This window comes from Haliotis cracherodii, unplaced genomic scaffold, assembly GCF_022045235.1.
Source record: "Haliotis cracherodii isolate W230 unplaced genomic scaffold, xgHalCrac1.p SCAF_9, whole genome shotgun sequence".
NCBI lineage: Eukaryota > Metazoa > Mollusca > Gastropoda > Lepetellida > Haliotidae > Haliotis > Haliotis cracherodii.
The window spans coordinates 52,561,699-52,813,869 of record NW_027266343.1 but is presented as its reverse complement, the minus strand read 5'-3'; the positions used below and the strand labels follow the sequence as shown (position 1 = coordinate 52,813,869).

Sequence of the window (252,171 nt, the reverse complement as noted above, 5' to 3'; positions counted from 1 at the left end):
TTGACGACTGGGCCACCCGTGCCCCCGTTTGGTGTATGAAAACTACCTGCCCTTCCTGTATATTTCATTACAAACAAGCATAATCTCTGCACGATAACGTACAGATTGACGAAGAAATCGTTAAATTTGATCTCTTGTATGTTTACGTCAGGTGACGAAAATTCATCTGCCTGTTTTGTCTATATTTGGGCGTATGTGCGTGCCTATGAGCAACACATTGGTATGCGTACAAAAGTTATTCTTGAGGAAGAAAAGTGTCACTTAGGTATTTTATCCCAACGATGTGACATTACACTATAGATACTGTATTGATATGCCTTGTCAGTCACATGACCTAATCAACAGTTATGATTGTAAATGGAAACTGTATATTGAGATAAACCTGTATTGTTATAAACTCACAATGGTCACACGAGCTGGAAATATCGTTTCGTGTATTGACTAGTCGCGGATAATATGGTGATTTCATTACAACTGTGATGCTCAAACTAGGAATAAGCAATGACAATCCTTAGCTTGGAATTGAATGCATTTGTGTGGGGAGAGGGATGGGGTGTGGGGAGGGGACTGACATACAGGCGGGCAGGCTGACAGACATTACTTTGAGAGCTTCATAAATCCAGACACATGTAATAACCAGTAAGATATTGGAGTAGAATACCTTAGTGTGACCGACGGTTACATTACCAATGTTTACCAAGTCTTTAGAAGATGCTGGTAGATAGGCATGTAGTTTACTCCAGTACATTTATTATATTTTCAAGTATGGGTTTGAAGGTGCAAACTAAGTCCTAGTATTCGTGATACAAACAATTTATTTCTCTTTTAAGTGAGTGAATGTGGTTTTACGCCGCTTTTATCAATATTCCAGCAATATCACGGCGGGGGGCACCAGAAATGGGCTTCACACATTGAACCTAGCATTGACGGGCTAGGATGGACAATTGGTATACAGTAAACTACGGTTATAACGAACACGCTTATAACGAACTGAGGATTATAACGAACTTACTTTTTTGGTCCCGACTATTTGCTGTAGTTATGCTGTATATGTGCTTATAACGAACTACGGTTATAACGAACTAAAATTAGTAGTCCCTTTGAGTTCGTTATAACCGTAGTTTACTGTATTGTGATTCGATTGAAACATTATCATTAAAGATGACACTTATCAAACGAATCATGGCAGTCTCTGTGGTGTAATCCCCGGCAGACAAGCATTAAGATAAACATAGCTAAGTTGGATGTGAATGATCAGGTGTGATTATTCTACCCTTTCCACTGCCTCAATTCTATACGACTACAGTCACCACTAAAACAACTTTTAACGCGCTGTTTCAACGCCTCGGTAATAGAGTATCAAAGTTTATTTGAAACACCGTGTGTATATTTACCTTGATATATGGTGTCTAAGTAGGTAGGTAGGTACAGTTAATCTAAAGTTATTTTTTTATGTACAGTTTATTCTTATTAACTGTTAAATGTCCTTTGTAGGGAGAGGTCTTCAAATAGGCTTTGGCTGTTCACCAATTCGGTTTTTTTGTTGTTGAAATAAATATAATTGTTTAAATCACCACTGAGCTATTTCTTAATCATGGAATGATTAAGCATCGGGGCGGTTAGGTTATAATGAACTATGAACTCACACTCACATTAAGCCAGCCATTGTTAATGTATTCTTTTCGGTTTATATCTGTTAGACGTGTAGGCGTATATCGTGTTGTTATTAGTCCTCATATGCGCTATTTCAGTGTATGTGTTTCTTTGTGTTTATTTATCGTCAGTCACGACCATCATTTCATGAGTGAGCGATTTTGGTTATTTGATAGTGATTCATAAATACAGTAAACTACGGTTATAACGAACTGATTTTGTAGTCCCGTCAGTATATAGATGCTTATAACGAACTACGTTATAACGAACTAAAATAAGTGGCCCCATGGAGTTCGTAATAACCGTAGTTTGCTGTACATGCTTATGATGTGGTCGGAATTGCTCAATGGACTCATCTTTTAGCATGGATTTCTTAGGATTATGAAAAAGATTTTTTTTTGCACAGTATTTCAGTTTGGTCACGATGTGTCAGCTTCATGTGGGAGGAAAGGAGAGCCGGTAATAAGTAGAATAATGACAGATCCGTGTACTACATATAGTTTCAAATAGGCACCTAACACGTTCAGCTTGAACCAAGTTAATCAAAATGGATGTCTTAATTAAATAAATCGAATAAGATCACGTAAATAAATATTCATGTGTATGATTTATACGTTTTGAGATGAACATCTCCTGTTAACAAGTATCACATTAAATTTAAATGTATTTATCTTTTATAAGCAGAAACACTCAACGTACTTTATCAGATAATTTCAGCACTAGGTACTTTTTATTTAGACAAAATTCATATAATCTTAATTATCAGTTGTGCATATCAATTGTGAGCAAAGGTTTAATGTGATGTCGTTCTACGGAAAGAAAGAACACCATGGCCCCAAGTGCTGAGTGAGTGTGCTCTACCCGCCTACCATATAGCGTGTGGCTGAACAATGTTTTGATAATGTATGTAAAAACAAATGGTTCTCACTAGTTCTGTTTAGAACATCATGCCATTGGCTCCCAGTTGAAGTGGGGCGCTGGAGCGAAGTACCATTTTTTTAAAGGAAATGTAATTTATATGACAGGTAGAGACTTTGGGAATGAATTGAATACACTTTTGTAATGGAAAGTATTTTGTAAGGTATAGTTTTGATTTGTTACCTAAATGTTATCACAATAAGCCAAATGTGTTGATATTCCACAATTTATACAACAATAAGTGTGTTAAACAAATTATCAAAGTTTTGTTCAACCACAATGCAAACATATATGTCAAAAATATAAATACTTTATTGTTGTAAATTGTAAATAATCTGCCCTGCTGACATGCTTAGATACATTTAGATACTTAGATACATGGTCTTCATATGTCACAGTCTATGGTCAGAAAATGAATAAGTTATATATGTACACTCTTCAAAAAAAAAGAAACGCACCTGTAGATCTTTAGTAAATTTATTGTACCTGATAAAGTCGATATATTTAATTTAATGTCATTGATACAAATATGAAATTTTGGAGCTCGATAGTCACATGTTGTCGTTAACAAAGACATTGAAAACATATAAGGCCACAAGGTAGCGCTGAACTCAGTTTCACGTGTGACCGCCCGGGCAGCAATCACGGCTCTGCATCTCCTCGGCACTGACTGGATAAGTGCACGAATTCTGTGTACGGGTTCAAGGCCAAATTGTGGTTCATCCGTTTGGTATGTTCTGTTGTTAAGCGCACATCTTATCTGTGTACATAAGTATGTGGATGAAGTTACAGAGGCACGTATGGTATGCTAGTGACGTATGCAGTACATTTGGCTGGACATGTTACATTGTTCCGCTGGGCTTCGACGCCTAAAAAGGTCTAAACTATTTTTATACTAAGAGTTTATATCCTTATACAGTGTTTCAAAAGCCTCAGTTGCACATTTTGTGAAGCTTGTTGGGAATTTCAGTTGGAATATATATATATATATATATATATATATATATATATATATATATATATATATATATATATATATATATATATATATATATATATATATTATCAATGCAAGAGAATAATCAATCTAGACTATCCACTTAAACAGATTAAAATTAAAAGACACTGAGTTATAGAAGGTACACATTTATCAAACGCTCCAACCTTTACACACCGGTGGGCGTGAGCGAGAGTGTGAGGTGAGGTGAAATGGGGTTTAACGTCGCGTCCAAGATTATTGCACTTATATAGCGACGTGCATGCACTTGTATATGTGTGTGTGTGGCTGCTTGTACTATGTACCGGACTGATGCTGATTTGTAGTGCTAGCTCACTGAGATACCATGCCGCAATACCCCATCCAGACACAGTATACTGACTCTCCGAGCCGACCAGTCCTTGTTTTAGCCCCTTAATGCCGAGCGCCAGACAGGGTAACAACAAGTACCATCTTTTAACGTCTTTTGATATGACGCGGTCGGGGATCGAACCCCGGACCTTCCGCTCTCCGGGTGGACGCACTACCATTAGACCACGGAGGCGGTCTGTGTGCGAGAGGGTATATTCTATTCGCGGAAGTAAGCGTCAAGGACTTTCAAGCCGGTATCCGCGGGCACAATTCGATTTGACAGGCGTCACATTTTGCCACGAAGCTACTCCACCATACACAAGAAAACGTCATGTAGTTTTAGGGGAATATCACATTTGAGTATTGTGGCAGTGACGCATAAAATGTACACACAATCCCATTTAACGCGAACCAAAACAAAATCTGAAAGTAAGATTCATATTTCTACTTTCTTTCCGCATTCTATATTAATCATATATTCAGACATAAAAAAACAGTTTGATGAAGAAGGAACAGTCACAGACACTAACGCAACGAACGCAATTCACGTATCAATAGATTAAAACAGTTCAAATTACGAAATCATCTATTAGTAAAATATATGTTTAACAAATGTAGTTCATTCAATTTAAAGATAATTGACACTGTTGTGAACAAAATAACTTTAAGGGTACTTTAGATACAAACTAATGTTAAATCGTTTATTTTCTTACTATCTCAATATAAATGTTTACAGTGATAAACAATTCTCATTTTCTAGTCTATCCGTCTGATATAAATACAAAATAATGTTTAATCATTTATTTTGTTACTATCTCAACATAAAAATTTACAGTGATAAACAATTCACATATTCTAGTCTGTCCGTCTGATATAAATACAAACTAATGTTTAATCATTTATTTTGCTACTATCTCAATATAAATGTTTACAGTGATAAACAATTCGCATTTTCTAGTCTATCCGTTTGATATAAATACAAAATAATGTTTAATCATTTATTTTGTTACTATCTCAACATAAAAATTTACAGTGATAAACAATTCACATATTCTAGTCTGTCCGTCTGATATAAATACAAACTAATGTTTAATCATTTATTTTGCTACTATCTCAATATACGAAATTAATGTTGAATTATTCATTTTGTTTCTATCTCAATGTAAATATGTACAGTGATATACAATTCACATTTTCGATTTCGACATTTTAAACCCCAGGCCACCAGATGGCTCTCCCAGACATGTTACTTATAAGGGTAAGGCTATAATGCCTTGTATAGTGAAGTGTTAACATACACATGTAGGTTTCCGGAATAGCGGGACTAACCTATTCTGATATCTGCTAATCATAAACGTAAAGATGCACTTTATTACGAAGAAGAAGAGGTGAGGTGAAATGGGGTTTAACGTGACGTCCAAGATTATTGCACTTATATAGCGACGTGCATGCACGTGTGTGTGGTTGCTTGTACTAGTCCGGACTGATGCCGATTTATAGTGCATGCCCACTGAGATACCATGCCACAGTTTAACATGAACATCCCACTCAGACACAGTATACTGACTCAGAACCGACCAGTCCTTGTTTTAGCCCTTAATGACGGGCGCCAAGCAGGGTAACACACAAGTACCATTTTTTAATGTGTTTTGGTATAACGCGGCCGGGGATGGAACTCTAGACCTTCTGCTCCCCGGGCGGACGCTCTGCCACTAGTCATGGTAGAAGAAGAAAAATGCAAATATGACAACAACAAAAAATACAATGTCAGATCATATGACCAATGCGACGCACAACAACGCATGACCAGGACTTCTACTTATTTCCTCTACGCATTCCGGATACAGGACTTTCACAAACATAATTCCCCTTGATTCTAAGAAGTATAGTTGATAATGTCGTACCGATGAAGGAAATACTACGACATAATGAATAGGTTAGTGGAACGTATGAGTGGTTATACCAGTCAGGAGTGTCGACTCCGTGGCGTCGGTCCGAAACGTAGACAAATACTTTTTCAGGATTTCCAAACGTAGACAAATCCCCACTGCGGTGGGAATATTATTACCGCGGTGGAAATAGTTTTGTGTATTTCCATTTTAGTTTTTGACCTTTTCGTTTTTGTTTTTGACTTTTCCATTTTAGTTTTTGACCTTTTCGTTTTTGTTTTTGACTTTTCCATTTTAGTTTTTGACCTTTTCGTTTTTGTTTTTGACTTTTCCAATTTAGTTTTTGACCTTTTCGTTTTTGTTTTTGACTTTTCCATTTTAGTTTTTGACATTTTCGCTTCACGTTTCAGCGATTCTATAGCTACTTGAAAGTACATTTTCCATGTTTTCGGTTGTTTTTATACATGATTTATCACATATTTGTATGACAAATTGTGTTAATTTGCAAAAGGTTACCATAAAAGTAAGTGAAATATCAAAATATTGAAAAACAGACTCCATGTCCCTTATAGGCCGCCGTAGTATTCAGTTCGTAAACTCTTTGCTTTATCTCCTACTGCCGAGCACAAGGCGTGGATCTCTTAACGTCTCTTGGTACGACACGGCCAGGTGATCGAACCACTGGCCTTCCGCTCCCCAGGCGGACACTCGATTCATTACATCAGTGAGGCGAGCCAGCTTGTGAGTGAGAACCTGATTGATATACCCGAGATACCATGCCACAGTTTAACATGAACATTCCACTCAGACACAGTATACTGACTCAGAACCGACCAGTCCTTGTTTTAGCCCTTAATGACGGGCGCCAAGCAGGGTAACAACAAGTACCATTTTTTAATGTGTTTTGGTATAACGCGGCCGGGGATGGAACTCTAGACCTTCTGCTCCCCGGGCGGACGCTCTGCCACTAGTCATGGTAGAAGAAGAAAAATGCAAATATGACAACAACAAAAAATACAATGTCAGATCATATGACCAATGCGACGCACAACAACGCATGACCAGGACTTCTACTTATTTCCTCTACGCATTCCGGATACAGGACTTTCACAAACATAATTCCCCTTGATTCTAAGAAGTATAGTTGATAATGTCGTACCGATGAAGGAAATACTACGACATAATGAATAGGTTAGTGGAACGTATGAGTGGTTATACCAGTCAGGAGTGTCGACTCCGTGGCGTCGGTCCGAAACGTAGACAAATACTTTTTCAGGATTTCCAAACGTAGACAAATCCCCACTGCGGTGGGAATATTATTACCGCGGTGGAAATAGTTTTGTGTATTTCCATTTTAGTTTTTGACCTTTTCGTTTTTGTTTTTGACTTTTCCATTTTAGTTTTTGACCTTTTCGTTTTTGTTTTTGACTTTTCTATTTTAGTTTTTGACCTTTTCGTTTTTGTTTTTGACTTTTCCAATTTAGTTTTTGATCTTTTCGTTTTTGTTTTTGACTTTTCCATTTTAGTTTATGACATTTTCGCTTCACGTTTCAGCGATTCTATAGCTACTTGAAAGTACATTTTCCATGTTTTCGGTTGTTTTTATACATGATTTATCACATATTTGTATGACAAATTGTGTTAATTTGCAAAAGGTTACCATAAAAGTAAGTGAAATATCAAAATATTGAAAAACAGACTCCATGTCCCTTATAGGCCGCCGTAGTATTCAGTTCGTAAACTCCTTGCTGTATCTCCTACTGCCGAGCACAAGGCGTGGATCTCTTAACGTCTCTTGGTACGACACGGCCAGGTGATCGAACCACTGGCCTTCCGCTCCCCAGGCGGACACTCGATTCATTACATCAGTGAGGCGAGCCAGCTTGTGAGTGAGAACCTGATTGATGGCGTTTAATAAGAAATCGAGATTACATTGATTAGCACTTTGAAACCTGAATATCCGTAATATGAAACATTATATCTATCCTGGAACATATATCACATGTTAAACACACCTTGCTGGAACACCTTCACAAACCTGTCGGGAATGTCTTTACATAAAGAGTAATTGTAATTGTGTTGAAACCAAGTATATAAATAAAAACAAATAGATTGTAGCATACTTTGAAGTGTTTTTGACAACGTCATTTCATTATCAAATCCCTGATTACATGTAGTAATTATGTGTCAGAATTATCATAAAATATAACGTGAGAAATGTTAATTTTGTGATGACACTTTTTTTAGTAAATTACAGATTCCAGTACTTTTGTAGGTTGAGTCCCATACGGGATTCGAACCCACACTGCCAGAGTGAGGAATCCAATCGCCAGCACACAAAGTCAGCGATTTAACCCACTCAGCAACCATGGCTACCTAAAACATATAAGTCCGATAACTGGGAGTCTATATCATGTACATGCTAAATGTCAGATGTGAATCAAGAGTTGATAGACACCCATGCATATAACGAGTGTTATAATGACTGCACACGATATGATCTTCTCAAAGGATTGGTTACGTGACAGTGCATATTTGTTAACGTGCTGGTGACTCTAGAAGCTTCTAGACACAGTATTCCATACAGAACTCTTTCATCTCACTGCAGCATACACAAATATGTAAATAAACGTGTGTGTTTGTGTGTGTGTGTGTTTTTTTTGTTTGTTTGTTTTGTTTAGTTGTTTTGTTTGTTTTTTTGTTTTTTGTTTTGTGTGTGTGTGTGTGTGTGTGTGTGTGTGTGTGTGTGTGTGTGTGTGTGTGTGTGTGTGTGTGTGTGATAAAATGCAATAGAATAACCAGTCTAGACTGTTTGCTGAAACAGATTCGCTGTGGAAATTATATGAATGGACCATTGAAACTTAGTGATGACACCAGGTATTCGCGAAAAGGGTAAGGATGTCCTGCCCTACCGGTTCCACTCGCCATTGATACAGTTTGCATTAAAAAGTAAGTATTCATTGCCTGACGCAGCACACTACTCCTGTCATGCAACGTCAGCATGCCAACAAACCAGACAATCAAGTGATCGATGAACCAGAAAATCAAATGTTGGACACGGGTGGGCCAGCTGTATATTCTATGTTGGACACGGGTGGGCCAGCTGTATATTCTATGTTGGACACGGGTTCCAAATATGCCATTACGCGTATGTTCATGGAATTAATCGTTAAGACGTATCAAATTGTGTCTCTCTTAAATTTCATTCACATTTTGTCAATGGAAATTATGCTTTACCATTCGAATTGTAATGTGTTGATACTTGTTTGTCAGACATGGAATTACATAAGAAAAGCAGGAGTGTACATAGTTAGTAATGATCACATGAGAATATAGTTCAGTGATAGGAAAACATGCGATCAATGCAAAGGTCGTACACCGATAGTGATATGATGTCGTGTGACAACTTACGTCACGCGATGTTAAGCTATCAGAGATGACGCAAAACATGTTATGCAATACTCCAAGCACACTGATATGCTGACATGACGCGAACGACACAGAGAGGGAAAGTCATTTTATTGACGTTTCGAACAGTTACCTCAAATCTTCTATTAATTGGGACATGTTCTCATGAATGGAATCCATCTTGGATCACTTGTGAATGCTTCAACCACGAGACCAACTTACTCCTAAATATATAGAGAGAGATATTCTTTATTTCCTCCAGAAGTTAATCCGAAGATTATACATAATTAGTCAAACGTATTCACACAAACTCATATTACCTGTACATATATACAATACAAGACAGTAGCACCTGTGTAACGCCATTCACACAGTACAAAAGGTTAGATCTTCTATTGATGTGGACATGTTCACATGAATGGAATCCAACTGGGATCACTTGTGAATGCTTCAACCACGAGACCAACTTACTCCTATATATAATATTATGTTATAGGTTATACTTTTTTTAAATGGAATTACAGTGTTTATTCAGTTCCGTGTTATATTATTCATGTCAATGTTCCTGGTAGGCAAAGTGAACCAGGCTTGACGGAAACTGGCAATATTCAATAATTTCGTGCACGCGTTACATTGGACGATTTACAGCACACTTGGATAAACCACCCGGTAAACATTTTCAGCTTTTGACCTCATATTACGATGTAATTTCCAATTTGAACCTCAAAAGTAAACCAAGAAATCGGTTCGTACCGAACTAAATTGTGAAATTAGTAAATGACCACACAAGGGCAACGAATAATCCACAAAATTTTAACACATACTTTCAAGTTTACAATAAAAAGTGCAATACAATGGGTCAAATATATGACAGCAGCAACAAGTAGCAGGCCGTATAATACTTGTCAGTGCACTCGGGAGGGAGGTAACTCTAAATCACACCACCTGTAATACTCTGGCCACAACAGCACTCGACATTTTAAGAGCGTTTCAGTCATTTGCTGCCACTGAAATTATCACAACTAAGTCAACTACAATCTGTACTGTCACATAAAACTCTGATGTAGCTGACGAAACTAAAAGTGATTTGGATTAAGCGACAAAATCCGTTCCATATCTAATAGAAATCTCTGCATAAAACAGAGTCGATTGTCCGATTCCGACTATATCACGAGCATGTGTTTATCACTCTCAAATAGTAATGGTACCATGTGTTTGCGAATAGGTGAGCGTATCCTGTCTCACCGGTGGCACCCGGTGAATGAAACAAAAACAAAAACGAAACGAAAAACGAAAGAAAGAAATACACCAGATCGATACACATCCTCCTGTAATAATTATCCACATGGTTCAAGTTCGATTCAACAGGTACACGTTTAGCATATCTTCCGAGCCAAAACTGCTTTCAGCTTTCTGAAATCAACGTATCTGATGACCAGTCGTGTGAATCAGAATCAGTCTCATAGACCTAGGGACGCGTGTAGATTCCTTGGTAGAATAGGTCTTCAGCAACCTATGCTTGCCGTAATAGGTGACTATGCTTGTCGTAAAAGGCGACTCACGGTATCGGGTATTCAGGCTCGCTGACTTGGTTGATGCATGTCATCGATCCCAAATGAGTAGACCGATGCTGATGATGTCAATCACTGGATTGTCTGGTCCAGACTCGATTATTTACAGACCGCCGTCATATAGCTGGAATATTGCTGAGTGCAGCGTTAAACAACAAACCAAAAACCAAGGGTGAGATACATATTTTATAAATGAACTTTTAATTGATTTGTCATTTTGGAACATAGCTGGTTAACTAAATAGAAGCATTCATGCAATTATTATACATTATATAACTCATTCCGACATGGTCGGTTTCTTGAAAAGACTTTCATTATATTTTTTTTTAAAATATAAACATTATTGTATGGATATCGAGAAGACAGAAGATGGTAAAGGAAGACTTCCAAGTGAAAAGTAATCCTCACTAGACACTCTTTGACACTGTGTGTACAGTGCTCGAAAAAATGCGGCAATATTCGTATTTAATCCTGACTAATATGTTCTGATACCACGTGTCCACAACGTTCCATGGTACACATTTCCATTTGGCATGGTACACTTAGAAACTTATAGAAGTATGACAAATGTCCCTAATTAATATCTGTATACTTAGCGAAGAATATTCCAACGCTAGAACTGACACTTAACTTCAAAGTATCGAGAATTGTGTTAAGAATATTCCTGATTATGACAATTTGTTGAAACTATTGGGATAGTATCAAAATCAAAAGAAAAACACTGTACTCCCTTATGTCAAGCATGCTGGTGGGTCATGTAAGTGGGGATGATTGAAAGTTTTGTCTGAATTTGACGACGACTGCACTTTGTTTTTTAAAACCGTTTGTGTATCCCTGGGAAATAATTTTGACAAGTTGACCAGTCAGGTCAATGGTTAAGGCCATCCTCGATATAATAGACAGAATCAAAATTCGTTAAACGATAACCCAGAGAAGTATTTAATGTAAGACAATGAAATGTGGTACATTAGAGCGTGCCGAGATTGCGAAAGGCCGTATATAATCTACGTGTAAGGTCAAGGTCATCGGAAAAGCATATTTCTGTTTTCAGTTAAATGCCTTTGTCAACAGATATGTTAATGGTTTGTGCATTGCGCGGGGTGGTTTGCTTACTTGAATATTTATGTTTAACCTGACGGCAATCCTGCAAGCGATGGCTGACAAGTTCTGACAACTACGAAGGATGTGTAGTACACCCTTAATTAAGAGTGAGTGAGTGAGTGAGTGTAGTTTAACGCCGCTTTTAGCAATATTCCAGCAATATCACGACGGGGAACAAGAGAAATGGGCTTCACACATTGGACCCATGTCGGGAATCGAATCCGGTTCTTCGGCGTGACGAGCAAACGCTTTACCCACTACCCCACAAGTTGCATATATGAACTACAATCCTGCTTGCCGGGTGTATGTGATCCAGAAACACAAGCAGCATTTATCTGCAGCCATCAAAATTACTAGGTATTCAATTTTGTTGAAAACGGCTACCGCTCTATCAGCAAGTAGCTCTCAACTAACACAATGTACTATAAGCTTTTGGCCTCATGAATGACGATTGGTTGAACTGAACTTCAATGGCAATCCACATGTGGACATGAAGTCATCTTTCGTTTGCCACTGTTAAGAGGTGGGCAGTGGAGGTCAAGACGGGAACGAGAGACTCAAAGATGGTCCAAGATCAGGAGATTCTTCAACTTACACCACTAAGGAAGAGGTTGATAAAATTGTGGAAGAACGACAACTCATCAAAAGGCCACGTACATGTAGCCAGGACAGTAGGCATCTCACATGACACAGTTGAGAACATTGAGAAGGGATGGAGACTTCCCACGTCTCCTCCTCGGACGAAGAAGGCAAAGTCTGTTCATGGCTTCAGTATTCCGGGATTCCAAAGTAATCCTACAGGAGGTCTACCTCCCGAAAGGTCGACCTTAAATATCCAATATCCTGCTAATCTGCGTAGGCAACTGCGTGAGGCAATGTGAAATTCATCTTCTTCCTTTTACAAATTGCCACGTGTTGGTTGGGTTTTTAAACTCATCTGCACTTGGCTTTAGGGTGAAGGGTTAGGTTCAGTAAATGTTGAAGAGCCAGCATCGGTTTCTCTTCCATTCTTAAGCTCATACACTAATACTGGTTTAATCCCCTTATAGCGAGTTACTGGGGGCACGGGTGGCCCAGTCGTCTAAGGCGCCGCGATTCGCCGTACAGAGTTACGTCCCTTGGGCACGCCAGAAACCTATGATTGTGGGTTCGAATCCCGGTTCGCCCCGATTATGTTTCTAGGTTTGTCAGCACCATACCCGTGCTCGTGGTTTCCACCGAAGTGGTAAACGTCTGAGACCTGCACCACTTCGGGCTTTCCACCCACATTAAGCTGGCACGCGTGATATAACTGGAATACTGTTAAAAGCGGCGTTTAACCCAGCTCACTCACTCCCTATAGAGAGTTACTTCCTGATACGCCTTGTTCAGTTTTGTTATCTGAGTCATAAAGGCCATATTTATAAACAATAGACCTTCAGTTTATTTATTTTTATATTTGTCTGTATGTTGTTTAACGCCGCTCTCATCAATATTCCAGCTATATGACGGCGGTCTGTAATCGAGTAATAATCGAGTCTGGTACCGACAATCCAGTAAGCATTGATATATGTAATTGAGATAGAGTAGAAGCAGTCAATCAAGTCACCGAGCCTGACTACCCAATCTATTTAATCGCCTCTCAAGGCCAGCATGGGTTGCTGGAGATCTATATTCTTACTTGGGCCTTCACTTAAACGGCTATACAATGTTTAAACAAACTACAATACATGTCATAACAAATTCGTCGTGACTTACTCATTCCTATTGTACTCACTGGTCTATTTGTAATAGGTTTCTAAAAAGTCTATGGGTCTTATGGTTAATTAAAGTACACACTTTTCTTTTCAATACAACTATTGTTTATAACATGTTATATTTTGTCTATTTGTTGGTATTGCAGGAGTTTAACTGTTTATGTGCTTTTGTAGATATTGTAGAAAAGCATTATACACGCTACATCCACACGTCCATATTTCAGTGGGGGCATGGGTGACCAAGTCGTCCTAAGCGCCAAAATTCACTTAGGCGAACCATAAACCTATAATCGTGGGTTTCACCATACTAGTAAACGTCCCACATAACTTCGGACTTTCGGACAACATCAAGCTGATCTGACACCCCTTGAAATAATACCGTTCAAATCTTGGTTACCCCAAATCACCCACTTACCCCTATTTCCTTATTGCTGAGGGTGAGGGTGAGGCTGGGGGTTGGGGGGTCGGGGGGTCGAGGTAGGCAGGAGAGGGTCACTCAAAAATATGACAGTCTCTACGGCAGTGTCATACAAAATAATACGGGATGGTTATTACATAAAATAGACATCTTAAAATGAAAAATAAATTGCTTTGGCATTTTGTCTTTTCGGGGAGGGGTATACTAAAAATGACAATCATGATTCATGAGGTAAGGGTAATTACTTTCAGTATTCTTTTCATTAGTGCATAGGAGTCTTCTGAACCCCCGCACGCGCACACACACACACACACACACACACACACACACACACACACCTCTGTTATAAATTACCTGTCCCAATGAGAACATGACATTCGGTGTAATCGGTGAACCACAAGAATAACCAGTGTATACTAAAATTTGTTTCTGAATATTACATCCTAAGATAAATGCTTACAATGTCTGACATACATGTACACTTATAAGATCCAATGCTCAGTTCCATGCTCTGCTCTGTTCCTCAGTCAAAACAACATCACGTATTTTGTCAATTCGGAAAATTCTTTGACTATGTTTTTCTGCATATAATAAGTAAAAGTAAACTACTTTTCTCCTGTTAACAGCTATTCAGTTTGTACATTGTTCCAGGCCTTTAATGTTCTTATTTCATCTCTGTTTTCGAAAATTTTAAATCTTCAAAGAATAAATTAAATAAAGCTATGTAATGCAGATAATGCCAGTCAGAGGTTCGTACGTTGTTCCACTAGCCTTATTCTTCCCCGCCCTTAAGGCGGGGAAGTATACGGGAAACGTTAATTTTGTAGCATGTATGTCGACATGTTGGTTTATTTGAAATTTAAAGCCACGCATTTACGGAAACAAAACATACAAATCATGTGCGTGGAATGTTGATGCTGTTCTTTTACAGAAATAAGAGATACTTCAAAATCGTCTTTATGTAGTTAATTGATGCATCTGACCGTTTCTGGTCATTAGCTGACATTATTAAACCATTCATGTGTAATCCGATGTCCTTTTTACATCAAGGACTAATTTTCTGATTTTCACGGTGTATACAAAAGAAGAACTGTGCTCCGGAGATCATAAATAACAGCATAATAAAAATTACGTTCTGAATATGCTTATTCATGAACAACGACATCTCAATTTAAATGTAATATGGCTGAATTCCACATTCTACATACCACACTTTTGATTGTTTGGATGCTCAAGTTCACTGGAAATATTTGGAATAGTTATATTCCGTATTTTCAATTAACCCAGTCCCCCGTGTTTTTTTAAATAGTGCACCGCACATAGCCACATGTGAAACGTTTGGTAGCAAAGTCAAAGCAAAATCGGAGTAGTGTGTCGGCGAATTTGCAGCAAGGCTGTAGTATTTTTCAACCGTTTAATGGAATTCAATGCACAGCCGTAGCTCTGGTCACTCATATATTTTGTGTCCCATGGCTTAAATCTATTTGCGTCTGTACCGTGTTCCACTGACCTCGATAATCTGTTGGATGAAGGCACAGCTCTCTACAGTCACATAGTTAACACCAAAGGCTATGAGGGGTATTTCGGGCATAATTAGTTCCCAGCAGCCACTCCCCAAAACGATATTGTCTACATAACAGATCAGTTTTATGGATCCGTCACAGGTGCTCCAAATATTGAAGCAGGGAAAACAAATTTCATAGAATCATTTCCAAAAGCAATATTGATATCCCCGTCACTTTTGGTAATTTTTAATGATGTCTTCATTGCAATTTTTACGGATTTTGATTCGTATGCATTATTTGACTCTCATCAGCGGAATGGTTTGGGTCAGATTGATCCGAATGGACAAGCGGTTTTACTTCTGTTTAGTAGTATGGATGAATTGTTATGTTACATCTTAACAGTATATCAGGCGACTATGCTTGTCGTAAGAGGCGACAAATGGGATCGGATGGCCAGGCTTTGGTTGATGCATGGTATCGATCCCAATTGCGTGGATTAATGCTCATGATATTAGGCTCTGGATTATCTGGCCCAGACTCGATTATTTACAGAACGCTGTCATATAGCGGGGATAATGTTGAGTGCGGCGTTAAACGACAAACCAATCAATCATCATCATTTGAACTCACACCAGTCATTGTTACAAGTACACCACATTCCACAACAGTTACCGACACTGGATAAAAAACAGTACATAGAAAAAAAACAAGTAACTCAACTCATCATGATCACAATCACTATTCTTTGAAAGAAAGAAATACAAAAAAGAAACTGACCAAAAAACGTAAAACAAGAGACGAGGAATCTCCGTTATTGATTAGTCCCGGTATTGAAATGTTCTCCAACTACGTGATAATATTTTGAGTTGTGACCAATAGACCTTATCTAGTATGACTTTTTTGCCATTTGGAGCCCTTAGTATTTTCATTTACATTATTATAACCAAATGCCAAGTGTAAAAAGAATGTGATCTATTATTTGAGTATGTGCATCTGCCAATGTGCAGTTTTGATACTATTTCCACATGTTTGCATTTGTGCCAGAAATTGCTTCCGTTTCCTTCGATCTACTTTTTAAATAAAGACCCTGGTTAGAATAGGTCTTCAGCAACCTATGCTTGCCGTAAGAGGCGACGAACAGGATTGGGTAGTCAGGCTCGCCGATTTGGTCGATGCATAACATCATATTCTAATTGCGTAGTTCGATGCTCTTGGTGTCAATCACTGGATTATTTACAGACCGCCGTCATATGGCTGGAATACTGCTGAGTGCGGCGTTAAACAAGAAACTATTTTTAAATAGACCTACCCTATGCAAATGTATCAACTGTATTGCCCAATACTCAAAATAAATAACATTTTTTTCCACAACAGCGTTGTGTTATTTGTGGTTAACATAATTATGCTCCATCATGCCTTTCAGTAACATCATAATTATGCGTTTGTGAGGCATCACATATGGCGGGAAACTTTGATGTTCTGCACCAATGTTTTCTTGTTAACATTTTGTCGCGCAGTACTAAGTGACTGAATGAGTTCTGTTTTACGCCGCTGTCGTAAGTGTCCACCTATGTCACGTGATCAGTATGCAACTAATCAAATATCAGACCAGGCAGTCCTGAGTGCCGTTTCACGAAAGCCTCTTAGCGCTGCGACCTAGTTTAGGATGTCCTAGCGACATGTTTTACGACCGTTTCACAAAGGCATCGTAAGCCCGTCGTAAACCCCTCTATAAGATAAGAGTGAGATTACGATTTACGACATCCTAATTTCAAACCGGAAATGGAAGCGCACCTGTTACTTTTTATCAAACAAGAGCCAGATGCTTAACATGAATGAAAGAAAATATCATATGGTGAGTATAGATAACTACAAACCTGTTCGAGTTTAATGATAGTCACACATAGTTCCATCAATAGCTGTCAAGTGTGATGGTTTGAATAGTAAATCCAGCGACAACAAGCTGCATTGGCAACAATAGTAACTCTCTTGTGTGGAAACACGGAAGATTGTAATATTAGAGTTGTTCCCCTTTGTAACAGCAGACGACCTTAACATATATATCATGGACGCTTCTGGACTAAAGAAAAGAAAGAGAAACTTCTCCTCGGCTGACATAGATATCATTGTATCAGGTGTGGAAAGTAATTTTGACATGCTGAATTCGGCCTTTACGAATACAGTGACAAATAATGCAAAGAAGAAGATTTGGAAAGATATCACCTCGAAGTAAGCGCCTTTTATTCTGATGATACCTTAAAATGAAACTCTCATAAAATCTAAAAGTGAGTTCCAACGTAAGTTGAGAGAAGTGGCTCTATACTGCTATACTGGACTACATAATGTAATGATAGTTAAATGAGGTCAGATTATTTTAATTTGTTTGGTTTCACTTTTTGACATAAACAACTACTAACCACCACTTCACTTCAAAATTTTATTAACCTCTCACTGTTATTGCATAATGATCAAATATGAAAGAACAGGTGAGTGATTGTTCCTCAAAACCACAGCATCAATCTTACCAGTTTTCATGGCATAACTGGAAGTGTTATAATTTATGATGAACAAATAAAGTAACATCTTACAGGTATTTTACACTGTACAGCCTTATCTTCAAATAAAGATACCAATTTCAAATAATTTTCACAAATGACACTATTACTTAACATGTCCTAACTGCAACTGAAAAGAGGGTAAAAAATTAACATAAATTCATGTTAGCATGAAGCCTACAAACAAAATGTTTCAATATGTACCTGATAAAGTAATGGTTTGACACATATTCAGTTTGTGTAACAATAGACATAATTCATGAAAAACTAATTGTGTATTACACATTTTAAAATAAACTATTATTATAGTAATATAGCCACCAATTCCTTCTTTAAATAGATGCTACAACTGATTCCATCCTTTGCTAATGAGGGGATCCCAGGGGGCATAGAAACACCTGATGATGATGGCACTTCCTTCTTAGGATTCATGGACATGTGTATTAAAGTCAACAAAGTATGTAACTTAATCAAGTTTTATGTGTATTTGATGGTATTTTTATGAAATATTGACAGTATTTGTTATGATAACACCAATGGAAAATATGTTCCGTGCCTTCCACGGTTTGTCCCCCTACGTGTCATGTACACATTTCTATACACAATTACATGATAGTTTCTTAAAGAACTTCATCCTTCATGGGTCTTAAATTAAACAAAATTCAGATTTTGTTGGGTACAGGGTATTCATGGTCAAGTACCGTATTGATGTTTAATACACTTTTCTGGATTTCGAGTTATTTTGCAATTCATCGTTCTCATTTGGAGTCAAACGGACTGTAAGAAAAGAACCAAGCCAGTCTGGAGGATATAATGATGACTCCTGCTATCAGAACCAGTTTGTATTTAACATTATGCAACTTTATTCAGTAGTAAATTTATATTAACATTAAAAAAATCAAGTCACTATATCATGAATTCTAGTTAATAACAGTACAAATTTGTTTTCAAGGAAAACCTAAAGGGAAACCTCTGATCAAGAAAACATCTACAACCGTATACTGTATCACACATGTACAAGTAGCGCTAAGAGGCTTTCGTGAAACGGCACCCTGGTGTTGATGGCATTAGAAAATAAACGATCCATGCCGTCGCGACAAGACACCCACAAGCAAGGTCACGCATTGTTCACAACTGCTTGATCCTCATCAGTTGGTTCTTAGAAAAAAAAACATCTCAAAGTGTAGGGTTACAACATCTACACTTGTGTGATACAATATCCGGTTGTGGGGTGTGGCAAGGTTATAAGGCTAGCCACTGATTGTGTCCAGGCCATTATCTTTAATGTCAGGTTGTCCATTGATACACCTGCACTATAACTTTAAAGTGTAAATATATTGATGTTCCAAGATACATCGAACCACAGCTTGGATGCGTAAATATCCCCAAAGCTACATTATAAGTGTAGTTTCAGCGTGTAAACAAGATGATTCCAAAGATGCACAGAAACGCGGGGAAACATGCAGTACTCACATGTTTCCAGACCGCAAGTACTGTTGACATATCACCGTTTATATTAAAATACAATAGGGTAGGTTACCCCGAACTCTATCCTTAGCCCTTGGATCCCCTTCACGATCATTAGGGTTAGTTACCCGTTTAGTCGCTATATTAGATTACCCGAATTCTGTCCTTAGCCCCTGGATCCCCTTTACGGTCAAACATCCCTTTCACTATCATTAGGGTTCGGTAAATCTACCCGTTTAGTTTCTATTATAGATTCTATAGCGGCTCCTAATATTCTTCACACAAAAACATCGAGTAAAAAGAATGAAATGGTTTTGTGTCGAATACTTTGGCTACTGGAAACTGTCCTGGAACATTCACACAAGTCACTTTCACCGGCTACATTTTTTCAGAACTGATTCAAAAGCGAACTCACCGTTGTGTCGTCACTAGCCATGCTCATGCCTCCCTCGGTCCTTACTGTTATTCACATCATCCTAACAGTGTTCCCTACCACACTTTTCTGTCACAAAAATCAACCGACGAATTATTAAATAACACGTCATTCTTGCTTATTCGCGAGTTCGACGTCTGACGTCTGGAGCCGTTTTCAGTTCGCATGTAGATTACGGAATTGGACGAGTGTGCCAAATGGCATCGGAATCATTCGTAAGTGTCGATAGATTAAAGTCACGAGACGCCATGCCTACCCGTAACCTTCGTAAGTGACATTTGACATTTCTATGCATACCCATTAACAACATGCGCCTGCAGTTGTGTTTGCAACAACAATAGTTGAAGAATTTCTTCCAAAAAGATCTTGAGCCTCGGTGCTGTTTTGTTTGCAAACACAACTGCAGGCGCATGTTGTTAATGCATATGCATAGAAATGTCAACAATGCCCATTTTGGGGCATATATCAATATTCATGCGCAACCAGATTTTGCAACCGGTTTCAGTTTGGTCTGTCAACGAACGAAAGTTGTTATGTAATTACACTTAATATATAATTAACGTGGGTAATAAATAAAATACCACACTCATTCTCGTTAGATACCATTTTTACGATACTCGTGAACTTTCTATGGTATCTGACCTCGCTTTCGCTCGGTCAGATACCATAGAAAGTCCACTCGTTTCGACAAAATGGTATCTGACGAGAATGAGTGTAGTATTCTCTATATATTTTGCTCAGCTGGTGTTTCTTGTCACCTGAGATGGATCTATTGTATGACCTGATGCTAGCTTCATTTCTCTGCCCTGACAAGTACAGTATGTGACGCAATTCAACATTTGCATCGGCTAGTGCTTGAATGGCAGTTGCACGAATGCAGTAGGGGGTATAGACCCGGCTGAGACCTGCTTCCTTGGAATGATCAAACCAAGTTGACGTTCCGACATGGGCTTACTCGAGTACCACACAGGGTCATTAACCATGGCACTTGATTTGGGAATGCTAAACAACTTTTCTACATTTGGGGGCAATTTTGACATGAGAAGTTTCAAGGTTGCGACAGGACACTGTGACGTACCAGAAGCATACATGCGTTTGTCGGTAGTGTTGTTTTCCGGGTAATCTAACAACACACACACACACACACACACACACACACACACCCGTGGGTTGTTTTTTTTTTATTGTGTCGTGTGAAATTGCGGCATATTCGCGACCACCGTCATCAAAATAAAATTCAAAAGAACCAGGTCTCAGCTGAGAGTGAAATTCTAGGCCACGTGAAACAAAACGAACAGCGACGTCGAACCAAGCTTTATACAGAACACAGAGTGGACTCTCGTGTGACAGATAATCTTGATTTTTTGTCATATCGCCATTGCCAATAATTGGCTTATGTTGTGTTGGCATAGATTGACGGTTACGGACATTGGATTTTAATTTTCCGTGAGGTCTCCTTTGAAAAGGTCATTGGGACGTTCGAATTCTTTGTCCTTTACTATGTCTATGTGGCGACCCAACAGACGGATGTTTCAGTTGAGGGCAGCTCTCATATTCTTCATCGTGTTTTTATGGTACTCATCGGACACTGGACCCTTGCCATCCTTCCTCATGTGCCGCCGCGTCTCGGCGTAGAATGCACGGAGAAGGTCGGCCAACTCACAAACCGGAATAGTAATCCAGTCTACGGATATTTTTCTCTTCTCCGATGACCAATCTGTAAAAGGTAGGCAAGTTTTTTTCAGTATTTATACTAAATTTAAGTTTTATTCCTTACTTTTAAATGTCTTATTTATTTAACGCTTGTCGCCGCGAATAGCTGCAAAATTGCTGATGCGGCGTTAAGCAATATTCACTCACTACTTAACGCTTGATTAGATCTAATGAATTTTATTTGGCTTACCATTGAACATTTTCAAAGCCCATTGAGTGTTTATCATTGTTTATTTGCTGTGCCTCTGTTTCTCTAAATCTTGGAGTTTTTTTCAGAAACAATAGTAAATCGGGTTTTTGGTTGGGGCTGATCACTAGCAGTCGCTTTGATCTCTGCGTCGGCGGCAACATCTGAGGGGGCTACAACATTGTTGCCACTCACAATTGTCTTGATGCTAGATTCCTCAGTCATTTCAGAAAACAATGCATCAAAGTCAATATCGCTCAATAAATCGATTTCGTTCACCTCAGTAGTTTTGCAGATTTCATTTTCTTCACTTGCGTTACTAGTAGTACTAGTATTCATTGATAGCCATTTCATATCAAAATCACCGTAAGGACAATCCATTTTGTTTCATGTAGCAGACAACAAACACCAGAACTAAAGCATTTATTTATTTTGAAGTCAGATAAAATGTTACAAGACCAGGCAAAATACTATAATTAATTTTAATGTCGATAAATTCAGGTATTAAAAAGGAAAAATAAAATTGAAAAACGAGTTGATTGTAAACACCGATCGAGAGTTCGGGGAAAGCCCAGAAAGATGTTCCGGCAAAAGTTCACACGATCAATTTCACAAAAAAAATTCACATCATGTGAACTTTTTCTGCCGTTCACAGGTGTGTGAACTCCAAATATCAGGTCACGTGACTACCCCTTCAGCCAATCACCATGAAAGAAACAGTGTAAACTTCAAAATATGAAATTATTAAAAATCAACATCAATGAAATCCAAAAACGTAACCAAATGTACATTTAACTGCTGCACTGTAATTTTCAGTGACTGACTTGATTAAGTAGTCAGCCTTATAGCTTCTGATGAAATTGTACCAATTAACAAGTGTGTAAAGTTGCCTCAAAATATTCCTGGTCAGACGGGCTAGTTAGCCTTTATGAAGAACAAGGCAGTTTTTTTCCCAGAAATTTGATTAAAAAAAGTACTAATAACCTCAACCCAAAATGCAAAACAGGAGTCGAATATTAAATCTTAATCCAGTGACAAGATAGTAGTTGTATCATAGTTTTGATCTGATATTCTGAATCTCAATCTGTTTTGTCAATCTAGTTTTTATTCAAATAGTCAGAGTAAACTTATTAAAAATGGCTGCAGCTTATGTTACTGCAATCTGTGATGAATGGTCCTTTGCAATATTTTTCATAAGTGGTCCATAGCATGTATAACAGACATTGCAAAACATTCCTAAATTGTCAGCAATCATACATACTGATCATTTTGGAAGAAATGTCTGTTCCTGACCTGTTTTCCGGACTCCCAATTTTGCTCCCATTCCCCTTACGACTCATTTTAGGCTAAAGAGCAGGGCCAGGTTTCCATCCCCAACATTGTTGAGACGATTTGGACGTGTCACAGGATCATACTCAGAGTCAAATTGTCAAAGTAGAAGGGGAAACGTTCACCGTCCCCACAATGTTTGACAGGGGCAGTCAAAGTTTGGTTAGTAGCATAGCTTGTGATTGGACTTTGAACTACAACAAATCAAAATATGTTTCCTGACCACAGTATGACAGTCACAGTCACAAGATGAAAGGGGGTGGGGGAGTCCTATCCTATCAAACGTGATTCTTTACGAATATTGATTTTTCATTTTGACTTCTTTTATATTTTGATCAAATATTAAAATTTCAGTAGCCAGTTTTCAAGGGACATTTCATAACCTATAGTCTGATGGACATTTTGCCAACCATGGGCTAGTGGGCAGATGGCTATTTCACACAGCAATCAACAATTACCATCACAAGCATAGATAAGAAAAAGAAGAAGTGTCACACATTTTTTATAAAAAATACAACATTTAAAAAACAATTTAGCGCAAATGTCCGGCCAAAAGGCCCATGAGACACAATATATACAAAGTTATAAAAAACATGTTATAAAATATAAAAAAGCACACAGTAATTACATATAAAGTTAATACAAATATTATAGAGTGTAATGGGCTGGTGGAGGGTGAATAGATTAACCTACACTTTAACTTCTGTTGTACATTAGTGCAAGAGTTCTCGCTAGAAGCGGTTGTAAAATTCCCACTTGCATCAGGCAATTTTGCTGATCATCACTGGAGAGACCATGAAACTGACGTTCACAAGCACCTGAACGACACAATTTTTTGAGATTCATACGTTTTTCAGGAGCCTGTATTCTTGAAATGACGTAAAGACTGACGGATTCCTGAGAAACTACGGGGAATTCCCTTGCACGAATACATACAAAAGCATTGTTTCTGATCAATAAGATCCTTTCACCTTGACCTCAGTGTTTTAGCATACATTGAGAAAATAACAGGGAGTTTGACTGTATGATTGTTCACAAATATCCTCGCTACGACCCATCCTAGTTAACAAAACGAAGAAATGCATATCCAGTATCGCAGTATCGATTAGATCCGTGTCTAGACTGACAGTTACAGTCCACAGCCATCTATGAATTTACCTTAGTATCGTTTTGACACCTCTTCATAATCACCTTTCAACGATAGGCCAACTGACCAATGATGACCAACACATGTAACCGCCACAGATTCATTAACAACTTGGGAAATCTCTCCTGTCTCATTTCTTGCGTCAGCCATTTTGACGTCTTGTACTTGATGCAAATGTATTACGACGTGCTGTCATTGTGACAACCTTACTGAGGTTGTTCTTAAAAGGCCTTTCTAACCCAGTGATATTATTTGAATACATTACTTGTAAACAAACTACAACAGATGTTCCTGTAAAGCAAGTTGAGCATACATACGCTCATGTCGCCTCTCTGTTTGAGAAACTATTCTATTCCACGATACAGCTAGTTGTTGTATGGCTGTCCGAGTAAACATGAAGTCACAAGTATAGATCTAGCACATCATCCCTCGAGATATACACAGTCACAGTGAAAGCCAATTCTCAAATATTTAGAAAGATTTTTGCATTACATGCAACAACAGAAGCAGCCCCATCTCCACCATTTCCCTAAAGCCTTCCCATCAGAGACATTATCATGAACCATTTTGACTACATCACTTCCAGTTTAATAACATCACTTCAGTTTTGGAAAACACATTGTTAGTTCAGCAAAAATTTGGAACAGACAGTGCCATGCCTCTAGCTACCTTAATAACAAAGTTAACAAGAGTCATCAGAAAGATGACATATCCCCCCGGGAGATGTCTGTAAAGTAACCACAAGTAAATGTGCAATTCTGTATGTAATGAGTCAAGAGTTGAATGTTCTTGAAGAAGCATACATTGTTTACCCACAAAAGATCCACCATGGTCGCATCCATATGAAATGGAAAGTAAAACAAGTGTGTTTCTGTGGGTTTTTTTTATGCAAACAAATGACAAATTACAAGAAACAATAACTAAACAAGCGTAAATTCAACAAAGTCATCTATATGCCCCACCCATTTTTACATGTTATGGTCCCAAACAAGGTAACTGACCAAACATTTCTCTTAGCCCATGTCAAAATAGCTGCAATGGAAATTCTAAAATAAACATTTCGAAAACTCCTGAATATCAAATGGCACCAGTTCAGTATGTGCTTTATATAGAGACATGCAATGTTTGGCAAGGAAATATTTATCAGTTTATTTGTTACATACACTCCATAAGTGAACCCACCCTATATTAAAACTTAAATCAAACTTGTTGCCATGGAAACGTAAATAATTACAAAAATTAAAATTCCTAAATAGCAAAAGGCACCAGTTCAGTATGTGCCTGGTAGACATGCAAAGTTTAGTAAGAAAGTATTAAACAGTTTTTGAGTTACGCTCCGGAAACGAACACCACCCTTATAGAACTTAAGTCCAACTTGTTGCCATGTAAATGTACAAAATAAAAATTTCTAAAATTCCTAAATAAAAAAAGGCACCAGTTCAGCATGAGTCTGATAGACATGCAAAGTTTAGTTAGAAAGTTTTGAATGGGTTTTGAGTTATGCTCTGGAAATGAACTCTAATCTATAGAACCTAAGTCCAACTTGTTTCCATGGAAACGTAAAAAATAAAATAAAAAAATGTTCCTAAATAGCAAAGTTTAGTATGTGCCTGGTAGACGTGAAAAGTTTTGTAAGAAAGTATTTCATGGTTTTTGAGTTACAATCCGGAAATGAACACCACCCTTCCGGAAATGAACACCACGCTTATAGAACCTAAGTCCAACTTGTTGCCATGGAAACTAACGTGGCTATATCCCCCGCCCCTGTTGCAGAATTTATGACATAAATAAATCTAAACAAACCCTAACCTTTTTTAACCGAGGTGGAACTTGTCATGGAAATTGTTAAAAAAAGAAGAGTTTGGAACCTAAGTCCATCTTGCTGCCATGGGAACGTAAAAAAATATAAAAATTCTAAATTTTCTAAATAGCAAAAGGCACCTGCAAAGTTTGATGAAAAAATATTGAACGGTTTATGAGTTAAGCTCCGGAAACGAACCCTACCCTCGCAGAACCTAAGGCCATCTTGTTACCATGGAAACGTAAAAAATAAAAATTTCTAAAATTTCTAAATAGCAAAAGGCACCAGTTCAGCATGTACCTGACAGACCTGCAAAGTTTGATGAAAAAATATTGAACGGTTTATGAGTCATGCTCCGGAAACGAAATGTGACGGACGGACGGAGCCCGTTTCTATATCCCCCGCCAACTTTGTTGGGTGGGGGATAATAAAAAATTCTAAAATTCCTAAATAGCAAAAGGCACAACTTCACCACTTGAGTGATATAAATGCAAAGTTTGATGAAGAAATTTTTAACAGTTTTGGAGTTCTTCTCTGGAAACAAACATCACACACAAAGTTAGCCTAGGTCCAGCATGCTTTCATGAAAATTGGAAAATAAAAAAATTGGAAAATAAAAAAATTGGAAAAATTCAAAAATAGCAAAAGGCACAACTTCACCACTTAAGTGATATAAATGCAAAGTTTGATGAAGAAATATTTAACAGTTTCGAGTTCTGCTCCGGAAACGATTCAGACGGACGGACGGACGGACGGACATGCCCATAGCTCTATCCCCCAGCATTATATGCCAGGGGATCTGGCAAGATCCTGGGTCCAATGACTTTGGCCTTTATCTCTGGAGGTCATGTAAATAGAGTTTTTTGTAATTACAACCTTCAAAGTAACCATGCCATTTGACACAGTCATGACATATGATAAGTGTTGACTTATTTCATTTTAGTTACTTTGACTTCATTTTAACTGATAACTTCCGAAATTTCATGAAATTTGAACCATGTTTCATAATTTGACCTCTAGTGACCTTGACATTAGATGGAAATCACCCACACATTTGATGCGATCAAGACCCCACTTTAGAAATCATGAATAAGTTTTGTTAAATTCCATCTGTAAAAGCTAGTGTTATCTTGTACAGGCTTGTTGATACCAAGTTCACACTGGGCCATTGACCTTCAAGGTCATCCAATCATACCTGTCCTAAGTTGTGGTGGCAGAGCTCAAATTTGAGCAAACTCATTAACTTGAATTAAGCCCCCCTCTTACAGGGGCAACTTTAGAAGTTCCGCAGACCACATATAACAAGCATGAAATACTCACATCCCCCGCCAATATGACATGTCGGGTGTGTGCAATGCATTAGCTCCTGTGAACTATGTTCACGGGGCCTTTTTGTAAAGAAATATACCTCCCCGGTACTACGTTTTTCAAGATCTGCTCCGGAAACGAGGACTACCTCCATTTTCAGTCTAAATCAAAGTCGTTGCCATGTAAACTCGAAAAATAACTCTTAAGAAAATTAAAAAACTATCCAAAGGCACCAGTTCACCACTAGACCAATCAATGTGCAAAATATGGTGAAGAAAAATGGTCGGTTTTCAAGATCTGCTCCGGAAACGAGGACTACCGCCATTTTCAGTCTAAATCAAAGTCGTTGCCATGGAAACTCGTAAAAATTAAAAAAAAAAAAATCTAAAACGATCAAAAGGCACCAGTTAACCCCTAGATCTATCTATAAGAAATATGGTACGGTTTTCAAGATCTGCTCCGGAAACGAGGACTACCGCCATTTTCAGTCTAAATCAAAGTCGTTGCCATGGAAACTCGAAAAATAACTTTTTTAAAAATTCCAAACTATCAAAAGGCACCAGTTCACCACTAGACCTATCTATGTGCCAAGTATGGTGAAGAAATATGGTACGGTTTTCAAGATCTGTTCCGGAAACGAGGACTACCGCCATTTTCAGTCTAAATCAAAGTCGTTGCCATGGACACTCGAAAAATAACTTTTTTAAAAATCCCAAACTATCAAAAGGCACCAGTTAACCATTAGACCTATCTATGTGCCAAGTATGGTGAAGAAATGTGGTACGTTTTTTAAGATCTGCACAGGAAACGAGGACTACTGCCATTTTCAGTCTAAATCAAAGTAGTTGCCATGGAAACTCAAAAAATAACTTTTTTAAAAATCCCAAACTATCAAAAGGCACCAGTTCACCACTAGATCTATCTATGTGCCAAGTTTGGTGAAGAAATATGGTACGGTTTTCAAGATCTGCTCCGGAAACGAAGTGTGACGGACGGACGGCACCCATTCCTATATCCCCCTTCCACTTCGTGGCGGGGAATAATAATAAGACAAATTACTAATACAGGAGAATGTATTGTCGCTAGGAAGTTTTAACATTAGTTACTTCATGTGTTTCGTATTGTCATAAATATTAAATGAGGACCCAGTGTGTCAGCTGGTAAAAACTGCAATCAAACTTATCAATATTGATACTATAACTTTATCACAGTGTACGTAAATCACTAACAATTGCATGCCATCAACCTTTTAAGAAAGTACTACAATGTACTAGAATTACTGGAAGGTAATAAGGTATTCTGGGTATGCCTGGATATCATTGAATATGATGAACATGCTAGGTCCCGTGACAGCATCAAAGTTGATGTGATTAGTTGGATCTCTAATTGGTGGGACTCTCATTCCACCCTGACCTGGTGTGGTCACGCCTGTAAGCACCCTTGCCTGGAACATGTACTTGTAGCCTTGATGATCAGGTACAGAGAAGGTGCTGGAGGCGGAGTACCTTGCATTCACAGCAAAGTACACTCCATCTCCATGTGCTGTTGCTGTAATGATAAATACATTTGTCAGGAGTCATTGTCAAGAACACCCATCCATCATCTCTCAACACCAATAATTTCATTCAGATCAAACAATATCTGCTCACAACCTGTTTTAGTCATTATTAACTGAACTTTGACCTTGGCATTTATTACTGATAGGCTGATTACAAAAAATGTCTGTAATGAGGATCTATCAATAAGCACAGGTTTACTTGATTTACTTGAAACGAACATTAGTCGTTACGGATACAAAGTCTTCAGTCTTCCTATATTGAAATTTCTTGTTATGATATTGGCCATGACATTGAGTATTTTTAAAACCAAATCACCTTTGAATTGGGGAGAAAATATGTGAACAGCTGGTTGCTATTTCCGGCTTATCTAACGATACAAATACACATGTAATTTTAATCTCTGAGTATGAAACATTGTCCGGCATGCAGTACACAAATACCATTGAATTTGTAAATCATCATGTCCAGTGACGTTTTATTGTAAATTTCATGTTTTCATTGACCAAATTTGCAAATGGCAAGACAAGCACACGAACTCCTATTGCTCCAACAACCATAACACCAGATGCGCAGTAAAGCAGTGCAATTTTGTGTTTCTTTTGAAAAAAAACAAAAAAACAAACGGTGTGGCAGATTTTATGATGATGCGGCGGGAAGTATGAGAACCGGAAGTATTTTTTTAGCCTTGGAATATGATTTTAAAACTTTTGTAATTTTTTTTCTTCATAAGAAAGAATATGCATGCCAAATTTCATCAAATTTGCAGTTCTTTCCACTGCAAAGGTCAGTGTCAGTTACTAGGGGATCACAGAGTCATGTACATTTTAAGAAGTCCATCACAAGAAAGAAACCCTTCATGGATTTCCCCAGGATTCAAAATTAAGTGCCCTGGGCAGGCGAATTGAGCAAATGATCATTATCTTGTTCAAAATTGGGATTTTTCTAATGTTATTTATAGTTTCCTAAATTAAGAGATATTGAAACAATCAGTGCAATGATGTCAAACTGTGCATTAAAACTCTAACTCCTTATTGCTTCTGTTATCAGGAAACACAAGTCATCTCTAAAAGGCCATAGCAACCGTCATAACCGTATTGCCATTACATTTGGAAAATTTTAATTCTAATTTGGGAATTTTACTGACTGACAAGGCAGTGGGTGTTTTCACTTTGACCTGCAAAAGGTTTAACGGTCATATTGACCAAAATGCAGGCCAGCCTTCTGTAGTTTTGACCTGTTTGAACTCGTTTTGCTCTTTCATCCAATGCTGTAAATCTGGAAATTAATGCTTCTCCAAATTAATACGACTGCTGACCCCTAGCCAAAAATGCGACTCAAAATCAATGCGACTCCCCCAACCCTATCCCCAGGGTAATGATACATATCGTTACATTAATCCAATCAAACAGCAAATAGCACCGCATATTAGCACAGAGTAGAACACTTCCATGAAAACAATAAACAGTGTTTTCCTAAAGACAAGACACAGTTTATATGTTTACTCTATTGACTGGCATTAAGGACGTTCAAAGGCAATAAATTAATTAAACCAACAACAGTTCACTGATTGGTATGCGGAGAAGGTGTCAACAAGCTTGACAACGAGTGGGAAGAACTCTTGACCCCAGCAGTGATAACTCCCTGGCTGCCCATTGTGTAATTTGAATGACATTGTTATATACTTGTTACAACTGCTGCTCACTAAATGTGTTTGTGTTTATGTTCAAGTTGGCATTTCGGCTATCCAAAATGTGCAGTGAGGCTGTCTTGTTGTTGATAGTCATTTTGGAGACAAAATGCAAAGTTAATTAATGCAAACAAAGACCACTCGCATTTTTCGCATTTAATTCACACTTGCATTAATTTCAAGATTTACAGTATCACAAAGTGTAGGATGGTGAATCTTTGCCTGGACAATATACAGACAACATAGCTAGTTAAGATCACTGATGCAACAGCTTCATAGGCCTTGTACTTGTAGTTGGACAGGCAATATTTAAAACTCATTAAAAATCAAGGACAGGTGAAGTCAAAGGTGGTAGCTGGATCAAAATCAAAATACGCCCAAATCACATGACCTGACAAATAGAAATAATATACATGGCAATATCACTGGAAAGTACTTACCCTTTTTTCCACAGTAGCTCCTGTTGAATCCCCCTTTACAGATGCTAGGAATTGCATCAGGTGCTGTCCCATGCCACAGTATCCTTTCGTTCTGATGTCCAGGAGGGTTCTGCCTGTCGAGCTGCTGCTTCTTGGCTACGTACTGCTGCCACAGGAACTTAGTCTGAATACGTTCAACCTAAAAGACAAGAAGAATCAAGCACGACATAATATGAAAGATAGAACAAGAGCATTCACTCCAAACATGATGAGGCCTGTATCCGATTTAGTTCACGGTTTGTTAAACTGTAGATACATAATTCTATAAATACCATGGTGACAGTTACATCATGATAAGTCTAGGAACTCACATAACATGGTTAAGTGACATTATGGTTTGGAAACTGTTTAGGACCCATTATTCCAATGACGCATCAGCAACCAGTAGAAATAAATGGCTTAGCGTTTTTAATTGGACTTTTATTCTACCATTCGACATGTTGACTGACATGACACATGTGCTTGCAGTAGGCCTGGGACGAGTCCAAATTTACCACCTGGGTACCAACCACCCTATTACCCAGGTACCCACTGGTCATGCATACACTGAAGGTTACTGCATGAAGTTTTATCTTTATTATAACATATAAAAGTCAGAAAGAATGGGTGCATAGTCAGAAAGAATGAGAACACTAGTGACTTATTGTGTAACCATAGAGTTTAGACAATTTTTGTCATTAAATATATCACGTGCCTAGCCACGGGTACGGGTAGTCCTGTGGGTACCGGGGTCCTACTCAGTACCTCCTCGACCCAAGTACCCAAGTTACCCGTCCCAGCACTATATTGCAGCACTACAACCACTGAGAAACAGCACAGAATTGAACAAAACAGCACCCAATCAATCTCAAGGCTACAGGAGTCACTTTAGAGTTTCATCTCTGTCTGTCTCATTGCCAAACATCACATTTCACGCAATCTTATTGTCCAACAACACACAGATGAAGAAAAATCTTCTTTCATGCCTCTGTAACATATCCCAGTTATGTTGACCTATCAAAATATTAAAGTTTGAGTGAATCATATACGTTGACTTTTAATGTACATGGATGCCTTAAAACAGTTTGTTAAAAATATTTAAAAACCATTAAACTAAAATGACTTCTGCTTAACACTTTCAAAATGTTTCAATGAATATCTTATTATTAAGGCTTACAAAATATAAGAATTGGGTCTCGGGCAATGTCATTTGAAAATATAGTTTCTGTTTGTTTGTTCAAACTAGTATTACCGATGTGACGTTAAATATTAAACTCACTCACTCAAACTAGTATGTATAGCCAAATGAACAGTTGTGTACAATCAATCTGAAAAAAAGCCTTCCTACATAAATATATTCCATGATGGGTAAAATACTGGAATACTGTTGGACTCGTAACCAGTGTGTGCATCATACATGCATACAATGAGCTTTGATTTTATTTCACAACGCGAAGACGTTATTAGCACAAGCATTTCAACAAATCTGTATTGAAGTATGCAAGTAAGTCCTATTATTACACCATCTGGCTATAAAAGTGTTAATTGTGTATCTGGACTTACAATGTAATCCATTCTATTACTTTTATCCAAGATTTCATTCAATTTTGATTACATTAATTTCATTGAAATCTTGTATGAACTACTCACATCAACTCACCATGAACTCGCCTTGAAACAAATATTAGTCGTTAGAGATACAAAGTCTTCAGTCTTCCTTTCATTGTATTGAAATTTCTTTTCAGGCCATGACAAAACAAAATAAATCACCCATAGCTGCAAACAGCTGATTGCTATTTCGAGTTTTTATTACAAGACAAACACACATGTAATCTTAATCTCTGCATATGAAAGATTGTCTGGCATACAGCACACAAATACCATTGACTTCATGTTTTCATTGACCAAATTTGCAAACAACAAAACAAGCAGAAAAACTCCTGTTGCCACCACGACCATAACACAAGATGCGCAGTAAAGTAGTGTGCATATCAAGGGAAGTAACTGCACACATTATTGGATCTTACTGTTTTTAAGTATCGAGCATCTTGTGTGTTCAAGACGTGGAATATTTAAGGAATTTGTTTTGTTCTTGAAAATGGAAATACAAACGAAACATGCAGCAGACTTTATTATAATGTGGGGCCTGCCTGAGGACCAAGACTATTATTTGTTTCATCCTAATATTATTCAGTTAAGTTAGAACAGGATTACAGGATTTCAGAGAAAAGAGACCATGTTGATGACAGATGACAAATGAACACATAGATGACAGATAGAAAAGACACCATATTTTTGGCACATGTTATTGCATGTCCACACTGAAGAATTACATATTGGCAAGCAACATCCAGTTAAATTTGTTTCCACATATATTATTAAATGTGCATTCATTCTTACCTTTACGATATCTCTTGGTGATCCAAAACTCTTCCAGAAACTACGCACAAGTGTTTGATACTCACTGGAATCCATATCAACAACAACATTTTCACAGTCTGAACTTGTAGCAGTCCAATTTGGAGGAGGTTCAAAGGATGATGAACTTCCTGTGAAGAAAGAGAATGTCCAGCTTCCTGTTAATATACCTCTGATACAACAAAGTGTGCAGAATCTGCTATATCCTACAAGAAATAAATATTCTTGAACATAAATAAGCGACAAATTTTTTCTTGAGGTGATAACGTGTTAAAGTACATTTTATCAATAACTTTGTAATAGGATGACATCATTGTGCTGTTCAAATTACCTCCCCCATGATATAATGTATCCTTGGTAACACCGTAATATCAATATAATGTCTAACCATGTTAGTCCATGTTAGACCTAAATGGCAGGTAAAGTATCTGTCATAACACAAACACCAAAAGATTCTTTCTTTCCTTAATATGTGTTTTATAATTATTGATTGTCCTTTTCATTAAACAGAACCTCATTACCAAGTGGTTGACAGTATATTCCATATACAGTCAATTCCCGTTGATCTGATATGGTTGGTTGCATATGATTATGTCTGCTTAACACGTATGTCGGATAAATAAAATTGATTCAAAATTCTTTGAAAATGTTGTCCGGAATGGAAGTTGTCAGTTTGAAACTAGTGAGTGAGTGAGTGAGTATGGTTTTACGCCGCTTTTAGCAATATTCCAGCAATATCACGGCGGGGGACACCAGAAAAGGGCTTCACACATTGTACCCATGTCGGGAATCGAACCCGGGTCTTCGGCGTGACGAGCGAACGCTTTAACCACTAGGCTACCCGACCGCCCCTGAAACTAGTGCCACAAAGCTGAAGATAGCTTCTTTCTTAGTGGCTAATGTTGACTTTCTGTTAATGATTTCACTGGTCAGTCAAAGTTCGCAAAAGGTCGCTCTGAAGTGACTTGTAATGGGATGTCCCCAGAGGTAGCGAGAACTTATATGTGATTCTAATGAGATTAGGATAATCTAAACGTGAGTAATCCTATTTTGTTTATTTAAAACATTTGGACAAAAGGATATTGTCATCATAGGTTGTATATATGTTAGTTGCTCTTGTATTTCTGTAAGTGTATGCCATGTTTTCTAACAGCTCGTTCTGTTCGTTTCTGAGTGTGAAAACAGTTCCCACACACACTGCATTACTTTGCAGAAAAAAGCATGTCGACCACACTGTGTTGTAATTACAGTTTGGCTTTAGAGATAGGACAGGCAACATCGTTCGACACTCTTGTCATTTAGTAATCAAAATAGAAACTTCGGAATACGGAAAGTTTTGTAAATGTGACTTAAATTACAATAGCATTTGTTGTTTAGAATTGTTGCCTTGAACCAAAATAAAACTTTGGTAAATGATTTAGTGTTTATGCCAGCCTATGCACTGGTACTGTTTCTGCTGACAAGCATTAATTGTTTATTGTTAAGCAAGTTTATCTCTGTAGCCATTGTAATATGCAGCTACGAGCCAACTCGTCTCTCACATAAAACTATGGGGCATCACTCTCGGGCATCACTGTGTCGGAATAACGAGACTGATTAATGAGTGATTTTGGTAATTCTTTGCAAATTAGGTGTGACTGAGGTGGAGTAAGAGACTGTCTGATGAACGGACCTTATGCCCCCCAGTCACTAGAACCATGAATATCCCAAATCACCCCAAATCGGATATTTCCGAAGTTCGTGATGATTCGACCAATAATGCAAACTTTAGTTGCTAATCGGGTTGAAAAATATGAAGAATGCCAGGAATGGGTTAAGAAACATGTACGAATTACAAGATTCATGTACGGATCATGCACGAATTGTAAGAATCACCTACGACTAAGTTACGAATATGCTGAATATACTGATTCATAATTGACTCGGGACATTCGTGGTGTTTTCGGGTTGAGAACAAGAAATTTTGGGAGCCACACACCCCTAAGAATAGCCAAGAATGAAAAAGAATCGATTACGAAGCTGTTACGGAACATAAGAATTAATTACGAATGGATTACGATACAGCCACGAAATTGCAATTTGGGGAACCTTCCATGAAAGTTTTTGTCAAACAAAAACTTTCTCGCCAATTCTACGCACTCCCGCGAACTGTACCTACGTTTGGGAATCAAATAAAATTCATTGAAGAACTTCAAGAAATGATTGAGATATATCTACAAACATGAAAAATTTCCTGTTCAAGATATTCGTGATCGTAGTGAAATGGGGGCATAAATAGCACTGATTTAATCAGTTCCCATTCTTAGTGTTGGATAATGCTGATAGTCGGATTAATGAGTGTTGGATTAACAAGTGTCAGATTAACGAGACTAGACTGTACTATAAGATTTAGGATATCTATACACTAAATGTGTTATTGCAATAAAATTCATGTTTACTGTGCATACAAGGTGAGATTAAGTGGTGATATAATATTGGACTACTCATACAAAAAATAGAGAGTTAAAAAAACAGTAGGCGACATGGAAACTTGAGTAAATACCACTGAATGATGTATGATGATAATTAAATGTCTACTACTTCACTTCATGTCCAAAAGGAGACAATCCTTTGAATGAATATTCAATGAACAATTCAATCATTGTAAATAAAATAAATGAGTACAGTCGACCAAAGTGATTCACACAACTGTTAACATGTATGTGTGTTACCCCCAGCCTTCAACCACCCAGCCATATTACCGTAGATAAACTAGAACTTGCCTTTCAAGAAGACTGGGACAGTGTATCCCAAATGACAAATATATTTCAAATAGAAGAAGAACTGGAGGTACAGAAATGTAAACTAGGATGTGCCAAAGTAGTCATTTTGTATAAAAACATAATTCCTGATAATTAGATACAATGCATCACCACAGAATATACATGGTGAGTCGGCCTACTAAATAATGGATTTTTTTATAAATTGTACTTATCCTATCTCACTCTATGTATTTCTTCTTTCTTCTTGGATAGCATGTGGAAAAATGTTGAACAAACAATTCACCTGAACACACCCAAGGATCCCCATGGTTACCGGCCAACAACAGTGTCATGTACATGTTCCTCTGCATGGCAACATGTGCAGATACCCTAGTCTGAAAGACTAGAACCGAGAGACAACCCGAGGAAGCTGGTTCAAACAGTGAAACAAATCAAAAGTTACTTAGAACACTGCCTAGTGTCGTAGAAAATGACAAGAACTCTTGAGCGGGAAAACACATCAACAACATTTGAAACAATCTCGATACGAAATTCTTACAAAACAGCATGAGATCGGGTAGTTCATCCCGAACGTGTTTTCATGTATGTCATCATTCAATGAATCACCGCATAGCTGTAAAGAACTTGGGATACAGCTGAAGACATCTGGGAAGATAATGGATTCTTCAAGACAGTGCACAACACTATCTCGAACAGACAATAGGGTGCGACTGCTCAGTATCTCATGTAACACATCATCAAACACATTAGAGCCAGGATGAGAAGAGGAATGATGGACAATATCCTTGCCAGATGATGGAGCACCGGACGAAACAGTAGACGCCTTAGCCTACTGAGACTTCTTTACAGAGTCTTTTGACTTCCCTGACAGTCCATCTCTCTTCGGTGACACAATCAAGAAAGCAGAATCTGGGAGGTGAAGATACACTGTCCTTGGCAGTCACAACAAAGGGTCTGAAGTGGAGTATGTACGCGCCAGGCGCAACTGGACTTTTTGTCCATTACTGTAAGACTTACATCAATGACATGCATTAATCAACTCACGAGGCTGACCACACGATCCTGTTAGTCACCTCTTATGACAAGCATAGTTGCCTTTTATGGCTAGGATGGGTTGCTGAAGACCTATTCTACACCGGATCTTCATGGGTCAGATTTATTGGTAGCAGATGAACAGACAATGAATGAAATCTCAAACTATCCTATATTAACGTGTAGTTTTTCTAAAACTTACCTTGAATCATGTCTTTCCTGATGATGGCTGCTTTGTCGCTTGTGTTGTTCAAAGGATACTTTTCCATGTTTTTAAAATCTATTACATAATCCATGTTATCAGTTGTTCGTAGCGTGACAGAGGGTTTCTTGCTCTTGTATGCTTCTTCGATTGTTTGGTTGGATATTTTGTCATAATCTCTGTGAACATCACTCCCATTTTGATCTGTTTCCACATATTTCCACTGAACAAATGAGGATACAATCTCAGTCTTTTCTGTCTCTTGTTTTTGGCGTTGTGCCCCCAGAATAAGTTTGTGAACTGCTCCCCTAGCAGACACAATATCACCAGACAAACCCTGGAGCCTCACTCGACCCAACTTCCGGTTGTAGTCCAGATCAATTTGATACTTATCCTTCAAATCGTCCAGTTCCCTCTCCTGAAACAGATTTTTTAACATAAAAACATCTTCTGTCAGAAGTGTGGAAACATGGCGGATTGGGAAAGGTAATTAGAGTAAGCTCCCTTCCCTCATACAAAAATGAATACAATAGTTCATCATTTGACCGATAGATGTCAGGGCATGGAGAGTCTGAGTAATGTTTACACGAGATGGCTGGTTGAAATAATCCTTGCAAACACATACAACTTCTTTATGTTTCTACATGTAAAACAAGTTTGTTTTTAAAACATTGATGCAAAATTATTAATAGTGGGTCAGAATTATTTTTAAGTTCAGCAAAATTTAGAGTTGGCAGATCCATAAAGGAAGTGTATCGTTGAAGATGACACGTACCTGATTTCATTGACATACAGTAAATTGTTCTTGAGTCATAATCTTAATGAATTCCTTTCTTTTACACCCTAACATTTATCCCAAAAGAATGACTAAGTATTCCTCAAAAACACACACATCTCTATTTAAACGGATAAAAAGGAAAAACAGGTGTGAGTCATAATAAGCTCATTTATCAAAGCTCATATTGACCTTCAGACAATCAAGTAATGCCCATGTCACATTGTAAGACATATAAATGTAGATGCTAAGCAAATACACTATGAATGTCTTGGAGGCCACATTGAAAATTGAATGAAACCCCTTTAACAAATTCAGGTTCCATTGGTTGGAACAGGATTGTGAAGTAACAGCTTCACTGGTCCAGTGATTTCCAAGGGCAAGATGTTTACATTGGAAGGAAGGCACTTTGAAAGAATTTAGGAGAATGGTTAAAATGCAAAAGTTAACTACACATGTAACCATAAATAGGTTTCTCAATATGGATGCCATGGAGGCAATTTTGGAAATAGGAAGATTGGGTGTCATCATGGGCAGTAATGTCCACAAGAAGCTGAAGGTTTCAGTAAGATCAAAGTGCAAAGGTCAAATCAAGGTTAAAAGTTAAAATATCATAAAAAAACACCGGAACATCTATGCTGACCCCTACTACTAACTACGGATGTTCCAGATTTCATTACATTTGAAACAAATGGCTGAGTAATGTCCATAAATAGGTTTTCCAATTTGCTTGCCTTGGAGGCCACATTGAAAATTGTATTCAAAACTCTTGAACAAACTGTTTTGGACAAATAATCATTCCTGGGAAGTTTGTGAAGTATCAGCTTTACTGGTTCAGTGTGTCAACAACAATGGACAAACAGCCCATGACATGAGATTACCTGATCTTCAGACGGGTGAGCTATAAACAGGTAAGAAATGCAGTCTGACAAAAACCACAAAATGATGACATGTGCCGATCAGTGTGCATTATGATATCCTGAAGGTTTGATTGCCTCAGCCTCATATAGAACTAAGGACATTAAAATGATATACTTTTCAATGTAATCCCCTTTCACATTGATACACTTTTGACAACGACGTTGAAGGGATTTTGTCCCAGTTTTGTGGAAGTTCTTCTCTTGGCTATCCAAAACATTCACCACAGCTGATATGACATTATTTGAGTTGAAATGGGTTCCGGCTAGAGCTTTCTGCATGTTTGGAAACAGGTGGAAGTATGACAGAACCAGATCAAGAGAATAAGGTGGGTACTGAAGGAGTTCAAAGTCACTCTTGTGCATTGTAGCCAGGAAAATGACTAATTTGTGCACTAGCCCATTGTCCTGATGGAAGAGCACTCTTTTTCTGAGCTCCTTTCAACCCGTAGCTGCCTCAAAGTGCAGCATAACATGCTTTGTTTATTGTATTGTCAGACCTTTTGTTTGAAAGACAGCCCACCATGATGACAAATACAGCATCCCAGAATATGGAAAACGTAACCTTTCCAGCTGATGGTAGACTCTTTGCCTATTTTGGTTGTGTTGATGTCAAATGTTTCCACGATTTTGGTTGTTGTTTGGAAAAATCCTTCCAAGAACCTTTCTGGATCAACTTCAAACAGAGCTAGATTATCATGATACATTTTGTGCTTAGTGTGTTTTTGATCAGATGTCTGAAACTTTTGAACCTCTCTCTTCATTGCCAAAGATTCAGTGCTAATGGAATGTTCTCTCTCCTGAGAAATGCCTACTGAACTATCAATGAGGTTCTCCGTCACGTCATATCGTGGAGTCTCTGGATTTTTGGTGTTGCTGATGTCACAGGCACAGGATGGGGGTCTTTGGCCCCTGCTTATTTTACTGACTTGTCAGATCGAAATAATTTATTCAAGTCTTTGTGGATGAATACTTTAATGACATCATGTAACGTCAGCGTCAAAAGATTTCACTATCACGCAATTCCTTGGACCTCCTGTAAGGCTCAGAACTTATAAGTCAACCTTAGTTGGTTGGTTGGTCGGTTGTTTAACACCGCACTCAGCAATATTCCAGCTATATGACAGCGATCTGTAAATAATCAAATCTGGACAAGACAATCCAGTGATTAATATCATGAGCATCGATCCATGCAATTTGGATTGATGACATGCATCAACCAAGTCAGCAAGCCTGACCACCCGATCCTGTTAATCGCCTCCTACGACAAGCATAGTCGCCTTTTACAGCAAGCATGGGTTGCTGAAGACCTATTCTACCCCGGATCTTCACGGGTAAGTCAACCTTAGTATGTCCATGGCCTTGTACAATAGGAAATGAAAGCATAATCATGAATAACCTGAGCATTCGACAGGTCCTTCAAACCCGGGTCTTGGAATACTTCATCTGCTACTGATTCCCTGTATGTATTTTCCAGCTTCTGAATAGCCCTGTCAAGGTGCATGGCATCATCATAGAAGAAGTGGAGGGTCACGTCAGAAGGTGCAGAATCAACAGTTCCTGGTGTAGATCCAGAAGATTCTGCCTCATGGCTACTTCCACCACTATCACCAGTGAAGAAGTCTGTTGATCAAAATGCACATATATATTCCAACATCTACCAACATATTTTGTACAACATAGTCATATAAACAGTGCAGGTTGCATAAATGAGTCAGTATTTCACTTTAATGGCATCTGATTTTAATGCAGTTAACCAGAAATATATACAAGATGAAAGCTACAGTGCTATTTTGTTTTGGGTTGGTCAAACTGCGGAACAGGCTCATAGTTTGGAGATTGGTTGTAACCAGGGGAATCCCTGTGCCACATGTACAGATTCAGGGGACGGATTTTGTATCACATGAAGTAAACAAGCAGTTTACATCTGTCATCTGTCAACACTTCTCACAATGACTTCTGAAACGCAAATGGTTCAAAAAGCAAATCAAACTGGTCATCTGACCAGACCTTGCTCCTGACCCAACTTCTTGTTGAGTGGAAATATCTAGAGCAAGTTCTAGTTGGAAGTGCCATCAAGGATGAAGAAGGAAACATGGTGGGAGGTGGCAGCAAGGTGTCAAGGCTGTTTTTCCTAATGCTGTACAATCAATGGAGGATTGTGAAACATGCTGGTACAACATGTAGTCAAAGTAAGCGGAGGAGATATCTGCTTTCAAGCAGGTGTCCGGAAAATTTAAAATCCCAATCGGACATTTGCATTTAGGCCACGCCCCCTTCAAATAGCGTATTTTAGTACGACTTTTCACACACATTACAAGTTATTACGTATTCATAATATGATGAATTATGAATTGTTTCAATTTAAATTGTTTAATTCACCGGGCAATTAATAACAAATAATATCATTTTAGATGTACATGGAAAACATACGTTTGTTTCTGTTATAATAACGATCTGTTAACGTAGTGAACGGTCTAATTAATATTCATTAGTTATATTCATGAGTCTGCTCAAGTGTACGCGTTGTAACATTTGGATCGAGACTATTATCCCATATTTGGTTATCACGTGACCTCACGGGAAATTTTTTTTTTAACTATAGATTATTTAAAAACAAGACAGATAATATAATCACAAATACTAAAATATCGTTGATAGCAATAGTTATTTGAATACTTTTTTCATCTTTACCTAATTATTGACCATAAAAAAATTTGATATCGATCGTCACAGAAAGTAAAATGGTGGTCAATCAAGATTCAATATACGACTAGCTACTGAAAACAATAAAATCTGCAGATCCTCATTGTATGTCAACCAAGTGAAAGTCTTACAAAATGATCGTCCAGACTTTGAGGGTTTGGCAGATCCGCTCGACTGATCTGCATCGGTCGACTGGCTGTCGTCACGCTTTCGCTTCTTGTCTGAGGTTACGTATCGTAGCGTTGTGAGGATAATGAGGTACATCTTACTTACTTTGGAGATTTAACGTGCGCTTTCCGACTGATGCGTATTTCGCACACGGGCCCGGCCAGGCCATTTAATGTGTTTCCGAAAGGGGCGAAGGTGGTCTGTGCAACCCAAGAGGGGGGTTTTAGGGGTTGCTTATATAGAATTTGGGAATTTTGAGATTTGGAATAGATGCCGATGGGATTGGGGAGGAGAACTAAGGGAGCTGGGTATGGTGGATGTTTGTTTGTTTATGTGATTTTGATTTGGTAGGTTGATGTGTTTTTAGATGCGTTTTATTAGTTCCGTTTTTATTAAGAATACGCCTAAGGCCTTGAAGTTTTCTAGTTTATTTTGTGGGTTTAGTATTTCTTCTAGAGTTAGAGCCTTGTTTAGATTGAGGGTGGTTTGTAATGCGGTTCGATGTGTTAGGTAGTGTGTGCAGTGGATGAGTGCGTGTTCTGGGGTTTCTGGTTGTTTGCAGTGTGGGCAGTTACCTGTAGTGTGTTTTTTTAATTTTTTTAGGTGGTTATTTAGGTTGGTGTGTCCTGTTTGGAGTTTAGTGATTACTCTGTCGATTTTTTTGGATGGATGGAGAATTTTTGGTTTGGTTAGTGGTTTGCTGAGCACTTTTTTGATTTGGCCATTTGAGTTTAGAATAGGTTATGCCATTTTTTTGTGATTTTTTGCTTGTTTACACTTTTAATTTCTGATTTTGAGATGGGTAAGTTTAAGCTTATTTCTGGGATTTTGAGGGATAGTTTAGCTGCTTTATCGGCGTTTTCATTACCTTTTTTTCCTACATGGGCGGGTATCCACAAGAAGGTTATTTGTTTGCCTGCCTTAGTTAGGTCGTTGGAGCTTTTAAGTATTTGATTTATTAATTTAGGTCGGTTTTTGGTATTTTTGTTTTGGAGGGCTTGCAGTCCACTTAGGGAGTCGGTAAGTATTAGGATTTTTTTGTGTTTTTTTTATTCTTGATTATGGAGGGCTGAGGCCATGCCCATTAGTTCTGCCGTGAATATTGATTGGTTGTTTGGGAGTCGGAAGGATTGTGTGGTTTTAGTTGGTTGTGTGGTATGGACTCCGAAACCTGTGTGTTTGGAGGTCGGATTTGAGGATCCGTCCGTGTAAATGTGACACCAATTTGGCCAATTTTCGTGTATGTATGCTAGTGTGGTAGTTTTAGCTATGTTTGGGTCGGTTTGTTTATTTATTTGGCTAGCTAGTGTTGCGTCTATTTTGGGTATTTTAAGTTTAGGGGTGAAGATATTTGATTGTTTGCAGTTTTGTTTAAGATTTTTAATTTGGTGTTCATTTAGGTAGTTTGTTATTCTTTGGGATATTGGGGTAAGTAAGGGGTGTTTACGAGCTAGAGCTTGGTTTTTTGGGCTGATGTTTTGGTTTATTAAGTTTTGGATGAGAGGGTTTGATTGGGACGCGGCCCAGAAATTTAAGCTTAGCTGTTCCCTGCGTAGACTTAGTGGCATTTCTCCTGTTAAGGCCTGAAGTGAGGTGTAGGAGGTGCCATGTTGGGTGTGTGTAATTAGTTTGAGAGCCTGATATTGTATTGAGTCAAGTTTTTTAGATAGAGAGTTGTTTAGGGTGTTGTATATGGCGCAGCCGTAGTCTAGTTTTGATCTAATTAGTGATATGTAGAGAGAGAGGAGGGTATCTTTGGATGCTCCCCAGTTAGAGCCAGTTAGGCATCTTAGGGTGTTTAGGTCTTTACTGCATTTAGTTGTTAGGTTTTGGATGTGAGCATCCCAGGTGAGATGTTCATCGAAAATAAGTCCTAACAATTTGGTTTGTTTTTGAAATTTGATTGTTTGATTGTTTAGCTGGAGGATTGGGGAGGCGGGTTTCATGTTTTTATGTTTGAATACTATTCCTGTTGTTTTTTCTGAGTTAAGGGAGAAGCCCCATTTGTTGTATTTTATTAAGAGATTTTTGGAGTAAATTTTGGACCATGTTCATGCTTTTAGTGCGGATCCAGATGGCTCCATCATCCGCGAATTTTGATGTGTTTACTTTAGGGGATAGGCCCTCGAATAGATCGTTTATCATTATATTGAAGAGGGTGGGGCTGAGGATACTGCCCTGTGGAGTACCATTTTCTAGGGGACATTGGTCTGATAGAGTTTGGTCTATACCCACGGTTATTTTACGATTGTTTAGGAAGTCCTGGATGTAGTTTATTATCTGACCTTTCAGTCCTATTTTTTTAAGTTTTTGTATTAGCCCATCGTGCCATACCATGTCGAAAGCTTTAGAGAAGTCTAAGAAGATGCCTGTGGTATATTGTTTATTTAGTTGTCCTGTCTTAATATCTTGTTCTAGTCGGGCGAGGTTATCTAGGGTTGAGCGGCCAGGAGTGAAACCGCTTTGATCTGGGTTTAAGATGTTATTTTGGGTTAAGTAATGTTGTAATCTATTTTTAGCCATTGATTCCATTACTTTACATAAGTTTGAAGTTAGGGATATTGGTCTATATGAGTTAGCTTGATTAGCTGGTTTATTAGGTTTAGGGATTGGTATGACTAGGGCCTGTTTCCAGGGAGTAGGAACCTGTCCGTTTAGGTAGATGAGATTGTATAGTTTGAGTAGTGCCTGGAGTAGTTTTAGGGGGAGTTTTTTAATTATTTGGTAAGAAGTTAGGTCTAATCCTGGGGCTGTGCCCTTTTTCCTGTTTTGGATTACGTAGAGGAGCTCCTCCATTGTGTAGGGTTGATTTATTTCTAGATTGTTATTGTTTGGTTCTTTTGTGGGTTTGTTTTCTGTTTTAAGTTTATCTTGGAATTTTTTACTGAAGTTGGTGTTACTGCTAACGGCCGAAAAGTGGTTGGCGAGATTATTTGCTTTTTGGGCGGGGTTGGTTGAGTTGTCAATGTTAGGGGTTTTTTTATGTCGTTTTAAGCCTCTGATGGCGTGGATTTTGCGCCAGACCATTCTGGCATCTGTACGGTTATTTATACCTTCGCAGAATTTTTTCCAGTCTCTACTTTTGGCTATTTGGACTAGTTTTTGAACCTGGTGGTTTAGTTCGTGGGCTATGTTTAAATATTTGTAGTCGCGTTTTGCTTTATTGAAGGCTGATTTACGTTTTCGTCTAGTCTGTTCTATTTCCTCATTCCACCATGGTACCGTCGGTTTGCCTGTCTTAGATGTTTTGAAGGGGATGGAGGTTTTGGCTGCGTTTATTATATAGTCTGTTAGGTTTTTACAATAGGTTTCTGGATCATTATTTTCTATTTCGTTTAAGTTAGCTTCGTTGCAGATATCTTGGAATTGGTCCCAGTTAGCTTTATTGTAATGGAATTTTGGTTCTTGGTTTTCTGTTTGGATTGGTACGTTTGTATTTCCTATGGTTATGTTTATGGGGAAGTGGTCACTACCTAGCGGGACGTCGTGCACTTCCCATTGAGTACTTTGGGCTAGATCTGCGGTGCATATGGTTACGTCGATAGCCGAAATTTTTTGGTTTATCTTATCGTACCTCGTGGGTTGGTTACTATTAAGGAGTACTAGGTCGTTTGTTTCTATCCATTCGGAGATTAATTTGCCATGATTATCTATTTTATCATCTATGCTCCATGTAGGATGGTGAGCGTTAAAGTCTCCTAGGAATATAGTAGATTTATCGCTTATTTGGAGTAGTTTGTTTAGATCCTCAGGTTGGACTTTTTGTTCCGCCCAGTGGTAAATATTTATGATGTTTATGTTTCGGTTATTTAATGTGATTTTAATGCCCTTGGCTTCTAGGTTTGGCGTGTCTATTTTTATTTCTTCGTAATTTATATCTTCCCTGATAAATATGATTAGTCCTCCTGCGGCTCTTCTTGTTTTCGGTTTAGCTCTGTCAGTTCTAACTGAGTTGTAGTTAGGTAGTGTGAATTTGGATTTTTTTGAGAATTTGGTTTCCTGTATACAAGCAATATGAGGGCCTTTATTTAGTTTAAATTTAGTTTTTAGTTCATGGCCGTGGGAGGTGAGTCCGTTGGCGTTCCACTGAAAAATATTTAGTCCTTCGAATATTGGGTTCGGGTGATTGGTGATTTAGTTTTTAGTTTTTAGTTTATTCGGTGAGTTCTTTTAGATGGAGGTTAAAGAGGAAGAAGGTAAGATTGGTTAATTTTAGATTGAAAGCTACTTTGTAGAAGGATTTCATGCTAGCTTTTGGTGAGTTTTGACTATGCATGTATGCTAGGAGTAAGGTGAGGTTATTTAGGTTTTGGGTGTTGGCTGGTTGGGGAGTTTGGTTTGTTTTAGTTGGAGTAGTGTCTATTGTTTCCTCAGTAGTGGAGAAATCTTCGTCATCGGTTAGATTAGGTTTAGATGATTGAGTTTCCATGGGGGGAGGCATGTGATGTGGAGGATTGTGAAGGTGTTTGTGGGATGGGTGTAGCTGATGATTTCTTAGTGTTTGTGTTTTGTTGTTGTGCTTGCTTGTGGGAGAGTGTTGTTACCATATGGGCTGTAGGGTGCTTGGATGAGGGTCGTGTTGTGGTGGTCATTTTGAGGTTTGTTTTGCATGCGGGGGTTGATGTTTTGGCTATGTGAGATGTGGGAGGGTTCGTGGTTGGTCGAGTGGCTGCTTGTATGTGTGAGGTGGGTGCGGTTTCTCGGTAGGGGCCCCAGACAGAGCTGTCGGTTATGGGTGTGGTGTTTGTTTGTGGGATGGTGTTTGGGTGTGGTGTAGGGAGGAGTGGTTTAGATGCAGGTGTAGCAAATTTTTGTGTACATCGTGAGGTACATCGATGATGCAAGGTATTTATGTACAGTTGTAAACACCTTTCACTCAAATTAACAAGATGTTTCTCAGTAATTAATCCTTGATTAATCAGTGTCAACTCAGTTTATTGCCTATTACAGTGATTGACCGATTGGACTATCATGTAGGTATACGATGTATTTACAGCAATCAAAACAAACAAAGCTTGTCAGTGTAGATAATCTTCATTGTGTTACTGCAGACAGAAACTTCTCATCCCACAGATGACATCCTTACCTTGTCAGCTTGCTGACGGGGTTAACCTCTTTGGTCATGTGGACCTTTGTCAATGAATGCCGTATATCCCTTGCCAAGGCTAAGACTTTACCATTCCTTCACTTTTGACAGATAATTAATTATTCTCGCCATTGTTTGTGTTTTTTGCTTTTGTTAAATATGTGCATATACGTAACTTTAGCAATGTAACCATTTCCTACCCAGTTGTTAATCATTTACTTGATAAACGTACTCATATCTTTTCTGAAATGTTAAAAAATGTTCCACAATTTGAATATTACTGATTCAAATTTGAGAAAAAAGATGAATACTTCACTTTCATTCAGTGCTCAAATCCAACACAGATCATGCTACAGTTCCATATAAAAGGGGCAGTTTCATGATTCATAAGGTCACCCACCCTCAAAGAAGTATTGACCTTTTTCACACTTCGCTACTTCCGGTTTGAAAGCGATGCTTGGAGATGTCAACAAGGCACGCAATCGGGACAAACTGTGACAATTTAACCATCCCGTTACATTTATCGTAAGTATTGAACATTATTCTTATTGACAAACTATTCTACTGTTATCTGGTCTCCTTACCGATATAAATTTGAATCTGGCCGTTCTGTTGTGATTTCAATTTAAAATATCCATGACCACCTGGTAACTCCCAGTGCAGTTTATGGTAGCTGAACAGACTAAATACAAATACTACTTAAATCTTGTAAAGAATAATTCATTGTTTACACACCATTAAGCCAAACTATTTATTGTGAGTTTAATAACTTTGCGGGTTGTATTTGAAGTCGAAATATTGACCTTTTGACCAGATATATGTCAGAAACTAACTAAATTGATATGTTGATATAATGTATCAAATTGTAACCTACTGAGAATTTACAATCGTAACAAATCAAAAGTTTGCATCAGTTGCGTATTTGATGTAAATTGTAATGGACTCAAATGCATTCCAATAAAATATTAGACCTCTCGATCTACTTGTGCTGTTGTGATTGTGAACAGTTGTTATTTTGATTGTCAATGTTGACAGATTGGATAGCATGAGGTGTAATATTTCAACTGAATTATTTAATTTACTGTACCAATTTAATCATGTCATGAAATGAACAAAACCCCAACTAATTAATGTCCAGTAAATGTTTAATCTACATTTGATCTTTATATAATTTACAGAAACAGATAACTCTTTAACAGTTTGTATTCAAATATTTCAAATGCATAAATTGATATTGACATTACTAAAAACTTAAATTATAAACAGAATTATTTTTAATTCCCATGCGTATTGCAATCATAACTCATTAATTCCATTTGTTTAATTGTGAAACCCATCTGGTTTTATGTCCACAAACATGTTTTGAAACTTTTAAAACAAAAAGATTTCTTTTGTGCAAGCAATTGCCATGTATTATTGATTATTAATCATATCAATTTATATATAAGAATATAGTTGTGCTTACTGTGTCATTTTGCAATATTTATATTGTTATGATGTAATATTTTACTATTGTTAACAATCTTTAGAACTTTAGTTTATTTCAATCAAGTCAAGTGGTGTGATCATTTTGATATTTTTTTATGATTCAATCAAAACGCGAAAAATAAAAAAATATAAATACATAGAAGAAATTTGTTTTCCTTGTCAAATAACGATGATAGCATGAAATTATCTCATGCTCCTTGTATGCATGCTCCTTGTGAAAATTCATTCCATTTCTTCTTCGAATGTACCTTATATGATGATTTTAGGGAGACATTACTGACAGCTATCGATAATCTTGGAGGACAAAAAACTCTACATTGTATTCTTTTTGGTGATCCAAACTTAGATGTTTTCCTGAATACAAAAATATTCTTGTCTGTACACAATTTTATAGAAACGACTAACAGATTCAGTAGCTAGCATATTATTGTTTCCAAACTGTTATTCATTAATATTGTTAAATCTATATTGAACACTAAAATGTATAATATTAGGATATGTATGAGATACACACTGTTTTCACTTTCCAGCACATTGTACATATCCTTCATATGAGCACTGTATATATATTGCGCACTATGTTTCCACAATGGGAAGCTTCAACTGTAAATTGTTCATTTTCATTATGCAATATTATGTATAACTGTATATAGGGAGACTGTATATAAGTGCTGCCCTTTGTCTTTTTGGACAATAAAATATGTTTAATAATATTTCATCTTGTGATCTGACAAAGTTAATATTTTCAAGTCAAGATATCAACTTTAGTAAACCACATGAAGGGATAAACATTGCATTTGACAAAATAAATTCAAGTCTTATATTTTCTTTGTGATCTTCATGACCTTACTCAGAAAACCATAGTGTCAATAAGGCAGACTGACTGTAGGTGTGACAAAACGTGATATTTCACCTGATTTTCACTCCAGCGAAAGTATGTTTTCAACATGGTTAGACTAAACAAAGTATTTCATGATTAAATACATACTGGTAATGCAAATATCAAAACGTGTTTCATTAAAACAAGAGTGAATTTCTGTGTGACATTGATATAAAGAGCTTTAGTACACTGTCATTAAATTGATGCATCTGTTGAGTTTACTGTTTACAAAGAATATACTGTTTGAGTTTTCGACATATCAGATGAATTGATGCCTTCAAGATTGTTCTTAAGTAGCATATAATGTTACACACTGTGATTAAATTTCCTTAAACTTCTCTATTTCAGAAGAATTTTGTTTTCTAAATAAGCAATATTTTGAGAGAAGGTGAATATGCATTGTTTATAAAAAATGTTATTGAAGTAGGAATATTATTACAATATTATTGAATTATTCATTTCAGGCCAGCGAGTCAACACAATGAAGTACTAGTATCCGGTGACGGATGTCTGGAGGAGCTTTTTGCTGACAGTAACACAATGGTTACAATGTGCGTCCTGTCAAAGGACGAGGAAGTGTAAAGCCATAATCATTTAATCAACAAATGTGCTTCCTGTCATATTTCACTTAAATAGGACGAGGAAGTGAAAAGCCTTATTCACTCACAAATCAACATGGCCAATATTTATCGGACACTGAAAAAGCACATTGTACCATTTGTTTACAAGCAAGAAAATTATTTTCTCCTGGAATTTAATTAGGTGCTTTTGACTGACAAAGACACCCAGTCGATGTTAAGTTTTGAAAACTTATATTGTGAGAAATAAAGATATGAAAATTTTGGTTTGTTTTTCTTTGTTAAATATGAGAAATCCAGATTGTTCCATCAACATAATTTGTACCGATACATATATTTTATCTTGGCTTGATTACCAATTGAAGTTGATTCCTTTTTATCTTTTGTTATTTTATCTGTACTCATATCTGTTCAAGACATTTTCAAACTATTCAGGATAAATGTATTAGTAGCTTCCTTTTGATATACAATTACCTATCATCATACAGGATTAGGTGAGGGTGTTCAAGAAGTTGGTAGTTGTATCAATTCTTATATTTCTTCAATTTCATACATCATTTATATTTATCAATTTTTAGTTTCCCTTTAACTTATTTTAAACAGTTCACACATTATTACTTTTGTTGTGCACGGTGCAATCTCAATCGGCAATAATCAATTAAGTAAGTGATGTTTGAAAGTATCATCTGTCATTGTACACACTGAATAGAGTTATCGCCCCTTCCGAATATTTATTTTGACAACCGAATTATTTTCATAATTAACATTGTAATATGTTAAAATGAAAATCTTAGCAGAAAAAGTGTCTTTCGTCAACTGGACTCATGGCAAAACGATGGTGCGTTGTGCAGCAAACACCACTATGAAACGTGAAATAAATATATCTCAATCTTGATCTAGAGTTTGTCAAGCCCCGCATTGACTGAGCAATTTTGCAAAAGGAAACTGACGTGTTTCATGTTATGCAGTTTATTTACGATACAAAACTTCTGTCATTGAATGTACTGTCACATTGTCTCTATATGCCGACAAGGTTATGATAAAAGAATCTATTTCTGAAATACTTATCTCGAAATACACCTTTCGATTTACTTCCGGGATCCTGACAGCAAAATGCTAATTCCAGTGTATTACAGGCATATTTTAGTTGGACCTCATGATTTAATGTGAAATATCTTCTGTATTAGATAAAGAGGATACTATTTTCTGTTTGTTTAAAATGTCCATCAGTGAAATGCACAACATGCTGTCCGTTCCCTATGAGCTGATGCGACTCTCACTGCATGGAGCTATGCTCTCCAAGCCTCGTTTTCGATCTAAGATGGCGAAAGTGTGAAAAAGGTCAATAGGGCCCTAAGTCTCGCGAAGCGCTACTTCCGGTACTAGCATTTCCGGTGACATGCCAATATTCATGAACTAGTTCTGCTTTCGAAATGCGCGACCGCCAAAGCTAACTCTGTAGACGGGACCAAGTATACTACCATGCTTGGTTGTCACCGCTGTTGACAGTCGTTAAAGTTTACTTATTTCGGTATAACATGATCGGTTATTTGTCATTCCTGCAAGGTTTATTGGTTCCTGATTGACAACTGACAACCATAGGACCGTTCGTAAAGGTATGTGTTCTTTTCTTTACCTTTAAAATAATTTTAACAACCAGTGCGGTACTATCGTTCAAACGCGTATTTATAGTCTCAGTGGACAGTGTTTTATGATTACGGAGGATGTGTTACATGTTTCTCTGATGTTAGATTATTTATGAAGATGTAACTACTAATAGGTAGGCCACATTACCCAACTTACCATGGTATTCTGGTATCTGACAGCATGAGCAGTGTCAAGGAAGCCGTGCCTTTGACAGTTTGAATAGGCATTAAATTATTAGGCAAGATTTGGGGGATGATATTTGGAACATTTATGCTATGAACATATTTTTAAATGTGAAATATATTTTAGGATATTCTATTAATTTATTTTTTTAGTATTTATAGTATTTAATAAACCAGTCATATGTTTGAAACTAAAATTTAAAAAATGCATTATATTTGGTCATATATATATATTTGCTCTGTCACTCACCTTTAATAAAGTAAATAATTTTCCATTATGGCATTTGTTAGCTTTGATGAGAAACTTATTTTTAAAATATGTTTTTTATGAAGGAGGGTTTATGCAATGTATAAAGCATATGCATAAATTGTTGTGTAATTATCAAAATTAGTTTGTATATTTAATGGGAATAGTTATAATAACATGCAGAGTTAAACTTTTAATTATTTCAATAAACCATTTTTGAGTGCATATATTAAAAAACCTTTTTTTGTATGGCATTATCCCAGACAAAAAACAATAAATAAGCTTCAGATCTGTTCAGTAATTTTATTCCAAGGTCACAAGTATTAAACATTCATGGCAAATATTCCCAAATGCCAAACCTGAACAAATAAATGTGCCAGCATGCACTGTTACTGGTGTCAGTATCTAGATTCACACTGGACTGGAGAGTCCCAAGATGTTCTGCAACACCATGTTGATGACAAGTAGGTCGATGACAAGTAGGTCCTGTTCCAGCAAGTGTCCAGTGTATATGATGTATTCTGATGGTCACAGACATCATTTACAGAACCAGTACTTCAGATAGAACTTTAATATGTTTACACCTGTATACACAACAAGAGTTGTTCTTTCATAGGCAATGCAATGCTTGACCACAAAATATTCCAAAAAATATGTTATAGTCCGAGATGCTCTTGAGGTGCAGTTATGTTTGGCATCATGGTAATTCTGGTGATCCATATGCATCTACTCGTGGGTCAGATGAGGAAATCTTTCTCCCCTCAAACATGGAAATATGGCCCAACTGCAAAAGATAAATAACACTTATGAGATCATATAATATATACTTCTAAAATACCAGTCATTTCTTACAATGCCCACATCAAGATATACTTAATAAATTAAGCATATGTACATTGTACCTTCAACTGAATATGATAAACAAATGCTAAATGGGGTTGTAATGATCAAGTCTATTCACATCATACAGAATACATTTAAGTGAGGTCACTTTTCAGAGATCTTAAAAACAAACACTGCAAGGATTTAATCATCATTATTTACAAATTAGATTAATATTTTTTTTGTGTGAATAAAACCTGATTTTTCAGTGCACATAACACTATCATCGTGATATTGGCACATATCCTTATTTATTTACACAGGCACCCCCATAAGTCTCCTTGCACAACATTAAGTATTGACAAAATTTGCATTGCCAACATGCACATGATAGGTCTTCTTTAAATATGACTATAGTTTGTGTCATCTCCCCATGTACCTACAAATATAATTCTGTGACGTTCCTTATCAGAGCTGAACATTTATTATTGGAAAAGGAAAAGGATAGATGTAATGGAAATTTGCCATAACATTGTATGGTGCATAAACCGAGAGCATATTGAAATACCTTCAGAACGAATGTTTATGCTCATTTTACAACGCCATCACCATTGTACGTGTGATGATGAACCATGAACCGACCAGTATTGCCTTATCAACACTGACAATTATACCAACTTATCAGAAGTGTGCAAAAAACTTACCTCAATATTTATGAATGGGTAGCGGCCAGTTTCACATCGACCATAGGACGTCTTGACAACACTGCAACTGCTTTGACAAGCCAACACTTGCTATCCATGTTCCCCATCTCGAGTGTTTTAATGCCTGTGACAATGTCATGTTTTTCTACGTTACACCTGCGTGTTCCAAATATGATTCGCCGGGCCCTGTCCGACGTGACACTGCTGTCGGCATTGCCGCGAGACGTTGTTTGTCACTGGAAGTACTAAATAACGTTATGTCTCGCGTAGTCCCGTGACCTACTTACGCCCCCTATTATCCAGGGTCCCGTTCCACAAAGCGATCGTAACTACAATCAATCTTAGTGACTTACGTCGATTATAAAATCGTCTTAGCTAAAGTTAGCGCCCGTTCCACAAAGTGATCTTAGGGAGATTGTAACTTTACAAGTTCTAAAGTAGCCGATCTTAACAAAGATCGGAATCTTCAGCCATGAAGATACGACAGTTTCCCTTTAGAGTGGCCTCCCTTGGTCATGTTTAGCAGACGACGCATTGTCGAAATATGGCCAAAACACAGACCTCTGTCGGCGTCAAACGCGTTCGTCGCAGCAATTTTTCAGCAAGTGAGATCGCTGTCCTTGTGGATGAGGTGGCTGTTCACCACACGACACTTAATTCCTCATTCAGCTCAACCGTCACCAATAAGCTGAAAGGCAGCATATGGGAGGACATCGCTAACAAGTAAGTGAGCTGTGGACTGTCAGAATGTTATCTGATTTAATAATAAGTCAACATACGTACCCTAACATGCAGTATACCTTTGAAATAATGAATATATTCGATTTAATATTAAATTCAGGTAAATTTGAAATAACAGCAAAACCTAGAAAATAACCTCTATGCCTTAGTACAACAAAAACTCTAACTAATGTAACTGCATTTTGTCCAGTCTGTAAAATAAAACATAAAGACCCTGCGCTTCCATAATTCCAACATCATTTGACATTCTAAAAATATATGATCCTTGATAGATGCCAAGTAAGTATGAGGAAGATATTTGCAAAACACCTTAAAATATTGATTGAGCTCAGCATCCTTAGATGGCTGAATCAGTACTGAGAAGTATCAGGTTCATCATCCATAAATTACAGTGAGTGCCCATTTAGATTTGCATACATTTTCTATTTCAACAAGTGTGATGGGTTCACACATTTATTATTTCATCAAGTGTGATGGGTTCACACATTTATTATTTCATCAAGTGTGATGGGTTCACACATTTATTTTTTCATCAAAAGTATGACAGGTTCATACTTTAATGTGCATAATAACAAAGTGTATATATTTTTAATATTGAAATAAGATGTAATGAAGCTTTTGAATGGTAGTCTTTAGACATCGGTTCGATTCCGGTCAAAAGCAAATACATCCTGAAACATTATTAACTGCATGTATTGTTATTTTGTGATGCAATGTCATATTTTTAATATCATCATTATTGTTATAATTGTTGCATGTTTTCTAACAACAAATTACCTCAGTAGAAATATAAAGATTATTTTTAGTATTTTAATTGTGATGTTATTGGGACATGTTCACTGAAATAATAATTGATATGTTGCACTTAATATAATATTTAGAAACTACAGAAATATGTAATGTAATATATTCCAGATGTATACCATGCAGGGAGATAGGTACATGCATGCATAATTTAACATACTATGTATATTGATACTGTACATGTACAAGTAATTACCAGTTATGTAACCTTGACACATTGTACTGAGTACGTCTGAAAATCTGTTCACTTTATTATATATATATATATATATATATAAAGTAAAATACTACTACTTATTCAACAGATGCCAAACGAGAAAGAAGGCCCAAGAAAATAGAAAAGAGGCATGTAAGACTGGAGGAGGTCCATGTCCTGCTACTCTGTCGGAAGTGGAACAAAAGGCACGTATTTAATGTAAACACATGTTTGATAATTTGATTATATTCACAACTGAGTTTGTAATATCTATCTAACCACAGTTATAGCTGAAGGTGTCAACATAATTATGTTTCAATGAAGGATATGCAAATCAAGTAATGGTTCTTATGACTGATGTAATATTGCATAATAATATTTCATTGGTATCACAGGTACTCTCATTGATTCCAGCCTGTCAGGTTGATGGCATCCAGGGAGGTTTGGAAACATTTCTTAGTGAAGGTAATACAATGAAAAACAACATTATAATGCTGAAAGCTACGAGTGTGTTATGCTTATATCCTCTTAAACATAAGAATTATTTGTTCATGTACTTAATTTCTACAGGAGTATGAATTTTGCTTTTAATATTTCATTTAAATGTTATCTTTTTAACAACAAGAAAACAATCTCTTTATTTTAAAGTGTCTAGTGATACAAGTGGGGTCAGCATGCCAGTCGAACCAACATTGGCAGATGAGTCTGTCCTTGCAAGCCTTCCTAGTGAGGAAGTAATCACTGAAACAACAGTGCATGCAGGTGAATATTGTGGTGAAAAATGAATATAAGAGTATTATCCTAAGATCATTAAGTACAGTAAGTAATACACATAAAAAAGTATATAATTTTGCATAAACAGACAAATAGTGCACATACTTTAAGAGCATCTGAGGAAGTATTACCAAATCATTCCTTTCAATGTCGTTATCAGCTTGCTCCTAATTCCAGGCAAGAAGTGTGTGAAACGACCCACACAACATGCGGACCAAGTCCTTACAATTGTTGATCTGGAGACCAACAAGTTATCGGCAATAAGGGAGCTTGTTTCAATCCGGCAACACAGGTGTGAGATGGAGAGAGAGAGGTTGGCATTGGAGAGAGAAAGGCTACAGATCGAAAAACGTAGATTAGCTCTGGAGGAGAGAAGATTTGGAAGTTTATCTTTTGATTTTTTTCCTGACACTACTCAATCCCCCTCCAATTGTGTTTCACCAACTATCAAACTTAATTGAAAACTTTCTTTTATCCACATCTTAAATGTGTGTCTAAAAATGTTCAGATGCTTTTTTGTTTCGATGAAACTAACAAAATATGGAATATTACTTAAAATATAAGTTTTAATATCATTCACATTATCTCAAGGGAAATAATCTGAAAAACAAAAGGTATAGCAGTGCAGCATGCAGTTTTGTTATTCTTAATTAGTATTTAGCAGATGTGTAAGTCTGATGTTATTTAAATGAAAACCTATACTATTGTTTGTGGCAACAATTCATGATGTTTAAATAAAATTGGAAAGTAATATGCCACTAGACAATGATGTCATGAAACCAACAATAAAATGTTAACTGAAATAGTGTGAGGAGGGAGAGGGGAGACGACATGATATGATATTTGGAAGGTAGGTACTTACTTTTCTGATAACATACACTTGCATTTTACTTGTATTTCTTTCGTTCAAACAAACAACAACTTGTATGTCTTGGAAACAAATTGAATAATGTCATGTTTGTTTTGATTTATTATGATGTAAATGGCTCACATACATAGATGTCATATCAGTTGTATTGTAAGAGTGTTAGACATTACATTTAAACAATAATGCATGGACAGTATTCATATATTAAAATAAAACATCTGTTTAATTATGAAACAAAATTGTAATTGCACAAGTACACACAGTTTGAAATTCAAATGTTTTTATCAGTTGTATTAAACATCCAGAATATACACTTGTTCCTGTCATTATTGTAATGTTCTCAAGAATTGTGAATCAGAGACAGTTCATGAGAAATAATGAGCAATCAGCTGAGCTCTGGCCTGATGTCCATCTTGACCATTGCCCTGATAGATGACGTGGGCTTCCTGGTCTTCTTCCAGCAGTTGTGGTAATGGCACTTTCTGATCCATGCAGAAATTGTGCAACTTGAATGCAGCCATGATCACTTTACAGTTCTTGCTGGTTGAAAATGGGAGGCAACCCGTAGATCTGTGAAGGAATGTGAACGCTGGGTTGCTGGTGTAATGGACGGAGAGACTGCTTCGAGCAGTTTCAAGAGGGCGTGGCGTGGCATACGATATCGCGCATACAGTTCATCGTCAGATAACGTATCCAGCTGCCGGGTGCGGTCTCTAAAAACCCTTTCTTTGTGTAAGACACGGTCCATTTCCTTGCACATCATAATAAAAGTCGCCATCTTTGTTGTTATGGTACAATATTTAAGATCGATTTTAGCGATCCTAAGTTGGTCCGGAGCAACTTAGCATTTTGATCTTAACTTACAACTCTCTTAGTTAAGATTGCTTTGTGGAACAGGCGGCCGATCGTAACAAAAATTTAAGATCGCGTACTTAGTGAGTTACAATCAACTTAGCCCAGGGCCCCGATCCACAAAGCCTTCGTAGCGCTTCGAACATCATAAAACCTGTCGTAACTTTATGACAAAAATCTTAAGCGATCCACAAAGCTATCTTAGTGAAAATATCTCGTAAAGTTAAGAGAAAAATTATGAGTGGTCAGTACCTATCGTAAATCAAGCATTTCTGTCGTAACTTTAGTATCAAGATGGCGGCATATTTTTTGCTTGGCATATTAGAAGAAAAGGCAACACGATCACGACCAAGGGTGTTTCGAGACCGAAGTCGAGTACTTGACACGCTCGATGATGACAGCATAATCCGGCGCTACCGGCTACCACGTCATGCCATATTTAAACTTATAGACTTACTGAAACCATATCTTGCTTCACAAACAGAGCGTTCCCATGCATTGTCCCCGGAAACACAGGTTTTGATTGCCCTCAGGTTTTATAGTAAGGGGTCGTTCTTCACTGAACTAGCAGACTTGCATGGCGTATCCCAGTCCACTGTGTCACGGGTGTTTACCCGTACAAATGAAGCAATTGTCAAACAACTAAAACTGATTTCGTTCCCAAAGGCAACATCCGACCAACGTGTCACGAAGGAAGCATTTTATAACATTAGCAGATTTCCAAAAGTGCTTGGTTGTATAGATGGCACCCTCATACCTATCATGCAACCAACCGGGGATGAAGAAGCGGTTTACGTTTGCAGGAAGGGCTTCCATGCCGTAAACGTTCAAGCTGTCTGTGACGCAGAACTAAGGTACATCACACTTCACAGACGTTAACAACAACACCCAGCAACATCCTTATTTAACAATTAATAGGGTCAGTATGAATCAATCATTCGTATACAGACGTAATAACAACATTATTCAGGGAAACATCGAAGGATACACACCTTGTTTACTCTCTTTAATGACCTTGACAATGACTAGTAGTGCCACCTACTCATTTTGTTGACCAATCATTACGTAAGGCCCAACAAGGGTTTTGTCATGAGGTCCAATACAGGTTTCTATTACCGTGCGGAATTACCATTGTGATAAAGGACGATTGTTTTAGTACTTAAAGCAATGCTCACTGCTGAATAAATAAAGAATAAAGAAAACTGTAAACAGCCAGTTGGACTATCACACACACACACACAGGGACTTGAGAAAATAACTTTATTATCGATTTATGAATGCATGGCTGATGGAAGAATTATAAATATGTATATTTAATCAAAAGGTTTACAAGTGTGGTTTCCAAGTGGCCTGGTTCAACTAATGATTCGTTCATGCTACAAAACAGCAAGATTGGGCAGTATATGGAGACTGCTGGGAATGACGGATGGTTGCTAGGCGATTCAGGGTAACAGCAAATCATTTGTGTAAACATAAGTTGTATTGTAACCACTACAGAGATATGAAAACACATAAACAAGAAGTTGATATTTTTTGTAACTTGGCATACAGAAGACCATACTGTAATCATAATGTGATTTTCAGATTCCAATGTTTATTTCATATTAGTCACTTTAAAATATATTGATCATAAATTAAAAGCAGCGGCCATAAAATCTAGCTTTGAGTGTAAGTGATTTCCCCTTGTACTTAAACCCAAATTTCACAATGTAAACTGACACCAATAAAATTGTCACGAAATGAAATAACATTTGAAGTGAAATATATAAGCTGGTATTTTAAGTTGTCTTTCAATATTTAATGGTATGGTCAATATGTTTAACAGAATTACAATTTTTCCATCAGATATGCATGTCGCCCATGGCTGCTTACGCCAATAGTTAACCCTACAACACCGTCTGAGGAATGTTACAACACTGTGGAGAGGGCTTTTGGACTCCTTAAATCCAGGTTCAGGCATGTATATGTTCATCCCTTATTTGACTCAATCATATATATCATTTTTCAATATTTGAGACATTAGTATGGCATACATCTGTGCTAATGACAGATTAAGATGTTATGCTTTAAGATAATACTCATACTTTAAAGTAAATCAGAGATATGGTCTTTTTAGAATATTTCAAGTTTTACACATAATAATGCGACTAGTCTATCTTATCTGCATTCTGAACAAAGGGTAATGTTTGTGTTTATATACATTATTAGGTGCCTACATAAATCAGGTGGCTGCCTGCTGTTCACCCCCCCCAAAATGCCATCAAGTTGTGTATGCATCCTGTCAGCTGCATAACTTCTGCATCAGCCTAAGATTGCCAGCTCCTCCTACACAAGAAGACCTGATCCAAGAAGATGGGATAGCTTACCCGGGGACCTCTCAATGACGGCCTCAAAGTCCGACAAGCTGTCGTCAATAACTGTTTCTCTAAATGATTGTATGATTAAGATAAACAACTTTTTGTAACCGATGATAAATGACAACAGAAGCTACATTATCAGTATGAATTTTTATATTTGGGAAAATTAATCAAAGTTCAAAGGAACTGAATAACTGGTGATACATGCAGTTGGCCAGAGTGGCCAGCTTCCAGAGAAATGATGTAGGCCAATTTCTGTTCTTCCATATGTAATCTCTTTTTTTCCACCTCAAGAAGCTCTTTCAGCACATTCAGTTTCTCCCTCTCTATGTTCAGAATGTTATCTTTGTCTGAAAGAAATTTTCATTTTACATAACACAAGTCTCACAGCAACAGTTATGTCTGGTCCATCTGTATACAAACTTCATCAAAACAAAAATCAGGGTTTCTTGAGTAAATTACATTTTTTTCTCTTTCTATCATTTCAAATTTGATGTATTGCTGTACATACCACTGAGAGTCTTTGTGGCCTTAACATGTGAAACTGCATCAACTGTATTAAAGAAACAAATCATTTAACTGAGACATGTGAATGTTGTATTTAAAACATATCCACAGGAATATTAAGTAAACACCTCTCTCCCTATAATACATAATACATAAACACATAGAGAGATTGGAGATACAATCAAAATCCATGAACTGTATTTCTAAGACCTGTGATGTTGCATACATGATTTCATCTTATCTTGTGGTAGGTATACCTGCAATAAACTATCACAGTTGCAAATCTCTCCCCACCCAGAACCCTTAAAAGTTGTATTAAATTTATTGTGCAGTATTTCCATTATGTATATGGTAATACCTTGAGGAACATCATCTGCCGACATCACACTCTCTGAGTACATGTATGTAGGTGGTACAAAGGCCCCATCACAAGGCAAATCCTGCAGGGCTTGAAGAGTCTCTGGAAAAACTGGAGTTGCTGGGGTAGTGTCTGTAAGTAATAAGATACATGTAGTTCCAATTTACCAATTTCTCTGCAATGAAAAAAGGCAAAATCTACCAAAAGTATGGTTATTAATGGAACTATTAATCCAATTTCAAAATCAACTTTAAGTTTATACTTCATCTTTTATCTTACATGATCACAATTACCTTTACTGTATGAGATAATCTATAATATTATATATCTGACATATGGTCATTAACATAAACTATGAGACCGGTTAAGTAAACAACTGCACATACAGCCATTCACACAACCAATTACGCAACTTACTTTCATATTCTTCACTTTCAAGGCCACCCTCACAGCCTTGAATCGAGCAGGGAGGTATGAATGATACAACCTGAAATCAATATTTCTTTCAATGCATGTTACAATGTTAATGTTCTCTGTAATAAGGTATGAAGTACTTTACCTTATAACTTATTGGTCAAAAGATGACCTGTTTGATATAATCACAATCTAACTGCTCCTTTAAGAGCTTTTCATATCAATTGTAAAATTACAATTCAACAGCAACTATATTAATTTGTACTTGTTGAGTACTCAATATGCCCACATATAAAAAAACCAGCCAATCATATAGCATTTAAGAAATTCAAGATTGAAAAAGAAACTGTAGGCTCACCCGCTGTTCCATTTCAGAGAGGCTGAATGGTGGAGGCCCCCCACCAGATCTCGTTGCCTCCCTCCTTCTTTCAGCTTCTTTTTTCCTTGTTTGGCTCCTCATGGAACAAAATGTATAAATGAACAAACACACCTCGTATTATCTAAACAATAGTACCAGTATAAACAATTTTAATTTATATTTAATAACAGCTAAATATGAATGTTTCACTGAACATGTATGTCAGGACAAGCACATGTTTTATACCATGCAATGAGTATTTGTTTACATAAAATAATATTATGTTCTAAATTGTTCTGTGTGTATACACATACTTGTAGTCCATCCACTTCTTTTTAACATCTTTGGTCAGTCTCTTGACACCACTGTTTGCACTGATGCTGAAACAAGATCAGTGAACTTTAATAAATTGTCAAGAAAAAAAGTAATGGAGTGAAGGGTGAGAATGTATCGAGAGAATGTGTCGTCTAAAATACGGATAGAGTGGTGTCCCTTCATAAGTGACAAAATGGCTGCTCGTGACCCTGCAGCGCTAGTTCCAGCTTATGTATATCCTTTGCATCAAGTTATTACCAAAGACAGGTTGATGAAGTAACACCCTGTTGACAGGTTGGTGAGATAGCCGAAAGATATTTACCGTCAGAATGCTCTCCTCGTCTTGCAGTATTCAACATAAAACATCGATACGTTAATTGATCATTATTTACATATTTGTACTCCAGTTTATACCAGACATATGACACCACCCCCCTGCACACCTTCCACGCTTCCACACACACACACCCAAACGCACAATTTCATTGAATCACTCACCTCTGTGAAATGTCCTCCCATGCTTTCTTCTTCATACTGTTCGTCAAATTGTTGGTGAATGACGAAAACGACACGTTTTTCTTCGACTGTACATCCTCTATTAGAAGGGCTAATTCACTGTTAGTCCAGTTCTTGCTCCTTTGCCGTTTCAATGTCAATGGTTGACTAGAATCCATGATCGCTTGATAATACGACTGGCGTCGTCTGCTAATACAGTGAAGGGATTCCCCTGTAAATTAATTACGTCATTGGGGAATCCCCCTATATTCTTACCTCCATCACAGGAGAGCGACAATCTTAATTTACGACAATGATCGTAAGACGATGAATTTACGAACAGATTAAGAACGCTTTGTGGATCGGTCGTAAATATTAGTAAAATTATCTTAATTTCAATCGTAAACTCTTACGATATGTGTAAGTTACGAAGGCTTTGTGGATCGGGGCCCAGGACTTTACATGTTGCCCACATGCTGCTTCACATGTCTTCAAACCACTACTCAAGACCAACCTGTCTTTGCTTCTGCAGATGACGAACCTCCCTTTGTGAATGTTCTTCTGCTACAACTACTTGATGTTGCTTTGTCATGGGCACCTGAATGGGCACCTGCACCAATGGAACCAGTTTGTCTGTGGTACTGAAATGCCTGTAAAAAAGACTTCAATTGCTGAGTAGAAACAAAGATATATACAAAACTGGATATTCTGATCTATTCAGTGATCACATGACAAAGAAAATACTAAAGACAAAATAGCTACTGTTAAACTCATCATCATGCGATCTACATGTGTATATCTACTCACTGTTCTTTATATCATGGTGTTGATATTTTGATATATACAAAGTCTATATCCCCCAATTACCAGCAAATTACTGAGTAAGGCTGGGAGTCAAACAGCTTGCAGATAGTTCTTGATGTCTCCATCCAGAAGCTGCACCTTGTCATAATATTGTATATTAATATGTTCAAAGCAAATTATGAGAATATCTAAGGTTTTGGTTTGGTTTGGTTTGTTGTTTAACACCTCACTTAGTGATATTCCAGCTATATGACGGCGGTCTGTAAATAATGGATTCTGGACCAGACAATCCAGTGATTGACATCATGAGCACTGATCCTGACCACCCAATCCCGTTAGTCGCCTCTTACAACAAGCACAGTCACCTTTTTAGCAAGCATGGGTTGCTGAAGACCTATACTACCCCGGATCTTCACGGGTCCTATATCTGAGGGCATTAATTATTTCTACAATATTTTAGTTCTTTGGCTTTTGTATACTGTATCTGATTTATCATATTATGAATGATTTCTAGTATGCATAATTGTACCATGACACTGAAGAATTCTTGATTCTGATTTGTCAAATTAAGATCAAAATCAGGTACCTAATTCCCTTTGATACTTCAAAACTAACATGCCCTTTCACACAAAACCCTTGTGTTTGAGAACATTTATCTATAGATAGCCTACAAAACAATGCATATAACAATCGCTGCCAAAAAAACATTATAATTGTATACATTTGATGAGAAACATGATGAAATATATTTCAGAACACATGACTTAAATATAACATACATTTAGGACTGTACTGTGTCAGGGCCACAAAATGAGCAGTCTTTCATACCACAGCTAGACAGCTAACAACAGTGGCTTTCATTTCCACCAGTAAATCATCGCATTAATGTGAACAAAGTTATAGATCAGGGTTGACCTTTGTAAATATTGAAATTTTACAATGAATTGTATATTCATAAACTAATCCTATCTTAAACTATGCATTTATCCAACTGTTGGATTGTGGACGCAGATACCCAAGCCGGTAATAGGTCCTCAACCGGGAGACGGATAGTGTCTGAAACTCAGCAGAGTAAAGTAGAGCCTCAAGGGCCAGCACATTTAAAAGAACTGTAGGCCCTTTGGAAAAACTGTAGGCCCAAACATTTTAGCTGAAGCAGGGAGACATCCTCTCGCAATATAAATTACAAAACAGAACCAGTTACCCAGAAGATTTTACTGCTATCACACTGAGGTCCCAGAGACTCTGAAGTGATGTCTCGAAAGTGGGATGCCAACACTGTGTCCAATCTCCAGAACCAGCCCTCCAGTAAAGTACAGTCGCTGTGTGACGCCATGGTAGATGCAACTGCTCTTGTCTCATGTGGGTTAGAAGCTACTGGAGGTGGTAATCCCATAAAGTTGTAGGCTCTTAAGATGACAGAACACAGCCAAAAGGAGATCACGGTCCAAGATACTAGTTTGCAGGCGTTGATAATGGGATAAAAACATGCTTGAGTGAGCATTGCAAGGCCTCAGATGCCTTCAAGTAGACTCTCATGTCTCTGACTGGACACAGGGAGAGATCTTCAATATCATCCGGCCCCAATATCGTGGAGAGCAGCGGGATAGTAAACAATCGGTCATGTTGTCCTGGGAGATGGTTTTAGCAATAAAATCCTAACGTAATCCCAAAAAGACTTTGCCATGGTGTTGTCTTTCAAACCCAGACTCAATTTATGTCTAAGGCAGTGATCTCACTGATGCGAGGTGCTGTAAGCCAGTGCAAGGAGGAAGATCATTTTGAACTTCAAGTGTTTGAAGTCCTTTTCCTCCAAATCTTAATAATCCACAGAAGATAGATGATGGAGGATGTTGAGATCGAATGCACGTGGTCTAAACCAAGATGACTGATCCGTAAGCCAGTATGACAAATCAAAACTGTAGCTCAGCAACAATGGAGACCTTGGAGCCTGTAATTAACTGTGGCAATGACAGAATTAATAGCAGCCAAACAGGTAGCTTAAGTGGAACCCGTCAACTTCCTGGTTGTGCAGAGATGTGGAAGGTACTCAGCTATTTGTTGAGGTGAAGTGGTGGGAGAAGGGGTGGGAGAAGTGGTCAGAGAAAAGTATTCTCAAGCAGAGCATCAGCCTTCAAATGCCTTCCATTTATGATCCTACTGAGCTTTGGTAGACGTTCGATGTGTATCAGTGAGAGTACACACCACCTACGAGAATAACCTATTGAAGATCTTTCCCTATGTCCAGTCTGAGACATGAGAGTCTATCAGAGATTCCTGGAAATGTGCCAAATGCCATGCTGACCAACACCCTGCTCTCTGCTTGTCCTGAATCCACAATGTCGTTACTTCCGGGAGATGACAACAGCATCTGTTGATCACCATGATTAGCTAGCCGTGTCATCCAGACTGGAATGGTAGAGGCGCTATGCGAAGTCGAAGCCTTGTCTGGTTGAAACTGTGCTGATTGAACAAGTATCTGGAAGTTTGAGTCAGGTACTGAAGCAGCGTCTGTACGAAGATCAAAAAATGAAGGGAATGTAGAAAGATTCTGGCAATCAGTTTGATCATGTGATTTTTTATTTTATTTTTCTTTATAATTGATATGTTAACTGTTATTTTTGTACTTATTATTCTAAATAATGTCATTATCACACCAAGCCCTATACCTCTCACCGTGTGAGTTTGTGAGGGTTAATTGTAAAACCGTGGCAACTATCTTGAGAATGAAAAAAAGAAGAAGAAAAAAAGTTCACCAGAAAAAAAATCATGGGAGTCAGTGCGACGATCCTTAAAAGGGTTTTGAACAAAAGTTTAGGAGCCTTGAGGTGGTCTGGGGGTAGGTACAGGAGAACAACGATCCCCAAATCATGTTGATCTAGCAACCCATAACAGCATATTTCTGTCAAGGTCTGTCGGTCTCTTGAGGAATGTCATTCTGTTGGGGACAGTCGATCCTCCGAGTGATATCGACCTTTTGTAGAACATGCATCGTAGAGATAAGAAGGGACTCGTCAGTTGATAGTACAGTACAGCAGTCAGGTGAATGCAGGACAACTGTAGGAGAAGATAGGATATCCTCACGCACACAAGGCGTGGTCCTCTTAGCAGCGGGAAGTTCAGCTGTGAGGAATGAGTCGGAAAGTGCGTCCTCCTCTATCGATATCGCAGTGATTGTTGATGAATTGGTCTCACAAGAAGACAAGGGAGGTACGGAAACATTAGAAAGCACTGTTCGCTTGGATTTCTTGGCTGGCTGTGCTGTGCTCAGAATCCTTCAACGACACCTTGGAATGCTGATCCGCTGAACACTTTGCTGATCTGTTTTGGAAAGTTGGGGACATTGCTGACATCGATTATTGATAGAACTTGTGTCCTGACAGTTAAAACACACAGAGCGTGGATCACGTGGAGAAAACAGGTGTTTGCAGTCTTTGCAAAGAGGACGTTATTGTTCAATGACATTGTTTTAGTCTCAGTGGTTGGTAATGAGATAGACAGACAATCTTGAGCCTCCATGAAAAGAAGAAAATGTATTCTCTGTTCAAGTACATCTTAATCTTAGGGATTTAGAAAGAGCATGAGGGTGTCAGAAAATGTCAGGTGATTAGGTTGCATGGGGTAGCATCACACAGGATTGCAGTTGTATTTGACCCATGGTTAAAAGTGGTGGCTATGGTGATGTATGGGATGTGTTGGGGCGAGTTGTTTTTTTAAAGATGGAAACTTTGTTCTAGAACTGAAGATGGAAAACATGCATAGAGAGAGGATAAGTTTAAACATTTACAGTTATCGTGAACAACTATTGTGATTTGAGTTATTTGAGAAATAACTCAGTCCAGCATTTTTTGTTATGATTTCTATAACCTGTCACCCTAACAATGGAAGATGTCATGTTGAAGTTTTAGAAATGACTTGGTAGAGTCCAAGCAGTGCAAATATGCAAAAAGGTTGCAATGAAAACAAAATATATATCTATGGAAGGTTTTTCCATTAATATCTTCAAAAAACTATGTTTTTTGTAACCATTATTTTCAACTAGTTTACACATTTTAAACCTCAAGCTAAAGAACCCGGTTTCGAATTGATATAAAAGGTATCTGAATTACATATAGACTACCTCAAATCTCAAAACGTACTAGGTTTATATCCTGAATATTAACCTCTGGTAATTTTTCAAAGAATTCACCACATTGTAGACTAAAGATGTCAACTTCTTACTTAAGTTCATGGAGATTATTCAATATTTCCTGAAATGCTGCATTAGAAATTCCATCATCTGTATGAAGATAATGTTCAAGCATTTACCACAATTTGAACATTTTGACGTAATTTTGAAAAAAACACAAAACTCAATATTTCACTTTCAGTAATGTTATCATGGTTACTAATTTTTTAAATATTTTATATTTATAGATAAATGTACCTTAGTAGTCGCAGTATCCTTGTGGTACACAACTATCTTCACCTCCTGTAGTGATGTCCCGGGGTTGTCCTGTCCGAACTGTTCCACCGTCTCCATCATGGTTTTGGCAACCACATCTCGTGGGTATCCCAGGTTACCAGTCCCCAGTGCAGGGAAAGCAATGGACTGGTACCTCTTTTTGTGAGCTTCCTGAAGACAATCTCGAATCAAATCTTGCAGAACCTTCTAGCAAAAAAAGATAGGAAAGAATTAGTTACGAGACTCGTGGTGTTTTCAGAAAGTGCGAAAATACCAGGTTAACATTTGCAATAATAGTTCAAATGTTTGTTTGTTTAACGCATCCAGCTATATGACAATGGCCTGTATATAATCAGGTCTGTACCTGACAGTCCAGTAATCAATATTGTAAGCAATGATCCATGATATCGGGGTACGAGGACACCTTTCAACCAACCGAGCCCCACCAGCCATTCGGTCACCTCTTATGACCAGCATAGGCTGCTGGACACTGATTTTAACCTTGAACCACTACAAGGCAAGTGGTGTGCCAATATATCGTAAATCGTGAAAGCCCTTTGATTTGTAACAGAATCTATCAGAATCAGAGTATAGCAAGCTCAAAGTGTATTGCACTCTACTGTCTATCATCTTTGCAGGGTGTTCACTGTGGCACCTAATTGATAACATCATATAGTATTCCCACACAAGAGACGTCTCAACACTGAGGATTCTTCAAATGTATGTTCATTTTAATTACACAAAATAATGCAAGTAATGGTTGTTTACGTACTGTAACTAGACATATGTTAAGTAAAGTATTTTATTTGCTTGTGAACTTTGGTTTCTCCCAGAGCAATACTAAAGGCTGTGGTCCAATGGGTGTTTGTCATGTGGAGTATGGTTAGTTATATCCTGATAATGAACAACATACAATATATCAATGCAAGAGAATAACCAGGCTTGATTACCTGATGAAAAACAAAAGATTCCATTGGGCATGAAAGAGAAAATAGCGGAGAAAAATCTATGAATGGATCAGTGAATGAGTGAGTGTGTTGGGTTTTATGACAGTATTCCAGACATATCGCAGCGTGACACCTTAATGTAGTAGGAAAGCCGGAAGTGATGCATGTCTCAGATGTTTACCACTTCTGTGAAACCCACGAGCATGGGTATAATGCTGACAAACCTAGAAACATCACTGGGGCGAACCTGGATTCAAACCCGCAAACATAGGTTTCTGGTGTACCCAAGGGACGCAACTCTGCACAGCGAATCATGGCAACTTAGACGACTGGGCCACCTGTGCCCCCAAATGGATCAGTGAAAATCAGTGATGTTCGCAAAAGGGTAAGCATGTCCTGCCATACTTGTAGCACCCGCCATTACACTCATTACACTCATTCCTGCAGACACTGGTACCAGGCCAACTCCTTTACTGGTACAATAACTCATTATTTAACATATTCTGATCATCGTCACTGATTTCTTGCTTGTTATCAAAACCTGTTCCCATTCACATGTGTTTCATAAGTGTCTCTCCATACACTAAATTTGGTCGAATCATCCTGAAGCCACAACCTAATGGCATCAGAAAGGACAATGTGCTGTGTGCTCTTCTGGTTTACATTCAGAGGCTATTTGTCCTTTCTGTCAAATCATCGAAAAACTCATATTGCAGTGTAACCTTTTGTATTTGCATCTTATGCATCTCTGTTGCTATATTATAATATGCAAAAAGTTCTCCCATACTCTCAGGCCCAGAAGCTGTCATATGTCATTCAACTCCAAGTCAGGTCCATATTTACAAATTGAGTTACTAAAAATAGATTGGGTATTACCCAGAAGTATTAATCCCCAAACCTAAGCCAATCAGATGTCTCAATATGTTGGAACCTCATAAAGATATTAAGTAGAGACACTACTTATTATCGATCCCCACAATAAACAATATTGACTTCATCCTCTGTCCATACGTTAAAAAGGAATGCGGACCAAGGATGAAGCTTGAGGTCAATATTGCTTTTCACTGGTCTTTTAAACAAGTATTGATAAAGTCTATAAATATATATAATCTTTCTTATATAAATGCCCACATTGACATCAATGAACTACCTGTTGCCCATTGGTGCCTTGAGTCCATCTTGGAAGACAGGTATGGTAAATCTGGCGACAGCTAAGCATTCCTCCACTGGAAATGGCAAAACATCCTGGACGAACACCGCTTGGGTACTTCTGAGAACACTCATTTTGTATAACCATTCCAGCTCTTTGCAGGATGGATTTGGACACCGCTCCATTGTTCAGATCTAAGCCATGTGAGGTTGAGTTGACGATAACATCCACCTGATGGAAGAAAACAGACCTTACAAATGAATACGGACTGGTCATATAAGCAATGAACAATGCACAGTTGTGCAGTATGGATCAATTCGCTTTAAGGATCTGTCTCAAACATTGAGTCAGTTGCTAGACTTAAAAAATAATTGATTTTTTTTTACCACCATTCTAAGTTAAAGCGGTGAAAGAGATTGTATTTCACTGTAAAATGACAATTCTGATCAGCATTCAGGGCATAAGAATAATAGTAATAATAATAAATAATAACTTAGCATCCCCATGTTTTGGAATCTTGTTGGGCAACTAAATAACTGTGTGAAAATCATAATCATGTAATAAATAATTGAGCTGGAGCTGTAACAGCTACTGAGCCAAAGTGTCATGTTCCAACCATGTGGAGAAGGCGTGTGCAACATTTCAATCAGAGGGAATGCACATTAGAAGAGCCAAGAAAACATAAAAACTGTTTTTTAATTATCTTTTTCGTACCTATCGCTTCACATACAATTTCACCGAAATTAATTAAAACAATATTAAAAGGAATTTTTAATAAAATTTATGAAATAAGTTACAAACGTAAGTCCAGATATACAAAGAACACTTTTTATAGCCAGACAGTTTAATTACATGATTAATTTGCATACTTAGTATGGATTTGTTGACATGGTATTTCCGGTGTTACGTCCTCACGGTAATGTCTTTCCATTGGGGGAAAAAAACATCAAAACTCATTATTGCGTGTATAATGTGCACCCCCTTCTACACAGCTGTGTTTTGTTTTTAAAAAGTGCACACTATACTCAAGTAAATACGTTAACAAGACTTTCAACCACCTACCCATTCTTCTAAAGTAATTACGGCAGATGACTGTGAACCTTAATGATGATCCCTGATATAAATAACTCTGCATCTTTAACTACTTTGGGCTTATTACACTGGAAATCTTTGATCAGAATAAATCATTTACCTGTTCTGTAGCTATTTCTCCAGAAACAATGTTTATCTGAATACTTGAAGAACTGAATACATCTTCCCTCTGTCGACTGAATGCGTCGTCACTCTCTGGAGAAGAATACTGTTGTTTAGAATGCCCTTACAAAAAAGTGCCTCATGTTAATAAAGATTACATATCACCAAATGAGATTGTTATATTTCTTCAATAAACAGTGCAAAGATCTGATAATAGTGATGTCACTTATGCAAAAGTTAGACTGTCCGAAACACAATTAAGAAGGTCACAAAGGCATTATATTGATAAGACAATGTCATTGCCAATAAAAATATATATTCTTTGACATCCTACTCAGTTGTTGATTATTTGCTTGATAAAGGTACTGGCATTTTGTACCAAAATGTTGCATTGAAAGAAAAGAATTTAAAAAAACAAACATTTACTGTCTTCAACATTGAGCTCACAGTCATATTTTTTTATTAACACACAATGTATGCTTAAATGCTGGACAAAGGTGCTCTTTTGATGGCAACTTTCATTTTCTTTAGCTTCTGACTAGAATATATCCTAAAGAAAACTGTAAGTTAATTTAGAAAACAGTCTAATAAGGTTTATAGGTAAGATTCCATGTCCATTTCATATAAATCGCACCAAGGCACTGTTCACATCGATTGCCCTGTAAGTGAGCAGAGTGTTATATATACTACCAACAATAAATAAGGGAACTAGTGATCTGAATGTAGCTATTGTTGAGGTGTACATTTACAATGCCATCATGTCACATCTCAACGCAACATCTAAATCACAATGAAATTTCAAATCATGCATGAACAGAACGTGCACACAGAAGCCAAAATGTGTGCTCCCATCGGGGAACTCACAATCACTAAAACAACTGTGTTGAGCACATGCTAAAAAATGCCTCAGAGACTGTATCTCAATGAACAGACAAAATGCCAAATTGCGGTTTTGATAGAGGGGCGAATGTTGCCTGAAAGCTTGGCAAATCAAGATGTGTAATTTCCCGACTGGGGAACAAGAACCATCATTCAGGGCGGGAATGCAATGAGACCAGAATTACTGTTTTGTTTGTTTGTTGCTCAGCACTAGATTCAGCAAACGTTCCAGCCATCATTGGATCGAGAAAGGTCTACTGATTGATCATTGATTGTTATTGATCAATGGTTCATCAATAGCTCATTAAACACAATGAAGATACATTTTACTCACTTGGTCTCCTTGATCTCCTTTGGGATCTGTGTTGTCCATCTTCTTCATCTGCAGCTTCCACACCTTGGTTCACAGAAACCACTTTAGCGGCACCACAAACTTTCTTCACAGCCTGGATAAATGCTTGAACAGTGTTGACATTGTTGTCACACACGTAGACATCCATCACCTTGCTACCTGGATTGTCTGTGAAAAATATCTGTACTGCATCAATGATAGACTCCGTTGCTTCTGTCACTGGGTATCTATAGATACCAGTGCTTAGAGCTGGGATGGCAATAGAAGGAAGTTTCCAGCTATCAGCCATCTCAAGACTATTAAATATAGCTTCTTGAAGGAGTCCTTCCTCGTCATTCTTCCCACCTGACCATATAGGTCCTACAGCATGGATGACCTTCTGGCAGGGAAGATTTCCAGGACTGGTCACAGCTACTTTTCCGACATTCACATCACCATTTTTCCGTCTGATAGCATCACTTTCATCTTGAATAATTCTGCCACCTTCAAGAAGATCAACAACACACTTTTTAACATACCTATTCATAAGACAAAATAAGGAGTTTTTGAAAACAGAATGAATGTAAAAGTGATATTTTAGAACAACTCATATTTAGGCAAATATCCTCAAAATTCTTTGATTACTGAACTGCTGTGTTATAATTGTTAACAAGAATGAATTTGTCAATGATTAATCTAAAAATGCTTGGTTCACACTTAGGAAAGACTTCCTCACTCTGTCATAATTTGTCTCTTGTCATGGATTAAACACCGACTGTGATCAAATAATATCTGGATGAGTTTGAGGTTAGACTCTCAATGGATGTTTCGGTTAACCAAACTAAACAAACCTTTATCAACAATGGCTCTGGCCAATCCACTGCCATGAGAAAGATGTTGATTTGCTGCATTAACAATAGCCCCCACCTTCATCTGTGTGATGTCACCTTGGCACATGTACAGAGTACGGCCGGACCCAAGGTCACATGTGGCTTGGGTCTGAGGCCCTCCTGTAACTGTTCTTAGACCCCTTTGCTTCCGTGTATTACCATAAACCGTCCGCTCATTTGGATCATAAGTTCGCTCTATCACACACCGTTCTGTTTGCTCAATCCTTTTGATATCAGCCTCTCCTTTGTCAGATAGGATCAGTTTAGCAATCCCTGGTTTGTTGAAAAGGTGGCTACCATATAACACATTCTTGGATAGTCTTTCCAATTCCCCCATTACAATTCTTAATCCATCTTTGGTTCCTTTCACTGTAAAATCACCAGATGTCCTCTGGTAGATAATCTTAACAGAATATATTTTGAATTTTTCCGAAAGATCTCTGATTTCAGTATCTTTATGTGTAGTCATGAACCGCTGGATTCCCCTCGGGAACTTGACAGTGTCGCTATACACTGTGTATTCTGTGATGAAGTTGTTCACCTCTTCTGCCACCCCAGCTACCAGTTCATCTATAGCAGCTATGACAATGTGAGACTTATCCTCTGCTGTGTGCATCTTCACAGTGTCCCCTCTGTTCTGTGTCTGGTCATCACAGATCCTCCTCCAGTCTGGAGAGGCCAAGAGTGGGACAGATTCCGGGTCCAGGTTGATGACTTGCTGGACCACACATTGTTTCAGAACTCTTACAACATCTGCAGCTTCAGTGTCTGTTCTCCCATACACATACAGTTTACCTTTGTCTGCCTCCCAGACACCAACCAGATGTTTCAGCTTCAGTTTCTTCACAATGTAATCCCTGACATCTTTCTTCTGAAGAAGCATCATCTGAGCATCAAGCACATTCGGCAAAGATGTCTGCTTGAAGTCATTCATTGTTTCATACATGTCAAACTTTGCAGATTTCACAAAAGAAACTAATCCTATGAAAATAATCTCTTTCTTGTTCACATTAATTTCAACCTTTAAGTGTTCATATTTCTTCATCATATCACCTGGGAACCCAAGAGCAAGCAGTAGCTGTAACTGCCATGACTTCAGACTTGACATTGTTTCAGTGATTTCCTTCTTCTTCCGCTCATGATCTCCCTCCAACGATGCTACCACGTCCTTCACCTGTTTAGACAGTCCTTCTGCAACCATCCTGTGACCGACAACAACTATAAGTTGAGACTGATCAAAAATATAAAGTCTTGCTGCATCTGGCTTGAAATTTTTTATCTTCTCAATCTCTTTCCTCACATGATCCCAAACCTCCTGAAGGACATTTACCTTCTCAGTGATCAGCAGAGAAAGAAAATGTTCCAAATCCTCAGTTGCATTTTTCTTCCAAGACTTAGCCTTGTTTCTTGCATCAGGCATATCTTTAGTAAGACAGCATTCAAGGATCACAGAACCATCTGACTCAAGCTTCAGATCAGCACATCCATCTTTCAGCTGCTTTTGTAGATTTTCCATATTTAAACGAGAATCTCTGATGAATTGCAGTTTGTAAGAGTCAACATTCTGTAAAGTAATTGGTGGTGGCAATGTGAACCATGTGGGATTGATGTGTCCACCTCCAGATCCCAGACATTCAGTGTACAAGGATACTGTAAGGGCCATGTCATCTAACTTGTGGGTTGTGTTCAAAATCTCAGGTATCACTGAAACACGAATGATTGCACTTAATCAAGAGTTCATCTATTCTGAAAAAACAGTGAAAAACCATACCTTTTTGCCAAAAACGGAAAATACAGTCATCAGTGACGGAAACAAATATTGATTCTGACTCTCTCAGATGACAAGATAATAATAGTATTGGCTGAATATTTTCTCTTTTCTTAATGTGGTACAGAATAAATATAATAATTCACAGTATAATACTATTTTACTAAAAACAAACTTGTTCTTATCAAATCAGAGAACAAATATTCAACTTTTCACTTTCAGTAAAAAAACATTGACATGTATAATCTTAATATGATCTATTTCATCAACATTTAATTGAGTTCTATTCTAATTTATCACACTCAAGAATGTACTGTCTTTTATTACTTTGAGTTCACTGGAGAATCAACCTTCAAAGGGTGAGGGCCAAACTGTAGAACATTAAAGCTTTAATCTTTTTGTTTCACTCGAAATCTTGTCCTGATGTCTACACAGTTTCGTTCTGAACCATTTGACCTGATAATACTTTAATAATAACATGCATACCAGTTCTTGTCAGTTATATGAGGAAACAATAATGTCCAGAAATTGTCTTTGTTTGATTTCATTGAAGCCATCGCCAATAGTGTTGGCTGGTTATTAGCGGTACCGAAGACTCCCCGAGTTAGCTCCCTTGTCTTCGCTCTCCGGTTACGCCTTTTGTACTCGCCGTGGTTTTCGAAAATAAATCCTCTTGCAACCGAAAAGCCCCTCCATCTTGTGTCCCAATCGTCAGTGGTCTAAGAGTGTCCGTCAAACCTTACTGGCATGGTGGCAGCGCTACGGACAAGTTTCCACACCTGACATTCGTTTGGATCGTGTAAAACACTCATAAGTATCACAATCGCTTCACAGCAGATGATCGGTCAGTATTGCTTTTACTGGATAGCACAAGTTACACCCTCATCATGGCTAATACTGCGAGAGCACCTAAAGAGTGGTGTTTAACCAAACACGAGACAGTTAATTCATTTGAGAACTGGCGTCAAAATCTTTTGTACACATTGTCACTAGATCGGAACTTTGCTCCATTCCTAGTGACGGGTGCCACATAGCTCAAGAAAACCGCCCATGCTCCCTTGCGGGGATTTACCGATGATAATGAGGAGGTTCCCGTTGCGTTGCGACGAACAGCTCTACAAAAGGTCAGTGCACCGGAACTTATGCTTGGACAAGTAGCTAATTATTGCCCCGTTATCTCAAGGAACACTACGGTGAAGAATTCTACATCCATTGTTCAGATCTGGCTAGTTATCAGACTCCATTATGGATTTCAGTCTACTGGAGCTCACTTTTTTTACTTTTCTGACATTAAGCTTGACCCTGAGGAACGCCCAGAAGATTTATATCAGCGTCTCATGGCCTTTATTGAGGACAATCTCATGCATCGGAAGGGTGCTATTACGCACCATGGAGTGATAATCGACGAGGACGAGGAACTGTCTCCCACTTTAGAGAACTTTGTTATCCTCACATGGCTACGATTGATTCACCCTGAATTGCCAAGACTGGTCAAGCAAAGATATGGTACTGAACTACGCTCACAGACTTTAGCTTCCATTTAACCGGAAGTTTCGCAGGCTCTATCATCTCTCCTAGATGAGATACGTACAGGGGATGACGTGAAGATTATGAGGGCTGCAGCGTCCTCAGATGGCAACCGAAGATCTCCATTCACCAACAGACCTCCAAAAACCTCCCCTAGAACGCCTTAACAAGATGTGCCCTCTGTGCAGTCAAGCTGGACGTTCAGAAATACGTCACTTTCTCAGTGTGTGCCCACACCTACCAGACATGAAAGACATGACAAAGGCTCAACAGAAATCCCACATTTTGGACATAAACGACAATGACAATGAGGAGACAGAGGATGCTTTCACCATTAACCCCTCCACATTATCTAAGTCTAACAGTAAGGATTCAGGTCCGTCAATCACCGTATCTAGATGCTTTCCACCATCATCATGGTGTTCGCCTCACCCTCGACTCTGGAACACCGGCAATATGATTCCCCTGTCAGCCACAATACGTCTAGAGGCTAAGATTAGCAAGTCATCACAGTCAGCCCATCAAGCCAATGGATCCTCACCCCTAGAAGTCGTTGGAGAGACCTGCATGACATTTGCACACGATGACAAAGTTTTTGTTCGAAGGCTTGGTGGTTAAGGACCTCGATGTTGATGTCATTGCAGGAACCCCCTTCCATGAGTGCAATGATGTGTACACTCGACCAACGACAAGTGCACGTCGGTGACAATGCCACATATACTTATGGCTGTACCGACGAACCAATCACTCGTCACACAGTGCCACGCGCAAGCCTTATACGAGCTCCCCATGTTGCTACAGTATGGCCTGGCGAATATCTGGAGGTAAGCCTTCTCGACGACATGTACTCTCAAGATGGAACCACGGCAGTTGAGCCACGTATCGACACTAGACAAGTGACTACAAAAGACGACTACATGTGGCCTCCACCTAGCCTCTTAGCAAGTGTCTCAGGCAGGATCCGCATCCCAAATTTGACAGATAGTCCACAGACCGTGAGACGACATGACCACTTTTGTCAAGTCAGACCAGTTGCTATCCTACCGGACAACAATGCAACAGCCCATGACCCTACAACTTCATATCTTAAAACCTCAACTGTTCATCATCAGGGTGCAAACTACTCTAGCGATGTCAAGTTGAACCCTGATTCTACTATTCCCCCATTAGTAGCGGCCAGTTTCAAGTCGCTTCTTGAAGAGTATAACACTGTTCTGGACCCGCGGTTCCAGGGTTATAACAGGAAGTCGGGTCCATTCCAAGCAGTTGTGAACATGGGACCTGTACTACTGCCGCAGCGCGAAGGACATGTACCCCAATATTCCAGGGACAGACTTTTAGACCTACAGACAAAGTTCAACAAACTCGAAGACTTGGGTGTCTTCGTCAGACCTGAGGATGCCAATATCTGCATAGAGTACCTGAACCCATCCTTCCTAGTCCATCAAGCGGAGGTTTCCGGTTGGTCACTGCCTTTGCAGACATCGGGCGTTACAGTAAGCCACAACCATCCCTGATGCCTGATGTTGACTCAACTTTACGTCAAATAGCCCAATTAAGACACATTGTAAGCACAGACCTCACAAATGCCTTTTACCAGATTCCACACTCACGTGAGTCTATGAAGTACTGCGGTGTAGCGACGCCCTTCAGAGGAGTGAGAGTCTATGCCAGGTCAGCCATGGGCATGCCGGGGCCAGAAACTGCTCTTGAAGAGCTCATGTGCTGAGTGCTAGGAGACTTACTTGAAGAGGGAGTAATTGAAAACTTGCTGATGACTTGTACTGTGGTGGGAATACCCATGAAAAGCTCTTGCATACACAGAAGCGCGTCTTACAGGCCCTACACCGGAATGGTCTCTGTCTGTCAGCCGCTAAGACTGTTACCTGTCCGTCTCCGGTCACAATTCTGGGTTGGATATGAAACGAGGCGCCATTCACGCTAGTCCCCACCGAATAGCAACGCTCTCAACATGCGCTCCTCCAGAGACAACACGGGGACTTCGTTCGTTCATTGGAGCTTATAAAGTACTAGCCCGTGTCATCCATGGATGTGCCGGCCTCCTTTCACCATTGGATGAAGCCTCAGCAGGTTCACAAAGCAAAGACAAAATCATATCGTCAGACGACTTGTCAACAGCCTTTGCTAAGGCCCAGGCTGATTGAGTTCCAACCGTACTATTGTGCTTCCACTCCCTGAGGATCAGTTATGGATCGTGACCGATGGTGCTGTCTAGTCTCATGGTGTCGGAGCAACACTTTACGTCACACGCGACAGTAGGCAACTACTTGCAGGTTTCTTTTGTGCCAAACTTTGTGGACACCAGGTCTCATGGCTTCCCTGTTAAATCGAAGCGCTTTCTGTTGCTGCGGCCACGAAACACCTTAGCCCCTTCATCCTCCAATCTCACCACAACACATGCATTCTTACTGACAGCAAGCCTTGTGTTCAGGCATTTGAGAAATTGTGTAGGGGTGAATTCTCAGCAAGCCCACGCGTATCAACTTTCCTTTCCACAGTCAGTCGATATCAGGCTAATATTCGTCACCTGGATGGATCAGCAAATGTACCTTCAGACTTCTCAAGTTGGAACGCCCCTGATTGTACTGAGCCAACTTGTCAAATTTGCTCCTTTGTCCGGAAAACTGACAGCTCGGTTGTCCGTACAATGTCAGTTCAAGAAATAATCGCCGGAGATGCTAAGTTACCCTTCACCAGCAGAGCTGCGTGGCACAACATACAATCTGACTGTCAAATGTGAGAAGGACCCATGCTCACCTGCTTCAGGGTACCTGGCCATCTAAGAAGCTCACCAACATCAAGTATGTCAAGAGGTATCTCCATTCAGTCACCATAGTTAAGGATGGATTGTTGGTTGTACCAAGAATGAACCAACAAGTGAACTCCAAGATGGTTTACTCACATCTATACATATCCAGTTAGACCATCCCTCCTCCCACCAACTTAAACAGGTAGTGCATCGTTTCTTCTATGCTCTCGACATGGATGGAGCTATAGATCAAACAACAAAGTGTTGCCATCAATGCTCATCATTAAAGGAGATGACCCATACCATCATAGAACAGTCGACCTCTGACCCCCAGAATCAATAGTTACTACGTTTGCTGCAGATGTCTTGAAGCGGTCATGACAACTCATTCTTGTCTTGCGAGAAACAGTGACCCCATACACCAATGCATGTCTCATTGAAAATGAGCCAGAAGTCAAAAGCCCCAAATGAAGTTCTACCATCTAGTGCCCAGGTACGGGTTGGTGATCTGGTTTATCTTTACACAGACCGTAACAAGACTCGAGCTAGAGACTGCTACCTTGTGGTCCACTCGGATGGTTCTTGGTGCAACATTCAAAAGTTTGCCGGGAAGCAGTTGAGGGGTGCTTCATACAGAGTGAAACAGTCTGAGTGCTTCAAAGTTCCTAATTTCATGCCGCTGACGTCAGTACACACTCATGCAGGGGCCAATGACGATGACGACACTGAAGGAGACAATTCCATGGCAAGCTACCATCAACCACCAGATCCCCCTCATATTCCTCTAATCCTTTCTAGTCCTCCAGAGAATGACCCTCTACCTGAGTATCAGACTCATGAGATGCCTGCACCAGCCTGCAGTTCCCCTACTACCCAAAAAGAACAAGAAGATACAGTCAGCGATATTCCCGGCCACGTCTACACCTCTGAACCCGTGACTAGTCAGTTACAGACACGGAGGTACCCTACACACTCACGTCATCTACCCAGCCGTTTACGTGACTACGTCCTTGACTGATATTGATAATCTGTGAGTTTCTTCTCATGTGAGTCATCGTGTACTCACATATTGTGTCGGGCAGAATAATCCCATAGACTTGAGGGCAGTCTACCCTATGCTTCATACATTTTGTTTGTCACTATTTCCATAATGTTACCACGTTTTCTTGTACATTATAGGCTATTTTTGTGTTAGTTTCGTTCACACAGCGGTTAGTGTATGGTACCACCATTATGTCCATCTTAATCCCCAGGCATAAAGCCCACTTCTTTACTCAGTTTCTGCTACTGGCCTTCTGGAGAAGGAAAGAAGAAGTTACGCCAATAGTGTTGGCTGGTTATTAGCGGTACCGAAGACTCCCCGAGTTAGCTCCCTTGTCTTCACTCTCTGGTTCCGCCTTTTGTACTCACCTTGTGGTTTTCGAAAATAAAACCTCTCGCAACCGAAAAGCCTCTCCATCTTGTGTCCCAGTCATCAGTGGTCTAAGAGTGTTCGTCAAACATTACTGGCGCATAGATTGACAGCAAAACAAATTTTTAATGAATGTTCATCTAATGTTTGGCTGTCTCTCTCTGATTGATGCTATTAAAGTGCCATACAGAACCCAAATGTCCAAAATAATCAAACACAAACACAGTTATCATAGTTTGAATAACATACACTACTCACTACAAGTAAATTGTCAAACATATAATCCTGCACGATCGTGAATTTGACATAGAAAACATGGGAATTAGATATTTCTAATCACAAATTGGGTTGAAATAGGTATAATGTGTCCTAAAGCTTAGCATTGAGTGCAAATCATACGCACTATGCAACCACAACGACTGAGAATCTTTTGACAAATCACCAATTCAAGCTGAAAAACAAGGTAACTTCTTTGATAGGCATTTAGAAGTTGGAGTACTAAGTAAGGATAAGAAATTTATGGATGAACAACTTCTTTATTGCAATTAAGAGCGACGTTTCGGTGTAGGTTCTAACACCGTTATCAAGCTAGTGATTTACAGAGTGCAGTAAGCAAGTATATTTACACGTAGGAGGCAATGTTTATACAGTAGGGTAGATATACTGGAGTAGCGAAGCCTGTTGTGTACACACAAGGGCAGTGATGATAACCATGGGTGAAGTCAGTGCCATGAAACAAAGGATGAAGCCAGTAATGTAAACAACGGGATTATGGCTGATTGGGGTCTTTGATGAGTTGGTGGTACGCCAGGGGTATGTAATAGCCTTGGTCACGGTTGATTGAGGGCTGAAGTCTTTTGATGTTGATGGCTTCTTGTAGTTTCCTGATCTTGAAGTCTTTGACGTTGGTGGCGAGGGTTGTGACTCTCTCCCACTGGATGCTGTGGCTTGGGTTGTCACGAATGTGGTCTGATAGAGCTGATTTAGAGTCATCTTTGGAGTCTGAGCTTTGATGTTCTTTAATTCGGGTTTTGAGGGGCCTAGATGTTTCTCCTATATAAGCTTGTCCACAATTGCACGGAATGCGCAGTTTGTACTCCAAGCGAGCAACACCTCCCAAGCCAGCACAGAGCATTGCCTGATAGCCAGCCCAGGAGAACTCCAACATCGGTAATTATCACGTTATCCTTTCAGCCTTATTCACACACTCTTAAAATCACTCTCATCGTTTGTTTGTTTGTTGTTTAACGCCGAAACCAGAAATATTCCAGCTATAATACAGCAGCGGTCTGTAAAAAAATCGAGTCTTGGCCAGACAATCAGTTGCAGTTTGTACCCCAAGCGAGCAACACTTCCCAAGCCAGCACAGAGCATTGCCTGATAGCCAGCCAAGGAAACTTCACCATCGGTAATTATCATCACGTTATCCTTTCATCCTTACTCACATACTCTTATCACTCTCACCAAATTAATCACAAAACCCCTAAATCCTTAAAAAAAAAACAACAACACTCAAACACACCCTTTAGTCTCAAACCAACACCTTACCCTCCCCCATCTCCTTAACACAGCACGCTCTCATTTCTATTCACTACCCATGCCCACCACTCAAACGTACCCTTTGACCCAACTCCTAAAAACAAAAAACACCTAATCCCCCCTTCTCCTAAACACAACGCACGCTTTTTCCTACTCACCACCCACGCCCACCACTCACCTATCACTCCACTCCTTCGACTAAATATTTCCTAATCCCAGCTTTCCACTTGTCTCACCAACCCCAGCCTTCCAGCAAAAAAATAAATCTCTAGTGGGGTTCAGGCACCACACATCTCAACTCACCCAAACCAAACACCCCAAAACATGACAGACACACGCATCATCTCACACGCAGACACCCCAGATCCTGACTTACCCACACCCGCGGAAGGGCACAACACCTCCGGGAGGACAGTCGAAAACATTGTTCCGGACGAGTATGGCTCAGACATGCAACGTACCACCCCCACCAAACCAGCCAACTCGCCTCCACAATACACAAACCCCAAAAAACGTAAGCTCGACTCATCCACTCCACCACCTTCTCCCACACCCACCCCGGCTTCCTTCATCACCACCTTCGCACTATACTTCTTCGGCGCAGGCTCAGCATCAATCCTAACTAAACAACTCTCAGCAGACAGGATAGGTTTATGGTTTAAACGCGAAAAAATCCATTACAGCAACATCAAAAAAGCAAATAAAGGTTACCAAATAATATTCCCAAATCAAGATTCATTCAATGCAGCTAAAAAAATAGTACAAATTTTTCACGTAACCGTAACAAAACAAATTCCAAATTGGCAGCAATTCACCCGAGGGGTAATAAGAGTAAACCCTAGAGAAACAGCCGAAGACCTAGAACTCTACACCCAAGAAGCAAACACAAATCAATACCCTCAACCCCAAATAACAAGCACCCGCAGGATAACAACAAACAGAAACGGCAAAACGGTCCCTACATCAATCGTTATTGTAAACTTAAAAAAAACTGCTAAATTTCCTGAAGCCCCTAATCACATCTCTTTCGGTGCCCACACTAAACTAGAAGTTAAACCATACATCAAACAGGTCAAACAATGTTCTAACTGCCTTAGATATAACCACACGGCCACCCAATGTACATTCAAAAAAACTAAATGTAAAAAATGCGCCCAAACCGATTGCCCAGGTACATGTTCTCCCTGGTGCATCCATTGCAAATGCATAAAACATACATCACTCTCAAACCAGTGTCCGCACAGACATGCCCTAACACAACAGGCCAACAAACACATAAACATAGATTCGGCCAAAATCCAAACAAGAAAATATGCACCACCTACATCCAAACCTCTCCTCCCCACACCACACTCAAACACCACACACAAACTCTCGGATTCAATCTGGGGCAACCACATAGAAACCGCACCCACCACTTCCACACATCACCTCACTCAGCCACCTACCAACTCCCCCATAACATCAACACCCGCATGCAAAGCAAACAGCAAAACCACAACGACACTCAGCCAGACACTCTACAGCCCACAAGGCAACAACACTTCCCCACAACAAAAAAACTCAAACACTGAGGAAACCACAGCTACACCCAACACGCAAGCACAAACTCAACACCCCACACCACAAACACCTCCACAGGCCTCCCCAATGAAAACTCAAACAATAAAAACCAACCTAACCGACGAAGACGAGTATTCTTCCACTGAGGAAATAAATGAAATCACTTTCTCAGCCCCTAAAACCAACAAAAACTTCAGGCGCAAAAATCCTCAATTAACCAGCACTAAAACTCTTAATAACCTCACGCTACTCCTAGCCTACATGCATAAGCAAAACTCACCAAATGCTAGTACTAAAGCTTTTCACTCAGTAGCACAAAAACTAAAACTCACAACTCTCTCCTTTGAGTTATTTCTCTCCCAACTTAGGGAAGCTACCAATTAAACAAAACCTAAAACTCAAAACAAACTAATAACCTCTCATCCCCCAAAATGGAAGGACTAAATATATTTCAGTGGAACGCCAACGGATTAGCCTCCCACGGCCAGGAATTAAAAGCTAAATTCAAACGAGACAAAGGTCCACACATAGTCTGTATACAGGAAACTAAATTCTCTACCAGATCTAAATTCACCCTACCAAACTATAACTCAATAAGAACTGACCGAGCCAAAACAAACCAAGGTAGAGCCGGAGGCGGCCTAATCATATACGTCAGGGAAGATTTAAGCTACAAAGAACTAAAAATAAACACACCGAACCTAGAAGCAAACGGTATCCAAATAACAAATAACAACCAAAAAATTAATATCATAAATATATACCACTGGGTAGAAAAACAGGTCAAACCTGAGGATTTAAACACCCTCCTCCAAATAGGCAATAAATCTACAATCTTCCTAGGAGACTTTAATGCCCACCACCCTACCTGGGGTATAGAAGATAAAATAGATAAACACGGAAAACTCATCTCAGAATGGATAGAACAAAATGACCTAATACTACTACATAACAACCAACCTACTAGATACGACAAAATACACCACAAAATGTCGGCTAACGACTTAACCATATGCACCTCAGATTTAGCCCAAAGTATTCAATGGGAAGTACACGGGGTACCACTAGGTAGTGACCACTTCCCCATAAATATAACTATAGGAGACGTAAACATCCCATCACCAGCCCCAAACCAGGAACCTAAATTCCACTACAGCAAAGCCGACTGGGACAAATTTCAGGACATTTGCAACCAGGCTAACCTAGCTGACCTAGAAAGTAACGACCCCGAAATCTACTGTAAAAACCTCACTGACTATATAATAAACGCAGCTAAAAACTCCATTCCTTTCAAAACAACCAGCATAGGCAAACCCTCGGTTCCTTGGTGGAACGAGGAGATAGAACAAACTAGGCGTAAACACAAATCCGCATTCAATAAAGCCAAACGTGACTTCAAACACCTAAAGATAGCACATGAACTAAATCACAAAGTACAAAGCTTAGTTAAAACAGCTAAAACAAGAGACTGGAAAAAATTTTGCGAAGAAATCATACCATCATACAGACGCCAGAACAGTTTGGCGCAAAATCCATGCCATTAGGGGCATTAAACGTCATAAAAAAACTCCCAACGTAAACAATTCAACAAACCCCACTGAAAAAGCTAATAACCTAGCAAATCACTTCTCGGCCGTCAGTAGCAATAGCAACTTCAACCAAAAATTCCAGGAACAACTAAAAGCAGAAACCAAATTTACCAAAGAGCCAAAAGATAATAACCTAGAAATTAATCTCCATTTCACAATGGAAGAACTACTCCACGTCCTACAAAATAGGAAAAAGGGCACAGCCCCAGGCTTAGACCTTACTTCATACCAGATAATTAAACAACTACCACCCAAACTACTCCAAACTCTTCTGAAACTCTATAACCTCATATATCTAAACGGACAGGTCCCATCACCTTGGAAACAAGCCCTGGTCATACCAATCCCCAAACCCAATAAACCAGCTGACCAGGCTAATTCATACAGACCAATCTCCCTAACTTCTAACTTATGCAAAGTAATGGAATCAATGGCCAAAAACAGGTTACAACACTACTTAGAACAAAACAACATAATAAATCCGACCAAAGTGGTTTCACTCCTGGACGCTCAACCTTAGATAACCTCGCCCGACTAGAGCAGGACATTAAAACAGGCCAACTTAACAAACAATATACTACAGGCATCTTTCTAGACTTCTCCAAAGCATTCGACATGGTTTGGCAAAACGGGCTAATACAAAAACTACAAAAAATAGGACTTAAAGGTCAAATAATTAACTACATCCAAAGTTTCCTAACAAACCGCAAAATCACCGTGGGCATAGACCAAACGCTATCGGACCAATGTCCCCTAGAAAATGGCACTCCCCAGAGCAGCATCCTAAGCCCAACACTCTTCAATATTATGATTAACGATCTATTCGAGGGACTATCCCCCAAAGTAAACACATCAAAATTCGCGGATGATGGAGCCCTCTGGATCCGCACTAAAAGCATTAAAATGGCCCAAAACTTACTACAAAAATCTCTAAATAAAATACAAAAATGGGCTGACAAATGGGGCTTCTCCCTAAACTAAGAAAAAACCACAGGAATAGTATTTAAACACAAAAATATGCAACCCGCCACCCTAAACCTCCAACTAAACAACAAACCAATCAAATTCCAAAAACAAACCAAATTCTTAGGATTAATCTTCGATGAACATCTCACCTGGGATGCTCACATTAAAAACCTTGTAACCAGATGCAGCAAAGACCTAAACACGTTAAGATGCCTAACCGGCTCCAACTGGGGGGCCTCTAAAAACACCCTCCTCTCACTCTATATATCACTAATTAGGTCCAAACTAGACTATGGCAGTGCCATTTACGACACCTTAAACAACTCTCTCATTAAAAAACTAGACTCAATCCAGTATCAGGCCCTAAAACTAATCACACGAACTCAACATGGCACCTCTTCCACCTCACTCCAGGCCTTAACAGGAGAAATGCCACTTAAACTACGTAGGGAACAACTTACCCTAAACTTCTGGGCCGCGTCCCAATCAAACCCACTAATCGAAAACTTAATAAAACAAAATATTAGCCCTAGAAACCAAGCCCTAGCCCGGAAACATCCACTACTTACTCCAATTTCCCAAAGAATAACCAATTACCTAAACGAACACAAAATAAATAATCTTAAACAAAACAATAAATCATCCAATATCTTCACTCCAAAACTTAGAATACCAAAAACAGACACAACACTAGCAGATACACTAAATAAACAGACCGATCCTAACATCGCTAAAACCACCACACTAGCATACATACATGAAAATTGGCCAAATTGGTGTCATATATACACAGACGGATCCTCAGATCCGATCTCAAAACACACAGGTTTCGGAGTCCACATCGCACAACCAACCAAAGACACACAATCTTACCGACTCCCAAATAACCAATCCATATTCACGGCCGAACTAATGGGCATGGCCTCAGCACTACACAATCAGCAATCTAAAAAACACCAAAAAATCCTCATCCTAACCGACTCCCTCAGTGGACTACAAGCCCTCAAAAATAAAAACACTAAAAACCGCCCCAAACTCCCAGAAATAAGCTTAAACTTACCCAGCTCAAAATCAGAAATCAAAAGTGTCACTAAACAAAAAATTAACAAAAAATGGCAAAATATATACCAAAACTCAAATAGCCAAATCAGGAAAGTACTCAAAAAAACCCTAAATAAACCCAAAATACTACACCCATCCAAAAAAATCGACAGAATAATTACCAAACTACAAACAGGCCACACCAAACTAAATAATCACTGTAAAATAGCTAAACTACACACAACAGGAAACTGCCCACATTGCAAACAACAAGAAACACCAGAACACGTACTCATTCACTGCACACACTACCAAACACACCGAACAACACTACAGACCACCCTAAATCTTAAAACCGGACTTACACTAGAATCAATCCTAAATCCACAAAATAAATTAGAAAAATTCAAAGCCTTAGGCATATACCTAATAAAAACAGGACTAATTAGTCGCATTTAAACCCCAAATAAAATATTAAAACCAAAACTACCTTATTTGATAACCACACACAGCTCCCTTAGTTCGTCCCCCACCCACTCTTGGCATTCTTTCCAAATCTCAAAATTTCAAAATTACTATATAAGTAACCCCTAAAGCCCCCTCCTGGGTTGCACAAACTCACTTTTCCCCTTTTTGGAAACACATTAAATGGCCTGGCCGGGACCGTGTGCGACATACGCTTGCAGTCGGAAAGCGCACGTTAAATCTCCAATATAAGTAAGTAAGTAAGCACGGAATGAAGAATCAAGAATCCAAAAAACATAAAAAAATCCTAATACTTACCGACTCCCTAAGTGGACTGCAAGCCCTCCAAAACAAAAATACCAAAAACCGACCTGAATTAATAAATCAAATACTTAAAAGCTCCAACGACCTAACTAAGGCAGGCAAACAAATAACCTTCTTGTGGATACCCGCCCACGTAGGAATATACGGTAATGAAAACGCTGATAAAGCAGCTAAACTATCCCTCAAAATCCTAGAAATAAGCTTAAACTTACCAATCTCAAAATCAGAAATTAAAAGCGTAAACAAGCAAACAATCACAAAAAAATGGCATAACCTTTATCTAAACTCAAATAGCCAAATCAAAAATGTACTCAGCAAACCACTAACCAAACCAAAAATTCTCCATCCATCCAAAAAAATCGACAGAGTAATCACTAAACTCCAAACGGGACACACCAACCTAAATAACCACCTAAAAAAATTTAAAAAACATACTACAGGTAACTGCCCACACTGCAAACAACTAGAAACCCCAGAACACGCACTCATCCACTGCACACACTACTTAACACATCGAACCGCATTACAAACCACCCTCAATCTAAACAAGGCTCTCACTCTAGAAGCAATACTAAACCCACAAAACAAACTAGAAAACTTCAAGGCCTTAGGCGTATTCTTAATCAAAACGGAACTAATAAAACGCATCTAAAAACACTACAATCTACCAAATCAAAATCAGATAAACAAACAAACATCCACCATACCCAGCTCCCTTAGTTCTCCTCCCCAACCCCATCGGCATCTATTCCAAATCTCAAAATTCCAAAATTCTATATAAGCAACCCTAAAGCCCCCTCTTGGGTTGCACACACCACTTTCGCCCCTTTCGGAAACACATTAAATGGCCTGGCCGGGCCCGTGTGCGAAATATGCATCAGTCGGAAAGCGCACGTTTAATCTCCAAAGTAAGGCGACATTTTTTTTATTTGTTGGTTTACGGATGCGCCGCTCTTTCAAAGTCCAAATGTTAAAAAAAAATAAAAATGAAAATTACCCTTTTTTTTATTACCGCCGATCTTTTCGACAAAAAGTTCAAACAAAAAAAGATTTCTTTTCCTCGTCGAGCGTAAAGCAAAGGGAAGTCACTCTGATATTTCTTGCTGGGATCCTTCTTTATACCATCAAAGCTTGTCAACGCAAAGCGCAGTGGTGACCAGTTTAACTATTTCAACACTGTTGGCCGTTCAAAGCCACAAGTCACACCGCACGGTAAACCGTCCAAGCCACGTCAAAATAGTTTATAATTATATTAACCTACTTGTCATATCATTCATTTATTAAATCTATCACATTTCACAATGTCTGAAATACCTATTCCATTTGATTTTATCATTTTTTTATCTATAGATTAAAAATATATTCACTTGACACTATTTCCCGCAATGTTATTGAAAATAAAATTCTCGGACACACTTCGACAACGGGTCCTCACGGGCTGAAACGTCTTTATTTACAAAGTAATAAAATCATCAAAAATGTATCTATAAAAGTTGCCAAACTGACATCTTAGTTATTATTTCCAACTTTTCGTGCGATCGCATATCGTAAGTCAAATGACATCTCGGCCTTCGTCGCCTGGATTTGTCGGCTCGGACACGATGTCTTAATGCCAAAATATATGCATAAGAAATCTTTGTCACAGCTCGTAACCTAGCTCTATGCATCCATAAAGTTCCATATTTTTAATATAGATCGTGATTTCATGCTAAAACGTTCAGAATAACATGATTTAACCCAAACCTTTCGCCAAAGTCTGAAAATTATCTTTGCTGTAATTTGATTAGCTGCCTTAGGTCACATGCTTAAATTTGACTAATCACGAACCTTGTAGCAGATTTCGTCGGTGAAACAATATAAGTTTTTTTAATGTATACTGACATGGCAGGACGTGTGTTATTCATACGAAGCTTTGAAAACCGAGGTACTTCCTCATGTTAGTGAGCGGACAGCCACTATCATCGGGAAATGGGTGATGACAGATATTATTTGTAATTCTTTTTAAAATAATGTTCAACGTAAACAAATGAAAATTAAAAAGAAATAGGTAAGTGGATTTTATGAATTCTTATATTTGCCGAAAAAATCGTTAGATTTGCGCTAAATTTGGACGTTATGAATGTTTTAGCTTACATTATTATTTATTTAAAACGAACTTTATTTAGTTGTTCATGAATTATTTAAATAATGAAATACACATAACTTTCATATTTATAAACAATAGGATTAATTAGACCTTTCAAATCAGCAGATAATTCATTGATAAATGTTGGTTTCATTTATCACACAACAGTCTCTGGGAACTTGGTGTCACAGCAGTAATCTTCTGGTTGGCTGATGTTGAAAGAGTTAAACGTTGCCCATGCATTTGCTGCCAAAATAGCAGCGTCTTTCATGCATTTCCACCCATGACATGAATATTGTTATGTTGTCATCCCTGCACAAGCTGAGTGCAAGGGATATAATAAAATGTTCTTGAAAAATTGAGTTATTTTACTTTTATTATGCCAGGATATTTTTTTTCATACCTACCTAACTTTTTAGTACAAAATTCAGGTAAAAAAAATGTGAGAGGCTTTTTTTTTTTTTTTTTTTTAATTGGCCTGCCTCACTTTTGAAATGAGTTTGAAATCCGTAAACCAAGAAATAAAAAAAGTGTCGCCTAAGTAAGTAAGTAATGCACGGAATGTGGTACACTGCTCCTGATGGTTCTGGCTGTGGCTGGATGGTGGTTTCCCCGTGGCTTTAATTGTGTTCTGAATAGTATGACTTCTTTTGAAGACTACATCAATGTTGGCCTGTTTCTTTAAGAGTCTCTGGATTTTGTGGCTAACTGTTCCGAAGTAGGGGAGGCTGATCTTTGTTTCATGGCACTGACTTCACCGATGGTTATCATCACTGCCCTTGTGTGTACACAACAGGCTTCTCTACTCCAGTATAACAATATCTACCCTACTGTATAAACATTACCTCCTACGTGTATATATACTTGCTTACTGCACTCTGTAAATCGCTTTCGCAGTTTGTACTCCAAGCTAGAAACACCTCTCCGCCATCCAAGCACTCCAGCCACCAAGCCACCCGCACCCAGCCAAGCCTCCCAAGCCAGCACAGTACCCACTGTTAGCCAGCCCAAGAGCAAACCCTCGGTAACTATCACAACACACCCACACACACTAGTTCAAAACTACTCACACCCAAGCCAAGCTCAAACAATTAAAAACTTTAAAAACCCTTAGCCAAACAAACAAAAACCTAATAAAAAAAAAACACACTCCTAAACCCATCCGTTAATACATCTAAACACAGCTCACCAAACCTCCTCTCACCTGCCAAAGCACCCTCCTCCAAACACCCACACTCAACACCTCTAAACTCACCAAATCTCACTCACTTCCACCCAACCTCATCTACAACAACATGTCCGACGCACGTGTTATCATCCAGGCAGACATCCACCAACCCGACACCCCTACACCGGCCGAAGCACACAACACTTCCAACCGGACACCCAACACCCTCATACCTCACGATTACGGCACAGAAACTCCAGCAGCTTCACCTCCCAAACCTGCCGAATCGCCTGCACCCATTACGAACCCTAAGAAACGGAAGCTGGACACTTCCAACACTACACCCGCATCACCCACCTTCCCAGCATCCATAGTCACCTTCGCTCTGTACTTTTGCGCCGCCGGCCCCATAAACACCCTAAATAAAGTTCTCACAGCTAATAAAGTAGGCATTTGGTTCAAAAAACAAAAAATCAATTTCGATAAAATCAAAGAAGTAAATAAAGGATTCCAGATAATCTTCCCCGACCTACAATCCCTAAACGCAGCCAAAAAGATAACGCAAATCTTCCAATTTACAGTCACACATCAAACTCCAAACTGGCAGCTCTACACCAGAGGTGTAATTAGGGTTAACCCTAGAGAAACAGAAGGCGACTTAATAATGTACGCTAACGAAGCAAACGATGACACAGACACCTCCCCTCAACCCAAAATCACTAGCACTAGGAGGATAACTTCAAATAGGAATGGAAAGACCTCAAACACCCCTATCGTTATCGTCAACTTTCAAAAAACTGCTAAATATCCTGAAGCCCCAAAATTCATCTCTTTCGGCGCATCAACAAAACTAGAAGTAAAACCTTATATCAAACAGGTAAAACAATGCTCTAACTGCCTTCAATACAACCATACAGCAAACGGATGTAATTTTAAAAAAAACAAATGCAGGAAATGTGCCCAAACAGAATGCCCAGGGATTTGCGCACCATGCTGCATACACTGTAAAACAACAAACCACTCCTCACTCTCTAACAAATGCCTACACAGGCACACTCTCACACAGCAGGCCAACAGACACATTAATATAGATACGGCCAAACACCAAACAAGAAAACTAACACAGCACACGAAACAACCACTCATACCCACACCGCAACCAAACATTCCCCGACATCTAAACTCCGCATGGGATGGTATCCTCCAGGAAGTACACCCAGCAATCACCACCCACACCCACTACCCACACCACCCCAAACCTTCACCACCCCCAACCCTCTCACAACATCCACACCTGCACGCAAAACAAACAGCTTTATACCTGCCATCACCCAGCCTTCCACCACTCAGCCTACAGCCACCAGGGCAACAACAACCACACCCGAGCAGGCAAAACCCGAAAATCCAATCAGCAGCCAAGACACAGACACGCCCAGCACGCACACGCAAACACAACCAGAGACGCTACCAACCCCCATGGAGAGTGAGGAACTAAACAACGATAACTCAGACTATTACGAAGTAGAAACCGATGATGACGTAAACGAAATAACACGCTCAGCACCTAAAAGAACCAAAAAACTACAACGTAAACCCCAAACTCTCCCCAAAAACACGCTAAATAGTGTTACTCTCCTTCTAGCTTACATGCTAAAACAAATAAATCCAGATGCTAGCACTAAAGCCCTGCATAAAGTAGCATTCAAACTCAAACTCACCACCCAAAACTATAAAGACTTCAATACAGGTTACCAACTAATTATCTCAGATATATAAAATAATCCCATAAAACAACCAATCTCCAAACACTAAAAACCCAAATAATGGCAGGACTAAATATTTTTCAGTGGAATGCTGGCGGGCTTAACTCGCACAGCCACGAACTAAAAGCAAAATTTAAACTAAACAAAGGACCGCATGTAGCATGCATCCAAGAAACTAAATTCTCAAATAAATCAAAATTTAACATAGCCAACTATAACATAGTCAGAACAGATCGTCCTAAAACCAAAACAACTAGAGCATCAGGAGGCTTAGCCATACTAATTAGAGAAGACTTAAACTATGAAGAGATCAAAATAAACACCCCAAACCTAGAAACCAACGGTATTCAAATCACCCTAAACAACAACAAAATAAACATCATAAATATCTACCACCGGCATCAACAAAAAATCCAAGCAGAGGATCTAAACATACTTCAACAAATAGGCAAAAAGTCAACAATTTTCCTAGGAGACTTTAATGCCCACCACCCCTCCTGGGGCACGGAGGAAAAAATAGATAATCACGGTAAAATAATCTCTGAATGGATAGAGGCCAACGATTTCGTATTACTTAACAATAACCAACCAACCAGATATGATAAAAGCAATAGAGACATGTCGGCTATCGACCTAAGTATATGCACCTCAGACTTAGCCCAAAGCACTCAATGGGAAGTTCACGACGCCCCACTAGGAAGTGACCACTTCCCAATAAACATAACCATAGGAAATACCAACGTCCCCGACAAACCCGAAAACTCAGAACCCAAATTTAACTATAACCAGGCTAACTGGGATAAATTCCAAAATATCTGCAAACAAGCCAATCTAAACGAGATAGAACATAATGACCCAGAAACCTTCTGCAAAAACCTAACAGAATACATAATCACCTCAGCTAAAAATTCAATACCCTTTAGAAAAGCAAACAAATCAGGCAAACCCTCAGTACCCTGGTGGAACGAGGAAATAGAACAAACCAGACAAAAACGTAAAAAAGCCTTCAATAAAGCCAAACACGACCAAACTACATACCTATAGCCCACAAACTAAACCATGAGGTCCAAAACCTAGTCAAAATAGCCAAAACCAGGGACTGGAAAAAATTTTGCGAGGGATTAAATAACCGCACAGATGCCAGGACGGTCTGGCGCAAAATTCATGCCATTAGAGGCCTAAAAAGACACAAAAAAACTCCTAATATAAATAACTCAACCAACCCCAGCGAAAAAGCAAATAACCTAGCTAAACACTTTTCGACCATCAGCAGTAACAAAAACTTCAGTGATAAATTCCAAACAAAACTCAAAACAGAATCCAAACCTACCAAAGAATTAAACGATAACCTAGAAATAAACCAACCCTTCACAATAGAAGAACTAAACTATGTACTCCAAAACAGGAAAAAGGGAACAGCCCCAGGACTAGACCTAACATCCTACCAAATAATCAAAAAACTCCCTCACAAGCTACTCCAGTCACTACTCAAACTCTATAATCTAATCTACCTAAACGGCCAGGTACCTACCTCTTGGAAACAGGCTCTAGTTATCCCTATCCCTAAACCCGACAAACCTACAAACCAAGCTAACTCTTACAGGCCAATATCTCTGACCTCAAACTTATGTAAAGTAATGGAATCTATGACCAAAAATAGATTACAACACTACCTAACTCTAAACAACACCATAAATACAGACCAAAGCGGGTTCACTCCTGGCCGCTCAACTCTAGACAATCTCGCCCGGTTAGAACAGGAGATCAAAACAGGACAACTCAACAAACAATATACTACAGGCATCTTCTTGGACTTCTCAAAAGCATTCGACATGGTTTGGCACAACGGGCTAATTCAAAAACTTAAAAAAATAGGACTAAAAGGACAAATCGTTAACTACATCCAGGACTTCCTAAATAACCGAAAAATCACAGTGGGTATAGACCAGGTTCTATCGGACCAGTGTCCCCTAGAAAACGGCACTCCCCAGGGCAGCATTCTTAGCCCAACACTCTTTAACATAATGATCAATGACCTCTTCGGGGGCCTATCCCCTAAAATTAAAACATCCAAATTCGCAGATGACGGAGCCCTCTGGATCCGCACAAAAAGTATGTCAACTTCCCAAAATCTACTCCAAAAATCCCTAAATAAAATACAGCAATGGGCAGACAAGTGGGGCTTCTCCCTAAACTCCGAAAAAACTACAGGAATAGTCTTCAAACACCGAAAAATGAAACACACCACCATAAATCTTAAATTAAACAATAAACCAATTAAGTTCCAAAAACAAACCAAATTCCTAGGGCTAATCTTCGATCAACACCTAACATGGGAGGCCCACGTTAAAAACTTAACAACTAAATGCAGCAAAGACCTAAACGCACTAAGATGCCTCACCGGCTCCAACTGGGGGGCCTCCAAAGATACTCTACTCTCTCTCTACACATCACTAATTAGGTCTAAATTAGATTACGGATGTGCGATCTATGATACGCTTAGCAATAACCTAGCCAAAAAACTAGACTCAATCCAATACCAAGCTCTTAAAATAGTCACACGTTCCCAACATGGCACCTCTCTCACTTCACTTCAGGCCTTAACAGGAGAAATGCCACTAAACCTACGTAGGCAACACTTAACCCTTAATTTCTGGGCCTCGTCCCAATCAAACCCTCTCATCCAAAACCTCATAAACGAAAATATCCGCCCTCGTAACCAGGCTCTAACTAGGAAGCACCCTTTACTTACTCCAATATCTCAACGAATTTTCAACTACCTAAACGAAAACCAAATAGGTAACCTCCAACAAAACTGCAAACCATCAAATATATTTACCCCAAAACTAAAAATCCCCAAAATAGACACATCTCTGGCAAACTCAATAAACAAACAAACCGATCCAAACATAGCTAAATCCACCACACTAGCTTACATACACGAAAACTGGCCAAATTGGTGCCACATCTACACAGACGGATCTTCCGATCCGATCACAAATCGCACTGGTTTCGGAGTCCACATAGCACAACCAAATAGGAACACTCAATCTTATCGACTCCCAAACAACCAATCCATCTTCACTGCAGAGTTAATGGGCATAGCATCCGCCCTCCATAACCAACATGCTAAAAAACATAAAAAAATCCTAATACTCACAGACTCACTAAGTGGACTACAGGCCCTCCAAAATAAAAACACCAAAAACCGCCCTAAACTCATTAACCAAATACTCAAAAGCGCAAATAACTTAACAGAGGCAGGCAAACAAATAGCATTTATCTGGATCCCAGCCCACGTAGGAATATATGGAAACGAAAACGCCGATCAAGCCGCCAAAAAATCCCTCAAAATTCCTGAAATAAGCCTTAATCTACCAATATCTAAAGCAGAGATCAAAAGCATTAACAAACGTAAAATCACCCAAAAATGGCATAAGACATACCTAAAAACAAACACACAGATAATCAAAATCCTCAAAAAACCTCTAACCAAACCTAAAATCCTCCATCCATCCAAGAAAATTGATAGAATAATCACCAAACTCCAAACAGGTCACACTAAACTAAACAGTCAACTCCTAAAAATCAAAAAACACGCAACCGGAAAATGCCCACACTGCCCACACCTGGAAACAATAGAACATGCACTCTTACACTGCACGCACTACCAAACCCACCGAGCAACACTCCAAACAAATCTAAAACTAGATAAAGCCATAACCCTAGAATCAATCCTAAATCCACATAACAATATAGAAAAATTTAAAGCACTAGGCGTATACTTAACTAAAACCAATCTAATGATCCGCATCTAAAAACACTCAACCACACCACATAAACAAACAAACACACACCAGCACACTCCCTTAGTACACTACCACACCCCTAGGCATGCATTCCAAATTTCAAAATCTCCAAAACGTATATAAGCAACCACTAAAACCCCCTCTGGTTGCAACACCTTTATTTTCCCTTCAAAACCACGCTAAATGGCCCGACGGGGCCCGTGTGCGAAATACGCTCCAGTCGGAAAGCGCACGTTAAATCTCCAAACGTAAGTAAGTAAGTAACTCTGTAAATCACTAGCTTGATAACGGTGTTAGAACCTACACCGAAACGTCGCTCTTAATTGTAATAAAGAAGTTGTTCATCCATAAATTTCTTATCCTTACTGAAAAACAAGGGTCAATGAAACTGTGTGCATTGCCCGAACACAGTGCTGCCCGGTCAGCATGCTTTTGTTTTGTCAATGCACCTGCAAACTGCGTTATCTGTGAACTTTTGGGGCATACAAATCGCTACCATGATCGTGTTGTTCTCACTTGAAATTTCATCATGGTCAGACGTCAACTAAGCAATGCTGATAGAGGAAGAGCCATTATGTAGTTGCAGGATGGTTACTGTAAACAGGGAATTTTTTGCGACCGTTTTATTATTGCGAGTTTTGCGAACGAGACTCAATCGCAAAAATTAAAAACGCAAAAATAAGTATAAATAATACATACATACTTTATTCATTGCAACACATCATCAAATGTTGAAATAATCAACCAGAACCACAAGTTACTCTATAAGTTAAAAACACAAATGAATGCAGAATGGTCACACAATACATCACAAATGACAGTGTAAAAAGGCCAATTAGTGTCACTGTTACCTCACAGTAATCCTGCCTTCTTCCAACCTCGCTTGATTGCGTCAGTGTCCTTTGCAATTTTGTCCACACAGGAAACAAGCCATCTTGCGTGAATCGGTTTCGTGACACTGGTCAACTTTCCGGCCAACTCAGATCAACTAGCTTCGGAGAGAGGCTGTCTCTTGTTTGGTAATCGAGGGGTCATCTCAACACGGCAACTCGCAAAAATATCTCGTCGCAGTATTGTCTTTGGTGTGGTATTCGCAATATTTTAACGGCACAGAAATAAAGCTGTTTACAGTATTCACAGAGGAATGTGGCCAAAAGAATTAGTTGGAGCCAAAAGGTTTGGTATACTATGACAGCAATTCTAAGCCATTTCATTCAGAGAATCGTCCTCACTCTGGTAGGCCAAGATCAACATCACAGTGCGATGACCAGTATATCCTCCACATGGCATTACCCCAACGCACCGTCACAGCTAGACACCTGAGAGATCAACTGCGACATGCAACTTGTATTCAGGTATTGGACCAGACCATATGGAATCGTTTGCGAGCCAACAATATTCGATCTCGGCAGCAAGCAGTTAGACAACCCCTTCTCCAACATCATGGGTTAGCATGCAGAGTCTGGTGCACAAGTCACAGAGCCTGGGCACGTCGTCACTGAGGGTGGGTTCTCTTCATGGAAGAATCCAGGTTTGCTTTACAATTCAACGATGGCAGAGTTCACGTCTACCGACGGCCTGGAGAGAGGTTTGCTGACGTCAACGTCAGACAGCGTCATCGTTTTGGTGGCAGTCCTGTGATGGTTTGGGGTGAGTTTCTATGCACCACAGGTCTTCCCTATATGTCGTCCAAGGAAATTTGACTGGTATCAGATACAGAAACAAGATTTTACACCCTTTTATTGTTCCCACTCTTCGCCAAATTGGAGCTGGTTCTATGCTTCAAAATGACAATGCTAGACCCCATCAGGCCAGGCTAAATAATTTTCTCAACCCAAAAGGCATTCAACGAATGGATTGGCCTGCATACTTGCCTGATTTGGCACCGATTGAGCATGCATGGGATGAGTTGGGGAGACGAGTGACAGACAATCATAGGCAACCTGATACCCTTCCAGAATTGGCCCACTTCCTTCAGGTAGAGTGACAGGCTATTCCACAACCGTTCTTTCAACATCTGATCAACAGCATGCCTCAACGGAGCATCAACTGTTCACAAGCACGAGGTGCTGTCACCCGGTATTGACATGTTGAACGTGTGTAGCACAGTTCTGTTTGACCCCTAAATTGATTTGCATGCTTCTGGTACTCCTAACTTACCAAACTGTATTACAATGAATTTAAAATATTTCTTTTTCTGTATCATAACAAAATATCATCAATAAATATTGTGACCCTAAACTTGTTTTGAGTAGTACATATCAGAAATGTCAGTAATTGCATTAAATAGCAAAAACAAAGAAAGTATATACAATCTCAAAACAACTCTTCTTTAAATGCGAAGTACTTTCACTCCTTCACATATTTAATAACATAACTGTTACATTGTCATGTCATCATAATAACATGACATCTTCGTCACTACAGTGTAACATCATGACCAGGAATGATACATGGGCGCCAAATTACACTGGAGGGTTGGTAGAGATTTGTCCTCATATTCATGGCCTTTTCAAGGCTTTTTTCTAGGCACTTGTAGTCAGATTCATCATGAATTGAAATTAGAACGCTTGTTATACAAGCAATCAGCATGCAAACTAGTTATGCAAAATCAGCTAGCCCATACACAAACTGTTGACGTTCTTTTCACATTAGTTCCACATTGACAAGGCAAAATAATGATAGACGGTTGTATAAGGAGTTAATATCACATCTTGTCTTTTGTTATTCTTTTGAAATTGTTTCCTTCTTCTCTCATTTAACTCATCAATCGAGACTGTTCATTTTGCAAAGCGCCATTTTTGTTACTTGAGCAGCATGTATTCTTTTGCTTCCAACAGAGGTCTTCCAGTTTTCAAGAATATGTTTTGTTAAAATGATTTTGTATAAAATCTTATCTAAATGTATGATAAAGATCATGACCCTAAATATTTTTGGATACTTTGTTTATATTTTTTAAGATTTTGCAAACACGAAAGTACCTTTTTAGTCGCAAAGTACAAGGGACGCTGAACCATCCCTGTGAGTTAGGTAGGGAGATAAGAGAAACATGATTTTTCACTCGACACTTGGTATATCCTCTGTATATTACAGAAACAAGCCCTACCCTCATCTAAATCTAAGTCCAGCTTGTTGCCTTGGAAATGCAAAACTCCTATGTAACAAAAGGCATCAGTTCAACACATGCCTGACATGCATACAAAGTTTCACAAAGAAATCTGAATATTTTGTGACTTTCGTTCTAGATAGTAATGTACAGACAGAATCAGTTTCTATATCACATGACAAACTTCGTCAGAACAGGGAATAGTCGTTTGGGTGAGGGGGCGGTCGGGTAGCCTAGTGGTTAAAGTGTTCGCTCGTCAAGACGAAGACACGGGTTCGAATCCCGACATGGGTACAATGTGTGTAGCCCATTTCTGGTGTCCCCAGCCGTGTTATTGCTGGAATATTGCTAAAAGCAGCATAAAACCAAACTCACTCACTCACACTCACGTTTGGGTGAGAAATAATTCAGTCACTACATGTACCTGAATGGTCTTCAAAATGGACGATGGCATGTCTTGGATCTTCTATTATGTTCACTTTTTCCACAGGGAGTTCTTTTGCATTGCCTGCCCTTTTACTTTCAAAGTAGATTGCTAGTCTGTCAGTGGATGTCCTGGCCATGATGCCAGTCACTTGGATACAGTTGGAGACTGGCACTGCAGACAGTTCCAGGAACGCCCCTTCCAGGGGATGCTTCCGGCACACATGCTGCATCTTCTTCAGTTCTGGTAGATGACAGGCAGATTATATTATTGTGTTAAGGTGAAACAATGTCTTATTTTCTGGCTTTAAGATCAAGTGATCACAGCCAAAGGTGACAGAACAAACAATAGTCCATCGTTGCTTTAGCTGACCTACTATGTGATCACCATACAGAAGACAACGATGCTCCACAGGTCTGGAGTCAATGCTCCAAGTACCAGTCTTGGCCAAGGCATTGTACTTAGAACCTTAGTAAATCTTAGCTATAATCACTGAGTAAATGAAGAATAGACTATTCAATAATTATATGCCAAGTATGAGTTTTCTGTGTGAAAAGAGAAAATCCTTTGCATAGTCAGATAAATCATTGGCTGGAATTCAACAGTTTTTCTTTTGACAGATAAGAGCGAAGTCATCTTAGATTGCTTGTTAACATTCTGCCCATGTCTATATCTCTTTCAATATTGTAAGCATTAACATGATATAAGAAAATATGATATTGAATATTTTGATCATTGGATTCCTTGTGACCTTGACCTTAATCAGAAGGCATCCACAATCTTGGCAAAAAAGAGCCACAATGGAGGTCAAGAAAGGCAAAGCAGGATTACTCTTAAACATCTAATGAAAGGTTCAATACAATGGTTACTGAGGAGTCTGGACTCTGTTGAATATGTAAAAGTAGTGTCATGGAACTGTAGCTCACCTGGATATTTAGTCAACATGCTAAATGTCAACCAAATTCATTTGGTAAAATGAAATGAAGGCGTTGGTAGCCCACAAATATTGTTAATTGTTTTTCTCAATGATTGAACGATGTATCACGACAAAATTGTCTTTGTAATCTACATGCATGAAAAAGTAAAAGAAACGCAGTTATTTCAGAAATAAATAATCCAACATTAAACAGTGTTTTCTATAAACAACACACCGTTAAAATGTTGATTCTGTTGACTGGCATTAAGGAAGTTCAAAGGCAATAAAATGATCAAACCAACAACAGTTCTCTGATTGGTATGCCGAGAAGGTGTCAAAAACTTGAAGGCAGATGACAAGACAAAGGCTACAGATCTGGCGAGTGTGGTGAAGCCTATCGGTACATGTTGGGTCATGTCGGCCTTTGATGCAGTGTTGCATGGGTGGTGTCTGTCTGGACTGCTGGAGTGATCAATGATACCTAGTTTGACCTCGTAGAACTCATGACCCCAGCAGTGATAACTCACAAGATGCCTATTGTGTAATTCCTATTCTTTGAATGACAGGGTAATATATACTCAACAACAAAAGTTCCTGTGACACCAATATTTTAGTGTATTTTTCAAACAAGTAAAGTTTGGTTTTTCAATATTGTAGAACATGTATAGAATCAAGTCACAAAAACGCAACTGCTACAAAAAAGCATGCATTTCATGCAAAAGTTGACTTTTATGCAAGCCCCATGCATTTCACTACCCAAGAATGGGTATAAAAACATAAGCAGTAACGGGATTCCATATGCATTGTTTAGCATCGTGCTGACAACAACCACTCAGAAACACAACAAAATTACGCAATTATTCAACATTACAAAATGCCACACCTGTCCGAAAATGAGCATTTGCGCGCCATTGGTATGCTTGAAGCAGGATAGAGTCAATGTGATGTTGCAAGACAATCTAACGTCCACAGAAACACCATTTGGTGTTTATGGCAACGTTGGCAACAGACGAATGCAGTCAGAGACCATCCTCGGAGTGGCAGACCATGCGTAAACAATAATCGACAAATCGATTCCAGCCAGCAACAGTGACTGCAAGAAGCATCCCTGGCCTTCGACGAATATCTTCACAAACCGTACGTCGCTGCCTCAGATGTGCAGGGATTGTCGCCAGAAGACCCGCCAGACGCCCATTTTCACAGGAAACCACAGTCAAGCACTTCTACAGTGGTGCAGACAGCGTCTACACTGGACGGCCATGCAGTGGGGACAACTTCTATTCACTGTCAGACACAGCGATGGACAGATTCGAGTGTACCGACATCGAGGTGAACGTTACGTCAATCATTGTGCCATGGAAGAAGATCGATTTGGGGGCGGCAGCGTTATGGTATGGGGTGGGATTACAGCAAGACAGCTAGAGGACCAGTTTGATAGTGGTAGAGGGAAATCTCAATGGACAGCGCTACCGCGACGGGATCATCGGCCCTGTTGTTCCGCCGTTTTTGCGTCGTCATGGCCTAGGCATTACCTTTCAACATGACAACACCCGGCCTCATATTGCTTGACTCGTTCAGGATTCTCTTCAACAAAACAACGTGAATGTCATCCCCTGGCCGGCTCATGTGGGATGAGATGGATCGACGCCTTCGACATCAACCACATGTTCCACAGACACTCCAGGAACTTCGAAACAAGCTCCAGCAGATATGGACAGATATCCCACAGGACTTTTTGCCACGCCTGGTCAATTCCATGAGATAAAGATGTGTTGCAACCAACACACACGCTATTGATTTGAAAAATTTACATTTTGGCATGTTCATGGTTTTTTTATGAAATCACGCATTTTCTGAAGTCAGTGTGGCAAATTAAACCATTTGAACACTTACAGGAGTCTTTTATCTATTGCAAACCGAAATTGTTTCAGATTTGGTAAAAAACATAACTTTGCATTAAATCATATTCAATGTCACAAGAACTTTTGTTGTTCAGTATACTTGTTACAACTGCTGCTCAATAAACCATGTTAGTGTTTGTGTATCAAGTTGGCATTTCCGCTATCCAAAGTGTGCAGTGAGGCCATCTTATTGTTGATAGTAATTTTTGGAGAAAAAAATGCGAAGTTTCATAAAAGCGAACAAAAACCGCTCATATTTTTCAGATTTCATTCACGCTCCGCTTCGCAGATTCATACAGTTTGCACATCGGTTTTTCGATTCATACCTCAATGAACCGAAAAAAATACACAGTCAATCCTTAATTGACTTTCAAAAGATAAGCTGAAAGTGGTACTGAACCATTCAGTGTATTAGAAGAACAGACTTATAACTGAAGTCCAAACTAATAGACGGACAGATGACAGATGAAGACCCATGATATAATTGTTAATGTCAAGGTGATAACTACATTGTAGGTACTTATGAATTGAATTCTGATCATACACAGAACATTTTATGAATGGTCCCAAATATATATATACATATATATTTATATATAATTTACTAACTTAGTGATCCTTGTGTGACTTCTATATTAACAAGAACAGATCCAGGTTCCTCCCCGTACACAAGATCCTTGGGATGACAGGCCAGTTTATGCTTCAGGAACTTCATCAAGGTCTTTTTAGTGGTCTTCTCTCGGAGTCCGGTGATGAAGAATCTGTCATGATACTGTGGCCGAGGGGGAGGAGGGGTGGGAGGTCTGTACGGACTCACCAGCAGCTTGTGCCCATCCACAGTGTGGTGTCGCTTGGCAACAACAGCTTCTGCTTCTGTCAAACAAAACCAGGGTCGGAAAAGAATACGTAATAATATACCCAATCTGTGCAATACACATTTATCTGCAATAAATAAATGCATGTATAATTGCTTAAACTTTTAATGTTTTATCTCTTTAGTTATTTTCTATTTGGTGCACTTTTGCTGCACCTTTGACGTAGCATCACAGGGCACCAAACAATTCAAGTCACCATTTTGGGTATTGATAGTTTTCCAATATATTTACACCCTTGGGTCCAGTCTTTTGGGTATTTTTACATCAATGTTTTTCTACACCAATCCTGCTTAAAATGACTGCCTCCATGGTCTAGTGGTAGAGCGTTCGCCCGGAGAGCGGCAGGTTTGAGGTTCGATCCCCGGCCGCATCATACCAAAAGACGTTAAAAGATGGTACTTATTGTTACCCTGTCTGGTGCTCGGCATTAAGGGACTAAGGCAAGGACTGGTTGGCTCGGAGTCAGTATACCGTGTCTGAGAGGGTTATTCATGGTAAACTGCGGCATGGTATCTCAGTGTGCTAGCACTATAAATCGGCATGAACGCGATGTTAAACTCCATTTCATTTCACCTCACCTCACCTCACCTCACCTCACCTCACCTCACCTGCTTAAAATGCAGTTTCAGGTGACTTCTAATTGTATCTTTTCGAGTGCTGTCCCAAGTATGTAGCAGTCACATAAACTCACAACACAGATATACATGTCTAACTAACAAAAACAGGTACTCAATTTGAAAATGATACAGTTATGCTGAATGTTTTTATACCATTGGGTATTGAAATCTTTTATGGGTATTATCTGCATGCAAATTAATTGTGCAGTGGTTACTTATTTTGTGTAATTTAGGCAAATATGAGCATTTCCAGATAAATGCAATGTTTTTACACTTACCTGACGCTACACTGTGCTTTAGCTTTCCTACCTTATACAAACAGACAGTACTGGAACAGAGACAGTTGAAACAGACTACAGCCCATGCAATACCTAGGTGTTATCCATCTGGGCCCCATCTCTCTCATTTTCTTCTTTGTTTAACAGCAAGCGCAGCAGACTGTGGTGCCAGAATGGTAAGGCGGAGGAGGTGGACAAAGTCCAGGACCCACTTGCACAAAGCGATCTTAGCGCTAAGATGATCGTAACTCCCATACTTTAACATAGGCTTACGATAATCGTAGCGCTAAGATAGCTTTGTGCAAGTGGGCCCTGGTTGGCTTAAAGGTGTAGTGTCAGATAAGTACAAAACAGTTGCATTTATCCTGATATACCTGATGCTATACAGAGTGTTATTTGACTGAGGGAAGGCAGGCTTACTGTAATAAGCGCCAGTCATGATGAGGAAGCACCGAGACAGCGTCAGGTAAGGATCCCTCCAGAATGTTCATAAAGAAGCTCAAACAAGGTGTGGTACCTTGTCAGCAGGTGCGAGCAGAGCCAGTTGGAATGAAGGCAATCTTGTTCCTCTTTCAGGGTAGGGTCAATGGTGTGGGGTGTCAGGCAACAGCTGGGCCAAGACAAGGCGTAACTTCCCTCCATGACAAATCTGTACTGATATGTTGGCGTGGAGGGCCATCATGGATGATAGAGCATGTATCTCTTGGGGGTTGACATCCCACCGAGGCAGCAAGTCAGCACGACAACCATAAGGAGGGTCTCACTGGCAGAGGTCGAGGGGTTGATATAGTGTTGGATATGGTTCAAACTGATCAGGTGGAACTTGTTGCAGTTCGTCAGAAATAGGCCGCCAATGAAAGTGAAGTAGCGAGAGGGAGTAAGATCTGTTTTCTCCAAGTTGCCCACCCAGCCCAGCTGAATGAGAATGGGTCATTCAGAGAATGTCAGAGAATGCAGTCGTCTATATATGCGTAGAACTAAACCCCCTCTGGTGTAGGTGTGCAATGATGGGATTGGTTATAAACTACGAGGCCATTGAAATTTCAAATAGGAAATTCCACTGGAAGTGCCGGACCCATAAGATGATGAGGAGGAAGTGACAATGTGCTGTTTGAATGGGAACATGCAGGTAAGCGTCCTGCAGGTCCAAACAAATAAGATGGTCGATCAGTTGGATCATGTGGTGGAGGAGCGAGGTGGGGTTGATTAAATAGCACCTGATTGTGAATCATCTTCATCTTGGAGGACCCCTTCTGAGGAACCAGGAAGACGTCGACGTTGGCCTGTGGTTCATACCAATCTGGGTACTGACGCTTGGGATGGAAGGAAAAACACTTTCTAGTGAGGCATCTTCATTTGCCAACATAGGTTCTCTTCTGTTCTTTCTGAGTGAGCATAGAAGACAGGTGTTCCATGTTTTTCGGGAGACAAAATTGTTGTTGGTTTGCCTCCCAACTCTTAGCCTCCTAAGTGACCTCAGGGATGTGGTGGTGGAAGAGCACTGAACCAGACCAAGGTTGCCTGACGAATTGAGTCTTAAAGGAAGGATTCCATGAAGAATGTTTAAGGAGAGCCATGCGTCTAGCAATGGTGATGAAACCGAGGCAATACTGCAGGTAAGTCAAGCTGGTATTGCTGCCAGTCCAACATGGAGAGAAGTTGTTCATTAGCTTCTAAAGGGTTCTTGTCTAAAGAGACTTGCAAAGCCAAGTTGGGGAATGCCACTGCCGACAGTGGGAATGACAAGAGCTGTATCCACCCCCAACCCCACCCCAGTTGAACATTTGACACAGAAACCGATGAACTTGGCTTGGATGACCACAAAAAGCAGGCGTAGTTCCTCAACCACAGGAGGCAATACATCAGCAAAATCTTTGAGTGGAAAGGGATGTGCTCCTTCCTGAACCGAGGGATCTGAATAGAAAGTTGAACTGGGAAGGCAGTAAAGGCATCATCCACATAGTGGGAAACATCAGCAACTAGCAGATCCCAGGGGAGAACATCCTCCGAATACATGACCCTTTGCTCCAGGGAACATGATCCACTAGCCAGGCAGACATATCAGGGGACGACTCATCTTAATCGGTGGATAAATCCTGCTTGTCACTCGAGTGGCGACAGGTAGTGTGGCGACGATCATGGGACATGCCACACTAGCATTGTCTAACAGGTGTGTTAGATGGATCCTGGAGCTGAACATCTGAAGCACGCGGCGCTACCGAGGCCCTGAGGTGCCAGGTCGCCAGAGATGAAGGAGGCAATGCTCCGAACCGTCATGATGTCAGTCTGGCACTATTCGGTATCTGACGACAGTTTGCGAAGGTCTAAGGCATCAGAGCAGTCACCAGCAGTACAGGAAGGGCGATGCGAACCCCCAGACAGTCGGAAAGAAGTGTAAGATGAGGCACAGGAATGATGATCAGTCGGGCAGTGGCGAAACCAGTGCAAGTGGGCGGCAAAACCAGATTGCAAGACATGTTGAAGCATCTGTTCCCCTAAAGCTCATATGGATGCAGGTTAAAAAAGAATCAGTTGGGGCATCAACTGGGGAGGAAGACCCAGAGGCCCAGGGATGGGCACAGATGAGTCTTGGGAGGAGGCAAAGCTAACGACAGCGGAGGAGATGTCGGCAACGGAGGTGGAGGATACAACATCAGAGTCCTTCTGTAAGATGTGAAATCTTGATGGATAAATGAGGGCAAACAGAGCATTGATTGCCCAAATCATACAACAACCAGCAGTAAGGGCAAAGACGATGGGTTCTTTCCCAAATTTGGAGAGTCAACAATCAAAACTCATAGAATACATGCTGCATAAAATGTAAACAAGTAAACAAAGCACCCAAACACAACCGCAGTGTGTAGACTGCCTGTGAGGCAACAAAACCATTGTAACATAATAATAGGAAATATGTTAAAACACAACATGCTATTTGTTTGTTTGTTATCTTGTTGTTAGTTTGTGTAGACGAGAAAATCCAATGAATGAGATCATGAGTGAGATTTATGCAATTGAGAAACGATGACATGCATCAAACAAGTCAGTGATCCTAACCACCCGATTGCCTCTTACGGCAAGCATGGGTTGCTGAAAACCTATTCTAACACAGATCTTCATGGGTGCAAGCGACATGCTAAAGCAAGATGGCAACCATGGCACAAAATGTGCTAAGTTAAACTCACACTGAATAGAATTAAACAAATAAAAGCAGAAATATACCCCAAGAAGTGTATATATTCTTGAAGAGGAATTCGAAGCTAAGAGCACTGTTGCAATATAACATATCTTTCGCAGGCAGAGAAAAAATTGAGGGAGTATGGGTCAAGGTGGGTCCTGGGTATCGGGGCCAAAGCACTGTGTAGCATCCAGATAAGGTAAAACATGCAGCTTACCTGGAACTCTGGCATCAGCTAGTTGACTCTTATCAGACTTTTCTTTGTTTAGGCCATACTAAAAAATTCTCCCTTAGTATTAAGTTGAGTTGGTTGGTAGGTAGTGAGATGTTTTGGGGTTGTTTTCTTTAATGAAGACAACTAAATTATTACTGACAGACAGACATTTGATGAGTGTATATTGTTAAACAGTTTTTAACAATTCTGAATAGATAATCCATAAGGAAACTATACCTTCTCTGCTTCCAAAAACAACATATTTTGCATGTTCTTGGTCATCCCCAATGACCTCAGTCACGTCAGACCCCCCACTCCTCTTCGTGTTCTCAAAGTACATGGTCAGTACATCATCACTTGTTGTCAATCCATATTTCTCCACTTTCACTACTATTCCTTCTTTCTTTCCTTTCAAGACAGTATCCATGGTAACCAAACCTGGCTGTTTGGAAGGGAGATATTCAGAGACTTCAATTGTTTTGTTTTCTAGGACAAGTGGTGCCTTCTGTAGAACCCTCCTGACAACTGAAAACATAACATGCTAACAAATTCACAAGTAGTTCAAGTATGAATATCTGAACATGTGCTGCTTTGTATCAAATCTTCACATCCTTAATGTAGTGGACATCATATACACACATGTAACATAGTGGGTATCATATACACACATGTAACATAGTGGGTATCATATACACACATGTAACATAGTGGGTATCATATCTACACATGTAACATAGTGGATATCATATACACACGTATAACATAGTGGGTATCATACACATGTGTAACATAGTGGGTATCATATACACACATGTAACAGTGGGAATCATATACACACATGTAACATAGTGGGTATCATACACATGTGTAACATAGTGAGTATCATATACACACATGTAACAGTGGGAATCATATACACACATGTAACATAGTGGGTATCATACACATGTGTAACATAGTGGGTATCATATACACACATGTAACAGTGGGAATCATATACACACATGTAACATAGTGGGTATCATCAAACAATAGTTATCATTGTGTATAATTCTAAGAATACTACATCTATTACATCATAGCCACAAATTCCCATTTTGGCAATAATCACACTATAAAATCTTTAGATTTTTTCAACAGACGTCCTCTTCACTGCCAATTATCCCATAGTCTTGAGGTAAACCCTATCCCTTGTCAAACTGCATCTGCGCATGCGCAAGTCGGGAAAACATCACTTCTTTCCAATAACCTTCAGCGACTAGATGTAAGATATATTGGGGAGGTGGGAGGGACTATTTCCTGATGTAATAGAGGTAGTATTCTTAGGATTATACACAATGATAACTATTGTTTGATAATTCCTGCGAATATCCTACCTCTATTACATCATAGCCAGTATTTACCAGAGGGATAGGTGGGATCTTGTCATCTAGTACTCCCGGATAATTGGCAGCATTAAAGTAAGGGAAACACATAGGCATAACGGGGTATTCCCGTTTTATGATCTCATGATTGTTACCTGTTTTTGGTGGATATTTGACCTTATTTATATGATTCTCTCTCCGGTTAATGACCTTTCTGACATCACTTCCAGTTCTGAGAGCATTTATGATGACACTTTGGTTCATTCTCCTGTGACATCACTTGGGTCGTTATGACGTCACTTCCGGTTCTGAGGTCATCTATGACGTCACTTCCGGTTTTTTTCCTTTTCATTTGTCATTGTGACGTTTCTTTATACTTGTTGCTCTATAGCCAACAAGCATACATACTTATCTCACCTCAGGAATGATAATGACGTACTTTAACGCTGATGACATGTTTCCCTTTATATATTGGTGATAAAACGTACTCTTTTACGTAATTCCGGTTCTGAAGTCTTCCCCGACAACACCTCTGGTAGTTATACACGTTACACCGAGCGACTAACAATGTAATCACCTTTCTTTCTTTTCTCTTCTAATTGGCAGCATTAAATTAAGGGAAAACATATAGGCATAACCGGGTATGACTCAATGCCAGACTTCCTGATTTCACCCTTGGCAAACCTGCAGAAGACTTGGCACTTGTGGCGTCCTTCCCGTTTTATGATCTCATGATTGTTACCTGTTTTTGGTGGATATTTGACCTGATCTATATGATTCCCTCTCCGGTTAATGACCTTTCTGACGTCACTTCCGGTTCTGAGAGCATTTATGATGACACTATTGGTTCATTCTCCTGTGACATCACTTGGGTCTTTATGACGTCACTTCCGGTTCTGAGGTCATCTATGATGTCACTTCCGGTTCATTTGTCATTTTGACAAATCTATATACTTGTTGCTCTATAGCCAACAAGCATACACACTTATCTCACCTTTGGTATGATAATGACGTACTTTTACGCTGATGACGTGTTTCCCTTTATATATTGGTGATAAACGTTCTCTTTTACGTAATTCCGGTTCTGAAGTCTTCCCCGACAACACTTAACCTTATGTTGAGGTACTTCTGGGGATCTTCTTCATCCCCCCACCCCGCCTAACTTCCACAGAACAGGGGATGGATAGGCTACTGAGTGACTATAGCCTGGGCCGCCCCCAAGGCCCCCAGGGAGTATAGCCCCTTTAGATCATGTTGTACGTCTCGTAGGTAGAAATGAGTAAACATATTTTGGGATCTCCATTGACAGCTTGATACCACTTGTTCGATGGAAACTGAATTCATTGAGGCCCGACTTGTTGCTAGAGCACGGATTTCATGAGCCTTGCAACTTCCCCATTTTGGTGTAGAGAGCTGGGCTTGACGATAACTATCAGATATAGTGTTCTTAAGCCATCCTGCCACAGTAGCCTAAGTAATGTCCTTTTCTGACGAAGGCTTGCAAGAGATAAAGAGCCGTTTTCTTTCCCTCCTGTGGTTCTGAGTAGCTGAAATATAGTATCTCAGAGCTCTGATGGGGCATAACAGTCTATCTTGATGATCAACTGTTTTACTCAATGATGGGATAGAGTATTGTCTATATCCTAGAGGCCTAAATTTCCAGGCAATTTATGTGTAATTTTTTGTCTTGATCTGACCACATTCCTTGGATTGTGACGTCGTCAATATGTGCGCCCCAACCTTCGCCTGATGCGTCTGTATATAGGTGGTGTAATGGTGGGGGAACATGAGAGGGATGCCTGGCATAACGAGAGTACACTGAATCTTTTCTATAACTCTCATATATCTGTCCTCTGGAGGTTGTAAAATGCCTTGTGAAAGTTGAAACCTCACCCCTATGTACACGATGTCTTGGGTTGGTATTAATTCTGACTTGACAGGATGTACCAGGAAACCCAGGTGAGATAGAAGTTGGATCAGAAATATTGCGTTCTGCTTTATCTGCAATAGATCTTGATCGGCTGAAAGGAAATCGTCTATATAGCCGTGGAATCTTACAAGATTTAGATGAGCGAAGCCAATGATGGGGGTGATAATCCGAGTAAAAAACCATGGTGCTATTGATATTCCAAATGGAAGCACGTTGAATTCGAACCTTTGACCGTTTACTGCAAAGCGTAGGTAGGGTCGACATGGTTTGGCTGAGAGATTTTTGGGTGTAGTGAGTCACGAACGGCGGTTACCTCTACCTCTTGTATAGGATAGACCACGACCTCTACTACTTTGGGACTCATGTCTCCCTCGGCTTGGTCTGGAACGGGATGAGTTTTTTGTTGTTGTTTTTGGGGTTTTTTCAAGTGGAGGCACGAAAAGACACACGTCACGAGTTTTGGAATCTCTGATCAGTGGTGCGTGAAATTTCATCGATCACAGAGGTTAGTCTGCCGTCGAAGGACTGGGGCGCCAATATCGACTGAGACATCAAACTTCGTCTTAGTGGATCTGAAATATTGTGTCTAACCTGTTGAATAAAATGATTCCGTTGAATAAGCAGGAATTGTGTGGACATCCATATCTGTGCAGATTGCAGATTTTCGTGCATCTTCAGTATGTTATCCAGCGCACTATGAAAGAAAACCAACTTGTTCCAAATTTCATCTCAACTTTTGTGTCACAAGGTTGGCCAGTAAATTCCTCACAGTTAACAGGGGGAAGTACATGCCTAATGCCTGCTGCAAACCAGTTCATATATGTGCTAATATTTAACATCTGCTGTTAACACTGTCAAAATCTCTGAATTTGCTCATCTCAACATTCATCCTGGTAAACCTTCCCTCTTTTCAACAGGATTTTCATAACCAGCGCTTTCAATAAGCACCAGATCCTCTGAATCCTTGCTTGGTGACTTTACAGATGGGATCAATTTATGGATTTCATAGATGATATCTCTAAACGAGTAGTCGTTTGGTTTGAACATGAGCGTACTATTCGTATCCCCCTGTGAAGCGTACGTACAATATTGAGAAGCGCCAGTAATATCCTCTCGGTCGTACCCCCCAGGCTCTTGCCACTGGGGTGAAACGGCATCACGTGGTGTATGGCTATCTCTCTGCTGCGATTTCTGGCTCGAGCTGCATGAGTATTTTGCTGTATAACTAGCATAGCTAGGTGATGCATAAATGTCTGAGCTATAGACACGATTCTCGCGTGTGACTGTAGCTGAAGTAGAACGCTTTGTATAATAGGAACTCTTAGCACGATTTTCCTCACTGTAGGGCGTGTAAGATTGATATGTCAGCCTGGAAGAATGGTGTTTATTTCTGTGAGATTCTCCTGCTACATGTTTCTTTTCCCGAGTAGCACGGGATGAGGTTGTGCTATCGTGACTACTTTCCCAGATACAACGTGTCTTTTGTCCTGTGAACTTTCTGACCTGTGACGATGTAAATATGACTTTTGTTTGCTATCTGAATCATGTGACCTAGATCTTGTCGTATTTTTCAGATCTGCATGTTGTTTTAGTTTATTTATATCCTGTGATATCGCTTGGAAACGTTTGTCAAACATTTCGGACATGGCACCCGGGCATAAGGCTGCGGTCCCAAGACCAGAGCTGGATGCCTGCTCCTTAGTTTTGGGCGGGTGGGTTGAGCAACGTGATTTTCCCTAAAAAAAACGGGTTCTCTTTATTGATCACCTCTTTTGAGCCCGTGTGTTTCTCTAAGGAAGTCAATTTACCTGAGACACAACACTTTTCCACATTTGATTTTGATTTAGTTTTGGTTTGGGGAGAAAACGATGCATATTTTTTGTCCGATGATCTTGTCTTTCTCCTTGGATTTTGATTTGGGACAATTTAAGGCTTTATAAAGCTTTTCAATTTTTTCTTTTGACAATTCCTTGCAGTACGTGCATCGTGCACGTGCTCTTTCTACACGTACTACATCTAGGGTGAGGGTCCCCGATCGCTTGATCAATTCCACACCCCGAGCAGACTCCCGATGACGGTAGAGGGGAGGCATCCATACCCCACACTACGTAAACTAAATCTACCTACTTACGTCAACAATCTTGCTTCTTATACCACCGTTTCACCAATCTTGACTGACGAAGGTCGTCTGCTGCAAAACTTGACGATCATAGATTGTCTGCTATATCCAATGATGATCGATTTATACTAGCTGTGAATTATTAACCGAAAAACGTGTTTGGATTGATGAGCAAAAACTTTGCTTGTTGATCCAACACACACGGGAAAGAAGTGATGTTTTCCTGCCTTGAGCATGCGCAGATGCAGTTTGACAAGGGATAGGGTTTACCTCAAGACTGTGGGATAATTGGCAGTGAAGAGGACGTCTGTCGAAAAAATCTAAAGATTTTATAGTGTGATTATTGCCCAAATGGGAATTTGTGGCTATGATGTAATAGAGGTAGGATATTCTCAGGAATTATACACACGTGTAACATAGTTGACATCATATACCATTGTCTAACATAGTGGACATCATATACACACATGTAACATAGTGGGAATCATATACACACATGTAACATAGTGGGAATCATATACACACGTGTAACATAGTGGGTATCATATACACAAGTGTAACATAGTGGGTATCATATACACACATGTAACATAGTGGGCATCATATACACATGTAACAAAGTGGGCATCATATACACACGTGTAACATAGTGGCTATCATATACACACGTGTAACAAAGTGGGCATCATATACACACGTGTAAGAAAGTGGGCATCATATACACATGTAACAAAGTGGGCATCATATACACACGTGTAACATAGTGGCTACCATATACACACATGTAACAAAGTGGGCATCGTCCGTGGTGAAAGAGGGGCCCATCGCAGTCAAGCTATCGTCGAAAGATTTAACAGGACTCTAGCGGAACGTTTGTTTGGCTATCAGTATGGGATCGAAATGAAATCCGAGCGATTGAGATAAACCGAATGGGTGACACGATTATCAGCCGTTGTATCAGCGCTGAATAATGAAGTAACGAGATTAATAGGGAAGAAACCATCCGATGTGATTAAAATGAAATCCGTGACTTCCGAATCTTCAGCACCGAGGAGAGGCAAAGAACAAAAACTTCCGGATACAGTAAGGGTAAGATATTTATACCAGCCCGGTGAACTCGAAGGAGGCCTACGTCGCGCAACCGATCCCATATGGTCCCTTAAGACTTATAACATTAGTCGACTGGTTACGAAAGAAGGAGAGCCTATTCTTTATTATCTTCAAGATGGACCGGGTAGGGCATTTGTACGAGAAGAGTTGTTCATAGTTCCCGACGGTACAGTATTACCACCATAACCATAAGCATAGGTAGTTACACCATCATTATCAATCCATCTCTTTGTATCTAAGGGGGATAATGATGTCTTGTTCATTCTTAATCCATATATCCTATGATCGTAACTTCTTAAAGAGTTCATCTCGTGTTTGAACGTTCTACCGTTGAATAATGATTCTTTATACTGTTCGTGTTTCATATGCTTTTTTACAACATACTTCTTAACACCCTTGGCTTTTCTTATCTCTCCATTATCGGACTTTTTTATAGAATACATCTTAGGCCTTAATCCCACATACTCCGCTATAGGAGTCCCAGCACATTCATCCTTCATCTTACCCAACACCTTTTTATTTACTACGCTGTGCAGTGGATTATCTTTTGGGTAATCGCTCGTGTCGTACATATCTATTTTTTCTGCCATATCTTTATACACATCCTCGGTTTGTATTTCCATCAACAAAGAATCTGTGTCGGTATATAACACCTCACATCTATCGCCGTATTGCTTCTTAAGTTCGTTGTAATAAAAGTCATACATTAAGTGTTTTGACAAGTCGAGAATACTCATACCGACGTACACCGGTCTGTTGAATTTTATATTACTTTTCTGCATATGCAACGCGGCTAAGTCGTTATCGAACATCTTGCTTCTGTTAAAAGCCGGACTGGCTATAAGTCTTTCTTCCTCATTAGATCTGACTAATTTAACATCAACACGCTTCCTTAGATTCTCCATAGTTTTACCGAATACCGAGTTATTCATGAGCTCATACAGATTCTTTTCGAAATCGCTGGTAGCTATCTTTCTTAAATCTGTGTTCAACCTGATATCGGGCTCCATCCAAGGGCTTTGATCAAACTTTAGAACTCTGTGTATTTTCTTAAGTTTCATACCTAACGATAGATACAACTGGAGATTTCTGTAGTGAACTATATATTTTGTCTTATCCATCAAATTTGGTATGAGTTTTTCTACGTTAGCTAACCTACTATTACCCATCAATGAACGTTGATATTCCGACATCCAGTCTTTATTAACCATTAATCTTTCGGGAGCTAGCGGATAACTGTTATGGTCTTTATGTAAGGAACTCGGATATTCCAAGTCAACTTCTAGTATGTACCCTTTATTCTCATCATTATTATGGATATCATTCACATTGACCCATTCAAAACCACCCGTGGGTTGACTCATAGCCCATCCGTACAAATTGTTAGCGTCGAGATATAATATGTGCGTGTCGGGTTTACTCGGATCGTATCCTTCCACTAATTTATTATTAGCCTTAGAATACCTTTTCGCTGCCATCGATATACCCCCTCTTAATCCTTTCTCAATAAACAAGTGCATATCGTAATCTGTGAGTAGTTTTAGTTCTACGCCGGTCTTCTTCAACAATGCACCCACGATAGTCCGGGACTGGAATAGTACCATGCCGGGTCCAAGCCGTATTGTTTTAAACACGTCTTTCTAAATATCTCGAATATATCGGCAAGTAACAGTACATCGGTTTTTAAGTACAGATCGTGATAATCGCCTAAATTCTTACAACCTAATTTATCCCAGACCATCAGAGCGTGTTCATAATCGGCATCTGTTATTCTAGATTCTGTTAAGTTACTATAGAATGATTCGAGGGGTGGTAATTCAGTTTCTTCGAATCTAGACCAATCATCCATATATTTGTAAGGATATACACCTTTTCTCAGCAACAAATGACGAGTTATCTTATCGGTATATTGATTTGTTATCGCGAAGTCATCTGGATTGTTCGCTTTAGCTAAATTGTCCAGGGAAGATAACAGAAACTGTACGGAGTCTATGAATCTAAGCCCATTACTTTGTTTTATTCTAGATTTCCCATCCTTGTCCCTATAATGTATAGGTTTAGTCAACGAGAACAATATGTATTTTTCCATATTGTTGGGAATGCACGTTAAACCGCCGTCGGTCTTTGAGATAGCTTGCATAATGAGATGTGAATCATATCCCCTAAGGTTACGAAACACAACGGGGATGGGTATTGTTTGAGCATTCATTTTTAGTTTCAAGTTACACTCGTTATGAGCGGCTCCCCGATAATTACCCGTGACGTGACAATGATCTCTTACGGAATCCCCATCCAGGGGTTTATTACAAACGTGACAACTCGTTGAGTTCTTGTGGGCCATCCAATCATCCCTTGTCATACGCATGGGATTCTTACACGATAATTTTTCCCTGATTATTCTCTCTTCATTTTGTAAATATTCTAGGAACTTTCACGCTGCATCGGGACCTCTATAAATCACGGGAGTGTTTGTTTTCCCATCATACCTTACAACTATATATCCAAACCCACAAGGAATATGTTCTTGAGTTTTGTACGTAAAACTACTATCATTATTATTATGGTTTGTATTTTCTATGGGTTTGATAAGCGCTTCGAAGTCGGCGTAAATTACGTACGGTACTGGCATTTGATTACAATAATGTTCAAATTTTAATATATTTTTTCCCTCTTTAGGCATATCGATCCTGATAGCGGTCTGTCCAACACCTCTACAGTCTTCTTTATGCGCTTCTAATAGATCTTGTCTGCTGTACCCATGCAGGCATCTTTTGCAGAAATATTTCTTTCTAGCATGTTTTGTTTGATCGTATAATAGTCTGTTTAAACTCTTTATCCACGTATAATGATATTTACCATCTTTTTCGATCAGAAATGAATTGATTCTGGGAATATGTTCTGGAGCGGAGCTTATCCTGTGTACAACAATTCCTTTAGAATGTCCGAAAACATTTATAGCTAAATTATTTTGCTTTTCCACCTTATCAATTTGTGATATTGGTGTAGGTTCGTCTATACCATCGAAGTCGAGTCCATCGTTTTGGGGATAGCTAGAAGGTCTATCCGGATGCTTGTCTACGGGGAACAATGCAGATCTTATCATCATTCTTAAACAGTCATCGGATTTATTTTTTACGTTAATTATGGCTTTTTTCTTCTTATAATACGGGGGTAAATCTATATAAGATCCACCTTTGAAGGGCATATAATTCGCTATATCTAAATATAAACTATCGATTTTATCCACACCCCAACCTGAACCTCTATTAGTCCAGCGTTCTAAAGTTTCCTGTATCCTCTGAATTGATGTATCTAATGATGCGTTTATAGTATCGGATTCGGTTATAACTTCTTGATTGCTTCGGAAATATGGTTCGGTATATTCGACGCTATCGTCTGCGTTACTTTTACTCAATGTCATTTTAATCGTCAGCTGGTATTTTATACTATGTAAATCATCTAATTCCTCGTTAATTTTACTCGATATGATGGGCTTAATATCGTTAACATCCATGTTGGAATTAATATCCATCTTCCAACCTCTTAGATATTTACCAACGCCGGCGGATGTGGGTACAAATATTAATTCTTGTTGTTGTTGATTATTATCAATATCAACATTCTCAACATCATCATTATTATTATCTAGTAAAGCGATCAATTCAGCTCTTCTCATTCGAGAATAACCTCTCAGCCCACTGTTTCTCGCTCGAACTTTGAGTTCTCTAACAGTCTGGGGTTTGTTGTATTCCAAACAGAGTAAGGTAATCAATTCAGCTTTTCTCATACGAGAATATCCACTAGGCCACTTTGCTTTGCCATAGCCTTCAACTCTCTGACAAAAACCATTGTGGTTGAATGGTATATACAAAATTACTCATTTGTCTAAATGGTTGTTTTTCATATATAAATACGTATTCTCCCCAACCTATTCCTCTAATTGATGTAATCTCTCTTCCTAGCATAAATAATCTGCTTCCGGACCTTATCAGCACCGTGACTCTTACATAAACAGTAACTACATTTGACTCCAATCCCACATACAGAACAAGCGTAATTTTTAAAACCCTTTCTGATGTTATAAGCGTGAGTACCACAGTAAATACCCACCGATGGCTTCTGACATTGAATCGATTTCCCCATGAGTGTATATTTGCATAGATTCATGGTTATACACATATCATATCATTTGTCTAAAAGGTAAATCACATCTACACTATTGATTAGGCTATTTATAGATCGCTATAACTAGGTCATAGCCACAGCTGTGGTTATTTATGAGTAGTCAAGGTATAGCTGAAAATCAATAGAGCAGTCAATCCCATAATCACAAAAGTGACCTCGCGGTTCTTTTGTTCCTCTGACGGTGTATAAAACTGACTCATTGTTGGTCTAGGTATTGGGTCGAGTTTTTTCCCATAAACGAGGAAGTATTCGTGCATGGCAGATTCGACATCCTTAAACGTTTGAATTGAATGTCCTTCCTTAATCAGTTTTTCATGAATAAAGTCTAATCTCTTCATTCTCTGCTGCGTATATTGTAACTGGGCTGCTTGGTATTGTTCTAAAGCTTCGTTATGTCGTTTACACTCCTCTTCAACTTCTTTAGCGTTTGATTCCCTCATACTGGAAAATAAATAATTACTCCCCGAAAAAGCTAGAGCATTAACAACAGCTCCACCGACCATCATCGCAATTGATGCCATATGATATAAAATATTCAAATGTTTAATTACTTCATTATGTCTTCCGGGATAAGTCCTTGTTTGATGAGCATATCCTTCGTTGCCATTGCTAATCCAATATCCATAACCATCATACCGATGTCATATCCATTAAAATCTAGCTTGGGAGGTGTGGCTTTAGTAATCATTTTAGCCATATGAGCATAGCCAATGGCCAAGCCGGTGACCACCGCTGAATGATACGTCGCGTTTACCAACATTTTACCGTCTGTAACTGGAGTAGTCATGCTTCTTATAGCATTATATGAGGACTAACCTCTAATTGAACTTGTTGTTGCGACCGTTTTCTCTTCTCCGGTCTTATTAAAGAACCATACAGCCGCTATACCAGCAACTCCTACTAGTGCCCATGTTTTAATCGGATTTGAATTATTTATTAATTTTGCTTTGCGCGCCAGCCCTCCCTTTCTCCCTGCAGCTATTTTTGGGGGGTTCTTAGTAACTCTGGGTTGTTTTTGTGGTTACTCATTCACTTGATGTTCCGTTTCCGCAATCTGTTGTGGTGTCACCTGTTGTGTTTCCGCAATCTGTTGGGTCTCCATTATTATTAAGTGGGCACGTATGTTTAAATTGACAATACCTAGCCGTTATTAAAGCTGTGGTGAACGGAGCTAAGAACGTTCCGAATCTATGATAAAACTCACAGCTCACTGAGCTTATAGCGTGTTCGATGAATGGGTCTTTCTCTAGAGATTCGCATAAATACATGCAATGTTCTGCCGGGATGGGGAGAAACGTATTAGCTACGACTGTGTATAGTTGTAATATAGACGATCCTATCGTTTTAGTCATGGTAGCTCCCAGTCTAGACTCGTAACGCGCGTAGTTTTTTAATCTCTTCGTCGGTCATGTTATCAATTTTTTCGATGGTATAATTTTCTCCCAAATATTGGGAACATTTTCCACCGGCTACCAAAGCCGCGAGTCTTTCTCTATGTTTATCTAAAGATTTATCTACATCAGATTCTTTAAGCATTTGTTCGATGAGTTCGTCGCATTCCATAATGTAATACCTAAGGAGATATTTAAGTCTAACATAATATAATATGACGTATCCAATACATCCCGTAATAATGAACTGTTGCGAAAGAATGATGATTTCGAACCACATTTTATGTAATATTAACCGCTAATATTCAATTTGCTACAATTTTGCTACATTTTGCTATAATTTTGCCACATTTTGCTATCTTTTTGCTATAATTTTACTATATTTTTGCTATAATTTTGCTAAGCAATAGCATAAGCAGCTGGTTGATCGGTTTTTAATACGAGTTTACAGTGCTTCGTTGCTGCTAACACTTTTCTGACTTTATCTCGTTCACCCTTGGTATAAATGACGTCATTTTCGCGTAAACATTCCTCGAATGAATCTCGGTCTTTGCAATGAAACAGCGCTACCCATTTGGTCTGCTCTCTGAGATCTTTCAGGACAGAGTTGTATTTTTGAGTAAGTACCCAAACGCTATGTTGAGTATGCCGTCCGGAGAATGCTAAATACGAAAGCATATCTTTCTTTTTTGTGAGTTCTTTACTCGCGCTGCAGTCGTCTATTACGAAAAGGGTTGCTTCTCCTTTGTATTTTTCGTGACATACTCGGAGACAGTCTTGTAAACGATCGCCCAGATCGACTCTGTGTACCCCGTCGTCATTCATTACCCAATCTCTCGATAAGTACGTTTTATTAACGCTTATAGTCGGGCACAGAATAATAATATGATCGAAAACGTCCCGATAATGACTTTGTGAAATATCTAGAATAAAAGCTGTTTTCCGCAGCCCGTTTGCCCGCATATGATAGCGCAGTGCGGATCTTTAGGTAAAAGATTATCAATAGATTGTTTGCACGAATCTCCCATTCTGTATATTAAGTTGCGCATCCATAATCACGTACAAATATATGTTTAATTTACCAGCCGATTCCTGGAGCTACGTTATCTGTATGGTGGCACCCTCGCTAGCATTTTCTATTCTCCTCCCACTGCCGTGTAGTTGGTCATCGTCCGTTGTTCGCATGTCGAGACATAGCGCGTACTTCGTGGTGAGGTATTCACCCATCAATACACTCCCGAGAGACAGATCTTTCACGACCGCGTTAACTTCCGGGGAACGTTTTATAGAAGGAAGTTTTTTAATCTCATCCCACTGGTAATACGCTAGCATTCCTTGGCTATATAGTTGATTAGGAACGCCCTCGATAGTCAATTCTACTTTTGTAATCTTGGGATTGTAGAACTTCTCGGTATTTCTTTTAAACGCATCGGAGGGGTCCTCGAACAACATTAAAATACCCTTCAACGACCTCGTGGGGACGTTTAGATTGATATTCCACATCGTATCTTTTTTGTCCCTCATGATCTTTCAGTGTCGCAGCAAGCGATCGTACAAAATAGCTTAACTTCCCAAATACTGATTACAAATTTGTCTGGATAATTCGGGATCCGTAATCATATCGTACTCAAGCGAGATATTGTCAATGGAAGAGCTAGCATCTTCACCACCGGTTCTGATTACTCTACCGTAGTCGTTAAAAGTGAGTTCGTATTCTAACCTATCACCTAGGGATGCTTGATAAAAGGGCATGTGGGAATCTAGTAATTCAAAGTCTAGGGGAACATAGAATCGGTTACCTAATGCGTTGGCAACGGCCTTATCTTTTACGTCGGTAACGGCACCATTTTCAGCACCTACGCGCAGTCTCAATGTGTTCTTATTACAAATACCTTGGTACTGTAAGTTTTCCCGCTCTTTATCCGTTCTCCAGAGATCCATGTAACAATAGTATACATCGCTATCGTCGATACTCAAAACCTCATTACCGCTAATTTTAATAGCGATTTTCTTAACGATAGCACGACCTATGTTCTGAACGGGCTCCCTGTTAACGTCGGTAGAAGTCAAACTAATCGTAAATGCTAGTCGGACAGTTCCCGGAACTAACACATCGTGTGCGCCGAGATTAGGAAAGCGAACCAGAAGCGTTTGATTCTGATCGATGGTACTAGGGTTATTAGTTATAGTTACAGACTGACGAATTGCCTTGACCCCTAATGGATCTCGAAGTCTACGTTCTGGGTTTAACTTGCGTCCGTATTGCGAAGACATTGTTATATTGAAAACATGTACCCTATGTTTAATATAAAAATGACTGATTTTGATATTGATAACTATGATCTAAGTACCATCGAACAGAATCGAACAGAAGAGGGTACTAAGGAAACCAGGTTTAGTAGTCTTAACGATGAATTTTTACAATCAAACGTCAATGATTATTACGATGCCTTAAAAGAAGATAAAAATTATGTTAACCCAATAGGCCGTGACTATTCAAAGTTTACGATAGATAGTAAAGGAATATTGCGACTGCGTGACTCTCCGGATATCGATCTTATGAATTCTCGTACTCGTAAGCCCCAAGCCTTGTCTACTATAGCCGGTAAATACGGCATCGTGTTTGTTCGTGATAAATTAGGTTTTGTAGACTACTCGCGGCTTTCCGCGAAGACTACTAAGGTTCTTCGAACCGTGCGTACTGAACTCGGTAATATAGATGATTTGGAAGCAGCCTCGATGGTGGCCTCGGACGGACTCGGAGAAATCTTAGATACCTTTTACGATAATTCCACGTTACAGGTACCACATTCAGAGTTCAGTATTAGGGAATTACGAGGTCTTGACAAGGCAATGCGAACAATGCGGGGAGAACTCATCAATAATACAGCCAAGATATCCGAAATCGACAAGCATATAGATTACGAGAAAACAAAACTAGAACAGGCAGGCGATGAGTTCAGTAGACGCCACGTAGCGGAAAGATTGCGTAACTTAGAAGAAAGATCGGCCCGCCTCGAAGCAGCTTCCAGTAATAGAAAGGCACTTCGTTCGCAAATCAGTCGTATACGAGAAACTATCGATCAAGTCCTCAACGATGACACTACACTCGCCGATAAAATTAAAACATTGTTCAGAGAACAGGGAATAACAATTACCAGTATTTTAACCGCGTTGGGATTTATTACATCGACTTTGACTCTCGCGTTAACAGGTGGTACAGGTGGTACAGGTGGTAGCAGCGGATCACCCCCTTAAGATAAAAACGGTATTAAAGAGTAGATAAAAAAGCATTTAAAAGCATTAGGTTCAGCACTGGGAAAGCTAGCTGAGAAAGCCGCGGCTGCACTTCCCGGTATAATAGGGAGTATAGTTTCCTGGCTATTGAATTTATTAGCTAAGACCACCACTTGGCTTAGTCAAAACTTGTGGGGGTTGATCGTAGCAATTGCAGGGCTGTTGTATGTATTCGCTAAGAACTATTTAACCACCAAATCATGAGTAAACCAACCGAGACTCCACCCACTACAAGCGCTGTTTTTTCATCGATATGTTGTTGATATTTAGCCGCAATATGCGATGACACTTGTGCATCAGTAGATGGTTGTGCGATAGTTGGTGTTTGTGGCTTGACTATTCCCTTTTCGCCTGTGATCGTTTGCGTTATTAATTCGACGTTCATATCTGAATTTATACCTGGTTTTTGTAGATCGGTAGCGATAACAATTTTATTATTATAACCGATCACTTGACCGATCTTAAGTTCCATATTACTCGGAGACATGTATAGTCTCGGTGCATAAACAAAGTCCACTTTGGATTGAGCGTACTGTAATGCATCTTGAAAACGCTTTATAGACGATGGTATGTCAACTGGTGAATTAATGGCGTCCTCCACGTTTGAGACAAACTGTTTTTGCGCATCGAGCGCCGTCCCAGAACCGATAATGGACGTTCGTGTTTGCGATTGCGCTCCGAGAATTGCCCATACATAAGTTCTTATCGATTCATTAACTCTTACAAATCCTGGGTTAGTAAAATTATTTTCCGTTTTATCATTAAGAAATTCATTCCAAGCGTTTTCGGTATCGTTCATTTGTATAAATTTTGTAACAATATAAATTAAACCACTCTTAAAACTCATAATATCCCCTCTCCAATCGTTACTATAAAGTTCCCAGCCTTTATACCAATCACCGGTTTTATGCCAATGATCATATATTCTTGCGTAAAGTTTGCTGGTACTATACAACTTACCAAAATTAACTGGAAGTTTATTAAGTTCTTTATATACATAATCGCTTTCTGCTTTGACAGATATTTTTTCCTCTGTGTAAGGAACACCTAGACCATGGTTTGCTCCTTTAATACGCCAATCTTTACTCGTAGAAACATTAAATTCCTGACAAATACGCTCATACGCGGACCTATCATAATTATTATTTGAGGAATTCCACGCTCGATCCTGCGGTAATGGAGCACTAATTTCTTTAAGTATATGTCTAATCTGATAGTACACGTGAAATGACATAACTGACTTATTCAGTTCAAATCCTGGAGCGTAAAGAGATACGCCACATCCCGTTGTGGCACACCATACGGCAAAGTTTAACTAATTCTGCCAAAATTGCATCGGATTGTGAAACCAATCGTGCACCATTTTATCGCTAGTTGCCATGACCCTGTACTTTTCAAAGATATCGGGGAATTTAACTAAAAATTCAGCACCAGAGGCAGTTACTATAATCGATTGATTAGTAATGTATCTCGATTTCATATTTAAGTTATGATATAGTATCATTGTATATTTAACTCTTTCAACACCGCAGGCCGGTTATCCGGCCAAGACGTCATGAGTCCCCAGACACCGCAGGCCGGTTATCCGGCCAGCTTAGTTGCTACCGTTCAACACCGCAGGCCGGTTATCCAGCCAGCGTGTATGGAAGTAAACAACAGATAATTCTACATCCTTTTCTCGCGTTAATAAGTCATGTGATCACCGGAAACGAGATGTGAAGTATTATGGGATGTTTATCTAGAAGTTTCCTTTCCTTTTTCGCGGGAAACTTGAACGGCGGTCGAGTTTTTTGACAGGTAACTTTCGCGTTGCGATTTGACTTTGAACACGCGTGCGTAATGGCTACGAGTCATGATTCGGATAGCGATGAGATGTCGGACAACGATTTTATTGATGATGTTGGCGGTTTTGATTTGCTTGAATTAAATTCGCAAGGCGAACGGGAATTTCGCGAACTTTTCGGCGACTCTGATGACGACGACGATGCTTTCGAAGGCTTCACGGAATATTTTCCTCCGGATTTTTCTACGTGGGTTTGGAACGAGGATTACGATGGTGGGCGTGACCACAAGGAATTTGTAAGTGAAACTGGTCCCGTTCTGATTGATTTGCCTGAAGATAGGCGCAATGCTATTGATTATTTTCAGTTGTTTTATTCAGACGATGTTTTTCAACAAATGGTGACATCGACAAATGACAATGCCAACATGAAACGGACCCAAGATCCCGACAACAACAAAGGTGAGTGGCACGATGCTACTATGGCTGAAATGAAAGCTTTTTATGGTGTTTTGATGTATATGGATGTTGTCAGGCTTGACAGAGATGAAATGTACTGGCATTCTGGATCCAGTTATCATTGGTTACAGTTTCCAATTACTGAAGTTTTTTCTAGGTCCAGATTTGTGCAGATAAGAAGGTATTTACATTTCAATGATGACACACCTGTGCCAGGTGACAAATTGTTCAAGATCCGATACATTCTTGATACTATGAGGTCAGCATTCCAGAGACATTACAACCTTCACAAGCAAGTTTCAGTGGACGAGGCGATGGTTCCTTTCAAGGGCAGGCTCAGCATCAAGCAGTACATGAGGGACAAGCCTACAAAAATCGGAGTGAAGATTTGGGTGTTGGCAGACTCGGTCACAGGTTACTGTTGGAACTTTGACGTTTATGCCGGTAAGTATGGCACCGAAGTTGACCGCAAGTTGGGCCTTGCTGGGCAGGTAGTTGTCAAATTGTGTGAAAACATAATGAACAAGGGTCATGTCATCTACACTGACAACTTTTATACTAGCGCTACCCTTGGTGATTATCTGTTGCAGAAAGAGACGTACCTGTGTGGCACAGCTCGTACCAACAGGAAGGGCTACCCTGCCGTTGATCTCCCTTCAGGTAGAGAAGCAAATCTCCTCTGCAGAGAGGGACCTTCGACTGGCGAGCTTGCGGGGACTTCGTTGCAACCATGTGGAAAGATAATAAGCCTGTTTTCTATCTTAGCACAGCGCACCCTCCCGAGGAAGACGGTTTGACAGCCAAGAGGAGGAAGAAGGACGGCTCGCAGGAGATCATCCCCAGCACATCATGTGTACAGGCTTATGGAAAGTATATGGGCGGGGTGGATAGGCTTGACCAAAATACACGTCAAAATAAGAGCAAAAAAACTATGAGGTGGTACAGACGTGTTGAGGTCAAGTTGAGGGAAATTGCAATATACAATGCTTATCTCACTGAAGGTACCTTCATCAATCACACACCTGATGGGAAACGGAAGCGTGACATGCTGTCATTCAGGCTTGAGCTGCTGCATTAGCTGATTGGTGGGTTTCGCCAGGACAGGAAGCAGACAGGTCGATCAAGATCAGCGACATCGTTGGAGCGGAAGCGCTTGGATGGTAACGGTCACTGGCCAGTGGCTTCAGGTAGCAATGACACCCGGTGTGTGGTTTGTGATAAGATGCACAAGGTGTTTTTAGCTCAACATCCACATACAAAATATGTTGACAACCCTTGTAAGCGAGTAAAGTCATCAATGAAATGCTCGAAGTGCAACGTCCCTCTGTGTGTGAATACTGTCAGATCATGCTTCATGAGTTACCACACTAAAGTTCAATACTGGCGTTAAAATGTCTGTGATAATCTCAATCCATTCCAGTAGCGTAGAATAGTGTAGCATCCACGTTTTACATTCAGTCATTATTCGAGTCCTGGTGACAGGCTCAGTCAATGTGTTAATTTATTACCATTGGTTATGTACATATGTATGTGTGTTTATGTATATATGTATGTGTGTATATTTATATTTATTTATTTATTTTATTTATACATACTAATTTAATTTTTACACTTGTTGTTTGTTTCTGTTATCACAAAATTATTTATGCAAAATTGAATTCTTTGTGTATATATGACACTGCATTTATTTCATGTGTATATGTGGTATTATATTTATTCTGTTATCTTGGATGCTAATACCATTTGGATGAACTATGCATGACTGTCTCCCTTTCCAATTTTTCTTGTGTGTGTTAAACTTTTAATCATTGGGCACAATTTTTAAAATGTTATTGTAAACTTTTAAACCTTAGGCAAGCATCAGGGGCATCAGGGGGGGCATGTTTTTTAAAAAAAATATAGTTCTATCCAACCTGACCTCAAATACAAAATTCTAGAAGTAATTAGTCATCAAAGTGTTTAAAAAAGTTATTTTGTTTCAGTTTAGGTGAAGAATAATGACTCATTAAAGGGAGATAATCCACATGTTCCACACCTGTCAATCAAGTTCCTACAGTCACCTGTGCCATCTAGTGTTGGAAAACATCTTTATTCGCATTGCCTGTGTATGAAATTTGATAATAAACTAATTTATTTCAGTCTTTTGTCTTTTTTTCCCACTTGTCTCGCTAACCAAGGTTAACGAGAGGATCTTTTTGGGGTGTTGCTGCTGCAAAATATTACTTTTTATTATTCTAGGTTCAAATATAACATTCATATAACTCAAAGGCATTGATGTTGCAACTATTCAACAAGAAAAACTGTGAAAAACGTTTGTTTCATATTTTCAGGTAAATAAAACTCACATCCAAGGGAGATAATCCACTTTCATCGCACCTGCCAATCAACCTCCTTCAGTAACCTGTGCCATGTAGTGATGGAAAAATGATAAAATCCTATTGTCTTTGTATGCTTTATAATATACTAATTTCTTTCAGCCTTTTGTATTATTTCTAAAAATAACTTACCTTGGCTAACGAGTTTACCTGGGCTAACGAGTATACCTTTAGAAGGCAGCAGCAGCACCCATTACACCCCTGTTCCGTTGTTCCATTGAAATATATAACTCAAAAAGGTAAAATAACAGCCATATCACAGAAAACAAACAAGTATTACTTGACAAATATTTTATTTATTGTTTCAGGTGAAGCATTTTCACACATTCATATCAGTTCTCACCTGTACTACACCTGGGTCACCTACTTTCCTCCTCCTGCCTCAAGATCTGAAGACTCTATTTATTCCCTGTGGTCGCATTTTCTGTTACAATAAATTTTTTTATAGCTTCCTTTTCTGTTATGTTGTCTGTTTTTCACTGATTGTTCACCTGTGATTACCTTTAATTAAAGAATGGTAGAAATTAAAACATTTATTCATAAATTTCCAAATACTACACAATATTGGCATTACAGTGATAGGTAACATGTTGGTATGGCCCCAAACATAAATAAACAAGAAGGGTTTAAAGAGACTGGTGTAATTTTTAATGAAAAGCCTCTGGGAACTTGGTGTACAGGCATTCAACGCTTGTGGGAACTTGGTGTGCCAAGGGCGAATAACTCTGGTTGGCTGGTGTTGAAAGAGTTAATATGTATGTTACTCTCCCGGGAATAACAAATGGTCAGTCTATTGAACCGCTTCATACTATCGATAACTCGGATGGACAACTCGAAGTAGCTCTATGCGATGTAACGTATTACCCATGGTGGAACAATATAAGTGCTGCGAGAAGAAATAATGAGATAGAAATAAATAGTGTAAAACACAATATACCTGATGGGTATTACAGCGTATGCTCACTCAACGATAAAATTTTAAAGCCTTATGGAATTAGTCTCACACAAAATGAGGCGACTGGGACAGTGAAAATCAACAATGAAGGATCAGGTATACATATTGGTAGGAACTTAGCAATTACACTTGGATTGGAGAAGGCAATAACATTATTACGCGGCTCAATATTGATTGCAACGAAGAACGTACCTGATTTAGTTCCCTATAAAGAGTTGTGCATCCATCTTGATCAAATAAGCACGACGGATAATATTCAACTAGAAAGTCCTTCAACTCTGCTCAGAAGTGTTCCAGTTAAAAATGAAAAATATAATAGCGGTAGAACGGAATCTTTCTCATCATTACAATATAAAAAATTAAAGCGTGGTATTATTTCAGACCTTAAAATTTCTGTATTAGATGTAAAACATCAACCTGTACATATAGGATACTTAAGTGTAACACTCCATATTATAAATAATGGTTGATGCATCAGGCCCTGGAACGATAAGACAATGTAATACAATTGCGCTTTCTGATCTCGGAGACACGGAAGGATTCGGTAAACCCGGTAGCAATAGTAAGTTATACGCTTTACACTTACACGATAATGTATACAAGAGGAAAGAAGTTATATTCCCGGAAAATCTAGAAGATTTAAGCGATGTCGACGTTAGTAGACTCCTTAAAACCACTCCGTACAATATTATTTACAACAGTGAGAATAAATGGACTATGGTCGAAGCAAACATCAAGTGGCTACTGAATATCGTCATTACCCCACCTTATGCGATGATGGGTAAGGGACATAAATTAACTAAGATAATAAATAGTGGTATCGTACTCGCGGCCTATATCCTGTCAAAACGAAAAAGTGTGTTAGTCACTCCCCTGCCAGAAAAACCAGGTCATATGTTATATAGTCATCCGGCAATCCAAAATGTTAGTTTAAATTTGGTTACAGAATTCGATGATATTAAAGTTAACTTGAGTGCAATACCTAATATTTCTATGCTTATTATTGAAGTCTTGTTCGGAGATGCACCGGTAGATGCCTATTACCAGGTCTATCGATTAAATGGCTCAAGAAACACGAGCGTCAACGTTGCAGTATTATTCATGTCGGAGCATCACCCGTTGCAACCCTCGAGGGGGTTCAAATTATTAAAAGTGACAGAATTTCTCTTTCTAAGATATTCTTACCGTATAATATACATTTGATAAGGTTGATGTATACTCTCAAAACATTTAAGCAAGACCAATTAAAGACTATTATATATTCGTAATATACACTATGAGTTTATATCCGGCCCTCGATGAAAAGATGGAAACTGTTGACGGATTTCGATTACATCAAATAAGCGACATAAAACATCGAATAGAAAAGGATAGGGAGTTAGACTTGGATTGTATAAAAAGTATCGCAGAGCCGTGAATGCTCTGGACAGAGTTGACACCGCTCTTGTAGTGGCTGGCATGGGACTCGGTGTAGCCGGTGTCGGTTTACTATCAACTATAATCGCCGCGCCTATCGTGCTCGGCATGGAAATAACCGCTGGAGTCTCGGGACTGGCAGGAATAGCGATAAAATTCATTTCTCGTAGGTTACAAAAGAAAGCATTAAAACACGATAGTATTCGAATACTCGCCGAAGCAAAGTTGAACAGCATTGAGGATCATATTTTGACAGCAATGGCCGATTGTAAGATATCCCAGGATGAGTTTCGTTTAGTGCTGTCGGAACTCACCAAATACAATGAAATGAAACAGGAGATTCGATCAAAATCTCGTAAGACCAATGGTATTAGCGAAGACGAGAAAAAAAAGTTCATAGAACAGGGGAGGCAACAAGCTAGTCAATTATTCCGTGCCAAAACCAAAGAACTGGTTGGAGATTAAAAATAGATTGCTTACTATCGTTTGATCACCCTTAGACAAATGCTTACATAAATATATATAATAATGGAAAAAACTATTAAATGGAGAGAATTACCACAAGGTTTTTATTATATCAGTGATGTCAAACCAACCAAATACGGTAATCAATTGTTTCTTATCAATTTACAAGAAGAGTGTAGTTATATAGTCTGGTCTCCTAGTAAAATGAACGAAGAACTTAATAAAAATGTTGAATATTGCTTTATCGATAAAAATAATGAAGAATATTTTTATTACCATTTAGACTCATCTAAAGCAATGATTGGCCCCAGGTATTGGTGAGCTAGAGCCAATCTCATGACTATCGTTGAATCGCATCATCATTTTGGCATAAAAAAATCCATCTGTAGTGGAAGTGAGCCAGAACCATCATTACCTATAAAAATTTATATCACAGGCTCCAGGTGGTGGTCAATTTAGCTGAATCTTATGACTATCGTTGAATCGCATAATCATTTTGGCATAAAAAATTCCCCCTGTAGTGGTGGTATAGGTATATAAATCCGGCTCCAGTGGAAGTGGTCCAGAACCATCATTACCTATACTACTGAAGATGTGAGTCGTTATTAGCTACAATGCCTGTCTAATATATCTGTTCCCGTTTGGATTCCGGTTTAGAAAAGGTCCCCAACAAACCATGTTTGTACTAACATGATTGTGTGGCATTGTACTCACTATAACAGTCACTGGTTTGTCAGACCGGTGTATATGGAAACCAAATGACATTAGGTGTTTTGTTTAATGTATGCTTATTGAATATAGTTCTAGTTTTGACTGTTTTTTTTATATGATTTCGTTGCAGCAAGTGGGAAAATGTTACACGACCATTCCAGGAGATAAAATCAAGAATGTTGAATCTGAGGAACACACCAAATAAACCCTGGGCTGTGATTATGTTAACGTAAGTACACTTGTTTACAGTTACATTCCATTGTCTATATCGATGTTAATTGGTTTGTTGTTGTTTTTGCTTTAAGCGAATGCTAAGAATGTAGATCTATTGATATAAATCTATGCTCGTACCACGTTTTGAATTCAATCTGATTCTTGATGTCTCTGAATAAATGTTAAAATTTGTTTCCATGAGACACTTGCATTATACATTATTGTTTGAATATTGATAAAGCCTTATCTCCAAATGAATGTTTCTCGTCATATAGTATCTTTCAAATACCTGCTCGAGATTTATTAAGCTGTTTGTATTTCAGGGAAGTGGAAGTGAACACCAAAGAAAGAAGATTCTGGCATTCAATAATTTCGAAAAGTGTATAAATTTTCTATCAAAAAATAATAAAATGTCAACATAAATGTGTCTTGGAGTTCTTTGTTGAATGATGCCATCGCATTACTGAAAGTTGAAGTATACTATATTGACTTGATTAGAGACCGACCATTTAATATTCAAGGAGGTGGTGACCTGGAACTTTTCTATGGAGATTACATATGTTTTCAGTCACAGCTACAAAAACAGATATATGATTTTATTTAACTCTATGAGCCCGAAGATAAGCACCTTGCAACTAGATCTATGTCATTTTTTGTGGCAGGCATTTTTTTCACCAGTCTGAACCGTAATTATTTTTGTCACAAATTTACGGTGACAATATATTTTTTCCATAGAATTCCAGGACCCGACCCACCCCAGAAAATATCATACGGTCAACCCCTTATAATGTCTGCCATTCCAATTTTGTTTCCTGCAGTGCATGCCTAAAGGGTAATGGTGTCTGCCTTTGTTATAGTCATATGTATCTAGTTAACAGCTCAGTGGTGTTTTTACATGTTGAACATTGTCAGCAAAACACGATCTAACTGTTAACTGGGCTATTCGACGCACTGGTTTTAAAACATTGGTAAAAGGTATCTCGAATCATACACATTCCCGTGACTAAAGCATATTCTAAAACATTTCCGAGAACATGTTTTTGGGTTGTTTTTACAACATTTTAGTGGGGAATGTTCACAACGTATTTAATCCTTGTAACAGTTATTTCACGTCGTTGTGACAACGTCCATGGTAGTACACAGAATAACGTTGTAGGGACGCAATATTATAATATTGCCACAACGTAAATTACAACATTACCACAAAGTAAAATACAACGTCACCTCAACGTAAAAATACGTTCCCACAACGTAAAAATACAACGTTCCTACAACGTAAAATACAACGTCATCACAACGTTGTCATGACGTGAATATGACGTAACACAACGTTGTGCCATGACGTTGTGACAACATAAATGGGAGTCCACAGAATAACGTTATATGGACGTAGCATCCGCAACGTTACCACGACGTAAACACAACGTTATCACAACGTTGTCACAACGTAATTTGTCAGCTGGGATAGTGGGTATCATATACACACGTGTAACATAGTGGGCATCATATACACACATGTAACAAAGTGGGCATCATATACACACATGTAACATAGTGGGTATCATATACACACGTGTAACATAGTGGGGATCATATACACATGTAACATAGTGGGCATCATATACACACATGTAACATAGTGGGTATCATATACACACATGTAACAAAGTGGGCATCATATACACACATGTAACATAGTGGGTATCATATACACACATGTAACATAGTGGGTATCATATAGACACGTGTAACATAGTGGGTATCATATAGACACGTGTAACATAGCGGGCATCATGTACATACGTGTAACATAGTCGGTATCATATACACACATGTAACAAAGTGGGCATCATATACACACGTGTAACATAGTGGGTATCATATACACACATGTAACATAGTGGGCATCATATACACACGTGTAACATAGTGGGTATCATATACACACATGTAACAAAGTGGGTATCATATACACACATGTAACATAGTGGGTATCATATACACACATGTAACATAGTGGGCATCATATACACACGTGTAACATAGTGGGTATCATATACACACATGTAACAAAGTGGGCATCATATACACACGTGTAACATAGTGGGTATCATATACACACATGTAACATAGTGGGTATCATATACACACGTGTAACATAGTGGGTATCATATACACACATGTAACATAGTGGGTATCATATACACACATGTAACATACTGGGCATCATATACACACATGTAACATAGTGGGTATCATATACACACATGTGTAGCATAGTGGGTATCATATACACATGTGTAGCATAGAGGGTATCATATACACACGTGAAGCATAGTGGGTGTCATATACACACAAGTAACATAGTGGGTATCATATACACATGTGTAGCATAGTGGGTATCATATACACATGTGTAACATAGTGGGTATCATATACACACGTGTAACAAAGTGGGTATCATATACACATGTGTAGCATAGTGGGTATCATATACACATGTGTAACATAGTGGGTATCATATACACATGTGAAGCATAGTGGGTATCATATACACACGTGTAACAAAGTGGGTATCATATACACATGTGTAGCATAGTGGGTATCATATACACATGTGTAACATAGTGGGTATCATATACACATGTGTAGCATAGTGGGTATCATATACACACGTGTAACAAAGTGGGTATCATATACACATGTGTAGCATAGTGGGTATCATATACACATGTGTAACATAGTGGGTATCATATACACATGTGTAACATAGTGGTATCATATACACCCGGTAGCATAGTGGGTATCATATACACACATGTAACAAAGTGGGAATCATATACACACATGTAACATAGTGGGTATCATATACACACATGTAACATAGTGGGTATCATATACACACATGTAACATAGTGGGTATCATATACACACATGTAACAAAGTGGGAATCATATACACACATGTAACATAGTGGGTATCATATACACACATGTAACATAGTGGGTATCATATACACACATGTAACATAGTGGGTATCATATACACACATGTAACAAAGTTGGTCTCATATACACACATGTAACATAGTGGGTATCATATACACACATGTAACATAGTGGGTATCATATACACACATGTAACATAGTGGGTATCATATACACACATGTAACATAGTGGGTATCATATACACACATGTAACAAAGTTGGTCTCATATACACACATGTAACAAAGTGGGTATCATATACACACATGTAACATAGTGGGCATCATATACACACGTGTTACATAGTGGGTATCATATACACACATGTAACATAGTGGGTATCATATACACACATGTAACAAAGTGGGTATGATATACACACGTGTATTGTAGCGGCTGTCATATACACACATTCGTAAAAAAATTAAGAAAAATGTAGCATGTGAATCAATTCAGAGTTACTGTTCATCAATTCTGAAAACTTTAATGTCACTTTTTATCCACATCTTGGACATTACAGTCCATGGAACATTAGCTTAACTAATGAGAAAGAAATCATCTGATGAGTGAAGAAAAGACAATTAAATAACCTTCCTCTAAAATTCCCATGAACACGATGTACATGCTACGTGTTTCATAGTAGGAATCTTGCATGTCTGTTTATCAAATGTAATTCATGTCTAGTGCATGTTAGTTTACTATGTTTTACATGCCCTTTTTGAATTAAGGAATAATGACCCTGATCTGTGACCTTGCCAACAATATAAACAGGCACAGAATTAGAATTAAAAAAATATTTTTGGAAAACAAAACAATTGACTTTTACTCAGTTCAGCTGGTTCTTTTAGGTGTTTGTTGATTGTTTTATTGAACTACTTTAAGTAACTTCTTTTAGAAATGCTAAATATACATGTAATCAAACTACAACTTGTAGTCATTATACTTCATTCTAAGCTGTTTCACTTACCATCGCCTTTCACAAAGTAGACAAGAGCTGTTGCTGAGTCTCTGTCAATCTCCACGATCTCCACCTCTCCTCCTCCATTTCGACGTCGGTTTTCAAAAAAGTCCGTCAGAATTTCGTTTGTCACAGTATCTGCCAATCCTTGGACAAGGATAACAAAGACACTGTTATCATCTTCCTCTTCATCCTCATCCTCATCCTCTTCTGAAAAAAAACACAAAAACATTCAATGTTATTACAGACTGAAATCCTCATTCAAACGAGTTTCAAATACTCATTTCATCCCCTGCCAGTATGACATGTCTGGTTGTGTGCAAGGCATTAGCCCCCGTGAACTATGTTCACTGGAACTGTTTGTAAATGGCCTAATTGCAGCACTAAAAAGATAATTACTGGTGTTTCTTGCCATTTCAATAGAATATGTAACTGTATTTGTGATGAGTTGTGTTATTACTAACACAATAATCAGGGAAGTAAGGGAGTTCTTATTTTACTTAGAGATCATTGAGACAGGGATTATCATGAGATGTACTAAGAAGTACAGCACCAATTATCTGAAGATTTGAGTGTAGACAGGAGTCTGGAATGCCACAGCACTGGCATGATCAGTAAACAACAAGTCCAGTGTAGCTCCAAGACAGTGACTTGGAGAGTGAAACAAAACATGACGGATGGACGGAAGGATGGAAGGACGGATGGACAGCACCTATTACCATATCCCCCTTACACTTCGTGGCGGAGGTTAATGAAATAAAATCTCCTCGTATTGAAACAACAAATCAATGGCAACTGAATGGGAAAGTCATAGATTGTTTCCTGCATTTTCCTTCTGCTCCAAGTATTAATTCACTCTCAAGTTTTCAGTTGCCTGTCAAAAAAGATATGATGCATTTTGGACACAAACTGCAGAACTCAAGAATCAATGACATAGACTTGAAAGGTTTACAACTACACACAACTCAGGCAAAAATCCAAAATTGAAAGAAAAAAAAAAGGACATGAATATTTTAGTGGACAGTGGGCCATTAACAACATAGTTATTCCCAAATATTAACCCTGACATATGACTGTCGTAGTGCTATGACCGCTAGAAATACAAGAGTCATTAGAAGATGACACATCTCCCCGGCCCCCAAAATTCGAAAGGACAAGTCATGTGACTGTTACTTAAGTCCAACTTGATGAGATTTCTATCTAATCTAAACAAGAGTAGTTACTGAGCTATCAAAACAATACCATGAAATTGGGATTCGGAACTTTGTATTTCTATGTCAATTACACACCGATATGAACAGAATCAAAGTCAAACTTGTTGCCATGGTAATGGAAAAAATGTAAATTCTAAAAATTAGTAAAATCTAAATATTTTTTACATTTGTATACTTATCCTGCATTACTCCGTATTGCATCTACTGCTGTCTTTTGACAGAGAGACGAACTGTGTGAGATCCAGCTGCTGAAGAAAGTTGTCCCAACCAGTTCAGGAGGCAGCGCCCTCTCACAGTCGGCACGTGACCCAGAAGTCATGACGCCACACCAAAACACATAACTGCTTTAAACATAACATCTGAAACTTCTTGGGGAGGAAGCGTAGCGAAAGGGAGGGCACTTAGACTTCGTAATGCAGGATAAGTATACAAATGTAAAAAATATTTAGATTTTACCAAATTTTTTAACTTATCCTGCATTACTCCGTATTGCATCTTTATCAGATGGCCGGTGGGCATACCTTCAGATGTGATCCATAACAAACCTTCGTCAAGGTCCGATGAATCTGCACTGCATACAAGTGATGACCGGAACATCTACGACCATTCCTGTTTCAGGAAACAAGAGTCGATGCAAAAACGAAACGCCCGAATAGGTAACCGAAATACAATGAGGCGGGTAGCCAAAAAATAGAACTTACCGAAGAGCGAAAGCGAAACGCAGTTGAGCCCTCTAATCTGAGGTGATAAACACCAGAGAGTTCGACGGGCCCCGCTCGGGGTATCGAAGAATCAGCGGTGGCAGCGGCAATATCTACGACCAATCCCAAGAGCAAATGCGAAACGCAGGAGAGCCCTCTAGGCTGGAGGCAAGGAACACCGGTGAGGTCGACGGGCACCGCTCAGGTATCAGAGAAGCAACAGCGTTAGCGTCGGTGCCGGTGTCCACATCTACTACCATTCCTGTCGTCGGGAAACGAGAGTTGATGCAAAAAGTAAAACCCGGATAGGTGACAGAAATAGAATGAGGCGGGTACCCAAACCTAAAATGACCTAAGAGCGAATGCGGAACGCAAGAGAGCCGTCTTGTCTGGGGTGATAAACACCAGAGAGGTCGACCGGCCCCGCTCATGGTATAGGAGAATCAGTGGCGTCGGTGATAGATGACCTGTTGGGCTACAACCAGGGACCAAAACTGTGAACGAAGTATCAAATCGACACTGTGTCCGGTAGTCAAGGCGGAAGATATGAAGGTGTCGTAGTCTAAAAGATCAAACCGGACGAAGGAAGGCGATCTTTTCCATCCCTTGAACGCCGTATAGGCACTAACGTTCTTATAGCGAAGGGTTGATGAAACAAGGTTCCTCGTGACAGCCGTGTTGGCAGAGGAGGTCTATTGTTTCCATCATCTGTGCATGGATGGACTGCGACAGGCGCCTGGTTGAGTGGTTGCATCAAGCATACAGGTAAACATGTAAGCCAATCTGTAGAAATACATTGCACCTCTTGCCAATGTAAGTTGACCTAATTCCGGTCGGAGTAGTTGACAGTCCGAGTACTTGACACGTGACATGTAAATCACTCTGCCCAGTACCCGAGGAAGCCGCATTGGAGTCGGAACTGAGGTGCAAACTCCACACACAGACAATCCTCAATGAACTGTGTGATAGACGAACAAGTGGTGTACCCGAGTTTTGCGAAAAAAGGCGTTAGCACCGGGGGCGTCGTGGAAAACCCGGGGAGCGCCGAGGAAGAGTCTCTTTCAGGAACGCTGGCACAAGGGCAGGGTAGAACAGCGTTGGTGTCGGCGATGTAGACGAAGTGGACTCTTTTTTAGTGGATGTCGTCGTCAAATCTGATACAGACGCTGTCCACAAGACGCTCTGTTTCGATGGAAACCCGCAGGTCCTCTCTCCGGAACCATAGCTCTTTAAACGATGGGAGTAAGGATAACGTCTCAGTGGGCAAGTTGAATCAGACCAACTGTCTATTGGTTGAAAAGATTCCACCCAGGAAGTAGAACGATGGCAAATGATCACGAAGACCGACGGGAGAGTAGCGACAGGAGCGGCAACAGTTGTTTCACCATGCTTCTCCGTGTGACGAGCTATGAGACGTCAGTAATAGAAGTAGATGGCAGTGGCGCCGGGGAGGCGATTGCCGATGGCGCCCCTTAAGCCGAAGCAGAAGATAGGATGAAATACTCTGCTGGTTGATCTGAGCTTGTTAAAGCTTGTTGATCAGGGCCGGGAGCACCGTAACTCTAGAGCAAGAGTAGTCAAGGCGCCGGGAGTGCCGTAACTCTAGAGGCACCGGGAGCGCCATAACTCTTAGAGGCGCCAGGTGCGCCTTAATTTTAGAGGCGCCGGAGACAGGTGCCAGACTACTCGAGGCGCCGGAGGTGCCGGGAGACAGGCGCCGGAGTAGTCAAGGCGCCGGAGCCGCCGGTGGTGTTGGTATAGCACTGTTAGGCTCGGGTGAGCGCTGCTGCTGTCAACGTAGATGGGGGTTGACGAGCACGTTGAGTGAGGTGTGTCCTGGACACTCGTATGAGCTGAAGGATCACAGCGACGAATGACTGCAACATTGGCACTGCCTTGTGAAAGTACAGGGCGTCGTACAATCACGGCAGAAGGGGCGGCCCTGACCAGATTTGTGCAGCGAGGCAGAAAATCGGGAATTTAAGCAAAACATAACTATGTGGCAAAACCACAAAGTGCGAGAAGCATAATGTAACTCAAAAACTTTGTATTTCATTGAAGTTTATGAGAGGAAACAATTACGCTAAAAGGTAGCGAAAAGGCATAGCTTTAAGCACACCAAAAACAATATACATAAATTTAATGTATTACCCAAGCCAAAGAGAGAATTCAAAACGCAGAACACGAAATTACGTGGCCACGTGGTGAATGGCCAAAATGGCGGGAAAGGAAACAAAATGGAGGGAACAACATTGCGGCCGTAAATTACTGTGACTTGAGCCACAAATGAGCAATAAATGTACAATTAACGAATGGGAAGACCCTAAGGTAACGGCCCATAACAGGTAACAATGTAGCAGCATATATAATGAATGTAGAAACACGCAAAATATAAAAACAATAAGCTTTAATTTCCACAAGGGATACAAAGTACGTCCGTCCGTGGAGGTGACAAAGCAGTTATGTGTTTTGGTGTGACGTCATGACTTCCGGGTCACGTGCCGACTGTGAGAGGGCACTGCCTCCTGAGCTGGTTGGGACAACTTTCTTCAGCAGCTGGATCTCACACAGTTCGTCTCTCTGTCAAAAGACAGCAGTAGATGCAATACGGAGTAATGCAGGATAAGTTAAAAAATTCCCTAAATAGCAAAAGGCACCAGTTGACAACCTGGTCTTTGTGTGGCAGTTTCAAGAATACCTACTAGTTTTAGAGATATGGTCCCGAAAAACACACGACCATGAACAATCCAAGTCAAACTTGTGGCCATTGAAGCAGGAAACATTTTCTTATTAAATTCCTAAATAGCAACAGACTTCAACCCCTGAGTAATACATGTAACAAGTTTGGTAGAAAAATGTTGAATATTTTTTTAGTTCTGCTCTGGAAACAAAACTTACCTCTGTTTCAGCTGTCTAACTTGTTTCCACTGGGACAGGGAAAAATCAAACTTTGAAAAGTTCCTAAAGAGCAAAAGGCACCACTTCCCCCTGGTTAATACATGTACAAGGTTTGGATGAAAATTCTTTCAGTTTTCAATTTGTGCTCTGGAAACAAAATCCAACACCCCTTCTTGAGACAAAGTCCTAATTGTTTGGAAATGGAAATCGAGAATACTAAAAATGAAAATAGCAAAAGCCACCACATCAGGATCTGTTTGCTATATCTGCAAAACATTGCTTTAATTTCAAGTTGTGCTCTGGCAACGAATTCCACCACCCCTTTTGAGACTAAGTCCAAATTGTTTCCATGGAAATCAAGAAAAAATAAATGCAAAAATACTCAAAGAGCAAAAGGCACACCTTCAGGATCTGTTTGCTATATCTGCCAACTTTTGTTAATAGTCATGGAACGGTTTTGAGTTGTGCTTCAGAAACAAAATCAACCCCCTTATGAGACAAAGTACAAATTGTTTCCATGGAAATCAAGACGAGACGATGAGCCCCCCAATGATTATTATTTTGACATGATTGTACTTTGGAAATACTCTCTTGATTGTAACAACGTATCATCACTACTGAATATATTGGTATCAAGATATTTGAATATTTGTAGCTGTAAATTATTACATCGTATCACTTCTCCACAATGATCCCGACTTCAACATAATTCAGTGAGCATATATATATACTTTTCAAAATACTGTCCAATTACAAACCTGAAGTAAGGTACAGTTCTTCAGTTGCTGCCTGTTTCCGGTGGCGAGCTGATCGCGAGGGAAGAGTGTACTGGGAAACCTGGAGAGAGACTCCTTGTATCTGGTGACTCCTCTGAAGCACAGCCTCCACATCTGAACAAAAACCATACAACATGCACCATGTGTTCTGGTCTGTGGAGTTAGTTTCTCAGGCTGTTATAACCAGGGTATTTTGGAAAAAGGGTTTTTAATATTTACTTAAAATGTAGTTTACTAAATTGAGCTTTTGGGTAGAATATGGATGCATATGAGAGAAGTGACCGTACAGGGTGAGGGCATAACCCCCAGGGCAAATGATTATTGATTTTGCTTCTCTTAAGTGATAGAGATAACTTTTCATTAATCTGAGGAAATTGGTAGAATACGGTCTTGTAGTGTAAGGGTCGGAGGGTCCGCATGTGATCAAATATTTCTGCAAGCTATTACTGACTTGAATGTCTAAATAACAAGCTTCATTTGAATCACAATCTTTTCGGCGCCTTCCAATCTGGCAGAGTATTGGGTTTACATCTAGGGTTGTTTAGAGTTGAGGGTATATTCGGTTGACCAAGGATTTGACCATTAATTTAGGAAATTAGCTGAAGGTTTGGTTAAGAAGGGCTTGATAGAAAAACTGATTGGAACGGAAATTGGGGTTCATATGGAGGTGAGCGTTAGGACTCGTTTCACATGACGTCAAATACTATTTCGGTGGGAGGAGTTAAAATTATCATCGATAGTATTTTGTTGGTTGTCTGAGAGTGGTGCGGGGAGTCGGGAGCTGACAGCTGAACAGAAAGGTTCTCTGTAGGTCTTGGGATCCCGAGTCATAAAAGAAGTAGAGTTAACATTCATCAGAAAAACCATCAGGCTCTTCAACCATTATCTAGGTATGTGTTGTATTTATATCAGGCAACAACAAGAACTTATCTGAGGACCATATGTGTGTATTTATGATTAACTCTATCATAAATAAAAAGGACTTGAGCAAACCATCTGACTTGTGATTTTGAAAGCGAGCTACATCATCCCTAGAACCAAGGAGTAGTTGATAAGTAGAAGTGACCATAGGTAGAAGGGTAAAGTACCCGGAACCTAAGGTTACACTGTAATCACTGCGAGCATTAACTTGGTCCGGGATAAGATTGCAGGGATAAAGGGTTCCTAAATTGTTTGCCATTTTGTAGAATAATGAAAAAGATTGATTTTTGCACCTTAGTGACAATGGTTTTAGATTTGTTGCCACAACACATTTTCAAAATAAATTCCAACTTCATGACAAAGGAGGAATTTATGAACCTTCCCTAAAAATGTGAAAACAGTATGTCCAATAGTTTCTGAGGAAAAAATGAGTTGCTGTGGTGGCCATTTTTAAAGATTACAATGTTGAAACCATGGACACATGGAACAGCTTGAATGGAATTCTTTCATAGTTGGCAGAGAAATTAAAGGTAACACCTATCTTCTAAGAGTGAGTGAGGATGGTTTTAAGATGCTTTTAGCAATATTCCAGCAATATCACGGCGGGGGACACCATAAATGGGCTTCACACATTGTACCCATTATGGGAATCCAAGTTGGGTCTTCGGCATGACGAACAAACGTTTTAACCACTAGGTTACCAGGACGCCCCTATCTTCTAAGAAACTACATTTGTTTTTACTAAATCGATCAGAGCTGTCCAGGGTACCACAGGGTCTGCAGGTCAGTGTTAATTGTAATCTGTTACAATCCAGGACCTAAACTTCGTCAAACAGGCAACAGATGATTTTACGTGCCATATGTATGGCCAGACTGATGGACTACGAATGAAGACCGAGAGCTCATGTAGGTGAACTAACACCCATAATACAAATTCATGTTGATCATGTCAAGTTAAGCTAAAATAGATCGATCATACCAACCTTCAGGGTCCTTAAATGTAACAAGGACCACATCCTCCTCTATTCTCTCCGTGGATTTCACATCTCCTCCTCCACTCTTCTTCTTGCTCTCAAAGTACATCTCCAGGACATCAAGAATGATGTCTTTGCAGCCTGTCACTACTATTGTGTCTTGTGAGACAACAGGTGGTGGCGTTGGTGGCCTGGGTTTGTACCGGGAGACGTCAACATCCTTTCTTTGTATTTTGTGAGATCCCTTCTCTAACACTCTCTTGACGTCTTCAAACAAAGCAGACACACACATCTTCACAATGAATAAGTACCCAAGTGCTTCTTTACATAGATTTTGGATCTATTGCTGCATCATCATGTCAACAGATGTCACGAAGATGCATTGATTGTCAACAGGAATTACTATCTGAATAATGGCACTAAACAAAATGCTTATAAATTGAACCTGTGTTCAATTTTTACTCAAGGCTCAATGGTCTACACTTATGGACAGACACAAAGAGCGTTCATTACATCATGTACATGAGATGCAATTGATCATCTTTACATTGACAAATACATTTTAAACAACAGTGCCGCTCAAACTGGAATGACCTCAAGGTTAACACAGATGCTTGGGCCATGGGTTTGAGTGGAAAGTGAAAAAGTGTCACGAAAAAGTTTGCGCGAACTGATTGTTATACCGCATATTGCCGTATATCACTGTATACAAGGGTATGATTATCATGGAGCTCAAGAAACTGTCTGTGCTCTAAAATAGATGGAGATGGTGACAGTACTTTCATTCGTTGGATACGTTTTGAAATATACTTGTAACCAAATATTTTTTAGGGAAAAAATATATATGCTTATCCTGACTCATACTACCGTATTTTCTTGAGTATAGTGCGCACCCATGTATAATGCGCACCCCCCTCTAGCGGGTTCAATATTTTGGAAAAAAAAAAAATTGAATATTATGCGCAGAAAAAAATTACACTGTACCCTTTCAGCAAAGTCCGGCAAACGAACGGGTGATGAGAAGCTTCGTCAGTACAAATTCGAAATTTGAGATAAAAAATCACCAGATATTTACCATTTAAATAGTATTTATTGTTCTGCTAGGCATTGTTTTATATCCAGGGATTAAGATTACCTTGTGTATTTTCTCGTAAACTAAGCCGGAAACAGCAATCAGCTGTACACACATTTTCTTGGAATCGACCGGTGATTCGGTCAAGACACACCCAATGATATAACTTTAAAGGATTTTTAATGCAAGGATTGGCAAAAATTGTATCTGAAACTATTTTTTTTAACAGGAATAATATATTCCTTTATTTTCTTAATTATATGCAGCCTTTACTAAACATATTTAAAATAAATAATAACCCTAAGCAAAGCAGCTGATCGCTATTGCCAGGTATTTTTTTTTACATGGACCCAGTCTGACCTGTCACCGTCAAGGATCACGCGCACGTGATCGCGTGATCACGAGAATTTCATGTTGACATAGAATCGTCAAACAAAAACAAATATGTCTTTTAACGAGTTAAAGTATGTCATTTATGATATATGTATCCATTCTCTGTCAACTAAAGTTCGTTTCAAGGCGTCAATAGCGGTATTCTGACCGTGGTTGCTGTTAATAACGGTGAGTTGTGCGATCTTCCGATCGCTTCACACACGATTTCGCGGAAATTAATAAAAACAATATTAAAAGGAATTTTGAATAAAATTAATAAAAAATGGTTACAAACATAAGTCCAGATATACAAAGAACACTTTTTATAGCCAGACAGCGTAATAACATGAATAATTTGCGTACTTCAGTATGGATTTGTTGACATGGTATTTCCGGTATTACGTGCTCACAGTAATGTCTTTGCATGGGGGAAAAAAACATCCAAACTCATAATTTGTGTATAATGCGCACCCCCTTCTACACAGCTGTGTTTTTTTGGAAAAAAAGTGTGCACTATACTCAAGAAAATACGGTAATCGCTTATCTCTTCTCATTCCCAAATACATGTTGTCCGAACGCTGCGCAGCCACACCAGAAGCATGTGACCAAGGTGGTACACTCATCACTCTCTCACTTCACGGGGATGGCTGCGTGGGCGCTATAGCAAATGTGTCAGTCATAGCGAAGTATAAATGATATTTTCACCATATAAAATACATATTTGACCTTATCCTGACTGATACTAATGGCTTGAATCTCATGGTTGGTGTTGGGATCCTCCAGATGCGTGATTCAGGTCTTGATCTGTTCATTTAACCCCATTGGAACGTAGTTCTACTTAATCTTCTTCGACATCAATCTGTACTGGGGCACCACCTCTGTACTGGTGAGAGTAGAATTAAATCAAGAGATTTCGTAGATTTTGTAAGTGCGCGTAGAATTATATTCCAGCTTACTTAGAATGATTCTCGTGTTAAGATAAGGTCACAATCTTCACACAATCGTTTATCACTCATGTTCTGAATAACATAGTAAAACAGGGGACATGGGCCCTCCTTCATTGGTACTGGGACAGTAACCTGACATCAAAAAGTCGGCGTGAACGTGGGTGAGTATAGTAGGTTCATCTCCAAGTAGGCATTGTTAGTTGTTGTGCAACTACTAATGGTTGAAATAGATGAATGTTGTCGGGACAGAGCAGCTGCCAAGAAGCGCTAACGTGGAAGCGATAGCTCTGACCTCATGCAGATTGGAAGCCGAGGAAGGGTCTAGACTGGCATGTCTTTAGGCTCGGAGTATGACTGCTCTCATCCAGAAGGAGATAAAAGTTCTAGAAACGTCTGCTGTAGCATTACTAGTGAACGGGATAAAAAGTAGCCTTAACCTTTGACCTAAGAAATTTGTCCTTCGTCAATGAATATGTAAGGCTCTGACCAGACATGTTGATAAATCTTCCATATCTTTGGAGCCAAGTATAGATGATAAAAGTGAAATGTGAAACTGTCCATCTGGCTGACCTGGCAGTTGATTCTTGGCAATAAAAACACATTGGAGACCAAGACAGGCTTAAGCGTTGTCCAGAGGATTTCTTGTCCTTATAGCCTTCTGTATTCCGGAGAACCACTGCTTGAAATTGGTCTCTATTAAACTATTCAAACATAGAATTCATAGTCTGGACAGATTTAATCATCATCTGGTCCTTGGAATCATTGTTGACTCCTCAGATCTGACCATTGTAGATAGTAGGGCAATCCCAAGTTTGGCATCAGAGAGGCTTTGTGTTGAAGACTGACCAGTTAGAGTTGGAAACCGACCCTTGACTTTGTAACAGTGTAAGTCCGGCTGAAGCAGAACTGATTTGTTCGGAAATGGATTCCTGAAACTTCTGCTGGCTGACTTTAGCTGACAATAGCATACGTTCACTGTTGGATTCTGTGTTCTTGAGGTGAAAAATGATCGCTTCATTAATAGATCGAGACATGGTCAATCCCAGAATTGTGCAAGCTTCTTGTCCTTGATTCTGTAGGTTTTACTCTTCAAGCCTGATAATAAGTTGTAGTATTCGTCCAAGGATCAAGTAAGAAATCGTGACCTTACTTATTTTTCTTATTAGGTGTGATAATGGTAGCCGCTTCTACTGAGGAGGATGACCGAGAAGAATCACATCTTTTATGGTCCGGTTTCTCCCTCTGTACTACATACAAGTACGCTGCAAAGTCTTCTTCACCCAGGAAGAAGCAGAAACTACAACGGGTCTCAGTAGTACATGGTTAAGGGATGCATGTGGAACTGATGGGGTGTTGATTACAAATTGAAACACGCAAGCACCAGATATCACAAAATCTCAACATACAAATAAGGCAAACTTTTAACCCAAAACGTAGAAAAGTTTAAGCCAAAGTAGCAAAATAAAGTTCTAGTATGATGAAGAAAGGTTTGAAGAATGTAATCCAAGTAAAAGCATGTAAAAAACCTAATAATTTTGATAGGATGGCTTGGATTAAGAGAGCACAGAATTTTAGCCCAAACCACCCAGTTGGCACGAAATTGAGAGAGTGACGAGAGGAATGGCTTGGTCAAGTGCTTCCGGCTGTGGGGTGTGTTCGGACAAGATGTTTTTCTGCTCTTGGGGAACACAGCACAGGAGTTTCCACTACGTTTTTCAAAATGAGATGAGAAAGGCAATTAGTATGGATATTGGTCAGGTAAAGGCAAGGTAAAATAATGGTATCTAAAGGGGACTCATTTCGTAATCAATTTTCCACAAATGATCACAAAATGTGTTGGGCTGAATGCGCAGCAAATACTTGAAGTTGATAATACTATCAACCATGTATGTCGAGTGAGCAAAGACAGATTCTGCTTCCAACCTTGGCCTGGTCGATCTCAATGAGGCATGATGACAGGTGTTGATTTGCAATGAGTTCTATGTATTTGGGTATACTGTCGGTATGTTTCATGAAAAGGATTTAATTTGTTTAAGAGTAAAAAACATCAGTTAATAAGCCAATAAACGTTGTTGCTGTTCTGGATCCTCAGACCCAAGAATTGTTGCATGGTGTGAACTTACCTTCAGGGTCCTCAAATGTGACAAGGACCACATCCTCTTCTATTCTCTCCATGGATTTCACATCTCCTCCTCCACTCTTCTTCCTGCTCTCAAAGTACATCTCCAGGACATCATCCGAGATTCCTCCACAGCCTGTCACTATAATCGTGTCTGGTGAGACAACAGGTGGCGGCGTTGGTGGCCTGGGTTTGTACAGGGTGACTTCAACATCCATCCCTTGAATCTTGTGAGATCCCTTCTCTAACACTCTCTTGACATCTTCAAGTAAAGGAGACACACATATCTTTACAATAAGTACCCTAGTGCTTCTTTAGATTGATTTTTGCAGCATTCCAAACTCTAACAATAGTTTTCATTGTATTTAATTCTAAGAATACTACTAGCTAGCGACCAGTTATCACTGAGGACCAATTATCGCCAACACCCCATTATAGCGTGCACGTTGCTTTATATTTGCTTGGTTACATGCAATTCTAAAACATATTTTTAGCTATTTTTCCAAAATTGCATAACCCTGCATAGTACATAGTGTTGAGGAAAAGCATGTGTAAATTGAACTTGGGGAATATGGTGTACGTCAGTTTGCAGACGACAAATTGATACCAGAGAAAATGGAAAATGTAATTTGTGTAACTGAAGCAGTGTGCGTGATCACGTGGCACATACTGTTTAGATAGATGATGGAGATAACTAGTACAGTTGGTCGATGGGAAATACCAATTTCTACTGTCTTGATTTCCTGTTGTCGCATTATAAGAGAAATCTTCTGATTTTTTATTCCACGGACAGAAATATGTGCATTTGTTCCTAGTTTCACAAAAACCAAAGTTTTTTGCACAGTTAACTTTGTTCACGGAATATTTCAGAAATAACATGAAAAAAATGGCTATAACTGGTCAATGACCAGTTTCTCTACGACATCATAGCTAGAACTTCCTGTTTATGCTGAGAACCACGCTACAAATTTAAATAAATTTTCAACAGACATCCTCTTCACTGCCAACATATGCTACAGTTGTGAGGGAAATCCTATCCCTAGTAAGAAATGCCACTGCACATGTGCAAGGCAGGAACTCCTCACTTCTTTCAACCCAAAACCCTCATCAACTAGATGCAGATATTTGGGAGAAAGGCGGGATGGATTAATTCCTGATGTAACAGAGGTAGTATTCTTAGAATTATACTCAATGATAACTACTGTTAGATAATTCTTGCGATTACCCTACCTCTAATATTCAATACGGTTTATTTCGTAAGTGTAGGCCATTGGCCCATAGTTACATTTGTATTACAATGGACGTGATGTACACAGCTGTTATTGTTGTGACAATAATGTACTACGAAGTGACATCGCTTGATAGATATAGATAGCCCGACGTTCAATTAATTTACAATCAGTTGTAGACATAATGATATTAAATTTTTGTATGGTTGGATATTCATAAAATGTTTGTGGTAAGTGATCCATGCGTAGCTTGTTATAACCGGAGCAAACTAACAAAAAATGAAACTCGTCCTCCACATACCCAGCATTACAAACACAACATAGTCTTCTGTTACGTGGGATATCAGCATATCTCCCAGTTTCAACACACAGCTGATGCGAAAAACATCTAAACTGAGCTAGCGCCACTCTCAATTTACTGACGGTCACACAGCTAAGATACAACTCTGTACCAAACGATACCTTGAATAGAGAATATGAGAAAGATTTACTACCCTTTACCAGAAGACTATGCCAATCCTGTTCATAACTACATTTCAGACGCGACACAAATTCTGTCAAAAACGAATGAGGATGACTTATACACTGGTTTCCCCATACAGAGCCAAAACCCAAATGGAACAATAAAGATTTACATTTTGATACCCAATTAATTTTACCATTACTTTCTGCCTGAAGCATCATATGATAATATTTCTTTGGAAAGCGACAATCGGACATACTCAATAACCTTATCCAATAACCAAAAACTCTTTTGTATGCATAAATATATAATGGATGCCCACATTCACCTCGAACCATGTTGTTGGGTGTTGACGATTTGACACCTAGAAAGCGCTTGCATGCCAATGAATGTATAGTTTCCATTTCATCATTCTGGTGTAGACCCCAGACTTCGGAACCATAGAGCAAAATTGGGACTATTTTCATATCAAATATTTTAAAAAATAAGTCATATCGAAGAGGATGTATTTTTATCAATGACTTTAAAATTCCAAACATTGCTTTTTTCCCCTGTAGACCAGCATTAGAAAGAAAAATGACTTGACCAGGACAGGCTTCTCTTAAAAGTAACGCCCAAATATTTATAGGAGGACACACACTCCAACTTTAGACCTTTATAGTACCAAATCTCTTTTCTTGACAACACTCCGCCTTTCTTAAAAACAACCACCCCCGTTTTATCCAAACTGACATCTAGATCATAATCATTACAATATTTTTCTAGATCAATACGCTTCTGAAGTCCACCTATAGTATCTGCGATTAAAATAATATCGTCTGCAAATAATAACAGGAATATCTCTGTAATATCAGGATGAAGTTGTATTCCTGGTCCAGAATTCTGTTCAACTTCAGCAGCTAGTTCGTTAATAAACATCGAGAATAAAAGGGGGCTTAACACACAACCCTGACGTACTCCTCTTGGACACTGAAACATTTCAGAAAATGTATGTTTAAATTTAACACTGGCCTTAACAGCTGTATAAATAGGCCGTATAGCTTTTATCATTTTGCCAGTGACACCTTAATTAGCTAGTACTGACCATAATTTCATCCGGTTTACACTGTCGAAGGCCTTTGCAAAATCGACAAACAAACCATATACCCTACCCTTACGCTTACTAATATATCTCTGGATAATACACTGTAATAGAAAGATATTATCTATGGTGGAGTAATCATGACGAAAACCAGCCTGGGACTCTGCAATTTTACCATAGACCTCACACCAAGACGTGACCCTTTTGTTCAAAATAGAAACATACAACTTACTCAGTCAACTAAGGACTGATGATATACCCCTATAGTTGGATGGGGAATGGATGTCTCCTTGCTTATGTATCGGAACAATAATTCCCAAAGACCAAGATTCAGGAAAGTATGCATTATCAAACAAATTATTAAACAACACTGTAAGGTACGGGACAAAAATATCATTCGCATATTTATAAAATTCTGAAATGAGGTGGTCATTTCCTCCGGATTTATCAATTTTCAAAGAGTTGATGGCACAAAGCACCTCCTCTTCATCTCTCGGATTGTCAAACACATCTTTAAAATGATTGACCCATTGTTCTAGTGATATGTTAGGTACACGAGTTGCCGTACTCTGAGATAATCCTCTTATGGTAGACCAGAAACATTTGCTATTTGGAAGACTAGATAAAACCTTATTACGCATGTATTCATTATAACTTTTCTTTTTATCACGTAATACACTTGTATAAGTATTTCTTGATTTTAAATAACTAACTAAGGTGCTATCATTTTTAAGATGTCTATATATTCTGAGACACCTCTCTCTCTCCCACCTGTAGTACCGACACACGCTATCAAACCAGGGTTGTGTGTGACTGTCGCAAGACTTACAAGTCCTTTTCATGCACTGAGCAGCTGTACAAATGGCGTCCGTGAATGAGTTAATAGCACCATCTATATTATCTGGTAGTAACAGAGTACATTGTTCAAAACAATTAACCACATGTAGCAGTACAAGATTATCCCTGAACTGTTGTAGTTTCGCCATGTCCCACACATAGTGGTAGTTTTCATGAGGTGCACGTGCGGCCCCTGCTGTCACAACGGGAATCTTCCAAGTCACGTGCTTGAAATGAACAAGATAGTGGAAGGTGTGAGGATTCTGCCCTCGATACAATATCAAATGTGTTACAGTGGAAGAATAGACTGTTGGATAAAATAATGTAGTCAATTACACTGGAGCCTGAGTGACCGATGTAAGTATAATCACCTATACCTAAATCCGTACCACAGCGACCATTTAGAATAGACATATCGAGAGCGGCACACATATTGACAAGATGTTTTCCGGCATTGTTTATAATGTTATCACATGACACTCTATCTATGTTGATACTATCGGACATAACTGACATTCTCATCACCTAAAACCTCGGCGATATCATCATCAATATGATCAGACAGTGTCCCAGTCCGGGCGTTGAAATCCCCGCCTATGAGGATGTGTATATCTCTGTTTAGTGACCCAATAACTTCTATAAGTGAGTTGAAGAATAAATTCAAACCACACTTAGTTTGTCTGTTATTAAACTACCTTGATCCTGGAGGGTTGACATATACACAGCAAATAAGAATGTCTTTCTCAAGATCAAATTAAATTTTTTCACAATCATGGTTAAACCTCCCGAGAATTGTCCTCTGTCCGCTGTTTTAATTGCATTTAGGCTGTAGGCTCTAAAGTTGTGGAATATCTGGTCATAAGGAAAGTCAATTGTCCATGTCTCTATTAATCCAACAAGATCTGCATTAGATAAAAAGTTTATAAAGTTTACGTCGGAAACTTTATTTACCAAACCAGATATATTCCAGAAGAGAAGCTTAGTAGATAATACTTGTTTTGGACATCAACGAGAATTTGCTTGGACTGGACCACACCCCTATTTGCCAGCACTGGACGTGTTATGACCAGCTTGCTCAGTATCATCAGATCTCTCACCACTGTATGCAGCATATGCTGCGTCTTGGAGTCAGTAACAATAGGTACGCCATTCTTGAAGTATCCTCGTTTGTTTTGTGCACGTAGTTCTTGTAGCTTATTCCGCTGTCTCTGTGTGAGACCGCTGGCGATTCCATACCCTGAACTTTTGATGTCACTACGTCGACTAAGGGAACGTATTTTCCAGTCGATAGTGAGGAATTTGATAATAATTGGCCTTGGCCCCTTTGAATGTGAAGAACGATGCCCAAGTCTGTGAGCTTCGGCAATGTCATGTGGACGTATCTCAACGATGTCATCTGTTGTATTACCTGAGTTTAGAATGTCACAAACAACATCTTTACAACCAGTTTTGTTTTCGTCACTGTTTTCCGAAACTCCAAATAACAAAACATTGTTCTTTCTGCTATATTGTTCTAGTCCTTCTACTTCGTTCTGTAACTGTATCACTGTAGCTGTGGGTTCTGCAGGTATGCTGTGAGTCTGCTCTATTTGGTCCAAACGTTCGTTTACTGCCTCAATATCTAAACGTACTATAGCCTGTTCACCCTTTACGTCTTCCATATTTTCGCCATATACCTCTAATACATCATAGTCAGTATACACCAGAAGGACTGGTGCAATCTGGTATCTAGTATCCCTTAGAAAGTTGGATTTTGTGAAGTATGAATACATATGAATAAAAGGACCAATTCCCATTCAGCATTGGGATGCTTATCACATCAGTGTGATCAGGTATGTGTGAAAAGACTTCAGAAAATATCACCAAAGTATGGCAGAATGAATTTGCAGTGAATAAATTGATTTGCTAATATAGCCTCACTCCACACTCCAGACTGTCAACCACGTGTGTGGAGGTAGGCTTTACTAATATAGCCTCACTCCTCACTCCACACTCCAGACTGTCAACCACGTGTGTGGAGGTAGGCTTTACTAACATAGCCTCACTCCCCACTCCAGACTGTCAACCACGTGTGTGGAGGTAGGCTTTACTAATATAGCCTCAATCCACACTCCAGACAGTCAACCATGTGTGTGGAGGTAGGCTTTACTAATATAGCCTCACTCCACACTCCAGACAGTCAACAATGTGTGTGGAGGTAGGCTTTACTAATATAGCCTCACTCCACACTCCAGACTGTCAACAATGTGTGTGGAGGTAGGCTTTACTAATATAGCCCCACTCCACGCTCCAGACTGTCAACAATGTGTGTGGAGGTAGGCTTTACTAATATAGCCTCACTCCCCACTCCAGACTGTCAACAATGTGTGTGGATGTAGGCTTTACTAATATAGCCCCACTCCACGCTCCAGACTGTCAACAATGTGTGTGGAGGTAGGCTTTACTAATATAGCCTCACTCCACACTCCAGACTGTCAACCACGTGTGTGGAGGTAGGCTTTACTAACATAGCCTCACTCCCCACTCCAGACTGTCAACAATGTGTGTGGAGGTAGGCTTTACTAATATAGCCCCACTCCACGCTCCAGACTGTCAACAATGTGTGTGGAGGTAGGCTTTACTAATATAGCCTCACTCCCCACTCCAGACTGTCAACCATGTGTGTGGAGGTAGGCTTTACTAATATAGCCCCACTCCACGCTCCAGACTGTCAACAATGTGTGTGGAGGTAGGCTTTACTAATATAGCCTCACTCCACACTCCAGACTGTCAACAATGTGTGTGGATGTAGGCTTTACTAATATTGCCCCACTCCACGCTCCAGACTGTCAACCACGTGTGTGGAGGCAGACTTTACTAATATAGCCTCACTCCACACTCCAGACTGTCAACCATGTGTGTGGAGGTAGGCTTTACTAATATAGCCTCACTCCACACTCCAGACTGTCAACAATGTGTGTGGAGGCAGGCTTTACTAATATAGCCTCACTCCTCACTCCACACTCCAGACTGTCAACCACTTGTGTGGAGGCAGGCTTTACTAATATAGCCTCACTCCACACTCCAGACTGTCAACCATGTGTGTGGAGGCAGGCTTTACTAATATAGCCCCACTCCACACTCCAGACTGTCAACCACATGTGGAGGCAGACTTTACTAATATAGCCCCACTCCACACTCCAGACTGTCAACCACGTGTGTGGAGGTAGGCTTTACTAATATAGACTGACTCCACACTCCAGACTGTCAACCATGTGTGTGGAGGTAGGCTTTACTAATATAGCCCCACTCCACGCTCCAGACTGTCAACCACGTGTGTGGAGGTAGGCTTTACTAATATAGCCTCACTCCACACTCCAGACTGTCAACCATGTGTGTGGAGGTAGGCTTTACTAATATAGCCCCACTCCACACTCCAGACTGTCAACAATGTGTGTGGATGTAGGCTTTACTAATATAGCCCCACTCCACACTCCAGACTGTCAACCACGTGTGTGGAGGTAGGCTTTACTAATATAGCCCCACTCCACGCTCCAGACTGTCAACCATGTGTGTGGAGGTAGGCTTTACTAATATAGCCCCACTCCACACTCCAGACTGTCAACAATGTGTGTGGAGGTAGGCTTTACTAATATAGTCTCACTCCCCACTCCACACTCCAGACTGTCAACAATGTGTGTGGATGTAGGCTTTACTAATATAGCCCCACTCCACGCTCCAGACTGTCAACAATGTGTGTGGAGGTAGGCTTTACTAATATAGCCTCACTCCACACTCCAGACTGTCAACCACGTGTGTGGAGGTAGGCTTTACTAATATAGCCCCACTCCACACTCCAGACTGTCAACCAGGTGTGTGGATGTAGGCTTTACTAATATAGCCTCACTCCACACTCCAGACTGTCAACCACGTGTGTGGAGGCAGGCTTTACTAATATAGCCTCACTCCACACTCCAGACTGTCAACCACGTGTGTGGATGTAGGCTTTACTAATATAGTCTCACTCCATACTCCAGACTGTCAACCACGTGTGTGGAGGCAGGCTTTACTAATATAGCCTCACTCCACACTCCAGACTGTCAACCACGTGTGTGGAGGTAGGCTTTACTAATATAGCCCCACTCCACACTCCAGACTGTCAACCACGTGTGTGGATGTAGGCTTTACTAATATAGCCTCACTCCACACTCCAGACTGTCAACCACGTGTGTGGAGGCAGGCTTTACTAATATAGCCTCACTCCACACTCCAGACTGTCAACCACGTGTGTGGAGGTAGGCTTTACTAATATAGCCCCACTCCACGCTCCAGACTGTCAACAATGTGTGTGGAGGCAGGCTTTACTAATATAGCCTCACTCCACACTCCAGACTGTCAACAATGTGTGTGGATGTAGGCTTTACTAATATAGCCCCACTCCACGCTCCAGACTGTCAACAAGGTGTGTGGAGGTAGGCTTTACTAATATAGCCTCACTCCACACTCCAGACTGTCAACCACGTGTGTGGAGGTAGGCTTTACTAATATAGCCCCACTCCACACTCCAGACTGTCAACCACGTGTGTGGAGGCAGGCTTTACTAATATAGCCTCACTCCACACTCCAGACTGTCAACCACGTGTGTGGAGGTAGGCTTTACTAATATAGCCCCACTCCACACTCCAGACTGTCAACCACATGTGTGGAGGCAGGCTTTACTAATATAGCCTCACTCCACACTCCAGACTGTCAACCACGTGTGTGGAGGCAGGCTTTACTAATATAGCCTCACTCCACACTCCAGACTGTCAACCACGTGTGTGGAGGCAGGCTTTACTAATATAGCCTCACTCCACACTCCAGACTGTCAACCACGTGTGTGGAGGTAGGCTTTACTAATATAGCCCCACTCCACACTCCAGACTGTCAACAATGTGTGTGGATGTAGGCTTTACTAATATAGTCTCACTCCATACTCCAGACTGTCAACCACGTGTGTGGAGGCAGGCTTTACTAATATAGCCTCACTCCACACTCCAGACTGTCAACAATGTGTGTGGATGTAGGCTTTACTAATATAGCCCCACTCCACGCTCCAGACTGTCAACCACGTGTGTGGAGGCAGGCTTTACTAATATAGCCTCACTCCACACTCCAGACTGTCAACCACATGTGTGGAGGCAGGCTTTACTAATATAGCCTCACTCCATACTCCAGACTGTCAACCACATGTGTGGAGGCAGGCTTTACTAATATAGCCTCACTCCATACTCCAGACTGTCAACCACGTGTGTGGAGGCAGGCTTTACTAATATAGCCTCACTCCATACTCCAGACTGTCAACCACGTGTGTGGAGGCAGGCTTTACTAATATAGCCTCACTCCACACTCCAGACTGTCAACAATGTGTGTGGAGGTAGGCTTTACTAATATAGCCCCACTCCACACTCCAGACTGTCAACAATGTGTGTGGATGTAGGCTTTACTAATATAGCCCCACTCCACGCTCCAGACTGTCAACCATGTGTGTGGAGGTAGGCTTTACTAATATAGCCTCACTACACACTCCAGTCTGTCAACAATGTGTGTGGAGGCAGGCTTTACTAACATAGCCTCACTCCCCACTCCAGACTGTCAACCACGTGTGTGGATGTAGGCTTTACTAATATAGCCTCACTCCACACTCCAGACTGTCAACCACGTGTGTGGAGGCAGGCTTTACTAATATAGCCTCACTACACACTCCAGACTGTCAACAATGTGTGTGGAGGTAGGCTTTACTAATATAGCCCCACTCCACGCTCCAGACTGTCAACCATGTGTGTGGAGGTAGGCTTTACTAATATAGCCTCACTCCACACTCCAGACTGTCAACCACGTGTGTGGAGGTAGGCTTTACTAATATAGCCCCACTCCACGCTCCAGACTGTCAACCACGTGTGTGGAGGCAGGCTTTACTAATATAGCCTCACTCCACACTCCAGACTGTCAACCACATGTGTGGAGGCAGGCTTTACTAATATAGCCCCACTCCACGCTCCAGACTGTCAACAATGTGTGTGGAGGTAGGCTTTACTAATATAGCCTCACTCCACACTCCAGACTGTCAACCACTTGTGTGGAGGTAGGCTTTACTAATATAGCCTCACTCAACACTCCAGACTGTCAACCACGTGTGTGGAGGTAGGCTTTACTAATATAGCCCCACTCCACACTCCAGACTGTCAACAATGTGTCTGGAGGCAGGCTTTACTAATATAGCCTCACTCCTCACTCCAGACTGTCAACCAGGTGTGTGGAGGTAGGCTTTACTTCCAACCTTGGTATGGCTGACGAATGGTGTTGATTTCCAATGAGTTCTTTAATTTGGGGATATTGAGAGGGTGTTTCATGACAAGGATTTAATTTCAGTCTTGATCTTATCCAGAAGTAAAAACATCTGTCAAAAAACAAACAAATTTCTAGGCTGCTTCCAACTTTGGCCTGGTCGATCTCAATGAGGCATGATGGCAGGTGTTGATTTGCAATGAGTTCTATGTATTTGGGTATACTGTCGGTGTGTTTCATGAAAAGGATTTAATTTGTTTAAAAGTAAAAACTTCAGTTAATAAGCCAATAAACGTTGTGGCTGTTCTGGATCCTCAGACCCAAGAATTGTTGCATGGTGCAAACCTACCTTCAGGGTCTTCAAATGTAACAAGGACCACATCCTCCTCTCTTCTCTCCATGGATTTCACATCTCCTCCTCCACTCTTCTTCCTGCTCTCAAAGTACATCTCCAGGACATCATCCGAGATTCCTCCACATCCTGTCACTATAATCGTGTCTGGTGAGACAACAGGTGGTGGAGTTGGTGGCCTGGGTTTGTACAGGGTGACTTCAACATCAATCCCTTGAATCTTGTGAGATCCCTTCTCTAACACTCTCTTGACATCTTCAAGTAAAGGAGACACACATATCTTTACAATAAGTACCCTCATGCTTCTTTAGACTGATGTTTGCAGCATTCCAAAATCTAACAATAGTTTTCATTGTCTATAATTCTAAGAATACTACTAGCTAGCGACCAGTTATCACTGAGGACCAATTATGGCCAACTCCCCATTATAGTGCACACGTCGCTTTACTTTTGCTCGGTTACAATTCTAAAACCTTTTTTTGAGCTATTTTTCCAAAATTGCATAACCCTGCATTTATCGTAAAATCCACAGTACAGTGTTGAGGAAAAGCATGTGTAAATTGAACTTGGGGAATATTGGTGTACGTCAGTTTGCAGACGACAAATTGATGCCAGAGAAAATGGAAAATGTAATTTTTGTAACTGAAGCGGTGTGTGTGATCATGTGGCACATACTGTTTAGATAGATGATGGAGATAACTAGTACAGTTGGTCGATGGGAAATACCAATTTCTACTGTCTTGATTTCCTGTCATCGCATTATAACAGAAATCTTCTGATTTTTTATTCCACTGACAGAAATATTTGCATTTGTTCCTAGTTTCACAAAAACCAAAGTTTTTTGCACAGTTAACTTTGTTCACGGAATATTTCAGAAATAACATGAAAAAAATGGCTAAAACTGGTCGATGGCCAGTGCCTCTATTACATCATAGCTAGAACTTCCTGTTTATGCTGAGAACCACACTACAAATTATAATTAATTTTCAACAGACGTCCTCTTCACTGAATTATGTTACAGTTGTGATCCCATGAAGGAAATCCCAGCCCTAGTAAGAAATGCTACTGCGCATGTGCAAGGCAGGAACTCCTCACTTCTTTCAACCCATAAACATCATCAACTAGATGCAGATATTTGGGAGAAAGGCGGGATGGATTAATTCCTGATGTAACAGAGGCAGTATTCTTAGAATTATACACAATGATAACTATTGATAGATAATTCTTGCGAGTACCCTACCTCATAGTCAGTATACACCAGAGGGACTGGTGGGATCTGGTATCTAGTATCCCTTGGAGTTGCTAATATAGCCTCACTCCACACTCCTGACTGTCAACCACGTGTCTGGAGGTAGGCTTTACTGATATAGCCCCACTCCATACTCCAGACTGTTAACCACGTGTGTGGAGGCAGGCTTTACTAATATAGCCTCACTCCACACTCCAGACTGTCAACCACGTGTGTGGAGGCAGGCTTTACTAATATAGCCTCACTCCACACTCCAGACTGTCAACCACGTGTGTGGATGTAGGCTTTACTAATATAGTCTCACTCCATACTCCAGACTGTCAACCACGTGTGTGGAGGCAGGCTTTACTAATATAGCCTCACTCCATACTCCAGACTGTCAACCACGTGTGTGGAGGTAGGCTTTACTAATATAGCCCCACTCCACACTCCAGACTGTCAACCACGTGTGTGGAGGCAGGCTTTACTAATATAGCCTCACTCCACACTCCAGACTGTCAACCACGTGTGTGGAGGTAGGCTTTACTAATATAGCCCCACTCCACACTCCAGACTGTCAACCACGTGTGTGGAGGTAGGCTTTACTAATATAGCCTCACTCCACACTCCAGACTGTCAACAATGTGTGTGGAGGTAGGCTTTACTAATATAGCCCCACTTCACACTGTCAACCACGTGTGTGGAGGTAGGCTTTACTAATATAGCCTCACTCCACACTCCAGACTGTCAACCACGTGTGTGGAGGTAGGCTTTACTAATATAGCCCCACTCCACACTCCAGACTGTCAACCACGTGTGTGGAGGTAGGCTTTACTAATATAGCCTCACTCCACACTCCAGACTGTCAACCAAGTGTGTGGAGGCAGGCTTTACAAATATAGCCCCACTCCACACTCCAGACTGTCAACCACGTGTGTGGATGTAGGCTTTACTAATATAGCCCCACTCCACGCTCCAGACTGTCAACCACGTGTGTGGAGGCAGGCTTTACAAATATAGCCCCACTCCACACTCCAGACTGTCAACCACGTGTGTGGAGGTAGGCTTTACTAATATAGCCCCGCTCCACACTCCAGACTGTCAACCACGTGTGTGGAGGTAGGCTTTACTAATATAGCCTCACTCCTCACTCCACATTCCAGACTGTCAACCACGTGGGTGGAGGTAGGCTTTACTAATATAGCCTCACTCCACACTCCAGACTGTCAACCACGTGTGTGGAGGTAGGCTTTACTAATATAGCCCCACTCCACACTGTCAACCACGTGTGTGGAGCTAGGCTTTACTAATATAGCCTCACTCCACACTCCAGACTGTCAACCACGTGTGTGGAGGTAGGCTTTACTAATATAGCCCCACTCCACACTCCAGACTGTCAACAATGTGTTCGGAGGTAGGCTTTACTAATATCGCCTCACTCCACACTCCAGACTGTCAACCACGTGTGCGGAGGTAGGCTTTACTAATTTAGCCCCACTCCACACTCCATCGGGCAGACAGCTTCCTCTTACCCAGACGATCATGCAAAATGGTATGGACACTTCCCTCTGAAATCTCCAAGGCCTTGGCCATTTCTGACACCTTCATTCGCTTGTCTTTGACAACCAGTTGTCTCACAGCTTCACTGGTTTGGTCATTGGTCACCTCTACAGGCCTGCCAGGGCGTGGCTCATCTTCCCGGTTCACCCGACCCCTCTTAAATTCTTCAACCCAGAATTTGACCTTTGCATACTAAGGTGCACTGTCACCATAAACATTTGACAATTCATCATGTATCTCCTTTCCCGGTTTCCCTTTTAAGTAGAGGTACCTAATAACAGCCCTGTATTCAACCTGTGACGAAAATTTGGCAGAATCTACCCTTGCCATCTTTACAGATCACGTGTGTGACTTCAAATACAATTTCCTCATTGAAACGTTGTCTATGCACGTGACATACATTGGTGCACAGCACATGACAAGCATGCCACCGTTAAGATCTGATAAATAGCTTAGGCTGGTTATATATTGAATGAACCTCGTATTACAATGAATTTAAAATATTTGCTCTCTGTATTATAACAAAATATCATCAATAAATTTTGTAACCCTTAACATGTTTTGAGTAGTATATATCAGAAATGTCAATAATTGCTTGGTGCGTATGCATTTAATAGCAAAAACAAAGTTGCACAAAGAAATGTGAATATTTTGTGACTTACTCTCTAGAAAGTAATGTGACAGACAGAATCAGTTTCTATATCACATGACAAACTTTGTCAGAACGGGGCATAGTCATTTGGGTGAGAAATAATTCAGTCACTACATGTACCTGAATGGTCTTCAAAATGGACGATGGCATGTCTTGGATCTTCTGTGTTCACATTTATCACAGAGAGTTCTTTTGCATTGCCTGCCCTTTTACTTTCAAAGTAGTATTGTAATGTTTCTGCGGATGTGCTGGCCGTGATGCCAGTCACTTGGATACAGTTGGAGACCGGCACTGCAGACAGCTCCAGGAACGCCCCTTCCAGGGGATGCTTCCGGCACACACGCTCCATCTTCTTCAGTTCTGGTAGATGAAAGGCAGATTATATTACTTTTGTTAAGGTGAAACAATGTCTTATTTTCTGGCTTACTGATCAAGTGATCACAGCCAAAGGTGACAGAACAAACAATATTCCATCGTTACTTTAGCTTACCTACTATGTGTTTACCATACAGAAGACAACGATGCTCCACAGGTCTGGAGTCAATGTTCCAAGTACCAGTCTTGGCCAAGGCATTGTACTTAGAACCTTAGTAAATCTTAGCTATAATCAATACTTATATGCCAGGCATGAGTTTTCTGTGTGAAAAGAGAAAATCCTTTGCATAGTCAGAAAAATCATTGGCTGGAATTCAACAGTTTTTCTTTTGACAGATAAGAGCGAAGTCATCTTAGATTGCTTGTTAACATTCTGCCCATGTCTATCTCTTTCAATATTGTAAGCATTAACAAGACATAAGAAAATATGATATTGAATATTTTGATCATTGGGTTCCTTGTGACCTTGACCTTAATCAGAGGGCATCCACAATCTTATAAAAAAAAAGAGCCACAATGGAGGTCAAGAAAGGCAAAGCAGGATTACTCTTAAACATCTTATGAAAGGTTCAATACAATGGTTACTAAGGAGTCTGGACTCTGTTGAATATGTAAAAGTAGTGTCATGGAACTGTAGCTCATCTGGATATTTAGTCAAGATGCTAAATGTCAACCAAATTCATTTGGTAAAATGAAATGAAGGCGTTGGTAGTCCACAAATATTGTTAATTGTTTTTCTCAATGATTGAACGATGTATCACGACAAAATTGTCTTTGTAATCTACATACATGAAAAAGTAAAAGAAAGGCAGTTATTTCAGAAATAAATAATCCAACATTAAACAGTGTTTTCTATAAACAACACACCGTTAAAATGTTTATTTTGTTGATTGGCATTAAGGAAGTTCAAAGGCAATAAAACGATTAAACCAACACCAGTTCTCTGATTGTTATGCAGAGAAGGTATAAAAAACTTGAAGGCAGATGACAAGACAAAGGCTACAGATCTGGCGAGTGTGGTGAAGCCTATCGGTACATGTTGGGTCATGTCGGCCTTTGATGCAGTGTTGCATTGGTGGTGACTGTCTGGACTGCTGGAGTGATCAATGATACCTAGTTTGACACGAGTTGGTAGAACTTGTGACCCCAGCAGTGATAACTCACCGGATGCCTATTGTGTAATTCCTATTCTTTGAATGACAGGGTAATATATGTTTGTGTTTATATTCAAGTTGGCATTTCGGCTATCCAAAGTGTGCAGTGAGGCCATCTTATTGTTGATAGTCATTTTGGAGACAAAAATGCAAAGTTTCATAAAAGTGAACAAAGACCGCTCACATTTTTCGGATTTCATTTACGCTACCAAATTTCACTCAATTGGAACCTCTTCAACATCATTGGTGGGTACAAGTTTGTAAAATTTCAGCTTTGCTGGTCCAGGAGAAGATGTTTACAATGGACCATGGATAAACAGGCCACGACATATGCTTCCTTGACTTTCAATCAGATGAGCTGAAAGTGATACTGAACATGCTGAACCGTTCAGTGTATTAGAAGAACAGACTTATAACTGAAGTCCAAACTAATAGACGGACAGATGACAGATGAAGACCCATGATATAATTGTTAATGTCAAGGTGATAAATACATTGTAGGTACTTATGAATTGAATTCTGATCATACACAGAACATTTTGTGAATGGTCCCAAATATATATATACATATATATTTATATATAATTTACTAACTTAGTGATCCTTGTGTGACTTCTATATTAACAAGAACAGATCCAGGTTCCTCCCCGTACACAAGATCCTTGGGATGACAGGCCAGTTTATGCTTCAGGAACTTCATCAAGGTCTTTTTAGTGGTCTTCTCTCGGAGTCCGGTGATGAAGAATCTGTCATGATACTGTGGCCGAGGGGGAGGAGGGGTAGGGGGTCTGTACGGACTCACCAGCAGCTTGTGCCCATCCACAGTGTGGTGTCGCTTGGCAACAACAGCTTCTGCTTCTGTCAAACAAAACCAGGGTTGGAAAAGAGTATGTAATAATATACCAAAGCTGTACAATACACATTTGCCTGCAATAGATATATGCATGTATAATTGCTTAAACTTTTAATGCCAATCAACAGAATAAAATAAAATAGTTACTTTCTATTTGGTGCACTTTTGCTGCATCTTTGACTTAGCATCACAGGGCACCAAACAATTCAAGTCACCATTTTGGATATTGATAGTTTTCCTTGGGAATCCAACATATTTACACCCTTGGGTCCAGTCTATTAGGTATTTTTACATCAATGTTTTTCTACACCAATTCTGCTTATAATGCAGCTTCAGATGACATCTAATTGTATCTGTTCGAGCGCTGTCCAAAGTGTGTAGCAGTCACATAAACTCACAACAGAGATATACATGTCTAACTAACAAAAACAGGTACTCAATTTGAAAATGATACAATTGTGCTGAATGTTTTTATACCATTGGGTCTTTCATGTAGACAATTAAATTATTACTGACAGACAGACATTTGATGAGTGTTTTCACCGATTATTTTCAAAGACATATGCCACCAAAGGTCCTATCTGATACATTTGTCCGAGGTTGTTAAACAGTTTTAACAAATCTGAATAGATAATCCATTAGGAAACTATACCTTCTCTGGTTCCAAAAACAACATATTTTGCATGTTCTTGGTCATCCCCAATGACCTTCTTCACGTCAGACCCCCCACTCCTCTTCTTGTTCTCGAAGTACATGGTCAGTACTTCATCACTTGTCTTCGATCCATATTTCTCCACTTTCACAACTGTTCCCTCTTTCTCTCCTTTCAAGACAGTATCCATGGTAACCAAACCTGGCTGTTTGGAAGGGAGATATTCAGAGACTTCAATTGTTTTCTTTTCTAGGACAAGTGGTGCCTTCTGTAGAACCCTCCTCACAACTGAAAACATAACACGCTAACACATTCACAAGTAGTACAAGTAGATTTTCACAAACAGTTTCTTTACAACCCAGTCAAGGTCTATGAATATCTGAACATGTGGTAGGTATCATATCTTCACATCCTTAATGTAGTGGACATCATATAGACACGTGTAACATAGTGGCTATTATATACACACGTGTAACATAGTGGACATCATATACACACGTGTAACATAGTGGCTATCATATACACACGTGTAACATAGTGGACATCATATACACACATGTAACATAGTGGCTATCATATACACACGTGTAACATAGTGGCTATCATATACACACCTGTAACATAGTGGGTATCATATACACACGTGTAACATAGTGGCTATCATATACACACGTGTAACATAGTGGCTATCATATACACAAGTGTAACATAGTGGGTATCATATTCACAAGTGTAACATAGTGGACATCATATACACACGTGTAACATAGTGGGTATCATATACACATGTGTAGCATAGTGGGTATCATATACACATGTTTAGCATAGTGGGTATCATATACACATGTGTAGCATAGTGGGTATCATATACACATGTGTAGCATAGTGGGTATCATATACACATGTGTAGCATAGTGGGTATCATATACACACGTGTAGCATAGTGGGTATCATATACACATGTGTAACATAGTGGGTATCATATACACACGTGTAACATAGTGGGTATCATATACACACGTGTGACAAAGTGGGCATCATACACACACGTGTAACATAGTGGTATCATATACACACGTGTAACATAGTGGGTATCATATACACACGTGTAACACAGTGGTATCATATACACACCTGTAACATAGTGGGTATCATATACACACGTGTAACATAGTGGGTATCATATACACACGTGTGACAAAGTGGGCATCGTACACACACCTGTAACATAGTGGGCATCGTACACACACCTGTAACATAGTGGGTATCATATACACACGTGTAACATAGTGGGTATCATATACACACGTGTAACAAAGTGGGTATCATATACACACATGTAAGAAAGTGGGTATCATATACACACGTGTAACAAAGTGGGTATCATACACACACCTGTAACATAGTGGGTATCATATACACACGTGTAACATAGTGGGTATCATATACACACGTGTGACAAAGTGGACATCATATACACACGTGTAACATAGTGGGTATCATACACACACCTGTAACATAGTGGGTATCATATACACACGTGTAACATAGTGGCTATCATATACACATGTGTAACAAAGTGGGTATCATATACACACGTGTAACATAGTGGGTATCATATACACATGTGTAACAAAGTGGGTATCATATACACACGTGTAACATAGTGGGTATCATATACACACGTGTAACATAGTGGGTATCATATACACACGTGTGACAAAGTGGACATCATATACACACGTGTAACATAGTGGGTATCATATACACACGTGTGACAAAGTGGACATCATATACACACGTGTAACATAGTGGGTATCATATACACACCTGTAACATAGTGGGTATCATATACACACGTGTAACATAGTGGGTATCATATACACACGTGTAACATAGTGGGTATCATATACACACGTGTAACAAAGTGGGCATCATATACACACATGTAACATAGTGGGTATCATATACACACGTGTATTGTAGTGGGGGTCATATACACACATCCGTAACATACTTAAGAAAAATATAGCATGTGAATCAGCTCCGAGTTACTGTTCATCAATTCTGAAAACTTTAATGTCATTTTTGATCCACAAGGCTATGTTCCATTACAATCTATGGAACATTAGCTTAACTAATGAGAAACAAATAATCTGATAACTGAAGAAAAGACAATAAAATAACATTCCTTTAACATTCCAATAAACATGATGTACATGTTATGTGTTTCATAGTAGGAATCTAGCATGTCTGTTTATCAAATGTAATTCATGTCTAGTGCATGTTACTTTCCCCCTGAATTTTACATGCCCTTTTTGAATTAAGGAATAATGACCCTGATCTGTGACCTTGCCAACATTATAAACAGGCACAGAATAAGAACACAAAAAATATTTTTGAAAAAAAAAACAATTGACTTTTACTCAGTTCAGCTGGTTCTTTTAGGTGTTTGTTGATTGTTTTATTGAACTACTTTAAGTAACTTCTTTTAGAAATGCTAGATATACATGTAATCAAACTACAACTTGTAGTCATTATACTTCATTCTAAGCTGTTTCACTTACCATCGCCTTTCACAAAGTAGACAAGAGCTGTTGCTGAGTCTCTGTCAATCTCCACGATTTCCACCTCTCCTCCTCCATTTCGACGTCGGTTTTCAAAAAAGTCCGTCAGAGTTTCTTTTGTCACAGTATTTGCCAATCCTTGGACAAGGATAACAAAGACACTGTTATCATCTTCCTCTTCATCCTCATCCTCATCCTCTTCTGAAAAAAAACACAAAAACATTCAATGTTATTACAGACTGAAATCCTCATTCAAACGAGTTTCAAATACTCATTTCATCCCCTGCCAGTATGACATGTCTGGTTGTGTGCAAGGCATTAGCCCCCGTGAACTATGTTCACTGGAACTGTTTGTAAATGGCCTAATTGCAGCACTAAAAAGATAATTACTGGTGTTTCTTGCCATTTCAATAGAATATGTAACTGTATTTGTGATGAGTTGTGTTATTACTAAAACAATAATCAGAGAAGTAAGGGAGTTCTTACTTCACTTAGAGATCATTGAGACAGGGATTATCATGAGATGTACTAAGAAGTACAGCACCAATCATCTGAAGATTTGAGTGTAGACAGGAGTCTGGAATGCCACAGCACTGGCATGATCAGTAAACAACAAGTCCAGTGTAGCTCCAAGACAGTGACTTGGAGAGTGAAACAAAACATGACGGATGGATGGAAGGATGGACAGCACCTATTACCATATCCCCCTTACACTTCGTGGCGGGGGTTAATAAAATAAAATCTGCTCGTATTGAAACAACAAATCCAATCCCTATGAATGGGAAAGTCATAGATCGTTTCCTGCATTTTCCTTCTGCTCCAAATATTAATTCACTCTCAAGTTTTCAGTTGCCTGTCAACGAAAAAAGATATTATGCATTTTGGACACAAACTGCAGAACTCAAGAATCAATGACAGAGACTTGAAAGGTTTACAACTACAGTCAAGTCCCGTTAATCCGACATCGTTGGTTGCATATGATTGTGTCGGATTAATGAGTATGTCGGATAAACGAAATTTAGTAGTATCAACGTTCGTGATCGAAAATCAAACAACTACACGATAGATAATGATTCAAACACGTTATAAAAAATATGAAATATATATTCATATTGTTATGTTAAATTATTGGCGGAATATGTTTTCTAATCATTCAACCTCTAAAGTTTAACACAAAACAACTGTTACGGACTGTTTGACAGATTCAAAATACTTTAAAAAGCATAGTCTGAAATGGAAGTCGCAACTTTGAAACTGGTACCCAAAGTTTAAGAAAGCTGCTTTCTAAGTGGCTAACGTTGACTTCCTGTTGGTCATTTCATTGGTAGGTCATAGTTTGCGAAAGGTTGTTCTGACGTGACTTGTAATGGGATGTCCTCGTCGATAGCGAGAACTTGTATCTGATTTTAATAAGATTGAGGTAATCTAAGCATGTGAATTATCCTGTTTTCTTTATTTAAAGCATTAATTGTTTATTGTTAAGCATGTTTATCGCTGCAGCCGTTGTAATATGCAGCTACCAGTTGACTCGCCTCGCATCAAAACACTGGCTGTGTACTCGCGGGCAGATGACCACGGAGTACGCTGATCACTATGTCGGATTAACGAGACTGATTAACAACATAGTTATTCCCAAATATTAACCCCGACATATGACTGTCGTAGTGCTATGATCGATAGAAAAAAATCCTCAAATAGCAAAAGGCACACCTTCAGGATCTGTTTGACATATCTGCCAACTTTTGTTAATAGACATTGAACAGTTTTGAGTTGTGCTTCAGAAACGAAATCAACCCCCTTATGAGACTAAGTACAAATTGTTTCCATGGAAATCAAGATGAGACGATGACCCCCATCCCCTCCAATGATTATTATTTTGACATGATTGTACTTTGGAAATACTCTCTTGTTTGTAACAATGTATCATCACTACTGAATATATTGGTATCAAGATAAATGAATACTTGTAGCTATAAATTATTACATCGTATCACTTCTCCACAATGATCCCGACTTCAACATACTTCAGTGAGCATATATATAATTCTAAAAATATCGTCCAATTACAAACCTGCAGTGAGGTACAGTTCTTCAGTTGCTGCCTGTTTCCGGTGGCGAGCTGATCGCGAGGGAAGAGTGTACTGGGAAACCTGGAGAGAGACTCCTTGTATCTGGTGACTCCTCTGAAGCACAGCCTCCACATCTGAACAAAAAAACTACAACATGCAACATATGTTCTGGTCTGTGGAGTTAGTTTCTCAGGCTGTAATCACTGCGAGCATTAACTTGGTCCGGGATAAGGTTGCAGGGATAAAGGGTTCCTAAATTGTTTGCCATTTTGTAGAATAATGATAAAGACTGAATTTTGCACCTTAGTGACAATGGTTTTAGATTTGTTGCCACAACACATTTTCAAAATAAATTCCAACTTCATGACAAAGGAGGAATTTATGAACCTTCCCTAAAAATGTGAAAACAGTATGTCCAATAGTTTCTGAGGAAAAAATGAGTTGCTGTGGTGGCCATTTTTAAAGATTACAATGTTGAAACCATGGACACATGGAACAGCTTGAATGGAATTCTTTCATAGTTGGCAGAGCAATTAAAGGTAACACCTATCTTCTAAGAGTGAGTGAGGATGGTTTTACGCTGCTTTTAGCAATATTCCAGCCATACATGGCAGTGGACACCAGAAATGTACCCATGTCGGGAATCCAACCCGGGTCTTCGGCGTGACGAACGAATGCTTTAACCACTAGGTTACCTAGTTGGTTGGTTGGTTGGTTGGTTGGTTGGTTGTTTTACGCTGCACTCAGCAATATTCCAGCTATATGACAGTGGTCTGTAAATAATCGAGCCTGGGCCAGACAATCCAGTGATTAACATCATGAGCATCGTTCAACGCAATTGGTTTTTTTTTTTTTTTTTTTGGTTTGTTGTTTTACCCTGCACTCAGCAATATTCCAGCCATATGACGGCGGTCTGTAAATAATAGAGTCTGGACCAGACAATCCAGTGATTAATATCATGAGCATCGATCCACGCAATTGGGATCGATGACATGCATCAACCAAGTCAACGAGCCTGACCATCCGATCCTGTTAGTCGCCTTTTACGACAAGCATAGTCACCTTTTACGGCAAGCATGGGTTGCTGAAGACCTATTCTACCCCGGAATCTTCATGGGTCCTAGGTTACCCGGACTCCCCCTATTTTCTAAGAAACTACAGATAGTGCTGTAAATTGTCGAATGAACCACCCCTTTTGATCAGAGCTGTATATCTTAACAGATGATTTTGCGTTCCATATGTATGACCAGACCAAGAGCTCATGTAGGTGAACTAACACCCATAATACAAATTCATGTTTACCATGTCAAGTTGAGCTAAAATAGATCTATCATTAATACCAACCTTCAGGGTCCTCAAATGTAAAAAGGACCACATCCTCATCTATTCTCTCCGTGGATTTCACATCTCCTCCTCCACTCTTCTTCTTGCTCTCAAAGTACATCTCCAGGACATCAAGAATGATGTCTTTGCATCCTGTCACTACTATTGTGTCTGGTGAGACAATAGGTGGTGGTGTTGGTGGCCTGGGTTTGTACCGGGAGACGTCAACATCCTTTCTTTGTATTTTGTGAGATCCCTTCTCTAACACTCTCTTGACGTCTTCAAACAAAGCAGACACACACATCTTCACAATGAATAAGTACCCAAGTGCTTCTTTACATAGTTTTTGGATCTATTGCTGCATCATCATGTCAACAGATGTCACAAAGATGCATTGAATGTTAACAGGAATTACTATCTGAATAATGGCGCTAAACAAAATGCCTATAAATTGTACCTGTGTTGAATTTTTACTCAAGGCTCAATGGTCTACACTTATGGACAGACACAAAGAGCCGTCATTACATCATGTACATGAGATGCAATTGATCATCTTTACATTGACAAATACACTTTAAACAACAGTGCCGCTCAAACTGGAATGACCACAAGGTTAACACAGATGCTTGGGCCATGGGTTTGAGTGGAAAGTGAAAAAGTATCACAAAAAAGTTTGCGCGAACTAATTGTTATACCGCATATTGCCGTATATCGCTGTATACAAGGGTATGATTATCATGGAGCTCAAGAAATTGTTTGTGCTCTAAAATAGATGGAGGACTTGTGCTGGAGGAGATGGTGACAGTACTTTCATTCGTTGGATACGTTTTGAAACATTTATGCTTATCCTGACTCATACTAATTGCTTATCTCTTCTCATTCCTAAACACATCTTGTCCAAACGCTGTGCAGCCACACCAGAAGCATGTGACCAAGCTGGTACACTCATCACTCTCTCATTTCGCGGGGATGGCTGCATGTGATCTATAGCGAATGAGTCAGTAATAGCGAAGTATAAATGATATTTTCACCCTATAAAATACATATTTGACCTTATCCTGACTGATACTAATGGCTTGAATCTCATGGTTGGTGGTGGGTAATAAAAAGTAGCCTTAACTTTTGACCTAAGAAATTTGTCCTTCATCAATGAATACGTAAGGCTCTGACCGGTCATGTTGATAAATCTTCCATATCTTTGGAGCCAAGTATAAATGATAAAAGTGAAATGTGAAACTGTCCATCTGGCTGACCTGGCAGTTGATTCTTGGCAATAAAATCACATTGGAGACCAAGATAGGCTTAAGCGTTGTCCAGAGGATTTCTTGTCCTTATAGCCTTCTGTATTCTGGAGAAAAAACGCTTGACATTGGTCTCTTGAATAAACTGTTTAAACATAGAGTTCATAGTCTGGACAGATTTAATTATCATCTGGCCCTTGGAATCATTGTTGACTTCTCAGATCTGACCAATGAAGATAGTAGGGCAATCCCAAGTTTGGCATCAGAGTGGCTTTGTGTAGAAGACTGACCAGTTAGAGTTGGAGACCGACCCTTGACTTTGTGACAGTGTAAGTCCGGTAGAAGCAGAACTTATTTGTTCGAGACATGGTCAATCCCAGATTTACTTGTCTAACAGTGGTCAAATTGTGTGAGCTTCTTGTCCTTATCTTGTCATTGACTTAATTTTTTTCTTATTAGGTGTGATAATGGTAGCCGCTTCTACTGAGGAGGATGACCGAGAAGAATCACATCTTTTATGGTCCGGTTTCTCCCTCTGTACTACATACAAGTACGCTGCAAAGTCTTCTTCACCCAGGGAGAAGCAGAAACGGGTCTCAGTAGTACATGGTTAAGGGATGCATGTGGAACTGATGGGGTGTTGATTACAAATTGAAACACGCGAGCACCAGATATCCCAAACCCCAACATACAAATAAGGCAAACTTTTAACCCAAAACATAGAAAAGTTTAGGCCAAAATAGCAAAATAAAGTTCTAGTATGATGAAGAAAGGTTTGAAGAATGTAATCCAAGCAAAAGAATTTAAAAAACCTAATAATTTTTATAGGATGGCTTGGATTAAGAGAGCACAGAAGTTTAGCCCAAACCACCCAGTTGGCACGAAATTGAGAGAGTGACGAGAGGAATGGCTTGGTCAAGTGCTTCCGGCTGTGGGGTGTGTTCGGACAAGATGTTTTTCTGCTCTTGGGGAACACAGCACAGGAGTTTCCACTACGTTTTTCAAAATGAAATGAGAAAGGCAATTAGTATGGATATTGGTCAGGTAAAGGCAAGGTAAAATAATGGTATCTAAAGGGGACTCATTTTGTAATCAATTTTCCACAAATGATCACAAAGTGTGTTGGATGCGCAGCAAATACTCGAAGTTGATAATACTATCAACCATGTGTGTTGAGCAAGGAAAGACAGTTTCTGCTTCCAACCTTGGCCTGGTCGATCTCAATGAGGCATGATGGCAGGTGTTGATTTGCAATGAGTTCTATGTATTTGGGTATACTGTCGGTATGTTTCATGAAAAGGATTTAATTTGTTTAAGAGTAAAAAACATCAGTTAATAAGCCAATAAACGTTGTTGCTGTTCTGGATCCTTAGACCCAAGAATTGTTGCATGGAGTGAACTTACCTTCAGGGTCTTCAAATGTGACAAGGACCACATCCTCTTCTATTCTCTCCATGGATTTCACATCTCCTCCTCCACTCTTCTTCCTGCTCTCAAAGTACATCTCCAGGACATCATCCGAGATTCCTCCACATCCTGTCACTATAATCGTGTCTGGTGAGACAACAGGTGGTGGAGTTGGTGGCCTGGGTTTGTACAGGGTGACTTCAACATCCATCCCTTGAATCCTGTGAGATCCCTTCTCTAACACTCTCTTGGCATCTTCAAATAAACATGACAAAGACAAATTGTTACAGTAAAAATGTCCCCTCCTTGTTAATGAGTGGCATGAAAAACAAAAGTGGATGCCGTCTGTTCCTCATGGTTGCTATCTTATGGATAGACATTATGTGTGTGGTAATGTCACTTTAAATAATCTTACAGTCATATAATTATGCAACACCAATGAACATTATCACATATGTCGAAATGGAAAAGTCATTATTCTTTAAAAAAAACAGTTAGTGGTGAACTCTGCTGCCCCAGACCCAGTGACACAAGACACAAGGTGACATACCAATACAGCTTACCTCCTGGGTCTTTAAATGTGACAAGTGCCACATGTGATCCATTCTCCTCTCTTCTTTTAACACATTTCACATCTCCTCCTCCACTCTTCTTCCTGCTTTCAAAATACATCTCCAGGACATTATCAGATATGCCTGCACATCCTGAGACCCTGACAGTGTCTGGTGTTACAGCAGCAGCAGCAGCATCATATGTTGTGGAGAACTCAGACTGAAGCATCGCTGGTGTGAATCGACTCACTTGAATACAGGTGCCTGATATTGTGTGCGTCTTCTTCAACACTCCCTCCACAGCTACAAATCACACATCAATATTAAATCATTACTAATTTGCCTTTATAATTTGCGTCTGATTTGTCATTTTCTTGGTTGATGGCTAGCAGACACATGTGCAACAGGGACTTAAATATCCTCAAGTGGACTCTTTTTCTGTTCTCTCCTTACAAAAGTCACAATAAAAAAAGGGCTCACTTATTGTAGCATCCCAGATGCTGATAAAAGTTTCCAAAAGAGTTGCAACAAATCTGTATGCATTAAATGAGGAAATATTGAACAGTTATCATTCTACATTCTGAAACAGATCAATTATCTGTGATGTCTGCATCAAGTATACAAACACATGTGGGTTTTGTTTGGGTCACATATCTACAGAATAGAAAACATCAAGATTCACATAATTAAACTGAAAAAAAAAACAGTTAAGGATCACGAATACCTTTTTTTGAAAAAACTGAGCACATAATTTCATAAAAAATACCCTCAAGAAGCCTCACGATCCCTAACTTTTATTGTTTAGTATATTTGTCCCAATTGGCATGAAACAAGACAAGTTAGGTTTGCTGCTGTGTCCTGTTCTCGTACTGCTGAAACCAAGGCCTACATAGGGTACATGCCAGTCCCTTGAGGTATCTATAGAGTATACCCTACCCTCTGGATGTGCAAACTCCACCACGGCTGTTCCATCTTCTCTGTTAATCACATTGACAACAGGCCCCCCTCCCGATCTGTGGCAGTTCTCGAAGTACAGACTGATGCTGTCATTGCTGAGGGAGGCAGGTAGTCCTTTCACTTCAATTTTGTAACATGGAGTGATTTCTGGAAATATACAAAGGCACTTGTGTAGCACAATATGGTTTAGAATAGCCTCGCGACCTTACAAATATATTTATCAAACCTCCACGTCAGAATGATGAGATCTGATTGGTCCACATGATCATGATAAAAGACTGTGTAACGCGCCTTGGAGGGTAATGAATTTCTCAGCGGGGAATAAATCTCTTATACCCCACCACGAGCACTACAGGCTGCACATGCATTTCTGAGAGACAGAATAAAACAGAGCAAGCACACAAAAAGGTCAAAAGGGAGTCAAAGGAAGATGAGTTTGTTTTTGCTGCAGTCAGTAAGTAATCATGTGTTCAGTGTTCAGAGGGGCGGTCGGGTAGCCTACAGGTTAAAGCGTTCGCTCGTCACACCGAAGACCTGGGTTAGATTCCCCACATGGGTACAATTTGTGAAGCCCATTTATGGTGTCCCTAACCATGATATTGCTGGAACATTGCTAAAAGCGGCATAAAAATTAGACATTTTCTGATGCTTGGAACTGTGAGAGAACTGATCAATTTATGGTAAAAACAATCCAATTCTGCAATTCAGATCTTTGGCAATGACATATTTTGGTCCAAAATAATTTCAAAAAAATGTTTGGCAGCCCATGCTACATAAAACATCTTTCCTGTTTGGAGTCAAGGGAATTCTGGAACAGCCAACCTGTACCAACCCTGCATAGTACGAAAATTTGTTTGTTTTTTTTGTTTGTTGTTTAAAGCCGCACTCAACAATAATCAGCTATATGGCAAGGTCTGTAAATAATCGACTGTCTGGACTAGACAATCCAGTCATTGATATCATGAGCATCGATCCACGCAATTGGGATACGATGACATTCATCACCTAGGTCAGCGAGCCTGACCGCCCGATCAGGCAAGTCGCCTCTTATGACAAGCATAGTCGGCTTTTATGGCAAGCACGGGTTGCTGAAGACCTATTCTGTCTTGGATCTTCACAGGTCATTTCTAGACTGTACTTTGATTACATAAGAGGGGAAAGTACATGCCTCTATCATCTCACATTACATCAAGACCCTCAGATGTGTGAAGATCATTTTCACCCTGGATATCCAGCCTAGGCCTATTTTGGAAACTTGACCACTGTTACTGCTAGGTGAATATAATCACTTACTATTTCGCTATTACCACAGCTTTTGTATTTTATACTGCTATTAAATTTTGTACTGCCATCGAAATAACTTTGCAGTAATTTGTATTGATTTGTAAACCCAGTTTATTAGATAGTACAAATGTTACTTGTAAACCACGTTTTTGTTGTCGGTTCACACTGAATTCTTCTAAGTATAGATTTCTGGGTTAACATATTGTTTTAATTTGGAAGTCGACATGTAACAATATTGCCATGTGTGATTTTACTGTACATGTTTATCTTGAAATGACAATAACAATGACATATGATTCATCCTCTGCACTACCGGTGATTCAGAAAACAATGCCTCATATTGATAATTCAGTGACTGTCTTAGTTCGAAGATCTAAGGAAGATCTAAATCTGCAACAATTATTGTATTGTACCACAACTAAACTCTCTGTCATTCTTGTTGCATGTTGGTATTTAAAAACAGAAATACATCGCTAGTTTAGAAATAAATATTCAATGAGTATTTTTTTATGCATGGAACAGTTTCACAGGTCACTGTTTGAAATAATTATTAACCACTGAAGATCGCTAAATGGGCAACACCCCTAAACGATGGATCGACTGATGATTGACAACTCAGTTTATATTAAATTATGGCAATTAAGATACCCTCCACTACGAGTTATATATAACTAGTCATACTACAGAACTATGGCCTACTCAGTATAATGAAAAAATATTTATTGAACCCACAGCAGATCAAATGCCTACGACATTAACACAAAGATTAAACATAAACATTTAGCTAACCCTATTATTGTTTGGAATTGAGGCAATGGTTAAAGTTAAAAGGCTGTTGCCAGTGTTCAGTGAGCGTCATGTGATGTATCAGTGTCACGAGTTGTCATCTGAATATTAGCTGGTTAACGTACTTGCCAGCACCTCATTCCATGGATGCAGACCATGAGCTGATTCATTGGTTAAAAATAGAATAATGGCTGTTTATATCCATTGTAATAATTGAATTTAACACATCAGTTTTCAAACTCATTTGAGATCATGACCAGTTAGACCGGGGAGCAAAATTTCATTTCTCAGACTTAGATCAGAGGTACCAATACCGTTTCGACCCAATAAGCCCCCACCCCCACCACCCCACCACCCCCCGGTTCCGAAAATTTAGAGTGAGTGAGTGAGTTGGATTTAACGTCGCTTTTAACAGTATTCCAGTAATATCACGGCGTGTCAGCTTAATGTGGGAGGAAAGCCCGAAGTGATGCAGGTCTCAGACGTTTACCACTTCGGTGAAACCCACGAGCATGGGTATCGTGCTGACAAACCTAGAAACATAATCGGAGCAACCGGGATTCGAACCCACAATCATAGGTTTCTGGCATGCCAAAGGGACGCAAGTCTGCACAGCAAATCGCGGCGCCTTAGACGACTGGGCCACCTGTAACACACACCCCCCTCGAAAATTTATATAGTAATTATTTTGTTTTAAATGAAAATCGTCCGGGAACCGAGGTTTCCGGATATTTGAACTCCGTATAAGCGGGGCATGACTGTATTCTTTTTATTTTAGATATTTGTGACTTTGAATATTATGCGCAGAAAAAAATTACAACGTGCCCCTCCGGCAAACGAACGGGTGATGAGAAACTTCGTCAGTACAAGTTCAAAATTTGAGATAAAAATCACCAGACATGCTGACAATGACAATGACAATGACAACAATGACAAATTGTTTATTTTTGTCTCATCGGAGATACATGTTATAGGCACATACATTATTATAAAAGTACACTATAAAGTATATCTGCCAACACGATGTGGATTATAAGAGACCATACATAATACATAGTAAAAAAATTGAGTAAAAACATGTAAAAAGCAATATAAATATATATGGTGTTATTGGTAGTGAGATTTTCTTCGGACAGCCATTTTGTAGCACATACTACTTAGTGTTGAAATAATATTATAATCATTTAGAATATATACAAGCTCAGTATAGTTATTTAAGTTGCCATCTGTGGGGTTAAATACTTGTGGAAGGTGGGTAACACGGATATCGTCATAAAGTGAGCAGTGGAGGAGAATGTGAGTTTCATCTTCTACACATCCAGGGCAATATTTACAAAAACGTTGCTGATTTAACCGTCTTGGTGCCACGGGACCATATATGGTCCTTCACTTTTCACACCCGCATAGTGCCAGGGGACCATATATGGTCCCGAGAAAATGCCCCTTTTAAACTGTGAATTTTGATATTCAACACTGAGTGCGCAAAGTCAAAACTATAACCATCATCACCCAAATCATCTTAGCTTTAACATCGTGTAACTCATACTTTATACAGTGCTACGGATTGCGAAATATGGCGAGATTAGTAAAGTGGCTACCGCTCTTCTCGGCCTTTTTCTGCCATGTTTGAACACCAAGCGAATGACGGCGAATTTTGATTATGCACCCATGTCACATACACGTAAATATTTTCAGACAAAATCCTTGTTCATAAGAAAAAATATGACCTGAGTGATCAGAAAGACATATTTTTCCCAACTGTATACTTATTCACGTAAATACAATTCTGTTCACTCCTTATGAACAAGTCTTTTTACACGTTTTGTATACTTTTATCGACTATCGGTAATGGCGGAATGGTCGGTACACATGAGAAAACGACAGTGTATATTTCCATTACATTTATGACGTACATTGAATGAATTTATAAGAGTGGGGGAAGGCTCCTATGTGCCGTGTGCCGGGAGCCACACAGAGGTGCCAGTAAGCGTGAACCCAGGGGAGAGTTAAGTTACATAGACTGGCGGCAAGTCTCCCTCGCCAGATCCCTTATTACGAGGCTGTGGAAATACGGGACGCCCCCAGCTCACCATCTGTCTCCAGAACTCTCACGCCGACTTCTTGAGACTTTTTCAATGTTCTGTACTTTTTAATATCAAAATACATTTAGTGTTTGTCAGAAGAGTTAATCAATTCTAAGTCGATTAAATGGTTTGTTTACGGTAGACGAAATTACATGACCATAGTGTCACTGCCAAACCCTTCAGTTCAATTCTAATTGATCCAGACTGCACAATATCGGGGGAAATCATCATTACATCTCTAGTTTTTTGGTACCGTTAACGAAGGCGAAAATATTGCATTAGTGTGTCACATCATGTATGACGAACAATACCAAATTCATTTCTAAAAATACAACATCTGGCCGATTCAAATGACGGGGATTGCTAATTGTAACAACCTGTAAATACCTCCTATTGTCGTTGAGACGCATATTATGCATTTCAGATCGAAGTGCGGCGAGGGGGTTAAGAAAAGTAGAACTTGACATTAAATTAATGTACAAGCTTTTCAACTACTACGTATATAAAATTAGATCTAGGGAAAGTAAATCTTTCCCAAAATCTAAGACCATAGTAAGATTGAAAATGAACTTCATCTTCAACAGTATCACAATAACAGAATTTACAAAAATCGTTTTTTAAGTGGACATTTTAATGATATTTTTGTTTAAGTATTTTTAACAATCCTATTTCGTAAAAATGATTTCTTAGCTATGCTTTGTTAAAACCTACATTTGTAGGTTTCAATGCGTAGGTAGGCTGCCTGATGAAGACAGTGCCTTCTCACGTGAGCAAATTCCGACCTTTTTTGATGTTATTGTTAGACATCGGGGAATTCGTAATTCGAATTGATAACGCAATCACGCTAACGGGATCGGGTGTTCGGCTCGCTGACTTAGTTGATGTATGTCATCGTATCCCAATTGTGCAGATCGATTCTCATGATGTTAATCACTGGATTGTTTGGTGCAGGTTCGATTATTTACAGACGCCGTCATATAGCTAGAATACTGGTGAGTCTGGCGTTAAACAACAAACACACAAATGTAGATCTCCAGTCATTTGGTGTAGCCTACCGTGAGGACGAGCGTAGAATTCTCTGGAATGCAGAGAACATCGCAATCAATAAGTACAAAGCTTTGAAATTCATTTTGCCTCCCACATTTGAGAGAATTACCCTATCGCATCTGCATTGCGCATTCATGCAAGGGGCTCTTGACGTTCATTGTGTATTGTGTAGTGCAGTGGAATATCTGCTTTAGACTTCATTAAGTCATTGTTTTGACATCCAGGCGAAATGAACGTTTTACTTTTTGTGGGGTCAAAAGTTAGTCTGATTTAGACATAGGTCCGTATTAGGAATAGTATAACAGATGATAACACATGTAAATGGAAACAAAGTTCAAAGAAGTGTTATTATTAATCGGAGTACATTCGGCACAACTGATGTCGCCTTCTATTACTATGCTGATTAGTTAAAGTCCTGACTCGACATATTCCAGTGTGCACGGTAATATTTGTAAATGTAATATGTGTGAAGAAAATATGTCTATATTAGCGATAAAGTAGCTCAGTGTCTCCATCAAGTCTTGGCACGTCACGCCCAAACTGCCAAGCTCGATTCCTTTCATCGGGGTAATGTTTCTAATGAAGCCCATTCCTGCAGCCACCCGACGCCGTGATATAGCCGTTGAAGCGTATAACACCATACACCTGTATTAAGTGCACTTATAAACTGATTTAAAAAAAATATTTTCACATTCCTTAACTATTTACTCACAAAATAACGTTTAAAGGAATCGCTCTGTACCCCGTTTGGATAACTTTATAGCTTCCCTTTAAGACGGAGAGCTGTCTATGCAAACGTCTCTATGGAAAAAGCTTGAAAACTTTGTGGCACATCTGGGAGCCGCGCATTTTTCGCATCAAAATACTTTTAAATACGGATTTGAAATACTATTTTGTCCTTCCTTAACTATTTCGGTATAAAATGAGGTAAAATGAGTCGCTCAGTACCCCCTTTGCTGAACTATACAGCTTCCCTCTAACACCGGGGGGTGTCTATGCAACTGGGAGCCTCGCATTTTCGAATCAAATTACTTTAAAATACGGATTTGAAATGCTATTTTCTCCTTCCTTAACTGTTTATGTGTAACATAACGGAAAAGGAATCGCTCTATACCCCCGTTTGAACACTATACAGCTTCCCTTTAACACGTACGCGGATCTATAGAAGCGTCCTTCTGGAAATAGCCTGAAAACGTAGTGGCACATCTGGGAGCCTCGCATTTTTCGCATTCAAATACTTTAAAATATGGGTTTGAAATACTATGTTCACCTTCCTTAACTATTCAGGTATAACATAACGTAAAAGGAGTCGCTCAATACCCCCAATGGAGAACTATACAGCTTCCCTTTACTACGGGGGGTTATCTATACAAACGTCCCTATGGAAATAGCCGGAAAACTTAGTGGCACATCTGGGAGCCTCGCATTTTCCGCATGGGAATAGTTTAAATACAGGTTCGAAATATTATTTCCTCCTTCCTTAACTCTTTAGGTATAACATAACGTAAACGGAATCGTTCTGTAACACGTTTGGATAACTATATAGCTTCCCTTTAATTTAAGACGGGGGGCTGTCTATGGAAACGTTCCTGTGGAAATAGCCTGAAAACTTAGTGGCACATCTGGGAGCCCCGCATTTTCCTCATCAAAATACTTTAAAATACGGGTTTGAAATACCATTTTCTCCTTCCTTAACTAGTAAGGCATGAAATAACGTAAAAGGAATCTACCTCTGCCCCGTTTTGAAAACTAAAAAGCTTCCCTGTAAGACGGGGGCTGTCTATGCAAACGTTCCTGTGGAAATAGCCTGAAAACTTAGTGGCACATCTGGGAGCCTCGCATTTTTCGCATGGAAATAGATTAAAATACGTGTTTGAAATATTATTATCTCTTTCCTGAACCATTTAGGCATATAATAACTCTAAAACAGTCGCTCTATATCCTCTTTTGGAAACTATATCGCTCCCCTTTAACACAGGGGGTTGTCAATGCAAACGTCCCTATGGAAAATAGCCTAAAAATTTGGTGGCACATCTGGGAGCCTGGCATTTTTCGCATAGAAATAGTTTAATATACGGGTTTAAAATGTTATAATATCTTTACTTAACCATTTAGGCATAAAATGAAATAAAAGGTGTACCTCTAGATCCTGTCTCGGAAACTATATAGCTTCCCTTTAACACAGGGGGTCGTCTATACAAACGTCCCTATGGAAAAAGCTTGAAAACTTAGTGGCACATCTGGGAGCCTCGCAAGTTTCTCATGGAAATAGAGTAAAATACGTGTTTGAAATATTATTATCTCTTTCCTGAACCATTTAGGCATACAATAACTCTTTAACAGACCCTCTATACCCCCATTTGGATACAATATATTGCTTCCCTTTAACACAGGGGATCGTCTATACAAACGTCCCTATGGAAAATGCCTGAAAACTTAGTGGCACATCTGGGAGCCTCGCATTTTTCGCATGAAAATAGTTTAAAATACGTGTTTGAAATATTATTATCTCATTCCTTAACCATTTAGGTATATCATTACTTACAAGGAGTCGCTCTATATCCCCATTTGGAAACTATAAAGCTTCCCTTTACCACATGGGGTTGTCTATGCAAACGTCCCTATGGAAATAGCCTGAAAACTTAGTGGCACATCTGGGAGCCTCGCATTTTTCGCATGGAAATAGTTTAATATACGTGTTTGAAATATTATTATATTTGTACTTAACCGTTTCGGCATAAAATGAAGTAAAAGGTGTAGCTCTATATCCTGTCTCGGAAACTATATAGCTTCCCTTTAACACAGGGGGTCGTCTATACAAACGTCCCTATGGAAAAAGCCTGAAAACTTAGTGGCACATCTGGGAGCCTCGCATGTTTCTCATGGAAATAGTTTGAAATACATGTTTGAAATATTATTATCTCTTTCCTGAACCATTTAGGCATACAATAACTTTAAAACAGTCGCTCTATATCCTTTTTTTGGAAACTATATCGCTTCCCTTTACTACAGAGGGTTGTCTATACAAATGTCCCTATGGAAAAAGCCTGAAAACTTAGTGGCACATCTGGGAGCCTGGCATTTTTCGCATGGAAATAGTTTAATATACGGGTTTACAATATTATTATATCTTTACTTAACCATTTAGGCATAAAATGAAGTAAAAGGTGTAGCTCTATATCCTGTCTAGGAAACTATATAGCTTCCCTTTAACACAGGGGTCGTCTATACAAACGTCCCTATGGAAAAAGGTTGAAAACTTAGTGGCACATCTGGGAGCCTCGCATGTTTCGCATGGAAATAGTTTAAAATTCGTTTTTGAAATATTATTATCTCTTTCCTGAACCATTTAGGCACACAATAACTTTAAAACAGTCGCTCTATATTCCCTTTTGGAAACCTTATAGCTTCCCTTTAACACAGGGGGTCGTCTATACAAACGTCCCTATGGAAAAAGCCTGAAAACTTAGTGGCACATCTGGGAGCCTCGCATGTTTCGCATGGAAAAAGAGTAAAATACGTGTTTGAAATATTATTATCTCTTTCCTGAACCATTTAGGCATAAAATAACTTTAAAACAGTCGCTCTCTATCCTTTCTTGGAAACTATATCGCTTCCTTTTACTACAGGGGGTTGTCTATACAAACGTCCCTATGGAAATAGCCTGAAAACTTAGTGGCACATCTGGGAGCCTCGTATTTTCGCATGGAAATAGTTTAATATACGGGTTTACAATATTATTATATCTTTACTTAACCACTTAGGCATAAAATGAAGTAAAAGATGTAGCTCTATATCCTGTCTCGGAAACTATATAGCTTCCCTTTACTACAGTGGGTCGTCTATACAAACGTCCCTATGGAAAAAGCCTGAAAACTTAGTGGCACATCTGGGAGCCTCGCATGTTTCTCATGGAAATAGAGTAAAATACGTGTTTGAAATATTATTATCTCTTTCCTGAACCATTTAGGCATACAATAACTTTAAAACAGTCGCTCTATATCCTTTCTTGGAAACTATATCGCTTCTTTTTACTGCAGGGGGTTGTCTATACAAATGTCCCTATGGAATTAGCCTCAGAACTTAGTGGCACATCTGGAATCCTCGCATTTTTTGCATGAAAATAGTTTGAAATACGTGTTTGAAATATTATTTTCTCTTTCCTGAACCACTGAGGCATAAAATAACTCTAAAACAGACCCTCTATACCCCCATTTGGAAACAATATTGCTTCCCTTTAACACAAGTTGTTGTCTATGCAAACGTGCCTTTGGAAATAGGCTAAAAACTTAGTGGCACATCTGGGAGCCTCGCATTTTTCGCATGGAAATAGTTTAATGTACGAGTTTAAAATATTATTATATCTTTACTTTACCATTTAGGAATAAAATGAAGTAAAAGGTGTAGCTTTATATCCTGTCTAGGAAACTATATAGCTTCCCCTTACCACAGGGGGTCGTCTATACAAACGTCCCTTTGGAAAAAGCCTGAAAACTTAGTGGCACATCTGGGAGCCTCGCATGTTTCGCATGGAAATTGTTTGAAATACGGGTTTGAAATATTATTTTCTCTTTCCGAAACCACTGAGGCATAAAGTTACTCTAAAACAGACCCTCTATACCCCCATTTGGAAACAATATTGCTTCCCTTTAACACAAGCTGTTGTCTATGCAAACGTCCCTATGGAAATAGGCTAAAAACCTAGTGGCACATCTGGGAGCCTCGCATTTTTCGCATGGAAATAGAGTAAAGTACATGTTTGAAATATTATTATCTCTTTCCTGAACCATTTAGGCATACAATAACTTTAAAACAGTCGCTCTATATCCCCTTTTGGAAACCTTATAGCTTCCCTTTAACACAGGGGGTCGTCTATACAAACGTCCCTATGGAAAAAGCCTGAAAAACTTAGTGGCACATCTGGGAGCCTCGCATTTTCGAATCAAATTACTTTAAAATACGGGTTTGAAATGCTATTTTCTCCTTCCTTAACTGTTTATGTGTAACATAACGGAAATGGAATCGCTCTATACCCCCGTTTGAACACTATACAGCTTCCCTTTAATACGTACGCGGATCTATAGAAGCGTCCTTCTGGAAATAGCCTGAAAACTTAGTGGCACATCTAGGGCTCGCAGTTTTCGCATTCAAATACTTTAAAATATGGGTTTGAAATACTATGTTCACATTCCTTAACTATTTAGGTATAACATAACGTAAAAGGAGTCGCTCAATACCCCAAATGGAGAACTATATAGCTTCCCTTTAACACGGGGGGTTATCTATACAAACGTCCCTATGGAAATAGCCGGAAAACTTAGTGGCACATCTGGGAGCCTCTCATTTTCGCATGGAAATAGTTTAATATACATGTTTGAAATATTATTATCTCTTTCCGGAACCATTTAGGCATAAAATAACTTTAAAACAGTCGCTCGATATCCTCTTTTGGAATTTTTATAGCTTCCCTTTAACACAGAGGGTCGTCTATACAAACGTCCCTATGGAAATAACCTGAAAACTTAGTGGCACATCTGGGAGCCTGGCATTTTTCGCATGGAAATAGTTTAATATACGGGTTTGAAATATTATTATATCTTTACTTAACCATTTAGACATAAAATGAAGTAAAAGGTGTAGCTCTATATCCTGTCTCGGAAACTATATAGCTTCCCTTTACCACAGGGGGTCGTCTATACAAACGTCCCTTTGGAAAAAGTCTGAAAACTTAGTGGCACATCTGGGAGCCTCGCATTTTTCGCATGGAAATAGTTTGAAATACGGGTTTGAAATATTATATACCTGAGTCTTATTGAGAGTATATTGTGATATGCCCTGAGTATGTAGAAGTTGGACGATATCACAACATTGTGAAAGATCTTAGATACTGTGATTATTGTCAAGCTAGAAGTGTTAACATACTTGAAGATGAATATCATTTTCTATTAATATGTCCCAAATATAAAGATATCAGAGTAAAATGTATACATAAATACTATTGGGAAAGACCATCTGAATTAAAACTAGTTAGCCTGCTACAAACAAGTTGTAAAACACACACTGTTATACTGTTCACTGTTCTAAATATATTAAATCCTTCTTACAGTAAATATGAAATCGTGTCCTTCCCCCATTGTCAATATATATTTTTGTTGTATCTGTTATACGAGTGGCTGAAGTCCAAGTCATTTTCATGAATAAATACATGGTCTGTTCTGTTAAAGGCTGACCACTGTCTAAGTTTCCAACATCTGTAGCTAGCTGGTGTTAGCACTCTTATCATGCAGCAGGATGCTCCTTGTTTATACGTATCAGTTAGCCCTGTCAACTCCAGGAACTTCACTCTTACATAAGGTCAACTGCTGGCCCCATTCCGGGTTTCAGGTAGTATAGTACCAGGCCAAATGCAAGAAATGTGCTTATCTTTTGGGATCTCACAGAAGCACTAAATGTGTCATCCAGTTATTGCTGTGACATCTCTAACTCCCTGGAAACCCCTCTAGGATCTGGAACTTGCCACGGAAAGTATCATGTTACAATAAACAAACAAGTCCCCTAACAGACCCTATAAAGAAAGGGTCTAGAAAGTCTAGACTTTTTGTTTCTAAAAATGAAGAAATTCATTCTGGATTAAGAAAGGGCTACCGAACATCAAGTAATGTATTTGTTCATAAAATATTTATTTAATAGTTAAAAAGTAAAAAGAAAAAAGTATACACTTGCTTTGTAGACTTTCAAAAGGCCTTTGATTCAGTTGACAGAGCACTACCCCTAACAAGTCTATTTCAAATAAAAAGTCAGGAAATAGCTCTTAAAAAGTGAAAATTGACGAGGGCATTTCACAATCCTTTAAATCCAACATCGGCATAAAACATGTGTGAATTTTGTCTTCCACATTATTTGATATATTCCTCAATGATCGTCCACCACATATCAAACAGGAAAATAAAAAAATAACACTTAATGTTTTAAACATTTGTCATTTGTTGTTTGCCGATGACTTCATACTATTTGCCACTTCCAAAAAATCTGCATGAGTTATTTGATGGTCTAAGAGTATTTTGTGTAACAAATAACCAAAAGATTAAAAGTGAAAAAACAAATGTTGCAGTGTTTGGCAAATCAAGTAAAATAGAAGAAACGAATACTTGGACCGTGGTTGGTGCAAAAAATCTAGTTATGGATAGATATAATTATTCATGAATAACATTTGAAGCAAATGATAAACAAAATAATAGCGCCAAACATACCTTGAAAGAGGGCCTAGGTCCTACCATAAGCTTCAGTCTACCAATAAACTACTCTGGGGTATAGAAGCAATCCCCCTAGTCTGAACAACTTTGATTAATTAATCCCCGAGAAACTGCTGCGCATATGTTGTAAATCCATGTTAGGTGTCAACAAAACAACACACAATTGGGCAAGGCGAGCAGAACTAGGATTCTATACTCTTATGTACACAGTACTAATATAAATTACGAAATGATATCACTATGTTGGTTCTTCAACATAGTGAAATTCTGGTTCTGGGATGGGAATACCAACTCAATCTATTCTCAGAAAAACAAAATATGTAAGTCTTTCAAAGAGACAATAAAGTCTAAATTCCACTCCCTCTTCAAGTGAGTTGGGTTTCACGCCGCTTTGAACAATATTCCAGTTATATCACGGTGTGTCAGTTCCATGTGAGAGTGAGTGAGTATGGTTTTACGCCGCTTTTAGTAATATTCCAGCAATATCACGGGGGGGGGGGACATCAGAAATGGGCTTCACACATTGTGCCCATGTCGGGATTCGAACTAGGGTCTTCGGCGTGACGAACTAAGGCTTTAAAGACTAGGCTGCCCGACCGCCTCGTTCCATGTGAGAGGAAAGCCCGAAGTGATGCAGGTGTCAGACGTCAAACACTTCGGTGAAACCCACGAGCACGGTTGTCGTACTGACAAAATCTAGAAACATAATCGGGGCGAACCGGGATTCGAACCCACGATCATAGATTTCTGGCGTGCCCAAGGGACGCTCATTCCGGCACAGCGAATTGCTGCGCCTCGGACGACTGAGCCAACCATGCCCCAAAAGGCGCAAGAAAAAACTGAGGACATTCAGGACAGTTAAAAATGAAATAAAATTAGAATCCTATTTCAGTCACTGTAAAATAAGAAAATATCGAGTGCACTTTTCTAAACTAAGAGTAAGTAACCATAAATTAACTACAGAACTTGGAAGACATACAAAGCCACCCTACCCACAACATCAGAAACTATGCCGTACATGTTCAACCATTGATGAGGAAAAACACTACCTACTTTATTGTACCAAACACACAAAAGAAAGAAATATACTATTTGGAAAAGTATCCACACAAAATGTAAATGTCCACAATAATGAAAACATATTATTTCATCACATCCTCTCAAATATTGAGCCATCAACATCAATTGCATATGTTTCAAATGGATGATGTCAAGCAATAGATTCCTTTTGATCAACATATGACATTTTATGTATAATATCATCAAATCTGTACTGTTGATATTTTCTATACATTAAATCATTTCTTTGTGTTTTCAGGTATGTATGTCTGTCTGTATATGTGTATGTATGAATTATGATGTGTGGTTTTTTCGGGAAAGGAATGTTTTCTGCAATGAATATCCTTTCAGATACAAATAAATCAGATCATGAAACAAATATATCCATTACAGTCCCTTCCAAGTCTATGGTATTTAGCAAGTCTAGATTGCTGCAGTATCAGGGTTTGTACAAATCTGCTGAATTCACAGGCCTTGTAATCATCAGTTAATCTCCAGCTGGTATTAGTGACACCACACCAAGACTCCTGCTCTTCCCCCTGCCACTCGAGCACTGGCCAGACATGTGTGATTTTGGAGACCTGGTGACATATACGATCTTTGTATTTTCTTTACTTTTTTAATTGGTTGGCATTTCCGGTTAAAATTAATAGGAACATTGATGACTTAATTGCTTTATCACCAAAGAAAGCAAATATACAGAGCAATCCGTCTTCGGTTCCATTTGATTGATATAAAAAAATAACAGTCTTTTCAAATGACTTCACAAGTTGGCTTAAAATATTGTCCACTGAGGTTGCCTCGCATAGACATGTTCGACACACGTTATGTGAAGAACATTCTCGATGTACTGCTCTTTGAAAACTTTGCAGTCAGAAGAAATGTCTCTGTCTTAGAACTTCCAATAAAAACGTATATTCTGTTCGATGCTACATCAATCAAACTACCATACAACAATCAAGTCTCGTTAATCCGACAATCGGCTTTATCCGACACTTATGATGGGAACCGATTAAATCAGTGCTATTTAGACCCGTTAATCCGACAGTCTCGCATTCCGACTCCGACACACCTAATTTGCAACGAATCACCGAAATCACTCATTAATCAGTCTCGTTAATGCGACACAGTGATCAGCTTACTCCGTGGTCATCTGCCCTTTACTTCTATTTTAAGTGAAAGAATTAATAATTATCTAGAAAATAATAATTTGTTATCAGAATCACAAGGAGGATTACGATACGGATATTCTACTGTTGATAACATGTTCGGATTGCACTCCCTCATTGAATACCTCAGGACACACAAAAAGAAACTGTATTGTACATTTATAGATTTCTCTAAGGCCTTCGATAACGTTTGGTGCTTTGGACTCTGGCAAAAATTAATAAAAACAAATGTACAAGGTAAACGTTTCGAGATCATATTTAACATGTATCAAGACATAAAGTCGTATGAAAATTCATCGTTTTTCTCTAGTAATATCGGAGTTAGACAGGGGGGAAATCCATCGCCAATTCTCATTGCCCTGTACCTAAATGACCTTGAAGAATATCTGAAACAGAAAATATGTAAAGGTATTGATGTCATATCGGAAGATGAAGTAGTTAGATGATACTATTATACTTGCAGATAACCCCTGTGACCTTAGAGAAAAATAATAAGAATGTTTTTTTTTATGAATATTGAAAACAATGGAAGTTGAATATTAATAAAACTAAGGTGGTTGTATTCTGATCAAGAAAGAACAATAATGTGTTTAGGATAGGCGATAATGTTGTTGTAGTAGTAGATAAATATAAGTACTTGGGTCTGGTTTTTAAACGAAATGGAAATTTCCTAGCAGCCAAAATGTCGTTAGTGGCTCAAGCTAGAAAAGCTATGCACTTATTATATATTAGAATACGTAATCTTGACTTGCCAATAGACTGCCAGCTATTATTATTTGATCAAACAATCGTACCTATATTAACATATGGTTCCGAAATTTGGGGATTTGGTAAACTAGATATGATAGAAAAGGTTCACACAGATTTCTTAATATATATACTAAGGGTAAAAAAAGCACACCCCACTATTTTTTATATGGTGAGCTGTGAATAACCCCTATAACGGATTTTTTATTAAACAAAGAATGGTGACACATTGGTCTAGATCTAAGATAACTTATCATAAACCAACGAAATTGTGTACTGTTATGTATAATGTATTATTTGCGGACTCCTGTAACCATAAATAAAGACTATTCGATGGATTAGGCCTTAGCTTTACACGGACCCAACAATTCATGCCAAATATAAACGGATTAAAATATGCTATTAAACAACTATCTTTGATCAGATTAGCCAGACGTGGACAAGTTATGTAAACAACTCTCCCAGGGCAGTATTTTACCGAATATTTAAACATAAACTCCAGTTAGAAAATCATCTGCTGTCGCTACCCTTAAGACTCAGTATCCCGATTACTAAAATAAGATCCACAAACAATAGATTACCAATAGAAAAGGGGCGATGGGAAAATATACCGCGGGAAGAATTTGTAGTCACTGTAATAAACATGACTTAGGTGACGAATATCACTATCTACTAATATGTCCTTTTCTGCATAACTTGCGTTAGTTATATCTTCAAAAGAAGTATTTTACAAGACCTAGTGCGATACTACTTGATATGTTACTCAATACTGAAAGTTTATCAGATCAAAGAAAACAAGCACAGTTTGTAAAAGAAATCCTCAAGATGCTTAATTAAATGTATGAGTGTGTTGCAGTTAAACGTAAAGTCTCCTGCCTCGTGTCACCATACATCTCCATTTGTACCTTCAATATGTCATAGCTATGACCTTGAAGCGAAATATACGTTTGTTGCTTGTTATTGTGTTGTTGTTGCCCGCGAGTACACAGCCTTGTGTTTTGATGCGAGACGAGTCCGCGAGTAGCTGCATATTTCAACGGCTGCAGAGATAAACTTGCTCAACAATAAACAATTACTGCTTTAAATAAACAAAACAGGATTAATCACATACCTAGATTACCTCAATCTCATAAAATCGGATACAAGTTCTCGCTACCACTGAGGACATCCCATTACAAGTATATATAGTGCAAACCGTAAATAACTTTGAAATCGTTGTCGGAATTTTCGAGAGATTTCTGGACATTAGACACTTAGCCTCTCTCAACTGCCCCCGACTGACAGTGAGAGTGTGTGTGTTTCGGGAGAGGCAGTAGCGTCAGTAAATATTCCTGTCAGACACACTTTCAGTGGCCTGTCAGTTATGGGTGATAGCATTCTTTACGTGTGTTTTGAATTTCCAGGCAATTATAGCTCTACAGATTTGTTTAGTCTCTGAAAATGAAGAGAGTATTTGTTATTAATATATTTCATAACTAATATTTAACAACTGGTTTTATCTATAAAATATGTTAATTTCAGAGACAAGATGTTCGTCTAAGACATAGCATGTCGTCATTGTTACGGTTTGTGGCTGCCTTAGTTTTGAGGCACACGCACCAAGAAAGGGTGATGACCAACAGTAACACACCCCGAGACACCAACCAATTCCAGATGGGATTGTATAAGAAGATATGAAGATAATATGGAGTAAAAGATATAGCAGAATCGCTGCAAACCCCCCTTCCCCACTCCAAACCCCCACGAGAGGGAACCTATATAGTTTTCACCAGGTGGTATAGAGCGACTACTTTTACGTTAATTTAAGCATGAATGGTTAAGGAATTAGAAAATATTATTTCCAAAACGTATTTTAAACTATTTCCATGTGAAACATGCGAGGCTCCCAGATGTGCCACTAAGTTTTCAGGCTTTTTCCATAGGGACGTTTGTATAGACAACCCCCTGTGTTAAAGGGAAGCTTTATAGTTTCCAGGAGGGGGTATAGAGAGACTCCTTCTAAGTAATGATATGCCTAAATGGTTAAGGAATGAGATAATAATATTTCAAACCCGTATTTTAAACTATTTCCATGCGAAACATGCAAGGCTCCCAGATGTGCCACTAAGTTTTCAGGCTTTTTCCATAGGGACATTTGTATAGACGACCCCCTGTGTTAAAGGGAAGCTATAAAGTTTCCTAGACAGGATATAGAGCTACACCTTTTACTTCATTTTATACCTAAAGAGATAATAATATTTCAAACACGTATTTTGAACTATTTCTATGCGAAACATGCGAGGCTCCCAGATGTGCCACTAAGTTTTCAGGCTTTTTCCATAGGGACATTTGTATAGACGACCCCCTGTGTTAAAGGGAAGCTATATAGTTTCCTAGACAGGATATAGAGCTACACCTTTTACTTCATTTTATACCTAAATGGTTAATTAAAGAGATAATAATATTTCAAACCCGTATTTTAAACTATTTCCATGCGAAAAATGCGAGGCTCCCAGATGTGCCACTAAGTTTTCAAGCTATTTCCATAGGGACGTTTGCATAGACAACCCCCTGTGTTAAAGGGAAGCTTTATAGTTTCCAAATGGGGATATAGAGCGACTCCTTCTAAGTAATGATATGCCTAAATGGTTAAGGAATGAGATAATAATATTTCAAACCCGCATTTCAAACTATTTCCATGCGAAAAATGCGAGGCTCCCAGATGTGCCACTAAGTTTTAAGGCATTTCCATAGGGACGTTTGTATAGACAACACTCTGTGGTAAAGGGAAGCAATATAGTGTCCAAAAAAGGATATAGAGCGACTGTTTTAAAGTTATTGTTTGCCTAAATGGTTCAGGAAAGAGAAAATAATATTTCAAACCCGTATTTCAAACTATTTCCATGCGAAAAATGCGAGGCTCCCAGATGTGCCACTAAGTTTTCAGGCTATTTCCATAGGGACGTTTGTATAGACAACCCCCTGTAGTAAAAGGAAGCGATATAGTTTCCAAGAAAGGATATAGAGAGACTGTTTTAAAGTTATTGTATGCCTAAATGGTTCAGGAAAGGGATAATGATATTTCAAACACGTATTTTAATCTATTTCCATGCGAAAAATGCGAGGCTCCCAGATGTGCCACTAAGTTTTCAGGCTTTTTCCATAGGGACATTTGTATAGACGACCCCTGTGGTAAACGGAAGCTATATAGTTTCCGAGACAGGATATAGAGCTACACCTTTTACTTCATTTTATGCCTAAATGGTTAAGTAAAAATATAATAATATTTCAAACCCGTATTTTAAATTATTTTCATGCGAAAAATGCGAGGCTCCCAGATGTGCCACTAAGTTTTCAGGCTTTTTCCATAGGGACATTTGTATAGACGATCCTCTGTAGTAAAGGGAAGCAATATAGTTTCAAAAAAAACATATAGAGCGACTGTTTTAAAGTTATTGTATGCCTAAATGGTTCAGGAAAGAGATAATAATATTTCAAACACGTATTTTAAACTATTTCGAAGAGAAACATGCGAGGCTCCCAGATGTGCCACTAAGTTTTCAGGCTTTTTCCATAGGGACATTTGTATAGACGACCCCCTGTGTTAAAGGGAAGCTATATAGTTTCCTAGACAGGATATAGAGCTACACCTTTTACTTCATTTTATGCCTTATTGGTTAAGTAAAGAGATGATAATATTTCAAACCCGTATTTTAAACTATTTTCATGCGAAAAATGCGAGGCTCCCAGTTGTGCCACTAAGTTTTCAAGCTATTTCCATAGGGACGTTTGCATAGACAACCCCCTGTGTTAAAGGGAAGCTTTATAGTTTCCAGGAGGGGGTATAGAGAGACTCCTTCTAAGTAATGATATGCCTAAATGGTTAAGGAATGAGATAATAATATTTCAAACCCGTATTTTAAACTATTTCCATGCGAAAAATGCGAGGCTCCCAGATGTGCCACTAAGTTTTCAGGCATTTTCGATAGGGACATTTGTATAGACGACCCCTCTGTTAAAGGGAAGGTATATAGTTTCCGAGACAGGATATAGAGCTACACCTTTTACTTCATTTTATGCCTAAATGGTTAAGTAAAAATATAATAATATTTCAAACACGTATATTAAACTATTTCCATGCGAAAAATGAGAGGCTCCCAGATGTGCCACTAAGTTTTTAGACTATTTCCATAGGGACGTTTGCATAGACAACCCCCTGTAGTAAAGGGAAGCGATATAGTTTCCAAATGGGAATACAGTGACTGTTTTAAAGTTATTGTATGCCTAAATGGTTCAGGAAAGAGAAAATAATATTTCAAACCCATATTTTACTCTATTTCCATGCGAAACATGCGAGGCTCCCAGATGTGCCACTAAGTTTTCAAGCTATTTCCATAGGGACGTTTGCATAGACAACCCCCTGTGTTAAAGGGAAGCTTTATAGTTTCCAGGAGGGGGTATAGAGAGACTCCTTGTAAGTAATGATATGCCTAAATGGTTAAGGAATGAGATAATAATATTTCAAACCCGTATTTTAAACTATTTTCATGCGAAAAATGCGAGGCTCCCAGATGTGCCACGAAGTTTTCAGGCTATTTCCATAGGGACGTTTGTATAGACGACCCCCTGTGTTAAAGAGAAGCAATATTGTTTCCAAATGGGGGTATAGAGGTTCTGTTAATGAATTATTTTATGCTTCAGTGGTTCAGGAAAGAGAAAATAATATTTCAAACCCGTATTTCAAACTATTTCCATGCGAAACATGCGAGGCTCCCAGATGTGCCACTAAGTTTTCAGGCTATTTCCATAGGCACGATTGCATAGACAACCCCCTGTGGTAAAGGGAAGCTTTATAGTTTCCAAATGGGGATATAGAGAGACTGTTTTAAAGTTATTGTATGCCTAAATGGTTAAGGAAAGAGATAATAATATTTCAAACCCGTATTTCAAACTATTTCCATGCGAAAAATGCGAGGCTCCCAGATGTGCCATTAAGTTTTCAGGCTTTTTCCATAGGGACGTTTGTATAGACAACACTCTGTGGTAAAGGGAAGCAATATAGTTTTAAAAAAAGGATATACAGCGTCTGTTTTAAAGTTATTGTATGCCTAAATGGTTCAGGAAAGAGATAATAATATTTCAAACACGTATTTTACTCTATTTCCATGAGAAACATGCGAGGCTCCCAGATGTGCCACTAAGTTTTCAAGCTTTTTCCATAGGGACGTTTGTATAGACGACCCCTGTGTTAAAGGGAAGCTATATAGTTTCCTAGACAGGATCTAGAGGTACACCTTTTATTTCATTTTTGGGCCTAAATGGTTAAGTAAAGATATAATAACATTGTAAACCCGTATATTAAACTATTTCCATGCGAAAAATGCCAGGCTCCCAGATGTGCCACCAAATGTTTAGGCTCTTTTCCATAGGGACGTTTGCATAGACAACCCCCTGTGTTAAAGGGGAGCGATATAGTTTCCAAAAGGGGATATAGAGGGTCTGTTTTGGAGTTATTATATGCCTAAATGGTTAAGGAAAGAGATAACAATATTTCAAACCCGTATTTTAAACTATTTCCATGCGAAACATGCGAGGCTCCCAGATGTGCCACCAAATTTTTAGGCTATTTCCATAGGGACGTTTGCATAGACAACCACCTGTGTTAAAGGAGAGCGATATAGTTTCCAAAAGGGGATATAGAGGGTCTGTTTTAGAGTTATTATATGCCTAAATGGTTAAGGAATGAGATAATAATATTTCAAACCCGTATTTTCAACTATTTCCATGCGAAAAATGCGAGGCTCCCAGATGTGCCACTAAGTTTTCAGGCTATTTCCATTCGGACGTTTGCATAGACAACCTTCCGTGTTAAAGGGAAGCTATATAGTTTCCAAAACGGAGTAAAGAGAGACTATTTTAAAGTTATTGTATGCCTAAATGGTTCAGGAAAGAGATAACAATATTTCAAACCCGTATTTTAAACTATTTCCATGCGAAACATGCGAGGCTCCCAGATGTGCCACGAAGTTTTCAGGCTATTTCCATAGGGTCGTTTGTATAGACGACCCCCTGTGTTAAAAAGAAGCAATATTGTTTCCAAATGGGGGTATAGAGGTTCTGTTAATGAATTATTTTATGCTTCAGTGGTTCAGGAAAGAGAAAATAATATTTCAAACCCGTATTTCAAACTATTTCCATGCGAAACATGCGAGGCTCCCAGATGTGCCACTAAGTTTTCAGGCTTTTTCCATAGGGACGTTTGTATAGACAACCCCCTGTGGTAAAGGGAAGCTTTATAGTTTCCAAATGGGGATATAGAGAGACTGTTTTAAAGTTATTGTATGCCTAAATGGTTAAGGAAAGAGATAATAATATTTCAAACCCGTATTTCAAACTATTTCCATGCGAAAAATGCGAGGCTCCCAGATGTGCCACTAAGTTTTCAGGCTTTTTCCATAGGGACGTTTGTATAGACAACACTCTGTGGTAAAGGGAAGCAATATAGTTTTAAAAAAAGGATATACAGCGTCTGTTTTAAAGTTATTGTATGCCTAAATGGTTCAGGAAAGAGATAATAATATTTCAAACACGTATTTTACTCTATTTCCATGAGAAACATGCGAGGCTCCCAGATGTGCCACTAAGTTTTCAAGCTTTTTCCATAGGGACGTTTGTATAGACGACCCCTGTGTTAAAGGGAAGCTATATAGTTTCCGAGACAGGATCTAGAGGTACACCTTTTATTTCATTTTTGGGCCTAAATGGTTAAGTAAAGATATAATAACATTGTAAACCCGTATATTAAACTATTTCCATGCGAAAAATGCCAGGCTCCCAGATGTGCCACCAAATGTTTAGGCTCTTTTCCATAGGGACGTTTGCATAGACAACCCCCTGTGTTAAAGGGGAGCGATATAGTTTCCAAAAGGGGATATAGAGGGTCTGTTTTGGAGTTATTATATGCCTAAATGGTTAAGGAAAGAGATAACAATATTTCAAACCCGTATTTTAAACTATTTCCATGCGAAACATGCGAGGCTCCCAGATGTGCCACGAAGTTTTCAGGCTATTTCCATAGGGACGTTTGTATAGACGACCCCCTGTGTTAAAGAGAAGCAATATTGTTTCCAAATGGGGGTATAGAGGTTCTGTTAATGAATTATTTTATGCTTCAGTGGTTCAGGAAAGAGAAAATAATATTTCAAACCCGTATTTCAAACTATTTCCATGCGAAACATGCGAGGCTCCCAGATGTGCCACTAAGTTTTCAGGCTATTTCCATAGGCACGATTGCATAGACAACCCCCTGTGGTAAAGGGAAGCTTTATAGTTTCCAAATGGGGATATAGAGAGACTGTTTTAAAGTTATTGTATGCCTAAATGGTTAAGGAAAGAGATAATAATATTTCAAACCCGTATTTCAAACTATTTCCATGCGAAAAATGCGAGGCTCCCAGATGTGCCACTAAGTTTTCAGGCTTTTTCCATAGGGACGTTTGTATAGACAACACTCTGTGGTAAAGGGAAGCAATATAGTTTTAAAAAAAGGATATACAGCGTCTGTTTTAAAGTTATTGTATGCCTAAATGGTTCAGGAAAGAGATAATAATATTTCAAACACGTATTTTACTCTATTTCCATGAGAAACATGCGAGGCTCCCAGATGTGCCACTAAGTTTTCAAGCTTTTTCCATAGGGACGTTTGTATAGACGACCCCTGTGTTAAAGGGAAGCTATATAGTTTCCTAGACAGGATCTAGAGGTACACCTTTTATTTCATTTTTGGGCCTAAATGGTTAAGTAAAGATATAATAACATTGTAAACCCGTATATTAAACTATTTCCATGCGAAAAATGCCAGGCTCCCAGATGTGCCACCAAATGTTTAGGCTCTTTTCCATAGGGACGTTTGCATAGACAACCCCCTGTGTTAAAGGGGAGCGATATAGTTTCCAAAAGGGGATATAGAGGGTCTGTTTTGGAGTTATTATATGCCTAAATGGTTAAGGAAAGAGATAACAATATTTCAAACCCGTATTTTAAACTATTTCCATGCGAAACATGCGAGGCTCCCAGATGTGCCACGAAGTTTTCAGGCTATTTCCATAGGGACGTTTGTATAGACGACCCCCTGTGTTAAAGAGAAGCAATATTGTTTCCAAATGGGGGTATAGAGGTTCTGTTAATGAATTATTTTATGCTTCAGTGGTTCAGGAAAGAGAAAATAATATTTCAAACCCGTATTTCAAACTATTTCCATGCGAAACATGCGAGGCTCCCAGATGTGCCACTAAGTTTTCAGGCTATTTCCATAGGCACGATTGCATAGACAACCCCCTGTGGTAAAGGGAAGCTTTATAGTTTCCAAATGGGGATATAGAGAGACTGTTTTAAAGTTATTGTATGCCTAAATGGTTAAGGAAAGAGATAATAATATTTCAAACCCGTATTTCAAACTATTTCCATGCGAAAAATGCGAGGCTCCCAGATGTGCCACTAAGTTTTCAGGCTTTTTCCATAGGGACGTTTGTATAGACAACACTCTGTGGTAAAGGGAAGCAATATAGTTTTAAAAAAAGGATATACAGCGTCTGTTTTAAAGTTATTGTATGCCTAAATGGTTCAGGAAAGAGATAATAATATTTCAAACACGTATTTTACTCTATTTCCATGAGAAACATGCGAGGCTCCCAGATGTGCCACTAAGTTTTCAAGCTTTTTCCATAGGGACGTTTGTATAGACGACCCCTGTGTTAAAGGGAAGCTATATAGTTTCCTAGACAGGATCTAGAGGTACACCTTTTATTTCATTTTTGGGCCTAAATGGTTAAGTAAAGATATAATAACATTGTAAACCCGTATATTAAACTATTTCCATGCGAAAAATGCCAGGCTCCCAGATGTGCCACCAAATGTTTAGGCTCTTTTCCATAGGGACGTTTGCATAGACAACCCCCTGTGTTAAAGGGGAGCGATATAGTTTCCAAAAGGGGATATAGAGGGTCTGTTTTGGAGTTATTATATGCCTAAATGGTTAAGGAAAGAGATAACAATATTTAAAACACGTATTTTAATCTATTTCCATGCGAAAAATGCAAGGCTCCCAGATGTGCCACTAAGTTTTCAAGCTTTTTCCAAAGGGACGTTTGTATAGACGACCCACTGTAGTAAAGGGAAGCTATATAGTTTCCGAGACAGGATATAGAGCTACACCTTTTACTTCATTTTATGCCTAAATGGTTAAGTAAAAATATAATAACATTTTAAACCCGTATATTGAACTATTTCCATGCGAAAAATGCGAGGCTCCCAGATGTGCCACCAAATTTTTAGGCTATTTCCATAGGGACGTTTGCATAGACAACCACCTGTGTTAAAGGGGAGCGATATAGTTTCCAAAAGGGGATATAGAGGGTCTGTTTTAGAGTTATTATATGCCTAAATGGTTAAGGAATGAGATAATAATATTTCAAACCCGTATTTTCAACTATTTCCATGCGAAAAATGCGAGGCTCCCAGATGTGCCACTAAGTTTTCAGGCTATTTCCATTCGGACGTTTGCATAGACAACCTTCCGTGTTAAAGGGAAGCTATATAGTTTCCAAAACGGAGCAAAGAGAGACTATTTTAAAGTTATTGTATGCCTAAATGGTTCAGGAAAGAGATAACAATATTTCAAACCCGTATTTTAAACTATTTCCATGCGAAACATGCGAGGCTCCCAGATGTGCCACGAAGTTTTCAGGCTATTTCCATAGTGACGTTTGGATAGAGAAAACCCCGTGTTAAAGGAAAGACATATAGTTTCCGAGAGAGGTTATAGATCGAAATGAATAACAACATGCAGATCAATTTTACAGGTTGGGAGTTATGCAGATGAAGCATATGACGTGACTGTAATTGTAACTGTAGACGTAACTGTAAGAGAATCGTGTTTACCCTTGGAAATATATTTCTTTACCACTGTGTTGTATTTAACTTAGATTTTATGGTAACGTTGCAACCATGTTTCATGTGTTGTTTCCAATGAAACTTTGATGATTGGTCACATAACATAACATTTGTAAAAGACGGGCATACAAAAGAACTACACAAAGGTCAAACTACTGATCCTTTAAATCCTATAGTAGCTTCACACGATGTTATGCTCAGTTGGTTTATAAGATTATTTGATGAGAAACAAATTCATTATAACACAAGAACACACTGATATATATCTTTACTATCTATATGGCTACTTTACCTTTTTCATTTGGCACGCTTGGTGATATAATAGGTGGAACTAATTGAAGATCATATTGTATAATGTAAATGCATTCCCAGTCGGAAGTAAAGAAAGTAAAGACAGCTTCCAGATTAATTATCCTGCCGTCCTTGTCTTAATGAGTTAGGAGGTGGGAGATTTGTTCATGTGGACCTTCACTGAAGGAATTTCTTCTTCTTACTGACCCTGATACAAATATATATCAAATACAGCCCATGCAAGTCTATAATGTTTGGCAAGTCTAGATCACTGCAGTCTAGATCACCGGCCCTGCCAACTCACTCTGGCTAGAGAACCTGTGGGATTTTATTGCAGACTTAGTGACATATATAAATTCTAGTTTCTTAACTTGTTTCATTGTTACCCTGGTGTGTAGAGAGGAGGATTTCTAAAGGTTTTACATTGCTGTGTAAGAATTGCTTTTATTCCTTTCTGCTTGTAAGAATGAATAGGAACATGGGTGAGCTTATTGCTTCATCACTGATGAAACCAAACAGAGCATACGTCCAAATCAAAAGACAGTCATTGAAGGCATTTACATGGTAAAGATGTGTTGTTTAGCTCTCCAACCGGGAGTGGTAAATCGTTGACATTTGAACTTTCTCCCTATTTATACAAGGCAGTAGAAAACACAAGCCATGCTACTGTCATTGTTGTGTCACTCTTGATCCCACTTGTGAAGTAACAAACTGAGAAATGTGTGTCAAAAGGACTCATACTGTGTACCTGAATGATGTCGCACAGAAGGCAACACTGACGAATGATGACAGTCTTGTATCTACCATAGAGAAATTGACTGTGGATGACATAAGGGATGGATGAGGTCAAGTTGTTTAGCCATGGGAATCACACTAAATGCTGCCCCTAAGCTGGTACCTAAGCTTGCTCTCAAAATAGCTTTCTGGACATTTGATACTTACTGCCCTCTAAACTGACCCCCTGCTTCCACTGGGAGGGTGTGTGTTGGGGGAGAGGTGGTGGGGGCAATACATTTTCCTGTCACGCACACTTTCAATGGCATGCCAGTGATGGGTGATAGGATCCTTTACACTTGTTGTAAAATTCCAAGAAATTATAGCTCTACAGATTTGTTTAGTCACTGAAAATGAAGAGAGTCACTGGGCTCCTTTTTATTATATTTTTATTAAGATAATTGAACCACTTTTTTGTGTACGATATGTTCATTTCAGAGACTATATGTTAGTCTAGTTCAGGGACCGCGGTTTATTTGGAGATGTGGTATCAGATTACAAAAGTGCTGTCATCATTTGGCTTTGACGTTTCGACGGGAGACTGGCGTTGAGCAGACGGCGGGGGTGGTGTGTGTGTGTGTGTGTGTGTGTGTGTGTGTGTGTGTGTGACCCAGAGGGGAGAAATAGAATAAAAACGCATAATTGAATTCAAAAGAAAAACACTGGAACATGCATGCTGAAACAGAGCAGTGAACTAAAATGTAAAACTCTAGGTGGCTAGAGGGGTTGGTGGTGGGGAAATTAAAGGAAACATTATTCAGGAGCTCTCAACTGTTTGGAGAATATTTTTAAAAGAATTCAATTTAACTATATTGTCAAACTCCTCTCACGGCAGCATTAGAAATTGGCACTAGTCCTATAGTCCTTGCTAAATTGCCCAATGGTAAAGGTATCATAAGGACTAGTAGAAGTTGGCCTTTTTAAGGGTTTTGTTATATGCTATCATCATAAGGACTAGTGGAGGAAATCTGATAGTTTCTAACCATGCACGGTATTTACTTTCGAAACAAGAATATTATATGAACAGGGTGTTATATACTACCTAAATAATGTAACATATGAATAAGTATAATATATGTGAATAAGTACTATAATAAGACACAAAAAATGTTATCAATGCTTAGGGAAAAGCCTGTGTAAGTCTATGTCTCCTGACCCCCGGTTCAATCAGATAAGGGACAGTCTCGCCACAACACAGCTGTTGCTGAAAGGGGATATAAACAATAACACAGAGATGTGGGTCAGCTCGCTGGCACTTTTTACTGGCACATGTGCCGATCAGTGGCATGAGCCTTCCCCATATGATTTATAACCATCATCACCCTAATCATCTCAACTTTAATATCGTGTAACTCATATTTTATGCAGTGCTACGGATTGCGAAATATGGCGAGATTAGTAATGTGGTTACCGCGCTTCTCGATCTTTTTCTGCCATGTTTGAACACGAAGCGAACGAAGGCAATGTTTATTATGCACCCATGTCACATACACGTAACTATTATTATATCAGACAGCTAAATTTGAAAAAGAAATCTGATCGGGCTGATCAGAAATGTTTTACTTGTCCCCACTGTACAGTTATTGGCGTAAGAGTACTAACGTTTAGTCGGCCACGGTAGTCTTTTGTTCCAAGTATTGCATATGTTTATCGACTGTGTGTCATGGCGATTTAGCACGGCGCTACATACCAACCGACAGTGCAGATTGTCTTTTTGTTTATGGTGCTGAATTACAGAAAATATTCAAATCAAAGATATGGAAAGATAGCTATAATCGTTAATATTAAGTTGGTATTGTGTATATTTATGGGCAGGAGGTTCATGATCAAAACCTAAACATTGAATGGCCAAGCCCGAAGTGATCGACAGGGCACGTTCGCATCATAGCAGTGCCGCGATTTCTTGTTTACAGGTTGTCCTACATACTTGCCCGCTCAGACAAATAACTGTTACTTTTTTTTATATGAAATGACTAAGAGTCATGTGTGATTGCTCAAACTACCTGACCGTGTGAGCGAGTTGCCCTAACTGTTTCACATTTTGTCGCAAATGGAGATTTCAGAAGTGTGGCCACGACATCTAACGTGAGTCGACGCCATATTGTAAACAAATTGTGTCAAGGTCGGTTCCACAAGTGGTAGCTCAGGCCCCGTTTCTGTCGATGGTACACGCGATACAAACATAATGCAACTACTGAAAATATCAACATAACTTCTACAATGATGACATCAATACCTTTTTGTATTTGGATTAACCGCTTATGGATACGCTGTGCTTTTAAGTTCAATTTCGATTTGTTTTTCCTCTCATTGAAACTGTGATAATGGCGGTGTGATTGGTTTGCTGAAATAGTATTTTCCATGAGTCTAATGTACATAGTACATGTTGTGATAGTAGAAGATAATTGATAACCAATTGTGTATGCATATATATCATCAAATACACATTACTAATCTCTTCAGAAAATGGATTATATTATAGCTCGTTTTCAAACATTCTGCTATGGATATTAGATCAAAAAATAATATTAGATTTACAAATTATTTATGTACACTGTACTCTCGATTAACGTATGATAATCTATTGGAAGTCTTCAACTCTTATTTGATATGTCATCTGAAATGTCAGCAATGAGTACAATTAATTTTATTTCGTTACAATCTGCAATTTTATTCAAATAGGCTAATAGACTGTCGTTGATTTCCCGCCGCTGTGAATTTGTCGTCTGGACAGGTGCGCGTGATTTGACCTCGCGTGTTGTGACGTGGATGACGTCACTTGAAACAGCTGATCTAATGTTGTGGTTGTATAATGGATACACGTGGTTTCATTTTCCAAATAACAATATTCTCTTTGACTGAACTAGAAAGCATATCTAGTACATCACGATTGGAAAATGTCTACGGCGACCGACGTGTGAATGATACCGCTTATCATTTGACTAACAGTGTTAGAATATTTGGCGCAGTTTTCTAATTTTGGTATGTTGACATGTGCTTTTCATATATGTTTGAAGGCTTGATATTCCAAAAAAATAATATGCATTTAGTTGAGTACAGTGAGAAAGCTGTCAAAATGGATCCAATATTAAACCACCTAGATTTTTAAATATTTTAGCTTCATCTATTGGAATCTCGAATGGTTCAATTTATAACATAAACAGTAAAAGTAATTAGATCTTCTCACAATATATAGATAATCAATTTCTGAAAGACAAAACGTTTTTAGTGTAAATGTGACTTCGTTTTGATGTTTTATATAGTTATATGTATGTCTTTTTTCACTCTGCATTATCTAAATTACCAAATACTTCGACCAGTGACATATAGTAGTAATTAGATTCTACTTTGTTTTTTATCCTAGGTATGAAATAGATTTTCTTTTTAAATAAATATTTGTCTAAGAGCAAAATCAATACATTCTTGTGGGTTTTTTTCACCATTTTAATTTGTATATCTTCCCTCCAAGCTGTTGTTTAGCTAGGCCAAAATTAAGAAAAAAAAGGAAAGACATAATAAACCATTTTTATGTAAGATTTTGCTGGTTAAATTTTCGGAGTTCAATACCAAGAATATATTTTTCCTTTTATGACAAATAATTCCATTACTTTCATTGACCTACGATCATTATCTATTTCAAACTTTTCCTTCAGTAGAATGGGATGGAATGGGAAACTAGTGGAAATAAACTATCACGTATGTCCTTTAATGTACATGTACATACCTAGCTATAGGTGTAAATACACTTCTAAAGTCGTATTTATAAATCAAATGAATAAATGAAAGAAAAAGTGGTATTTCATGGACTGGCCATACAAGTATATTTTGAGCAAAGGTCTAAGTTAGGCAGCCAAGTGCGAAATACGAGCTGATACGAGGATGTATGTTTTCTGGTGTTCATAGTGAAACAATGACATATGGCGCCCGAGTTGCGAGTGATCGAAAATAGGTTTGTTGAATAGATTTGCTGCCCATGAAAACGTTTCAACAGTTTTGATTGAATCTACATGTACTTACTCTTGGGTGGTATTACGTTAGTATAATCTTGTTAATTATTAAGAAATAACAATGATGCCCGATATTGAGCGATGTCAATTTGAGTATTGTCAGGGCTGTTTAGCGATCTTTCACATTTTGTCCTTTGAAAATGTACGATGTCAATTACCCGGAAGTTGATTTTATCGCTAATAAAAGAGCACGGTCATTGAAACATACATGGACGTAACTGGGATTTCTTCACGATATACATTCCAAACTGTCATTCGTTTTGTGACATAATCTTTGAAACGATCTGCGTATGAATTAATCACGACCACTTCCGTCAATTTTGTTTTGACGTCAAAAACACGCACAATTTCATCGGGTTTTTTTATCGGTAAATATAACTCACGGAAAATTCTCAGTGAATGTGTACTTCAACATAAATATCATATGTCTATCACTGTTAGGACACGTACTTGCCAATGATATGAATTATTGGTCATTTAGATTTCAAACAAGGGCGCTTACTTGACTTTGCTTGCCATATTCGGGAGCGTCCATATTACGATTAATGTGGAAAAGTAGGAAACTTATAATACCACCACATTTATCGAAGGCTGGGCAGTGCATAGATCTTTTGGATTTGGTGACTTTAGAAACTGTTGGAAAGACAATCAACTCAAGTTGCATGTTATACAATTTGGTTACATTGTGTGAAGAAATAAAGACGTTGCAACACTTTTGATACAATGTATACGTTTTTGTAACCGCGACGTCAGCATAGTGCGGCACTGAGCGGTTTGCAGGCTGACTGACGTCCAGGCACCATGAGGGTTAAAATTGTATTTTTTGTTCAGCTAGGCATTGTTTTACATCCAGGGATAAAGATTACCTTGTGCATTTTCTCGAAAACTAAGCCGGACACAGCAATCAGCTATACACACGTTTTCTTGGAATCTACCGGTGATTCGGTCAAGACACACCTAATGATATAACTTTACAGGATTTTAAACGCAAGGGTCGGCAAAAGTTGTATCTGAAACTATTTTTTTTATCAGGAATAATATATTCCAATATCTTGTTAATTTAGATGCAGCTTTACTACATATTTAAAATAATAATAACCCTAAGCGAAGCAGCTGATCCCTATTGCCGCGTATTATTTTGTACATGGAACCAGTCTGACCAGTCACTGTCAAGGCTCCCGTGCACGTATTCGCGAGAATTACGTGTTGACATAGAATCGTCCAACAAAAACAAATATGACTTTTAACGAATCAAAGTATGGTATTTATGATATATGTATCCATTCTCTGTCGACTAAAGTTTGTTTCAAGTCGTCAATAGCGGTAATCTGACCGTGGTTGCTGTTAAAGTGGCACAGATCTAACGCCATTCCCCGGACTTGTTGTTGCCCACTCTCCTACCCAGAGTTCCATGCGGACGGCAGCCAGCTGCGACGGAGTGTGTTTTTTCCCCCGTGAGTACCCGGATGATACGCAACTGAGCGTGACCAGAGACTGGGCTACCGTCTGCAAGGACAGCTAAATAAACTTGGAGGCTGGAGGCAATATTTGTTTTACGCATTTTTGAACACTGATTGGTTAACTGTGATCAATATAAAGATTTCGACAAAGTGCGCAGATTAATCAATTACTTCAGCCTAAACAAACAGACAAATAGAACGGCGGAGCTCATCGGATGTCGTCATTTGGAAATACCCCACATAGTTATAGTTTAATAATAAAAAAAAGTATCCATGCAGTGAAAGCATTTTCGGATTTCGGATTGCGTCGATAATACGATTACTACTCCCTTGTTGTCATCCACGTTTCTTGGTATAACCCTTCACTTGTGTATTTGTCGTCATTCACTTGATGCTCAGCTAATGAATTTATTACAGGTACACCACTTAGATTACCTGACAAAGGTTCCCATTTGGCATTTATTGTGTCTGGGGTAATTATTCAATCTAAATGCAGGTTTGAAGTGAGGTGAAATGTGTGTTATGTAATATGCACGTGGCAGACCAGCAAGAGGTGAATGATCAGTTGATTTACTTTTTTTTGTAAATCAACGGATCGTTCCTAGTCATCAAAGGATTAACAGAAAATACGTTGATTGATTAATCACTGTTATCTTGCACAGTGGATATGTCAAAAGTGAGTGTCAAGGTTTACTAAAACAAAGGGAATACACTCATATCATGGCGTGAAGTGCCGATGTAAAAACAACATACTTTGTTCAAAGGTTTAACTGATATTACGTTGATAGATTGCGCATTCTTATCTATCACTCAATGGATTTTTTAGGAACCGTGGACATTATGAAAATAGTTGTCACGTTGGCTTTCTCAGCCAAATCTTGACACATATGTGAAACCCCTGAAAAATCTAAGTGATCAGTTGAGAAAGGAACACGGTTTATAATATCCCGAAACGATAGATATCTTTTAAAATATTTGATTGTTACAGAGACACGTGACATCGAATAATTTGTTTTGTACAGCTGCAGACAAGCGGGATATTTTTCCTTTGTGTGGATATTCACGGATACATTCCTCGAACAAGGAAGCTGCCTAAAATTTATACACATAAATTTGGTAGGTTGTAATTATGGTATTTGCATTTTGTTTTCCTTCATTTGCTGTAGCACTGAACCGATTCGTTCTTGTTCTCTACGTCTTGGTTGGGAAATTCTTCAATGCGCTATGGACGTTGTATTCACAAGTCTTTTCCTTTGTAAGCGTGTATATATTACCGTCAATTTGTAAAATGTGATTCTTTCAGGCAATTTATAAAATGCGTAAATATTTCAGTAATTTTGACTGAAAAATCTGTCCAGATTGACTAAAATTGATTAAGACGATCAAAAGGGCCTCAAAACACCACAACAGATTATTATGTAGGATTAGAAGCCAAACAACATAGAAATGTACTTTTCAACCGAACAAGTTCAGTCTCTTGGTGATGACATTAAACATAAAAATGTTTGGAATTCGTTATCATGATAATACAGATGGAAATGCTTTTCAGTCACTTTGTAAAATAACTATAAATGTTGAGGCGTTTAATAAATTTTAAAATGTTACACATTTTGACTGTAAAAAAAATATACACACTATAAAAAAGCAATGCTCAGGTGAAATATTTACTTTGTGTTGCAAGTAAAAATAGTGTAAACGAAAATCGCAAAATTACCAAGCAAGTGACTTATCAAAACTTCGTGAACATTACCGATGCTACCAACAAATATACATACATTTCCTTATTATCTCGAAAACTGTATTTCATTTTGTTGATCAATGTGACCATACGCCCTCATTACTACCCATAAAAGTGACTAATGCGCTTACGAATGGCGCAGCAGAGGTCGCGAACTAGTCTAAATTTCTGCTATACATCCGGGTACTCACTGGGAAAAAACAATAACAAAGGCATCAACCAGTCCCGGGGAATTGCTTTAGATCAGTGCCCCTTTAATTACGGTAAGTTGTGCGATCTTCCGATCGCTTCACACACGATTTCGCCAAAATTAACTAAAACAATATTAAAAGGAGTTTTGAATAAAACTAATGAAATAAGTTACAAACATAAGTCCAGATACACAAAGAACACTTTTTATAGCCAGACAGTGTAATTACATTAATAATTTGCGAACTTCAGTATGGATTTGTTGACAAGGTATTTCCGGTGTTTCGTGCTCACAGTAATGTCTTTCCATGGGGGAAAAAACATCAAAACTCATTAATTCGTGTATAATGCGCACCCCCTTCTACACAGATGTGTTTTTTTGGAAAAAAAAGTGCGCACTATTCTCCAGAAAATATGGTAAGGCTTACTGATGAATTTACGCCAATTTGACTCTGAATTGGTCCCAATAAGCGCCCACCCCTTCTGTCTTTTTGTAAGTGCCCCTCGGCCCTTATTGGGTCGAATACGGTAAATAGATTTTGAGAAAAAAATATTTTTTTTTAAGATCCGGACGGACGGACGGACGGACGGAAGGAAGAAAGGAAGAACTCCGTGGCAGGGCATGATAATAGAGTGATTATAAAAAATCTATCGTGTACATTTTTCTCGACTATCGGCCCGGTGTACACATCCACATGAGGGTACATCATGGAGTAATCTCCTCATGCTAAGCCTACAACTTATATGTCACATGACTGCATGTCGATTGCATGCTGTTTGGTAAAATATAAAGAATACAAATTAATGTTAACTACACATTCAAATATGTTCAACAATCAATCCTTATAAATATACTGCAAGGGTGGATCTGGCATGTTGAAAAGGAATGGGTCTGCAACATACTACATTTGGTTTTCAAAAGAGGAGTGGGGTGTGTGTGTGTGTGTGGGGGGGGGGGGGACCCTCCTCTGGATCTCCCTATATATTGAAAAACATTAGAATATTAACAAATGAGTGAAGTGAGTAAGTTGGGTTTTATGGGGTGTTTAACAGTACTTCAGTTATATCTAGATGTATCAGCTTGATGTGGGAAGCAGACCTGAAGTGATGCAGGTATTAGACATTTACCAATTTAGTGAAACACCTGAACAAGGAACAAGGGCTGACACACCTAGAAACATAATAGGGGCAGACCAAGATTCGAACCTATGATGATAGCTTTCTGGCATGCCAAAGAAAGTATCTCAGTGGGCTGACTCTATAAAACCAGTATTAGTCCGGACTAGTACAATCAGTCACACACACACACATTGCTATATAAGTGCAACAATCTTGAATGTCATGTTAAACCCCATTACACCTCACAGCCTTTCTCCAGTGGTACTGAGTTGCCTCCCCTTATTCTATTTCATACACACATATTTCTCTGGTATGGCAATAGGTCAAAAGGGCCACAGACACCTCAGTCAAAATGGATACACCAAAAAGTCAAATCTTACATTTGCCTATCACCCTGTGGTACAAATGTCTTTTAAAAAATACTGAATGTGTAGATTAGCAAAGTCATAAATCATCCACAAAGAATCTATCTATGTCCAAAGTATTGCTGGGTAGGAATTTTCCCACTGCAACTTCAATCATTTTAGACTAGGTCACAACAAAAAACAAACATATGACATCAACAGACATTCCCTTCGACCTGCAACAACATACTAGTATTCATAAGTCATTCAAGCCACTACTATACTATCAGTGAATGAGTCGGGTTTTACGCCGCTTTTAACAGTATTCCAGTTATATCACGGCGTACTATACTATCAAAATTGCTGCTCTGATAAGTTATGATATTGATAAAAGCTGAAAAGAAAGTTAATTCAGTTAAAAATGAATAGAAGGTTAGCAAAAATAAAAGTTAACATTTGAGGATATACACACACTCCGTCAAAGGGATTGCGACACTGTTGCTTAATGGACGGGGATCTTCACTAACGAATAAACACGTCAGTGAAGAGGACTTTCGGTTTCAAGATGAAACAAAATTGTTGACAATTTCAAACATTTAAACTAAACATGGTAGAATAACTTTAGGGTTATATCGCAAAATGCACCTTTAAACTGTTTGACATTCTCGTTCTGGGCAGACTGCTCTCTGGAACGTTTTGCCATTATTCATGTTAGTGATCACCTGATGATCGAATACTTGCCAGATAGCCCTGCAGAACAGTGACACACAACAGCACTCGCATATGGCAAGCCGTTTTCACAGTTATCAAGATATCAATAATGTTTTTAAGATATCAACAAATAATTAAAGACACATACTATCTGAATTGAAATTGCAATGTTAATGTATAGTAGTTAACGATTGTGCTGTTTTATTTGTTTTGATGTTCACTAACTAAGAAACTGATGAAAACATCTTTGTGTAAAGTATTGCTCAGTATTGCCATTTCTCTGAGATTGTCAGTGCAGAGAGAATCATTACAATTGTGGTGGTCAAGCAGTAACAGATGCACATGCTATAATTCACGATTGATGTGCAACTCAAGATGACATTCAAGCCTCTCCTGCACATAAAATGTTAACGTACAACCAGTTACTATATAAAATACCTGACAATTATCAGATATTGTGTATATTTCTTAAATATTTCAGTTATTATGTATAATAACAGTGAATCAGGTATTACACATAATACATGAAATTTTCAGGTATTACACATAATAACTGACCATACGTTTTAACTGTAACATATACATCGTTTCTGTCCCAAAGAGCGTTCGCTCGTCACGCCGAAGACCCGAGTTCGATTCCCGACATGGATACAATGGGTGAAGCCCATTTCTGGTGTCCCCCGCCGTGATATTGCTGGAATATTGTTAAAAGCGGCGTAAAACCAAACTCACTAACTCTGCCCCAAAGCGAACCCTGTCCTTTTGTATAACTGTTTGTAATTTGTTTATTATTTTTTCCAGAGGATTTACACGGTTTTGCATAACAACATATTCAAAGAAATAAAGCATGACAGCTTGACCAAAGCTTATTAAAGTATTCTCTGTTACAATTAATGAAGGAAGTATACTTAGTTAAATTATAAAGTTCAGTGAGCTCCTGGGACTAAATGCAATGTTGGTGGATAGTTATTATTTCTAGAGTTGAAAAGGGTTCGTTCTGATAAATAATGCGATATCCAAATTTCCGTGTCTCGCCAGATGTAGCTGTATTAAGATAAACCAAGCGTAAATCATAGAACAAACGACGGTTCAACCAACACAGGGAATATTAGATACATTTGAAGCAATATTGAGAAAGAATACGTGATAAGAAACAACACCAGCTTTGAATAAACTCCGGGTCAAATGACAATAGGACAACGTTATGTCAACTCCGGTGAAATATATTTGAAAGTTTTGCAAATCACATCATTTACATGCCAATGTATAACATATCCACACTATTACAAGTTATGCCTCTAAGGCTACTGTACACTTTTAAACGTATTTACCACAAATATCCACATTCAAAATAACATAATATAGATTAAATATAACACTTCCAGTCAATACCAGACTCGATTCCCCACAAGGGTACAATATTTGCTTGTTGTTTAACGCTGCACTCAGCACCATTCCAGCTAAATGACGGCGGTCTGTAAATAATCAAGTCTGGGCCAGACATTCCAGTGATTGACACCATGCGCATCGATCCACGCAATTGGGATACGATAACATGCAACAACCAAGTCAGCGAGCCTGACCACCAGATCCCATTAGTCTCCTCTTACGACATAGTCGTCTTTAACGGCAAGCATATGGGGAAGGTTCATGCCACTGATCGGCACATGTGCCAGTAAAAAGTGCCAGTGAGCTGACCCACATCTCTGTGTTATTGTGTATATCCCCTTTCAGCAACAGCTGTGTTGTGACGAGACTGTCCCTTATCTGATAGAACCGGGGGGTCAGGAGACATAGACTTACACAGGCCTTTCCCAAAGCATTGATAACATTTTGTGTCTTATTATTGTACTTATTCACATATAGTATACTTATTCACATGTTACATTATTTGTCTAGTGCATACTAGGTAGTATATAACACCCTGTTCATATAATATTCTTGTTTCGAAAGTAAATACCATGAAAGGAGTTTGACCAAGAAAGTCTATACTGTGGGGGTTTATTGTTAAATTGAACTCTTTTAAAAACATTCTCTAAACAGTTAAGAGCTCCTGAATAATGTTTCCTTTAATTTCCCCACCACCAACCCCTCTAGCCACCTATATTTAGGTACATTTTAGTTCACTGCTCTTTTTCAGCATGCATGTTCCAGTGTTTTTCTATTGAATTCAATTATGCGTTTTTATTCTATTTCTCCACTCTGGGTCATCCTAAATAAGAACACACACCCCGCCGGCTGCTCAACGCCAGTCTCCCGTCAACACGTCAAGGCCAACTGATGACAGCACTTTTGTAATCTGATACCATATCTTCAAATAAACTGCAGCGCGGCCCCGGAACAAATCCCTTCAGTGAAGGTTCACATGAACAAATCTCCCACCTCCTAACTGATAAAGACGCGGGCGGCTGGATAATTAATCTGCAAGCTGTCTGTAACAGACGACACTTTCTTTACTTCCGGCTGGGAAAGCATTTACATTATACAATATCATCTTCAATTAGTTCCACCTATTATATCATCAAGCGTGCCAAATGAAACAGGTAAAGTAGCCATATAGATAGTTAAGGTACATATCAGTGTGTTCTTGTGTTACAATGCATTTGTTTCTCATCAAATAATCTTATAAACCAACTGAGCATAACATCGCGTGAAGCTACTATATATAATATGATTCATAGGATCAGTAGTTTGACCTTTGTGTAGTTCTTTTGTATGCCCGTCTTTTACAAATGTTATGTAATGTTACCAATGATCAAAGTTTCATTGGAAACAAAATAAGAAACATGGTTGCAACATTACCATAAAATCTAAGTTAAATAAAACACATTGGTAAAGAAATATATTTCCAAGGGTAAACACAATTATCTTTGTAGTAAAGTCAAGAAAATTACAGTCACATCATATGCTTCTTCTGCATAACTCACAACCTGTAAAATTGATCTTATGCATGTTGTTATTCATTTCGATCTATAACCTCAGAAACTATATGTCTTCCCTTTAACACGGGGTTTTCTCTATACAAACGTCACTATGGAAATAGCCAGAAGACTTCGTGGCACATCTGGGAGCCTCGCATTTTTCGCATGGAAATAGTTTAAAATACGGGTTTTAAATATTATTATCTTTTTACTTAACCATTTAGGCATAAAAGGACTTTACAACAGTCGCTCTATACCCCCTCGTGGAACCTATAAAGCTTCCCTCAAACACGGGAGGCTGTCTATACAAACGTCCCTATGGAAATAGCCTGAAAACTTAGTGGCACATCTGGGAGCCTCGCATTTTTCGCATGGAAATAGTGTAAAATACGGGTTTGAAATATTATTATCTCTTTCCTTAACCATTTAGTCATAAAATAACTTTACAACAGTCGCTCTATACCCCCTTTTGGAAACTATAAAGCTTCCCTTTACCACAGTGGGTTGTCTATGCAAACGTCCGAATGGAAGTAGCCTGAAAAGTTAGTGGCACATCTGGGAGCCTCGCATGTTTCGCATGGAAATAGTTTAAAATACGTGTTTGAAATATTATTATCTCATTCCTTAACCATTTAGGCATCACATTACTTACAATGAGTCGCTCTATAACCCCTCTTGGAAACTATATAGCTTCCCTCAAACACAGGAGGCTATCTATACAAACGTCCCTATGGAAATAGGCTAAAACTTAGTGGCACATCTGGGAGCCTCGCATGTTTTCCATCGAAAATTACTTAAAATACGTGTTTGAAATATTATTATCTCCTTATGTAACCATTTAGGCATAAAATGAAGTAAAGGGGGTAGCTCTATATCCTGTCTCGGAAACTATATAGCTTCCCTTTAACACAGGGGGTCGTCTATACAAACGTCACTATGGAAAAAGCTTGAAAACTTAGTGGCACATCTGGGAGCCTCGCATGTTTTGCATGGAAATAGATTAAAATACGGGTTTGAAATATTATTATCTCTTTCCTGAACCATTTAGGCATAAAACAACTTTAAAACAGTCGCTCTATATCCCCTTTTGGAAGCTATATTGGTTCCTTTTAACACAGAGGGTTGTCTATACAAACGTCCCTAAGGAAATAGCCTGAAAACTTAGTGGCACATCTGGGCGATTCTGCTGTATCTTTTACTCCATCTTATCTTCATATCTTCTTATACAATCTCTGCGTTTCACATCTGGAATTGGTTGGTGTCTCGGGGTGTGTTACTGTTCGTCATCACCCTATCTTTGTGTGTTTACCTCATAACTAAAACAGCCACAAACCGTAACAATGACGACATGCTATGTCTTAGACGAACATCTTGATTCTGACATTAACATATTTTACAGACAAAACCAGTTGTTAAATATTAGTTATGAAATATGTTAATAATAAATACTCTCTTCATTTTCAGAGACTAAACAAATCTGTAGAGCTATAATTGCCTGGAAATTCACAACACACGTAAAGAATGCTATCCCCCATCACTGACAGGCCACTGAAAATGTGTCTGACAGGAATATTTACTGACGCTACTGCCCCTCCCCAAACACACACTATCTCACTGTCAGTCGTGGGCAGTTGAGAGAGCTTACATGTCTAATGTCCAGAAATCTCTCGAAAAATCCGACAACAATTTTAAAGTTATTTAATATTTCGGCAAAATCTACAGATTCTGTTTGCACTATACTTGTAATGGGATGTCCTCAGTGGTAGCGAGAACTTGTATCCGATTTTATGAGATTGAGGTAATCTGTGATTAATCCTGTTTTGTATATTTAAAGCAGTAATTGTTTATTGTTGAGCAAGTTTATCTCTGCAGCCGTTGAAATATGCAGCTACTCGCCTACTCGTCTCGCATCAAAACACACGGCTGTGTACTCGCGGGCAACAACAACACAACAACAACAAACGTATATTTCGCTTCAAGGTCATAGCTATGACATATTGAAGGTACAAATGGAGATATATGGTGACACGAGGCAGGAGACTATACGTACAACTGCAACACACTCATACATTTAATTAAGCATCTTGAGGATTTCTTTTACAAACTGTGCTAGTTTTCTTTGTTCTGATAAACTTTCAGTATTGAGTAATATATCAAGTAGTATCGCACTAGGTCTTGTAAAATACTTCTTTTGAAGATATAACTTACGCAAGTTATGCAGAAAAGGACATATTAATAGATAGTTATATTCGTCAGCTAAGTCATGTTTATTACAGTGACTACAAATTCTGTCTTCCCGCGGTGTATTTTCCCATCGCCCCTTTTCTATTGGTAATCTATGGTTTTTGGATCTTATTTTAGTAATCGGGATACTGAGTCTTAAGGGTAGGGGCAGCAGAGGATTTTCTAACTGGAGTTTATGTTTAAATATTCGGTAAAATACTGCCTTGGGAGAGTTGTTTACATAACTTGTCCACGTCTGGCTAAACTGATCAAAGATAGTTGTTTAATAACACATTTTAATCCGTTTATATTTGGGATGAATTGTTGGGTCCGTATAAAACTAGGGCCTAGTCCATCAAATAGTCCTTTAACATATTCGAGCCAGCTGTATTTGTGGTTACAGGAGTCTGCAAATAATACATTATACATAACAGTATACAATTTCGTTGGTTTATTATAAGTTATCTTAGACCAATATGTCAACATTCTTTGTTTAATTAAATAGACATAGACATAGACATAGCTTATTAAAGTGTCACATGGCATGAAACAATAACAATACATCATATATAAATTTATCATACCATCCAGCCTAGCTAGGCTTATGAGACACTATTTTAAAACAGATATACACTAGTAAGATCATACCTAATAGAAAAATAAAATAGATTAAAATGTATTAAAATATACAGATATCATTCAACTAAGACATATATTATGTAAAACTCTGTCTCCTGTTAAACATTTCATTAATAGTTGATACTTAAAGTTTGATTAACGAGGCGTCAGAGCTTGACATGACGTCAGTTTACACAGTAAAAGTCTTATCAGTTAACATAGTAAAAGTCTTATGAGATGATACAAATTCTAAAAAATAAACAAGTTCAAACCTAAGATCATCATAAAAGCTACAATAGAAAAGAAAATGTTCTTCAGATTCTAGATGATTACAAAAAGGGCACAGTCTCTCATTAAGTGGCGTGGGATCCGTAATAGGCGTTATTCCCAGCTCTCCATATAAAAAAAGGGGTGTGTGTGCTTTTTTTACCCTTAGTATATATTCTAAGAAATCTGTGTGAACCTTTTCTATCATATCTAGTTTACCAAATTCCCAAATTTCGGAACCATATGCTAATATAAGCACGATTGTTTGATCAAATATATAATAGCTGGCAGTCTATTGGCAAGTCAAGATTACGTATTCTAATATATAATAAGTGCATAGCTTTTCTAGTTTGAGCTACTAACAACATCTTGGCTACTATGAAATTTCCATTTCGTTTAAAAACCAGACCCAAGTACTTATATTGATCTACTACTTCAACAACATTATCGCCTATCCTTAACACATTATTGTTCTTTCTTGATCAAAATACAACCACCTTAGTTTTATTAATATTCAACTTCAATTGTTTTCAATATTCTTAAAAAAAACATTCATATTATTTTTCTCTAAGGTCACAGGGGTTATCTGCAAGTATAATAGTATCATCTAACTACTTCATCTTCCGATATAACATCAATACCTTTACATACTTTCTGTTTTAGATATTGTTCAAGGTCATTTAGGTACAGGGCAAAGAGAATTGGCGATAGATTTTTCCCCTGTCTAACTCCGATATTACTTGAGAAAAACGATGAATTTTCACACGACTTTATGCCTTGATACATGTTAAATATGATCTCGAAACGTTTACCTGGTACATTTGTTTTTATTAATTTTTGCCAGAGTACAAAGCACCAAACGTTATCGAAGGCCTTATAGAAATCTTTAAATGTACAATACAGTTTCTTTTTGGGTGCCCTGACATATTCAATGAGGGAGTGCAATACGAACTTGTTATCAACAGTAGAATATCCGTATCGAAATCCTCCTTGTGATTCTGATAACAAATTATTATTTTCTAGATAATTATTCATTCTTTCACTTAAAATAGAAGTAAAGGGCAGATGACCACGGAGTAAGCTGATCACTGTGTCGGATTCATGAGACTGATTAATGAGTGATTTCGGTATTTTGTTGCAAATTATGTGTGTCGGAGTCGGAATGCGAGACTGTCGGATTAACGGGTCTAAATAGCACTGATTTAATCGGTTCCCATCATTAGTGTCGGATAAAGCCGGTTATCGGATTAACGAGACTTGATTGTTGTATGGCAGTGTGACTGATGTAGCATCGAACAGAGTATACGTTTTTATTGGAAGTTCTAAGACAGAGACATTTCTTCTGACTGCAAAGTTTTCAAAGAGCAGTACATCGAGAATGTTCTTCACATAACGTGTGTCGAACATGTCTAGGTGAGGCAACTTGAGTGGACAATACTTTAAGCCAACTTGTGAAATCATTTGAAAAGACTGTTATTTTTTATATCAATCAAATGGAACCGAAGACGGATTGCTCTGTATATTTGCTTTCATCGGTGATAAAGCAATTAAGTCATCAATGTTCCTATTAATTTTAACCAGAAATGCCCACCAATTAAAAAATTAAAGAAAATACGAAGATTGTATATGTCACCAGGTCTCCAAAATCACACATGTCACCAGTGCTCGAGTGGCAGGTGGAAGAGCGGGAGGTCTTGGTGTGGTGTCACTAATGCCAGCTGGAGATTAACTGATGATTACAAGGTCTGTGAATTCAGCAGATTTGTACAGACCCTGATACTGCAGCAATCTAGACTTGCCAAATACCATAGACTTGGAAGGGACTGTAATGGATATATTTGTTTCATGATCTGTATGACAGCATGGGTATAATAGTATCATGTCTGATTTATTTGTATCTGAAAGGATATTTATTGCAGAAAACATTCCATTCCCGAAAAAACACACATCATAATTCATACATACACGTATACAGACAGACATACATACCTGAAAACACAAAGAAATAATTCAATGTATAGAAAATATCAACAGTACAGATTTGATGATATTATACATAAAATGTCATAGGTTTATCAACAGGAATCTATTGCTTGACATCATCCATTTGAAACATATGCAGTTGATGTTGATGGCTCAATATTTGAGAGGATGTGGTGAAATAATATGTTTTCATTATTGTGGACATTTACATTTTGTGTGGATACTTTTCCAAAGAGTATATTTATTTCTTTTGTGTTTGGTACAATAAAGTAGGTAGTGTTTTTCCTCATCAATGGTTGAAGAAGTAGATCATAGTTTCTGATGTAGTTGGGTGGGTGGCTTTGTATGTCTTCCAAGTTCTATAGTTAATTTATGGTTACTTACTATTAGTTTAGAAAAGTGCACTCGATATTTTCTTATTTTACAGTGACTGAAATAGGATTCTAATTTTATTTCATTTATAACTGTCCTGAATGTCCTCAGTTTTTTCTTGCGCCTTTTGGGGCACGTTTGGCCCAGTCGTCCGAGGCGCAGCAATTCGCTGTGCCGAAATGAGCGTCCCTTGGGGACGCCAGAAATCTATGATCGTGGGTTCGAATCCCGGTTCGCCCCGATTATGTTTCTAGATTTTGTCAGTACGACAACCGTGCTCGTCGGTTTCACCCAAGTGGTTAACGTCTGACACCTGCATAACTTCGGGCTTTCCTCTCACATGGAACGGGGCGGTCGGGTAGCCTAGTGGTTAAAGCCTTAGTTCGTCACGCCGAAGACCCGGGTTCGACTCCCGACATGGGCACAATGTGTGAAGCCAATTTCTGGTGTCCCCCACCGTGATATTGCTGGAATATTACCAAAAGCGGCGTAAAACCATACCCCTTCACTCTCACATGGAACTGACACCGTGATATAACTGGAATATTGTTCAAAGCGGCGTGAAACCCGGCACACGGCACATATGAGCCTTCCCCCACTCCAAGCGTGGGTTGCTGAAGACCTATTCTACCCAGGATCTTCAACAGGATACGCCACTCGAGAAAATATCACCTTACTCCCGTCAAACGATGAGGGAAACATGATATTTCACTCGACACATGAAATATCCTCTACATATTCAATAACGTACAGATATATATATATATATATATACATACATGAGCTGCAAGTCAATATTAATGTTATTTCAAGTCCTACCTATAGTAGCCAAAGCTTAAACTCACGATACATCATGGGTCGAGGCAGATTTGTGGTACTTGAGTGTTGCAGGCTGTTTGCCATTTACCGAGTATGATAACACACTTCCTAGAAATCAGTTAACACTTCAAAAGAAAAAGAGGCGTTTTCCAGGTAAACACCCAGTCCTGTGCATGTCGGGTGGGAGGCTATACTATAAAAGGAAGTGAAACAACTGTAGCATGTCATTTGACCTACTAACGTGGCGATATGCAGTCTCAATCTAAATCGGAACTGGGCCAACACGACTCGGCGAGATCAGCATATGGTCGAGGCGTGTTAGTGAGTGAATGCTATATTCCGACTGTGTTAGAGCGACCTGTAAATCAAGGTAAAGAACCATCACTGCAAAAAATCTGTATTAGGTAAAAAACACATGCTGGACATGCTACACGTATTCGGTGAGGTGAGGTGAAATGCAGTTTAAAGGGGCACTGATCTAACGCAATTCCCCGGGACTGGTTGTTGCCTTTGTTATTGTTTTTTCCCAGTGAGTACCCGGATGTATAGCAGAAATCTAGACTAGTTCGCGACCTCTGCTGCGCCATTCGTAAGCGCATTAGTCACTTTTATGGGTAGTAATAAGGGCGAATGGTCACATTGATCAACAAAATGAAATACAGTTTTCGAGATAATAAGGAAATGTAGGCATCTTTGTGGGCAGCATCGGTAATGGTGACGAAGTTTTGATAAGTCACTTGCTTGGTAATTTTGCGATTTTCGTTTACACTATTTTGACTTGCAACACAAAGTAAATATTTCACCTGAGCATTGCTTTTTTTTATTGTGTGTATATTTTTTACTGTCAAATGTGTAACAAATGTATTAAACGTCTAAAAATTCAGTTATTTTACGAAGTGACTGAAAAACATTTCCATCTGTATTATTATGATAACGAATTCCAAACATTTTGATGTTTAATGTCATCACCAAGAGACTGAAAATGTTACGTTGAAAAGTACATTTCTATGTTGTTTGGCTTCTAATCCTACATAATAATCTGTTGTGATGTTTGTAGGCCCTTTTGATAGTCTTAATCAATCTGGACAGATTTTTTAGTCAAAATGACTGAATTATTTACACATTTTATAATTGCCTGAGAGAATCACATTTTACAAATTGACGGTAATATATACACGCTTACAAAGGAAATGACCTGTGAAAACAACGTCTATCGCTCATTGAAGAATTTCCCAACCAAGACGTAGAGAAACAAGAACGAATCGGTTCAAATGAAGGAAAACAAAATGCAAATATCATAATTACAACCTACCAAATTTATGTGTATAAATTTTAGGCAGCTTCCTTGTTCGAGGAATGTATCCGTGAATATCCACAACAAGGAACAATATCCCATTCGTCTGCAGCTGTACAAAGAAACTTATTCGATGTCACGTGTCTCAGTAACAATCAAATATTTCAAAAGATATATATCGTTTCGGGATATTATAACCCGTGTTCGTTTCTCAACTGATCACTTGGATTGTTTCAGGTATTTTACATAGGTGTCAAGTCTCAATGGTCGGCTGAGAAAGCCCACGTGACAACTATTTTCATAACGTCCACGGTTCCTAAAAAATCCATTGAGTGATAGATAACAATGATCAATCAACGTATTATCAGTTAACCCTTTGAACAAAGTATGTTGTTTTTACATCAGCACTTCACGCCATGATATGAGTGTATTCCCTTTGTTTTAGTAAACCTAGACATGTAAACACTCACTCTTGACATATCCACTGTGCAAGATAACTGTGATTAATCAATCAACGTATTTTCTGTTAATCCTTTGATGACTAGGAACGATCCGTTGATTTACACAAAAAAGTAAATCAACTGATCATTTACCTCTTGCTGGTCTGCCACGTGCATATTACATAACACACATTTCACCTCACTTCAAACCTGGATTTAGATTGAATAATTACCCCAGACACAATATATGCCAAATGGGAACCTTTGTCAGGTAATCTAAGTGGTGCTACCACTAATTGTACCTGTAATAAATTCATTAACTGAGCATCAAGTGAATGACGACAAATACACAAGTGTAGGGTTATACGAGAAAACGTTGATGACAACAAGGGAGTAGTAATCGTATTATCGACGCAATCCGAAATCCGAAAAAGCTTTCACTGCATGGATACTTTTTTTAGTATTAAAGGGGCACTGATCTAACGCAATTCCCCAGACTGGTTGTTGCCTTTGTTATTGTTTTTTCCCCCGTGAGTACCCGGATGATACGCAACGCAACTGAGCAGGACCAGAGACTGGGCTACCGTCTGCAATGAGAGCTAAATACACTTGGAGGCCGGAGGCAATATTGGTTTTACGATTTTTTGCATAAACACTGATTGGTTAACTGTGATCTATAAAGATTTCGACAAAGGGCGCATGTAAATTAATTTCTACAGCCTAAACAAACAGACAAAAAGAAAGGCGGAGCTCATCGGATTTGGAAATACCCCAGATGGTTATAGTTTAATACCAAAAAAAAGTATCTATGCAGTGAAAGCATTTTCGGATTTCGGATTGCGTCGATAATACGATTACTACTCCCTTGTTGTCAGCCACGTTTTCTGGAATAACCCTACACTTGTGTATTTGTCGTCATTCACATGATGCTCAGTTAATGAATTTATTACAGGTACAATTAGTGGTAGCACCACTTAGATTACCTGACAAAGGTTCCCATTTGGCTTTTATTGTGTCTGGGGTAACTATTCAATCTAAATCCAGGTTTGAAGTGAGGTGAAATGTGTGTTATGTAATATGCACGTGGCAGACCAGCAAGAGGTGAATGATCAATTGATTTACTTTTTTTGTAAATCAACGGATCGTTCCAAGTCATCAAAGGATTAACAGAAAATACGTTGATTGATTAATTACTGTTATCTTGCACAGTGGATATGTCAAAAGTGAGTGTTTACATGTCTAGGTTTACTAAAACAAAGGGAATACACTCATATCATGGCGTGAAGTGCCGATGTAAAAACAACATACTTTGTTCAAAGGGTTAACTGATAATACGTTGATTGATTGATCATTGTTATCTATCACTCAATGGATTTTTTAGGAACCGTGGACGTTATGAAAATAGTTGTCACGTGGGCTTTCTCAGCCGACCCTTGAGACTTGACACCTATGTGAACGCCAAGTGATCAGTTGAGAAACGAACACGGGTTATAATATCCCGAAACGATATACCTCGGGGTATATCTTTTAAAATATTTGATTGTTACAGAGACACGTGACATCGAATTAGTTTCTTTGTACAGCTGCAGACGAGTGGGATATTGTTCCTTTGTGTGGATATTCACGGATACATTCCTCGAACAAGGAAGCTCCTAAAATTTATACACATAAATTTGGTAGGTTGCAATTATGGTATTTGCATTTTGTTTTCCTTCATTTGAACCAATTCGTTCTTGTTTCTCAACGTCATGGTTGGGAAATTCTTCAATGCACGATAGACGTTGTTTTCACAGGTCTTTTCCTTTGTAAGCGTGTATATATTACCGTCAATTTGTAAAATGTGATTCTCTCAGGCAATTTATAAAATGTGTAAATATTTCAGTCATTTTGACTAAAAAATCTGTCCAGATTGATAAAGATGATCAAAAGGGCCTACAAACATCACAACAGATTATTATGTAGGATTAGAAGCCAAACAACATAGAAATGTACTTTTCAACGTATCATTTTCAGTCTCTTGGTGGTGACATTAAACATCAAAATGTTTGGAATTCGTTAACATAATAATACAAATGGAAATGTCTTTTAGTCACTTTTAATAAATTTGAAAATGTTACACATTTTGACAGTAAAAAAATATACACACTATAAAAAAGCAATGCTCAGGTGAAATATTTACTTTGTGTTGCAAGTCAAAATAGTGTAAACGAAAATCGCAAAATTACCAAGCAAGTGACTTATCAAAACTTCGTCACCATTACAGATGCTACCCTCAAAGATACCTACATTTCCTTATTATCTCGAAAACCGTATTTCATTTTGTTGATCAATGTGACCATACGCCCTTATTACTACCCATAAAAGTGACTAATGCGCTTACGAATTGCGCAGCAGAGGTCGCGAACTAGTCTAGATTTCTGCTATACATCCGGGTACTCACTGGGAAAAAACAATAACAAAGGCAACAACCAGTCCCGGGGAATTGCGTTAGATCAGTGCCCCTTTAAACTATAACCATCTGGAGTATTTCCAAATGACGACATCCGATGAGCTCCGCTGTTCTTTTTGTCTGTTTGTTTAGGCTGAAGAAATTAATTAACATGCACCCTTTGTCGAAATCTTAATAGATCACAGTTAACCAATCAGTGTTTATGCAAAAATGCGTAAAACAAATATTGCCTCCAGCCTCCAAGTTTATTTAGCTGTCCTTGCAGACGGTAGCCCAGTCTCTGGTCACGCTCAGTTGCGTTGCGTATCATCCGGGTACTGGCGGGGAAAAAACAATAACAAAGGCAACAACCAGTCTGGGGAATTGCGTTAGATCAGTGCCCCTTTAACGTCGCGTCCAAGATTATTGCACTTACATTGCGACGTGCATGCATGTGTGTGTGTGTGTGTGGCTGCTTGTATTATTCCTGACTGATGCCGATTTATAGTGCTAGCACACAGGCCCCTGAAGCAGGATAGTGATATAACTGAAACACTGGACCCATATATATAAATAGACAAGGTACGTCACTCGCCATCTTGGCCGAAGTTGAAATCGGCTGTATCGTTTAAATTAAATGGAAATGTGTGCATGTCATGTTCACAATACCTCCACGCCTCCCTCCAAATACAACCTGCATGCCACAAACCTTTATTTTTGGCAATTTATTTCCTATATCGGGCAATTTTATCAACATATTGGCTAAGTCGCGGCTGTGGGTCACGGAAGTAAATAAATAATCTCCGCGCTCAATGGCGTCGAGTGCTGTGATTGGTCCGCGCTCCAACCATAACAAACGCACATGGGGATATTTACCAATCAGAGCGCTCAAATGTGAAACTTCTAAGATCTGTTAACATTTCAACAATTACAAACAAATTCCTTGTACATGTATGTACAACATTACCATAGTTTTGCTCAATTCTCATATTGTTTCCATATCGTTATAATACACTTGTTTTTTAAAGAAAATTCTTATAATGTACCTCCTTTGAATGTTGAATGTTCCTGTGTTTTTTAATTGTCGTTTATTGTGCAAGATTGTGTAATGTTGCCACTGTTTCTTCATGGAATGTTCCGCAATACATATCTCATCTAAAACATCTTTGTTGTATAATAGTTTCTTACAGTTGTTTACGGTGGCATGGTTGGCCCAGTCGCCGAAGGCGCTGCAATTCGCTATGCAGAGTTGTGTCCCTTTGGCACGCCAGAAACCTATGACAGTGTGTTTGAATCTCGGTTCGCCCCGATTTTGTTGTCAGCACAAAACCCTTGCTCGTTGGTTTCACCAAAGTGGTGAACGTCTAAGACCTGCATCACTTCAGACTTTCCTCCCACATCAAGCTGACACGGAATACTATTCAAGACGACGTTAAACCCAACTACCTCACTCACTCTTGTGTATGGTTCCGTTTGGTTAACTGGGTTTGTGTTGTGATTGCTTCCGGCTTAGATTTAAAATTTGTATAGAAGAATGTTACTATGTTCAACCCAAACATCGTGAAGATATCATGCAACCGTATTATCCTTTTGGAAAATAATTGCAAACTACAGACCAACCTGTTGATTTCCTATGTATCCAGAAGCAAAGAACATATACGGGTGTATGATCTCTGCTGGAAGTTAGTTTTTTTTTTTGTCAAAGCAATAAACCATGCAGAAACGTAAACCGCCGCATGAAACGGTATGTACCATACATTACATACAGTGAAGTATTTAAAACAATGCTGTGCTCAACTATGCACAGCAAGCGCCATACCTGTGATTATGAAGACAACTAATAAAATATTTCTCATATCAAAGCCGTTGTTTTACATGTGTTGTTTATGGAACAAAGTCATATTTTATAGAAGCCTGTTATTTAATCGTGTTGCACAATATGTTGCAATGACAGTGTGAAAATTGAGTGCTTGGCTTGGCCAAAATTCCTTCCTGGAACGTTTCTCGATGGCTGCCTGAATAACATACGATACATTGCAAAGGTAGTGCGCAATTGAGCTGTTCGGGTAAGGGAGATAATCACTCACTCTCAGTGATACAGCTTGAATAAGATACGATGTACAGCAATGCAAGGTCAGTGCGTGATTTATCACTTCTATACTACGCCTATAGCTAAAGGAGATAATCGCTCAATGCGCAATAGTTTATTCTTACAAAATATAGACCGGTTAACTTTAGCGAAATGGGATCATTTTTAGATCTTTTAAAAACAAAATGAACAAATGTCATGGATTATCAGCATTACGAAAAGTGACTAAGTCTCAGAATAGCAAGACGATTTTGAAGTATCTCTTATTGCTGGAAAAGATAAACATCAGCATTTCACGCACATTGCACATGATTTGTATGTTTCGTTTCGGTAACTGCGTGGCTTGAAATTTCAAAGAAACCAACATGTCAACTTACATGCTATAAAATTAACCTCTCCCGTATACTTCCCCGCCTTAAGGGCGGGGAAGAATAAAAGCGCTATTAAACCGAGCCCACTCATTCACTCTGAAAGCATTTATCAAGTCGGACGCTGATAGTGATTTAAGTAATATTTGCCAATTATCCAAGACACGGTAGAAACTGGATATTAGGATTTGTGTGGTTTTCTTTCTTTGTGATAAATACAACACCATGTGAGTAGTTGGTAGCTTCACTTCCGGACGAGGAATGGGTCTGCACCTCAAAGAGGACGTCACATCCGTTTCCGGGGAGGAGGGGGTCATAAGAAGCGCTCGTACAATATGAAAATATCAAAATTGAAAGAAGCGCATGTAAAATTCTTTCTGTTCATTGTGTTTTCTTTTTCTGCAGTGAACGTATGTACACTCCTCAAACAGGAACGTTGACAGTCAGTTGATCGTAGGTTCAGTGAACAAGTGTCAGGTCAATAAGGGCAGAAATGTTGGTTCTTTTGATGTAGGTTACGCGTCCGGGCACTCAGTCGAAAGGCAGGCATCTCATCCACAGGAACGGAGGTAGACACTTTGGTATGAAACCATGCTAATACCGTGGCATCATTCTTGGGGGTGTCCTTCCAGTCCAACGTATCTAACACTCCATTAAAAGTCCACCCACGCACGCGATAGGTCAGCATGTAGAGACAGTACACACCACACAACGTGCTGTATCCATGTTGTAAGGGGCGTGTATTCCATCGTTGTTGAATCTGACCCATGCGATTCAATGTCTCTTTAAACATGGGTAATGGGTACAGTCCATAGCTATCCATCATTTCCACGGATCCAGGAGCTGGACGATAGATGATCAATCAATCAATCAGTTTATTCGGTAATAAGGCCCCAGGCCCACGTACATATATATACAGATTAGTTTCACATCAAGTGCTGCATGGAATAATATTTACAGGTAAGAAGTACGAAGACAGATAGCATTTTTAACATAATTGGCTAAGTTCTCAAGGCGGTTTACATCAGAAGAGTTTAACATTCTAACCAGTGTATCTTTACGATTATTACCAGTAATGAAGTCTAAATATGGGAAATATTTTGAGCGAATATCTTCATAAATAGGGCAAACAAGAATGAAATGAATTTCATTTTCAACTGCCCTTAACTTGCACAATGGACAAAACCGGAGTGTCTTATCGGTGCCATCCCTCCTTCCTGTGTTATGCATAATTCCCAGTTCTCCAATACTTAAAAGGGTAAGCATACGTCGCTTTTCTTTTGATAATATACTGAGAGGCATTAGAAACGCATACTCAATTTTAAGATATAATTTTTCAAGAACATATGAGGTCCGTTTACATTTTACCTTGTTGACACTGTCCATTGTTGGTTATTACTGTAAACATGTCATATGGGTTGCAAACAAAAACTGTTTCTGGAAACGAAGCCAATCACCAAAACGCAACACACCACTGGGAATGCTGCTATCGATGCACATTTTGTGAAAGGCATGATGCACGTGCAAACCTCAAAGGTAGGCCCTATAAATGCACACCATTACATTTTGCCATCACTTGCCTACACAATGCCACGGTTAACGCAAGATCAGCGTAATGAAGCAATGGGGATGTTAAATGCTGGTCGTACCCAAGAACAAGTTACTGCTCATCACCATTGCCATCAAACGACAATATCGAGATTACATGAGCGGTTGAGAACCACAGGCAGCGCAAGGGACCCTCCTCGACCAGGTGCACCGCCTGTGACGTCACAGAGAAAAGATCGTCAAATCGTGAACAGCCACCTCAGAAATCGCTTCACGTCTGCCAGGTCAACGGCAAATGCAACCATTGGTCTCCGTGGAAGACACATCAGTGACCGTACAGTGCGTCGTCGTCTTGCTGCCAGGAATTTGAGGTGTCGACGACCCTACCGTGGACAAATCTTGACTCAGGCACACAGGCTAGCACGGCAGCGATGGGCAGCTGGTGGAGGTAATCTCGATGGTAGAGATTGGAGACAAGTTGTTTTTTCTGATGACCCACGTTTCACAGTTTTACCCTGATGGACGTTTACGTGTATACCGACGCCAACATGAACGATTTACACAATCATGTGTCATTGGACGTGATCGGTTTTGAGGTGGAGGTGGTGTTATGGTTTGGGGAGCAATCAATGCAAATTTCCGCTCGAACTTGTTGTTATTCAGGGGAACCTTAATGCCAGACGTTACATCGACAACGTTCTACAGCCTGTTCTGCTGCCATTACTGACTCAACGTGGTTTACGCGCCACGTTAATGTGTTGGACTGGCCTTCAAGATCTCCAGATTTGAACCCTATAGAACATTTGTGGGATGAACTTGGCCGCCGTGTCCGACGTCAACAAAATCCTCCACAGACGGTTCCACAACTGACTCAAGCTCTTCTGCATCATTGGAGACGTATTCCTCAGGCTGCAATTCGTCGACTGTGTCTCTCAATGCCTCGCCGGCTTCAAGCGTGCATTGCTGCACAAGGAGGAGACACTCGTTATTGACACCACTCGCCTTTGACGTCATTTTCATAGACATTAATTCTTTGTCACACAGTAACTGTTCATGAAATTCTTTAGTGTTATCTTTAATTAGTCATTTGTATTGATTGTCATTTGTATATTTCATTTCAGTAAAAAATTATTGACACTTAAATTTGAGTATGCGTTATTTGTGCCTCTCAGTATACATTTAATAGATATGGTTCAAGTGATAATGATGTCTTAAATAATGAATACAGTTCTAATTTCGAGCATCCAGACAATTCAGAATACCATGTTTGTGCATGACAGTCCTTAATCCTCAGTATAAACTCACTTATAAAATATTCAGGGTCACCAGCACCTTGAAATTCCCACACATGTCCGAAGCCATGAGAATATAACATATTCTTAATAGCCGAAACCCATGTATTCCTACCAACGGCATGAAACCTAACTAACATATCGTAAACCTGTTTTGGAAATCTCTCTTGAGACATATTAAGAAGCTTAAACCAGTATCTTAAACATCTTGTGTAAGAATCAATATAAATACCATATCGACCACATTCTCCGAGCATTGCAACATTTGTAGATTTGGAACCGATACCCAAAACCAATTTACAAAACTTTGCTTGGAAACGTTCGAGAAACAACCATTTATGAACCCCCCCAATCTCCGAACCATATAAAATAATAGGTTTAATCTGAGTCGAACATTTTAAACAACACTTTGGGAGCGATATTTTGAAGTTTATAACTGAGCTGTTTTATAGGAATTAAAGCTTTACTTGCTTTCAAAACTAATGTCTGAACTGTTTTCGACCAACACAGCCTGTTTGAAAATATAATACCCAAATAACTGTAATATGTAGAAACCTTGACAGGCATACGCCCCAGTTTCCATTTTTCGTTGTTCCTTAACTTACCACCATTACGAAAAACTAAGATATCAGTTTTATCCATGTTAACTTTAAGACTCCATTTGTTACAAAATTTGTGTAAAACATCAATCTTCTTCTGTAGTTCAAGAACTGAATCTGCAAAAATACACAAGTCATCCGCATATAAGAGAAGAACCAATTCCAGTAAATCCTCGTGTACAAATATCCCTCTACCACCACACTGCTGGATGTCCTCTTCCAACTGGTTTATGAATAACGAAAACAAAAGAGGACTTAAAACGCACCCTTGTCGTACACCACTGAGACTGTTAAAATAATCTGAGATGCTACTCTTTGAAATTTTAACACAAGCAAGAGTTTTAGAATAAATGTCCTGTATGATCATGATAGTAAATAGTTTCCCATGAATTCCTTTTGAATGCAGAACAAACCAAAGAAGATCCCTGTTAATAGAGTCGGAAGCTTTCTGAAAGTCTATGAACATACAGTAAAATCTTCCTTTTGACTTAGACAAATATTTCTGCACTAATGATTGAAGAATAAACATGTTATCCACTGTGGAATATCCTTTTCGAAAGCCAGCCTGACATTCCGGGAGCTTAGCATATAACTTAACAAAATGCTTTAATCTATTATTCAAAACCTGGGTAAAAACCTTACCACAAATATCCATCAAGGAAATGCCTCTATAATTGTTAAGAACATGAACATTACCTTTCTTATGGAGAGGGAAGATAATACTTTTAGACCATTGATCTGGAAAACTACCACTGCATAGAATGTTGTTAAAAAGAACTATAAGATGTTGAATTAAAACATCACTGCCATACTTTATCATCTCTGGTAAAATACCATCAGGACCAGCTGCTTTACCATATTTGGGGGAATCTATGGCTTCTGAAACCTCTTTGTCCGTTATATCTTGATTTAACAAACTGTCAACACCCTAATCGTTACACACATGACAATTCATGCTATTTACTGGATGCTCTGCAATAACAGCTTTGCAGAACGCAACAAAATCCACATCAGTTACATTATCAGTAATATTCAAAACAGTTTTAAAGTAATCAATCCACTGAGAAACACCAATACTGGGTGTTGTTACGGGTGGCTTCTGTAGGTGAAATTTCAGTTCGCACCAATTTTTTTTTTAATTTCTCTTATCATTACAGGAGTTAGAAATATTTACAATAGCAGATTCTTCAAATACATCCTTTTTTTGCTGGCATATTTCTCTGAATCTATTGCGGACTACATGAAAGTTCTTTAAAGTATCTATATCTCCACTAATTCCAAACCTGTCTAACTGTTTGTATTTGTAGCGTTTCATATTTTCACATTCTGCATCAAACCACAGCGAAGAAGCACACCTGCTAATGTTAGTGTTACGACTGTTGCTTACAGCCATACCACTGTCCTCAGCACAAGTAACTGGGAAATGGTCTGATTCAGTACGTGTCTGAACAGTAAAGTCTGATAATGAATAAAATAAATCAGTTGAAGCAACAATATAGTCGACAACGCTGGCCCCAGTGTTTGCAAAACACGTGAATGATCCATGTGCATCGCTGGTAAAACAGTGTGTGCCGCGTTGATCGCTTGAATCTGTGTTGACCACGTAGGCTTTGTGGTAAAAGGGGTCATCCTGTTGCCATCCCAGTCTGGCAAAGTCATCCCTGGCCAGGGTGCCTCGGTAGATGGCATGAATTGGTTCGTCATCAGACACGATGGCTTCTAAATCATTAAAGTCCAAGGTGCTCAACCCGAATGATTCATCCATGGTCCCTTGTAGGAGGAGAAAAAAATGTGGCATGACTGTCTGTCGCCGCTCTTTTTATACCATCATTGCATTACGGAAATGATCAATTTCCAGAACATTTTCATATTCCTCATAGCAGATGAGGGTGACTGGGTTCTCGAGAGCTTGTCCAAACTGGATTTCCAAACCCAACTTGCCAGTGTGTCGAGGGTAGTTGATGCCTTCATCTGGGGTCTTGGGTGAGATCCACCACCCACAAGGTGTAACCGTGAGTAAAGGCCTTGGGAGTCAGTTCAAGATGCCCCGTGTTTCAGAACAGATTAATGTAGACTTGTTTCAAATGGGTGCTGTTGTTGCTGAAGTCGCTTCCTGACCATTGACTTTCAGCTTCATCATGGTGACATGATTGTGTGTGAAGTTGTACGGATTCTTCTCTTTGCTTCCTATGTAGGCACTATTGTCCACCAGTTCCAGGACCATGCGTTTTGGTAATTGGCCACCGTTAAGCTGATCTTTGTGAAAGTCTCTACCGCCTCTCGGGATGTCATGGGCGGTCACTTGCACACGGGAAAGTTGATACTTGGCAGTTACGCCAGCGTTCAGACTGGACACGTGTGTTTCTCGGACAGTGGGATCGATGTTGAGTTGACGGACATAAAATTCGGCTTTGTTGGCGATCCAGATGCAGAGGATAAGGTAACATTGATTTCATACGCATTGACGGTGTTGTTTGGATAGATGTCCATGGAGGCATCACTGGGCAGGGTCATGTAAAAGTCTTGTTTCGAAAAAAGGTGGCAGCCATGATGACGTGAGCTAGGGTAGAAAACTCTGGGTGGATGAGGTATCAAGTTGTAGTCTTCTGGTGGGTGGGGTCGTCGTGGGTATGCCTGGGGAGGTGGCCAAGGTGGGTGGTGGAAGTATGTATCCCAAACAACTGGAGAGCAGGGCTGTCCACAACTGTTTCTCTCCGTGATCCAAGGCCAACTGTACCATGCTCATGATGATCACGCCATATATCACAATGATCTGAGTGGTGAGTGTCGGTGCTGGTGATGACGTGGTGCAGCAGGGGGAGGTTCATCAGTACCCATGGATGCTGAGAGGCTTCTCTGCAGAGGTAGTGGCAGTGGTGGTAGCGGTTCTGTCATCGCGTGTGTCAACCCACTGAATGAGTCTGAGTGACAGCATGCTCCTTATTTTATCTGTGAATGATCTGCAGGAATGCACGAATTAAAACTGGTAGGGTTGCCAGTCCATTTCACCAAAACCTCTTCTTGACCCTGTTTCGGTCCTGGACGTCTTTTCAGCATGCGATCCACAGCATACACATCGTCTGTTTTCAAGACGGGTTGTATTTCTTCAGGGTAAAATGTTCCTTTGAGGAATTCACCATGATCATCTTTGATCCGATATACAGGAGGTGTTCATCCTGTCACCAACCTGTCCACCGTAAACAGTTCAGTGGTCCATTTGGGGAGATAAGCTTTCTTAAAGGTGCCTTTGGTTTTGTTCAGACGTACACGGGTGCCCGGCATTAAAAGAGAGGGGGATCTGGTCTTGGGGGACTACAGTCCTTGTGTTGTTATTTTCTTTTTGCGCTGCTGCCGTTGTTGTTGTTCCTCCATGTAGTCTAACACCCGAATTTCTGACTGAGGATCTCCCAGGAGGACGTTCACAGGTCGCTGACCAATTGTCCGATGCACACGATGGTTGTACGACTTGATCAACTGGGGTAAGACTTTCAAATAGTGTCTGGTCCCATGCTTTATAAAGTATTGCCACATTTTATTTTTTCTGACTCCTTTGAAACCGTTCCACCACAGCTGCTTTCGTTTCAGGATTTTGACTGGTGTAGAAATGAATGCCATGCTTTGTCATGAGAGCCTGGAAAGGGCGGTTGACAAATTCTCTGCCTTTGTCTGTTTGCAATTGAGCAGGGAGTCGGTCTTTGGCTTGATGCATCAGCAAGGTTTAAAAACCATCGGTCAAAGCAGAACTGCTCTTGGCCTTCAGGGGCTGCACCCATGCCATCTTTGAAAACACATTGATGACACACAGCAGATATTTGAATCCTTGGTTGTCTTCTTGAAAGGCAATCATGTCACTCAAGTCTGCTTGCCACAATTCATCGAAGCCTCCCACACGATGGTGGTCTCTTGGAAAGGATTCTCTGGCTGGTTTGTGCAAGGTGTAGGTACTTTTTGCTTTGCGGAACATGTCCTGCGAGATTCAAATGTAGCAAGAGACTGATCCGTCATGCCATTGATTGGGGGATAACACTAGATAATGTTTCTTCCAACAACAGAAGCCACAGCTTGCATAGTCGAAGCCGATGAGTGTGACTTGTGCTTTGCACATTCCATTTAAAGTCCAGTGTAGTCTGTACTGACAAAGAGTCAGACGCCTGTTTCTGATAATTCAGTGTAGTATGGAGCATTCAGTGTCATTTCAATCCATGTCCTCACTCGCAGTTCTGTGGCTCTGATTTCTGATCCAAAGACACCAATACTGACAGTGTTGAACAGACAGTTCCCGTTTCCTGTCACTTTCAGTGGACTCTCCGGCATCTTACCACTGTACTGTTGAATAATTGATGCAGCGTGTTCGCAAGGGTTAGTATACTCCTCACAAAAAGTTAAGTAACAAGTATTATTTTCCGTACAACATTCTCATCAGTGTTGAATGCCATCCATTGTGAACAAATTCAGGCAGGAGAATTACCTATGAATACTCGACTTAAAGCCTTTTCCATGTAGATTTTCCTGATAACACTGATAACATCGCAAAACACACATGCAAAATGCACAACATGCATGTTTTACACACTTCACCCATGCACCCTGATTGCTTAAAAACTACCAGCAAGGGCAATTTGTCGACATTAACACTTTAGACATGGCTAGGCGTCACTTAACGCCAGATGAGGTTTATCAGATTGTTGGAATGGTACAGGGGGGTCTCACCCAAACTGCTGTTGCCAATCATTTTAATGTTCACCGCAGTGTCATCTCAAGAGCGATAACTCGATACCATCAAACTGGACTGATGACAGAGAGACCACGCACAGGTCGTCCAAGGGTGACAACCCCTCGTGAGGACCGGCATTTAGCCACCCTAGCCCGAGGAAACAGGTTTACTATGGCCAGATCTCTCCAGCATGACCTTCAGAGAGTTGCAGGAAACACACAGACAGTAAGAAACAGACTTCACGCTCAGGATCTGAGGTCCAGACGACCAGTACGACGTATCCCACTGCCTGCACACCATCGACAACAGAGACTTGCTTGGGCGAATCAACGCCGTAACTGGAGGGTCAATCGCTGGCGTAACGTTCTCTTCACAGACGAGTCAAGATTCTGCCTTGACTTCAACGATGGTAGGGCACGTGTGTGGAGAAACCGTAATGAACGATACGCTAACTGTACAATTGCTGAACACGACCAGTACGGAGGTGGAAGTTTGATGATCTGGGCTGGGATCAGGGTTGGACACAGAACTGATCTTGTGGTCATCAGACGTGGTACCATGACTGGAGTACGGTACAGGTGCGAGATTGTCACACCTGTGATCATTCCCCTGGCACAACAAGCAGTTCCTAACTTCATCTTTATGGATGATAATGCTCGTCCACATCGAGCAAGAGTTGTCACTGATCTTCTTCAGACCAACAACATGGAGAGAATGACAGAACATTCCACAACAGACACTTGCTAGGCTTATCTGGTCAATGCCAAGACGTGTAGAAACTTGCATTCAAGCCAATGGTGGACATACACGTTACTGAACATTGGGTCATTGTTTCAAACTGACTTAAACTCAAATTTAAAGATTTTCATCTTTCAGTGCAGCACATTTTGCACGACTGTTTTCATGATACTGTTTTTGATCATTTGTAAACCTGTTAGGCATAAACGCTTTTCAGTTCCCTTTGAGGACAATGTGTGTTTGTGCTCTTTCTTTGTATTGCTTTAGTCAGTTTTTAGGTTTTGGAATATATGAACATGGACTGACACATAATAGATTTGTTGCTTAACTTTTTGTGAGGAGTATATATATATATATATATATATATATATATATAGAGAGAGAGAGAGAGAGAGAGAGAGAGAGAGAGAGAGAGAGAGAGTGAGAGAGAGATTCTTTATTTCCTCCAGAAGTTAATCCGACGATTATACATAATTAATCAAACGTATTCACACAAACTCACATAACGTGTACATTATACAATACTAGACAGTAGCACTAGTGTCATGCCATTCACACAGTACAAAAGGTTAGATCAGATGATATAATCAAGGTAAGGCTTTTGTGTAAGTACATAAGCAGAAAATATCAGTATAACAGATTCCCCTGTAACAATATCAATACATTGTGAGAAGTGAGCATCAGCACCAAAGAAAAATTACAATATATCTTCTTCTTCATGTAATTCCAACTGGACATAGGTTTCAACACCAAGCAGATCAATAAAAGTTGAAAACAGTTCATTTCTTTCCTGCAGTAGAGCTTCACAATGTAATATGATGTTATTATCATAATCAAAGGCATGCTTGTTGCACAATAAACAGTCCCTGGAAGTTTTGTTTCGTGATGAAACTCTAACACAAAAAATTAATTTAACACAGCATGAAAGACCTGTATTGACAGAAACTTTTCTGTGCCACATATATTCTTCATATTCATAAATGCTTTTTATTAACCAGTTGCTTCCAGTTTCCCTTTGTAGGAAATACACCACGGCTTACATATGTACAAAGGTTGTTTCGTAGGTTATACTTGTTAGGAACTGAAATAAATCTCCACATACAGATTTAGGATTGTTTGGTTTTGCAATGTATGCACAAAAAAGATGTTTAGCAAAATTGTTACAGGTTAAGGTACATAAGCGGCCAAGTTTACACTTGTCGATATGGCCGATCATTGTCCAAAGCCCAAGATTAGCAATAGTGGATTCTGATGGAGATCTTTTATCAAGTCCTTGTACAGTTCGTGCAAAATAGCGTTGAGTATTTTCAATGACATTAATGTTTTGACCCTTAATATCAAAGAGCAGTTCGCAGCCGCAAAAACTTGTTTTTAATATCATTCGTAACCAGATTTTGACACTGGTAGCTGGATGTAGCTCAGAACTAGTGATTCTAGCGAATTAATACTTTGTCTTGCTTTTTGACAACATTTTTCAATGCTTGATTTACATGACAGGTTATGTGTTGGTAGTAATTCACCATACAGGACAGAGTCAGAGGTTGTTATATTTATATCACCAAGTTTGCAGTTAATATGTAACCCCTTTTGTTTTGTCTTAGAGAAGACAACAACATTACGTTTTGAAGGGTTATACGTTAGTCGCCACTTTGAGGCATACACAAATACCACTATTTGCTTGTCTAAGGGCTGTTAAAAGATCATTAATAAAGACTAAAAAGAACCAAGCAGAGAGAACTCTTCCTTGACCGACACCTTGTCTTACGTGGTATATATCTGACTGTTTACCCTGATAAGTAATAAATGCATGGCTATTTGTATAGCTATGGTGTAATAATTTCCATGTATTTCCATGATATCCATTTGGTGTAACTTATAAAAAAAGGCCGTCCTGCCATATTCTGTCGAAGAAAGCAACGTATACTGTAGAATCTGGCTGTATGTAAAATTGAATTCTTTCAATAGGGGTAAAAACGGACATTATTGCCCCATGTTCAATCCTAAAGCCGAACTGGAGCATGTCAGGGAAATCAGGATTTGTCTTTATCATTTTTAGTTCAATGCGCTTAACGATAAGTTTTTCAAACAGCTTTCCAATGCATGAAGTTAAGGTTATACCTCTATAGTTTTGGGGATCCGATTTGTCATTCTTACCCTTGTATATAGGAATGACAATTCCTAGTCAATAATTAAAAGGAATGTATTGTAGTCGTAACATAACATTAAACAGGCCACACAGATATCTTATCAAGGATTGACCCCCGTGAATTATATGCTCGTTTATAACTTCATCAGGCCCAAGGGATTTGTTTCTACTCGTGTTTTTACAGTTTCATTTATTTCTACAGTAGAACATTGTCTTTCTAGTTCCTCATTATGTGTCCCTATCTCTTCGTGAATACGTTCTAGAGAAGAAGATATTTTCTTTTGAAAATTTTCATCAAAAGTGTCTGAGCAATATGGCTGAGCTAGATCAGAGTAATATTTTCCCCACAATCTACAAATGTCCGAGGGTGTTGTGACACTCTCTCCCTCATAGTTGAGTTTTGTTATATCTGTAGTTTGTGACCTTTGCTTTCTTACAGGTTTGTAAAAGGAATGTATATCAAGTTCAGATGATTCAGATGATTTTTCAATTTCTGTAAGGACTTCCTTCCTTTTATCTTTTTTGGATTTGCGATAAAGGTGTCTGAAAAACCTTTATTTCATTTTTGTAAGATATACGTTCGTTTGAATCTTTATCTCTCGATTTACCATTTTGAATCAAAGCTCTTCGAGCCACCCTCTTACGATAGTGCGCATTATCAAGACCATCCTTTCTCCAAAATGGTTTAAGAAAGGGCTTAAACACACTTTGTGGAATACATTTGTTACCCGCATGTATAAGAATTTCATTTATGATGTCACATCGGTTTTCTAAATTTTGTGGATCTAAGGAGTGGGGATCTGGATTGCCATCATATGCACACTTAATATATCTATCAACTTCTGCTTGAAACATAGAAATATAAGTCTTATTTGCTTTTTCCCACTTTATATTTTGATCATGGCTAGTTAGCCCTGCTTGTGATATAGAAATATGACAGGGAAAGTGATCAGATATTTCATAAGGACAGCTTGCTATAATGTAACAGTCTGTAATGAAGATCCGTAGCCATGACTGTACAAGAACATAGTCTATAAGGCTTCCTGACGTGTTATTTCTAGATCTGCATGTATATCCTGGTCCTCCGAATTGTACCATATTTACTGCATATAATAGATGTCTATTTTCTATAACATTTCTAAGTAGCTTATCCCATGTTGTTAGATCGGCCTTACTAACATCAGCATTTAAATCACCCAAAATAAAAACTGTTCCTAACTCACACAGATTATCATATATATCCATCAGTTCATCAAGGTCATTACAGTATACAGAGTTTAACACATTTGCAGATGCTTATGGCTATTACATAAACATCACAGTAGCCTGTTTGTGACAATTTAACACTTATTGCATAATCAGAGCTTATAGCTATTGAAATAACTTTCCACTTGGTGTGGGTATTAGATAAGATAGCTAACCCATCTGACCCTCGTGCATTTTGGGGTAAAGCTCTGTATGTGATTAAATTTAGGTTTTGAAATGATCTTAAACAGTCTACTTTGTCATACGATAGCCAGTGCTCTTGTATCTTGTAGGGCAACTAGGTCAACTGGCATTGATAAGTTGTTACAAATATAATCTGTACCATGGAGGACCCCACGTACATTCCTTGTTTATAAGGACAGAGTCACTTGAACGAATGTGAATAGAGACATGAGATTAAGCATTCTGAATATTATATCGCAACTTCTAATATTTGTGTGAGTCAGTCTGGTCATAGCTCATTCTGTGTTTAGGTACATAATCTCTACTTCTGATGTCAGGGGGCCAAAAATCTGACTTACGAGCCACGTCATTTTCGTAGTCATAAAAGTCCATGTTAACTTGCACAGTATAGGTATCCTGGTGGTTATAGTTCATTCTCTTCTTCATGAGTCGCACAAATGTCACGCGAACGTGTTTGTCCTGGGCAAAGTTGTATATTAGACCCTTCACAGTCTCAAAAGGTTCATCTGCTCTAATGTTATATAGCACAATCCGTTTGGTACTGTTATAAGGTTAAAAATGCATCTAAAAAACATTAGAAAATGGTAACAAATAAAACCGCTATAGCTGCAATGAGTTGCATTAGATACAGTTTGTGACAGAGAACATTTAGTTCGAAAGGAATCAATAGATAAAAGACATTTCACATTTATCACAAGGTATTCTGGACATTTCATAATTATCATTGGATTGGTTCCTTGTTATCGTCCATTACTTAATGAAACAAATAGAGAGTTTCAAGGTGTATTTCATTGCAATCTGGCACGTAGGCTTCTGTATGTTTTCCGATTACGACACACATGAGTTCATGGTCAGATCTAACTTTTAACGAATCAAAATGAGGTATTGTGACATGTGACAGAGACAGGCCAGGCCCGAACACTATAAAATGATACCTTCAACATTAGGAGAGAAGAGGTTTGCAATCGATCGAGTCGAATCCCGATCATTCTAAGTTTCCCCCATTTAGTGACGAGTCTGGCCGGTCTGATCCTGTCCTGTATTGATAGATGGGCTGAGAGTAAGTAAAGCTATGTGAGTATAAAGCTGGTGTTGCGTTTCTTTATAATGCGAGTATGAATGCTGATAGAGATAACTTGGAGTAAGTGTCGTTAGACCAATCACTCCTTGATGGAGCCGAGCCGCTGCGGACAAGGTGAGTGGCAAAGTCATGGCGTAACTGACCATGATGACCAGGAACGGCAATACAATAAATAACTGTAGTAGGGTCGCAATGGACGCCCAAAAGCAGTTACGACAGTACGCATTCTTGGTACACCTTCAAGAGTTTGATAGGTTTTAGCTAAGGATTTAATAGGATAGGATTTATATCAAGCTTGTTTACTTCCAGATTCACGTGCATCATTGTCTTTGCTTCGTTGTCTTCGTCTCACAGAGTTTGAGCAATCATTGACACTATTCACCATTATAAGTGAAGTCGTGCAGAGAGTTTTTTGTTGGTGAGATCAAGGCAGTTGTCACCTTTATCTGAAGATGTTGATATTCCAGGATTTGCTGATATATAAACTTCATTTGTCTGCTGTCTATTTTGTGAAGGTATCACATGGGCGTCTTTATTTGGTTTGTCATTATTGTCTTTATGTTGGGCACCTGCATCGGGATCCGGTAAAGTTTCTCTAGTTCTTGGTCCAGGTTCAGCGTGCATCTCAATTGGTTGGACTTCATTTATTGTGGAAATGGTTCCATTTGATTTAGGTCTATTAGGGGTATTTGAAGTATTCAGTTTAGACGCCATATTGCTGACCTTCGTTTCTATGATCTTAAGTTTAGAATCAATTAAGTAGTTCATGCGTAATACTTCGCTTTCCAGTTCATGGATACGGTCCCCGAAGCATTTGTTTTCCTGGCTACTAATTTTAAGTTCAGCTCGGAGTTCTGCTCCTCGATTTTCTGATTCATTTAGTCTATCCTGTAACTCGGTCACCTGTACTTCCTTCTCATAGATAGTGTTTTTCAATGTCAAAACTTCATCTTCAAACTTCTTCTCCAGTTTCTTAATCCTGTTGTCTATTCCACCATTACCTTGGTTAAAACACTGTTTAAGTTGGATCACATGACTTAAAATCAAGGGTAACGAGTCACTTTCACTGTGTCATGTTTTTCTCCACTGCGTTGTCGTCTCCGTCGTCTCCTCCATCGCTGTCTTCGTCACCGAGAATCGAATGGTTTTCAACTGATTTGATACTTGCCCGGCTGTGTACTTTCGTCTGTAGTGAGTGAGTGAGTTAATATTTAACGTCATATCGGCAGTATTTCAGCCATATCGTGACGAGAAGTACGTTAATAATACATATATGTAGAATGAATAAAAACCTGTCAACGATGGACAGTAAAATAACTAGATTTATCACAGATTATGTTTAAATCTAGTAGATAGCCATAAAAATATAACATCATATGTAACAATACAAGATAAAAATGAGCTAGCGATCACCAGCCACTGAAGAGTGATCACCATGCTAGAGTCCATGGGGCTTTCGTCTGTAAAACGTGATCCTTCCTCCACATATTGGAATATATAGTACACATGTTTTGCGTATTTGTTGAGAATATATTGCTTGTTGTTGTTTTTATATCATCGTGATACAAGTCTTCCAGCAGGAAATTCGTGACAGGTAGCATTAGCATAGTCATACACACTTTCACGAATGTGGTTAAGCTTTTTGGGGTCACTTTTGTAGATACTAATCAGACCTTCTTGAAAAGAGTCTTTGTCTTTGTGTCCAAGCTTGAGCTCGTCATATATTGCTTTGTCCTGGCTGTCGCTGGGTTGAGTATTATACAACACGTCCTCCTCTCCCTGTCACTCGTTGTTGTTCAATCAAGATATAAGCCCAGGTACACTGGCTAGGTCTTGTCAAGTTTACACACTATACAGTTTGTGTAAAGGATTTGAGTTTAACGTACAAGGTTTGTAATGTCATGTTTTCTTCAACAAAAGGCTTCAAATAATGATGGAAAATCATCTTACAAACTCGATGTTCGTTTTGAGGTTTTCTACATTTCTGTGAAATTTTTAAATCTCACTTTTTGTTGGAGCGATGTGACAGTCCATCCACACTTTTAGCGCATGCGCAATCCATGTCTACAATACGCCAAGCACACTGATATGCTGACATGACACAGCGAACGACACAGAAAGGGGAAGTCTAAATCAGAATTCCTGTAATACTCTGGCCACAACAGCACTCGACATTTTAAGAGAGTTTCAGTCATTTGCTGCCACTGAAATTATCACAAATAAGTCAACGACAATTTCTGCTGCCACATAAAACTCTGATGAAGCTGAAGTACATAAAAGTGATTTGGATTAAGCGATAAAATCCTTTCCATATCTAATAGAAATCTCTGCATAAAGCAGAGTCGATTGTCCGATTCCGACTATATCACGAGCATGTGTTTATGAATCACTTTCACATAGTAATGACACCAGGTGTTTGCGAATAGGTGAGCGTATCCTGTCTCACCGGTGGCACCCGGTGAATGAAACAAAAACAAAAACGAAAGAAAGAAAGAAATACACCAGATCGATACATCCTCCTGTAATAATTATCCACTTGGTTCAAGTTCGATTCAACAGGTACACGTTCAGCATATCTTCCAAGCCAAAACTGCTGTCAGCGCATCTGATGACCAGTCCTGTGAATCAGAATCAATCTCAAAGATTCCGGGGTAGAATTGGCCTTCAGCAACCCATGCTTGCCGTAAAAGGTGACTATGCTTGTCGTAAAAGGCGACTCACGGGATCGGGTAGTCAGGCTCGCTAACTTGGTCGATGCATGTCATCGATCCCAATAAAGTAGACCGATGCTGATGATGTCAATCACTGGAATGTCTGGTCCAGACTCGATTATTTACAGACCGCCGTCATATAGCTGGAATATTGCTGAGTGCGGCGTTAAAGAACAAACAAAAAACCAAGGGTGAGATACATATTTTATCAATGAACTTTTAATTGATTTGTTATTTGGGAACATAGCTGGTTAACTAAATAGAAGCATTCATGCAATTATTATACATTATATAAATCATTCCGACATGGTCGTTTCTTGAAAAGACTTTCATTATATTTTTTTTTAATATAAACATTATTGTATGGATATCGAGAAGACAGAATATGGTAAAGGAAGACTTTCAAGTGAAAAGTAATCCTCACTAGACACTCTTTGATACTGTGTGTACGGTGCTCGAAAATGCGGCAATATTCGTATTTAATCCTGACTAATATGTTCTGATACCACGTGTCCACAACGTTCCATCAGATTTGGCATGGTACACTTTGAAACTTATAGAAGTATTACAAATGTCCCTAATTAATATCTGTATACTTAGCGAAGAATATTCCAACGCTAGAACTGACACTTAACTTCAAAGTATCGAGAATTGTTTTAAGAATATTCCTGATTATGACAATTTGTTGTAACTATTGGGATAGTATCAAAATCAAAAGAAAAACACTGTACTCCCTTATGTCAAGCATGCTGGTGGGTCATGTAAGTGGGGATGATTTAAAGTTTTGTCTGAATTTGACGACGACTGCACTTTGTTTTTTAAAACCATTTGTGTATCCCTGGGAAATAAGTTTGACAAGTTGACCAGTCAGGTCAATGGTTAAGGTCATCCTCGATATAATAGACAGAATCAAAATTCGTTAAACGATAACCCTGAGAAGTATTTAATGTAAGACAATGAAATGTGGTACATTAGAGCGTGCCGAGATTGCGAAAGGCCGTATATAATCTACGTGTAAGGTCAAGGTCATCGGAAAGCATATTTCTGTTTTCAGTTAAATGCCTTTGTCAACAGATATGTTAATGTTTTGTGCATGGCGCGGGGTGGTTTGCTTACTTGAATATTTATGTTTAACCTGACGGCAATCCTATAAGCGGTGGCTGACAAGTTCTGAGTCTAACTAGGAAGGATGTGTAGTACACCCTTAATTAAGAGTGAGTGAGTGAGTATGGTTTAACGCCGCTTTTAGCAATATTCCAGCAATATAACGACGGGGAACACGAGAAATGGGCCTCACACATTGTAGCCATGTCGGGAATCGAATCCGGTTCTTCGGCGTGACGAGCAAACGCTTTACCCACTACCCATTCACAAGTTGCATATATGAACTACAATCCTGCTTGCAGGGTGTATGTGATCCAGAAACACAAGCAGCATTTATCTGCAGCCATCAAAATTACTAGGTATTCAATTTTGTTGAAAACGGCTACCGCTCTATCAGCAAGTAGCTCTCAACTAACACAATGTACTATAAGCTTTTGGCCTCATGAATGACGATTGGTTGAACTGAACTTCAATGGCAATCCACATGTGGACATGAAGTCATCTTTCGTTTGCCACTGTTAAGAGGTGGGCAGTGGAGGTCAAGACGGGAACGAGAGACTCAAAGATTGTCAAAGGTCAGGAGATTCTTCAACTTACACCACTAAGGAAGAGGTTGATAACATTATGGAAGAACGACAACTCATCAAAAGGCCACGCACATGCAGCCAGGACAGTAGGCATCTCACATGACACAGTTGAGAACATTCTGAGAAGCGATGGAAACTTCCCACGTCTCCTCCTCGGACGAAGAAGGCAAAGTCTGTTCATGGCTTCAGTATTCCGGGATTCCAAAGTAATCCTACAGGAGGTCTACCTCCCGAAAGGTCGACCTTAAATATCCAATATCCTGCTAATCTGCGTAGGCAACAACGTGAGGCAATGTGAAATACCATTAATTATTCATCTTCTTCCTCTTACAAATTGCCACGTGTTGGTTGGGTTTTTAAACTCATCTGCACTTGGCTTTAGGGTGAAGGGTTAGGTTCAGTAAATATTGAAGAGCCAGCATCGGTTTCTCTTCCATTCTTAAGCTCATACACTAATACTGGTTTAATCCCCTTAAAGCAAGTTACTGGGGGCACGGGTGGCCCAGTCGTCAAAGGCGCCGCGATTCGCTGTAGAGAGTTGCGACCCTTGGGAACGCCAGGAACCTATGATTGTGGGTTCGAATCCCGGTTCGCCCCGATTATGTTTCTAGGTTTGTCAGCACCATACCCGTGCTCGTTGGTTTCACCGAAGTGATAAACGTCTGAGACCTGCATCACTTCGGGCTTTCCTCCCACATTAAGCTGAGACACCGTGATATAACTCGAATACTGTTAAAAGCGGCGATAAACCCAACTCACTCACTATAGAGAGTTACTTCCTGATAAACTTTGTTCAGTTTGGTTATCTGAGTCATAAAGGCCATATATATTAACAATATACGTTCCGTCTATTTATTTTTATATTTTTCTGTTTGTTGTTTAACGCCGCTCTCTTCAATATTCCAGCTATATGACGGCGGTCTGTAATCGAGTAATAATCGAGTCTGGTACAGACAATCCAGTAAGCATGGATCAATGTAATTGAGATAGACTAGAAGCAGTCAATCAAGTCACCGAGCCTGACTACCCAATCCATTTAATAGCCTCTCAAGGCCAGCATGGGTTCCTGGAGATCTATATTCTTACCCAGGTCTTCACTTAAACTGCTATACAATGTATAATCAAACTTCATGTTCGAACAAACTCGTCGTGACTTACTCATTCCTATTGTACTCACTGGTCTATTTGTAATAGGTTTCTAAAAAGTCTATGGTCTTATCGTTAATGAAAGTACACGCTTTTCTATTTTAAAACAAGTAATGTTTATAACATGTTATATTTTGTCTATTTGTTGGTATTGCGGGAGTTTAACTGTGTTTATGTGTTTTGTAGATATTATTTTCCTAAAAGCGTTATACATGCTACATCTACACGTCCATATTTCCGTGGGGGCACGGGTGACCAAGTCGTCCTGAGCGCCAGATTTCACTTAGGCGAACTTTAAACCTATAATCGTGGGTTTCACCATAGTGGTAAACGTCCCACATAACTTAGGACTTTCGGACATCAAGCTGATTTGACGCCCCTTGAAATAATACTGTTCAAATGTGGCTTACCCCAAATAACCCACTTACCCCCATTACAGCAGTCCTTATTGCTGAGGGTGAGGGTGGGGGTCGGGGTGTCGAGGTAGTCAGGAGAGGGTCACTAAAAAATATGACAGTCTCTACGGCAGTGTCATACAAAATAATACGGCAGGGTTATTACATAAAATGGATATCTTATAATGAAAAATAAATTGCTTTGTCACTTTGTCTTTTTGGGGAGGGGTATACTAAAAATGACAATCATGAGGTAAGGGTAATAACTTTCAGTATTCTTTTCATTAGTGCATAGGAGTCTTCGGAACCCACGCACGCACGCACGCACGCACGCGCGCACACACACACACACACCTCTGTTATAAATTACCTGTCCCTATGAGAACATGACATTCGGTGTAATCGGTGAACCACAAGAATAACCAGTGTATGTTACTAAAATGTGTTTCTGAATATTACATCCTAAGGTAAATGCTTACAATGTCTGACATACATGTACACTTATAAGATCCAATGCTCAGTTCCATGTTCTGCTCTGTTCCTCAGTCAAAACAACATCACGTACTTTGTCAATTCGGAAAATTCTTTGACTATGTTTTTCTGCATATAATAAGTAAAAGTAAACAACTTTTCTCCTGTTAACAGCTATTCAGTTTGTACATTGTTCCAGGCCTTTAATGTTCTTATTTCATCTCTGTTTTCGAAAATTTTAAATCTTCAAAGAATAAATTAAATAAAGCTATGTAATGCAGATAATGCCAGTCAGAGGTTCGTACGTTGTTCCACTCGCCTTATTAACATTTTGTCGCGCAGTACTAAGTGACTGAATGAGTTCTGTTTTACGCCGCAATCGTAAGTGTCCACCTATGTCACGTGATCAGTATGCAACTAATCAAATATCAGACCAGGGCCCGGTTGTTCAGAACCCGGTTATTTTAACGTCAGGTTAACTCCTAACCAACAGGCTGTCCTGGGTGTCGTTTGACGAAAGCCTCTTAGCGCCACGACCTCCTAACAGCTGCGGCCTAGTTTAGGATGTCCTAGCGACATGTTTTACAACCGTTTCACAAAGGCATCGTAAGCCCGTCGTAAACCCCTCTTAAGATAAAAGTGAGATTACGATTGACGACATTCTAACTTGCATAGCAACGCTATACAGTTCAAACCGGAAATTGAAGCGCACTTGTTACTTTTTATCAAACAAGAGCCAGATGCTTAACATGAATGAAATAAAAGCTCATATGGTGAGTATAGATAACTACAAACCTGTTCGAGTTTAATGATAGTCACACATAGTTCCATCAATAGCTGTCAAGTGTGATGGTTTGAATAGAAAATCCAGCGACAACAAGCTGCATCGGCAAAAATAGTAACTCTCTTGTGTGGAAACACGGAAGATTGTAATATAAGAGTTGTTCCCCTTCGTAACGGCAGACGACCTTATATTATGGACGCTTCTGGACTAAAGAAAAGAAAGAGAAGCTTCTCGGCTGACAAAGATATCATTGTGTCAGGTGTGGAAAGTAATTTTGACACGCTGAAGTCGGCCTTTACGAATACAGTGACAAATAATGCAAAGAAGAAGATTTGGAAAGATATCACCACGAAGTAAGCGCCTTTTATTCTGATGATACCTTAAAATGAAACTCTCATAAAATCTAAAAGTGAGTTCCAACGTAAGTTGATATCTATGATTATCACCCAGAATGTTCAAGAACGTAACAAGAAGTTGTAATGAGTTTCAAGGGTGATTAAATGTGAGGTATAATGAAACAAATTGGAAATGGCATGTGTGTGTGTGTGTGTGTGTGTGTGTGTGTGTGTGTGATGGTTTAGAGCAGTGGCTTTATACTGCTATACTGGACTACATAATGTAATGATAGTTAAATGAGGTCAGATTATTTTAATTTGTTTGGTTTCACTTTTTGACATAAACAACTACAAACCACCATTTCACTTCAAAATGTTAGTAACCTCTCACTGTTATTGCATAATGATCAAATTTTGAAAGAACAGGAGAGTGGGTGAGTGATTGTTCCTCAAAACCACAGCATCAATCTTGCCAGTTTTCTTGGCATAACTGGAAGTGTTATGATTTATGATGAACAAATATAGTAACATCTTACACGAATTTTACACAGTACAGTCTTATTTTCAAATAAAGATACCAATTTCAAATAATTTTCACAAATGACACCATGACACAAAAAATTGTGATAATTTTAAATATCAGACTAAATGCCACGGGTGACATAACACGGATTGAGGAGGAAGTACGTAAGAAATGGACGGATATGAAGGGATGTGTGAAGAAGGCAGAGTCAGCCAGGAGCCTGAATGCTAGGAGAACTGGCAGTGGACCATCCAGAGATGACCTAACTGCAACTGAAAAGAGGGTAAATAATTAACATACATTCATGTTAGCCTACAAACAAAATGTTTCAATATGTGCCTGATGAAGTAATGGTTTGACACATATTGAGTTTATGTAACAACAGACATAATACATGAAAAATTAATTGTGTATTACACATTTTAAAATAAACTATTATCATAGTAATATAGCCACCAATTCCTGCTTTAAATAGATTCTACAACTGATTCCATCCTGTGCTACTTAGGGGATCTCAGAAGGCATGGAATCACCTTGTAATGATCACACTTCCTTCTTGGGATTCACGTACATGTGTATTAAAGTCAATAAAGTATGTAACTTAATCAAGTTTTATGTCTATTTCATGGTATATTTATGTATTATTGACAATATTTGTCTATGATAACACCAATGAAAAATATGTTTTATTAATTTAACATTGTTCGTTCAGTAGCTGATGAAGCTGAATGTTTAATGTTTGGTAAATAATACTTCAAACTCATTTATTTCTTTGTTTTGAAGATGTGAATGAACAAAATATTGCCATATTAAAAAACGAATACTTTTTATGTTAACGTGTAGCTCTTCTATGTCATATTTATTAAACATTTTTCTTGAATGTGTGTTGTAATATCTTGTTGATAAAATTTTAATTTATCTGTAGACACTATTGCTCCTTTTTGCCTCCTGCATATTGGCAAATTCCCCTTACATATTAAATGTATTATAAATGAACACATGTATACAAAAGAAATATATGAGATTTGTCAATGCACTTACAGTGAGGCACAATAAACCAATATCTTCAATACAAATATTTTTGTGCACTCACAACTTATATATTTCCGATTCTCCATAGGAAGTGTTTTACACTCACTGACAGTTACAAGCACAGGAGAAACTGATTGTGGAACTAGCACAGGTATGAAATAATTTTATTAATAAAGATAATCAAATGTTACAATTTACACTGACATGGTGAATAAATTCAATATACTTGGTGCTATTTTATTCTAGAAATCCAAGTGTATGCTGTAAATACATGTGAACAAACTGAATACCTGTACCCCTTGTGAGATGTTAGCAGTTACAATTATCTTAACAAATTATATACATTTAAGAAAAGAACCAAGCCAGTCTGGAGGATGTAATGATGACTCCTGCTATCAGAACCAGTATGTATTAAACATTATGCAACTTTATTCAATAGTAAATTTGTATTAACATTAAAAAAATCAAGTCACTATATCATGAATTCTAGTAAATAATACAAATTTGTTTTCAAGGAAAACCTAAAGGGAAGCCTGTGATCAAGAAAACATCTACAACCGGATACTGTATCACACAAGAAGCCTGTAAGGCTTTCGTGAAACGGCACCTTAATGTTGATGGCATTAGAAAATAAACGATCCGTGCCGTCGCGACAAGACACCCACAAGCAAGATCATGCATTGTTCACAACCGTTTGATCCTCATCAGTTGGTTCTTACGAAAACTTTAACATCACAAGGTGTAGCATTACAACATCTACACTTGTGTGATACAGTATCCGGTTGTGGGGTGTGGCAGGGTTATAAGGCTAACCACTGATTGTTTCCAGGCCAATGTCAGGTTGTCCATTGATACACCTACACTATAGCTTTAAAGTGTAAATTTATTGATTTTCCAAGATACATCGAACCACAGCTTGGATGCGTAAACATGTTATTGTCCCAAGATTCAGGGAAACTTTGGCTTCGATGTGTAAACATATTGATGCCCAAACTACATTACAAGTGTAGTTTCAGCGTGTAAACTAGATGATTCCAAAGACGCGCGGGGAAACATGCAGTACTCACATCTATCAGGTTTTACGAAGCTTTTAGCAATATTCCAGCAATATCACGGCGGTGACACCAGAAACGTGCTTCGCACATTGCGTCGATGTGAGAAATCCACGATCAATAATCAACTCTCGACTGAAGACTGAACTACATTCTGAAAACACATGGTGTTGTTTTTATCACAAAGAAAGAAACCCACACAAATCCTAATATCCAGTTTCTACTGTGTCTTGGATAATTGGCAGATATTACTTAAATCAGTATCAGCGTCCGACTTGATAAATGCTTTCAGAGTGGGCTGGGTTTAATAGCGCTTCTATCAATATTCAACCATCGTTACGGCTGGTGATACCAGAAATGGGCCTTCACGCATTGTACCCATGTAGGGAATCAAACCGGGCCGTCGGTGTTAACAGCGAATGCTTCAACCACTGGGCTGCCTCACCGACCCGATAAATACTTTGATGACAGCAGATAAGTCGGTTGCATATCCTGTTCACTCGCGAACGGAAGGTAACTATGGAATGCCAGTATACTCGGACCCCATGGTACCGCGGCATTCATCGTATCGCGGCATTTGTGATTTCCGATAGTTCACGCGGGGCACGCCTCTTAGCGGCTGTCTATTAATGCAAATCAGTAGCCAGGAAGTGCTCACTTCGTAAACAATTTCAATTTCCTCGGAATGTTCCGTCTGCTGTAAGTAAGGAGTTATTAATCCGTTGATACATATTTCTGGCATTTGTTGTAATATTGCCTTACCCCCATCTATCAATGGCCAACGATATAACCCGCAGTTCCCCAAGTAAACTTTCTCTATCGACCTGAACTAGATCATCTGCATGTTCATGGCGACTAACGAGGTAACGGAAGTTACGTAGTCCGCACATTTTTTCCCGCTCTGTGCCCAGAATCTATTGGGAGATCATAAGGGCCATAATGCCAAACTTAGAAATACGTTCTTCACTAGTAACCAAAAGATAAATACATACTTTGGGCATACTAGGAGTGCTTTTTATATATTTATTGTTGACATTTAACATTTTTCCATTTTGTGACAAATTATTGTCATCCAATTATTTTTAAAATATCATTTCTGATATTTTGATGTTGACTTATAAAAATATTTTTCTCTTACTTTTCGGTAAATATGCATTGAATACCTATAGCTGATAACACATTTAGAATTTTACTTGTGCTGTCTTTGCACTTGTCTGGACAAATCACTGATGTCTGGCATGATCATACCAAGTGGTTGGTAGAATTA

At 39.1% G+C, this 252,171-nt stretch overlaps 3 protein-coding genes and 3 pseudogenes across 3 annotated transcripts; 3 read left to right on the top strand and 3 right to left on the bottom strand.

The window, feature by feature from the left end:
* Nucleotides 1-28,710: 28,710 nt before the first annotated feature.
* Nucleotides 28,711-179,619, bottom strand: LOC139451981 (protein mono-ADP-ribosyltransferase PARP14-like). Its single transcript, XM_071233260.1, has 22 exons — nucleotides 179,544-179,619; nucleotides 175,363-175,530; nucleotides 174,439-174,729; nucleotides 158,792-159,049; nucleotides 148,531-148,788; nucleotides 144,026-144,283; nucleotides 142,104-142,235; nucleotides 136,542-136,742; nucleotides 109,055-109,342; nucleotides 104,268-104,531; nucleotides 100,842-101,084; nucleotides 73,445-75,187; nucleotides 72,597-73,097; nucleotides 71,382-71,506; nucleotides 70,190-70,420; nucleotides 68,075-68,296; nucleotides 63,359-63,494; nucleotides 40,697-40,920; nucleotides 37,606-38,023; nucleotides 33,592-33,740; nucleotides 31,174-31,351; nucleotides 28,711-29,035 (listed from the first exon to the last, which is right to left on the bottom strand). The coding sequence occupies exons 1-22, from the start codon at nucleotides 179,617-179,619 to the stop codon at nucleotides 28,764-28,766; spliced, it is 6,636 nt and encodes a 2,211-aa protein (XP_071089361.1). The 3' UTR covers nucleotides 28,711-28,763.
* Nucleotides 54,350-56,781, top strand: LOC139452805 (myb/SANT-like DNA-binding domain-containing protein 4; annotated as a pseudogene).
* LOC139452807 (putative nuclease HARBI1) lies at nucleotides 59,414-60,473 on the top strand (annotated as a pseudogene).
* Nucleotides 60,575-63,023, bottom strand: LOC139452806 (myb/SANT-like DNA-binding domain-containing protein 4). The gene is made up of 7 exons (XM_071234427.1): nucleotides 62,848-63,023; nucleotides 62,349-62,414; nucleotides 62,035-62,131; nucleotides 61,680-61,749; nucleotides 61,263-61,394; nucleotides 60,909-60,950; nucleotides 60,575-60,747 (listed from the first exon to the last, which is right to left on the bottom strand). Exons 1-7 carry the CDS (start codon nucleotides 63,021-63,023, stop codon nucleotides 60,575-60,577), a joined length of 756 nt encoding a protein of 251 aa, XP_071090528.1.
* LOC139452932 (uncharacterized) lies at nucleotides 161,511-174,087 on the bottom strand. The gene is made up of 8 exons (XM_071234551.1): nucleotides 173,873-174,087; nucleotides 171,249-171,506; nucleotides 169,907-170,038; nucleotides 167,836-168,036; nucleotides 165,269-165,556; nucleotides 164,358-164,621; nucleotides 162,355-162,594; nucleotides 161,511-161,746 (listed from the first exon to the last, which is right to left on the bottom strand). Exons 1-8 carry the CDS (start codon nucleotides 174,084-174,086, stop codon nucleotides 161,511-161,513), a joined length of 1,833 nt encoding a protein of 610 aa, XP_071090652.1. The 5' UTR covers nucleotide 174,087.
* A 68,535-nt stretch (nucleotides 179,620-248,154) lies between the features above and the next one.
* Nucleotides 248,155-250,486, top strand: LOC139451979 (myb-related transcription factor, partner of profilin-like; annotated as a pseudogene).
* The last annotated feature ends 1,685 nt before the right edge of the window (nucleotides 250,487-252,171 follow it).

What these genes read in the sequence shown, in the direction of transcription:
- LOC139452932 (XM_071234551.1), bottom strand. Translation starts at nt 174,086, where the DNA reads ATGGATGTTGAAGTCACCCTGTACAAACCCAGGCCACCAACTCCACCA. An exon ending in CACATTTGAAGACCCTGAAG is followed by an intron (nt 171,507 to 173,872) that starts GTAAGTTCACTC and finishes CTTTGTTTGAAG; the next exon opens with ACGTCAAGAGAGTGTTAGAG. An exon ending in TGTTTTTGGAACCAGAGAAG is followed by an intron (nt 164,622 to 165,268) that starts GTATAGTTTCCT and finishes TTTGTTTGACAG; the next exon opens with AAGCAGAAGCTGTTGTTGCC.
- LOC139452806 (XM_071234427.1), bottom strand. Translation starts at nt 63,023, where the DNA reads ATGGATTCTAGTCAACCATTGACATTGAAACGGCAAAGGAGCAAGAAC. An exon ending in AAGAAGTGGATGGACTACAA is followed by an intron (nt 62,132 to 62,348) that starts GTATGTGTATAC and finishes TTGTTCCATGAG; the next exon opens with GAGCCAAACAAGGAAAAAAG. An exon ending in GGCCACAAAGACTCTCAGTG is followed by an intron (nt 60,748 to 60,908) that starts GTATGTACAGCA and finishes AATTTCTTTCAG; the next exon opens with ACAAAGATAACATTCTGAAC.
- LOC139451981 (XM_071233260.1), bottom strand. Translation starts at nt 179,619, where the DNA reads ATGTATTTTGATATTAAAAAGTACAGAACATTGAAAAAGTCTCAAGAA. An exon ending in GAGAAATAGCTACAGAACAG is followed by an intron (nt 70,421 to 71,381) that starts GTAAATGATTTA and finishes TTCTTCCATCAG; the next exon opens with GTGGATGTTATCGTCAACTC. An exon ending in AGGATACTGCGACTACTAAG is followed by an intron (nt 63,495 to 68,074) that starts GTACATTTATCT and finishes TCTTTTTTACAG; the next exon opens with GCATTTCAGTACCACAGACA.